The 288,358-nt window shown below is 37.1% G+C and overlaps 1 protein-coding gene across 1 annotated transcript; it reads left to right on the forward strand.

Moving 5' to 3' along the window:
- Positions 1-81,683: 81,683 nt before the first annotated feature.
- On the forward strand, positions 81,684-182,775 carry St8sia4 (ST8 alpha-N-acetyl-neuraminide alpha-2,8-sialyltransferase 4). Its single transcript, XM_021663170.2, has 5 exons — positions 81,684-82,238; positions 88,689-88,820; positions 98,938-99,195; positions 130,015-130,308; positions 178,513-182,775. Exons 1-5 carry the CDS (start codon positions 82,126-82,128, stop codon positions 178,793-178,795), a joined length of 1,080 nt encoding a protein of 359 aa, XP_021518845.2. The 5' UTR covers positions 81,684-82,125; the 3' UTR covers positions 178,796-182,775.
- The last annotated feature ends 105,583 nt before the right edge of the window (positions 182,776-288,358 follow it).

The following is a 288,358-nucleotide window of genomic DNA, read 5'->3' on the forward strand; positions in this document are numbered from 1 at the left end:
TTTGATTCCTTACATCTCAATTTTATCCAGCATCTCAATTTTCTATACTTGAGTTTCCTATGTTTGTTTTAGAAATACTATCTACCGTATTATGTTGTGATTCTCAAGTAAGACAGAGAAAAGAATATTTTATCTCCTCAAAATAGAGTTAGAATTCAATATCCTTTCAGACTGTGATATAAATTAAGTATCACCTTGTCAACATATAAACAAGTTAATAAAATTATTTAAGAACTAAATGTAGGGGAGGCGGGGCAAGATGGTGGCACCAGGAAGACTCTCATTCTGACCAGTAGCACAGCAGGATCGGCACAGTGACCAGCAATCACAACTCGCGGCCATAAAACGCAGTGATTACGTTTCCCAGGTGCGAGGATACCCCATGGTGGGGGATTCAATCAGCTTTTAACTTACCCGTTCGGGAAGAGATCCCGGTTCCGCCAGACACTTGGCCACCAGCCCCAGAACAACACGCCAGTGTCTCTGGTCACGGTTCCAGACTGAACCGTGCGCACCACACTATCAGAGACTGTTATTTTCAGTCAAGAGATAACCCCACGGTTCAGGAAACGATTGGGACCGACCTTAGGTCACCCAGACATCCCCTGGAAAAGACTCTGGTTCCACGGGCGCCCCAGGAGCCAGCCCGGAGCCAGAGCTGGGGACCCAGGCTCTGGCACAGAGCCCTGCCTGCACGCCTGATTCGCTGCCCTAGATAGAACTGTGGGCCCCAGGGCACCAGCGAATGAGTTTCACTGTCCAGTGTAAACACACAGGGAGGGAAACTGCTGGTATGATCTCAGAGCACTCAGCCGACACCCCCACCCCGAAAAGGTCTCGGGAAAATTACCCAGTTTAGGCTGATGCCCAGGCTCCCAAAGTCCAGAAAGGCAGACATAGGCAGTTTCTGCACGCCAGCTAGGGAGCAGTGCACCCCAGGGCAAAAAAGAGACTGGGAGTCCTTGTCTCCAGAGAATCCACAGGGAAGGAAGGAAACTGTACTGACATAAATCACCCAGTCCTTCCCTGGAAAAAGTCTCACAGACAGGTGGGGCTGAGCCACCATCACTCACCTGTGCTCCAGACACAAGCACAAACAGTTGCTGCACGACAGATGTCCAACTGGGTCATAGCAGCTGATTATTAAATTTACAGCAAGAAACCCAGAAACAGGGCAGCTGTCTTCAAGACTTCCCTGGGTAAGAAGAGAACCCTCTCGACTAACAAAGACCACAGTTACCACTCAGGTCTCTATCCCTGAAGTGAGCAGCAGCAACTCCTGAAAAAACACCAGCCATCCAGGGACTATACCCAAAAAGCTGAGAAGACTTCCTTCAGGAAAAACCAGCTTTCTGCAAAGGGGATTCTCTCCACCACAGGATCCCCAGGAACCACCAGAAAATAACCCCAAACACCTAAGATAGCACAATGGGTAGAAGCCAGCGTAAAAGCTCAAGCAACAAAAGACAGAGCAATATGGCATCTCCAGAACCCAGTTACCCAAAGGCAAGTTGCCCTGGACACCCCAACATAACTGAAATCCAAGAAGATGACCTAACAACTATGCTCATGAAGATGATAACAGAGGAAAAAAATAAGATACGTAAAGAGATAGAGGAAGATAAACTCAAACAGAATATTGCCATCCATAAAGAAATAGAGGAAGCTGAAGCCAAACAGTTTATGGCATTTAGAAAGAAAATGCTTAAAGCACTGAATGAAATAAAAGAAACAGAGTTGAAGGAACTAAAAGAAAAGCAGGAAACTACAATCAGACAGGTGAAGGAAGTAAACAAAACAACTCCAGACCTGAAGATAGAATTGGAAAAATTAAAGAAAACACAAATGGAGGAAATAATGGAGAGGAAGAATCTAGGGAAGAAAACAGGAACTACAGAGGTAAGCATAACCAACAGACTACAAGAGATGGAAGAAAGAATCTCAGGTGTAGAAGATACAATGGAAGAAATCAATGTATCTGTCAAAGAAAATGTTAACTCCAAAAAATTCCTGAAAGAATTTCAAGAAATCGAAGAAAATATGAAAAGACAAAACCTAAGAATAATAGGTATAAAGGAAAAAGAAGACTCCCTTCTCGAAGGCCCAGAAAATATTTTCAACAAAATCATTGAAGAAAAATTCCCCAAGTTAAAGGAGAGGCCAATAAGAATACATGAGGCCTACAGAACACCCAACAAATTTGACCAGAAAAGAAAATCCTCCTGCCACATAATAATCAAAACAGTAAGTATATAGAACAAAGAAAAAATACTAAAAGCTGCAAGGGAAAAAGGCCAAGTAACATATAATGGCAAACCCATTAGAGTCACACCTGACTATTCAACAGAGACTATGAAAGCCAGAAGGGCCTGGACAGTATCATGAAGACCCTAAGAGAACACAGATGTCAGCCCAGGCTACTATACCCTGCAAAGCTCTCAGTTCTCATAGACTGAGAAAACAAGATATTCAATGACAAAAATAAATTTCAACAATACCTACACACAAATCCAGCATTACAGAAGACACTGGAAGGGAAAATACAACCCCAAAAAATTAGCTTCTTTCAAGAAAACACATGAAATAATTAACCTTACTACAGTAAAACAAAAAGCAACCAAGCACACAACCTGATGACCACAGCCAACATCAAAATCAAGGGATCTAACAGTCACTGGTCATTAATGTCTCTCAACATCAATGTACTCAACTCTCCAATAAAAAGACACAGATTAACAGAATGGATACGTAAACAAAACCCAGCAATCTGTTGCATACAAGAAACACACCTAAGGCACAAAGATAGACATTACCTGAGGGTAAAGGGTTGGAAGACAACTTTCCAAGCAAATGGACACAGGAAGCAAGCAGGAGTAGCCATTCTAATATCTGATAAAATAGACTTTCAACCAAAATTAATAAAAAGAGATGGGGAAGGACACTTCATACTTATCAAAGGAAAATTCCACCAGGAAGACATCACAATCCTGGACATCTATGCCCCAAATACAAGAGCAGCCACATTTGTTAAAGAAACATTGATAAAATTTAAAACACATATAGATTCCCACACATTAATAGTGGGAGACTTCAACACCCCACTCTCAACAAAGGACAGGTCAACTAAACAGAAATTAAACAAAGAAACAATGTCTCCAACAGAGGTCATGAATCAAATGGACCTAACAGATATTTACAGAACTTTACACCCAAACACAAAAGAATTTACCTTCTTCTCAGCACCTCATGGAACCTTCTCCAAAATAGACCATACAGTGGGTCACAAAGCAAGCCTCAATAGATACAAGAAGATTGAAATAATCCCTTGTATCTTGACTGATCACCATGGAATAAAGCTGGACCTCAACAATAACAGAAATAGCAAAAAGCCTACACACACATGGAAACTAAACAACTTGTTAATAATGACAGCTGGGTCAGGTAAGAAATAAAGAAAGAAATTAAAGTCTTTCTAGAAATCAGAGAAAATGAAAACACAACATACCCAAACTTGTGGGACACAATGAAAGCCATGCTAAGAGGAAATTTCATAGCACTACATGCCTTTGAGAAGAAATTCGAGACAGCTCATTCAAGTAACTTAATGGCTCACTTAAAAACCCTAGAAAAAGAAGAAGCAGACACACCAAAAAGGAGTAGACGGCTGGAAATAATCAAACTCAGGGCTGAAATCAATCAATTAGAAACAAATAAAACAATTCAAAGAATCAATGAAACCAAGAGCTGGTTCTTTGAGAAAATCAAAAAGATCAAGAAACCCTTAGCCAACCCAACTAAAAGGCAGAGAGACACCATCCAAATCAATAAAATCAGAAATGAAAAGGGGGACATAACTACAGACACTGAGGAAATCCAAACAATCGTTAGGACTTACTTCAAAAGTCTATATGCCACAAAATTTGAAAATCTAAATGAAATGGACAATTTTCTTGATTGATTTGACTGACCAAAGCTGAATCAGGACCAGAGAAATCAATTAAATAATCCTATATATCCCAAAGAAATAGAAGCAGTCATCAAAAGTCTCCCATCCAAAAAAAAAAAAACCAGGACCAGATGTCTTCATGTCTTCAGTGCAGAATTCTACCAGACCTTTAAAGAAGAGCTAACACCAATTCTCTTCAAACAATTCCACAAAATAGAAACAGAAGGAACATTACCAAACTCATTCTATGAAGCCACAGTCACCTTAGTACAGAAACCTCACAAAGACTCAACAAAGAAAGAGAATTTCAGGCCATCTCCCTTATGAACGTTGATGCAAAAATACTTAACAAAATACTTGCTAACCGAATACAAGAACACATCAAAGATATTATTGACTATGACCAAGTAGGCTTCATCCCAGGTATGCAGGGGTGGTTCAATATATGGAAATCCATCAATGTGATCCACCACATTAACAAACTGAAAGAAAAATCCACATGATAATCTCCCTAGATGCTGAAAAAGCATTTGACAAACTCCAACATCCATTCATGTTTAAAGTATTGGAGAGATCAGGGATACAAGGCACATATCTAAACATAGTAAAGGCAATATACAGAAAGCCTATAGTCAAACTGAACAGAGAGAAACTTAAAGCAATCCCACTGAAATCAGGGACAAGACAAGGCTGCCCACTCTTTCCATATCTCTTCAACATAGTGCTGGAAGTCCTTGCTAGTGCAATAAGACAGTTGAAGGAGATCAAGGGGATACAAATTGGAAAGGAAGAAGTCAAATTATCACTATTTACAGATGATATGATAGTATACATGAGTGACCCCAAAAAGTCCACGAGGGAACTCCTACAGCTGATAAACACCTTCAGCACAGTGGACAGATACAAAATTAACTCAAAAAAATCAGTAGCACTCCTGGATACAAAAGACAAAAGGGCTGAGAAGAAAATTAGAGAAAAAACATCCTTCACAATAGACACAAATGTCATAAAGTACCTTGTTGTAACCCTAACCAAGCAAGTCAAAGACTTGTATGAACAAAATTTCAAGTCTCTTAAGAAAGAACTAGAAGAAGATATGAGAAGATGGAAAAATCTCCCATGCTCATGGCTTGGCAGGATTAACATAGTAAAAATGGCCATTTTACCAAAAGCAATCTACAGATTCAATGCAATTCCCATCAGATCACCAACACAATTCTTTACAGACCTGGAAAGAAAAATTCTCAACTTCGTATGGAATAACAAGAAACTCAGAATTGCTAAAACAATCCTCTACACTAAAAGATCTTCTGGAGGTATCTCCATCCCTGATATCAAGCTGTACTATAGAGCATCAGTTATAAAACCTGCATGATACTGGCATAGAAATAGAATGGTGGACCAGTGGAACTGAACAGAAGACCCAGAAATAAACCCACACACTTATGGACACCTGTTTTTTGACAAAGATGCCAAAACCATACAATGGGAAAAAAGATAGCATCTTCAACAAATGGTGCTGGTCTAACTGGAGGTCTACATGTAGAAAAATGAAAATAGATCCATACTTATAACCCTGCACAAAACTGAAGTCCAAGTAAATCAAAGACCTCAACATAAAACCAGACACATTAAATCGGCTAGAAAAAAAATTGGGGAATACCTTAGAATTCATTGGTACAGGAGAGAACTTCCTGAACAGAACACCAACAGCACAGGCTCTGAGAGCAACAATCAATAAATGGGACCTCATGAAACTGAAAAGCTTCTGTAAAGCAAAGGATACTCTCATCATAACAAAGCCGCTGCCTACAGATTGGGAAAGAATCTTCACCAACCCTTTATCTGACAGAGGACTCATATCCAGTATATATAAAGAACTAAAGAAGCTGAAAAGTAGCAAACCAAGTAATCCACTTACAAAATGAAGAACAGAGCTAAACAGAGAACTCTGTGTAGAGGAATATCGAATGGCAGAGAAGCATTTAAAGAAATGCTCAACCTCATTAGCCATTAGGGAAATGCAAATCAAAACAACCCTGAGATTTCACCTTACACCCATCAGAATGGCCAAGATCAAAAACTCAAGTGACAACACATGCTGGAGAGGTTGTGGAGAAAGGGGAACCCTTCTCCACTGCTGGTGGGAATGTAAACTTGTACAATCACTCTGGAAATCAATCTGGCGCTTTCTCAGACAACTAGGAATAGCGCTTCTTCAAGATCCAGCCATACTGCTCCTAGGCATATATCCAAAAGAGGCTCAAGTACACAAAAAGGACATTTGCTCAACCATGTTTGTACCAGCTTTACTTGTAATAGCCAGAAGCTGGAAACAGCCCAGATGCCCTTCAACTGAAGAATGGATGCAGAAATGGAGTATTACTCAGTATACAATGGAGTATTACTCAGCAATGAAAAATAAGGAAATCATGAAATTTGCAGGTAAGTGGTGGGACCTGGAAAGGATCATCCTGAGTGAGTTGTCCCAGAAGCAAAAAGACACACAGGGCATATACTCACTCATATAATCATACAACATAGGATAAACCCACTAAAATCGGTACATCTAAACAAACTAAGCAAAAGAGAGGACCCTAACTAAAATGCTCAATCCCATCCTGAAAGGCAAAGAGGATGGACATCAGAAGAAGAAGAAAACAGGAAACAACCTAGGAACCTGCTACAGAGGGCCTCTGAAAGCCAGAAGAAGAAAACAGGAAACAAACTAGGAACCTGCCACAGAGGGCCTCTGAAAGCCTCTTCCCTGCAGACTATCAAAGCAGACGCTGAGCCTGATGGCCAACTGTCAGGCAGAGTGAATGGAATTTTATGTAAGAAGTGGGAAATAGTAAGAGCTGGAGAGGAAAGGAACTCCACAAGGAGAGCAACAGAACAAGAAAATTTGAACACAGGGAACTTCCCAGAGACTCATACTCCAACCAAGGACTATTCATGGAGATAACCTAGAACCCCTGCACAGATGTAGCCCATGGCAGTTCAGTGTCCACGTGGGTTACATAGTAATGGGAAGAGGGTCTTCCTCTTTGATCACCTCACCCTGAGGGGGGAGCATCCTTACCAGGCCACAGAAGATGAAAATGCAGCCACTCCTGATGTGATCTGATAGACTAAGATCAGAAGGAAGGAGAGGAGGACCTCCCCTATCAGTGGACTTGGGGAGGGTCATGCATGCAGAAAGAGGAGGAAGAGTGGGATCAGGAGGGGAGGAGAGAGGGGCTTATGGGGGGACACAAAATGAATAAAGTGTAATTAATAATGATAATAATAATAATAATAATAAGAAGAACTAAATGTAATTGACATGGTGTTGCATCTTAAAACTTTTTCTTTACTTTAATTCATACTACATTTTTTCAAATTCTATTTACAGATTATTCTGATGATTCATACACCATTCCTAGCTTGTTAGCCAATGGAACCTACTGATACAAGAACAGAAAAATCCCTGAACAGGAGTGATTGATGGATCAGTAGCTGAGTACGTGTGTTGCTCTTGCAAAGGACCCAAGTTCGGTTGTTGGCTCCAATACTGGATGGCTCACATCTACTTAGAGTTGCTATTGCAGGGGATTCAACACCCACTTCTGTCTTCCAGACATCTGCACGTAAGTCCATATTTACCCTACATATACCAAATTAGTAATAAACACAAACAAATACACAAAAAAGGATCCTACCCTGGTGTGATTAGGATCAGGGATTTTTAGGCCATTCTTTGTCACAAGCAAAACGTCTGGAAACTTTGTACTTTATTCTCTGCCTTGTACTCTCCTCTTCCCACTTTAACCTAAATTTCTAGTGGTATTGTTTCCTGGTATTAGTCATCTGTGGGTTGTTGCAACATTCACTTAACATTTTATCTTTTCTATCACCTGCCTAATCGGTCTCCCGGCTTACAGAAACTCTTATTAAAACATGGAGCATGACCATTTGGCTGCTTAACTGAAAGTTGATAGATTCTTTTCTCAGTTTTCTTCAAGAGATTTTTGAACAAATAAAGATTAAGCCATCTATTTTCTGTCTTTCTGTTCCTCCCAAAATATGAAGCTTCTGAAATCAGCATCATGGCTAATTTTCTTGGTGATTCTATTTACTATTTTCATTATACATATTTTTATGTTTCTCATAGTTTTTCTATTTCTTCAAAATGACAATCATATAATAGGTTTTCTGCTCATAAGATTTATCTGGAGTTCATTATTATCTTCAGTATATTTCAGGTTAACAGACTACAAACATTTTTAAATGAACTGAAAAAAAAAGGGAAGAACAGAGTTCCCATATGAAATAATTTTACAAATGTGGCATATTTTGTGACACTTAATTAACCAATATTTACATGTAATTATTGACTAAACTTCATTTCTTTGGATTCACTCTGTGTGTTATGCAATTTTATCTGTAAAGCATTCATTGACAAAAGTATATCTATGTCTATATTACAGTACAGTAATATTAATATGTCTGCCCCCAAATTTTACATGATCTTCTCCCTGTTTTTCTTTCCTTCCACCAATCTTCTCTCAAATAGATGACTGTCTGTTTATGTAGGTTTTCTTAGCATGTGCGATAGTTGAAACCACATTGGAGTGAGCCTTTTCAGCTTCTTTGGTTTATTATATTTCCTCTACATCATTCACTGCTTGATTAACTATTTGTTTCCAATTCTTATTTTTCTCTTTGACTTCGGTTAATTTGAAGAAAATTAATAAGATTACTTTCTTTTTTATTTTTTAATTTATTTTTTTATTAATTACATTTTTTTCACTTTGTATCCCAGCTGTACCCCTTTCCCTCTTTCCTTCCTAATCCCACTCTTCTTCCCTCATCTTCTCTCATGTCCCTTCTCAAATCCACTGATAGGAGAAGTCATCCTCCCCTTCTATCTGACCCTAGCCTATCTGGTCTAATCAGGACTGGCTACATTGTCCTCCTCTGTTGCCTGGCAAGGCTGTTCCCCCTTCAGGGGGAGGTGATCTAAGAGGCAGCCACTGAGTTCATGTCAGAGATAGTCCCTCTTCTCCTTACTAGGGAACACACTTGGACACTGAGCTGCCATGGGCTACATCTGTTCTGGGGTTCTAAGTCATCTCCATGCATGGTCCTTGCTTGGAGTATCAGTCTCAGAAAATACCCCTTTGCCCAGACTTTTTGATTCAGTTACTCTCCATGTGGAACTCCTGTCACCTTCAGGTCTTTTATCTCCCTTATTTCATAAGATTTCCCTGTGCTCTGCCCAAACTTTCATTTAAAGCTGATTTAATGGTGGCATGAATGTTTTTAAAGTAGTTAGTTGCTTTCTGTTTGGATTCAAGGCCAACACCAAAAGATGGAATTCCTGAATAGCACTATAAATCTGGCAATAGAGCAAAGCCTATTGTTATTTTTTATAAAGGGATATAATATCAAACTGTGCCCCAAAATACTTATTGCAATACTTAAAGATTAGTGTAGCTTTAATCCCTCAGCGAAGAAGCTTCTATAAGAGAAGCTGCTAATAGGGGAGGACCTCCTTCCATTCTATCTGACCCTAGTCTATCAAGTCTCATCAGGACTGGCTGCATAGGAGCATATGGGGAGAAGAGGGAAGGTTGGTGGGACTGGAAGGAGATGGAGGTGGCTTCAGAGGGATACAAAATGAATAAATTGTAATAAATAAATAAATAGTGGCTACAGAGAAAATGTCTTCTCTATAAGGATTAGCTATTGAATTCATTAACTCATGGCAGTTATGGTTGCCTGCACAAGATGGAAAAATATCGTGACAATAAAATTTTCCATTTGCCTGGGGGGGGGGCTGCTCATAGGGCCCATCACTAGGAGAGGAACCATTGACAATTGATGGTTGCCAAGAGAGGGAGTCAGTTTTTTTGAGTAGTGTGATTCCTAAAGATTGGCCATGGTCCAGTGAATGGTTTTACACCCAAGAGTATTTATGCAGCAGTAAACTTGAGAAAGAAAAAACATACACATATATATATATACATGTATGTTCATATATATATACAAAATATATATATATGGCATGATTGTGTTTATGTGTGTGTGTGTGTATGTTCATATGGAAAACACATAATGATTCCTCAGAGAAGAAAAATTTCATTAGCTGTTATTTCAAATTAACATTAATTTTTGTTCAGTGGCATTTAGTATACATTATATAATGTGCTTTCACTGACAGTAAGTTTATGATGAAAGTAGTGAATAATTCCTGTCTTTTTCAGCTCTAATATAACATTTTAACCAAAAGAAACAATATGTCCTGTAAAATAGTAAAATAAAATAATATTATTACAAAGTTCAATCAAAGATCTACAGATTTTTGATATATATTCTTTATTTTTACATGAGATATCTCTTCAAGAATACGATAGAATACAGAGATCCTTTTTGAGATCAAAAATATATTTTTTTCTATCTATTTATAGTGGGATACTCAGATCTACCTCATTTGTTTCTCTTTTCTATGTCTCTCTCTTGTTTGATCACACACACACACACACACACACACACTTATCATTCCCATCCCCAGACCCAGTTTCTTTCTTGATAAAGGGTAATCAGAATAAAACAATGTGTGCAAGACACATTTCTTAATCCAGAATAAAACAAAACCAAGACAATAACAAATATGTATTGTTGAGGATATTGAAAGACCCCCGAAGGTTGTCTTCCGTCAGGGAGACCCCGTACCCAAAGATCAACGAGTCCAGTTGTTCGGATGCAACCAGCAAGAGGCTTTATTGAGTACACGGGTACCCGGGGCGACAAAGTCTCTCGGAAGACTTGCGCGCCTCTCGGTTGGGGTGATGGGTTTTTATAGGGCTCGGGAGCAGGAAGCGCGGTTACAGAAGCGAGAAGCATAGTTACAGGGGTCTGATTGGGTGGTTTGAACAAAGCCGTAGTTAAGTCACGTACCCAGAACAGGGAAGGCGGGAAGGCAGATTGTGAGCCGAGTCAGCATTATGCTAGGACTTTAAAGCCTATGTTGGGAGGTCGAAGTACAGTGTGTTGGGGGTGTGGTGTAGTTTACAAGGTCCCCCGTTACTGCAACCCCTTCGTAGTAAGGGGGAGTTGAGACCAGGCATAGCCAGCATTCTTGGGTTTTGCTAGGATCAGTATAATTAAGCGTCTGGAAGGCTCCCTGTATTAGACCAAGCAGTCCATCACCTGTACTTGATCGGAGAAATCGTGGTGTGGGGAAAGAATGCAGCGAGGTAGCTCTCCCCTCAGGGAACTTACTGCTATACCGCGCCTACTCTACATAGTGTTAACAATCGCTGCTTATCTTTTGGTCTCTCAGATATGATATGGCAAGCCTAATAAATTTATGTTTCATCTTACTTGTAAAGTTTATCTATTCAGAGATTATTATTCTTTCTCCTTACTTCTGCTTATAATCTGATAATCTTCCAAAGAAAAACTCTTCCCCGGAGAGTCGCATGGGGCTATCCATTTTTAAATTTCTGTATTTCATGCTGTTCTAAGATAGTTTGGAATAGTTTCCTTCATTACCTCAGAAAATACATTTTCAGAAACCTGTGTTCATACTCTGAATCATTCTGCTTAATTACACAAGAAAGTCTTTTTGTAAAAGGATTATGCTTTGTTATCTTTCTCACAGAGAAATAGAACAGAATTGAGAAAAAAACACAACAAAATATAAACAAGATGAATTATCACCATTTATGACACTAGAGTGTGATAAAATAGATGAGTGATTATTTCTAATTCCTTGTTCATTTGGGTTATATCCAGCATAACATACATAGACACATACATACTTCTATCTGTGTATACACATATGTATACACACACACACACACACACATACACACACACACACACACACACACACACACATTCATCCTTCTTATGACCTGGAGTGATGGCTCACTGGTTTGGAACACTTGTTGCTCTTGCAGAAGACCAAGGTTTGATTCTCAGTTCTAACATGCTAGCTCACAACCACCTGTAATGCTACAAGAGAACCAGGCCTGAGACCTAACCCCACCACTCTCTGCCTGGAGGTGGCATGGGTGGTGCCATGGAGAGCTGATCCTGAGGCCATGAAGCAGATCCTGCCCTTCCTCTGGGCAGCACAGTAGGGCTGTTACTAGTGGCAGGGTCACCAGTGAGCTAACCTCTAAGTGTGAAAGTGAGGGAAAGCTGGCCCCGCCACTACTCTGCTGTGAGGTGGCGTTTGTGTGTGTGTGGGGGGGTGCCCTCCCTTCCTCACCACTCACTACCTGTGGCAGTCAGGAGAACTGGTCCTGAGGTCAGGAGAGCTGGTAAGCTGGCCTTGTTCCTTGCTGGCTGCAGCCGTCTGGAGAGCAGGGCCAGCACATCATCTGGGCATCACAGTAGAGCTGGTCCTAGTAGAGAGGGTGCTGGTGAGCTGGTCCGCTGAGGCTGTGAGACCAGAGGAGCTGGCCCAGGCCCTTACAGGAGAATTGGCCTAGAACCGTGACCCTTAACCTGGTAGCGTGGTAGAGCTGGCTCTAGAGACTGGCTTGTGAGTAATCAGTCCCTAAGGAGAGCTGACCGTGCTTCCAGCTGTTTCCAGCATTGGGTGGCCAAGTTTAAACAGTCCTGGAGAGCTGCACTGGTAGTGTGGATAAAAGAGAACAGGTTACCCCAGGCCCAAATACATGGCTCTGAATTGGCCCACCTGCAGAATCTGTATCATCTGTGAGTGATTGGAACATGTAAAAGGACCAGCTCTCCTGTTCCAAAGCTGCAAGATCTCCATGACACAGGACAACAGCAGCATAGCTGGGAGTTCTGGTGAGGATCCAGTATTGATGGTGTCACAGAAGACAAAGACCGTAAACCAGACTAGTGACTCATTGCAATGAACAGTTGAAAGTGAAGATGCATGGACAGAAGAGGATCAACGGTGGGACACTTTGTGACATACTACAACTTCCATGATGAGAAATTTTCTTGTGTTTATTATTGTTTTCTCTCTCTCCCTCTCTCCTTCTCTCTCTCTCTCTCTCTCTCTCTCTCTTTCTCTCTCTCTCTCTTTCTCTCTCTCTGTGTGTGTGTGTGTTATTTGGGAGCTGAGAGGTTGCAAGGGCAAAGGACATATATGAAGGAACAAGGAGATGAGCAGGACAGGGATCCATGATTTAAAATTCACAGAATCAATAAAAAGAAAAAAAAAAACTAACAAAAAAAGAAGGACACATAGGAGAAAAAACAAGGACATTGAATAGGTATCTGAGCAGGGAGGAATATTTGAAAAATTGAGAACTGAGTAACAGGAAGAAAGTAATTTTAAATGCATGTACATAATGGTAAAAATGATATCATGTGCTTTCACATGAGTTCCAGGTGACAAAGATGGTTTTAAAGAGTATGTGGTGTGGTTTGCTGTCCTGACCAGTGCTGCTGAAGCTGTCTGAGTGGCACAAAATTGTTACTCCGGATGACAGGATAGTTGATCTTACAATTGATAATTTTGAAATGTCCACAAGTCTAGTGAAATGGTATATAATGGAAGAAATAAGTTTGTTTATGGTGTTGATGTGACACGATTTTCAAGACATTTATGTAAGGACACAGTAGGTTTAAAGTGTATACTCTGCTACCTTTGTGCTCAAAATATATTTTCATTACATTAAAAAATAACCATCCAAAAATAAAATCTACAAATTTCAGTGTGAAATTTAAACAGTTAATACTACAAACAACTAGAAAACTGAAGTTTCCATATTGTTAATGCTTTTTTTTGTTAGTTACCAAAGAATGAATGTATAGTATTCTTGAAAAATGCCCAGAATAGGTGGAAATGTCATCATCACATAGTAATGATGTATATAATGCATATATTAAATAGCTAGATTTTGTCTTTATGTGACATATATTTCATTAATGTATATCATCATGTATGATAAATATTTTCAGTTATTTCTTCAAACATGGAAATAATTTGAAATATTAAAATAAATGATAAATTATGTGTGGAAATAAAATACTTAAGTATAATAAATAATCTCATAAATTAACATCATGGTAAAAACATTTGGAAATCTTAAAACTCTCAATTTATGAATTAATATAGCATTCAAAAATTAAGACTTTGCAAATATTCAAAAGCATAATAGAAAAAGCACCAAGGGAATAATATTTATAAGTATTTGCACAGATAAAATTTTTATATTATTGTTTATCTAATTTAATTTTTTGATTAGGGAAATTTGTTGCATGACTTACTTGTACTAATTTTTAAATATGATAGCTGTTTATATTTTGGGGGGCCATTTAATTTTATTTTATTTTGATAGTATCCACTTTATCATTTCTTCTTAGATACACCTCCCCTTCTCTAACCACCAAAATTTGTGGGGTTTTTTCATAATTTTTCAAAACCATGCTCCCCAGATTCCTAGATTTGTTTTTCCCCCTGGAGTGCCACACTCTTAAAGAAAACAATTATTCTCTCTGTTTCTCTATCTGTCTCTGTCTCTTAGTACCTCTTGGTCTCTTTCTCTCTGTCTCTGTTTCTTTCTTTCTCTAAGCACACACAGTTAACAATGGCCAATACCTCCATGCCTTAGGGTGCAATTGTCTGTCTCTTTTCCATGCTTGAATTTGGTTTGGCTTGGACTTGCACAGGTTTTAGATACTCCATCTCAAATGTTCTGAGTTCAGATATACATCTATCCTGTTGAATCCAGAAGCTAGTGTGTTCTGTAGTTAACCACCACCTTTCTTCTTTCTACCCCCTCTTCTGCAATCATCCTTGAATCTTGGTGCAGAAGGTTGAACGTATGTTTCCTTTTGGTATTTAAATTCTGTCCATCTCTTATTATCTGTGGATTGGCAAGTTATATTTGTTAGTATAATTTTTTATTAAAATCACAGTGTTTCCAAAATTGTTTATCAAAAACCACTGGGGCAAGAGAGGTGGACAAGTGTATTCGGTACTTTATACACAAGATTGATAGTCTCAGAGCACACATAAGGATTGGTGTGAGCATGCATCTGCAATTCTAGGGTGTTAAGGAAAAGATAGAAAACAATAGGACAATATATGAAAGCTTATGGGCTAACAAGCTTGAAAGCAGTGAATAAGAAACCTCATCCCTAACAAGGTGGAAGGGAAAAAACTGACAACAGACAGTTTCCATATGCAAGCTGGGGGAAGCAAGTGCACTCAATCACATGCACACACATGAACATACCCAAACCCATGCACAGAATACACACAAATCACTCATAATCACATATTAAGAATTAACAAAAAAACAAGATCGTAGTGTAGCTTAGAGAAGTACATTTGTGTTTATTCCAATGACCCTGAAGTAACTTCTAAGTTGTCATTTAATTTTCATTTATCTGGTCTGTCCACTAAAGATAAAAGGTTTAAAAGAACAAGTAGATTTTCCTATAAGATGTAATATATTTGTACTGAAATCAACTTGGAGAATTGTAATTCATGCAGGTGTTCTTAAATATCTTCAGAGAAATTGGAAGAAATATGTAAATTATGCATACAGGAGTATATTTTAGAAAAAACTGAAATTAAAAAAATCATACCCATTTTTAAATAAATCACATATTTACAAAAAACCTAAATATTTAGACTCAATTTAATTTACTCAGAATAGCACCTATTTCCTGATTCTATCTTATCAAATAAAATAATTTTCATAAATTAGTTTGGTTTACATAAATCAGTGTTTATTCTTTTCATTTATTATATTCAAGCTGAATATGGTTTACTATCTATTGGTTCAAACCATTTGTACACACATTTTCAAAGCTGTACTTATTTAAGCACATTTTCCCCTTTACTACCTGAAGCTTATTTATATCCTGTCTTACGGTATTCAGGTACTCAGGAAGAACACACATCTGTGTTTTCATTATTTTTAATCCATCTACTGAGTGTCAGAAGATTCAGCTAAATTTGTAAAGCAAACAAAGTATTACTTTTACAGAAACATAAAGAGAGTTATTAACATCTTGCTTAATTTCAATGCTCATATCATGATAACAACTGTTTCCCTTCTTCCTGTCACATATTTTATTTATTACAGCAATCTGAAGCAGGGATTTTATGCACGTTCTATACTTTTATCCTTACAGGGATATAAAATAAACAGTTTTCTAAAAGTTGGAAATTGTGTTTTAGTAGGAAGGTGGAAAGTGTGTCCTTAACGCACAGCTGCAATTTCATACTTTTTCTGTATGCACAAGTGTATAAATGCAAACACGGTGCAAGGATACCAGTGCACTTCTTCTAGTTCTCTAACTCTGTGTGTCTGTTGGTGTGTGTGTTGGTGTGTGTGTGTGTGTTTGTGCGTGTGTGTGTGTGTATACATATGTGCAATTGTATGTGTTCCCTTTATAGTCAGGTAAACAAACAGAAACAGCTCAGTGCTTCATGGGAAATATTTTGAGTGAACTAATTTTATAATCAAATAAAAAATACTGCTGATGTGGTCGTTACCATTATTACTATTATTAAGGTAGGCTCCAAACTAAAAGAGAGAGAACATTCTGGAATTCCATATTTAGATACATGGAAATCAGACAATACCTGCTGTATTACTTTTCTCTTGCTGTGATAAAATGCCATTAGCAAAAGCAAACTGCAAAATAAAGAATCTCTTCTGGCCTCTTGTTCTAGAAGGGTGGGACTGTGAAGCAAGGTGAGATCGGGCTACAACCAGATGTAAAGTGAATTAAAAGAAACAAACAATCTCAACTCGGCGCATCACCTCTGAAGTCTTGTGATGTGCTAAAACTTCTTTGTAGTTCCTGAAGCTGTTCATTAAGAAATCCATTCCTTTAGTTTGAGAAAAAAGATGAGAAAGAAAGAAAGAAAGAAAGAAAGAAAGAAAGAAAGAAAGAAAAGAAAAGAAAAAGAAAAGAAGGAAAGGGAAGAAATTTTATGCCTTGCATAATTCTAATTTAGTGGCTGATATTGATTACCACTGGACATGATAACAGAAACATAATAATTTATTCTTGTAGAAAAGAATGTTTCAAAACTAAATAAAGATGTATCTTTTCAAATTTGGAAAGTACTTCTTTTTAATTACAGATGAGAAAAAAGTACAAGGACTCCAGTGAAAAAGGCATCTATTGTTCTACCCTGCAAGATCCACCACAAAGACAGCTTTGCTTTACATTGGAGACCAGAACTATGCCAAAGGGCTCCTCTGAGATCAGAGAAGCTGTAAATCCTCAAGAGCCTGTCTTAATAGACAGCTATTTTAGTTACGGTGTCTATTGCTGTGAAGATGCACCCTGACCATTGCAACTCTTAAAGATGAAAACATTTAATTGGGATGGTATGAAAGCAAACATGGTGCTAAGAGTTCTACATATGACTCTGCAGACAACAGGAAAAAAGCCTAAGATATTGGGTCTAGTCTGAGCTTCAGAATCCTCAAAGCCTACCCCTAATGATATACTTCCTCCCCACCTACTTAAACAAGGCCACACTTCCTAATAGTGACACTCCCTATAAGCCTGTGAGGGTCATTGTAATTCAAACTACCATGTTCCACTTCTGGCCCCCATAGGCTTATAGTGTTATGGGTTCAGGAATAGCCACACACTGAGCACCCTAATACCAGACTCAGATTAATGGAAGTTTATTTAAAGCTAAACAAAAACTGACTGGTCAAGGTCAAAATCTGTTCTCAGGAGCCAGACTATGATGCTAGTTTGTTGTAAAGCAGGCTTTTTATACAAAAAACTATAACCAGGTAGCAACCAGGTAACCAGGTGTAGGAATCAAGGGGCAGGGGAAGCAATACATCATTTTGACTAACTAAATGCAATCAATTTTGTTCCAAGTGTATTGTATCTAGATAGCTAGACAAAGCATTTTAAGGTAATTGGCTAAGAAACAGGCTTAGGGACTTTGCAGTTCCCTACATTTCTGGGAGAAAGGAACTTAGCAGTATGTTGTGGTCTTAACTGAACTTACATTTATCTTTAACTAAAGCAGAACATGCATTTATTATCAATTGTTTTATTCTAAGCAACAAGTACTGAACTTTTGAATTGTATCCTGGTCTCTGGCATGTAAAGCCTAAGAATTTGAACTTAATTTCACCCTATGATCAAAATGAAGACTTGGAGGCTGAATGGCTTCTGGTATGCTAAAGGCAACAGCAGGTATTAACAGAGGAGCCACAGTTTTGCTAGGAGCTAAAGGAAGTCTCAGCAGAGGGGCTGAGTTTAAGCCAGTTAAGCAGCTTATAAGTAAGCTATATCACAAAGCAAAAATGCATTCAGTCCAACCTCAACAGTCTCCATAGTCTATCAGTCTCACTCTGTTTAAAGGTCCAAAGTTCGCAATCTTTTCTGAGACTCATGTCAATCTCTTAATTGCATCTTCCTATAAAATCAAAATGAAAAAGCAGATCACACACTTCCAAAATACAATGGCACAGGTTGTACATTATCATTCTGAAAATGGAGGAAAAAGAGATAATGAAGAAATGCTGGACCAAAGTAAGATTAAACATAAGCTGGAAAACTCCAAACTCTGGATCTTTATGTCTAATATCAAAGTGCTCTTCAGATCTTCATTTCCATCCAGTTTTGTTGACTGCAATAGACTTCTCTCTCTCATACTCGTTCCACTAGTTTGCAACTTTCCTGCACAGGTAACCCTTGGCTCCAGCATCTCCAATGTCTTGGGGTCCCCAAGGCAATCCAGGTTTCACCTTCACAATTTCACACATAGGCGTCTATGCTGGGAAACCCATGACATAGGCAGGCCTGCCTCAGAGGGTCTCTTTATTTATGGAGGGAAATTCCATAACCCCTTTCTTGTATTTTTTACTCTAAAGCCAGATCCATACGGCTATAGTGGCCAAGTTCTGCTGTTTTCTAGAGCTAGAACATGGCTCCTTGTTCAAATGCATTTTCACCAGCTTTTCTGTGATTTGAGAGTTTCCCTCACTGCCTAAGTTCGGCTGTTCTGGAACTGAATGTGTAGAACAGGCTGGCCTCATAATCAGAAATCTACTGGCCTCTGCCTCAAAAGTGATTAAAGGCATTTGCCACCACACTTTTCTTCCTTTTTACAAGTTGTAAGCTTAGCTGGTTGGGGCCTTAACATGAGGTTATCATTCCCTTTATTGTATTTAAGATTAGGCTTGTCCTTAAACTTTTTTCTGTTGTTTTTCTCCTCAAACTGTGCATTTTGTATTTTCTCTTGTTTGACTTTCTCCCTGTCATTATAGATCTGCATAATACTAGCCACTAAAACCCAAGCAGCACAGTCACTTCCAGGCTATATAGAAATCTCCTCTGCCAAAGCTTTTAATTCATAATTATTCAATTTAGTGTTAGGCAGATGTTTTAGAAAGCATAAGAATGGTTTCTAGGTCACATACCAGTACTATTCTCCTTGTAAAACTCTTGAGTCAAGCCTCCATCCCTCAGGATGTTATGAGACTAGGAACTTTCAAAGATGCCTTTCAGTTTGTTTTCTGTTTGACATGTAGCCTACTCTAAAAAGTAGTTGGTTTCCCTAGTGAGACTACCTTAAAGAAAATTAAATTTTCATGTGCAAATGGTTATCAATTGGAAATAGCTTCTGAAAACATGTATTCACTTCTCCACTCAACTCTAGGACACAATCTGGTACAGACCCATGCAGACCTTGTTCATGCTATGCTTAGTCTCAGTGAGTTTCTATTGCTTTGGTCGTGTTGTTTTTGGAAGGCCTTGTTTCCTTGATGTCCTACATCCCTTCTGGCTCTTGCAGTCTTCATAACTCCTTTTTCACAAAGTTCCCGAGCCTTGAGAGAAGAGATTTGTTGGAGACATTTAGTCTAGAGCTGAGAGGTCCAAGGTCACAAACTCTCTGTATGTTGTCTGGCTATGGGTCTTTGTATTTGTTTTCACACGCTACAATAAGAAGCTTCTCTAATGATGGCTGAGCAAAGCATTGATCTATAAGTATAGCAGAATGTATTAGGAGTCATTCATGTTCCTACAGGGTATTTGGAATTACCCTAGGTCCCTGGGTTATCTGTCTCAGATTCATGGTCACCCATGCATTGTGGACTATATGTTCCATATCATGGAATGGGCTTTAAGTTAAATCAAATATGGTTTGGCTACTCCCACCAGATTGTGGTACCATTGAATTTCTTGTAGGCAGAACACCACGGTAGATCAAAAAGTTTGCAGTTGGGTTGGTATTTAACCTTCTCCTCTGGTAGCATGCAAAGTACAATCTGGTACCTAGCTTGTAAGGATGGAGATTCTATGTAGCCACCAGCTTGATACATCAGTGTTCAAAGAGTTGTTTAGGTGTTGTCTTGAACAAGAGGACCTTGCTGTCAGTTTGTAGATAAAAACTGATAGCCTTGGAAACAGCTTAGGACATTTGGGTTTTATATGGGCAACCCTTTGGTCAATAATTCATTTATATGTAGGTAATTCATTCCCAGGACTGGAAGATACATTTGGTGACAGTTGATGTCCAGTTGTGGCTGTCTCCCCTATTATTTGCTAATTTCATTTAGTTTACCTTCATATATGTATATATTTTTAAAGTGTCTATGGTGTTATGTTTTGATACCACTTTTTAATGAACCTTAATTTCCTCATATTTCTTTCCTAATTGCCCTCTCTTTTCTTTTTACCAAACTGATCATCTCATTCAAGCCCCACCTTCACTCATCCATAACTATCTATTATATTTCCCTTCCCGAGGGACATCTATTCATTCCCCCTAGCTAGTCCCTTCCTGTGTACCGAACACCCAGCCTTATCCTAACAATTTTAAGACTGTATTTTGTACCAAGAATGAAATAAATTTTAATCATTTGACAGTTTGAAATTTATTTGTTAAATAAATACAGTAAAACTCCAAGAGTAAGTAAAAATATTTTTCAAGTTTAACACAATAGGAAAGTGTTGATTTTAATTTTATGAATAATTCTAACTTTTTTAAAAATTTATCCATAAAGATTAGTAATCACACCCAGGCTAGGACTATGTTAGAAGTTTGTATGTTTTCATCATTTAATCATTTTTTTCTTTTAGGTTTTGAATTTTGAAGCTAGGGCCTCACACATCACCTGTGTGACAGTGGCAATATATGCACACTATTCCTGGCTTTATTTCATTTTCTATGTCTTTTTATTTGTTTTCTTTCTTTTTTTTTTTCTTTTTCTTTTTCAGAAAAAGAGGATCTTGCTCAGTTTGCAAAGCTAGCTGTGAACTTCAAATTTAGGGTCCTTCTAGATTGAACTGCTAAGTGGGTAGGTGTGTTTGTCACTATGACCAATTTAAGCACTTGGAAAACTTTTCTTCTAAAGTGTTTGTGAAAATGTAGAACAGTGCAAATAGTCAACTGCAATGAATTGTAGACATAGCATAAAACATGTTTTTGTTAAGATAATTTATTTTTATTTAAATAATAATGATTTGAAATTAATGTTATTTTGACTTCATAAAATTTCTGAGATCAGGGTAAATAGATTTATATTATTTGTTCCTCTACTCATTTAGGAAACAGGTTGAGGTCAGAGTAAAATTAATCTATTTTTTTTATTACCAAATTGAGTCTGTAATATCTTCTTTTTTCAGATATATTTCCATTTATTATCATCTTCATTTTGTTTATTTGTTTGGTTTCTTTTTGTTTAGTTTTTTATGATCATTTATTACAGTTTATTCAATTTGTATCCTGGCTGTGGTCTGCTCACTTCCAGTCCTACCCACCCTCTCTCTTCTACACCTATGCCCTTTCCCTAAGTCCCTAATAGGGGAGGACTTCCTTCCCTTCTATATGACGCAAGCTTATTAGATATCATCAGGGCTGGCTGCATCATCTTCCTCTGTGGCCTGGCAAGGCTGCACCCCCCAGGGGGAGGTGATCAAAGCGCATACCACTGAGTTCATGTTAGAGACAGCTCCGTCCCCCCCACACGAGGGAACCCACTTGGGAACGGAGCAGCCTATGGGCTTTCCATGAATAAGGAGTCTAGGTCCTCTCCATGCATGGTCCTTGGTTGTAGTATTGGTCTCTGCAGGTCCCCTGAGCTCATGTATTTTGGCTCTGTTCTTCTCCTTGTGGAGTTCCTGTCCCCTCCAGGTCTTTCTATTTCCCTCTTCTTCCTTAAGGGTTCTGAGATTCTGACCAAAGTTTTGGCTCTGAGTCTCAGGATTTCCTTTGATACTCTAGTGGGAGGAGTCAGAGGTCCTCTGTGAAAGACTCCTATCCTGTTCATTGTCTTCTCCTGATTCTATCCTGAGAAATTAAATACCAACAAACCAAGTAATCCAAATACAAAATGGGGTACAGAGCTAAACAGAGAATTTTCTGTAGAGGAATATAGCATGGGAAAGAAACATTTAAAGAAATGCTCAAAGTCCTTAGTCATCAGGGAGATGAGGTTTCACATTACACCCATCAGAATGGCTAAGATCAAAAACTCAAGGGAAGACACATGCTGGGCAGGGTGTGGAGAAAGGGGAACCCTTCTCCATTGCAGGGGGGAATGTAAACTTGTACAACCACTTTGGAAATCACACATAACACTTTCTTTGGTCAATTCTTTGTATGATATTGTCGTTTCTTGTCTCTGATACTCATGAGCACAAACACACTCAGAGAAATGTTACTGAACTTAATAACTATAGCTACATTCCATCTGGCTGAAAATGTCTCAATGACAATATGTTAATGAGTTGAAAAATCTCTGTTTTTAGTCTATAAAAGCAGCGTGGTATATATGATCTAATATAAAGTTTTTCAGAGCATTCTGTTAGTTAGTTTTTTTTTTTCAATAAATAGCCTATTACCTTAAACACATATTTTTAAGTTATATTCATGCTAACTAATCTCTACAACTATTTACTCTTTGATTTGTTTTGAATTTTAACAAAAAATTTAAATTCTAAGTCACAAGGAAAGTAACCTTACCTGTCATGTCACTGGGCTACAACAGTTTCCTAAATAGCTTCTAATTATAGCTTCACTGAAAATTGCTCACTCCTGCACACAGTGGAGGAGAAGCAGGATTTTGACTTGGTTCTACATCAAGCTAGTTACACATTTTACTGATAGCCAGAAATGGGATGTTGTCCCAGGGGAGCACCACAAAGAAAGATTTGGTTGGTGTAAGAGTGCAGGATGTTGCATATTCTAGATCTGAGTTTACCTATCAGTCCCTACTACATATCAATTTGATATACATTTCAATTGTCTATCCTACTGAAATTTCATTTTTATGTAAACACCATCATTAAATTATAAAATTCTCACTTAATATTCAAAATAATGCTATTAGCTGTATGATAATACTGTGTAAGTAAAAATAATGTATAAACTGACAATTTATTCATGATCACATTGGGCATTATGTCTCCAGAAATATATGATTCCAGCTTTCCTGCTATGGATGATATAAACATTTTAAACTCTTATGTGCATATTTTGAGAAAAATTATGTGGTAGCTTACATATATTATGCAGAAATTCTTACTATGTTATAAATAAGAAAATATTTTATTTAGTGAAAAAATTGGTAGAAATAAATAAATAAATAGCAAGTTTAGAGATCAGAGAAAGATAATCATGTGGACATGTAAAAACTAAAACCTGAATTTTATATCTTATAACTTGTACATCTTTAGAGCAGGAGAGTTAAGCATACAATCTGTCATTTGACCTCTTTGCTGCTTCCAACAAAGCATTACAGTATGATAATTGAAAATAGTAACACATTTGAATGTGCATGTCATAGCTGTTTGGCTTGTTTTAAAATGTCTTTATAATCTCCCTGCATATATTTCAAAAATATTATGTTACAGAAAATAACCTAATTTCCTGAGGTGTTTTTGTTTGCCTTCCCAGCATTCCTAATTTGTCATGCAAATTGTGACACTTATATCTTAGACAAAAGTACTATGCTAAATAGGATGCTGGAATTAGTGAAAACTGGTGAGTCAGAACATGTGGTCATGCTAACCTAAAATGCATTATGTTATTAATGCTTGTATATGTTTGCTTTTTATGCAGTTTATTTTTAACCTCTAACTATTGCATATGCAGAGGCAAAAGCAGAAGACAGCTAAAACATTTACTGCTCAGTCCTGAGGTTGGTGTACTCTGTGATTGAGAATCTGGGGTAGTTTGCTTGGTCAGCATGTCCTGCTTCAGGTTGATACAAACGTATAGATTATTCATTGCTAGGAAGAACTATCCAGTTTCCTTACTTACATAAGCTTTTTCTTTTTGGTGTTGGGAGTATAATTTCTCAACATATTATGAACACAGATGTTATAAATTAGTAGGCAATTCTTCATGTCCTTTCCTTGCCAACACAGCACTTTCAGAATTCCAGTGATAGAGATAAATTTGAGTTTTGGAGAGGCAATTTTTAAAGTCTTCATACAAGTGCTTCACCCCGCAAACTCTGCAATTCCTATTCTGAATATTTAGTGCAAATTGGTCATCGAGAATGTTTAAAAACCTGAGAGAGTTTAGGAATTCTACATGTGTTGAAGCAGCTGGGTGAGCTTCAGAATGTACTGTTCTGTGAGGATGAAAACAAACATAAATAATCTATATTAAAGATGCTAAGGAACAGCTGTCATTGTTTCTGTGGTTTGGTAATTAGTAATAACGTGAAATAAAATTTGTTTCCACTCAGGTAGCTTCTGTATCAGCTGTGTGTGTGTGTGTGTGTGAATCCACTTGCAGAGTTACTGATTCATCATTGAGATCTTTCTGGGTTACTGTATTATCCTTAGTAAACTGCACCTTTAAGTGACTAAATGATCAGTAAAGTTCTAGAAGATTCAGTAACTCAATACATATTATAAAGAATGGTTCAGCCTCTTCCCTAGGGTCTTTCTTTTTGTTTAGCTTCTTTAGGACTATAGATTTTAGTATGTTTATCCTACATTATATGTCTAATATCCACAGTATATAAGTGAGTATATACTGTGTGTGTCTTTCTGCTCTGGGTTACCTCACTCAAGATGATCTTTTCTAATTTCTACCATTTGCCTGCAAATTTCATGATTTCCTTGTTTTTAGTTTTTGAGTAGTATTCCATTGTGTAAATGTGCCACACTTTCTGTATCCCTTCCTCAGTTGAGGGACATCTAGGTTGTTTAAAGATTCTGGCTATTACAAATAAAACTTCTATGAACATAGTTGAGCAAATGTCCTTATTAAATTGTGGGGCATCTTTTGGGTATATATCTAAAAGTGGTATAGCTGGATCTTGAGGTAGCACTATTCCTACTTGTCTGAGAAAATATAAGATTGATTTCCAAAGTGGTTGTACAAGGTTATATTCCCTTGGAGTATGGTTATATTCCCAATGGAGAAGGGTTCCCCTTTCTCCAAAACCTCTCCAGCATGCATCATCCCTTGAGTTTTTTTTATATTAGCCATTCTGATGGGTGTGAGGTAGAATATTGGGGTCATTTTGATTTGCATTTCCCAAATGACTAAGGACGTTGAGCAGTTCTTTTAATATTTTGGATATTAGCCCTCTGTCTGATATAGGGTTGGTAAAGTTCCCTTCCCAATCTGCAGGCTGTTGTTTTGTTCTGATGACGGTATCCTTTGCTTTACAGAAACTGTTCAGTTTCATGAGGTCCCACTTATTAATTGTTGATCTTAGAGACAGTAGTGTTGGTGTTCTATTCAGGAAATTGTCTCCTGTGCCAATGAGTTAAAGAAATCAATCTGGCACTTTCTCAGACCATTAGGAATAATACTTTACCAAGCTCCAGCTATACCACTTCTAGGCATATATCCAAAATATGGTCAAATATACACTCACCTTGAGTGAGGTATACCAGAAGCAGAAGGACACACATGCTATATAACTACTTATAAGTGGATATTAGACATGTAATATAGGATAAACATACTAAAATCTGTATACCTAAAGAAGATAAGCAAGAAGGAGGACCCTGGGTAAGATGATCAAACCCCACTCAGAAAGGCAAGTGGGATGGACATTGAAAGAGGGAGAAAAAGGGAACAGGACAGGAGCCTACACAGAGGGCCTCTGAAAGGCTCTACCCAGCAAGGCATCAAAGCAGAAACTGAAAACCATAACCAAACTTTGGGTAGAGTACAGGGAATCTTATGAAAGAATGGGAGATAGAAAGACCTAGAGGGGACAGCAGCTCCACAAAGAACAACAGAATCCAAAAATCATGGCCCAGTAGTCTTTTCTGAGACTGATATTCCAACAAAGGGCCATGCATGGAGATAACCTAGAACCCCTGCACAGAAGTAGCCCATAGAACCTTAGTATCCAAGTGGGTTCCTTAGTAATAGGAACAGGAACTGTCTCTGACCATGAACTCAGTGTTTTGCTCTTTGATCACTGTCCCCTGAGGGGGAAGTAGCTTACCAGGCTACTGAGGAAGAAGGCTAGCATCAGACGGAAGGGGAGAAGGAAGGCCCCTATCAGTGGACTTGGGGAAGGACATGGAAGAAGATGAGGAATGGAGGGTAGGATTATACAAAGTGAATAAACTTTAATTAATAAATTACAAATTAATTTTTTAAAAAGAAAGTAATATGTGTGGATTAAGAACTGTACACTGTGTAGAAAGTCGCAGTTGTGCAAATTGTCTTGCAATACCAAAAAACATATGGAAGCACAATCATGAGATTAGATGGAGAAAAAGAGCATTTAAGTAACATTGTGAGTAAAACTGTATTTTCACAAATGTTCTTACTGAAAGTTGTTTTAATTATATCACTAAATTCTTCATGTAGATTATGGGAAAAGACTGAACTAGAAAAAAATGGAAATGAAGAAAAGTAGATGAATACAAATGTAACAATTTCCTAATTCTGTGAGAAATATCAGTGTGGACTACAGTGACCCTTTAAGTTGCTTTGAGTTATGTGAGTATTGCTTTTGGTGTCCCATTAGCTTTGAAAGTTTATGTGGCTTATGTGTCAATTTAAATTCTTTTAATTATTTATTTTTTTGTTAATTAGAGTTCATTCATTTTTTATCCCACTTGTACCCCCTCCCTTTTCCCCTCCCAATCCCACTCTTCCTCTCTTTTCTCCTCTGATTCTCCTCCCCAGTCCAGTGATAGTAGAGGTCCTTCTTCCCTTCCCTCTGACCCTTTTCTAGCAGGTCTCACCAGGATTGGCTGCATTGTTTTCCTCTGTGGCATTGTAAGGCTGGTCCCCCTTCAGGGGAAGGTTACCAAAGAGCCAACCACTGAGTTCATGTCAGAGACAGTCCCTGTTCCCATTACTAGGGAATCCACTTGGAAACTGAGCTGCCATGGTCTATATCTGTGCAGGGGTTCTAGGTTATCTCCATGCATGGTCTTTGGTTGGAGTATCATTCTCAGTATAGACCCCTGTGCCACGATTTTTGGTTCTGTTCCTTGTGGAGTTCCTGTCCCCTCCAGGTCCTTCTACTGAGGAATGGTTACAGAAATTGTGGTAGATTTACACAATGGAATACTACTCTGCAATTAAAAACAAGGAAATTATGAAATTTGCAGACAAATGGTGGGATCTAGAAAAGATCATCCTTAGTGAGATGTTCCAGAAGCAGAAAGACACACATGGTATATACTCACTTATAAGTGGATATTAGGCATATAATATAGGATAAACACACTAAAATCTGTACACCTAAAGAAGCTAAGCAAGAAGAAGGACCCTGGATAAGATGATCAATCTTCATTCAGAAAGGCAAATGGGACAGACATCAGAAGCAGGAGAAGACAGGGAACAAGACGGGGCGTAACACAGAAGGCCTCTGAAAGACTCTACCCAGCAGGATATCAAAGAAGATGCTGACACTCACAGCCAAACTTTGGGCAGAGTGCAGTCAATTTAAATTTTGTTCATAAGTATTATATAATTTTAATTGTAGCAGTCTTTAAATATCTCCACATGTATTTTAGGTCTTGTTTTGGGTATAGTTTTTGGGATAGGGTTTTCTTGTCAGTTACTTCTTGGTACATTCATTATTGGTATGTAAGCATGTTACTGGATTTTATATGTTGATTTTTTTAGTTTTGTGATATCATTACAAGTAAACATTGAGGTAAATTCCTTTTTTTAATTATTTATAATTAAAATTTTATTTTTAATATTAGTTACAATTTATTAATTTGTATCCAGGCTGTGTCCCGTTCCCTCCTTCCCTCCCTGCCTCCCTCATCTTCTCCCTACCCCTTTCCAAGTTCACTGATAGGGAGGGCCTCCTTCCCTTTCATTTGACCCTAGCTTATCAGGTATCTTCATGCCTGGCTGCACAGTCCTCCTTTGTGGCCTAGCAGGGCTGCTCCTTCCTTGGGGAGTGGGAGGAGAGGTCAAAGAGCCAGCCATTGAGTTCATGTCAGAAATACTCCCTGTTCCCCTTACTAGGGTACCCACTTGGATACTGAGCTACCATAGGCTACATCCAAGCAAGGCTTCTAGGTTATATTCATACTTGGTCATTGGTTGGAGATACAGTCTCACAAATGACCCTTGTGCCCAGATATACTTGGTATTTATGGAGCTCCAGTCCTCTCCAGGTCATACTAACTCCCCCTTCTTTCATATGATTCCCTGTATTCTGCCAAAGGTTTGGTTATGAGTCTCAGTATCTGCTTTGATACACTGCTAGGTAGAGTCTTTCAGGGGCCCTCTGCAGTAGGCTCCTTTCCTGTTACCTGTTTTCTCCTATATCCAATGTCCATCGCCTTTGTCTTTCTAAGTGAGAGTTGATCAACTTATCCTGGGTCCTCTTTCTTCTTTATCTTCTTTAGATGTACAGATTTTTGTATGTTTATCCTATCTTATAGGATATCTTATAGGTCTAGATTTTTTTTATTCTGAAACTTTACGGAATTTGTGTATCAGTTTGAATACAATCTTCAGATTTTTGTCCAGATATGATCTCATCACATTCAAAAAGGGGTAGTTTGGCTTCTATTTCTTTTATATGGAGGTGCTTTACTTTTATTTCTTACCTAATTGCTTTAACTAAACTTCTACCCATACAGCAAAGTAGAGCAGTGAAAGGATACACCTTGTTTTCTTGCAGATCTTGAAATGTTTCCAGCATTTCCCCATTGGCCAAATGCTTAATGCTGTTCGTCACACTATCTTCTTTTGTAAACACACACAAACGCAGTAAAATAAACATAGCAAAAAAACTTTTTAAAAATGTAAACTGTGGTTTTTATGATTCATAATATTAAATAATGACACAGCCTACATGCCCTTGAATAAATGAATGAGTAAATGAATGAATAAAGAAAATGTGCAGTCAGCCAAAAGAATGTTATATAGCCAGAAAGAAGAGTAAATTTTGTTACTTGATATTTGTTAGCTGAAAGTATAGAAAATATGTCTAAGAGGAAATAAATTGTACTGGAAACAATAAATAACATATATATTTCCCTATGTAGAGCCTAAGTTGTAGTAACTGGATGCTACAAATAATTATGTAGTGGCAGGACACAGATAATCGGTTAAATTTCATTATTTACACTCTATGTATGTGCTAAAATACCACACTAAGTCTGAACTAATGTGCAAAATCAATGTTATAATAAAAATTGAGATAAAACCACTTTAGTGTAAGAAGTAACACTGCTGTGATCATAATATCATAAACTAAAAATGAACTTTACCCATTTAAATAAGTGATGTAAGAAAATTTTAAAAATGAAAAAAAAAATGTTCCCCATAGTAAGCAAGTAAAAGTTTCTTCTGAGGGTAATCCTTTAATGTAAAGTCACAAGTTAACTTGCAGTAAAGTCTGCATGTTGTCTATTCACACATATCACCCACAAAGAAATAACTTGTAAATTCCATGTGAGAAAAGTGTTAGTAATTAGGACCATTTTAACCTTGAAAAAAATAAGATCAAATAAAAGCTGATAGTTGGTTATCTTGTTAAAGATAGAGAAAAGCAGGCTGGAATCAACCTGTTGAGTCCATGTAATTGCTTGCATCTATGTTTTCAGGGCTTTTTAAAATTATTCTTTAAAAGTCCCATTTTATGTTTAATAGCCCAGTTTATCTAATTTCATCATGTTAGGAATTTACTTCTGTTTCTGTTCTACTCTATCTCTTCTTTACCTTGTAAAAAGACATATTTCTAGCTGTCAGGCCGGGAGTCAAGATCCTAAGCCTGAAATCCCAGTCTGACACATTCTATTTACCAATCTTTCCACTGACAAATTTTTGTGCTTTCTACTTTCTAGAGTTGGCCCTCTAACCACTATGGATTTGGAAGTGTTGTTTCCTGGAAGCAAAGAGTAAGGAGATTCAACAAGAGCGCACACACACAAAAAAATGCTCATAAAGCTTTAAGAAAATTAATTACGTGTTTCCTTCATGACGCCAGGCAAAGATATTAGCAGGCAAGATAAGGTGTCACCTGCTTATTTGTGATTGGTTTATTTGTGGATTGTTCCCTTAAGGTCAGGATTTAGGAAGGATCTCATTATTTAAGAGAGTAAGATAGCATAATAATGAGTTGGTAGGTATGATAGACTATCTGAAAATGTTGTTGACACCGTTGAGAGCTAATAAGGGATAATATCAGGTAATCAAATTACGTCTGCTTGACCAGGCTGAAATGCAGACAAGCCACAAACCTTTTTAATCCCTCTGGCTACAATACAGACATTCTTTTAGTGCACACCTTTAGTCCCAAACAATGTGTCTATTTGAGAGGAAGACAAAGTGATGTATCAGAGAGATTTGACAGAGTGAGTCAGAGGTAGGATATGCCCAACTCTCACAAGAACAAAAAGGAAGGACAGGCTATATAACAGTAGTGCAAGGGAAGAGAGGAAAGTTTTGGAGACAGTATGATAGAGCTTGGGCGTTGCATTTGGTTCATATGAATGCAGTTGAGTTCAGTTCCTGCAGTTCCATCCAGTTTCGTTCAGTTCATGGAGTTCAGATGCCGTTTTTCCAAGCAGAGCAATTCGGTCAGAATGTGAGAGAATCAGATTGACTCAGTCAGCTTCAAGAAGAGTTTGAGCCAGAAGAGTTTAGTTGAACCAGCCAGCCAGAGTTCAGAAAGAGCTAGAGAGAGGTTTTATTCAGCAGTAAGTCTTGGAGGCTGAAAACATACTAGGCCTAGATGGGATTTTATGGAGTCTAGAAACATTCAAGCATAGGCCTAGGTATAGATAGAACAGAAATAGAAACACTCTGGTCCCAGTCTAAGCCATGTATTCATGAAGCGTGGCTATGGCTCTCATCTCATTTCTCAATATCTGAGGAACTAAAAGCAACAATTATACAGCCTTGTTTTGTGTTTAAAAAGCTTTGTCAGAAGAGCTAATAACTTGCATGTCTGAACCTTTCTCTTTAGGAGATGCCACAGTTTCCATATATTATAAATATGAGTTGAAATCTGTACAAAAGCAAGATGTTATATAAATAATATAATATAATATGAACAGATGATCTTTGAGAGCAGTATTATGACGTTATGATGGATATCTAGTTTCTTTGGTTCAGAAAGAGAAGGGAGACTAAAAAAATTATGAATAGGAACATTGTTTTTCTGAAATAATAAGTGAAATTTGCAATGTTTATCTTTCAAGATTTTCCAGAAATATATGTGGAGAAGTTAAGTGTTTTTAAATCACTTTGGAATATAAAACTACTTTCTTCTGGAACATCACATTGGACTTCATCAAAGCCAGAGCATATTTGAAACTCCAACACAAATAAACATACTCAAGCATAAGCAAGCAGAAAAGAATGACTTTCAGTGATAGAAATAGTAGTGTACTGTAGATTATATTAAGTTCACAGCATGTATTTTAAAAATATGTGCAAAGCTGCTATTTAAGCATAACTAAGGAAATACAGATGAAGGTTTATTTTTAAAAATATATCTGACACTTAATCTTCAAAAGTAGCATTTGCTTTAGAACTGTTGGGTTAATTTTTTAATAGGGATAGTACACTACTGAATATTTTTTTTTCAGTTATACAGAAATAAAGGCTACTATATGTATTTGTATCCCTGTGTTTATAATAAAAAAATATGTGGTGGTAACATAAAAGGAAATTCATCTAGTATCCTAAAGTTAAATCTATAAAAATTGTTTCCCCCCCCCAAAAAAATAAAGCATAATAAACAGAGACAATTATTTTGGGTCTTAATGATGTGTTAGTCTCTATTTTAAGATCTAAACAAAATATCATATCATAGAAGAAGAGCAATTCTATAAATAACTATTTTATGCTCTGTATTTCCTGACTGTTGGACAGTGTAAAGAGTCAGTTTCTGAAGCTTGGATAAGAAACTATATTTAGGAAATAAGGATTCTTTTTTTTTTTTTTCCTAAATATAGTTTCTTATCCAAGCTTCAGAAACTGACTCTTTACACTGTCCAACAGGAGAATTCGATACTACGATGGAGCAGCTGAGAGTGGCCATTTTCACAGTAAATTCTACCAGAGTGGACGCAGGACTAGCCACAGGATTATCAACATGGATTGCTGCAACCATGAATCATCTGAAGAAATGGGCGGGCATGGGAGCGTTAGCAGGCCTTCTGGTGTTGGTCTCCTTGGTTTGCCTGTGGTATATATATGCAAGATTAGAGTCATCACAACAGTGTGATGCAGCCATGATCATTCAGGCCTTTACAACATTGAAGCAGGACATTCTCCCCAAGCATGGTTGGATACCATAAAAAGCTAAAACGTTACGCTCAGGGTGCAAGGCTAAGCACTGCACTCAGGGTCAGCCGCTTTGGACCCAGAGAAGAGCATGTCTGATTGCATGCGGGTTGATGCCCCAGGTCTCGCCTCTGAGAAAAAGGTATCAGACGGGTCTGATGCTCTTTGGGTGGATGACACCTAAATGAACATCGGTACAAAGTCCCAATTTATCTCTAATATCAGAGATCAGACATCTACTCTTGCCTGATGCGTCTAAAACAAAAAGGGGGAACTGTACAGAGCTGCGGAATGCTAAGCCTTAAAGATGGAGCTGGTTTCCGCCTTCCACCTTCCCGATGGTGAGTGCTCTATGTCACGAACAATTCCACATTTGGCTAAGGCTGAGGATCTGGCTTGCTTCCATGTATGTGGACCTATCTGCATTGCCCACGTGGCACGCCTGGGTTGGCTACCCAGAGGCTATTTAAGCTGTGGGCTGGCTTTCCCCAGGGTCCGAGGATTGTTCAAGGTTCCTGAATAAACTGCATTGAAAAAAAATGTATTCACAACAGACAAAAAAAAAAAAAGAAAGAAACTATATTTATGAAGCATGCACTAGGAATTTCCTGAAGCTTTGAGGATACAAAGTGATGAGATGGGAATTGAGTTAGCTACCATTCAGGCCACTCAGAGCAGAAAGACTCAAAACATTAAGATTTGTTCCAATAAATCTTTGTCTAGAGGGGAATTTTTTTATGATTCAGTACCATTCTTTTATCCTAAAACTTCAATAAATCTTGATAAATGACAAAGATTAAAAATGAGTGCAAATATACAAAGAAAAAGCAAATGTGTATCTCCATCTATTGAAGTTATTGGAGATGCAGACTCAGGACCTCAAAGAAATACAAATAGTTCCACTTAAAAAAAACAAAAACGGTCTGTGTTCTATACTAAGTGGAAGTTGAAAAGAATATACAGCAAAATAAAAGAAACAACATCGAAAAAATATTTGTTTTCTGAGTACTCCACCATCTTTATTTTCCTTCGTATCTAAGGTACTGTAAAAAATATCAAGTATTCTATATTCTGGAAAATGTGATTGAGAATAAAAAAAGTAGATGCAGGAAGATTTTTCTGCTAGGAAATGGCAATCTCCAAACTGTATCTTCTAGAGAACACATATAAGTATAATTCATATGTCAAATTTAAGCAATGATCTTTTCACTCACCTAAATTCTCAAAGAGATAAAAATGAAGGAAAGAAATATCTCTGTACTAAAATTAGCAATTGTGGTGGTTAAACTTTGCTAACTTGACATAAACTTAGATATGTGTGGGAAGAAGGAAAATTAATTGAGAAAATGCCTCCAACAAATTGCCCAGTAGGTAAGACTGTAGGGAATTTTCTTGATGAAGGGCTCCTTTGGGAGGGGCCAGATAATTCTGGATGGTTTCAACCCTGGATAGATATCCCTGGATGGTATAAAAAGGCAGGCTAAGCAAGGCTTATAAGCAGGCAGCAAGTCAAATAATGGTCTTTCAGTTCTACCTTCAGGTTCTTGGCTTGAGTTTCTGGCCTGACTTCCTTCAGTGATCAGTGTGATCTGTGTTTCAAAATGTGGAAAATATTTTCATCCCCAAATTACTTTTAGTCGTGATGCTTTATCATCCAATAGAAACACAGTTCATGGTAGCATGCTGTTATAATCCTGACCATGTTTAAAGGAATGAATTATAAAAGGACTTTGGAATTAGTCTAGCAAATATGCTACATTTTCAGAGTTCAATGAGCTGTTGTGGAAACATAGAAGATAATGATGAGAACAGAGAAAATGATAGAGGCCTGGCTTGTGAAATTTCAGAAGAATGTTTGAAAGATCATTTAAGACTCTTAGAAAGTTTCAGTATTTTGAAATAAAAATCTGTGGTTCTGGTCCTCAGGGACAAAAGTATAAGCTGTGTTTAGGAAAAGAGCAGCACCACTAAAGTGAAATCTTTAGGGAAGTGTTCTCAGCATCAGCACATAGAATCCATGGGCCACAGAAAGCCATGGTCGTAACTCATGAAAACAGCAAAATGTGGTGATATGAGAGCCACCCAAGTGGTATTGGTTTTGAAGGTATGAGATCACAGAGTGCCATATATAGACACAGGAGAAAGCATAACACAAAACAAGCAAACAAACAAGAAGAAGTAATATGGTCAACAATATCTAGACTGCTGTTTTCAACTATGTAAAAAGAAAAGGATTACAGAAACAAATAAGATACATTTTTAAGTACAGTATGGAGTTATTTTATCATTGTGTAATGTTTTTTATAATGGATGCAAGGCAGAACTTTTGAAGTTTATTAGAGAACCTAATATAATATCCTGTCTCCTGGGTCACAAGTCAATATGATGTTATGAAAGAAAGAAATGTCATGGATGATATTGACTGAAGAATTCACCTAGAGAAGCAGATGAAAGAGCAGTAGGGTTGCAAAGGATATATCATGAAGGAGTGAGGATAGTATACCTATAATAATTTATTATTATTGTTATTAATTTTTATTCACTTTCCATCCCTCCTCTTCTTCAGTCCCACCATCCCTCCCTTTTCTCTTCTCCTTTTCCTCAGAAATGAGGAGCTCTCTTTCCCATCCACCCCAGCTCATCAAGTTGCATAAGGGCTGAGCATATCCTCTTGACCTGTGGCCAGCCAAGGCAGTGCCGCCAGTGGGAAGTGATAAAAAAGCTAGCAAATGAGTCTATGTCAGATGCAGTTCCCACTTCCCTTACTAGAGGATTTATATAAGGCTTAAACTGCCCACCTGCTACATCTTTGTAGGGGGGCTATGTCCAGTTCTTTCACTGTCCTTGGTTGACTCTTCAGTCTCAACAAGCCCCTCTGGACCCTGGTTAGTTGGCTCTCCTGGTTTTCTTGTGGAGCTTCTATCATCTACAGATCCTTTTGTCTTTCCTCCCACTTTTCTACAAGACTCCTTATACATCTCTCAGTGTTTGCATGTGGGTCTCAGCATCTGGTTGTTTAGAGGTGCTGGTGCTTAGAAGACTCTCAGAGGACAATTCTGTTAAGTTCCTGTGTGCAAACTTAGCAGGATATCATTCATAGTGTCAGGGATTGGCACTCTCTGATATGGTGGATCTTTGAGTAGGCCTGGCATTGGTTGGCCATTCCCTCAATCTCTGCTTTATCTACTCCATCTTTATCTCTGCACATCTTGAAGGCAGGAGAAATTTGAGGTCGAAGTTTTTGTGGGTGGGTTGGTGTTCTCCTCTCTCTGCTAAATTAGTCTAGTTAGAGGGTGTCCTCTTCAGGATCTATGGCCTCTGCTACTAAGACTTTCTGCTTGAGTCCCTCTCATATCCACCCAGGAGCCTACCCTGACTTAGGTCTTCAGCTTGTCACAGAGAAAACCCCACCCTCAGTTTCGCTTTTCTGTCCTCTTGTCTTCTCTCTCCCCAGATCTGGAAACCAAATACCAATAAGTGAAATAACCCAATTTTAAAAATGAGGCAAAGAACAGAGAATTCTCAACAGAGGAATCATGAATGGCCAAGACACTCCACGAAATACTCATCATCCTTAGTCATCAGGAAAATGCAAATTAAAACAACTCTGAGATTCTACCTCTCACCTATCAGAATGGTTGAGATCAAATCTCAAGCAACAGCACATGCCATGCTGGTGAGGTTGTACAATAAGGGGAACCCTCCTCCGTTGCTGGTGGGAGTGTAAATTTGTACAACCATTTTGGAATTTAATCTGGTGCTTTCTCAGAGAATTGGATAGCTTTACATCAAGACCCTATACATCTTGTAGGCAGGGTAAATTTGGAGTTAAAGTTTTTGTGGGTAGTTGGCATTCTCCTCCCTCTGCTACAAGACTAGTCTAGTTAGAGGGTGTCCTCCTCAGTCTCTATGGACTCTGCTACTAGGAGTTTCTACTTGGGTCCCCTTCACATCATATTTGGTATATAACTCTCCTGGACATATACACAAAAGCCATTCTCCATCATACAACAAGGACACTTGCTCAATTACGTTCATAACAGCTTTATTCACAACAGATAGCATCTGGAAACAACCTAGAGGTCCCTCAACAAAGACTGGATGAAAACAAACAAACAAACAAAAAAACCTGTGGCACATTTACACAATGGAATACAACTCAGCTTTTAAAAACAAAGAAATCATGAAATTTTCAGACAAATGGATGGAAATAGAAGAGATCATCCTGAGTGAGGTAACCCAGATCTTGAAAGACACACATGGTATGTACTCATTGTTATGAGCAGATCTTAGAGTCCCCAAAGAATACCAAGAACTGGACCACGTATGCAAGAGCAAAGAGCTTTATTCAGGCTTCAGCTCCATCCCTCCCCCTGCACCAATGCAGTGGATCAGAGAGAAGAATCCAGAGCAGCTGCAGGGCAGGCTTTATATTTATATGCTTACACAAACACATAGAAATATAGAGTGACATAAACATGTACACAAATTAGAATATTGACATCAATTAATTCTTTAAACAATCACACGTGAAGACAGAAAACAGTTGTAATTTGGAGCAAATATAATTAACAGGAAGGGTCACTCCTTTCCCTAAAGTATGGCATTCATGAGCAGCTGCCAGCCTCCCACAGTTCTATATTGCAGGGTGACTAATAGGTCCAGGTACTGAACTTTGTTCTGGATTCTGTCACTGAGAAGAATGGGAAACCAAGGCTGAAGAAGGAAAGACAAGGCGGGATACGCCGCCCCCTCCCCCGGGGCCACCCTCGGTCTCTTCAGTCAGTTTTCTCAGAGTTGCAGATAGGGAAGTCAAGACTGCCAACCTTTTGCTGGAATGAAGGAAGAAAGAAAAAAATTCTGCCCCAGAAAGAATGCAGCTCATCCTCTAAGTGGGAGGCCTTGGGGTTAAAAAAAGCTTTGTGCAGGTGTTTGCTACTGGCTCAAATCAAACTTACTCTACCCAACCTGATTGTTCCTATGTGTATTACGTGTTGATCGTTTCTAATGTATTTGCTGACCAAATTTCATTGGCATCAGTATATATGTGTAGTCCCACCTTTGTGAGAATGATGCCTTCCAAACCATCAAGGTCCCCAGTGGATACCTGAAACCACAGGGAATATGGAATTTATTCCATGTGCATAAGGAAACCCTGTGTTAAAAAAACAACAAACAAACAACAACAACAAAAAAACAGTGTAGATTTCAACAAGTGTTCTGGAATTCAAATTCAAGTAAAAATAATTCAGTGTAGTGAAAAATCACATGCAGGAAATAAAAATCTATTGATTCTACTGGCTGCCTTGCTGCCTATTTCTTTTGTTTGTTTGTTGTCTTTTCTATTTTTGTTCTTCATTTTATTTAAATGTAGCCAAATAAAGTCTCACTCATTTTTAGTTTTGCTTTCTGCTTATTTTGCTTTTGTCTTAGCTAACTACCATTCTAGAACAGGAAACTTAATATATAAAATGCTGTTAGTACCAATAGAAGTTAAAGCTCACAATTTTCATTATTCTTAAACTGTAGTTTCACCAGAGTAATCTGAAAGAGAGCATTTAGGTCACATGCATGTTTTGTGTTCAGCTAGGCTCAGGAGTTCAGCGCCATGAAGTATAGCATCTCTGAGGAATGACCGATGACACTTTATGTTAATATTATAAGGAACTTCGTACATACGTGTTTCTTTCCTGTATCACTCTGAGAATTCATATGTTCTTCATTCATATGGTTCTTCATCTACTATTGTAAGTATTCTGAATTTTGCAGAATATAACTTAATTCTGCCAGTCCATAATCATGGATAAATTAACATGCTCTCCTCTCTCTTCCTGTATCCAGATTGGAGACAATTTCATGAGATAAGTCCAAGTAACCAGTAAAGAAGCTCTTTGACTGGAATTTTCAAATTCTTAGTGACTAAGCCTGTACAACTACTTATATTTGGGTTCATCATTCATTCTCAGCTCTAGAATTGCCTGCCCTGTTTCCCAGCATGAGACCTAAATTATGAATTAGAAGTCTTCTTGTTTCTCAGTTCTTTCTTGTAATGTTTTGAAACTTTTCTTTCTCCTCACTAACACAAAACTTTTGTCACATGTTTCCTCTCCATTTTGCCACATTTATCAATAATTTTTCTGTAAAATGTTCCTGGGGAATCATCTAGGTATTTTTTTCTGTCACTAATGCTACTTTTACCCTCTCTTCAAGCCATTGTAACCTGGCTATCATCCCTGTGATCTGGGAAACTGGTTTCATTAAAGACAATGTTATTGCACAGTTGCAAAATCCACAGCAATTTGTGAAGTGGTGGTGGCATTTCCACAAGGCAGAACTCTCCTGGCTCTCACACTCAGCAAGCACCACAGTCAGAGCATTGTACTGTAATCCCATTTAAAATAGGGTATAAAGCTAAACAGAGAATTCTCAATAAAGGAATATCGAATGGAAGTAAAACAGTTACAGAAATGTTCAATGTCTTTAATTATCAAGGAGATACAAATCAAAACAACCCTGAGATTTCATCTTATACACATTAGAATGACTAAGATAAAAAACTCAAGGGATTACACATGCTGGAGAGGTTGTGGAGAAAGGGGAATTCTCCTTCATTGCTGGTGGGAATGTCAACTGGTACAACCACTTTGGAAATCAATCTGGCATTTTCTCAGACAATTAGAAATAGTGTTTCCTCAAGATCCAGTAATACCACTCCTAGGCATATATCTGAAATATGCTCATCTATATGTCAAGGACATTTGCTCAACATGTTTATAGCAGCTCTATTCATAATAGCCAGAATCTGGAAACAACCAAGATTCCTCTCAGTGGAGGAATGGATACTGAAATTGCAAAACATTTACAATTGAATACTACTCAGCTATTCCAAAAAAGGAAATCATGAAAATTGCAGGCAAATAGTGGGAACTAGAAAAAAAAATCATTCTTAGTGAGATATCCCAAGAGCATAAAGACAAACATGGTATGTACTCACTTAGTGAATATTAAAAAAAATAATATATGATAAACATATCCAAATCTATACTCCTAAAGAAGCTAAACAACAAATAAACCCTAGGGAAGATGTTCAATCATCCTTCAGAAAGGCAAACACAATAGACATTGGAATCAAGAGAAGACAGGGGACAGGAGCCTACCACAGATAGCCTCTGAAAGGCTTACTGATGGAGGCATGGAAGCAGAGTCTGAAACTCATAGCCAAACTTTGGCAGAATGCATGAAATTTTATGAAAGAAGGGAGAGATACAAAGACCTGGAAGGGACAGGAGTTCCAAAAGGAGACCAACAAAGGCAAAAACAAAAACAAAAACAAAACAAAACAAAACAAACAAACAAAAAAACCCCAACCAAGGACCATGCATGGTGAGGACCTTAAGCCCCTGCTCAGATGTAGCCAGAAGACTCACTCTCCAAGTAAGTTCCCTAATAAGGGGAACAAGGGTTGTATCTGACATGAACTCAGTGGCAGGCAGTCTGATCACCTCCCCCTGTGGGTTGCAGCCTTGCCAGGACACAGAGGAACACAATGCACCTAGTCCTGATGAGAACTGATAGGCTAGGATCAGTTAGAAGTGGAGGAGGCTCCTAGCCTGTTTCTTGTTTTCTCCTACTTTCAATGTCCATTCCATTTGTCTTTCTAAGTGAGGATTTATCATCTTACCCTGGGTCCTCCTTGTTTAGCTTCTTTAGGTATACAGATTTTAGTATGTTTATCCTACATTTTAAGTCTATTATCCACTTGTAAGTGAGTATATACTTTGTGTGTCTTTCTGCTTCTAGGATACCTCACTCAGGGTGATCTTTTCTAGATCACACCATTTGCCTGCAAATTTCATGATTTCCTTGTTTTTAATTCCTGAGTAGTATTCTACTGTGTAAAAGCACTACAATTTCTGTATCCATTCCTCAACTGAGAGACATCTGGGTTGTTTCCATGTTCTGGTTATTACAAATAAAGCAGCTATGAACATGGTTGAACAAATGTCCTTGTTGTGTAATTGAGCATCTTTTGGATATATCTTTTGGGTCTTGAGGAAGCACTATTCCTAATTGTCTGAAAAAGTGCCAGATTGATATCCAAAGTGGTTGTACAAGTTTATATTCCCACCAGGAATGAAGAAGAGTTTATTGCTTTCTCCACAACCTCTCTAGCATGTGTAATCCCTTGAGTTTTTTATCTTAGCCATTCTGATGGGTGTAACAAGAAACAGGACAGGAACCTACCATAGAAGGCTTCTGAAATACTCTACCTAGCAATGTATCAAAGCAGACGCTGAGACTCATAACCAAACCTTGGGCAGAATGCCAGGAATCCTATGAAAGAAGGGGAAGTTAGTAAGACCTGGAGAGGACAGGAGCTCCACAAGGACCAAATATATCTAGGCACAGGGGTCTTTTCTGAGACTGATTCTCCAACCAAGGACCATGTATGGATATAACCTAGAACCCTGCTCAGAAGTAGCCCATGGCAGCTCACTATCTAAGTGGGTTTTTTCTTAGTAAGGGGAACAGGGAATATCTCTGACATGAACTTAGTGGCAGGCTCTTTGCCTCCCCCACCCCCTTCCCAGGGAGGAACAGCCTTGCTAGGCCACAGAGGAAGACATTGCAGCCAGTCCTGATGAGACCTGATAAACTAGGATCAGATGGAAGAGGAGGAGAACCTCCCTATCAGTGGACTTAGAGAGGGCCAGGGAGGTGATGAAGGAGATTGAGTGGGATTGGGAATGGATGAGAGAGGGAGCTACAGCTGGGATACAAAGTGAATAAACTGTAATATAAAAATAAAAATTAAAAAAAATAAAAAGAAGTGGAGGAGGACCTCCCCTATCAGTGGAGTAGGGGAGGAGTATGGGGGAAAAGAGGGAGGAAGAGTGGGATTGAGACAAGATGAGGGAGGGGCCCACAGCTGGAATAAAAATTAAGAAATTATAATAAATAATAATAATTTAAAAAGAATAAAGTAAATATGTAGAAAAAAGAAAATTTAGGATTTGTTTTGTTGTTGTTTTTTGTTTTTTTTGTTTTGTTTTGTTTTTTAGACAGGGTTGCCCATGCTAATCCTGACTGGCCCGTAAACTAGTATGTAGATCAGGCTTTTGCGGAACTGGATCTATCTGCCTCCTGAGTGCTGGATGTACCAAACAAAGTAAAATCAACCAATAATTTAAAAATATGTTAGAGACCAAAAAGTTAAAAATCGGTGGCTATTATTTTAAACTTTAAGGCCTGAACTAAAGCTAGCTGTGTGGAGAGGTCCAGCAATGTCCTGAGGGGAAGAACTCCCCTTACTGCATTCTTTCCCCACCCACTAGAGATACAGTTGCAAGGGAACCTGCCTATCCCCCTAGGGAGGCTCATAAGATCATTAATGGTTTGGGAACATTTCCTATAGCCAATCAATTCAAAATGTAACATCCCTTTTGCATTTTGACTAATAGATGCTTGCCAGGCAGGAATCACCCCTGCTTTGGGCACAATGGGAGGGACAGGACTCTAAATCACCCAACTAACCTGAGCACGAGACTCTCTGCTCTCACCGCTTCAGTGGTGGGGGGTTATGAGCCCAAGCTGCAGCTTGTAATGATTTGTAATATAAAGATTCTCAGGTTATTAGTAACAGACTCTGCTCCTGATGGTGGTCTTTTGGGGTATCGGGATTTGGGCACAACATAAATAAAATGATAAAGCCCCACTTTCAAGAAAAGAGGCTCTTATCAGACAATGCTAAAACTCAAAGGGATCTGATGAATGAAAGTGTTTGATAAGGATTTTGACTTGTATATCCAGGTGATAGCAAGTTTTACTCGAAGTGGTCTTACCTTTAAGCACCTTTCTTATCATTCTGGTGATCAGGAGGGGGCTCTCCTTAAAGTCACAGACCCCTGCAGTTACAACTTCTTTTTCAGTGGACCCATAGCTTCCTGGTGCTCTTATTTCTCTCCACACTATTTATTCTTTATTTTCCTCTGCCCCACTTGCTCTTTTTCTTTGTGGACCTTCAGAAAAATAAATCAGTACTAACCACAGAAGAAATTAAGTGTTATGTAATTTTGAAATTGCCTGTGCCAGAGAAATTGACTATTACTTTTTAGACTCAAGGAAGTTCCTAGGACAAGGGCAAAGGATATCCACATTCTTTTTTTCAGAATATCACAAGCATGGCCTCTAGCTGAATTTCTTTTAAAATCTTTTCTTTGTCTACACAGCTCATCTTCCTGGACTTTACCATCCACATTATTCTCAATATTACTGTGTTTCGCACTTCTCCAAGAAAAGCCCATTAAGCTCTCTTTATGGCATCCAACTGATTTTCTAGGTCAAAGTCTTTTTTTTTTCTTTCTTCCAAAATCCACATTGTCAGTCTCTTACTGTAACAGCCAATTCCTGGCCTAACTTCTTTATTAGTTACTTACTTTTCTCTTCCTATGAGAAAATACCATGACCAAAGGTAACCTAAGGAAGATACGATTTATTTGGCCTATGGCTCTAAAAGGAAAGAGTCTACAGTGATGGTAGAGGATAAAAGGAGTTGGTGGTGGTAGAGCAGGAAGTTTACTGATCACATCTTCAACTGCAAATAAAAAGAAAAGATCAGGAGTGATGAGACCTAATTGACTAGGATCAGAAGGAAGGAAAAGAAGACCTCCCCTATCAGTAGACTTGGGGAGGGGCATGCATGCAGAGGGTGGAGGAAGGAAGGGATTGGGATGGGAGGAGGGAGGGAACCACAGGGGAGATACAAAGTGAATAAAGTGTAATTAATAAAGAATTTAAAAGAAAAGAAAGAAAAAAAAAAAGAAAAGATCAAACTAGAAGTCGGTGAGGCTTTGAATTCTCCAAGCTGGCTCTTGACAAATTTCTTCCAGAATGGCTACATGACTTTCCCAAACAGTGCCTCCAAATGGAAAGCAAAAGCCTAATATCTAACCCTATGGGGGGCATTTCTAAATCAAATTATCACAATACCCATTATCCAATTACTCTCAATAGTACTACAAGCTGGAAACTAATTCTTTAATACATTAGCCTTCTTAGAAGATACTTCATATTTAAATCCTAATGACAGGTACTTTAGAAAAAATATGTAGATTATACAAAAATTTTAATCAATACTACCATTCCATCTAGCAGCCCCAAGTCTAGATATATAGACATTTGAAGTACAAGTGAAATCAGATTGTTGAAGAGGTGTCCCAAAACTTATGTTCACTGTAGTAAAAGTTTCCAAGATTATTAAAGCAACTTGAAAAAAACCTCAACAGAAGGACAGTTGAAATGTGTTATGCACACACAATGGGATACATGCAGCACAGATACTGTAGTTAACAACACTGTGTTTATTGAAAAATTGCCAAGAAGCAGATATATATATATATTTTTACTTTCGCATACCCATGTCAGTAAACAACAGTGGTAGAGTATTATAAATTTCCCTATTCATAGTAATAATTTTATAATTTATATCCTTATCTGACCATCACATTGTTCATGTAAATATATGGTTACATCTCAGTAAAGCTGGAAAAATTCTCAATGATATGGAAACAAGTAGGTCATTATTTTTAAGATAGGCAGAAAAGACTTAAAAGTAATTGCTAGCATAAGGTATATAACCATGAACAAATGAAAAACAATGACTATCATTAATAACCAGGAAAGTTAAAAATACATCATAATAAGATGCAATTTTATACCTATTAAGAGAGGTGAAATATTGACAAGACCAAATGATATCAAGAACACAGAATCTAATACTTTGTTTACTGAGATAAAAATTGCACAAGAACATTTAAAGCAAATACTTTGTAATTTCTAAAACTGACACTAATTGCGTGTGAACAATCAAATTTGAAATAGGCAAATAATGAATAATATACAACAATTAAAGTAATCAAAGATACATACAACCATAAGGACTATTTTTGATGCTTGTGTTTCTTGTAATAGAAAATAATCTCATGCTTTTGAATTTGGGAATTGTGTATACTAGACAACACTTTGGAAATGGGAATTTTCTGTAATGATGGATGGTATCTGAAGTTAGAGGGTCATGTAAGACAAAGTGAAGAGTGTAAGTAACTGGACACAAAGAAAAGAAAGAAAACGAAAAGTACCGGAAAAGACAATCAACTTTACTAGATATCTTAAACAATGAAACTCCATTATTATCAAGAAGTTCAATTTATGTTGTTGTATAAAGGATAGTGTGGGCCAAAAGTAGCATTCATATTTAATTATCAAACTTGAAAAATTAAGATGAAATGCAGGACTACCAAAGTGCTAGCTGTGATGCAAGCTACGAGAGTGAAGGGTTCCAAAAATCACAGGTAGATAAGGAATTAACAGGTAAGGGCCTCTCCTCCAAAAGTATTTCCAAAAGTCCCCACTTCCATATTTTAAAAACTTCATGTTTCATTTCCAATATTAGCTCAACTAGCCTATTTCTATATATTTAAAAAGGAATAATGAAATAATATAGTTAACTCAAAACCTACACAAGAATATTTATAGCAAGATAACTTATAATTGCTAAAAATGGCACTCATCCAAATGTATAGACACACAAAATTCAACTAATATGTAGAGATCACTCTGCCACACTGTCTATATGTTAGCTCAAATCAACAGGAAAACCTGGCTCTCAACCTCAATCGATTAAGAGAGATAGCTTACTCTGGATCTCAAATCTTAGTGATCATGATCTTGAAGAAAAACATTAAGTTACCTCATTTCCATGTTTTCCATTGTGAAAGTGGTTTTTATAACATAAACAAGAAATTTAAATATCAGGGCACTTTACCTTATTGGAAACAGGTAGATGAGGAAATGCCAACTACAGATTTCAGACCTTCTGGATAAATTCCAGGCTCTTTCACTACCAGACACTAGGGGTTTGTTAACTAAATCTTTCAAAGATTTTATCTGCTTATTTGGATGTTATGTCTGGGCAAAGAATGGCTCTACATGGGGCTAAAGATATCTCAAAAGAAATTATTGGGTTTTTGAATCAGCAGCACTGCAACCTTTCCACAGTCATTGAAGTTTTAATCAGTCAGACTCAGCAGACACAGCTTCTTTTCAGGAATTTTTGCTCACATTTTTAGGTCCCCTTTCCCCTTTTTAAAATCCTAATTAAAACATGAATTCTGTCCAGAGTTACCTAGTTTATTTTTCTTTAATGTTTACCATCAGCAATGAAGCTAGCTTTGTTTTGTTCATTTTGTCTTTGTATTAAAACAGAGTCCTGCTGTGTTTTCCTGGCTGCTTTCAAACATTCACATGCCACATGATGTTTAACTTGAAACAATGGAGTTTCCAGGGGGAAAAAAAATTACATTGCTTTGCTTCTTTCTAGAACACTAGGAAAACAAAGAATTTTCCATGTTTTTAACTAAATTTACATACGTTTTCCAACTTCAGTGATCCACTTTTTAAACAATGATATTATGAGCTATTACCTCTAAAGGCCTAAACTTTGCAATCATAAAAACAAACCCATAGTAAATGAAGGCCAAATGAATTACATGGAGATTTTGAATTTACTTGAACTTCTGTGCAGTGTACTGATTAACTGACTGACTTCACTAATTTTCCACAACAGTATATATGCTTGTCTGCCAAGCACATTTTCATTTGTACTTAAAATTCCTCATTTTCTTCATGATCCTGTATCGTTAAGTGTCATGTCCCTTGAAGACAGATTTCTTTTATCTGGGTTAGAACTGAAATTGAATTCAGCTTCTTATATTGGGTTTTAGCATTTCTTATGTTATCTAAATAGATACTCTTTTCAAGATTAGTGTAAAATAATTTTGTGCAGTACTATTATATTTCCCAAAGAGCAGATGGGAATGAGCAGTTAGATTTCTCTAAAAAAACTATATTGGGTTATGTTTGGAGGGACAATATCTTCAAAGGAATACAAGAAGCAGTACTGAGTAGAAAAAGGGAAGAAATTGGACATAGTGTGATTGGAAACATCAGGGAACCCAACAGACTATTCAAAGTCAGATGACTTTTCAAGGAAATTCCAATCCTTTGGTTTTCCAGCACCGCATTAACAGTCTATAGACCACTTTTCCTCTTTGGAAAGTGTCATCTGATTATTGGTGGTTCAACTTCTCTTAGTGAAAAATATTTCTAATATTTCTGTATTAATTTACTTGAGAATGGTATGTATTTTAAGATGAGTATAACATTAGAGCCATTGAATTTAGACCAACTATGATGCCAATACAGTAGATGTCAAAAATATATAGAGCAACTGTCTAAGTGTCTGACAAATTAATGAGTACCATATTCTTTCAAATATAGTACAACCACCTTGAGATTTACAAATATGAGCAAATACTATAAAACACAGGAAATCTAAAGGAAAAAATCAATTAAAGTAGTGTTTCTAACCTTAAGAATTACAGGGAACAAGACAGGAGCCTACCACAGAGGGAATCTGAAAGACTCTACCTTGCAGGGTATTAAAGCACATGCTGAGACTCATAGCCAAGCTATGGGCAGAGTGCAGGGAATCTTATAAAAGAAAAGGAGATGAAAGACCAGGAAGGGATAGAAGCTCCACAAGGAGATCAACAGAGTAAAAAAATCTGGGTATAGAGTCTTTTCTGAGATTGATACTCCAACCAAGAACCATGCATAGAGATAACCTAGAACCCCTGCACAGATGTAGCCCAGAGTAGTTCAGTGTCCAAGTGTGTTTTTGGGTAAGGGGAACAAGGACTGTCTCTGACATGAACTCAGTGGCTGGCTCTTTGATCCCCTCCCACTGAACAGGGAACAGCCTTACCGGGACACAGAGGAAGACAATGCAGCCAGTCCTGATGAGACATGATAGAGTAGGGTCAGATGGAAGGGAAGGAGGACCTCCCTATCAGTGGACTGAGGGAGGGGCATGGGAGGAGAAGAGGGAGGAAAGGAGGGTAAGTTGGGGAGGAGATGAGGAGGGAGCTACAGATGAGATACAAAATGAATAAATTGTAGTTAATAAAAAATAATTAAAAAAATTGTGGTGTTAACATAAAATTTCCAACATAATAAAAAATAGTGATTCATATCAATGAATGTTTAATGTGGCATGCAGTTAAGAAAGTTATTTAATGATAATAAAATCACTAGTTTATAGAATAACTCTTAATTACAAAGAAACTGATGGAAGAAATAGTGGCACAAGTGGAAAATTGCAGAATTTTAGACAAAATGAAGCTTGCATCTAAGAGATCAGTAAGGGGTTTAAATAACCAATAGACAGATGTATCAGTACAGATAAGTAGTTCCTGACATATAACTCCTGTGGGCATCACGATCCTGGATGTGTCTGATAAGAAGATCAGCACACCAACCTTGGTTGGTATTTACCACTTTGAACATTCAGAGGAACTGACCTGCAGGTGGAATCATCCATGCCCAAAGTTTCTTTTCCTCCCTATAAAACCTGCAAGTCCCTTGGCCACATTAGTACACTCTCTACTCCAACAAAAACTGTCACCCTGAATTGTTCTGATTCAAGGACATCTTGATACTGTTGATGTTGGTATATTGTTTCTCTTATTTTCGAATTGCCTCGATCACTCCTAACCAATAGGGCCCACTTCCCTTTTCACTGTTGCTATTTTGAATGATTTGAACCTGTACATGTCTTGTGCATGCTGTCACAGTTTTTGTAAGTTTGCAAGTGTGTCTCTCTTGTCTGGAAGATACTGTTTCCTTGGAGTCATTTACCACTTTTAACTCTTACAATATTTCTACCTCCTTTTTCCTCTAGGAGTACAATATTTCTTCCTCCTTTTTCTTCAGTGTCAGGAGTACAGACTCATGATATTTCAAAGAAAAATGGTGAAATCCCTACAATGTATGTCATAATTTACTAACAGATATAAGGAAAATGAGAAAAAAAATCAAACATACACTTTGATGTGAACATCATGCAAAAAAATTAATACTATACACAACAGTAATTTAGTATTTGTACCACATTAAATAAAATGGATAACTTTTACTTGTTTGTTTGTTTGTTTATCCTGAAACATTTGATCTGCAGAACATGAGTACTGGGAATGGAATCAGGGTCCTCTGTGAGGTCAGCTAATGCTCCTAGCCACCCAGTCACCTTTCATTCCCTTTTAAAGTAAGCACTAAAAAATCAGAGCTCTCTTATAAAAGTATATTTCTTACTTTTTGTTACTATATTGTAGGACTTTCTGATATATTTGGGAAAACAATCACTTCTAAAATATGTAATTTAAAATCCAGTCTCATTCTATATATAGCTTTTTCATAATATTTATTATTTAATCCTATCTTGAAGACTTTTAGCTTACCAAGAATCCCTCTAGCCTCTTTGTGCTTTTATTGATAGTGTTTTTAGTATTGTATTTTTTAAGCCATTATCCAGAACAATTTCAAAATGGAATTCCCTATGTGCTATTTTAATTGTTTGAAAGTTTTCAAATCATATAATTAAGCCTTTAATCTGTTTTGTGTTGATTTGACGTAACTATGTTAAAAGATAGGTCTATAATATTCTTTCCCCTATTAAAATATCTCCAATTTTATTGAGCAGTTTATCTTTTATCCCGTGTGTGTGTGTATTGTAGCTTTAATGATATCATGTGACCAAAGAGAGATGCATTCATTTGTGAATTCCCTAGTTTGTTTCATTACTTCATATATTTGTTTTAAAAGTATATTAAGTTTTATTTTATTTATTATTATATTATTTTATTTTGTTTTATTTTATGTTCATAAGCATTTAAACTACATATATGTATGTGTCCCACATGCCTGCCTGGTGTCTACTGAAGTCAGAAGAAGTCATCAACTCATCTGAAACTAGAGTAATGTCAGTCTTCTCCATCTGGCTGCTGGGAACTGAATCCAGGTCCTCTGCAGGAACAACAAGTGCTCTTAACTGCTGGTAGATCTTTCTGAACTTTCACGTCCGTTTTAATTGTTTTAATTGGCAGCACATTACTGTTGTGATTATATTAGAGGAAACCATAAAAGGGCCAAGTGTATGGAAATTTGTTCAGTATCATCAGTGAAATAAAAGTTAAAACTAGATGAGACAGCACCCAATGGCTTTATAGTCAAAACTGACAGAGACAACAAATGTTAGTGAGGACACAGACGAAAAGGAATTCTTGTATGCTATTGATGAAAATATAAATTGGTACCACAAATAAAAAAAATGGAGGTTTCAGATATTTGCAGATGATTCAGAACCCCATTCTAGATGTATATAAAATGAGGATGAAAATTGCATGCCAAGAGATATACAGTGATAACCAGAATACAGAATTACTCACAATTTTAAAGATACAAAACCGTCTGCCTGTTTACTGAAAATTGAATATGAAAAAATGTGATATGTGAAATAAGTGTGTGTGTGTGTGTTTGTACAGGGCATGTGCACAGTGAAGCAAAAATGTGTCCTGGGGATAAAATACAAAGCTTTGTGCTGGTAGTTGGCTATATTTTACACTTGGAATTTGCGAAAATATTTGTTCTTAAGTGATTTTTATTTATTAAATTTTAATTTTTATATTAATTACAGTTTATTCAGTTTGTATCCCAGCTGTAGCCCCCTCCCTCATCCCCTTACAATCTCACCATCCCTCCCTCATCTCCTCCCATGCCCCTCTTCAAGTCCACTGATAGGGAAGGTCCTCCTCCCCTTCCATCTGATGCTAGCTTATTAGGTGTCATCAAAACTGGCTGTATTGTCCTCCTCTGTGGCCTGGCAAGGATGTCCCTCATCACGGGTAGGCAGTCAAAGAGCCAGCCACTAAGTTCATGTCAGAGACAGTCCCTGTTCTCCTTACTAGGAGGCCCACTTAGATACTGAGCTGCCAAGGGCTACATCTGATCAGGGGTTCTAGGTTATATCCATGTATAGTCCTTGGTTGGACTATCAGTCTCAGAAAAGACCCCTGAGCCCAGATATTTGTTTCTTTTGCTCTCCTTATGGAGCTCCTGTCCTCTCCAGGTCTTACTATCTCCCACTTCTTTCCTAAGATTCCCTGCACTCTGCCCAATGTTTGTTTATAAGTCTCAATATCTGCTTTGATACACTGCTGAGTAGAGTCTTAAAGAAGCCCTCTGTGGTAGGCTCCTGTCCTGTTTTCTGTTTTCTCCTTCTTCCAATGCCTGTCCCGTTTGCCTTTCTGAGTGAGGATTGATCATTTTAACCAGGGTCCTCCTTCTACCTCAACTTTTTTAGGTGTACAGTGCCAATACAATGTAGTTTTTATTACTATTGCTCTGTAGTACAGCTTGAGATCAGGGATGGAGATACCTCCAGATGATCAGTTGTACAGGATTGTTTTGGCAATTCTGTTTTTTTTTTTTTTTTTTTTTTTTTTTTTTTTTTTTTTTTCGTTTGTTTGTTTTGTTTTTTATGTTATTCCACATGAAGTTGAGAATTTTTCTTTCATGTTCTGTAATGAATTTTGTTGGCATTTTGATGGGAATTGCACTGAATCTGTAGATTACTTTTGGCAGGATGGCCATTTTCACTATGTTAATCTTACGAATCCATGAGCATGGAAGATCTTTCCATCTTCTGATATCTTCTTCAATTTCTTTCTTCAGAGACTTGGAGTATTTTTTCAAACAGGTCTTTCACTTTCTTGGGTAAAGTCAAACCAAGGTACTTTATGCTATTAGTGGCTATTGTGAAGAATGTTGGTTTTGTAATTTCCTTCTCAGCCCTTTTGTCTTTGGCATACAGGAGGGTTTCAGATTTTTTTGAGTTAATTTTGTATCCAGCCACTTTTCTCAATGTGTTTTTCAACTGAAGGAGTTCTCTGGTTGAATTTTGGGGGTCGCTCATTTATACTATCACATCATCTGAAAATACTTTGAGTTCTTCCTTTCCAATTTGTATCCCTTTGATCTACTTTAGTTGTCTTATTGCTCTAGCTAGGACTTCAAGTACTATGTTGAAGAGGTATGGAGAGAGTGGGCAGTCTTGCCTTGTCCCTGATTTCAGTGGGATTGTTTTAAGTTTCTCTCCATTTAGTTTGATGTTGGCTATAGGCTTGCTGTATATTGCCTTTATTATGTTTAGATATGTTCCTTGTATCCCTGATCTCTCCAAGACTTTAAACATGAATGGGTGTTGGACTTTGTCAAATGCTTTTTGTCATCTAAGGAGATGATTATTTGATTTTTTTTTCAGTTTGCTTATATGGTGGATTACAATGATGGATTTCCTTCTATTGAACCACCCCTGCATGTCTGGGATGAAGCCTACTTGGTCATAGTGGATGATATCTTTTATGTGTTTTGGGATTTGGTTTGCATGTATTTTGTTGAGTATTTTTTCATCAATGTTCATAAGAGACATAGGTCTGAAGTTCTGTTTTTGTTTGGGTCTTTGTATGGTTTAAGTATCAAGGTGACTGGTTTCATAGAATGAGTTTTGTAATGTTCTTTCAGTTTCTATTTTGTGGAATAGTTTGAAGAGAATTGGAGTTAGCACTTCTTTGAAGGTCTGGTAGAATTCTGCACTGAAACAATCTGGCCCTGGGCTTTTTTGGAAAAGAGACTTTTCATGACTGCTCCTATTTCCTTGGGGGATATAGGACTATTCAATCTTTCTACCTGGTCTTGATTTAATTTAAAATTGAATCTATCAAGAAAATTGTCTATTTCCTTTAGATTTTCAAATTTTGTGGCATGTAGGCTTCTGTAGTAAGACCTAATGATTGTTTGGATTTCCTCAGTGTCTGTTGTTATGTGCCCTTTTCATTTCTGATTTTGCTGATTTGGATAGTTTCTCTCTGTCTTTTAGTTAGTTTGGCTATGGGTTTATTTTTATTTTTTATTTTCTCAAAGAAACAGCTCTTGGTTTACTTGATTCTTTGCATAGTTTTTTTTTTATTCTAATTTATTGATTTCAGCCCTGAGTTTGATCAATTTCATTTGATTACTCCTCTTGGGTGTGTATGCTTCTTTTTTTCCTAGGGCTTTCATGTAGGCCATTAAGTTGCTTTTATGAGATGTTTCAAATTTCTTCCTGAATGCACTTAGTGCTATTAATTTTACTCTTAGCAGTGTTTTTATTGTGTCTCATGAGTCTGGGTATGTTGAGCCTTTATTTTCAATGAATTCTAGGAATTCTTTAATTTCGTATTTATTTATTTCTTATCCCATCTGTCATTGAGTAGAATTGCTTAGTTTCCATGTGTGTGTAGGCTTTTTGCTTTTTCTGTTGTTGTTGTGGTCCAGCTTTAGTCCATGGTGGTCAGATAGAATACAAGAGATTATTTCAATCTTCTTGTATCTGCTGAGGTTTGCTTTGTAACAAACTATATGGTCTATTTTTGAGAAGGTTCCGTGAGGTGGTAAAAAGAAGGTATACTCTTTTGAATTTGGGTGAAAAATTCTGTAGACATCTATTAGTTCCATTTGTTTTAGGACCTCTGTAAGTGCTTTTATTTTCCTATTTAGCTTCTCTCTAGATGATCTGTCCCTTGGTGAGATTGGTCTGTTGAAATCTCCCACTATTAATTTATTGGGATCTATCTACGTTTTAAGCATTACTAATGTTTCACTTACACATGTAGGCACTTTTGTATTTGGAATATACATGTTCAGAATTGTGATGTCCTCCTGGTGGATTTTCTTTTGATGAGAATGAAGTGCCTCTCCTCATCTTTATCTGATTAATTTTTGTTTAAAGTCTATTTTATTAGATATTGGGATTGCTACCCCAGCTTGTCTTCTGGGTCCATTTGCTTAAAAAACATTTTTGCAGCCTTTTACTCTGAGGTAGTGTTTATCTTTGTTGCAGAAGTGTGTCTCTTAGATGCAGCAGAATGTTGGCTACTATTTCTGCAATCATTCTGTTTGTCTGTGTCTTTATTGTAGAGTGAGTCCATTGATGTTGATAGATAATAGTGACCAATGAATGTTAGTTCCTTTTATTGTGGAGTTGGTGATCTTACTGTGATTCATTGTTTTCTTTTAATTTTTGTTATGAAAGTTATCTGTATCTTTTTTTTTTTTTTGGTTGTATTTGTTTTCATTGGATTGGAGTTTTCCTTCTAGTAACTTTTGTAGGTCTGGGTTGCTGTGTAGATATTGTTTAAATTTAGTTTTGTCATGGAATATTTTGTTGTCTCCATCTATGTTTATTGAAAGCTTTGCTGAGTTGAGTTGGCATCTGTAGTTTCTTAAAGTGTGCATGATATCTGCCCAGGATCTTCTGGCTTTCATAGTTTATGTTGAGAAGCCTGGTGTGATTCTGATAGGTCTACCTTAATATGTTTCTTGGCCTTTTTCCCTACTGCCTTTAATATTATTTTTGTTCTGGAGGTTTAGTGTTGTGACTATTATGTGACATGAAGAGTTTATTTTCTGGTTTAGTCTATTTGGTGTTCTGTAGGCCTCTTGTATGTTTATGGACATCTTTTTATTTAAGTTGGGGAAAGTTTGTTCTATGCTTTTCTTGAAAATAATTTCCAGATCTTGGAGCCTGGAATCTTCTTTTTCATCTATTCCTATTATTCTTAGATTTCTTGGATGTTTTGTGTTTGGGACTTTTCCAATTTTACTTTTTCTTTGAGAGATGTATCAATTTCAGCAAGTATATCTTCAGCACCTGATATTCTGTCTTCCATCTCTTGTATTCTCTTGATGATGCTTTGTGGTTCCTGATCTTTTCTCTAAGTTCTCTAGCTCCAGGGTTTTCTCTATTTGTGTTTTCTTTATTGATTCTAACTTTGTTTTTATGCCTTGCACCATTTCCTTCATGTGTTTGAATGTGGATTCCTGTCTCTATGATGGCTTCTATTTTTTTGTTTGTTTGTTTGTTCCTAGATTCTAAACTTCAGACTGGGTCCATCTTTCTCTGGTGTCTGGAGTATTCTTCAGGAAGATGAGAGAGGTCCACTGGTTTGAGAGTGTGATTTTATGTTTCAGCTGTACCTAATGGAGGTAGGGTTGCTGGCACAGAATCACAATTATGGGGGAACAAGAATGCACATATGTGTGGAACTGTGTCTTGAAGGACAGAGTGTGTTAGAGAGTGTAGATTCTTGGAAAGTGGGGCAGGGTGCAGGCTCAGGAGGGGGCACAGATGTTAGCACTGTTTGAGGATGCAGTTTGCAGGTGCCGTTTTTGGGTGAAATGCTCCTGTACCTATTTCCTTAATACCTCAGTGGTCCTGTCATACTGTCTTTACGGTATTCAGATTTGTCTGGGTTCCAGGAGTTGTTTGCCTGGACTTCACTGGTAGACCTGTAGAGTAGGGCCTTCATTGTTGATAATGTGTCCCAAGAATCTCTATGTTGCTTCAAATGTTGGGGGTGGTATTGCCACTGGGAATCTAGCCACTGTGACAGAATGAGGAGGCCGCTGGCACAGATGCCTTCTGGAAATTACTGAGGAGCTGCGGACCTTGTTGTCCTGGTGAACCTGGCACTGTGCATTGTGCTAGGAACTGTGGGCACTGCGGACCAGACACTACTCTCTGTGTTGGGCACTGTGGGCCACCTCTGCAGCATCCGCCTCCCCCAAGGAAGGAGAAGTGAGACCCATGGAGGGGATGTGCTAGGGATTGAGTATTCTCTTCTTAAATTTCAAGCAGGGGGTTCTGTGCTAAGAGCAATTGGCACTGTTCCCTGTGCTAGGAGCTGCCAACACTTTGGGCCACTTGCTGCTTCCACCGCAATTTTAGAGTTTCATATCCTCTGTCCCTCAGATATGGTGCGTGCTGGTTGCTGCCATCTTGGATATCCCCTTTAAGTGCTTTTTTTTTTGGCATTTCTTTTATTTTTATTTTATTAATTATAGATTATTCACTTTGTATCTCACCTGTAGCTCTCTTCTTCCTCCCCTCTCAATCCCATCCTCCCTCCCTATTTTCTAACCATGTCCCTCCCTCAGTCCACTGATATGGAGGTTCTTCCTCTCCTTCCTTCAGATAGTCTATCAGGTCTCATCAGGAGTTGCTGCATTGTCTTCCTCTGTGGCCTGGTAAGGCTGCACCTCCCTGAGGGGGAGGTGATCAAAGAGCAGGCCAATCAGTCCATGTCAGAGACAGTCCTGAACAGGACAGGAGCCTACCACAGAGGGCCTCTGAAAGGCTCTACCCTGCAGGGTATCAAAGCAGATGCTGAGACTTACAGCCAAACTTTGGGCAGAGTGCAGTGAACCTTGGGAAAGAAGTGGGAAATAGTAAGACCTGGAGAGGACAGGAGCTCCACAAAAAGATCAACAGAACCAAAAAAATCTGGGCACAGGAGTATTTTCTGAGACTGATACTCCAGCCAAGGACCATTCATGGAGACAACCTAGAACCCCTGCACAGATGTAGCCCATGGCAGTTCAGTGTCCAACTGGGTTCCCTTAAGTAATTTTTAACACACATAAATGATAATTACACAAGATGGTGATCATGTAAACTTGATAAATTGCACTGAAAAGAATAATGAATAAAGCAAGGAAAATTATGCTTTGATACTCTACTGGGCAGAGTCTTTTAGAGGCTCTCTGTGATAGGCTCCTGTCCTGTTCCAGTCCATGAAGGAGGACAAAGAAACCAGTCCTGATGAGACCTGATAGACCTGGGTCAGAGAGAAGGGGAGGAGGACCTCCCTATCATTGGACTGTGGGAAGGGCATAGGAGAAGAAGAGGGAGGGAAGGTAGGATTAGGAGGAGATGGGGGAGGGGCCTATAGCTGGGATACAAAATGAATAAACTGTAATTAATAAAAAGAAAAAGCTAGGAAAAATAACAAAGATAAGAGCTTTTTTTTTTTTTAAATCTCTGGCTCCCACAGGATTTCTAAATTTTGTAAATTTCTGTGCTTACCTGGCTCTAAGTTGTACTCCCCAATGATCTTGAGTGCTTTAACCAGTATAAGGAAGAGTTTAGTTCAGGTGAGTGGTTACATGGGTGGAACTGAAGGAAACAAAGAACCAGAATTCCTGTTCCTTTTTCTTTCTTTTCTTTGTTTAATTTTAAAATGTTTCTTTCTTTGTTTTTTATTACAGTTTATTCCCTTTGTATTCCTGCTGTAGCCCCCTCCCTTGTCTCTTCCCAGTCTTACCTACCCTCCCCTTATCTCCTTTACCTAGTCTCCTGATAGGGAAAATCCTCATCCCTTTCTATCTGACCTTAGCCTATCAGGTCTCATCAGTACTGGCTGCATTGTCTTCCTCTGTGGCCTGGTAAGGCTGCATCCCACAAAGGGAGGTGATCAAAGATCTGGTCACTGAGTTTATGTTGAAGACAGCCCCTGCTCCCCTTACTAGGAAACCCACTTGGAAACTGAGCAGCCTATGGGCTTCCTTTGAACAGGGGGTGTAGGTCCTTAGTTGGAGTATTGCTCTCTGCAGACCACCCTGGGCCTAGAGTTTTTGTCTCTCTTGTTCTCCCTGTGGAGTTACTGTCCTCTCTAGGCCTTTCTATCTCCCTCTTCTTTCACAAGGGTTCTGGTACTCTGCCCAAAGTTTGGCTATGAGTCTCAGTATTCTTCCATACCCTGGTGGGTAGAATCCTGTGTCATGCAAGCATAGCTCATAACCAGCACTCCCAAGATACTTCAACGTAAATGAGTCATATCTGTTTTCATAATTTTCTAAAACATTACATGAAAGTCTATCATTATAGTTCATTAAACTGTGAAAAACACCAAAATGATTACTGAATCATTTGTATTTTTGCATCATATATCCTTAAAAAAAAAAAGACTGATAACATGTTCTTAAAATTCTCATGCCAGATTTTGTTAAAAAAAAATACAGAGACTAACACAAAATTATGCAATAGATGATCCTGGAATACTACAAACAGTACCTATTTACATTTGTTATAGATTAACGTGCTTTCAGTCTTGCTGTATGATTGTATCTCAGAGCAATATGGGAATATTCAGGTAAGTGCTGCTGAATGCTATTATGTGCAACCATGTGATCATTTGTGAACATTTATATGATTTCCCATTGCTCATGCAAATAAATGCCACATTGAACATTCAATATGCCTCCATATGCAATCTCTCATTGGAAGTAGTCCCCTTTCCAGTCATAATGTTATACATTAACTTACTATGGAGCTATTAAATATTTCTATTGCTGTGTGATTCTGCACATCATTTTTGGGATATTGTGCTATAAGCCATGTGATGCTCTTATACACTGGGACCTGGATTGGTGGAGCTGGGCTTTATTACCCATTGCATAGAAATTAGTAGAAAAGAGATGCTTGCCATGAAGACAACTGTTCTTTGATTGTTCCATTCCGACAGTAAATATCACTGGCATTCAAGGATATCCTAAAATTAAATTCTATAGTAAGTTTAAAATGAGCACTGCCACGTTTCACACAGCAGGATAAACAAAATTCACTTAAAACTGCTAGCAGAAGATAGCTAAAATAATCTTGAACAATAAATAAATTTCTGGAGGTATCATCATTCCTCTCTCAAGTTGTACTAGAGACCTATGGCACTAAAACTGCATGGTATTGGCATACATCAGGCATAGTAATAAATAGAATGGAGTTTAAAACATTCAACACACCTCAGGTTACTTGCATATTTTGTTTTTGCTGTTGGTGGTGATGGTGGTGGTGTTTTGCTGTTGTTGTCATTATTGGCAAAAAAAAGTTAAGCACTGAAAGAAATAAAGCATCTTCGACAGATGGTGCTCGCCAAATGGCATAGCTTCATGTAGCACAATGTAAATAGATCTGTATTTGTCATGTCCCACAAAACTGACATCTAAATGTATCAAGTGGATGAATAAAATGTGGTACACACATTTATACAAAGAAATATTATTTAGCAGTTAAAATATAATATCATGAAATTTGCAAGTAAATGAAAACAGTTTGAAAAATGAGGTAACCTAGCCCCAAAATGACAAATATGATATGTATTCTCTTATATGTGAATGTTAGCTTCCAAGCCTTTTAATAGACATAATGACAATATGTATAAGCACAAAGGTTGTGCACAGAGTTATAGCCTGGGGGCCAGAGAAGGATCTTCCAGGAAATGGGAAATAAAGTAAATAGTTATGAAAAGACGCAGGAGAAACTGGGGCAAGAGGATTAAACAGGTAGGCTGATGGAAGACAAGAGGAAGTAGAGATAACTTAGGAGATAACTTAAACAACTAATATTAAGAGGCATTTGTGGGATCATATGAAAACCTACTGTTGTAGAAGACTTAAATATATACATATATGAAAGAATCTTATAGAGGAATTTTAATCTAGCCACATGGCTTCTCTGGCAAAGGATCACATCCAAAGACTTTCTAGGTCTGTGTGATCCAGCTGGAATATCATACATTTAATCCCTCTAGCTGGAATATAGACACACCCTTAGTATACTCCTCTGATTCCACATAATGAAGGTAAATTTTTTTTAAATTTTTCATCAATTACACTTTTTTCATTCTGCATCCCCCCATAAGCCCCTCCCTCCTCCCCTCCCTATCCCACCCTCCCTGCTCCCTCTGCATGCATGCCACTCCCCAAGTCCACTGATAGGGGAGGTTCTCCTCTCCTTTCTGATCTTAGTCTATCAGTTCACATCAAAAGTGGTTGCATTGTCCTTTACTATGGCCTGGTAAGGCTGCTCCCCCCCAGGGGGAGGTGATCAAAGAGCAGGCCAATCAGATTATGTCAGAGGCAGTACCTCTTCCCATTACTATGTAACCCAATTGGACTCTGAACTGCCCTGGACTACATCTGTGCAGGGGTTCTGGGTTATCTCTATGAATAGTCCTTGGTTGGAGTATGAGTCTCTGGGAAGTTCCCTGTGTTCAAATTTTCTTGTTCTGTTGCTCTCCTTGTGGAGGCCCTGTCCTCTCCAGCTTTTACTATTTCCCAGTTCTTACCTAAAATTCCATTCACTCTGGCCAACACTTGCCCATCAGGCTCAGCATCTGCTTTGATATTCTGTAGGGCAGAGGCTATGAAGGTAAATTTTAAAGCACTTGTGTTTGAAAGTGACAGCTAGTTGAAAGGCAGAGTGATGAATCATAGAAAGATTTGACAGAATGAGTGACAGATAAGATATACTCAAAAATTTTTAATATTTACTTTATTTACTTGTTTTACAATTAATTCATTTTATATCCCCACTGTAGCCCCCTCGTTCAACTCCTCCTAGTTCCACCCTAACTCCATCTTCCCCCATCCCTTCCCCTTATCCACTGAAAGGGGGAGTTAACCTCTGCCATATTAAGTTAACCTAGCTTATTAAGTCTCATCAGGACTGCCTGGATCCTCTTCCTTTGTGGCCTGACAAGGCAACATCACCAGGAGCAAGTGATCCAAAAGGAGGCAACTGAATTCATAACAGAGGCACTCGACGCTTAAAACAGACAGGAAAGGAAGCTACATAAGAGTAATAGAGTTGAGGTTTCGACAAAATGGCAGCACCAGAACACTGCATCTGAGGAGCAGGACAACATTTTCGGTACAGCGACCAAGAGACTGAACTCTGGGACCTAAAACAATAGGGATCATGTTTCCCAGATGAGAGGAAACCCCACGGTGTGGGAATCAGTTGGGTCCACTCTCAGGTCACCCAGCCAGAACTGGGAAGAGATCCGGGGTCACACAGGCACTAGGTCACCAGACCAGAGCAACATGCCTGCATGTCTTGATCACCTTCCCAGGCTGAACAGTGGGTACAAAAACACCATAGACTGGGAATCCCAGTTGAGAGAAAAACCCACAGGGAAGGAAGGAAACGGGACTGACCTCAGGTCATCCAGTCTTTCCCTGGAAAACTTCCCACAGAATGGCACAGAATGACGAGTGTGCACCACCAGCACTGAACTGTGATCCAGCTTAAAACACAGAGACTTGCAGCACACCCAACTCTCTGTCACAGACAGAACTGTGCACCCAGGGCATCAGAGACTGGGAGTTCCTGTCAAGAGAAAACCCCACAGGGAAGGAAGCAAACAGGGACTGAATTAAGCCACCCAGTATATTCCTGGAGAAGGCCCTCAGACCTGCACACCTGCCAACTCAGGGACCTAAGAATAATAGGAATAGAGGAAGCACCAACTAGCCTGCTGCTTCCATGAGAGCAGTACTCACCTGCCATTGATTACTGCCTGGGTATTGGGGCACAGAGCTCCAACCTCAGACCTACAGAAGCCTGCGATCCCTGAGATCAACCCCCAGATACTGTTCCAAGGAGCAACCAGTTTTCCCTAACAAAACTGAAGAAACCATGGGCACCCAGGTTAGAGCAGCAACTCACTAAATTTACAGCAAGAAACCCAGAAGCAGGGCAGCTGTCTCCAAGACTTCTCCAGGTGAGAGGAGAGCCCTTTTGACTAACAAGGACCACAAGTTACCACTCAGGTCTGTATGCCTGAGTTGGGCTGTGGCAATACCTGAAAAACACCAGCCATTCAGTGACCATACCCAAAAATTTGAGAAGGCTTCCTTCAGTAAAAACCATCTTTCTGCCAAGGGGATTCTCTCTAACATAGGACTCCAGGAATCAACAGAAACTAACATCCAAAACCCAAGAAAGCCCAATGGGTAGAGGCCAGACTAAAAGCTCAACCAACAAAAGACAGCAATATGGCATCTCCAGAACCCAGTTATCCAGGGGCAAATAGCATAAATGAAATTCAAGGAGATGACATAACATCTATGCTCATGAAGAAGATAACAGAGGAAACAAATAAAATACGAAAAGAATTAGAGGAAGATAAAAACAAACAGATCATGGCTATCCATAAAGAAATGGAGGAAATTAAAGACAAGGAGATTATGGCCATCCGTGAAGAAATACGGGAAGCTGCAGCCAAACAGTCTGTGGCCTTTAGAGAGGAAATGCTTAAATCACTGAATGAAATAAAAGAAACAGTGGATTGTTCAAACAAACAGCTGAAGGAATTGATGGAAAAACATGAAAATACAGTCAGACAGAGGAAGGAAACCAACAAAATAGCTCAAGACCTGAACATAGAATTGGAAAAATTAAAAAAAACACAAATGGAAGAAATTGTGGAGAGAAAGAACTTAGGGAAGAAAGCAGGAACTACAGAGGTTAGCATAACCAATAGGATACAAGAAATGGAAGAAAGAATCTCAGGTGTGGAAGATACAATGGAAGAAATAGATGTATCTGTCAAAGAAAATGTTAACTCCAAAAAATTCCTGACACAGACCGTCCAAGAAATTCAAGACAACATAAAAAGACAAAACCTAAGAATAATAGGAATAGAGGAAAAAGAAGATTCCCTGCACCAAGGCCCAGAAAATATTTTCAACAAAATCATTGAAGAAAATTTCCCCAACTTAAAGGAGAGACCAATAAGAATACAAGAGGCCTATAGAACACCCAATAAATTAGACCAGAAAAGAAAATCCTCCTGCCACATAATAATCAAAACCGTAAGTATACAGAACAAAGGAAAAATACTAAAAGCTGCAAGAGAAAAAGGCCAAGTAACATATAATGACAAACCCATTAGAATCACACCTGACTTTTCAACATAGACTATGAAAGCCAGAAGGGCCTGGACGGATATCATGCAGACCCTAAGAGAACACAGATGTCAACCCAGGCTACTATACCCTGCAAAACTCTCAGTCCTCATAGACGGAGAAAACAAGATATTCAATGACAAAAACAAATTTCAACAATACCTACAAACAAATTCAGCATTACAGAAGACACTGGAAGGGAAAATACCACCCAAGAAAGCTAGCTACATTCAAGAAAACACAGAAAATAAATAACCCCACTACAGTAAAACAAAAAGCAACCAAGCACACAACCGTATGACCACAGCCAACATCAAATTCAAAGGATCTAACAGCCACTGGTCATTAATTTCTCTCAATATCAATGGACTTAATTCTCCAATAAAAAGACACAGACTAACAGAATGGATGCGTAAACAAAACCCAGCAATCTGTTGTATACAAGAAACACACCTCAGACACAAAGATAGACATTACCTGAGGGTAAAAGGATGGAAGACGGCTTTTCAAGCAAATGGATGCAAGAAGCAAGCAGGAGTAGCCATTCTAATATCTGATAAAATAGTTTTTCAACCAAAATTAATCAAAAGAGATGGGGAAGGACACTTCATACTCATCAAGGGAAAATTCCACCAAGAAGACATCACAATCCTGAACATCTATGCCCCAAATACAAGGGCACCCACATTTGTGAAAGAAACGTTGATACAACTTAAACCACACATAGATCCCCACACACTAATAGTGGGAGATTTCAACACCCCGCTCTCAACAAAGGACAGGTCAACTAAACAGAAATTAAACAAAGAAACAATATCTCTAACAGAGGTCATGAATCAAATGGACCTAACAGACATTTACAGAACCTTACACCCAAACACAAAAGAATTTACCTTCTTCTCAGCACCTCATGGAACCTTCTCCAAAATAGACCACATAGTTGGTCACAAAGCAAGCCTCAACAGACACAAGAAGATTGAAATAATCCCTTGTATCCTGTCTGATCACCATGGAATAAAGCTGGACCTCAGTAACAACAAAAATAGCAAAAAGCCTACACATACATGGAAACTGAACAACTTGCTACTAAAAGACAGCTGGGTCAGGGAAGAAATAAAGAAAGAAATTAAAATCTTCTTAGAACTCAATGAAAATGAAGACACAACATACCCAAACTTGTGGGACACAATGAAAGCAGTGCTAAGAGGAAAGTTCATATCACTAAGTGCCTTCAAGAAGAAATTTGAGAAAGCGCATTCAAGCAACTTAATTGCTCACTTAAAAACCCTAGAAAAAGAAGAAGCAGACACACCAAGAAGGAGCAGACGGCTAGAAATAATTAAACTCAGGGCTGAAATCAATCAATTAGAAACAAATAAAATAATTCAAAGACTCAATGAAACCAAGAGCTGGTTCTTTGAGAAAATCAACAAGATAGACAAACCTTTAGCCAAGCTAACTAAAAGGCAGTGAGACACCATCCAAATCAACAAAATTAGAAATGAAAAGGGGGACATAACTACAGACACTGAGGAAATCCAAGCAATCATTAGGACTTACTTCAAAAGTCTATATGCAACAAAATTTGAAATTTTAAATGAAATGGACAATTTTCTTGATCAATTCCACTTACCAAAGCTAAATCAGGGCCAGGTAAATCAATTAAATAGTCCTATATCCCCCAAGGAAATAGAAGCAGTCATCAAAAGTCTCCCTTCCAAAAAAGCCCAGGACCTGATGGTTTCAGCTCAGAATTCTACCAAACATTCAAAAAAGAGCTAACTCCAGTTCTCTTCAAACTACTCCACAAAATCGAAACAGGAGCAACATTACCAAACTCATTCTATGAAGCCACAGTCACCTTGGTACCTAAACCTCACAAATACCCAACAAAAAAAAGAGAACTTCAGGCCAATCTCCCTTACGAACATTGATGCAAAAATACTCAACAAAATACTAGCAAACCGGATACAAGAACACATCAAAGATATCATCCACCATGACCAAGTAGGCTTCATCCCAGGTATGCAGGGGTGGTTCAATATACGGAAATCCATCAATGTGATCCACCATATTAACAAACTGAAAGAAAAATAACTACATGATAATCTCCCTAGATGCTGAAAAAGCATTTGACAAAATCCAACATCCATTCATGTTTAAAGTATTGGAGAGATCAGGGATACAAGGCACATATCTAAACATAGTAAAGGTGATATACAGCAAACATATAGCCTATACATATACAGAGAACTCCTACAGCTGATAAACACCTTCAGCAAAGTGGCCGGATACAAAATTAACTCAAAAAAAAAAAAATCAGTAGCCCTCCTATATACAAAAGACAAAAGGGCTGAGAAAGAAATTAGGGAAAAAACACCCTTCACAGTAGACATAAATGACATTAGGTACCTCGGAGTAACCCTAACCAAGGAAGTCAAAGACTTGTATGAAAAAAATTTCAAGTCTCTGAAGAAAGAATTAGAAGAAGATATGAGAAGATGGAAAGATCTCCCATGCTCATGGCTTGGCTGGATTAACATAGTAAAAATGGCCATTTTACCAAAAGCAATCTACAGATTCAATGCAATTCCCATCAAATTACCAACACAATTCTTTACAGACCTCGAAAGAAAAATTCTCAACTTCATATGGAATAACAAGAAACCCAGAATTGCTAAAACAATCCTCTACAATAAAAGATCTTCTGGAGGTATCTCCATCCCTGATCTTAAGTTGTACCATAGAGCAATAGTTTTAAAAACTGCATGGTACTGGCATAATAAGAGAATAGTGGATCAATGGAACCGAACAGAGGACCCAGAAATAAACCCACACACTTATGGACACCTGATCTTTGACAAAGATGCCAAAACCATACAATGGAAAAAAGATAGCATCTTCAACAAATGGTGCTGGTCCAACTGGATGTCTACATGTAGAAAAATGAAAATAGATCCATACTTATCACCTTCCACAAAACTGAAGTCCAAGTGGATCAAAGACCTCAACATAAAACCTGACACATTAAATCGGCTGGAAAAAAAAGTGGGGAATACCCTAGAACTCATTGGTATAGGAGAAAACTTCCTGAACAGAACATCAACAGCACAGGCTCTAAGAGCAACAATCAATAAATGGGACCTCATGAAACTGAAAAGCTTCTGCAAAGCAAAGGAGACCATCACCAAAACAAAGCGAATGCCTACAGATTGGGAAAGAATCTTCACCAACCCTTTATCTGACAGAGGACTCATATCCAGTATATATAAAGAACTAAAGAAGCTGAAAAGCAGCAAACCAAGTAATCCACTTAAAAAATGGGGAACAGAGCTAAACAGAGAATTCTCTGTAGAGGAATACCGAATGGCAGAAAAGCATTAAAGAAATGCTCAACCTCACTAGCCATTAGGGAAATGCAAATCAAAACAACCCAGAGATTTCACCTTACACCCATCAGAATGGCCAAGATCAAAAACTCAAGTGACAACACATGCTGGAGAGGTTGTGGAGAAAGGGGAACCCTTCTCCACTGCTGGTGGGAATGTAAACTTGTACAACCACTCTGGAAATCAATCTGGCACTTTCTCAGACAACTAGAAATAGTGCTTCCCCATGATCCAGCCATACCACTCCTAGGCATATATCCAAAAGTGGTTCAAGTACACAAAAAGGACATTTGCTCAACCATGTTTGTAGCAGCTTTATTTGTAATAGCCAGAAGCTGGAAACAACCCAGATGCCCCGCAACTGAAGAATGGATGCAGAAATTGTGGTACATCTACACAATGGAATATTACTCAGCAATGAAAAATAAGGAAATCATGAAATTTGCAGGTAAATGGTGGGACCTGGAAAGGATCATCCTGAGTGAGTTGTCCCAGAAGCAAAAAGACACACATGGTATATACTCACTCATATAGACATACAACATAGGACAAACCCACTATAACCTGTGCATCTAAAGAAACTGAGCAAGAGAGAGGACCCTATCTAAAATGTCCAATCCCCATCTGGAAAGGCAAAGAGGATGAACATCAGAAGAAGAAGAAAACAGGAAACAACCTAGGAACCTACCACAGAGGGCCTCTGAAAGCCTCTGCCCTACAGACTATCAAAGCAGATGCTGAGCCTGATGGTCAACTGTTGGGCAGAGTGAATGGAATTTTAGGTAAGAACTGGGAAATAGTAAGAGCTGGAGAGGGCAGGGTCTCCACAAGGAGAGCAACAGAACAAGAAAATTTGAACACAGGGAACTTCCCAGAGACTCATACTCCAACCAAGGTCTATTCTTGGAGATAACCCAGAACCCCTGCACAGATGTAGTCCAGGGCAGTTCAGAGTCCAATTGGGTTACATAGTAATGTGAAGAGGGACTGCCTCTGACATAATTGGATTGGCCTGCTCTTTGATCACCTCCCCCTGGGGGTGAGCAGCCTTACCAGGCCATAGTAGAGGACAATGCAGCCACTTTTGATGTGAACTGATGGACTAAGATCAGAAAGGAGAGGAGAACCTCCCCTATCAGTGGACTTGGGGAGTGGCATGCATGCAGAGGGAGGAGGGAGGGTGGGATTGGAAGGGGAGAAGGGAGGGGCTTATAGGGGGATGCAGAATGAATAAAGTGTAATTGAGGAAAAATTTAAAAAAAAGGGGGAAAATTTAAGAACCTTAAATGACTTTCAAAAGTGGAGCAAAACATGGAGTTAGTCAATCTACATGGAGCATGTCTCGCCCCTGGGGGCAATGGTCTCCTGAACCTACTCAGACCTCGGACACCACCACTGCTAGTTCTAGAACTGATGCAAGATGTTCCAACAAGGGGGTTAAGGCTTCTCATAATATTTCCTATAAGCCTACACCTGTTTGTTTATATCCCCCATTTTTATTCATTATTAGCCAGATAGAGCCAAGTAATTGTGGTGATGATACTTGCTTTTTTGCCCAATGCTGGAATGCTAGTGAATTTTGGTATGCCCTGGTTACTCGCATGCCTCCCTGGGTGCCTGTGCCCGTTGATGCCCCTCACGCTATGACTCTCTTCAGACAGAAAAGGGATCTTGGAACTACAGCCGCCACTGTTACTGCCATCTCATTGGCGGCTGTTGGAGCTACCACCGTGGTATTAGCCATGAGTCATACTGGGCAGACTGCTCAGACCCTGAATAATCTTTTAGCCAATGTAGCTCATGCCTTAGATGTACAAAAAGGAATTAATGCTCAACTAAAAGGAGGCTTGATGGTGTTCAATCAGAGGATTGACCTCGTGCAGGAGCAAATTGATACCCTATGGCAAATGTCTCAACCGGGCTGTCAATGAAAGTATGCTGGACTTTGTGTCACTAGCATACAACATGAGAATTTTTCCTGAGCTGCAAATCTGTCTAAACAATTGTTTAGCTATATTTTAGGTAATTGGACTGGAGAATTCGATACTACGATGGAGCAGCTGAGAGTGGCCATTATCACAGTAAATTCTACCAGAGTGGACGCAGGACTAGCCACAGGATTATCACCATGGATTGCTGCAGCCATGAATCATCTAAAGGAATGGGCCGGCATGGGAGCGTTAGCAGGCCTTCTGGTGTTGGTCTCCTTGGTTTGCCTGTGGTGTATATACAAGATTAGAATCTCACAACAGCGTAATGCAGCCATGATCATTCAGGCCTTTACAGCCATTGAAGCAGGACAGTCTCCCCAAGCATGGTTGGCTACCATAAAAAGCTAAAATGTTATGCTCAGGATGCGAGGCTAAGCACTGCACTCAGGGTCAGCTGCTTTGGACCCAGAGAAGAGCATGTCTGATTGCATGCGGGTTGATGCCCCAGGTCCCGCCTCTGAGAAAAAGGTATCAGACGGGTCTGATGCTCTTTGGGTGGATGACACCTAAATGAACATCAGTACAAAGTCCCAATTTATTTCTAATATCAGAGATCAGACCTCTACTCTTGCCTGATGCGTCTAAAACAAAAAGGGGGAACTGTAGAGAGCTGCGTAATGCTGTGCCTTAAAGATGGAGCTGGTTTCCGCCTTCCACCTTCCCGATGGTGAGTGCTCTCTGTCACAAACAACTCCACATTTGGCTAAGGCTGAAGATCTGGCTTGCTTCCATGTATGTGGACCTATCTGCACTGCCCAAGTGGCACGCTTGGGTTGGCTACCCAGAGGCTATTTAAGCTGTGGGCTGACTTTCCCCAGGGTCCGATGATTGTTCAAGGTTCCTGAATAAACTGCATTGAAAAAAAAATAAAAAAGAAAGACAAAACAATGACTATGAAATAGGACTTCATGGGGATAAAGAAGTACCAAGGAGCATATCATTTGCAATCAAATAACTTCTTTCAAGTTTCCTCTATATATCAAGGGCTATGAGGATATTAGAAAAGCTGCTTCTCCAAAGATGTGGCAAAAAGTAGATCTGTGTGAGAGGCACAAATGGCAGGGCATGATAGAAGCCGCTCAGCTACCTGCTACAAAGAGTATTCGTGACAGGAAGACCCAAGGTTATTCTTTGAATCTTTGGTTTCATTTGAGTCATACTTCATGTGGGATGATATCAGCTCTTTCTGATTGTTGCTTGAGTACTTATCCTGTCTGATGGGCAACTTGATTTTAAAACATTCCATGATTTTGAACTAAACAGTCATAGTGTTATAACGAAAGCTGAGATTGCAATTCCTATAATCACCTTCCTTGACATTCTCAGTAGATCTGGGCATCAGGTGGTTCTCTCACATCTGCTGGTTGCTCACTAATGTTCCCCACTGTCATTTCATTCAATACCTTTTCTACATTTAATCTTTCCTTTCTGTCTTCTTCTAAAAGAAAATAGAAAATATGTGACTTGTAAGAAAAAGAAAATTCTTCTGGTAAGCTTTACTAAACAGTATGATTTAAAAAAAAGAAAAAAAAATAAAGTGACTTTAACCAATCAAGACTCAATAATACGCTGTCAAAAATACCCCCTCTTAAACATAAAAGCAAAGATGACCTTAAAGTAAAAGAAGAAATTTTTTTGTGAGATCTTGGCATTGTAGGCTTCTATCACAGATAGAAAGGAAGGTTCAGGGGGTATAAAGATTGCTCAGAGGTAAAGAGCACTTGCTCTTTCTTGTTCCTAGGGACGAGACCTCAAATCTTAGCATCTACATGATGGCTCAGAAAAAAAAAAAAACAACTCTGTAGCTTCAGTTCCAGATCCAGATTTGAAGCACTCTTCTGTCCTCTGAACATGCATACCTGCTAATAAAAAACTTCTACACCTAAAATTAAACGAATAACACTTAAAGGGGAAAGATATTATCAGAGTTGAAAGGAAAAGTCACAGTATAAGTGAGATACCTAATAAGAATATAGCAAAGAAATAAAAAAATACAAAAAACTACATTCTTATGCCTTTTAAATTTTACTTTAAAATACATTTAAGAAAAGTTAAAACTTAAGGGAGTAAAGAAGAAGGCAACAAGTTATGAGCAACAATTTTCTTTGCTTGCATTGTCTTATTTAGTTGATTGACTGGTTGACTGATAGAGTGATTTAGAAAAGGTCTTACTATATGTCCCAGGCAGTATTCAAACTGTGATTCTCTTGCTTCAGTCACTCAAGTTCTGACTTTATATGTGTCTAGACCAATTTCAGACCCATCTCAGACATTGTAGAACAAAACAGACAGACTAAGAAGATCAGTGCAAAAGATCTACTTAACCTACATGACATACATAACCTACATTTCATATGAGTAAAGGACTCACAACTTTTTCAAGTACGTAATTAAACATTAATTATGACACACTACAAAACATTATCCAAGTCTTATAATATATTTAAAGATTAATAGCTTGTAGGCAAAGCTATATGCTTATGATTGTATTACTAGCAAAAGTAGAATCAAATCAAAATATCTGACATTGTTATAGATGTTAATAATCAAACATCTATACATCCATCTTGAGTTACACGGTAAGATCTTATCTCAAAAATAAAGCGAATTATGCAAAACAACAAAAAACATATCAAAATGTATCACATGTACAATGCAATGCTTAATAAGGGGCTATCTCTGACATGAACTCAATGGCTGGCTCTCTGATCACCTCCCCCTGGGGGATGGGGCATTGGCAGGCCACAGAGGAAGATGATTCAGCCAGCCTTGATGAGACCTGATTGTCTAGGGTCAGACGAAAGGGGAGGAGGTCCTCCCCTCTCTGGGGACTAGGGAAAGGGCATAGGGGGAGAAGAGGGAGGGTGGGTAGGACTGGGAGGAGACTAGGGAGGATACTACAGAAGGGATACAAAGTGAGTAAATTGTAATAATAATAAAATAACTAATAAATTAATTAACTTAAAAAGAAATGTAAAGTTCTGGACACCTATGTTTTACAACAAGTCAATAAACTAAATAGGATGCCAATCAAAAGATTGTAGGTAGTAAAAAACATGATGAATAAAACTTTGTAACAATATATTAACTCTACATATGAAGTTAAAAAATTCTTTGAAAAATAAAAGACATCCAAAAATCAACAGATATTGACCATGGTTCCATACTATGGAATGATTAATTTGAAACATTTCTTGAAGTATACTGGTAATTTCTGTTCAATTCACAATGAAAAGTAATACCTTTGTCAAATTCTTAAAACCAGAGAGACAATTTGCAACTCATTTTATGGTCTTAACTCCAACATCAAATTTTGACGACTATTTCAAAAAAGATAATTTTTTTTAAAGTTCTTCAAAATCATACAGGTAAAATAAAAATTAACAAAGCATTAGTAAATCTGCTTTTTAGTAAGCTTCTGAGATTTGTACATGTAGTAGTTTCTTTTTGGTGTATCCTTTTGAAAAGCTTAGCTCTAGTTCTCAGAGCTGTGTGGCCTCCTATTGGCCTCTGTATGTACCAGGCACACAGACAATGCACATGCATACATGCAAAGAAAACACTCATACATATAAAATAAGGGTACTTCTGTCTTGGTTACTCTTCTGTTGCTCTGATAAAACAGCATGCCTAAAGCAATTTATAAAAGAAAGTGTTAAGTGATGGCTGAGTGAAGGAACAATTAAGAACTTACATCTTGAATGGCAGCCACAAGGCCAAGAGAACACTAGAAAAGTGTGAGTCTTTTGTAACTCCAAAGGCTGCCCAGAATGCCACACTTCTCCTACCAAGGCCAAACCTCCTTAATCTTTTGCAAATATATATTATATATATTATCTAATTCTCCAAACATATATGAAGAGCAATATATTGCAAATATTAACAAAGTATAAGTTGCATAAGTGAAAGTTAAAATTATTAGTCACCTCTCTGAGAAGACAATGAGAACAAATTGTTTCTTCTGCCTTTGGAACATCTGAGGACCCATAGTTAATTTTTCTTCATTTGAGTCTTTCTACCTGAACAGCAAAAATACTTGGGGTTCTTGATCTGGTGTTCAAAATATCTGATGAATATTTTCCAATTAAATTATTATTAATTTAATGAGGATACGTGACTAAGAAAAATGCTCCAGGATGGGGTCTACACTTTCTTTATTACTCTGAAAGACCCAGGAAGGAAACCTCTGTGCTTAAAAAGCAGTGCCAATAATGGTTGTTTCTTTAAAAATAATAGCAAAAACACCATGATATATGAATGAGTCAAGATAGCTACATATAAACTGTACACATAAATTATTCGAAAGAATACATATGCTGATGAAGAAGTAGTAAAATTAAAACAGAACCTCTACAACAAAGAAGCAAAAATTTTGTTCGCTCCTAACCTAGCTCTGTTAGGTGGAAAAGGAGCTTATGCTATAGCCCTGGAACACAATGATATGACCTGCACATGTGCCCACATTCTGAGATGAATAGGAAAAGCTACTAGCTGGGCAGCCTTGTCTTGTCCATGATTTTAGTGGCATTGCTTTAAGTGTTTGTCCATTTAATTTGATGTTGACTAGCAGCTTGCTATATGTGCCTTTATGTGCCTTGTATCCCTCATCTTTCCTAGACTTTCATCATGAAAGGGTGTTGGATTTTGTCAAAGGCTTTTTCTGCATCTAATGACATAATCATGCGATTTTTTTCCTTTGAGTTTGTTTATATGGTGGAATATGATGATGGATTTTCATATGTAGAATCATCCCTACATCCCTGGTATGAAGGCTATGTGATCATGGTGGATGATGTATTTCATGTGTTCTTGGATTCAGTTTTTGAGTATTTTATTGAGTAGTTTTGCATAAATGTTCATGAGTGCAATTGGTCTGAAATTCTCTTTCTTTGCTGAGTCTTTGTGTGTTTTAGGTATCAGAGTGACTGTGGCTTCATAGAATGTATTGGGCAATGTTCCTTCAGGTTCTGTTTTGTTTGAAGAGTATTGGTATTAGCTCTTCTTTGAATATCTGGTAGAATTCTGAGCTTAAACCATCTGGTCCTGCCTTTTTTTTTGGGGGGGGGGATGGGAAATTTTGATGACAGCTTCTATTTTCTTAGGACTGTTTCAACTGTTTAACTGATTTTGACTTAACTTTGGTAGGTGAAATCTATCAAGAAAATAGTCAGTTTCCTTTAGATTTTTCCAAATTAATGAATACAGGCTGTTGAAGTAAGACCTAATGATTTTTTGGATCTCCTCATTGTCTGTTATTATATCTCCCTTCTCATTTCTGATTCTGTTAATTTGGGTACTTACTCTCTGCCTTTTATTGAGTTTGGCTAAGGATTTATGTATCTTGTTGATTCTCTCCAAGAAACAGCTCTTGGTTTCATTGATTCTTTGTGTTGCTCTCTTTGTTTCCAATTTATTGATCTCAGCCTTGATTTTGATTATTTCCTGTCATCTATTCCTCTTTGGTGTGTTTGCTTCCTTCTTTTCAAGAGCTTTTAGGTGTCTTGGTAGGTTAGTAGTATATGTTTTTCCAAAGTCTTTAAGAAGGTGCTTAGTGCTATGAATTTTCTTCCTAGCACTACTCTCATTTTGTCCCATAAGTTTGGGTACATTTTACCTTCATTTTCACTAAATACTAGAATATCTTAATTTCTTCCCTGACACATTGGTCATCAAATAGGGAGTTGTTCATTTTCCATGAGTTTGTAGTCTTTCTGTTGTTCCTGTTGCTGTTAAGTTTCAGCTTTAAGCTATGGTGGTCTCCTAAGATGCAGGGGCTTATTTTAATCTTCTTATATCTGCTGAGGCTTGCATTGTGACCAAATATATGATCAATTTTGGAGAAGGTTGTGTGAGGTGCTGAGAAATATATATATTCTTTTGTGTTTTGGTGAAATGTTTTGTAGGTATCTGTTAGGTCCATTAGATTAATGACATCAATTAGTTTCAATATTTCACATTTAGTTTTGGTCTTGATGACCTGTCCATTGGAGTGAGTGGGGTATTAAAATCTCCTACTATTAATATTTGTGGTTCAATGTGTAATTCAAGCTTTAGTAATGTGTGTTTTTTTTTACAAATGAGGGTGCCCTTGCATTTGGGGCATAGATGTTCATAACTGAGAGGGGATCTTGGTGGATTTTTCTTTTAATGAGATGAAGTGTCCTTCCCCAACTCTTTTGATTCATTTTGGTTGAAAGTCTCTTTTATTAGATACTAGAATGCCTACTCCAGCTTGCTTTTTGGATCCATTTTCTTAGAAAACCTTTTTCAAGCAGTGAGATACTGTCTATTTTTTTTGATACTGTCTATTTTTATTGCTGAGATGTGTTTCTTGTATTCAACAGAATGATGAGTGCTGTTTTTACATCCATTCTGCTAACCTGTGTCTTTATTGAATTGAGGCCATTGATGATGAGAGGTATTAATGACCATTGATTGTTACTTCTATTATTTTGATATTGGTCGTGGTTTTGTGTGTGTGAGAGAGAGCAGGAGAGAGAGAAAGAGAGATACAGAGAGATAGATAAACAGATAGATAGAAATAGAGAGAGAGAGAGAGAGAGATCCCCTTCTATTGGTTTTACTGATATGGGGTTATTTATTACCTGTGCTTTTCTGAGTATATTAGGACTCCTTGGGTTGCAGTTTTTCTTCTAATGTCTTCTGTAGGGCTAGATTTGTAGATAGGTACTGTTTAAACTTGTTTGTTTTCATGAAATATCTTGTTTTCTCCATCTATGGTGATTGAAAGTTTTGCTGGATTAAAAAGAATGTTCTGGGCTGACATTTGTGGTTTCTTAGTTTCTTTAAAATACCTGTCCAGGCCCTTCTGACTTTCAGGGTTTCTGATGAGAAAATAGATGTAATTCTGACAGGTTTGGCCTTTTTCCATTGGAGCTTTTAATATTCTCTTTGTTCTGTATATTTAGTGTTTTGATTATTATATGGGGGGGTGATTTTCTTTTCTGGTCCAAGTTATTTGGGGTTCTGCAAACTTCTTGTAAGTTTATAGGCATTCCTTTTCTTAGGTTGGGAAAGTATTTTCTTTTTTCTATGATTTTTCTTTAAAATATTTTCTGGGCCTTGGAGCTGGGAGTCTTGTTCTAGTATTTCTGTTATTCTTAAAGATTGGTCTTTTCATAGAGTCTCGGATTTCTTGGATGTTCTGTGTCAGGTGCTTTTTAGATTTAACATTTTTTTTGACTGATGCATTAATTTCTTCAATTGTATCTACTACTACGTATCTCTTCCATCTCTTGTATTCTATTAAACATACTTCTGTTTTGTAGTTCCTGTCCTCTTTGCTGGATTTTCCATCTCCACGATTACCTCAGATTGTGTTTTCTTTATTGCTTCTAGTTCCAATTTTAGGTAATGAACAGTTTTATTCATTTCCTTTTCCTGTTTAATTATAGCTTCCTGTATGTCTTTAATGTCTTTTAGGTATTTATTCAGTTCTTTCACCTGTTTGATTCTATTTTTCTATTCTAGTTTGAGGGATTTATTTTCCTCCTTTAAGACCTCTACCATTTTCATAACCTGTGATTTAAAGTCTTTTTCTGGTGCTTTGGGCATGACAATAGGCTTGCTGTGGTAGGACTGCTGGTTTCTGATGATGTCAAATGGTCCTGGGATTTGTTGCATGTGTTCTTATGTTGACTTCTACCCCTGTTGATGCCTCTGGTGTTACCAGGTCTGGTGGTCTCTAATGGTCTTAGAATAGAGAATTTTTTAAGTTTAATATTGCTTTTGGACCCACAGTGGCCTCAGGATAACAGACAGCCAGACAATGTGGGTCAGAGCCCAAGTACAACTAGTCTCTCCTTGTTTTGTCCCAGTTGGGTCAGGTAGATCAGGAATTAGCAGAGTAGGATTCTAAGCTGAAGGTTGCCCTGCATGACTCTAACCAAGATCTCCTTCTCTGAGAAGAGGCAAAGGTAGGAGGGAGAGAGAAGGAGGGTAGGACTTGGAGGAGAGAGGAGGGATGGGACTACAACCAGGAGGTAAATAAATAAATAAATAAAAATTAAAGAAAGCTGCTAGCAACATGTATGTGTTAAATGATGCAAGTTACTCCACGGATATGTAGAATACTTGCAAATGATGATAAAATGGTATAACTGAGTTAGTGATGGTAATAGTGAAACACTGCAGTATAAAAAGTTGCTTCTGTTTTAATTTCTTTGGTTTTCCGAACAGGGCTGTTAGAAATACAAAACAGCTGGTCTTCTTTTCCAACAGTGATGTTTCCATTCTATTTACTTTTTATATTAAAAAAAAAGAATTTACAAAATAGTTGTGTCTTCTTAAATTCCAGTGGACACTATAGGCTTGACCTGCAGTTTATTTCCCTTTCTCGGGAATATAGGACTCACTCAGATTATTCTGGCTTTATTTCACTTTTGCTTTTATTTTTTAACATATATTTCTATGTGTGTGGAAATTTATTGTATCATGCTTTCAGGCTTAGATCTGGTTTTCTTCCTTTCTCCCTCTTTCTGTTTTTTCTTCCTTTCTTTTTCCCTAAGGTTTTGCTCACTCTTTTCCTAGTAAAATATTTCTGCTGACTCATTTGTTTATATATGGGAAACCAAAACACTCCTGAAGGAGATACTGTTCTACTGTTTTTACTGACTTTGAGCTTGACCAGATGTCAAACTTTGGCCAGCAAATGAGAGGAAACAGCGCACAGATCTATCTGTACTGAACTGAGGGCTGCACAAGGAGTTTCTGCTATGACTTTTACTTATGTTTCAGATAGAGGGTTCCTCATGGCAGGACTCTAGGGTGAGAAGACAAGAAATGCAGAGCCATAGAAACAGCTGGTGACATGTCATGAAAAAGAAATTAATATATTTTGTTACTTTGATGGTTGGCTGGTGGATTGTTTGTTAAATACAAACCAACTAATAAAGCTCAAGTGCTATCCTAGAAAATAATCAAAACACCAAATAAAAATGGAAAGTTTGAATTAATCTTGAACTGATGTGTTGAGTGACAACTATGCTGTATAAACAAGATTTTTTTAAAAAATCATTTAAATTTTACAGTAATGCAAGTTAAGGAAGCAATAGTACACAATCCAGTCACTAAGTGAATATATTTGCCCCTTTGTTGTGATGTTGCAGATCAATCAGATGGTTCTGTCACTGGACATTTGAAGGACCCTTTCCTTCTCCAGAAGGCCCTTAATTCTGACTTTGTTGGGTGTATTAGGCAGATTATGGCCAAGCATAGGAAAAGCATTCTGTGTGATTTTCCACGGTAGTGCTTCCTCTGGTGCCCCCACCCTATCCCAACACACAGCTCTCCTGCTCTCACCTACTTACCCATTTACTCTTAGTAGCTAACTCTCTTTGTGCTGTCTATACGTGCTCTTGTCCTCATTTCTGGTGACCTGAAATCTGTCTGTGCCACTTTACTTTCTCTGTAGCAAATTTGGTTTCACTTTAATTTATCAACCCATTTGTTCTTGCACTTCAGAAATCCAGGTTGCATATATCCTCATCTTTTCACCTTGATTTCTCTCGTGTTACTCCATCCATTGAGTTTTGGATGTTATGAATGAAGTTCTCTGTTTTCCATTTTTCTATCTTAAACTTGGTAGTTCGTCTTTTATTTTTAAGAGTTTTGTTGCACTCTTTTTAAAGTTGGCTGGTAAAGAATCAACACTGCTTGGTCACGAGGATAAATGTTTTCTATGACTAGATGCTGTTATAATGACTGTTATTAAATTTGTTCATATATACCCATAGTGATAGCTCTCCTTAAAATCAAGGTTAGGCGCCAAAGATACAAGTAATACCTTCATGTCTCGATAAAATTTTCTTTTCTCACACTTTACAAAAAAATTCTCATAATTTTGTTTGTCTTAAAATCTTTTCATGCAAAATTTTTTGTTTTCTTTTGCTTACTATACTGTCTGCAGTAGCTTATTGATAATTTTGACATTGATTTTATCTTCAGAGAGACATCATCATGTATTAAGAAAGATCCTTTATTTATAAAACACAATGAAACAAGCATGTTGGTTTCATGACACTGAACATACACACTCCAAAATCTCCATCAATTCCAGAACTATTTGTACGATAATATACATATAATGCTATTAAGCATATAATTTGCATTCGTTGTATCCACAATAAGAATTCACTTCACTATAGATGTAGTTTCCTGTCAAGAAGATTAAAAATGGACAAATCCACTACATGTTCTTCATATCCTAGAGCATGTTTTAAAGAAATAAATAAATCTACATTTAGGTCATACAAGAGACATTAAAAATCTTACTACTTTTCCTTGTATAGTGACTCAATTTTTATAATGCTTGTTTAATGATATTGTTGTAATTGCAGCTGATACAAATGATCACAATTGCATAAATGATGGATGTGAGAATGATGAGCTTCCTCACCATGCATATGATCTCTATAGTATTGACCTATTTCAAGTGGGATATAGAGAATTATGATTGTGGTAATGGAGAGGGAGATCAATTATTTATTTTATGTTGGGGAGTTAGAGTTTAGATGTAAAATAGACTCATTATTTTTCTTATTCCCAAAGGCTTCTTCCAATAAGTGTCTATTGATCTATCCTCCCCAGCAGCAATACTCTGCTGATGGATTAGACATTTTTATGGTTGGAATTCAAACTTTCTTTTATAAGTACTTTAGTTATTCACTTGTCCAACTACTTGTTTTCCAAAAATTGAGAATTTTTACAAACTTAGCATAGTAACAAGCAAAGCATACAGTCTGTAACCTTTAATTGAATCATTTACTTTATATATTTAAATGAAGACTGAACTAAATAAATAAAAGCAGGAATTAATTAAATATCTGAAATAAACAAAATTATAAAAAAATGAGACAAAACAGTTGCTACTCAACTCAGAATTGTCCCTCTGGGAATAAGGAGGGACTGATTTTATTTTTTTAAAGTGTGTGTCTGCGTGTGTGTGTGTGTGTGTGTGTGTGTGTTATGTGTGTGTGTGCATACATTTCGTTGTGGATGTCAGAGGACCACTAGTATAAGTATACTCTAGGCTTCTACCTTGTGGATCTTGGGGATACAAGTCCTTCATTAGCATTTGTGGTGAGCACTTTTACCAGTGGAGTCTTCTCACTGGACTGAGTCTGATTTTCAATTTTCTTAATATTTATTTTTTTAATATTTATTTCTATATAATAATTTCTATTAGTATTTTTGAGAAACAAAAGTGCTACAGAGAATACAGTGTGTGTGTGAATATAGATGAATATATACATATATATGAATTCTACAAGGATTAAGTTTTTGTATGCTATAATCACCAATAGTATGCCAGCTAATAATGATGCATACAAATAATTAATGTTGTCATATTATTTAAAATGTCTTTTTGTTTACAAAATTTAATTTGCACAGAACACAGTCATGGAATTTTACATGGTGTATTCTTTCAGGCAATATTTCCCAAAGCTACTCATTGTGAACTGTTAAAACATTTATTGTATGCAAAAACACATATGCAGCTTTCAAAAGAAAGAAGACAGTTCTTTTGGCCATGAAATTTTTATGTTATAATTCTTCTTTTGATTTTAATATAATGCATTGAGAATAGTCAAGAAAAGAACTTAATTTTCTCATTCATTTGGGAAAAGGCTCATAAGAAAACAAATGTAGTAGTCTAGCCCAGGAGTCTAGAACCAAGAAAGAATACTTAAATCCATGATGAAGAAATCACATTAGTGTGATTAATAATATGTCCCTTAGAGGTATCGAAGCAAACAATCACACTTTGAACTGCCACTCTTCAAAAATAAAGAGGGATTGAAGAACATTGGTTGGACACTCTGTTTCTACCAAGAATGACCGCTTATTATGGTTGATCAGAAAAACACAGAAAAAAAATGGAAACATAGAAAAGGTACATCTAGGTAATAGAGTAGGATGTACCAAAGCGTGGGTGAGGTATTGCTTCTGTGTGTTGCTCACATCTCAAAGGGCTGTATGATAAGAAATAGTAATAGTTAGAACCACAAAATTCCACTGCTAAAACAAGGGTCATTAGACAATTAAATTGTGGGCCTCAAACAAAGTGATTATTAAAAATTGAGGTGTTTCTGAGCAGCTCAAGATAAAAGATAGCTCTCACAACACCTTCACATTGATATTATAAATTGAAGATTATTTAATTGATAGTACTGAAGTGCAGTCCATTGTAAAAACATTCTTACTTGGCTACAAACCGTGGTACTGCATGCAAAAGAATATTGTTGTACATAACTCAAGCCAAACAATGCTAAATAATTGAGAGTAATGATGATAGACTTCCTGATTTGTGAGAAATTATACTAAATTTATGATTGTTCATTCTAGCTAACGTCAAGATCTTTCTTGATTGGACACATTATATTTGGTTCTTATGTATGGAAACATATCAAAAGAATACTATATAAAAACAAAAGAAGAGATTTTAAGTTGGGTACTTAAGTGAAGAAAAATGATTAATGTAGGAAAAAAATAAAATTATATACTCTGTATGGGAAAACTATTTTCCCCATAATAAGCAACATTAAACATTTTTTATAATTACTGTCTTTCTTTTGTATGGATACACAGACACACCCCTGCCACCACCACTTCCCTTTAACTCAAATAAACTGTTTTATTCTTCTCTCTGCTGCTAGTTGAGAAGTCTGTGTAAAAAAAAAAAAAAATGCATTAAGGAGAGCAGGATTTGCCTACACATCAATAAACTAGAAAGGCTCCCGGCAGGCCACTTGCAGTGTCAATAAAGACTCATAATTACTTGCTCCTTGGTGCATTTTAGACTTGGCCCTTTGCTGGGCTGGGCTGCGGGAGATTAGGCCTTCAAAACTTGGGAGAGTTTTAACTTCCGAAACCTCAAGTAGACACTGGCATGCATAAGCAAAGGGCCCAGGGCTTTTATACAGCTTTGTTGTTTTGTTTTTAGGGACTTTAGCAGCTAGGCAAACTATCCCTGAGCTTCTGAAAACTGGGGTTTTAATCAAGAGGGATATCTTTTCATTTCCTGCTGTTCTTGGAGTCACTTGGAATTTCTCCTAAATCCAAGGATGCTGGAGTCCTGGTGGTGGGCCTGATCATTTCTTGATGTGGAAAGAGCAAACTTAAGTGGCGAGAGGGATGGACTACCAGAGCTAATTCTCAGCCTGAAGGAGCAGGAACTCAGCCATAAGAGCCTTGGGAATCTTGGGGCTAAGGCACACAGATAGAAAGGAGTCTGACTTGCGTTCTGTCTTCTGCTGTGGAAGAGTGTGGATGTTCGATCAGTGGTCAGCTCCCTTGGATTTGCTGGAAACTGGGAATGGAGAGGTACTCACACAGAGAACTCAGAAAGCACTCCAGGCCAGCTAATTGCAGGATACAATAGGAATAAGGAAAATGGTATGAGGGAGGAGGAGTACAAGTCAGAGATCAACACACTTCAGAGGAGCATGCCTGTCCTGCTTTCTATCCTTCCTTTCTTCTTTCCTTGGACTGTGGATGTGTTTGTGGGTGTGCCCGAGTCCGGGTTTGGCTACTTTTTTCCCCTCATAATTCAGTTTCTCTGTAATCAAGTTTAAATGGCATTGAACTTGTTTTCATTTCTTCGTGAGCAGTTTCCAAATGACAAAGACAGGGTCACAAAAATATCCATAACGAGCTTAAGGAAACCTCTGATTCTACATGCTTACTGCAAGCTTCAAGGTGGGCTCCTCATACCCACCCATTTTGCGGGCGAGATCAGCTCATTGGCTCCGCGAATATTTGCATTTTCCAGACAGAGTTGTGCACTGAATCATGAATGTCCCCCTTCCACTTCCCTGCTGCATTTCACTCCCCCTTGGACGGTTTTATTCGCTAGTGCGCTTATGTATGTTTAGCAAACATGCGTTCAATAACAGGCTTCTTTCTCAGCCCAGCCCCTAGCTCTATCCATTGCATTCCTCCGGTGGGTGGGATGAGTCTCATCTTTCGCAGATGAGATGCACTCTTTACTTTGATGTGTTCAGATGGTCTCTGTGCTCCTGGATCTGGAGCAGTGACGTTTTGGCGTCCTAGGAGACAGTGAGTGTATCAGTGTGTGTCTGTGGGTTTTGAGTATGTGCACGAGAACGCGCGCGCTTGCGACCGTCAGCTTCCTCCCCCGGAACGGGGCAGCCGCCAGCAACGCGAGGCAACAGCAGCCTCCGCCCCCTCAGCCCTGTGATTGGCTGGCCCTGCTTATCATTTCACTGCTACGGCGAGGAAAGGGCCAGTGACGCCCCCGAGCCCAGCTGCAGAAGCGACCGCCACCTCCAAAGCACAAGGTGTCACATTTGAAAAAGAAACCTGAGCCCCAGGGAGGTGGCGCTGAACGACCCTGGCTGGGCTAGCGCAAACTGCGCGGCAGGGCGCTGGGCAGCGCTGGAGGACCCGGAGAGCTCTACCATAGAACATCCTAGCGACCTGATTCTGGGATCTCGGCTCCACGCTCCCTTCGCAATTTTCAGATTTCTCCCCCTTGATTATTTCTCCAAAACGGAGCATTTATACCAAAAGAAGGTGCCGGAGCTGGGGCAACCAGGACTTTCCCGGACACCCAAGATGCGCTCCATTAGAAAACGGTGGACCATCTGCACTATAAGTCTACTTCTGATCTTTTATAAGACAAAAGAAATAGCAAGGACTGAGGAGCACCAAGAGACGCAACTCATCGGGTAAATGAATATTCTGCATATGACACAAAGTCAAGCCATAGTGAAATGTGCATAGAGATGGTAGAGTGACATTTGGAGTGCTATGTGTGTTGGTTTGAGCTTGCTTGTAGCGAGCTCAATTAAATTAACAAAGGCTCTTTGGAGGGGTGTGTGTGTGTGTGTGTGTGTGTGTGTGTGTGTGTGTGCATTTCTCATACTGTTTGCAATAGGAGTTTAACTTGCCCTGTGCGACGGTGGTGGCTGTGGTGGTGGCAATGGTGACTGATGTATTGGCACGGGGTGCTGCTCACTAAAGAAGTCACAGCAGAAGTGTCAACAAAGAAAGTGTGCCCTTGTCGTTTTAATGCTTGAGCAGAACTCAAGAGATGTCTTTACTTAGCAAGCCCCGTCCTTTTTCTGTGTCCTGTCGGTCTACGAAGACTCTATAAACAGCTGTTTTCTCGAAATGCAGGAGTTCAAGTTCATAGACATGGAAATAGGTCTTTACTCTGTTTTGTTTGCTTGTTTGTTTTTGTTTAGGGAATGGTGGGAGTAGCCTGTAAGATCTGTTTTCTCTTACTCTCTTTCTCTCTTTTTCTTTCTTTCTTTCTTTTTTCTTTCTTTCTTCCTTCCTTTCTTTCTTTCTTTCTTTCTTTCTCTCTTTTTCTTTCTTTCTTTCCTTCTTCCTTTCTTTCTTCCTTATTAGAAATTCAGTGCCAATAAGGATAATTGCTTATTTACTCCTCCACGGATATAACTCCTGGGTTTCATGGTTACAGTTTTAGAAGGAAACTGGGAACGGTCCCTTCACAGAGTATATCTCTGCTCTAGAGTTTGTCAAGATGTGTTCAAAATCTCCGCCCCATTAAGTTCTGTAAATATCTTACTTCCTTCCTCTCTCCCCTGGCCTCTCTGCCTTTGAAGTCTATCCAGAGCAGAGCCAAGCGCCTGGTAACTTCGTGGCTCTGACAAGGTTTGGAAGCGCTTTTTCTGAGGATATGGTCCTGCTCGTCAACTCTGTTAAAACTCCTGTTTCGGAAATCCTTCCAAGTCCCGAGGCTTCCGCAGTCGGAAATTGCACTGGCTGAAATTTCCTTCTGTTTTTACATTGTCTCTGACATTTTTAAAAACGAAGAAGGATGCTTTGCCATTTTTGTGTGAGCGGTTATGTGTGGGGGAGGGGCACAGGGCAGCTAAAACACAGTCTGTGAAACTTTACACAGCTCCTTTCTTAATATCCTTGCTGGTCGCTGAGTAATCAGTAGCATTTAAGTGAGCAACACGCAGGTGTATCCTCGCGGAAGGACTTTTTATTCTGTACAAAGCTAGCCTAACACTCGGAAGCTCAAATGGGGACTGTAGGAGAAAGGAAAGCTAATGAGGAATGGGCTGAATGGTCCTTAGGCTTCAACAAACCTATACAAGGTCCGTATCAGAGAAAAGAAAATAAATAAGGAATCATGTGTGATCCTTTACACAGAAGTGGGTGGTTTAATAACCCATGTCAATAGTGGGAAAGAAAAACTGGGAGGGGTGTGGGCATCCCAGCAGACCTGCTTTTACAAGGCAGACAAAGGGGTCTTGAAGGTGGCGAACCCTCGCGTGGGAATTCGTGGAAGGGACAGAGGCTGGGGCTTGCGAATCGCGGTTCTTTGTTCCTTTCTGAACTGATGGGTTCGGAAGAGGAGGCGCAGCCTAGACAAAGCTGCCAAGCATCTACAGGACTCCAATGGTTTGGGACCCTGGCGAACAGGAGTGGGCGTGGCGATGCTGGAAAGGAATCCTTTCTTTGCTCCGGTAAACTGCCTTTAAAAAGGAAGCATGCACCCCAATTGCCTCAAGGGGGAAATAACAGATCCAGGACACTCCACGTTTCACGGTGGCATTTCTTCTGTGGCGTTTATTTACTTGTTTATTTTTCTGGAAACCTTTGGTGGGTGGGCGCAGCCGTGGAAGCTGGGGATCTGCCTCCGGCAGCCACACAGTGACTGGGAAGCTGTACTCAGCTATGCCCCGCACCCTTTGCAAGCTGAGCTGCGGTTTCGTTCTTCCGAGTTCCTTTGAGAAGGCTTGGGGCCGGCGCTTGAGTTAACAAAACAGGAAGAGAGGTGTGCCCCGTGTCCTTTCCTCTCAGAGAACAACTAGTCAGAGCAGGGTAAAGAGAAGACGGGGTAGGAGATTCATCATTTCTGAAAGGAGTCAGCCTGCCTTCATTTGTGACAGTCAAACAAAAAAAAGTCATGCTCAAAGCTCCTCCTCTTTAATTAAAGCTCTCAACCTCAGTCCTTCCTAACACGACAGGGAGACCTGGTTGTGGAGACATCACTCACACACGTGCTGGAGAAATCCTGACTGCTAAGGGCTTCCAGACTCAGTAGCACAAGCTGGGGCCAGTGTTGCCAGCAGCAGCGCAGGGTAACTGCTGCCTCTGGATGTTCATCCCCTTTTCTCGCTGGAATGAAATGTTCAAGGGGGAAGCTTATGACCAGAGCACATGGTTTTCCCTTAACTCCCCAACAGTGCCTCTGCTGGAGAAATTGACTCATTGGCTAACCTGTCACCTCTTCTCTGTGCAAGCTTATGTGGAGGGGCCAGGAAAGAGTAAAGCATAAAGAGTAAAGAGTAAAGTAAAGAGTAAAGAGTTGATCTGGAGTAAAGAGTAAAGTGTTGATTTGGAGTAAAGTGTACAGTAAAGAGTAAAGTGTTGATCTGGAGCCTAGATCAACGGGCGGGCGCTGCATGCCCTGAGGGTGGGTAGTAGTTCCAACCTAGTCCTTTAATCTTACATTCCTCTGAGTTCTTGTTCAATGCTCCCACCACTATGAGTAGGCGCTTTCTCTATTCAAAGCTTCTTCCTTTAGCACAGTCCCCACGCTGAGTGAGTACTGAGTAGTCACTCTTCAGTACTGAGCAGTCATTGAAAGCAGAAAGGGAGAAGATAGCTGAGAAACTTTCCTGCTCAGCATACACCTTCTCTCTCCAGAGGCGCGCCAGCAGTGTGTTCACCGAGAAGAGGTTATTCCCAACAGTTCAAGTGACCATCTGACAGTGTTATTACCTTCTGTATAAACTTTATTGGTAGAATGACTTTGTTAACAGGTTTATCTCAGATCTTTAGTAGTACCAAGTGCATCATTCTGGACTTAATCTTTTCCATGTGCTTCACATTTGTCCCAATTTCCACTTTTTCTTGGTTTAACAGATTATATTAGAGATGGTTTCTAAGATTCCCACATGCACAAAGTGAACACAGCTTTCTAGGTGAAAGAATTTGAAAATGTGGCAAAGTGATGTGTAGATGTCCGTTTTGATTAGACTCCCTGAAACTTGCTTGGTAGACTAATATAAGATTTCAATATACTTGTCTTGTACATGCCTTTCCCCCCCCTCAAAGCTGATTACATTGTATTACTAAATGATCAACAATTATGAGTTCTGGCATTCATAAAATTGACACTAAGGTAAATACCAGTGTTTGGACTCTGACTGTATAGGTCAAGTTAGTTTCAATTTGTTTCAGTGTGGAGGATGGCTTTGTGAATCAGTATTTCCTGATATGCACTTTACTTCACAGATTATTTTTATAATCCCATTACACTGTATCTCATTAATTTGCTTGTCACCTTGGGAATAAAATATAGAATTACCTTCTGCTTGGATTCAGACTTAGTTTGCTTCACTTTCTTTTGTTGGTATGGTTTTTAAAACTTTAAATTAATGAAAAATCTTTATCTAGTCATATTCATTCCAAAACTAAGTAGTCATTCAGGGGTGGGAGGAGCTTCAGCAGGGTGTATGGGGCTGTTGAGACCTAATATCCAAAGTGTATTTAATCACCTTTGTTATGTATATTATAATTGACAAAATAAACTGTTGCAAGGACTAGAAACTTGTATCAAAGAGAGAACAAAAGAGGTGTCGATATTAAATGACAAAAGTAAGAATATTTCCTAACAATGGGATCTTATACATTATCATCTTCATTGAATTTTCTAAACAGCAGATAAGCTAGAACACAGTCAAACTGCATTTTTTAGTGCTGAATGCTTGCTTTGATGTCTTTTGCTCCTCCCCTTTTAAGAATTTCGTGGTGAATGTATTGTAGATATCTCTATGCAAAAAATGATTTTAGCGCAGCTGTTCAGATATCATGTCCAAACTAGAATGAGAAACAAGAAGTGGGTGGCAATATTCCTCATGCCTTGCATTCATGGGAAGGGAGTCTTTCTTCAGACAGGGAAACCAAGATCTTGTGCAAAAGGTCCCTTGGGAACTCTTTAAAACTGTGAAAGAGGAGTTTGGCACTTGCACCCACTTACATTCAAGATTCTTTCCACTGTTAGCAGCCTGATAAGCGGCCAGTCACCAGTTTAGTAGAAGTAGAAGCAGTTCAAAGATTGAAGTACTGTAGTGGCATAGTGTTCCCAGAAAATGCAGTTATAAGTATAACTGTATACAAAGTACTTTTTACATGTTAATGTCAGAAGTTCTGTTAAGATTTTATAACACTAACTATATTATCATAAGAATCATTGTACAGGTAGAAATACACCCATAACTTAGCGCCATAATACCATATCAAGTTAAAAAATGCAATCTCATGAATAATTTTACTTCTATGAAAATGTACTGGCTGGTAAAATTATTATTCTAACCCTAGCAATCAGTAGTAGAAAAAATATTGACAACTATTAATGGTGTGAAGATTGGAAAAAATCTTTGCCTCTTCCCATAAAAATAATGATAATTTATACCTGATTGAAGGGATATGTTAAAGCATAAAGGTTAACTTTCATGCATATCCATGTTTTCACTCACATGTAAAATATTATCATCAAAAATGTAATATGAAAACTGATGACTGTATCATTGCATAGTAAAATGTGCTGTTTCCTAACATCTTAAAGATGTCTGTAAAATGATTATTCTTAGCTTGAACAGACATGCATGTGTGTCATGTTCATCACTAGAACTGTGTAAAATATTAACTTTTGTGGAGTTCCAAATTTCACAGGGAGTGGCTTTCATATAATTTCATAAGCAGAACAAGAATTTGCTTCAAATTGAAATTATATATTAAAAAAATAAAACAAAGCAAAAACCAAACATTTAGCCTCCAGGTTTAGAATTACCCAACAGCCATTAAAAAGTAATGTTTCTATTGCCAGAGAAAATTTTCTAGGTAATATGCACACCTTCAGATTTTGTGATTTTGAATAATCATCTTGCATTTTAGTAATGGTCTTGAGAGCCAAAAAATTAAAACCAGTACACACTTTGAAAGGGCTAAACTTTCTTTTCCTCTAACATAGTTAATGGACTTACAAATTTTTTGAATTTTTTTTCTTTTTTTACCAGAAAGCACAAAGGCAAATGTGTGTTCAATAGTGAGATGTTTAGCTCTACAGGTCCTCATGAAGTAAATAACACAATAGATGTCTCTTGCCATCATAACACCACCAAACCCTAACATTACCAGTTCACAAGGTATACTAGAAAATGTTATACTAGAGACCACTGACTGAAAGAGTTGGTTGCTTTTAATACAATACAAAAGCAATACACATATGAACCAAAATAATTTTCTTCTCTGCTTCCTGGGAATCTCATCCTTCCTAGGTTAGAATCCAATTCTTCTTAAATTGACACTTCAACAATGCTTTGTCATATAGAAAATGCCATAATTTTCACAGTCACTGCATATTCAATAGCATTGTTGCTCTTTGTCAAGCTTAAAGTAAGACCACAGTGACCTAGCGAATTTCTGCCTAAGAATGCAAAACAAACACACCATGAAATCAAGCACACTCGCAGATCTCCCGCTCACAAGATTTTCTTAATAGTATGCAGCCAATTCCAGCACATTTATATGCCTTCTTTGAAATGAAACTAATCTTGGTGGCCAAAGTTATAAGCTTATACAGAAATTGACCAAACATCCTACCTCTGAGCAGTGGTGGGGGTAGTTGGTATGGTAGCTTTGATGAGAGTTATTTTTCTTCAAATATGAGGTCAGTCTTCTATGAAAGATAAGAAAAGAGAGTTAGAAGTTTGCTGTGGTGTCAGTCACTTAACTTCTAAAACAACTTCTATCACCCTTCTCTTTTCTTCTAACTTGTGAAAATAACACCCAAATTTTTAATTTTTAATTATTACAATTTATTTACTTTGTATCCCAGCTGTAGCGCCCTTCTTCATCCCCTCCCATTCCTATCCTCCCTCCCTCTTCTCCTTCCATGCTCCTCCCCCAGTCCACTGATAGGGGAGGTCCTCCACCTTTTTCATCTGACCCTAGCCTATCAGGACTCAACAGGACTGGCTGCATTGCCTTCCTCTGTGGCCTGGTAAGGCTGTGCTCTCCCCAATAATATCTAACTTCTAATCATCAACATAAATATTTAGTTGTGTATAATGTCATTTATGCAAAATGCTTCTGATTTTCACACAGCTGGCCTATTTGTTTTGTTTCAGAGATGGTGAATTGTGTTTGAGTAGATCACTTGTCAACAGCTCTGATAAAATCATTCGGAAGGCTGGCTCCACCATCTTCCAACATTCTGTACAAGGCTGGAAAATCAATTCTTCTTTAGTTTTGGAGATAAGGTGAGTTTCTTGAATAACCCAAAAATGTCACATTATGTCCTTAAATATGTTGGGTTTGTCAAACTTATATTGCACACTTGATTTATGGCTTAAGTGTGAATGTTTAATGAAAAAGTGAATCAGCTACATTTAATGTTGCTCATGGAAAAATGTGGACCCATAAAAATAAAATCATTGCATAGTCGATTTTTCAAGGAAGATGGAATTTTGAATATATTATCTCATTATCAATAGAGCAAAATATGGAACTAAGTACTAACCTTTAACATATTGTTACTTCATTGTTCAAGGTGAACATTCATTTTAAAAATCATTTCTTTACTTTTTATTTTTCCTTATTGAGACTTCATTTTGATCTGACATTTAATTATACAGAACAGAGATTCCACTATTCCTATTTGTGTTAAATGTAGATTTATCTGATTTATTAAATAGTTATGCCTGTATAAGCTAATGTGGAAAAGTAAAGAAAGTTCTGTCATATTCTTTTCCAGTCAGACATTTTAAGATGTAATGAATTATTGAAATAAAACCCATAGGTTGCTCAGTTTCCAAGTGGATTCCCTAGTAAGAGCTACAGGGGCCGTCTCTGACATGAACTCACTGGCCAGTTCTTTGATCACCTTCCCCTCTGGGGTGGAGGTGGGAGGGGAACCTTGCTAGGCCACAGAGGAAGATGATGCAGCCAGCCTTAGTGAGACCTGATAAGCTAAGGTCAAATAGAAGGGGAGAAAGTTCTCCCCTATCAGGGGACTAGAAAAAGGGCATAGGGGGGAGAAGAGAAAGGGTGGGTGGGACTGGGAAGAGACAAGGGAGAGGGCTGCAGTGGGGATACAAAATGAATAATTTGTAATAAATAAATAAATAAATAAGAAATAAAACCCAATAACTCCTTACATTCTTTGCAACATGGTCTTCTATTTCTGTCCTAAAACTCTAAAACTAATTTTTTAAAGCAGTCCTATACCTTCCCAAATATGGAGGAAGAAAGAATCTTATTTTTCCTTATACTTTTATTACATCATTGCTTTGATTGTTATGCCTAAGTTAGAGCATTTTGGTAGTTAAGGAAGTGAGAAGTTTGAGAGTACATATGCTTTGTATATGAAATCATTGCTGTTTTAGTGCTTTATTCATTGATGAACTATTGGAATTGAAATTGCATAACAGTAGCTGACTGATTAAAAATGTTAGGGTCTCATCTGTTTGTTAGCTTGCCACTTTTGTCCTTTCATATTACCTATAGAATATCTCCTTCTCTGGCTCCCATATCTAGCTCTTTATTTGAACCTAAAATAAGTTAGCAATGAATTAATTATTAGGAATGAGGTGATAGAGAAGCATTCATTACATTAGCTCTCAGAAGTTGATGAAAGAGAAAAAAATGTGGTTGATTGAAGAGAAAAATTATTGACGATCATGACTTAAAAGAAAAAATGTTCTGACAAAGAAGGAGTAATTAAAAGTGAGGCTGCATGGATGATGTAAAGGAACATAGTAGAGGGTGAAATACAATGTAACATTAGAATAGTTTGGTTAGCATATTTAGCCATGCTTAAAACGTGTCATGTATGTGAAAATGTAAAAAGTGTGTTGAATGAATAATATACCTCCATAATTTATATATCAGTGGATGCATTTCTAACATCTTTTCAAATATGAATACTGTAAGTACTCAAGAGACTTTAAATTTACACTTTGCTTTTTAGTAAGGTATCAAGTCTAAAAGTGTTAAATATAAACCAATTCTAGTGTTTCCACTGTTGGAACATTACAAAGTAACAAAGGCTTCAACTGTAGTTTTGAAGGTTAGCTTTTCAGCTAATAGCTGTTAATATGAATGAAATGCTAGTGCTGGCTGTGTTTATATTGTTCTCTCTAACAGTCAAAGAGGTAAACAACGCAACAGTGAACAAATATTGAATAATACATACAAAGTTGTCATTTGCAAGGAAAGAATAATTTGTAAGTTCATTACTGCACAATGTGCAAACAGTTCATAAAAATGACAATTGCCTCTAGTAGCAACGACTACTGAGTATTAATCAGTTTGACACCTGTAATAAAAGATTTAGGATATAAAATATGTTGCTGTTTGGCTTAGGCTTTACAAATCTTTTGTTCATAACCATGCCTCTGAGAGAGTGGCAGACTCATGTTCAAGGTTTTCAAAATTCTACTTTGAATATTTTGATTGGACTATTACATATAATTGTCTTTCGGTTTTAAGTAGTTGAATTGTGCTTTATTGTTTTTTTTAATTACCATTATAATGTTCTAATGATATTTCTAATAAGTTATTTGCTAATTTACATTAACACATGTAATAGTTGTGTAGTATTTTCCTTTCATTTTTAGTTGTGAATTTTGTTTCTACTGTTCAGTCCTTCAGCCAATTGGTCTGCGGTTTTCATAAACAAGGTGTGGACTTAGTGAGCAATTGTATGGTGGAGAATTGTCTAAGATTTGAGTTTGTTGTACCTAAAGAATCCACAAGGTTTAAGAAGTTAATGCTCTTTACAAGTAAATTCACAATCAGAATTATTATCTTGTTATAATTGCTTCACTGTATTGATAAAAGTTTGCTAATATTATTTTTCCTTTCATATAACTTTATTCATTAATTCATTTTACATATCAATCATAGCCCTCTCTCTCCTCTCCTCCTGGTAGCACCCTCCCAGCCCCCCATTCCCCTACCCCTTCTCAGAAAAGGGGAACTCTTTTCCCTCCCTCTTACAAACCCACCCTAACCCACTGAGTTGCATCAGGACTTAGTATATTTTTTTCTATTGAGGCCAGGCAAGGAAGCCCAGTTTAGGGAACGTGATACAAAACCAAGCAACTGAGTACATGACAGTTATGACCCAGGGTCCCTTTGTTACTAGGAAACCCACATGAAGAGCAAGCTGCCCATCAGGCACATCTGTATTGTGGGCCTAGGTCCAGTCCATGCATGCTCTTTGGTTGGTGCCTCAGTCTCTGAAAGCCCCTATAGACCTAAGCTAGTTGACATTTTTGGTATTTAGGAGTTCTTGTCCCCTCCAGGATCTTCTATCCTTCCATACACTCCTCCACATGACTCCCCTAATCCTGCCCTATTACCAATGTAGATCTCAGCATCTGTTTTGTTCCACTGCTGGGTGGGTGCTCTCAGAGGACAGTCGTGCTAGTCTCCTGTCTGCAAGCATAGCAGGGTATCATTAATAATGTCAGGGGTTGCCTCTCTGCTATGGAATGGGTCTCAGTTTAGGCCAGTCATTGGTTAACCATTGCCCTGTTCTGTGCTCTGTCTTATCCCTGTATATCTTGTAGGCAGGGTAAATTTTGAATGGAAGGTTTTGAAGGTGGATTGGTGTTCCCCTCCCTCCACTAGAAGTCCCACAGGCTAGGAGGTGGCCCTTTGAGCCTCCATGTCCCCATGCAGTCTCCATGTCCTCTCCATGTCTCAGCTAGAGTCACAGCTATATCCTCTCAGGATCCTAGTCTGTGGTAGGACTACAGCTTGTCTCAGAGATTTCCTCCCCCCGGTTTTATTTCTTAAAAAGTGACAAATTTACATTTCATTAATTGTGAATAAATGTGCAAACACTGTTAGTTTCTGTCCAGCATCTCTCTTGACCTGTATTCCGTATTTTGATTATTTCCCCAGTTTTTATATATTATCAAAACCCTAAGAAGTACAAATGCCAAATAAGGGAGTAGAAATGTATAAACTCAGCTACTCTCCCAAAACAGCCTAACCAATAATTAGTGAAATACTTTGATTCTTAGTGTCAGATTTTTTAAACATATAAGACTGGTTAAACATAACCACACATTTATATGTGTTTAGTTGTTAAAAAAAAAGCTTGCTATTACGTTTATAGATTTCTTTCATAGAAAATACCACTTGCAATATTTTTAAAATTGTCTTTATTATTATTATTATTTGTTAAAATTTATATCCTTTGTATACACTTTGTATCCTGACTGTATCCCCCTCTCTCCTACTTGATCACTTGTTGTGATTAACAACTGACCATAATGTAAATTGTGGATCAGGAAGCTTACTCAGCAGAAGTCAGCATTCTTACTGAGTGCTTTCTTTTTTTTTTTTTTTTCTTTTTTTTTTTTTTTTTTAAGCAACGAAGGTTTTATTTTGGCTCACAGAGATCTGTCCTGGAGAAAGTCACCCACAGTAGGGCTGTATGACAACTGCTCACATTGTATCTACCGTCAGGAAGCAAAGAGAGAAGGAGAGAGCTCAGCTTGTGTTCCCCTAGTTAATGTTTGAGACCCTAGCTCATGGGGTGGCACTACCCATACTCACAGTGGGTTAAACCTCTTTGAAAATACTATTGCAGACGCCACCCAAAATGTATCTCCTAGGGGACTCCTAATGCCATCAAACTGACAATAAAGATTAACTGGCATTATATAGTAAAATAATACATATTATATTGACTAAACGTATTAATTTATTAAGAATTTATTAATTATTAATTTAGTAATAACCACAGCTACTACTTGTTAAGTTCTTATCATGTTCCCAGCACTGAGTGCTTTCTTAAGCCAGTCTTTTTATGGAGCAAATTGTGGAAGATCAAATTTTATTTTAAGCACTAAATATAGAGTGCTTCTTTATGTTTCTCCATCAAAAATAAAAATCATAAATTGTGATCATCTACATTTTCCAATCTCATATCAGAGTATGAAATGGTAAAGTATATATAAAAAAAACAACAACCAACCAAATAAACAACAACAAAAAACAGTATTTTTCACTTGTTTTGAAATAATTTTAATTTTCATTTGATGTGATTATTTAGGATTTTCCTTTTCATACTAAAATATCTTTTCCATAACTGTCTCTAAGTTATGAATTACTAAGTAATAAAAAGACTTTGTTTCTTTTAGGCTTTTGAGGGGAAAAATGCCTCAGAAGATGATCTTTTACAAAAATTTCAAAGTTCTTTCTTTTACTTTTAGTGAATGTCTTTTGTCAATAAATGTGACTTTTGAATATCAAATTTACAAACACTGATTCTCTCCTCTCTTCCACTTACTTGATAAATTGAAATCAATTACATTATGATATACATATGTGTTTACATACATAACCTAATTTGATTTTCGGTTTTTAATGTATTCCTGCTGTAAGATGTGTTACCAGCACTTGCTTTCTGTTGAGACAAATGAGCTTTCAGTGGAATTGCAGTTGCTACAACACGTATCGTTGACACAAAATGTGCAGAGAAGAATGGCCTGTGGTGGTGTGCTGGTGCCCTAGCTATATTTAACATTTCACAAATGAAAACAACGTGTAGTAAATTACTAGTCTAGGCCCCTGCAGCTGCTGTGTCGCAACTGATGGTTGGTATTGAAAGGGAAGTTCTGGTGGAAGATTCGGTTGAGAAGTTTCTGTAGAGAATCTTTCCTCTCAGTTTAACAGTCCCCCAGCCTTTCCGTTTAAGCCAACTTTGTCTCAGAATAAAAATGTTTTTTGTGACTAAGTCTCAATGAAAATGAAACATGTTTTTTTTTTTCCCCAAGTTGCATCAATTTTAATACTGTTGCTGTAAATAGCTGTTGGCTTAACTAAAGAAACTTGAAGGTCTAAATTGAAGGTCAAATGACAGTTGAAAACCTGAGTGATCTCCTGCCTTCATATTCTTTTATTTTTATTTTAATTAATTAATTTATTTGTTCACTTTAAATCCAGATTATAGCCCTCTCCCTCTTCTCCTCCCAGTCCCACCCTTTCTCCCTTTTTGCCCATACTCTATCTCCTATTCCTCAGATAAAGGGAGCCCCCCACCCCCACCCCAGCTCACGAAGTTGCATCAGAACTGAGTGCTTCCTCTTCTGCTGTGACCTGGCAAGGCAGCCCTGTCAGGAAGAAGTGACCAGAAAGCAGGTGACAGAGTCCATGTCAAAGACAGCCCTTATTCCTTTACTAGGTGACCCACATGAAGCCTGAGCTGCCCATCAGCTACATCTGTGTAGGGGGCAAGGTCCAGTCTATGCATGGTCCTTGGTTTCTTAACATCAGACACATCGCTGACTTTAATTATCTGTTAGTGGATTTACCACATAGCAAGAAACCTTGCAAAGTTATGACTTAAATACTGAATATGCTTTTGCTGAATTGTGAATCTGTGAGCTCAGAAGTTAAGTTGGGTTTCCCCTTTATTTTTCAAGCAATTTTGCTTACTCTGCTGTTGAACAAAATTAAATTCATATTATGTTCTAAAGAAAGCTGTTTATGTCTTCCTGACGGGACCTAAAAGTTTTTCAGTTTACTCTAAGAATAAGAGTGTTTCCGGTTTGCAGTGACATTCAGGTAATTATATTTAAGTACTTTTTTCTTCCTCCATTACAGTCTAAGTGATGACTATATTTAGGAAATCCTTGGAATTTCTTATGTTCCATTGCACCCATAATCTAATAAAATGGTTTTAGCCTTCTAAAGTGAGAAGAAACTCACCATCCCTTACTGGTTTCAAAAGAGCTTTGGGCTTTTAGGTTACAATATTATTCATTCAAAATAGTCATTATCAGCATGGTATCCATTTTTACCAATGATCTTAGTCTTCAATAATTTCCATGCATAAATTTTAGCCCTAAGATATGAATTAAATGTTTGATTAAATATAAGAAATAAAACATACAAAAAACATTTAAAGTCTCTTTCTGTTAACTTTCCAATTTAAGACAGCAAATTTCTACATTAAAATATTTTAAATATTATCTAAAAGCTTTGTTATATTTTTTTATTAATTACAATTTATTCACATTGCATCCCAGCTGTAGCCTCCTCCCTCATCCTGTCTGTCCTCTCCCAATCCCACTTTCTCTCCCTTGCCCTTCACCCAGTCCACTGATAGGGGAGGTCCTCTTCCCCTTGCATCTGACTCTAGCCTATCAAGTCTCATCAGGACTGGCTGCACTATCTTCCTCTGTGGCCTGGTAAGGCTGATCTCCCCTCATCTGGAGGTGATCAAAGAGCCAGCCACTGAGTTCATGGCAGAGACAGCCTCTGTTCCCTTTACTAGAGAACTCACTTGGACACTGAGATGCCATAGGCTACATATGTGCAGGGGTTCTAGATTATCTCCATGCATGGTCCTTGGTTGGAGTACCATTCTCAGAAAAGATCCCTGATCTCCAATTTTTTTATTCTGTTGCTCTCCTTGTGGAACTCCTGTCCTCTCCAGGTCATCACCCCTTTCTTTCATAAGATTCCCTGCACACTGGCCCTAATATACATTAGTCCACATAATTTGAAATTTTTATTGCTTTATAAGGGACATTTTTTTTAAAAAATGTTGCTTTGTAAAAATAAATGACTGCTAAGCCTATAGCTAAGTATTAGAAGGGTTCATAAATTGGTATCTGTGCTTAATAGCTGTTCATGTAATTTACTACTATTTTCTCACAAAAGTTAGTCAGCCTAGGCATCTTAAAATTTTGTTTAACTTTTTAAGCAGTTTTCAGATTGTTACGCCGAAGAATGGTTAAAGTACAGGTGTCCTGCTTACTTAGATACCAGACAACACACTTTGAACCGATGTTGCTTCTTAATTTCTATTACCCAGAAAAAAAGTGTTTTTGTTGGAAAGTCCCTCTTGTCAGTTCACATGCATATATGTGCAAAGTTTTGATGGCAAGAAAGGGAGTTTCCCTTTTGGATCACTAAGCTACAGAACCCTTTTTCTTACCTACAGCTCTGATCTTTTCATCTCAAGCTGCCAAACATGCTACTGCTTTTGAGCACAATCTTTAATTTGCATCTACAACAGCCCATTTCGTTTCTGTTCAAAGGAGAACGGTAACATCACCCCCTTTGATGATTTAACCACATCCGTGCAGTCTTTATCTTCAAGACAACCTTGCCATCTTCACAGCAAATAGAAAGTTGCGTTAGAATATAGGTATCAAGCCCTCCTAACGCCTCCCCAACCCCAGCCAACTAAACTGCAGTAAATGTGTATGGAAGTGTTTGTGGTGCCACTTTTGAAAGTACATGTTACCATTTATGGAGAGAAATTAGATCTTTGTAATAATTTCTTCTTAGTAAGGAAACTTACCCAGTGTCAAACAGAATAAAAAATATTAGCACAAGAGGAAAATATGTCTCTTTTATCTTACATATTATTCCCAGGCTCTGAATTTTATCCTGTGAAGATGGAACCTTGCATTAAGAGCACATTAGTGAATAATGTCTGCTTTCCAGCCTTTTCTACAGTTTTCTCTGATTGCATTTTGCTGCTGTATGTTTGGTAGCTGTGGAATTAAATAATCTTAAAGTCTTGTAGGCCACATTCCTAAGTTTTTGTAAACAACATTTAACCAAAATGTAGCAGCTCCTGGAGTATTTCCTTGATATTAGTCAAAAACATGAATGAATCCTGCCAAAGATTTACTGGAAACACAGACTTCTTTTTAGTGTTTTTATAATTACACTAAATCAGCCCTCCATTTCAGATTCTTTTCACAGATATTCTTTTGGTCATTCACATCTATAGATTTATGTGGAAATCTTTTACTCCTGTTTGGATAGTTAAAATTTATACTCACATTTCTTACCAACCAGCATGCAATGAAATATGGTACATACAAAATGCATTACGTCATGGTTTACATTATAGACCCTACCAAGAGACAGATTCCTTTGCCTCACTGCTTCCCACTGGGCGATTCCATATTTGATTTTCCTCTTTTTAACACCATAAAAAACAACAGTTGAATACTTTTAAAGCAGTTTTACATGAGAAATCACTTTATTATGTACAATGTTTAGCTTCCAAAGTTTGAAGGACGAACTACGTTATCCCGTGAACTTTCTTTTATGGTACATTTTACCTGCCCTCCAGCCAATTATGTCTATTTTCTTATTTTCTGTCATCTAGTTAGAATATTCTAAGTAAATATATTATATTTGCTTAGAATCTTATATCTTATGATGAATTTGTACTATAGATATAGTGTGAGCTAAGTTTTTAAAAATAAAAAGATGGGCTTTAAAATGCACTGAGGACATGAGTAGGAATTTTGTATCTCTCATACAGCCACACACAAATGCATGTACACTCAATCTAAAAAGATCAACCCAACAACCAAAACAACCAGACATGTTTAAAAACCTGGAAATATTCAAACTTTTTCTAGCATCCAGAAACAAACAAAAAATCAAAAACAAAACAGTGACTGTTACTTAAAGACAATGAAGAAGGTACGAAAGAACACTAAGGAATCATTAAATCTCTCTCATATATATAATCGATGCTCTATCTGTACAGGACTTTTTGTAACAAAAACAACCTGCTTCTTCAACTCTTAAGTGAGAATGAAAACTTATCAACACAATTAATGTGAGATTTGGGTAAATGTATTTGGAGGATTCTCAATAATTTAGTATATCTGTCTATGGTCTAATTCAAAATAACTTCAAGTTATGGCTATTCCTCTCATGGGACAATATTAAATAAAAGCAGTAATGATAGAAAATTGAAAACACAGTTGAGCAAATCTCCTTGCTGTATGGTTGAGCATATTTCAGGTATATGCATAGAAGTGGTATAGCTGGATCTTGAGGTAGCACTATTCTTAAAATTCTGAGAAAGCACCAGATTGATTTCCAAAGTGGTTGTACAAGTTTACATTCTCACCAGCAATGAAGGAGGGTTCCCTTTCTCCACATCCTCTACAGCATGTGTTGTCACTTGAGTTTTTGATCGTAGCCATTCTGATGTGTGCAAGGTGAAATCTCAGGGTCGTTCTGATTTGCATTTCCCTGATGACTAAGGACACTGAGCACACTAGGCAAGTATCTACTTGTACAAAGCCCATCCCTTTCAACTGTATTTTACCTGATGAATTATTTTCAAGTATATTTTAACAAATGGAATGATTTCCTCATGTTAGAAATAGATGTATATAATATATGCACTTACAAACTTATTCTAAACTCTTCACATGGGATTTAACAAAAATTATTTCCTAAAACATTTACTTGATTTATTCAACACTTGAAATTTTAAGAGTAGTAGTTGCCAGTTTATATTGCTCATGCTGTGGTATAAATGATCTTATCAGTTCTTAATATAAAGCTTTATTTGCATTCCAAATATAGGAAGAACATTCTCCGTTTCTTAGATGCGGAACGTGATGTCTCGGTGGTCAAGAGCAGTTTTAAGCCTGGTGATGTCATACACTATGTGCTGGACAGACGCCGGACACTAAATATTTCTCAAGATCTGCATAGCCTCCTGCCTGAAGTTTCACCAATGAAAAACCGCAGGTTTAAGACCTGTGCCGTTGTTGGAAATTCTGGCATTCTACTAGACAGTGGATGTGGAAAGGAAATTGACAGTCACAATTTTGTGATAAGGTGAGCATCCTTCCTCTGTTGGAGACTGTGAATATCACTTTGTGTAGGATACAGTTAGAAATGTTAGAATTTCACGTTAACATTAAGGATTGTTGAGAACGCTGCTATTTATGTGTGATATCCTTTGCAATGCTGTATTCAAACAACCCTTTATTTGAGATTAGAAATGTAATTAGTGTATCATTTAAAGAAAACTTTATTTTCGTGTAGGAGCACTTCAAGAAAAGTGCTGCTACAACACTTTAAAGATAGGGGAAAATAATCAGTTAATTATATGAGTACTTATAGAGACAAACATTTCTTATACTTCATCTTTTACTAATGAGTTTCATATAATGTAATTTGTTGACTGAAGATTACTATGTAGAGCCTTCCCAGGCATTAGTTAATTTTCCTATTTTATTAACAATTTCTTAGTAGCTACAAAGAATTTTAGTGGGTTTGTATCTACTATCCTGAAACAAATTGTCTTTATTTCTTACTTGTGCTATATTATGTTTATATGTTTAGTTTTTTCACAAATCTGAACATACTCATTTGCTCTTCGTTAGGGACCAGCAGATAATCTAACAAATCATGTGTATAGTTAACTTTTTATTAACTCAAATAAATGAGCAACAGATCATATCTAAAGGTATTAAAGAATTTTAATATACAATTCTAGTATCTGTACAGTTTTTGTCATCTCTCAGATCCTTAGAAATCATTGTGTCAGCGTGTGAAAAGTAGAGATACAGTGTGAAGACAGTGTCCACAGTAAGCTTTGAACATTGATGTCTGGGTAAAATATGGTTGTAAAGAATATGTAAGGGTCTCACACTAGTAAAATCACAGGGCTGGTAACATAAGGCAGTACAAATATCAGCATGTGTTAGAAAGTATCGGCACATGAAGAAGTGGATGTCAAAATGTGATTATTCCTGAAAGTAGTTTCTCAAAACAGGACTCCCCTCTTGAGTGAGTCTGAACATAACCATAGCAGGGGAAGTGGGCTGATAGATACAGCGCTATTTGGGATGTTGAAAAGAATGCTGTTTTGTTTGTTTGTTTGGTTGGTTGGTTGGTTCTTTGTTTGTTTGGTTTTGTGAGAAAGGCCTGTTATCAGTATTAATTGCCTTTCTGGCTGTATTACTCGTTTATACTGATTTTTTTTAGTATTAATTAAAACAATTAGTATTATTCTAATTAAATATTCTGCTATCTTACATTGTGTGATGCCTTCAATAGGTGGATCTCTACCTTCTTTCATTGTTTGCTGACTGCTATTGCTACAAACCAAAGCCTTTTATTTTCATTTTTCTTGCATTCATTTCCTAGAAATTGTCAATTTTTTGTCAGGTCTCATTATCTAGAAACAGCCTGTACATTTGCAAAGCATCTAGAACCTGATCCACGAATGATTATAATTTTCAGTCAGACAAAATTTTCTTTCCTCAGTGTAACAGGAACAATAGACCATAGCATCCCTATGCTGTTCTGTTATGGATAACAGACTTTAGGTCATGTAGCTACTCTAGCTAACCTCCAGTTTAATGCTGAGAAAGTGGGATTTTGTTAATGTTGTCTTCTCTCTCTCTTTTTTTTTTTAAAAATGACTTGGGCTCTTAGTTTTGTGTCTAACTGGTAGACTTACAATTTGTATTTTCTGGTCACACTGCTAACCTCCCAGTGTAACCATCAAACACATTTGCTCATTCCTAAGAAAATTGTAGCATCCAGTAGAATGTCTAGGTTTCTGGTATAAAGTATGATTCTTTTACTGTTGATTGGCCATAAGTCCAATTAGACAGCTGTTGGTTTCCATTAGTTAACACTGAACAAAGGTTTTTAAAATTTATTTTTTTATTAATTACAGTTTATTCAACTTGTATCCCAGGTGTAGCTCTTTCCCTCTTCCCTTCCCAATCCCACTCTCCCTCCCTCAGCTCCTCCTATGCCCCTTTCCAAGCCCACTGATAGGGGAGGTCCTCCTCCCCTTTCCTCTGACCCTAGCCTATCAGGTCTCATCAGGATTGGCTGCATTGTCTTCCTCTGTGGCCTGGTAAGGCTGCTCCACCTTAAGCGGTAAGTGATCAAAGAGCCTGCCACTGAGTCCATGTCAGAGATCTGTTAGAGACAGCCCCTGTTCCCTTACTAGGAAACCCACTTGAACACTGAGCTGCCATGAGATACATCTGCTGATGTTTAACAAAGGTTTTAAGCAGACTTTCATTGTAAAAATAATTGAATGCTCTTTGGGTATTTAAAGCTGGTCAAGGCCCTTAGCTCTATAACTTTAGACGCATTTTTGTTCTTTGTCAAGAACTTAGTGTTTAATAAAAAAATTAATAATAATAAACCATACAAGTTTTTATTTGTGTTATGTAGAAAATAAGACAGGTTTAAAAAGAAAATTAAAGAAACATCTTAATGAACTTTTTTCTTTTTTTGTATTTTCTTCTTTTTTCTTTTATTAATTACACTTTATTTATTTTCTATCCCCCCATAAGCCCCTCCCTCCTCCCCTCCCGATCCCACTCTCCCTCCCCTTTCTGCATGCATGCCACTTCCCAAGTCCACTGATAGGGGAGGTTCTCCTCTCCTTTCTGATCTTAGTCTATCAGTTCACATCAGAAGTGGCTGCATTGTCCTCTACTGTGGCCTGGTAAGGCTGCTCCCCCCTCAGGGGGAGGTGATCAAAGAGCAGGCCAATCAGATTATGTCAGAGGCAGTCCCTCTTCCCATTATTATGTAACCCACTTGGACACTGAACTGTCATGGGCTACATCTGTGCAGGGGTTCTAGGTTATCTCCATGAATAGTCCTTGGTTGGAGTATGAGATTCTGGGAAGTTCCCTGTGTTCAAATTTTCTTGTTCTGTTGCTCTCCTTGTGGAGACCCTGTCCTCTCCAGCTCTTACTATTTCCAGTTCTTACATAAAATTCCATTCACTCTGCCCAACAGTTGACCATCAGGCTCAGCATCTGCTTTGATAGTCTGTAGGGCAGAGGCTTTCAGAGGCCCTCTGTGGTAGGTTCCTAGGTTGTTTCCTGTTTTCTTCTTCTTCTGATGTCCATCCTCTTTGCCTTTCGGGATGGGGATTGACCGTTTTAGTTAGGGTCCTCTCACTTGCTTAGTTTCTTTAGATGCACAGGTTTTAGTGGGTTTGTTCTTTGTTGTATGTCTATATGCGTGAGTATATACCATGTGTGTCTTTTTGCTTCTGGGACAACTCACTCAGGATGATACTTTCCAGGTCCCACCATTTACCTGCAAATTTCATGATTTCCTTATTTTTCATTGCTGACTAATATTCCATTGTATAGATGTACCACAATTTTTGCATCCATTCTTCAGTTGAGGGGCATCTGGGCTGTATCCAGCTTCTGGCTATTACAAATAAAGATGCTACAAACATGGTTGAGCAAATGTCCTTTTTGTGTACTTGAGCCTCTTTCTGATATATGCCCAGGAGTGGTATAGCTGGATCTTGGGGAAGCGCTATTCCTAGTTGTCTGAGAAAGTGCCAGATTGATTTCCAGATTGGTTGTACAAGTTTACATTCCCACCAGCAGTGGAGAAGGGTTCCCCTTTCTCCACAACCTCTCCAGCATGTGTTGTCACTTGAGTTTTTGATCTTGGCCATTCTGATGGGTGTAAGGTGAAATCTCTGGGTTGTTTTGATTTGCATTTCCCTAATGGCTAGTGAGCTTGAGCATTTCTTTAAGTGCTTTTCTGCCATTTGATATTCCTCTATTGAGAATTCTCTGTTTAGTTCTGTTCCCCATTTTTTTAAGTGGATTACTTGGTTTGCTGCTTTTAAGCTTCTTTAGTTCTTTATATATACTGGATATGAGTCCTCTGTCAGATAAAGGGTTGGTGAAGATTCTTTCCCATTCTGTAGGCAGTCGCTTTGTTTTGATGATGGTGTCCTTTGCTTTACAGAAGCTTTTCAGTTTCATGAGGTTCCTTTTATTGATTGTTGCTCTTAGAGCCTGTGCTGTTGGTGTTCTTTGCAGGAAGTTTTCTTCTGTACCAATGAGTTCTAGGGTATTCCCCACTTTTTTTTCTAGCCAATTTAATGTGTCTGGTTTTATGTTGAGGTCTTTGATCCACCTGGACTTCAGTTTTGTGCAGGGTGATAAGTATGGGTCTATTTTCATTTTTCTACATGTACACATCCAGTTGGACCAGCACCATTTGTTGAAGATGTTATCTTGTTTCCATTGTATGGTTTTGGCGTCTTTCTGAATAAGAAAATAAAAAGAAAAAAATAGAAAAGAAGAATATATGAAAAGAAAAATCTCTTTGCCCCTTGTGAATCAGTACAATAACCGCGGGTCATGTGTTGTTATGTCCTGCATATTATGAATGGGAGCAATTCTTGTGTTCGTAATGTCATTTAAACTAGTGTCTGGTCCTGTGGAAAAAGCAGTTTTTCCTAGTACATTGAGTTTTTTGAAATACCCAAGAAAATAAAAATATGCAATTATGTCAAAAGTAAAGGAACAAAATGTAACCATATATTTTCCCTAGAAGATGAAAGTAAATTGAATTCACCAGAAAGACACTTAGTTTTAGTTGGTAGGTAAAAGATGTGGGCATGACTACTTTAAATACACAGCATGGCATATGGCATACAGGCCAAAGAATGAGATAGTGACACTTTTAGTAAAAAAAAAAAAAAAAATTTTTACATTTTTGGAAGGGTTCAGCCTATATATTTTTGGTTATTATTTTTTTTTACATTACTATCTTTCACCTAGTATTTTTATTTCCCTTTTCACAGTCAGTAAGTAGAAACTCTTAGATTCCCTGATTCTAGTAATATTCCTAGGAAAACTAAATTCTAATTTGATTCTTGAACAAAAGAAATCACTTGCTATTGATACACATTCCTCTCTAAAATCTTGCCCCAGAATTCTTGTTCTTCCAATAAATGTTTGGGAGCACTCCACCATTACCTCTGGACCTTTGTTATTGTATCTTTGTGAAATACTGACATTCTTTCACTTAAAGGTCCCGAAATATGTTTTTAGAAATTTCTGAAATCTTAATTGTTCTGTGAAATACTTTCCTATCTATAACGAACAGGCTAGAATATCTCGACTATCTCACATAAATGACTCACTTGAAGATGACTTGTAGACCTGAAAAGCTGCAGAAATAGTCATTTGAGTGGTTTCTTGAGTAGCCTGTGTTTCCAGGTTTTTTGTTTGTTTCCAGGTATCCCTAGTGGACAGTGCGTTTGTTGAGGGAGGGACAAGTCATGTCTTGTTTGCTTTCAAAGAGCACTAATTAATTTAGTGAATTCTCATGATTGAATTTGCCTAAGTATTGTGTTTAACTTGACTTTGAAAATATTAACACCTTTTAAAGATAAATCTTTGTTTAGCATTAACTACATTTTTTTTTAAATTTTTTTTATTAAGAAATAAATTGACATCTTAGCTATGCATTAGAGCACGGCATGCCAAGGCAATCTTTTGCTCTAAGTAGCTTCCTGTTGGGGGAGAGAAAAAGAAAAAGTAAATGGTTTAGGTGTCTTGTTTTACCTGTAAACTTATGATGATTTTAAATCTTAATATCCCCACAATAGTAAGAAAAGCACATGAAAAAGCCCAATTCATTTATATGCATTGAACACATTGGAACATATTCTTTTTTTTAAAAAGATTAATCACAGTACTGATTTGTACAATTAATTGAACAGTTGCATTAATAGTAATTTGAAATAGATATTAGACAAAAGGGAACTGTGATCATGTTAGTACATGATGCTTGAGGTATAAAAACAAAAATTAAAACATGAGAGTAGGAAAGCAATTAACAAAGACTTTGATTTTTCTCTTGAGAGTCAGTTTTCATTGGTTCTTTGAGAGTTTCACTTGTTCATTTTTCATTAGTTCTTTGAGTTTCACATGTGTTTAGATCATATTCAACTCCCCCATCTCTATTCAAACTCACCCAACTTTGTGTCTCTTTTTCTCTTTTTTAATCCTTTGGGGCTAATTAGTCCTTCACAAACATTATTGTTTTTTTGCCCTTCTACTGTATCATGTTTGCCATACCAGAGACTACACACAGTCTTAGAGAAAACTTCTTTCCCTCTCATAGCATCTAACAATTGTCAATGACCTTACAGCTAGAGGTGGTGTCATGAGTCTAACTTCCCTCTTCATTCTGGAAATTTTCTGACTTGAGCTTGTACCAGTCAAGCACGCACGCAAACACATGATTCCATAACCACAAAGAATCCATATGTACTGCTTCTCTGCTGTACACAGAAGAAAATGTTTCATTGTACTCATTCACCACCTCTGGGTTTCACAGTCCATATTCCTTCACCCGCAATGACCCCAGAGCGGTGTGTTACACATGTTTCCTATTGGACTGAGCTTTCTTCAGTCACTTAACTCTCATCATCTTGGCTGGTTGAGGGTTAATCACCATCTGTGTTAATAATGATCTGCTACAAATTAGAAGTGTAAGTAGATGATGGCTGAGAGATGCGTCAATCCATGGATCTATGGGTACAAAAATATTTATTAGGATTCAGTTTAATACTATGCCCATTTAGCAGCATAATATTTGTATGTTCTCTTCTCAAGGTTGCACCATGTCTAACCAGATGTTCTTAAATGAATAATTTCTTTTTGGTATCATGTGGTGACTAAATATTCAACCAATTCTGACACTAAAAGTTTCATACTCATGTGTGCTTACATAGAAAAGAGAAAATATTTAACAAATTTTTCTAAAACTATAAATCAAACAACACTCTCAGGTGCACTATGATTAATGTTTCTTCATGAGCAAAGCTCATGACACCTGGTCCATGGATTCCTTAGTGATCTGATCTTATGTTTCATCAAAGAAATATTTATTAAGACAAAAAGAGGTGAGTTTCTTCTTCAAACTGAAAGTATATTTGCATGACATCTCCTTTATAGAGAGGGCCGATTATCATTTAAATGACAACATCACTGATGCCATAGGGCATTTAATCGGCCCTATGGCATCAGTGATGTTGTCATTTGGAGCAGGAGGAAAAGCTTATTATTTTAATCTAGTGCTGATATCCCGGTTATGCATTGAATCCACCTCTCACCTGCTTAAGAATAAGTGCAAATGAAAGCATAAGATGAAGTATTATTTCCGTTTTACTTCTCGGAAAATATTCTTAAAAGAGAATTTGGGGATGCTTTTTTAAAACTGAAGAAAGCTATGATTTCTACCTATGAGATTCTGCATTATAGGTATTCTGTTATTGAAAACGGTTATTAAGACTCAGAATTTTTCCTAGTCTATGAGAGACTAGAAGATAAGAGTGTATGCATGATCAGCCTTCAGTTACCTCAATCATGGGCTTTAGGTGACTACTAGTAATGCTCAGTATTAGTAGAGTGCCCTGAAATGACTGAGGTCAAACCAACCAGAACGCAGCAAGCTTACAAGCAGCTACAGAATTAGCCACTTGTCATACTATTAGGAGACATGCATCTTTGCAAAGAGTACTGTATACAGTTTAACTGACTCTAAATAGCATGGTTTCTACTATGCTAAAGTATAATAGTGAAACATACATTTACCCACTCCACATAAATTTTGATGTAGATTTTAGTGTTTTAGAACCAGATGTAATTCAGATCAATGTATGTTTGGCACCACATAAATAACTCATGGAAGGAGAAGTCCTCATTAAGTTAGAATACATAATTCTTTTAATGTTAGTATTATCTAATTTTTAAGATATTATAAGTAGATATAATGGCTCTTAGAGTGTAACCAAATTTTAGTCTTGGTGATACTGAATAAAGTTCCCATATTTTCATTTTTTTGTGTGTGTTCATTAGACAGGACCTTGTGGAGTTAGGCTGGTTTCTGGCATGTTCTATAGCTGGGGGAACCCTTGCTCTCCTGCTCTGTCTCCTCCAGGACCTAAGCGTTCAGGTTGTACATGTGGGCAGCACACTCAACTGTTTCCAGCCTTCCTGGACTTGAGGTTTTGACTTCAGAGCCTGAGATCAGCATGTTATTTTTTCTCTCTATGGAGAATGTTACAATTGACAGTCATGGAAATCAGAGAATTATAGCATTATCTCCTCCCCCCACTGGAAAAGCACTGTTTAACCTACTCTGAATACTTACGGATGTAAATACATGCTATACAGTTTTCATCAATCTAGAGTTTATAGCAAAAATATCCATTTATTTTTACTCTATGTAAAATAGGGTTAGAGACTAACATTTGCCATATATTTATAGTACACTTTCAATTTCTTTTTCCTCCCATGTTCTGACTATGGTACTTCACAAGTTCAAAAAGTTTCAGAAGTAAAAGTTATTTGGGCTTTTCATGAAAGTTTTCCTAATAAATAATTCTTTAAAAGTGATCTGAATAATAAATAATAATATATTTGAACATTTTTGTTCAAACATTAAGTTCAAATAATAATTTGAACATAAATAATAAGTCCTTAAAGTGATTTAAATTTTAAATGTAATGTCCAAGACACAGAACTAACTACCTCAGACACCTATCAACACAAGGACAAAGGTAATTGTGCTGTTCATAATGGAGTATTATTCAGCCATTAAAAAGAATGAAATGATGTCATTGCAGAAACATAGATAGAACTAGAAATCAGCCTTGTCAGGCCACAGAGGAGAACAATGCAGCCAGTCCTGATGAGACCTGATAAACTAGGGTCAGATGGAAGGAGAGGAGGACCTCTGGTGTCAGTGGACTGGGGGAAGGGCAGGGAGCAGATGAGGGAAGGAAGGAGGGATTGGGAGGGAATGAGGGAGGAGTTACAGCTGGGATACAACAAGAATAAACTGTAATTAATATAAAAATAAATTTAAAAGGTTGAAATCGTCATTTAAAAAATAAATATATACAACTTTTCATGGATACTTTACCTTTTAGACATCTATGACGAGTGTATTGTGTTATAGAAATGCTACAAATATTGTATTCCTGATGTGCATACGTAAGAACTTATGAGGAGAAAATGTGAGTCTCATGAAGAAGTTTGAGCTACTAAATTAAACCAAAGGAAATAAAATTGATTCAGGGTGAGAATGAATTATCACACAATAATGATTTATATTGGGATTGCAATTAGATACGTTTTTCCTCAAATTTATGGATATTTTCCCATATACAATGAGATGTTTCCAGAGTTGGATCCTTGTCTGAGCATAGACACCTATGTGTCACATACCACCTTTTAGGTATTGCCTGAAGGTACTTTTAGTAAATTAGCAGAGCAGAGCATTTTGACTATGACTCATCACTTGCAACATTAAGAAAATGTCAAAAGGCTTCCAGAGTTTAGAACAGTTAGGCTTTGCATTGTCACATGAGAAATGTTCAAAATGTAATGCTGAAAACAGTCTGAAAGTTACAAAGAGGAGAGAAATACTGAGGGACATATGTGAAGATGAGCAATTGAAGGCAAAGGAAAAAATCAACAATGGAGCAATACTGTGAATTTGCATAATGAGAAAAATACAAATAGCAAGATGAATATGCAACTCTGAGAAAAGGTTAGATATTTTTTACGATAAGTATTAAATTCAAGGTTAATCTTAGGGAATTCTAATTCATTGCAGCTGAGTCTTCTAAAGCACTTTACACACTGGTCAACCTTCTACTCTTCTTAGCAGAAGTTTAGGGCTACCTTGTAGGTACCCAGTGAGTGGACGAAAGAACAGCACAGCCTTCTTTCCAGTAAAATTCCAACAGTATTTATGACACAGATTAAAAAAAAAAAAAGACTTTAGCCTTTCAATGGTAAAGACAATGCAGGGTTGTTCTAGATTGAGCAGCATTAACTGCGTTAACTAGGAAACTAAGGACCTCTCTAAGCTATATTCTAATTCTCAGTGACAGAAGGAAGAATCCCACTTTCATGCCTAAAATTTTCTAAAGGCACCAGTAATTTTTCGAAGTGTGGACTAAGATTCTAAACTTTTTATTTTATTTTATTATTTTTTTGTCAATAAAAGTCAAAGTTGAAACCACCAAGCTGAAACTTATATGGCTGAATAGTTGTTTGTTTTTTTCCTTTCTGTTGTAGTCTATGTGTCTTTAACATGAGAGCTACTTTCCATTTTGTTCTTGAACAATGGAAATATTTGAATATCTTGAAGATAAGTAACTAGTAAACTCACCAGCTTTTAGTTAAGTGTTGTAACACGTTAATCAAAATGATACAAAATTTAAATCAAGTATTCATGTACTATCTCTCTAATTTAGCATGCCTTCAAACTAAGCCACAGACATTTTCAAATACTATGAAGAAATTAATTTGTGTCTAATAATTCTGTCTGTATTTAGCACCATAATAAAGGTTTCTAGTACAAATAAAGTATGAAGTGATTATTTAGCAGTTATTCAATAAATGTAGTATCTTTCTGATGACTCAAAATTAATATTGTAGTACATTTCTATTGCAACCATCCTAATATTTATAGTTTACTTTCCCTTTGTGCTGTGTTGAATAACACCTACCAGGAAATAACAGTTGAAAGGATAGACATTTGAGAATGAAGAACTCTGAAATCTGCTGCTGCCATAGCAGTTAAATGTAGTGTAACTTTGAACAGATGATACAATGCACATTGGAATTCATTTTCTCCAGCTGACTCACCTAATGAGGAAGTTGAACTCAGTGCTTTCCTGCATTCATCTCTGGCTCTTCAACCCTGTGACTGTATTTCCTGTGATTCAGTGGACATCTTTGGGACAAGGCCTGTGGGTTTACATTGTTTGGAATTTTAGGCTTCTGGATGCCATAGTTTATAGGCAAATTTCTTCTCATCAGTGAAGTTGTGGAAATAACACATATTGCTATGTGCTCTAGTCTGATTTTTGTTTCTTTTGGTTCACAAATGTCGCCTTCTTCGGATGAATGACAGTCAGCTCACTAAGATGTAAATTGGGAGATGAATACATCTGTTTAGCTGAAGAAAAACAACCCCAAGATTCACTGATTCATAGAGATTATTGTAAGTGTGATGAGGTCAGGTCCTAGGGAGTTCATTTATTATATGACAGCTATAAAGAAAAAAAAAAAACAATAAGTACAAGAAATACTCAAAGAAAGAGAAGTAGCTGTGGGTCCTCATCTCTCAGGTTTGGCTCTAGAAAAAAGACCCTGGCACTTTTACAGGGGTATGTATAACCTAGTTCCTGTATCTGCTGCTTTACTGGCAACCATCAAAGTTCCAGGAATGATAGAATGGAATCTTGAAATACCAACTGACTCATCCATTACTAGAAACATAAAAATTTGAATTAAGAGTCAGGGTGATGCCAGGTAATAACAGTAATTACTTTTAGGAGTACTTACAAAATTAAATTTTTTTAACTTTTATTAATTACACTTTATTCACAAAATTAAATTTTTAAAAACAAAATTTTACTCTTTTAGGTAGAATATTTTCAAGGTATTCATGATCTAAGTTTCTCTGTGTGTATATGTGTGAGTGTGTGTGTGTGTGTGTGTGTGTGTGATGTGTGCATGCATATAAAATAGTACATGGAACTCCATGCAGTGAATATGAATCCATTTCTTAAATGTAACAATGCTAATTTTAATTGAAAATTTCATTAAAAATATTAACATTGTGCATACATAAAGTATAAATAGAACAGGGTTTACATTTAAAGTTCTACCCTGGGAGATTAAGCCCTTTTTTTTTTTTTTTTTTTTTGCTAAGAGTTATTTTTAAATTAATTTCTATTTTAATTTCTTTATATTAATTACAGTTTATTCACTGTGTATCCCATCTGCAGCCTCCTCCCTCACTCCCTCCCAATCATACCTTTCCTCCCTCCTCACATGCCCCTCACCAAGACCACTGATAGGGGAGGTCTTCCTCCCCTTCTATCTGACCCTAGCCTATCAGGTCTCATCAGGACTGGCTGCATTGTCTTCCTCTGCGGCCTGATAAGGCTGCTCCCCCATTATTGGGAGGTGATCAAAGAGCCAGCAATTGAGTTCATGTCATAGACAGTCCCTGTTCCCCTTCCTAGGACACCCACTGAGAGATTGAGCTGCCATAGGCTACATCTGTGAGGGGTTCTAGGCTATCTTCATGCGTAGTCCTTGGTTGGAGAATCAGTCTCAGAAATGACCCCTGGGCCCAGATATTTTGTTTCTGTTGCTCTCCTTTTGGAGCTCCTTTCCCCTCCAGGTCTTTCTCTCTCTCCCTTCTTTCATAAGATTCCCTGCAATCTGCTCAAGTTTGGTTATGAGCCTCAGCATCTGCTTTGGTACACTGCGTGGTAGAGTCTTTCAGAGGCTCTCTGTGGTAGGCTCCTGTCTTGTTTCCTGTTTTCTCCCTCTTCCAATGTCCATTTGCCTTTCTGAGTGAAGCTTGATCATCTTACCCAGGGCCTTTCTTCTTGCTTAGCTTCTTTAGGTGTACAGATTGTTGTACATTTATCTTATATTATATGTCTAGTATCCACTTACAAGTGAGCATATACTGTGTGTGTCTTTCTGTTTTTAGGATACTTCACTCAGGATGATATTTTCTAGTTCCCACCATTTGCCTGCAAATTTCATGATTTCCTTGTTTTTAGCTGCTGAGTAGTATTCCATTGTGTAAATGCACCACAATTTCTGTATCCATTCCTCAACTGAGGGACATCTGGGTTGTTTCCAGATTCTAGCTATTATGAATAAAGCTGCTACAAACATGGTTGGGCAAAGGCCCTTGTTATGTATTGAGCATATTTTGGATATTTGCCTGGGAGTGCATTAGCTGGATCTTGAGGAAGCACTATTCCTAATTGAAAAATTGCCAGAATAATTTACAAAGTGGTTGTACAAGTTTATATTCCCACCAGCAATGGAGGAGAGGGTTCCCCTTTCTCCACATCTTCTTCAACATGTACTTTCACTTGAGTTTATGGGACCTCATGAAACTGAAAAGCTTCTGTAAAGCAAAGGACACTGTCATCAGAACAAAACAACAGCCTACAGACTGGGAAAGGATCTTCAACCCCCCTATATCTGATGGAGGGCCATTACTGAGAATATATAAAGAACTCAAGAATTTAAAAAGCAACAAATTACATAATCCAATTTTTAAAAAGATGGGGTACAGAGCTAAATAGAGAATCCTCAATGGAAGAATATCGAATGGCAGAGAAACACTTAAAGAAATGCTCAATGTCTTTAGTCATCAGGGAGATGCAAATCAAAATGACCCTATAATTTCACCTGACACCCATCAGAATGGCTAAGATCAAAAGCTCAAGTGACAGTACATGCTAGGAGTTACTCTAGCCTTAAATTTGTCTATACGAAATTGTGAGGTTTACATATGTGTATGTTTGTGTCTGTGTGAGAGAGAGCAATAGCAAGATCGAGTGACAGAGAGAGCCCACAGACGTAGAAGCATTGGTTATTCCTCAAATTGGAATTACAGGTGCTTGTGAGTTACCTAGAATGGATGCTGGAAACTGAACTTGGGCCCTAGCAAAGAGTAGCAAAGTTCTCTTTTTAAGTACTTATTTTTAAGTATTGAACTTTTAATATTTCATGAACCATATTTTTATGTATTCATTTTTGGGTTATAGTACCATCGTGGGTACTGTATCAATTGTTTTTTATTTGTTTTTGTAAGGTATAATTATTTATTTAATTTTATTTATTTATTTGTTTATTACAAATTATTCACTTTTAATCTCCAAAGCAGCCCCCTCTGTTTTCTCCTCCCCATCCCATCCACCCTCCTTCTATTCCCCCTATGGCCTTTCCCTAGTACCCTGATAGGAGAGGACCTCATCCTCTTCTATCTGACCGTAGGGTAGAATTATTATTAAGTACTGAAAACATTTGCAATAATAAGCTCAGAGACAATTTTTAGATTAAATGTTTTTGATTCAGTGTTTCCAAGTTTCCAAGATTTATAAATCAATTGGACATCTTTTCACATTAATAAAATATCACTACAAATTCTTCATCACATCTGTGATCTTTTTAAAGATATCAGTAATTCCCACATGCACCATCTGGTATGAGGTAGTAACTGATACCTTTATGTTTAATGGTTTTCATAAATGAACAGACAAACAGTGAAGTCATGCATCAAAAATATGGATTTCTTATAAGAGAACCAAAATATCTGGGCCTAAGACGGCCTGCAGAGACTGATGAATCAACCAAAGACCATGCATGGAGAGGTCCTGCTGAGATGTAGTCATGGGCAGCTCAGTCTCCATGGGAATTCCCGAGTAAGTAGAGCAGGGGCAGTCTCTAGAATGAACTCAGTTGCCTACTCTTTGATCACTTCCACCTAATGGGGTGGCTTTACTAGCCCACAGAGAAAGAGGATCCAGACAGTCCTGATAAGTAAAAACTGATAGGCTAGAGTCAGATAGTAAGGGAGGAGTACTTCCCCTATCAGTTGACTAGGGGAGGGGCATAGTGGGAGAAGAGGGAGGAAGGGTGGGAACAGGAGGAGATGAAGGAGGAGGCTACAGCCAAGATACAAAGTGAACAAATTGTAATAAAATATAAATATTGAAGTTAAATTTTGTACAAAGATTCAAAAGTGATTTAATAAAAGTTCAAATTTTGAATCTTGTAATTATTTTTAATATTTCCATCATATTAAAATATGTATTTGTGTTTAAATTTAAGCAGTCATTCCACTAATTTGTCCTGTTTATTCAGCTAGTGTTTTATTCATTCAATGAACTGTTACCAAACATCCTCTGGGCATCTAGTTCTAGACATTAAAACTAACGTGTGATATTTGGAGTTTACACACAAAAGAAGGAGTCAGATATGTAAAGAGGAATGATAAAATAACAATCCCATGACAGAAATAATAGAAAAAGGAATAGAAAATTATTGAAAATGGGACAGAGAAATCCATTATAAATATGAGAGTTCCACATGTGATGGTGATTCTGGTAGAAAAGAGAAAAGGAGTGTTATTTCCACAGATTTCTGACATATTATGGTCTGTTTGCTTTTATTTGATTAATAATATTAACTTTACAGATTAACGCTACCTAGTAGTGCTTTCATAAGTATCATGTTAATGAGGTACTGTGCAATTACATACCCTTTTAATGTTTTTAGTTTTGATTACTAAGATCACTAACATCACAAGAGTTGTAATTTTAATCTGCAAATACATCCTTTGGTCTCTTTTAATTTTTTTTAATTCCTCAGATACAATTTGTTATATGCAATTTAGTAAAACTGTTCCTACTTGGGATGCTTAATTTCATGCCCTTCATAGTGGTCTTTTCTCACCTCTTAAATTATCTGCCAAAAATATTTCCAAGTCTTGGACAATGTTTTATTTTTTTAAATATATATTAGACTTTTACCATATCTCAATATTATTATATAGTGTTTGACACAGTACAGTAATAAATGAGAATTTGGAGTTTCACCTTTAAAAATCACAAAATTTAATTAATACAATTTAATAAATCCTAAAAATTGGAATTACTTTAAGTACTGTAGTTTATTTTCTAGTTATCACATCTAAACAGTATTTGGTAATACTTTTAAGAATGAATTTTGGTTGAGGTTTTTTGGGTTTATTTTGCTTTGCTTTGTTTTGAGGGAAAGACTTCACCAGACTCCTTGCTCATATGTAGCTGATAGGTAACTCGGTCTCCATGTGGGTTCCCTAGTAAGGGGAGCAGAGGCTGTCTCCAACATAGACTCTGCTGCCAGCTGTTCGATCACTTGTCCTTGGTCGGGAGACCTTGCAGTGTCACAGAGGAAGAGGATGAGGTGCTCTTGATGAGACTTGATAGACTAGGGTCCGATGGCAGGGGAAGAGAGCATCCCTTTTTTGTGGACTAGGTAAGGGAGATGGGGAATGATGGAGGGTGGGATGAGGAGGAGATGAGGGAGAGAACTACTATCAGGATAAAGTGACTAAATTATAAAAATTTAAATAATAACAATAAAAAATAAATAACTTATCTCCTTAAATAGGTACATTAATTTTCCAGGACACATTTTTGTTTGTTTGTTTGTTTGTTTTAAGTAAAACAATTTCAACTGTAACGTTCTTTTTAAAGCATCTTGGTCTATATTAACACTACTTCTGAGACCATTAAAACTACTTTTCAGATTAAAGTAGACTCCACTTCCTCGTTCTTTTGTTGGCTCCAACCACACAGCACCGAAATACAGTGAAAACAAAATAAAACCTGAAGCACAAGCTGTGGGGATGGCTTTGTGCTGAGCAGCACTTGCTTCTCTCTTCTAGAGGACCTGAGTTCTTATCATAGCATGCACATCAGGTGGCTGACAGCCATTTGTAGCTGCTGTTCCTGGAACTCTTAGCCCCCTAGCCTCCATGGATCCCTGCACTCACCTACATGCACCCACATGCAGACAAATACCCCTACACATAATTAAAAGCAATAAAGTAATCATAAAAACTTGAAGTGAATTTTCATAGAATAAGAAGAGTTGCTGCAGAGTTTACAATCTGAGCATGTAAGGACCCTAACAATGTGGTGACATTGTTTTCTTTGATGATTCTGAACACAAGGTCAAAGATAGATATGTCTTATTTTTAAAAGACAAGTCAAGAAAAACATCCATTTTATAAGAATTATCTTAACATCTGGGTAGAGCTTGGGTATTTCGAGGTCTGGTTTGGAACATAGATAATATATCTAAAAGTTCAAGAAAAGTGCTGTTGAGCCACTCAATGAACACATCCACATACAATATATTGGATGATGGCCACCATTTTGTTTTGTTTTCCTAATTCATTAAATAGGTTGCTTCTGTATAACTTGCTATGTTGATAATTTTCATCAATAAATAAATATTATAAATAAATATTTTTAGAGTAGGTCAAGAAATTAGTGTAATCTGTTGTTCCTAAAACATGAATTATAGAACAGATTTTAACCCTTGCTTTTCAAAACATACAGAAACATTCTTTTGTTTTCATGATAATGGATAATATACATATTAACATTCACAGAGAGGTACAGATTGTATAGCACATGGATTAGGCTAATGCCATTAAAATAGAAGATATGAAAAGTGCAGAGAAAGCTTGGGAAATATGAAGTCTGTAATAAAAGCTAACATTTAAGTCTTGGCTGCAGCCACTGACAATTTGAGTTATGAGAACAGCATGATAAAATGTGCATTTTGCTAGCAGAATGCTGCTGCTAAAGAATACGTAAGACAGAAAGTTCTTCAGAGCAATGACTCTGAATATAATTTTAAAATGGTGAATAATAAATAATGCATTTTACATCATTATCTTCTCCTGCTGATGCTCTCACTACTACAATTACTGTATTTGGACACATGTACAGTAATTAAAATGATTACACCAAATTTCATAAAGTATGTGAAAGGAATACTGTCATTTTCTATTCTAATCTACTGTATTCTCCAATTTTCCAAACTTCCTCATTCATGACCCCGAATTAATTCATGATCCACCAATGGATCTAGTTAATTTAATGCAATTGATTAAAAACTAATTGCAATAATAGTTCAAATAAACGTGGTGGTGCCTTACACTAGGAAATATCAATAGGACTAGAGAGACCAGAATAATTTCAGAAAAAAAAAAATTCTGCTAGAAAGTTTCAGAAGTTTGTAAGTGATGAAATATGGAGAGAAAGAAAAATATGGGAAGGGATCAAGCCCCTTCAGTCATGTTACCATGCAACTGTTTATAAATCCTAAGCAACACGCTATTGGAATGAATATGATGTACTGAATGGGAAATTGTTGAGACCTTCTTGTGAAACTAGAAATTGAAATGTTCTAGTTTCCACACTCATGACATGGTGTTCTCGTGGAGGCTTAGATAATATGAGAATGTCTGGATCTTCTGAGAATTACATTGCCTTTCCAGGCTCAGGTGTTAAATAAATCCCGTATAGAAGGTAAGAACACATTTTCCAAGTTTCTATTTTACTTTCAACACACGTACGCACGCGAGAGTGCACGCGCGCGCGCACACACACACACACACACACACACACACACGTACACTCATTCATGCATGTACATACCGAGGCAAAGGATATGTTTTAAAAAATGATACATCAAAACAGTTTTCAGTATCAAAGCTTTCTTAAATAAGCAACTTAAATGTCAAAGCCCTGTAGCTTCGTTATGTTTTATTTTATATTTACTTATAAGTGAAAAAACTCAGAGACAAACTTCCTACAAGCTCTCTGACGACCTCATGGGACATAATATTAACACTAAATAGCAGAAAAAAAAATTATGGGTTATCTAGTATGCGTGATTAGAGCAGCAACTGAAATGTTTCATGAACATTATCTTTATCTGTTTAGTACTGAGAGTATTTTTTAATGTCACACATTCTGTGCTGAAGCAGACCTCTCCTCCATGAAAGGGAGGTAACTTTTCAGCAGCTGGAATCAATGGAGGAATTCAGTCCCCAGACAATCCTGGCTAGAATACTCAGCAACTCTTCCTGAGAGTTTCTGCCCAGTTCCCAGTCCCAAGTATGAAGTACATCAATCATGACCTTAAAAGTTCTGCAGTGTAAGAATTTTGTTTTTTATAAGGTAAAAAGAGTCAAGTTTGTACACACATATGTGAATATCACACATTATTTAAAGAAAGTAAATATATAGAGGTATAAAATGAATAAATAGAGTTGGACGTTAAAACCAGTAAAAGAAGAATAAATGAAATATGGGAGAAAGCCGTGCATCATACTATTTTAAAAGCATTTCAGTGTGGCAGAGTGTGGTGACCTTTAGTTGTCTAGCTTATGTAGAGTTTCAGAATCAGCCTAAAGTCCATATGCAATTTCTACTCTATTCTCATTACTGTTTAAGGCAGCGGCAGTAAACTGCTACAATTTTCTCTTACACTGCTTTTTACAAGCAAACAAGATGATCATTTTAATTAAAAAGAATGAATTTTACAGATATTCTTAGTTTGAAGACTACATATTATAGCAAAGAATATGATATTTACAATGATTCAAGTAAAATTTGGCCTCGGGCATATGTCTGTGTTCAAGTTTGTGAAATGACAAAGATCAGTCATGTGATAGTTTTTAGAGATCTATGAAAATGGTGAAATTAAAGGGTTCATGTTTAACATATTTGACAATTCATGTAGAAAAATGACAGGCATCTCAATGATAATGAGGAGTATAAATTTTTTTATTTCATATATTTTTTTACACTTTATTCACTTTGTATCCCCCCCATAAGCCCCTCCCTCCTCCCCTCCTTCCTCCCCTCCTGATCTTACCCTCCCTCCCCCTTCTTCATGCATGCCCCTCCCTAAGTCCACTGATAGGGGAAGTCCTCCTTTCCTTCCTTCTGATCTTAGTCTATCAGATCACATCAGGAGTGGCTGCATTGTCATCTTCTGTGGTCTGGAAAGACTGCTCTCCCCTCAGGGGGAGGTGATCAAAGAGCAGGCCAATCAGATTGTGTCAGAGACAGTCCCTCTTCCCATTACTATGTAACCCACTTAGACACTAAACTGCCATGGATTACATCCGCTCAGGGGTTCTAGGTTATCTCCATGCCTGAAACTTGGTTGGAGTATGGGTCTCTGGGAAGACCCCTGTGTTCAAATTTTCTGGTTTTGTTGCTCTCCTTGTGGGGCTCCTGTTCTCTCCATAACCTACTATTTCACTTAGTCAGGGTCCTCTCTCTTGATTAGTTTCTTTAGACTTACAGATTAATTTTAAGATGTAAAATTTAAACATGTATTTTAAATAAAATACATGTCTATGTATTTTTTATTATTTATTTCAAATCTTACACATTTGATTATTCAATATTTAGACAGCTCTGTCACTCTGGCTCTGTTCGACAGTGATCAAGGCTAGTCACATCCTCTTTGTGTCTCTCGTTTCTCATTAGTGAAGTGTGTGTACCGATGCTCTTACTTTATTACTGTATTAGGCTGACAAACAAATTAAATGTTTATAGTTTTTTTGTATTTATGCTGTGTTTATGTTTGAGTGTATACAATCATTTTTAAAGACTCATGGACACAAAGTATTTCCCTCTATTTAGTCAAATATGTTTGCGTGAGTGTGTACATGTGTGTACGTATGTGTGTGTGTGTGTGTTTGTGTGCAAGAATGTATGAGGATCAGAGCAAAAACTCAGATCCATCAGAAATTCAATCACTATTTGTTTAGACGGGGTTTCTCATTGGCTTTTGGCATGCTGATTTGGTTAGATTAGTTGACTGGAAAGCCTCAGGGATTTTATGTTTCTGCCTCCATATCACACATCTTATGTGTGCTATTTTATTTGGTACTTTTATGTCAGTTTGGAAGATGAAACTCAGAATCTTATACTTTTAAGGCACACAATGAACTATGTAAAAGTAAGTTTTATTCGCCTGATGTAGTTGCTGTGTCCAAGGCTTACTGCTTCCATCTGCTAACCTAGGTCCAGTCCCAGAAGTGTCTAGCCTACATAAACTCTTTTTAAAATTTTTTTTTGTTATTATTACTTATTACAATTTATTCAAGTTGTTTCCTGGCTGTGACCCCCTCCCTCATCTCCTCCCAATCCCACCTTCCTCCCTCTTCTCCCCCTATGCCCCTCCCCTAGTTTACTGATAGAGGAGGCCCTCCTCCCCCTCTATTTGACCATAGTTAATCAGGTTTCATCAGGACTGGTCGCATTGTTTTCCTCTGTGGCCTGGCAAGGCTGCATCCCCCAAGGGGAGGTGATCAGAGAGCCTGCCACTGAGTTCATGCCAGAGAAAGAACCTGTTCCCCTCTCTAGGGACCTCACTTGGAGACTGAATCTATGGGCTACATCTGAACAGGAGATTTAGGTCCTCTCCATGCATGGTCCTTGGTTGGGGTATCCATCTCTGCAAGGCCCCCAGTGCTACTAATCAAGGTATTGGAGCAGAGGCTGAGACTCATGGCCAAACTTTGGGCAGAATGCAGGGAATCTTATGAAAGTAAGGGGAGATAGAAAGACCTGGAGGGGACAGGAGCTCCAACAGGAGAGCTACAGAGCCTCCATACACTCTTACCTAAGCCTGGAATGCTTTCAGCCTCTGAAACTTACTGTTGAATAAGCTCACTTTTTTTTAGCTCTTTGCACTCTGGCTGGTTGGCTCGACTCAGCTGTTCTGGCTCAAACACCTGCTTATCCAAGCTGACTGATTCAAACTGGTTTCTTTCACTTCTGACTGAATTGCTTTGCTTGGCCTCATACTGACTTTGGCAGTATGTTCTGATCTTCTGGCTCCTTATTCTCTGGCTTCACCTGTGTCTAGCTTGTTCTCTATCTACAACCTGTCTCTGTAACTGTTCCAGCAAAACTGCCTCCTCTCTCTCTGTCTCTCTCTTCTCTCTCTCTTTGTGTGTGTATTGCTCCCTTTTATGTTGTCTCTCTTCTGTGTTCTTGAGGGAGTTTGGCATATTTTGTCAAATCTTTCTCTGATTCATCGCTTTGTCTGCTTCTCTATTACATATCACTTTCTTTACTTTTATTTTATTTTTATAGTTTACTCACTTTACATCCCTATTGTAATTCCCTCCCTCCATCTTGCATCCTATTCCCCTCCCCTAGTCCTCAGAAAGAGGCGCCCTCCTCCCTTAACATCTGACCCTACCCTATCTGGTTTCATTAGCATTGCCTATATCCTCTTCCTTGTGGTCTGCCCAGACAGGGGGAAGTGATCAAAGAGTGGGCTTCAGAGTCCATGTCAGAGACAGCTCCTGCTTTCCTTACTAGGGAATCCACAGGGAGACTGAGTTGCCTATAGGCTACATGTGAGCAGGGGGTCTAGGTCCTTTCTATGTAGGGGTCTTTGGTTAGTGCATCACTCTCTGTAGGCATCCCTGAGCCAGATTTGTTGGCTTTCTTGTTCTCGGTGTGAGCTCCTAACCCCTCCAGGTTCTTATATCCATGTGACTCCCAGTGCTCTGTTCAAAGTTTGGCTGTGAGTCTTATCACATGCTTTAATACCCTGCTGTGTAGAGCCTTTCAGAGGACATCTATGATAGGCTCCTATCCTGTACCCTCTTTACAATGGCTTCCAGAATCTATTCTATCTGCCCTTCTGATAATTAAAGATCCTCTTTAGGGTCTTCCTTGTTATTTAGCTTCTTCAGTCTGTGGACTGTAGAACATTTATCCTGTTTTATATCGCTAATATCCACTTATGAGTGAGTATATAGCATGTGTGACTTTATGGTTCTGGGATATCTCATACAGGATGATATTTTCTAGTTCCATCCATTTGTCTGCAAATTTCATGATTTCTTTGTTTTTAATAGCTGAGTAATATTCCATTGTGAAAATGTACCACAATTTCTGTATCCATTCTTCATTTTCAAGAATGGTGCTGGTCTAACCGGATATCTACATAAAGAAAAATGTAGATAGATACAAACTTAACGTGTTGCACTAAAATAAAGTCCATGTGGATCACAGACCTTAACATTAAACCAGACACACAAAATTTACTAACAGTAAAAGTGGGGAAAATCCTTGAATTTATTGTCACAGGAGACAACTTTCTGAACAGAACGGCTCAGGTTCTAAGATCAACAATTGATAAATGGTACCTCATGAAACTGAAAAGCTTCTGTAAAGTAAAGAACACTATCAACAGAACAAAACAACAACCTACAGACTGGGAAAACATCTTTACCAACCCTACATGTGACAGAGGGCTAATATCCAAAAATATATAAAGAATTCAAGAAATTAAACACCAACAAACTGAATAATCCAATTAAAAATAGGGTGCAGAGGTAAACAGAGAATTCTTAAGAGAGGACTATTGAGTGGCAGAGAAACACTAAAAGAAATGTTCAATGTCCTTAGTAATCAGAAAAATGCAAATCAAAACAACTCTGGATTCCATCTTATACTGTCAGAATGGCTAAAACTAAAAACTCAAGTAACAGCATATTGTGGTGAGGATGTGGAGAAAAGGGAACCTTCCTCTATTACTGGTGGGAATGTAAACTTGTACAACCACTTTGGAAATCAATCTGGCACTTTCTCAGAAAATTGGAAATAGAGCAATCTCAAGACCCAACTATATCACTCTTGGACATATACTTGAAATATGCTCCACCATACAAAAAGGACATTTGCACAACTACGTTTGTAGCAGCTCTGTTCATAACTAGAATCTGGAATCAACCTAGATGTCACTCAACAGAAGAATACATATTATTTTCAAACATGGTTGCTTCCTTCTTTTTGTAAAGTAACCTTACCTACATTGTTTGTGATGAAAGGTTTGTACTAAGGGAGTGTTTGTACTTCAGCCAGATCATCCCATAACTCAGGGTGTTTATGCATTCCAGCTGTATCACATAGACCTAGAAGGAACTCAGTTGTGATCCCTTGTCAGAGCAGTCATGTTGCTGGATTTAAATTCCTCTGTAGCACTACCTGTCCATTTGAGAGAATTGTTTCACTCATTACTAGTATGTGTTGGACTTTGAACTGGTAGGAATGAGAGACACAAAGATAAAATTAGATATGATCCTAGGAATACACAGACTAATGGTAGAAACTGACATAACATACAGGGAGATGACAATGAATGAAAAATAAAGAGAGAGAAAGTGGTAGACATAAAGAGAGAAACTCTGTTACCATTTTCCCAAATGAAAACAAGACAGCTCCTAGTCAACCCATGTTAATTTACTTAATCTGGGATTTAAGAATTGCTTCTAGAGGTTCAGTTTCCCTTGAATGCTTAACTTTAACTAAGCAGTTTGTCATTTTTAAAGAGTTTTCAGATAGATTATAGAATATAAGTATTTAAATCTACCTTATTTGAAGCTCTGTGAATGAGAACTCTCACAAGTAGCAAAAGTAAACAAATGATTAAAGAAATATGAGATTAGAAATTACAAAATTACTAAGGATATTGCAAAAGTCTAGGCGAGATTTAGCTGAGACTGAACAGTGGTGAGTAAAAGGGGAGGGTGTGAAGGAACATGATGCAGAGCTCCATCAGAGGCAAAGAGAGTAAGAGAAGAGGTAAGTCAGAGAGAGAAGACTACCAGCTGTTCCTACTGTCAGGGCTACAAAGGTGACAGCTGCAGTGTTAGGAAACAGAAGCTTCTCAAGAAAGAAAAGAACACTATACTCAATGTTTTTCTCTGTCTCTGCTCATCTGCAGAGTTTCGGGGACAACACAAGAGTTCAAAACCTGACTGGAGCTTAGGTCAGAGACTGACATTATAGGTGATGTTTTTTGCTGTGTTATTTGAAGTGAAACAGGGCCAGACCAAAGGGGAGGAGGTCCTCCCCAATCAGTAGACTTGGAAAAGGGCAGGGAGAAGCTGAGGGAGTGAGGGTGGGATTGGGAGGGAGTAACGGAGTGGGATACAGCTGTGATACAGAGTTAATAAAATGAAACTAATAATAATAATAAAAATAAAAAATAAAATAAAAAGAACTAATCTAATCATCTGCTCACTCAAGAGGCAAGATATGTTTTTACAGTGAGAATGCCTGATACCGGATATCTAGATAATGGCAACAACTGCAACCAGAAGCTAAATAGTGACTAATTAAACATTTGTTACCCTCTGAAACTGCTTCAAGTCTGATTTACCAGTCTAGTTATCTGGGATGAATCCATTTACATAGGAAGACCATGTTAGAAACTGCAAAATGAAAACAAAGTAGTTACTTTAACTTTTTACATGGCATCAAAGGAAGGATAATATGACCAAAAAGTGACCTAAAGAGATGTTGCTATTTTTGGCCATAAACAATAAGAGAAAACCTGACACTGAGATTTCCAAATTTCTGGGAGTGCTCTGGCAGTAAAGAACAGATGAGGAATGACAATATTTTTAATTCAATGTTTATATTAACGGAAATGTATAACAACAGTAGCTTTATTATGTGATTAGTTGAGCATTATAACATACTATGTACAAAGCCAACAGAATGGTATATGGCACATGATAATGACTCCATTAATAGTTCTTTTAACCACAATAAAATGCTGTCATCATTTACAAGTTAGAAAGTTTCAACTTGACAGCTTCAATTTTGTAATTATTAAATTTCAATTTGAGGTTTATTTGTAAGTACAACTGAGCATGTCTATGAACTTTAAACTTGCCTTATTGTTTAATAAATCACATTTTTCTATTTAAAATGATATATATGCATGTATATATATTTTCATGGATTTTTTTGTTTCTAAATTATATATATACAAAGAGAGAAAAATTATAATCTTGGAGACTTAATTTACCTACACTTATACAGGTTTGAGTTGGACTGTAGTGGTGGTAGAGATGAATAAAGACAAAAATAAAATTGACTCCAATGAAGCTGACTTCCGGTTATCCTTCAAGTTTTTCATAAACTTGAACAAATACAGGATATAGATTTAATATTTTATTTGACTTCAATGCAGTGCATCCATCAGTTGCTTGGCCTACTCCCATGTGGAAAATCCCCCTCCTTTCTGTCATATCAAAGTTATTGTACAATATTCTTGTGATTGTACCACTTTTGAACATCTCCAGTTTTGTTTTGACTGAAGTATGAAAATGACAGTCTAACATGTTTTTAGTGTACAAAACTTTGATTGTAGAATGAGGTTGTATTTTCATCCTGGGATTTCCTGAGACACTGTAGACCACTGATCTCTCCACCCTTTCCAGTAATGTAAAAGAATACTTCAGTTTGTAAAATATATATATATATATATATTGTCTAGACTCACTGTTTTCATGCGATGCCATGTTTGTGTTCATTTATGTCCAGTAGAGTATTTCACCAATTGCAGTATTAATGACAACCCTTGTATGTGGTAGTTATATCTATATGTTTGCATGTCATCAACCATATCATAAAAAAAACAAATTCAAAATGAGTATCCAGTTTTGTTTCTTATACCTATCAATGTATAACAGTACCTTCACGTAAGTGAATTTACAATTCATATAAAAAAAGTATTATTAGGTGGTCATTTGACATTCTTGCTAATGTGTAAAAGTAGCTATCTTCAAAAAATGTGAAGCACTTGATTTGTTTGGCTTCAAGTCTATTCGAATGTTCTTATCATCAAATGAGGAAATGCAGAGGGGGTAACAAGTCATATGTTCCAATTATACAAACAATAATGAGGGGATAAATGTGAAATCTGAAATAAGACAGGTGACAGAGTTTCTCTGTCCTTTTGCTTGATTCTTCAAGCTGATAACCAATATACAAGGTTTCAGATAAGCATTCTTTGAGGGCCAGAGTAGAAAAGAAAGTTCACTGGTTTGATAAATGGTAACACTAGTTTTTGCTGAGAGATTAGTGTTGTATCAAGGAAAAATAGGTGGATTTGGCCACAGCTGAAAAAGAGAAAGAATTACATATAGGAGCTTGTTTGAATGTTAACCACAGGTACAGAAAAATATCTACAACCCACTCACACCTGCTTCTCTAAGTCTAGTGTATAAGAATTTTTTTCTTTGTGTTCCTGTTTCACAGAACACTATGCTTTATGTAATTGTCTTCAGCCATTAATTCTGTACACAATACAAATTTGAAAAAAAATCACTCAAGTGAATAAAGAGATGGCTAATCAAATGACATGCATTTTGCTGAGTGTATTGGTAATATCTACCATATTTGTGGTTTATTACATTCTGATAAGATAACATGATCATTAAAATAACTAGGGAAGCATTTTGAGCACAGTGCTTTATTTAAATAGTGAGTTCTCCATGAATGGATAAATGAGAGACAGCCTGTTTATTTAGACTGTAGAAATGGGGTTAAGGAAAATGTTGAAAATGATGACAAATCCAATATGTATATTCTTGCTAGGGAATTACATGTTTATTATTATTATTATTATTATTAATTACAATTTATTCACTTTGTATCCCATCTGTGGTCCCCTCCCTTTTCTCCTCCCAATCCCACCCTCCCTCCTTCTTCTCCGCCATGCTGCTCCCCTAGTCCACTGATAGGGGAAGTCCTCTTCCCCTTCCCTCTGACCCTAGTCTATCAGGTCTCATCAGGACTGGCTGCTTTTTCTTCTTCTGTGGCATGGCAAGGTTGCACCCCCATAGATTTAGTCTCCAAGTGGATTCTATAGTAAGGAGTACAGGGGCTGTCTACATGATTCTTTAGAATTCACGCATGTAGCAAGCATTGCTTTCTTCATAGATTATACAATAAATAATTTATAAATCTTTGAAAATGTATTTCACTTCACATGAGGCATATAGAAAAAAATTATTTATAACGTGGGATCACAGAAGAAAATTAAATTACTTAGAGCAAAACTGTAGCCAACCTCATTCCTGAAAGTGCTATACCAATAATATAGATTAAGCCCAACAGGGAACTTAGGAGTTAAGAATAAACTTTCTAAGGCACCAATTTTATATATATTTTTCTTATATTTTCATTTGTCAAGAATAATTAGGAAGTACAAAAATTGATTTGTGGTAAGAGAAAGGAACTCATGGTTATTAACTGCTCATATCTGCACAGCAGTTTGGCTGAAAAAAAAAAAAAAGAGACAGAAAGTATCATCCCGAAATTGGCCACCTCTGTCTTACAATATTAAGAATAAAATGAGTAACCATACAGCACCTCATACATTCTTGAGTCAAGTTGTGTCTAATTCTGAAAGCTACAGATTCAAAGATGATATTTAGAAAGACGGAAGCTTTTTATTGAGAGCGCATTTATAGTCTTGCTCTATCAGCAAGTTGCTCACAGCACTGATGATGGCTAGTCTGCGGACGTTTACAATGAAGCAACACTGGTTCATTAGAGCAGCTTACTTAATTTTTTGTAAACAAGTAACATTTAGCTGATTATATAACTAGATATCTGATTTATCCACATAGTAATTCGTTAGCTGCATGTACACATGGTTCTATTCTTCATTTCCAGTGGAAAAAAAAGCATGCTACTCACTGCCAGAAGAGAGACAAATTGGCCTTTTATAGCCAGCATACGCTACATTTTATGATGTATCTTTCTGTCTTCTTATTTTCGGTATATTTACTGCCGTTCTTGACACCTCACTGGGCTATGCTCAAGCTGTCAAAACACCAAATGTGAATTTACTATTTATTCTCCCATCTCCAGTTGTTCTTTTTATTTTATTTTAGAAATTATAATATAATTACATTATTTCTCCCTTGCCTTTCTTCCATCCAAACCTTTCTTATCCCCCTCCTCGAATTCTTTCATAAAATCATCTCTTTTTTTAAATTAATTTTTGTTACATGCATATATGTAAGTAACATATATTACTACATATAGCATAGTCAGTCTGTATACTGCTACTAATATGTCTGTTTTCAGAGATGACCATTTGGAATTGGATGACTGACTTGTGTGCTCTCTGCTGGAGATGACTGTTTCTCACACTCTGCATTCCTGCAGTTTGTGTATGGATGAGACCTGTTCCAACCACTTTAACATGTCTATTGTTGCCCTTGCTTGGTTCATGCTTAGGCAGTCATTCTGATGAGAAATTCTGGGTATAGCTTTTGACATTGCTAGGAGACACTGTGTTCTTTAAGTTAGCATCATCCTCATTTAATGATATCTTCTGTTAAATTTCAACTTTTATTATTTGTTAGTTCTTTGAGAATTTTGGACAAGGGATTTTGATTATTCTGAGCCATTCTCCCTCCACTCTTCACAGATGGACTTTCTCTTCAGTGCCCCCCCAACTTTGTGTTCTTTCTTCCCACCTATCAATTCCAATTTGTGCTACTCATATATTCTTGGATATGTGCTCTTCCACTGGAGGATGATATACTTACTACCAAGTTAATATTCTTAAAGGAATGACAACCCCTTTCCAAGCAGCTAGCAACTGACAGTAGCTGTAGGAATTTGTGCCCATTGTTCTTCTCCATTGTGGGATTTGATGGTGGCTTGAACTTGCATACATGGGCTTGTTCATGATGTTGGGAATTGCTGTGTTTTCATAAAGGAGGTCCTCTTCATCTTCTATCTGACCCTACCCTCTCAGGTCTCATTTTTAAATAGTCATTATAATTAGGATACATAGGTGAAATATGCTTTCTGTGCCTTTCTATGTCATCCTGCAGATTCCTGAATATGTGAGTATAGATAGCTTTTCAGGACTATCCTATTCTTACTGTCTTCATTATAATGGAAATGGTTTATATTTCCTCTTAGCAAGTGACATGGACTGGTAAAAGTTAAAACTTATATTATCTGATGTTCTGTGCGTAATGTTATATACACTAAAATCTAAATTTAAATCTCTTATATGCAAATAGTAAATGTAGTATTTTCCTTTCCCCTCTTAATAGCTCACCCTGGATATTGAAGACTTTACTTAATACTATATGAGATGGAATGATTTATTGTTATAGTTAAAGTTGATTTATGAAAGAAATATATATTAAGTAAGAGAGAGATGGAGGAAATACAAGACAATATTTTACAATACCACAAATAGATTTTTCTCCCAAAACAGGGTTTCTCTGTGTAGCCTTGGCTACACTGGACACATTTTGTAGACTAGGCTGCCCAAAACTCACAGAAATCTGCCTGCCTCTGCTTCCATAGTGCTGGGATTACAGACATGTACCACCACTCCTGGCTTACACTTTTTTCTTCTTAACTAAAAATTAATTTGTTTGAGAATGTAATTAATGCAAGAAAATACACAGGTAAAGAAATATAAAATATTTTGCAAAACTAATGAACTATAACATCCAATGTTCATTCTTTTGAGAGATTGACAAAAGGGGGAAACTATTTTATGTTTGTATATTATGTGTTTTCATGAGTACATTGATCGAATGCATTTGAAAGACATTTTTATAGACAATAAAGTCTTTCTTGAAGAAAATCTAAGTTTTCATTTGCAAACTAATTAAGACATTCATTTCAGCAAGCTAAAATAAGGATATTTAAAGATATCTCAAGTATTAATGATTAATATGAAAGAATCCATACAGTATCACAAATCAGTTGACCATACATTTCAAGATGCTTTCAATTTTATCTTTCAATACAAAGATGAGATAATATTACATGAACAAAACTGGATGTAGGCTGTTTTTAAATCTTCATGATTCCATAATAAAAATTAGAAACATCTTTTGTCTTTTTTTTTTTCATGTGACCCTAGGGACACAGATGGCACTGGAATGCAGGGACCTCCAGGATAGCATCCAAAGTAATAGAAAAGATATTTCTCCTATATACTTTACAATCTTAGAAAGGCAGGCTAAATGTGACAATTCCATTTTCTTATTTTATTCAATATATGGGTCAATACAAGGCAGTTGTAAATATACTAGTCGACAGCACTACAAAAATTGTATAGGATCCCTTATCTAAGAATTCTGAAAAGTCAAAGTAATTCAGTGATATTTATAAAGGTGTTGAAAAGACTCAAGCCTGATAAACAGGTCAGATGTGACAAGCAAGTACATCACATTTTCTTCACTTAACACAACACAACAGTTATGTCTTCCTCTTATATCACAGAAAAGCCCTTGGATATTCCTCTTTATAAATTCACTTCTTATGAACTGCTATTATATGGCTTTGTAAAGACAAAAAATATAACAGATTGGCTAAATTGAAGCTGTACTGGGGAATTAACATCTTTATTGAAAGTAATATTTCTAACATTTTGCTGACATATTGTACATGTAAATTTACCAGGGAGATTATTCACGGAGATGTTTTTGTTTTGTTTTGTTGTTTTGTTTTGCCTATTGATAAAAATATACTGGCTCTTCATTCTTTTCAAAGACACCATTTTATGAGTGAACTTTTCGTATTTATTTTTCATTTTTCCATTAATTTTTCCTCAGGTGTAATCTAGCTCCTGTGGTGGAGTTTGCTGCGGATGTGGGGACTAAATCAGATTTTATTACCATGAATCCATCAGTTGTGCAAAGAGCATTTGGAGGCTTTCGGAATGAGAGTGACAGAGAAAAATTTGTGCATAGACTTTCCATGCTGAATGACAGTGTCCTTTGGATTCCTGCTTTCATGGTCAAAGGAGGAGAGAAGCACGTGGAATGGGTTAACGCCTTAATCCTTAAGAATAAACTGAAAGTCCGAACTGCCTATCCATCATTGAGACTTATTCATGCTGTCAGAGGGTAAGTGGCTGGAAAGGACCAGACTGTCCTTGGCACAATAGAACAATAACTAAAAATTTTATCAAACCACAAAGGAACATCAGTAAACACCCCTAAATAAACATAGTTTCCTTATTTTAAAATGTTTTTTTATACTTTCAAGTATGAAATTTGTGTACTTAGTCTTTTTGCTCAGCGACATTGGAAAAGCAAATTGTTGAATTTGACATTTATGCCTGCTCATGAACAAAGTACTAATTTTAATTTCTCTCTGTGACAAGGGGTAATAAGAATTCATGGTAAAATTGATGACGTTAGAATGACAGGCTGCAACAGAAATTCTAAACATTTAGTGATTGACGCATAAATGCTAGACTTGTTTAAGGAGCAATTAAGACCTATCTTCAGCTAAGAGGCCAACTAGTAAGAGAGGAGTCTGGCTGAGATTATGTGCCTTAACGCTTCATACCAATGTCACACTTGCCATTTTTTACAAGTTAAGGTGCCATTTTTCTTTTAACAGAACATGTTCAACATTAAAATTTTATAAGGAATAATCTATTGTTTAAATATGAGAAATGACATAATGTGTGAAATAAATAGATCAATAATAAATACTTTTGTATGCTTTTGAATATAAAATGAATGCAGAGACTTGATGGTGGACACACAGGCATGGGAACCTCCAGTAACACTTAACAGAGTATATTGGTAGGCCTGCATAACTTCCTCCTCATGTTCACCAAGGTTCAAATGTAGGCTTTCTCTGACTAAGCTTGAAAAGAGGATTACAATGGTAAAGATTAATAAAAAGGTGGGATAAAAGGAAGGTGGTTAAAAGAAAGACTGGAGTTAATGGTGTGGGATTTAGAGAGAGAGATATAGAAAAAGAGAACGAGGAGGAGGGAGGGTAAGGAGCAGAGAAAGAAGGAGAGGGAGAGGGAACAGCAGGAAGAGGAAGAGGTAAAAAGAAAATAAAATGAGAATAGATAGAGCCCAATGTGAGTACTGAAACACAGGCTGGGGAAGTAAGTTGGGATGTGCCTGGGAGGGAATCACTTTATTCTTTATCAAGTACAATGATATATCTGAATTTGGGATGGCACATCCTGCAACTGAACAAATATGTTAATGAATTTACTTTTAGCGAAACAAAGATATAACATAGACATGATGAATATGGACATAAAACTAGGTTTAGAGGAACAAATAAACACAGTGATAGAATTTCTAAAAGAAAAATAAATCCAAATCCAAAGTAAAACAGCCGTCTTTGTATAATAGAAACCATGCTCAAGAGTTTTTATTTATTTCTGAAACGTTCCCTGCAAAGGTTTGCTATTTCCTGTTTAGGCCTCGACAGCTTCTTACACTGCACTATTCTGTTCACAATTAAATTGTTATAGTTGGGTCAAATTATCCAGCACTCACTATTGTTCAGAGAGAAATCATATATGTGTATATGTATGCACTTACTGTTATTTAAACTAACATTTATTTCTAAATGTGTAGTTTTTTATTTTCAAAGTTTACCCTAAAGAGTGACATATTGTCAAAACTGATTAGAGTATGAAAGTGTTATGTTAAAACTTATAATATTATTCTGAAAAAAAAGAAGACTTTCTGATTTTAGATACACATTCTCCAGGGATAGATGATTAGGACTAAAAATTATATACTCAACTCGGTGATTAGAGAAAATATAAAGCAAATTTAAAATGTCAACTAAAATATGGCCACTAGATTCTGATTAATATTTTCAACCCAATATCAAAAGCAGACTATGGAAGAGGAATCACAGTTGAGGTTACTAGCCAGTTACGTACACATGTACTTAAATTATTAATGAAAGTATTTATGGATATTTTAATGCATTATTTTGTTTTTTAATTATTTTTTTATTTTTTAATATTAGATACAGTTTATTAACTTTGTATCCCATCTATAGCCTGCTCATTCATTCCCTCCCAAATCTACCCTCCCTCATCTCCTCCCGGCCCCTTTCCAAGATAGGGGAGGTCTCCTCCCCTTCCTTCTGACCCTAGCTTATCTGGTATCTTCAAGACTGGCTGCAAAGTCCTCCTCTGTGGTGTAGCAGGAGGTCAAAGAGCCAGCCATTGAGTTCATGTCAGAAATAGTCTTTGTTCCTCTTACGTGGGAACCCACTTGGATACTGAGCTACCATGGACTACATCTGAGCAGGGTTCTAGGTTATGTCCATATATGGTCCTTGGTTGGAGATACAGTCTCACAAAAGACCCCTGTGCCCAGATATATTTGGTCCTTGTGGAGCTTCTGTATTCTCCAGGTCATACTAACTCCCCCTTCTTTCGGTACTTTTAAACAATGGAATACTATTCAGCAATTAAAAATAAGGAAATCATGAAATTTGCAGGCAAATGATGGTATCTAGAAAAGATTATCCTGAGAGAGGTATCCCAGAAGCAGAAAGACACACATGGTATATACTCACTTATAAGTGGGTACTAGACCTATAAGACAGAATAAACATACTAAAATCTGTATATCTAAAGAGGATAAACAAGAAAGAGAACCCAGGAAAAAAAAGATCAACCTTTACTTAGAAAGACAAAGGAGATGGACATTGGAAGTAGGAGAAAACAAGTAACAGGATAGAAGCCTACCAGAAAGGGCCTCTGAAAGACTCTACCTAGCAGTGTATCAAAGCAGATGCTGAGACTCATATTTTGTTTTTTTTTGTGTGTTTGAAACCATCTGGTACCTCTCAGGCTGGCCTCAAACTCCTGGGTCATCCAAGTGAATCTCCTGCCTCCCCTTTCTAGAAACTAAGAAAATAGACACATGTATTTCACTTTCTACAAATGTTTAAATGGAAAAAAAATGTCAAATATTTTATTTTAGTTACCAATATTTTATGCTTCATCCTCTTTATTTTTCTCCCATAATTATGATTTTATAAACCATTTAAATAATTAGTAAGTGCTGTAATCAAAAAAGCTTTAAGATAAATCTTATAGAATCTTTCAATAGCTCTCTGTGGTAGGTTCCTGTCCTGTTGCCTGTTTTCTCCCCCTTAGACTCTACTCAGTAAGATATCAAAGCATATGCTAAGACTCATAGCCAAACTTTGGGCAGAATGCAGGGAATCTTATGAAAGAAGGGGGAGAAAGAAAAACCTGGAGGGAAGAGGAGCTCCACAAGGAGACCAGCAGAACCAAAAACTCTGGGCATTAGGGGTCTTTTCTGAGACTGATACTCCAACCAAGGACCATGCATGGAGATAACCCAGAACCCCTGCACAGATGTAGCCCAAGGCAGCTCAGTCTCCAAGTGGGTGTCCTCATAATGGGAACAGGGACTGTCTCTGACATAAACTCAGTGGGTGTCTCTTTGATAACTTCCCCTGTTGGGGGAGCAGCCTTACCAGGCCAAAGAGGAAGACAATGCAGCCAGTCCTGATGAGGCCTGATGGGCTAGGGCCAGAGGGGAGGGAAGGAGGACCTTCCCTATCAGTGAACTTGTGAAGGGGCATGGGAGGAGATAAGAGAGGGAGGGTGGGGTTGGGAGGGTATGAGGAAGGGGGCTACAACTGGGATGCAAAGTGAATAAACTGTAATTTATAAAACACAAATAAATTTTAAAAATAAAAAGTTATAAGCAAAAAAAGATAAATCTTATAGCCAAAATACATGATATATTAGATTTTTATTCCTATATTTTATGTAGTTTTGACCTGGGTGATTATTAACTTTCATAGAAGGAATGTCACCACATTTTTATTCATATGATTGCCAACTTTCCTGTAAGGTAAAAGGATTGACTCCTCAAATTTGGAGTGCATAAAAAGTAGTTTCATGGTATCCAATCACCTTTCAAATAATAAGGAAACTTATACAAATGGTATGTCAAAAAACAAATTCAATTATGGAACAATAAAATTATTATTACTGGTAGTGTACCATTTCAACATATTTTTTACGTAGCTAGCACTCTGAAAAAAAGTAATAAAGCACAATCATTGATAAACTAAGATTTTAAAAAGCATGCATAAAACAAGAAGATTTACTTGGAATTAGCAAGCTCAAAGTCCAAAAGACCTGTTAAGTCTTATTTCTTTCAAAGCAGTAAACTCTACTGGCTTATTCAATTGAAAACCTGTGGTTAAACGGTTTAACAAAATAGTTTCAGGTCCTCTCTTGATTTCTGGAGTTGAGTGGCTGATAAAAGGTTAAGGGACTAGAACACACAATATAGACAGAGCATAACTATGATGTTGATAAGGAAAGGCTTTTCAGAGTGCTGCAATTAATGATAGAATGTTTGTGATAAATAAAAATCAAAATTCCTGGCTATAAGGAATTAATTGGTATGTTTATCCTATATTATATGTCTAATATCCACTTAAAAGTGAGTATATACAATGTGTGTTTTTCATCTTCTGGGATACCTCACTCATGATGATCTTTTCTAGTTTTATCCATTTCCCTGCAAATTTCACAATTTCCTTGTTTTTAATAGCTGAGAAATATTCCATTGTATAAATGTGGTTATTAGTCATATAATATAGGATAACCTTACTAAAGTCTGTACTCCTAAAGAAGCTAAACAACAAGGAAGATCCTAGGGAAGATGCTCAAACCTCATTCACAAGGGCAAGCATGATAGACATAGGAAGTAGGAGAATACAGAAAGCCTTCTACAGATGGCTTCTGAAAGACTCTATTGATGGAGGTATTGAAGCAGAGGCTTAAACTCATAGCCAATTTTTGGTCAGAATGGATGGGATTTTAGGAAGATCTGGAGGGTACAGGAGCTTCCAAAGAAGACCAACAAAGCCCCCCCAAAAAAAACTGGGCCCTTGGGGGCGCTGCAGAGACTGATAACCCAACCAAGGAACATGCATGAAGAGGACCTAAAACCCCTGCTCATATATAGTCCATAGGCTCAGTCTCCAAGTGGATATCCTAGTAAGGGGAACAGGGGCTGTGTTGGGCAGGAACTCAGTGGCTGGCTCTATGATCACCTCCCCCTGGGGGGGGGGGGCGTTGCAGCCTTACCAGGCCACAGAAAAAGACAATTCAGACAGTTGATGAGACATGGTAGGATAGGGTCAGACAGAAGGGGAGGAGATCCTCCCCTATCAGTGGACTACTGCAGGGGCATAGGGAGAGAAGAAGGAGGGAGGGTGGGATTTTGAGAAGAGGAGGGAGGGAGCCACAGCCAGGATACAAAGTGAATAAATTGTAATAAATAAAAATAATTTAAAAAAATTAAAAAGTTTCAGTTTAGTAGTTGGTTCAGTGATAGAGTACTTGCCTCCTATGTTCAAGACCCTGGCTTAATTTTGACATAAGACATAGCCGTACTTTGTCCTGTTTTTGAAATAGGTTACCTGTAGTTTGGTTTGATTATATTATCTTTTTATAGGTGTACCTTTGAGACAACTCATGATCAGTCAGCTGACTGGAGCTTATAATGTGGCTCATGACATGTCAGAACCTCAAGCCATTGAAACTCATGGCTATAGTTATTGGCAATGCCAGCTCTTATGCGGACTTTTTTTTAATATAAAATTATTTTCTAACCCTCAAATAACCATTTACTTGTGTCTACCTTGGGAGGCTTTTAGTTTCGATTATGAAATTACTACCTAATCTTCATGCATTAAAAGAGATACAAGAAACCAAGTTCTTTATACAGAGAAATATAAGTAACTTATAAAACAGCCTTACTGAAGAGTAATTAAGTTGCTGCAGTGAAAGGAATATAATTGCAAAGGATGTATTGGTGTTGTTTTAGAGGTAAGAATTTGAAAGTACAAGGAGGTACTTCAGACTCCCATTTCCCATAACAACTCAGACACTGTCCACCTTCACACAATTGTGTCAAAGGCATCAGAGTGGGACTCAGTTCCAAAAGTAGGCAGATGATAAACCATTATCCTTTTCTGATACAATGAGCAAACATTTGCTTCAGTTTGTTTGCACAGGAGGTTTCAACACAGCAATAACACTAATTACATTTTATTTATAAGAATTTTATTTTTGATGAGAATATCAGTCAAATGTCAGTGCTCTAAACTGTCAGTTACAAAGCCAGAATTCTGACCTGCTTCTGCTTCTGTCCTCCAAATAGTCACAGAGTAACCATGTGAGTAAAATGGAATATGCAGTATGGTACCTCTCTTTGGTAGTCTTCAGTTCTTACCACTTTTGTTTCAGACGGTGTAGATTTTCATCTTCAGTGCCAGATTGCTTTCGTCATGAAAGCAGATTGTGTTGCTTGAAGCACACACCTGTAGAGAAATATTGTTCTTTGTCATCACTGTAGGTATGACACCATCAGCACAGGGATTCGTTCAGACTTCAGCAAACTATAAAATGTAAAGTGATAGTGTCACAGATAATTAAGCCTTTGTTGGAACATCCCATGTACAGAGTCTCTTTAATTAATTATGTAGATAACAGTTCCTTTGTCTGTATAAGCACTTTTTTGTTTGTTTGTTTCTTTCTTTCTTTTTGAGACTGTAGTTTAGTCATGCTTGTCCCTTCTCTTCCTTTCCTTCACAGCCTCCCATATACACTTCTCTGCACTCCTTCAAATACATGCCCTTTTTTTTCATTAATGTCACTGAATTCATATATGTATCTGTATATACACACAAACTCATAAATAAACCTATTAAACCCATAGAAGGTTACCTGTATGTCGACAAGGCCAAGCATTTATAAATGGACAATCAATTGGTGTGCTCTTCCCTGGGGAGGGACACCTATCCTGTTCCTAACTTTACTCAGTTCTTTCTTTAGGGTTGAGGTCTTATGGTATACTCCCAATTCAGTTTGCCATGTTTGCTGATATCTCCTTGTTTAGTACACATTTGGTCAGTAAATTTAGGTGACACTTGATGAACTATTTAAACATTAATACCAAGCATTGAGCTTACACTCAAATCATCTTATTAGAGATTCAATATATACTTGCTTAAACTACCAATGTGAATAAGATGAACACTTAAATTATTACATGGTATCTGGCTATGGTTCAGCATTCAAAACTATAAGGTCACTGCTACAGTATCAATATTTTAGAATTTTGGTCTAATAGAAAATAATGTATTTTTCTTTTCTCAAGTTTATTTTACTTCAAGTAAGGTGATTTACTGCATGAAATTTCTGATTTAACACTTTAGTCCATTAATGATCTTATTTCTCTCAATATAATTCTGTAAGTCCACTGAAATCTCACGGTCACATATGAAATACTTTCATACGACACACTGCTTTTGCACCAGAAAAAAATGTTTCTCTACAGTGATTGAAACCATTATACAGAAATCATAAATTTCTGAGAAAAAATCTTACTATTTGTTAAGAGTAAGCACTGTTTTATAAATTCGGGAATTTATTTGTGTATGCCATAACTAACTAGCAAATCATTCAATAGCTATTAAGCAGTGTCCCCACTAGCAACATTAAACACTGCTAACATTGTTTAATTTGTTAAGATGACTAATTTTGAAAAAAATACACCTATAACAAAGTTGTTGCTTTGACACTTATTTTATAGGAAATAATTAAGACAGAATATGTTTCTGGAAATATTTTTATAATTTACAAAATGATAAAAAGATATATTTTTATATTAAATGAAGATTTGCTGGGGGTTGAAAATATTTAAAACTTCATGATTCCCAAACATTCATATATTATGAAAAGGACATACCCCCTGCTGTAACAGAGGTCATTATTTCACTGGGAAGATAAATATGGCTTCTTTGGACAGGAGCTGTTACTGAACTGAAGTTGCAAGGAGGACAACAACTTTCTGTGCTTTTGGAAGTGACAGAATTCCCAGAGGGACAGAGCAAATACTTAATGCAGTGTGCTAGCCTAAGGGGCTTTGGCAAGGACTTTGGGTCACATCCTCTCGGACAATTGAGATTTCATGGTCAGGGCGTCACAGAGGAGTTTCCACAAGAGATTCAGGGTCAGAGAGCAGTACAGACCAATATTTTAAGTCATTCTAATTCTGATGCTGTGGCATAAGAGTGTACTGAATACTAGCCATGTTACTAAAATTCCCCATTTACTAGAATGTCAAGATTCAAGGAATTTAATTCTACATGCTAAAGTTTATGCTTCGAAGAGCAATAAGACAAAAAAACAATTCACACAGCTACTAAAATGAGAAACATCTTTTGAAATATTTCTAGCAGAAAGAAGAATCCCTCTTCTTTCTCAACTGTGATATATGGGTAGGTTTGGAATTTCCTATTTCTGGTTTTCTCATTTAACTTTGTGTGCACAGGAAGTATGTCCTTGGATTTCTCACTATGACAGAGTATGACAATGAGGAGACACACTGTTATTGCCAAAGGAAGGGTGCTTTAGTGAATAGAACATGCAGAAGCCATTGTAAAGAGGAAAAGCAGACAAGCTATTTTCCTTTATTGTGTTCTCTGGGATCTTCACAATGAGAACATTTATGAAGATTAGGGTTTTATACCCTGAAGTAATACAGGGATCAAAATGTTCTCAAAGCTTCCTACATAGATGAATAGAAAAAAAGCATCTCTTTAGATGAAAATGTGTTACAAGTTGTTGCCACCCAGAGCTGGAGAGCTGGGAGTGTATGCAGCTGGCATCAAGCATCCTCAGCAGCAGTTTGCATTAGGACACCGTTTACATCCCCAGGCATTGTTGATGTGACTCATCTTGACATGAACTGCTTGGGGAAATTTTGCTACCTTCTGAATAATCTCAGCCTTTTATGATGGGACTTCCTAAGCTGGCTGTTGATGATGTTAAGGAATAGTTTCTTAGTTTGTTATTTGTTTTAACCGTACACTGTAATCTAGTTTTGTAATTTTTCGAATTCCCCCACCATTTACCCTAAGAAAATTCAAGAAATGATCACATGTATGGATGTGATTGGATGTGTCAGAAAAATCCTACTTTCTACTTCATACTTACCTTGTGAGAGTATTGTAGTAGCTACTGTTCTCCACTAAGCAACTATAAAATATTTTAAAATGTTAAATCAGATGAGAAAAATGTATAAATGTTTGATATATCTGAGTACATTCAAAGACAGTATTTATTTTAGTTATTACATGAGTTACTATTGTCATTGCTAAGAGTGAATACAAAATGATAACAATATAAAATTTTAGGATTGGGGATAGGTAGTTTAAAATCACAGATGTGTTGAAAATATTTAAAAATATAGTTGCTTTGTAAACACATATTTTGCATAGCTAATAAATACATATGAAAAAATTTAATAAACTTTGAGATAATTTAATTAAGTCTTTTGTTTTATATCAGGTACTTTTGAAGCCTGACTTACCAGCAGCAAACTCTCAATTCAGTGTCACAGCCAAACTTGCTGATTTAAGTATTAGAGCTATATCTACCAATTCCTTTATAGAAAAGTAAAGCTTCATATTAGTCTTTTCTATTCTATCATTTCTCTTTAATATTTATGTATAATGCCATTGATTCAAATACCTTTGTATCAAGCCAATAATATTTATAAAACTTAATGCATATCTACTTGTATGAGTTATACCAGATCTTTATCTGTTTCTGGCATGTGTTTGTTTCCTAAACAATAATAAAAAAGAAGGTTACTTTTTTGGGGGGTTTGAGATAGGGTTTCTCTGTGTAGCTTTGGCTGTCTGGCCTCGAAGCCACAGAGATCTGCCTGCCTCTGTCTCCCTAGTGCAGAAAGGCAGAAAGGCATGAGATGCCTTTCATGCAGAAAGGCAAAGGGGATGGATTAAAGGTGTGGGTACCACTTCTTCATCTAACAAGCTATTTTTCACAGATAAGAAAAAAATAACTAGGTCCCACAATTTGCCTGCAAATTTCATGATTTCCTTGTTTTTTAATTGCTGAGTAGTATTCCTTTTTGCAAATGTACCACAATTTTTGTATCAGTTCCTCAGTTGAGGGATATATGGATTCTTTCCAGATTCTGGCTATTACAAATAAGCTGTTATGAACATGGTTGAGCAAATAAACTTGTTGTATACTTGAGCATGTTTTGGATATATGCCTAGGAGGGCTATAGCTGGATCTTGAGGAAGCACTATTCCTAATTGTCTGAGGAAGCTCCAGATTGACTTCAAAAGTGGTTGTACCAGGTTACATTCCCACAAGCAGTAGAGGAGGGTTTCACTTTCTCCACATCCTCTGCAGCATGTGTTGTCATTTGAGTTTTTGATCTTAGCCAAAAGTGGGTATGAGGGGAAATCACAGGGTTGCTTTGATTTGCCTTTCCCTAATGGCTAGAAATGTTGAGCATATCTTTAAATGGTTCTCTGCCATTTGATATTCCTATATTGAGAATTCCCTCTTTCTCTCTCTACCCCATTTTTTAATAGAGGTGCTTGATTTTTTGCTGTTTAACTTCTTGAGTTCTTTATATATACTGGATATTAGCCCTCTGTCAGATATAGGGTTGGTGAAGATACTTTCCCAGTCTGTAGGCAGTCATTTTGTTCTGATGAGTGTCCTTTGCTTTACAGAAGCTTTTTAGTTTCATGAGGTCCCATTTATTGATAGTTGATCTTAGAGCTACAAATGATCATTCTGAGAGAGTTAACCCAGAAACAGAAAGACACACATGGTATATACCCATGTATAAGTGAATATTAGACATGTAATATAGGATAAACATACTAAACTCTGTACACCTAAAGAAGCTAAGCAAGAAGGAGGACCCTGGGTAAGATGATCAATACTCATGCAGAAAGGCAAAGGGGATGGACATCAGAAGAGGGAGTAATAGGACAAGAGCCTACCACAGAAGGCCTATAAAAGACTTTACCCAGTAAGGTATCAAAGGAAATGCTGAGACTCAGCCAAACTTTGGGCAGATTGCAGGCAACCCTATGAAAGAATGGGGAGATAGGAAGACCTGGAGGGGACAGAAGCTCCACAAAGAGAGCAAGAGATCAAAAAATTCTGGGCCCAGGTGTCTTTTCTGAGACAGATATTCCTACCAAGGACCAGACATGGAAATAACCTAGAACCCCTGTATAGATGTAACCCATGGCAGCTCAGTCTCCAAGTTGGTTCCCTAGTGATGGGAAGAGGAACTATCTCTGACATTGAACTCAGTGGCTGACTACTTGATGACCTCCTCTTACCAGGCCACAGAGGAAAACAATGCAGCCAGTACTGATGAGATCTGATAGGCTAGGATCTGATGGAACAAGAGGAGGATCTCCCCTAACAGTGGATTTGGGGAGAGGCATGAGAGGAGATGAGGGAGGGAAGGTAGGATTGGGAGGGGATGGGGGAAGGGAGCTACAGTGGGGATACAAAGTGAATAAACTGTAATTTATAAAAATATAAATAAAATTTTAAAAAGTGAAAAAAAAGAAGAAATAACTAAAAGGACTGTCTTCTTCACTAAGGATTTATAACCCAAAAAAGCAAGCCCAAGTTTTCAAATAATTCTAAAATAGAATTTGAATGGTTATTTATTTCAACTGTAAAAGAAATAGCACAATTTTGATGACTGTATTCAGAAGCATTTCGTTAAATCCTCATTTATTTATCTGCTCAGACTTAAGCAGATGTTTGCAGAGCAAAATCAAGCTCTCTTTTGGAGCACTGATGGATGGCGTACTCTGTTATTCACAAAGCTCAACCCACCACCATTTGAAACATATTTTTCTTTTTATTCTTATTATTTATTATAATTTATTCACTTTGTATCCCAGCTATAGTCCCCCTCATCTCCTTCCAATCCCACCCAACCTTCCTCTTCTCCTTCTGTGTCCCTCCCCTAATCCACTAATAGGGGAGGTCCTCCTTTTCAATCAGACCAGAGCCTATCAGGTCTCAAAAGGCTTCATCATCTTCCTCTGTGGCCTGGCAAGGCTCTGACCCTCAGGGAGAGATGATCTGTACCCTGATGGGTAGAGTCTTTCAGAGGCCCCCTGTGGAAGGCTGTTATTCTGTTCTCTTTCTTCTCGCACTTCTGATGTCTATCCTGTTTGCCTTTCTGAATGATGCTTCAGCCTCTTCACTAGGGTCCTCCTTGTTGTTTTTCTCTTTAGGACTATAGATTTTATTATGTTTATCTTCTTTTATATGGCTAATATCCACTTATAAGTGAGAATATTCCATATATGTCTTACTGCTTGTGAGTTACCTCACAAAAGATGATGTTTTCTAGTTCCCACCATTTGCCTACAAATTTCCTGAGTAGTATTCCATTGTGTAAATATGTACCACAATTTATTTATTCCTCAGTTGAGAAACATCTAGATTGTTTCCATATTCTGGCTATTACGAACAAAGCTGCTATGGACATAGCTGAAAAAATATCCTTGTTGTATAGCTGAGCATCATTTGGGTATATGCCTAGGAGTAGTATAGCTGAATCTTGAGGTAGGACTATTTCTAATTTTCTGAGAAAGTGCCAGATTGATTTCCAAAGTGGTTATACAAGGTTACATTCCCACCAGCAATGGAGGAGGGTTTCCTTTTCTCTACATTCTCTCCAGCATGTGTTGACACTTGAGTTTTTGATCTTAGCCATCCTCATAGGTGTGAAGCAGAGTCACAGAGTTGTTCTGATTTCCGTTTCCCAGATGACTAAGGACATTGAGCATTTCTTTAAGTGGTTCTCTGCCATTCATTATTCCTCTGTTGAGATATCTTTGTTTAGCTCTGTATCCCACTCTGTAATTGGATTACTTGGTTTGTTGGTTTTTAACTTTTTGAGTTCTTTATATGTTCTGGATATTAGCCCTCTTTCAGATGAAACGTTGGTAAAAATCTTTTCCTATACTGTAGGCTGTAGTTTTGTTCTGTTGACAGTGTCCTTTGCTTCACAGAGGCTTTTCAGTTTCTTGAAGTCCCATTTATTGATTGTTGAACCTGTGCTGTTGGTGTTCTGTTCAAGAAGTTGTCTCCTGTGCTATTGAGTTAAAGGCTCTTCTGCACTTTTTCTTGTAACAAATTTATTGTGTCTGGTTTTATGTTGAGGTCTTCGATCCACTTGTACTTTAGTGCAAGGTGATAAATATGGATCTATTTACATTTTTCTACAAGTAGACATCCAAGTAGACCAGCAACATTTGTTGAATATGCTACCTGTTTCTATTGTATGGTTTTGGCTTCATTGTCAAAAATGAAGTATCTGTAGGTGTGTGGGTTTATTTCAGGGTCTTTGATTGAACTCCATTGATCCACCAGCCTGTTTCTATGTCAGTACTACGCTGGTTTTGTTACTTTTTTTTTTTTGTAAATGAAATTAAAAACAAAGTTTTAGAGTGTGAAAAGTTGGAAAGAATCCAAATAAATTCTATATAATGAATAAATAGTAATTCTTAGATTTTTAAGTTAGTAATGATTATGAGATTAAATAAAAATTTCTGGATTTTAGGGTATGCCTTTGTATAATTCAAATTATTTTCTTTCTTTGAATTTTTTAATTTATTAAAATTTATTCCCTTTATATCCCAGCTATTGTCCCCTCCCTCATCTCTTACCCTGTTTTCCCTCCCACCCTCTTCTCCTGCCTTGCCCTTTCCCTAGTCCTCTGCTAGGGGAGGTCCTCCTCCCCTTCTATCTGACCCTAACCTACCTGGTCTCATCAGGACTGGCTTCATTGTCTTCCTCTCTGGCCTTGTAAGGCTGCCCCCAACTCAGGGGAAGGTGATCAAAGAGCCAGCCACTGAGTTCATGTCAGAGACATTCCCTGTTCCCCTTATTAGGGTACCCACTTGAACACTGAGCTACCATGAGCTACATCTGTGCAGGGGTTCTATGTTATCTCCATGAATAGTCTTTGGTTGGAGTATCAGTCTCTGAATAGATCCCTGGGCCCAGATTTTTCGGTTCTGTTTCCCCTGCTTGTGGAGCTCCAACCCCCTCCAGGTCTTTCTATCTCCTGCTTCTTTCATAAGATTCCCTGAACTCTGCCCAAAGTTTGGCTCTGAGTCTCAGCATCTGCTTTAATACCTGGCCTGGTAGAGTCTTTCAGAGGCCCTCTGTGGTAGGCTCCTGTCTTGGTCCTTGTTTTCACCCCCTTCTGATATCTATCCAGTTTGCCTTTCAAAATGCAAATTGAGCATCTTACCCTGGGTCCTCCTTCTTGTTTTGCTTCTTTAGCTTCACAGAGTATAGCATGATTATCCTATATTATATGTCTAATATCCACTTATAAGTGAGTATATACCATGTCTGTCTTTCTGCTTCTGAGATACCTCACTCAGGATAATCTTTTCTAGATCCTACCATTTGACTGCTGATTTCATGATTTCCTTGTTTTTAATTGCTGAGTAGTATTCCATTGTGAAGTGTACTACAATTTCTGTATCCATTCCTTAGTTGAGAGATTCTGGATTGTTTCCAGGTTCAGGCTATTATGTATAAAGCTGCTATGAACTTGGTTGAGCAAAAGTCCTTCTTGTGTACTTGATCATATTTGGATATATACCTAGAAGTGACATTGCTTGAGGTAGCACTACTTCTAATTGTCTGAGAAAGCACCATATTGATTTCCAAAGTGGTTGTATAAGGTTACATTATGAGCAATGGAGGAGGGGTTTCCTTTCTCCACAACCTCTCCAGAATGTGTTGTTACTTGAGATTTTGAGCCTAGCCATTCTGTTGGGTGTAAGGTGAAATCTCAAGTTCCTTTTGAATTGCATTTCCCTGATGACTAAGAATGCTGAGCTTATTCACTTCTTATCCCAGCTGTAACCTTCTCCCCCATCCATTCACAATCCCACCCTCCCTCAGTCTTCTCCTCCTATGCCCCTCCCCAAGTTCACTGATAGGGGAGGTCCTCTTTTTCTTCCCTTTGACACTAGCTTATCAGGTCTCATCAGGACTGATTGCATTGTCTTCCTCTGTAGCCTGATAAGAATGTATTTTCAACATAATGTTGGATGCATTTGGTCTCCCAGTAATCCAGCTATATAAAAAAACTGGTGTTTGGACTTGAATTATCAAATTAATTTGTATGTATTATTCTTCATCAAGAAAGACTTTAAAAATATGTAGTGTTGTTCTTCAAAAATCTTTTTGATTAATTCCATAAGAACCTTCTGACCTTTATGTTCCCTTTTCTATGGAGAGAAGTATAACAACATATTAATCCTTTGCAATTTAATACCAATCAGCTGATATATTTATCAACACGTATCTTAAAATGCATTAATTGACAAAAATAGAAAATTCTGTGGTTTTTAAATAGAAATGTCAGCTTTTAGTTACTTTAATAAAATCAGCATATCTTCATGACCAGTGAAGCATATTTAAATGACAAAGTTTAACACATTTTATGTGTTCCATTATGATATCAGATGAGTCATTAATTCAGGTCTATCTATTCCTAGTTCTTTAACCATACATTCAATCATCCTGTTTCTTGGGGCTGTAATGAGTTATAAGTTCACAGTAATTGTGATTGACACATTATTAGAAGGAAAGACAATGTTGTGTATACTGTGATTAGCTCTTTTTTTTTATGACTTCAAGTTGTCCTTGGAATGGAGAGGGGCTTATTAAGAATACAAATGCAGGATCTTTGTCTTTTGTACAGCTACTTTGAGACAAATGTAGAAAGCGTTGTTAAATGGGTTACAGAATGTTAGGCAGCATCTACATCATCAGTAGAATTTTCTTTCAGAAAATATGTAATAGTGACTGCTTAATAATGAGCTCTCATGGGGGGAGATCCAGATTTATAATATTAGCTCATCTTCATATTTCAAATGCTAATTTTGCATTAGAGACAAAACATCAAACAATTTGCAAATTTCTGGAAAATTTAACAACTGCTTTGTGAATGAATGAGGGTAAGTACCAGGACAAGAATATATGTCCCTGTCAAGGTCAGTCTTGATTGGTGTTGGAAATTCTCAACTTCATATGGAATAACAAGAAACCCAGAATTGCTAAAACAATCCTCTACAATAAAAGTTCTTCTGGAGGTATCTCCATCCCTGATCTGAAGTTGGACTATAGAGCAACAGTTTTAAAAACTGCATGGCACTGGCATAGAAACAGAATGGTGGATCAATGGAACCGAACAGAGGACTAAGAAATAAACCCACACACTTATGGACACCTGATTTTTGACAAAGATGCCAAAACCATACAATGGAAAAAAGATAGTATCTTCAACAAATGGTGCTAGTCCAACTGGATGTGTACATGTAGAAAAATAAAAATAGACCCATACTTATCACCCTGCACAAAACTGAAGTCCAAGTGGATCAAAGACCTCAACATAAAACCAGACACATTAAATCGGCTAGAAAAAAAAAAAAGTGGGGAATACCCTAGAACTCATTGGTACAGGAGAAAACTTCCTGAACAAAACACCAACAGCACAGGCTCTAAGAGCAACAATCAATAAAAGGGACCTCAGGAAACTGAAAAGCTTCTGTAAAGCAAAGGAGACCATCATCAAAACAAAGTGACTGTCTACAGATTGGGAAAGAATCTTCACCAACCCTTTATCTGACAGAGGGCTAATATCCAGTATATATAAAGAACTAAAGAAGCTGAAAAGCAGCAAACCAAGTAATCCACTTAAAAAATGGGGAACAGAGCTAAACAGAGAATTCTCTGTAGAGGAATACCGAATGGCAGAGAAGCACTTAAAGAAATGCTCAACCTCACTAGCCATTAGGGAAATGCAAATCAAAACAACCCTAAGATTTCACCTTACACCCATCAGAATGGCCAAGATAAAAAACTCAAGTGACAACACATGCTGGAAAGGTTGTGGAGAAAGGGGAACCCTTCTCTACTGCTGGTGGGAATGTAAACTTGTACAACCACTCTGGAAACCAATCTGGCGCTTTCTCAGACAACTAGGAATAGCGCTTCCTCAAGATCCAGCCATATCACTCCTAGGCATATATCCAAAAGAGGCTCAAGTACACAAAAAGGACATTTGCTCAACCATGTTTGTAGCAGCTTTATTTGTAATAGCCAGAAGCTGGAAACAACCCAGATGCCCCTCAACTGAAGAATGGATGCAAAAATTGTGGTACATCTATACAATGGAATATTACTCAGCAATGAAAAATAAGGAAATCATGAAACTTGCAGGTAAATGGTGGGATCTGGAAAGGATCATCTTGAGAGAGTTGTCCCAGAAGCAAAAAGACATACACGGTATATACTCACTCATATAGACATACAACATAGGACAAACCCACTAAAATCTGTGCATCTAAAGAAACTAAGCAAGAGAGAGGACCCTAGCTAAAATGTGCAATCCCCATCCTGAAAGGCAAAGAGGATGGACATCAGAAGAAGAAGAAAACAGGAAACAACCTCGGAGCCTGCTACAGAGGGCCTCTGAAAGCCAGAAGAAGTAAACAGGAAACAAACTAGGAACCTGCCACAGAGGGCCTCTGAAAGCCTCTGCCCTGCAGACTATCAAAGCAGATGCTGAGCCTGATGGCCAACTGGCAGGCAGAGTGAATGGAATTTTATGTAAGAAGTGGGAAATAGTAAGATCTGGAGAAGACAGGAACTCCACCAGGAAAGCAACAGAACAAGAAAATTTGAACACAGGGAACTTCTCAGAGACTCATACTCCAACCAAGGACTATTCATGGAGATAACCTACATGTAGCCCATGGCAGTTCAGTGTCCAAGTGGGTTACCTGGTAATGGGAAGAGGGACTGCCTCTGACATAATCTGACAGGCCTGCTGTTTGATCACCTCCCCCTGAGGGTGGAGCAGCCTTACCAGGGCACAGAAGAGGACAAAGCAGCCACTTTTGATGAGATCTGATAGACTAAGATCAGAAAGGAGAGGAGAACCTCCCCTATCAGTGGACTTGGGGAGTGGCATGCATGCAGAAAGGGGAGGGAGGGTGAGATCGGGAAGGGAGGAGGGAGGGGGGAGGGGCTTATTGGGGGATACAAAATGAATAAAGTGTAATTAATAAAAAAGTTAAAAAAAAGACTATTAATGTATCTTGTTATTAAATGAAATATTTCTCATGCTGGACACTCTATTGAAAATATTTGTTTCATTTATTAGGATATTTTATTTTTATTATGTCTGTCATCAAAGTTTATATTGGCTAGCACAAAAGCACTGACTAACTGATGTCTTAGAATGAAAATCACTGTTATTTAACGCTTGTCTATTGGTTTATTATGCTAATCAAATATAAGCATGCATAATGGAAATTTTATATATTAGTCCTTAAAGAGAAAGCTTAAAGTGTTATTGACTGAAGAAAAATTACATAAATTGTTTCATCTGCTACTGAGATTGTCCTAGGAATAAGCTTTAGAATAGCTTTTCCATTTTATTCTGTCAGACAGGGGTATTTATTCTAATCCAATTATTTATATTTTAATCTTTTTATAAACTATAAAGTGTTAGAATTAATAGTCATACTTAAACAAAGGTTCATACACTGTAATTATTCTATTATAAATATCTTAGATTATATTTGAATGTGTTCTTATATTTTATTTATAAATATGATTGTTGTGACATTTTTAACTTCTGCAAGATGTATAATTACCACTCCTAGGCATATTCCCAAAAGATGCCCCACCATTCAGTAAGTACATTGCTCAGCTATGTTCATAGCAGCTTTACTTTTAATAGCCAGAATCTGGAAACAACATAGGTGTCCCTCAACCAAGGAATGGATGCAGAAAGTGTGGTACATTTACACAATGGAATACTACTCAGCTATTTTTAAATAGCTTGTTTTAACAGGAAAATCATGAAATTTGAAGGTAAATGGTTGGAACTAGAAAAGATCATCTTAAGCGAGGTAACCCAGAAGCAGAAAGACACACAGGGTATATACTCAATCAGAAGTGAATATTAGCCATAAAATATAGCATAAACATACTAAAATCTATACTCCTAAAGAAGCTAAACAAGGAAGACCCGAGGAAAGATGCTCATTCACAAGGGCAAATGTGATAGACATTGGAAGCAGGAGAAGACAGGAAACAAGACAGGAGCCTACCACAGTTGGCATCTGAAAGACTCCACTGAGCGAGGAGGTATGGAAGCAGAGGCTGAGACTCAGAGCCAAACTTTGGGCAGAGTGTGGGGAATCTTATGAAAAAAGGGGGAGATAGAAAGACCTGGAGGGGACATAGCTTTCTTATTTTATTTACTTTTCAATCTGATTTTATCATCTGTTTAATTTAATACTTGAGGGAATTTAATCCATTAATTCAGTGTATCATTAAATTTCTCCTCTTCTCTCTCAATCCTCTAACTTCTGCAGATTCCCCCAACCTTCTCTCAAATTTGTTTGTATTAATCTTGAAACAAAAACAAAAAAAAATGTGATTTATTGATTTTACCAGAACTATGATTTGCCAAGGCTGTTTGAAAAATCATGTTGGTTCTTTTACCTAATATTTATTAAACTCACCCTCAAGTTTGAATAATACTGCTCCACCACCATCCTCATATCTAACATATTTCACTCTCACCCTTTTATTGAAGATTTACTTTGTGCTTCAGAAATCTTAGATGATACAGATAGACTACATGCATCATTTGTTTCCATTAATGCAGTGTAAGGCACAAAATAATTGAAAAACATAGAATTTTTTTTTTTTTTTTTTCAATGCAGTTTATTCAGGAACATTGAACAATCCTCAGACCCCGGGGAAAGCCAGCCCACAGATTAAATAGCCTCTGGGTAGCCAACCCAGGCGTGTCACGTGGGCAATGCAGATAGGTCCACATACATGGAAGCAAGCCAGATCCTCGGCCTTAGCCAAATGTGGAGTTGTTCCTGACAGAGAGCACTCACCATCGGGAAGGTGGAGGGCGGAAACCAGCTCCATCTTTAAGGCATAGCATTCTGCAGCTCTCTACAGTTCCCCCTTTTTGTTTTAGACGCATCAGGCAAGAGTAGAGGTCTGATCTCTGATATTAGAAATAAATTGGGACTTTGTACAGATGTTCATTTAGGTGTCATCCACCCAAAGAGCATCGGACCCGTCCGATACCTTTTTCTCAGAGGCGGGACCTGGGGCATCAACCCGCATGCAATCAGACATGCTCTTCTCTGGGTCCAAAGCGGCTGACCCTGAGTGCAGTGCTTAGCCTCGCATCCTGAGCGTATCATTTTAGCTTTTTATGGTATCCAACCATGCGTGGGGAGAATGCCTTGCTTCAATGGCTGTAAAGGCCTGAATGATCATGGCTGCATCACACTGTTGTGAGACTCTAATCTTGCATATATACCACAGGCAAACCAAGGAGACCAACACCAGAAGGCCTGCTAACACTCCCATGCCCGCCCATTCCTTCAGATGATTCATGGCTGCAGCAATCCATGTTGATAATCCTGTGGCTAGTCCTGCGTCCACTCCGGTAGAATTTACTGTGACAATGGCCACTCTCAGCTGCTCCATCGTAGTATCGAATTCTCCAGTCCAATTACCTAAAATATAGCTCGACAATTGTTTAGACAGATTTGCAGCGCAGGAAAAATTCTCATGTTGTATGCTAGTGACACAAAGTCCAGCATACTTTCATTGACAGCCAGGTTGAGCGATTTGCCATAGGGTATCAATTTGCTCCAGCAAGAGGTCAATCCTCTGATTGAACACCATCTAGCTTCCTTTTAGTTGAGCATTAATTCCTTTATGTACAACTAAGGCATGAGCTACATTGGCTAAATGATTATTCAGGGTCTGAGCAGTCTGCCCAGTATGACTCATGGCTAATGCCCTGGTGGTAGCTCCAACAGCCGTCAATGAGATGGTAGTAACAATGGTGGCTGTAGTTCCAAGATCCCTTTTCTGTCTGAAGAGAGTCATAGCGTGAGGGGCATCAATGGGCATAGGCACCCAGTGAGGCATGCGAGTAACCAGGGCATACCTAACTTTACTAGCATTGGGGTTTAAAAAAAAGCAAGTATCATTACCACAATTACTTGGCTCTATCTGGCTAATAATGCATAAAAATGGGGGATATAGACAAACAGGTGTGGGCTTATAGGAAATATTATGAGAAGCCTTAACCCCTCGTTGGAACATCCTGCGTCAGTTCTAGAACTAGCAGTGGTGGTGTCCGAGGTCTGAGTAGGTTCAGGAGACCATTGCCCCCAGGGGCGAGACGTGCTCCATGCCAATTGACTAACTCCATGTGAAAAACATAGAATTTTATTTAGGAGAAAGAACGAAAGGGAAGGCTTGCTGATGGATGCGCAGATGACAATAACAGTATGTTACAATTATGAAGACTCATGGAATCTCCATTTATTTTACATATTGTCTATGGAAATTTTTGAAAAATGAAAGGTGAGTTTGTGTATGTGTGTCGTCACTAATGAGAAAATTTTCAAGGCTTTTTAAAGAGTTCCTATGAGCAAAATCAATACCTGATAATGAGTGACATGGGTCTATTTTTACCTGTAAAATGTAAAGTGAGTCTCCAAGGCTTTCCCTTTAATTTCAACATAAAACAGTAGCAATTTTCTCTGATGAGTTTTATTCTTTTCAGAGTAGAAACATACTCTGTCAAGTCTAAGTAAAAATACATTCTAAAAAGGATATAAATTTCATAGACATTTTCTAATTGTACATATTTCAATTCAATAGCTTAAATATTTTATTTCTCATATTATTTGTTCCATCTGAGGATTAAAAAAGAGACCTTTGACTTTAATTTTAACATGTAAATGTCAGATTTGACATTTGTCATAGAAATGTGAAATATACTAAAGTGTAGTCTATACTTAGCAGGGAAAACTATTTACTTAAATGAAAAATGTTAACCTTTTCTATGTTTGATTTTGGAAATGCTTTATTGTTTTAGGTTTTTAGAAGCATATCTATTGCTATTCTTATTTTATCAGAATAGGTTAGGACAGTTAGGACAATGCATTTGGTAAGTAATCTCACAAATATGATAGTTAGAACTTACTGTATCTCACATTTCAAAGATGAGTATTTAATTTGGAAATGATATAATGTACTGAAAACAATGGGTTAACATTAACACATAGTTCCAGTGCCACAGTTGTTTGGGTCACAGACTGTGTAATCAAGTTCCTTTTGGATTTCTGTTCACATTTTAGCTGCTCTATGATTGAAACCTATTACTTCTTTATATCATTCTTCAGATTTTTAAGATGTACTTACCCTACATCATGAGGCTCGCTGAGATCAGCATTTGAGTTAGGTGTAAAGTTACCCGGATGAATTTCTGGAACCTAGTGACTAGTAGGAAGGCTTGGCTCAAAGTAAAATATTAAAATAGATCCAGTAAATCCAATTGCTTATTTCTAACATGGTATCTTTAAATAAATAAGAAGGATTTTGGTTGGAAAACAGGTACGACTCAGTGATCATATCTTTGTACTTTCTGATTTCAGAAAGAAGTGTAGGTATCAGTGTTTCTTTTCCTTTTCTGTATTTTCTGTATTTTTTTTTCCTTTTGGACTGAAGAAATCCAATATTTATCTTTCCAGTCTGTTCAATGTGAATAGTAGATAAATTAGCCTAATACATTTTCTGAAGACAAACATCCAGTTTGAACTTGACAGTTGAAATGACCATGAGGTGCCGGTACGCCATGACTCTCCCTCCACAAGTTATTTCTGAAATACTAATTGTCAGTCAACAGTATCTATCATGGCTTGACTCCACCTTGAAATTCAGTTTGAAGTTTATACATGAGTGATAGGAAAAACTTTCTATAAGAAATTTATCATGACAATGTGAGTCAGTGAAAAACTATCAACTACTAGCAATAACACTATACTACAAATATCCGATTGTTCAAGCATTGGATGTTTTCAAATTTCAAGTGACCACATTTATTTGAATATTTAAATATAAGATTTTCTTTTTGTGGCTTTGCTTCTTGAACTACATTTACATAAGTATAACACAGTTTATTTATGTTTGAAAAAATGGCAATTTCATTTTCAAAATAAATAAATAATGATATTTTTAAAAGACTTGTTTATGTTCATGTATATGGGCATTTTTGTCTATATGGACATCTGCACACGAGAAGATGCCATCAGAGTTTTTTGATGCCAGGTGGGTGCTGGGAATTGAACTCAGGACTTTCAGAAAAGCAGGGCTTTTAACCACTGAGCTGTCTATCCAGCCTCACATAATGACATTTAACTGGATAATACCTAATAGTTCTGTGAGGAAGTGACGCATGACATATAATGGGAAATAATGTATATATCATTAATAGAATGCTATCTGCTAATAGATATTAAGTTATTGGCATTTTTATAACTAAACAGTGGAAACTTTGTATGCTCAGACAGAGGAAAAGACACATATGAAACCTGAGATACTTTTGTAATATAGTACTGGATAAGACTTATATATTGCTATCTGTCATAATTTCCAGTATGAAAGTACTAGAAAGTAACCAAAATACAAAATTAATTCATTATAACTTTTCTAGCTTAATACAGTAATTAAAATTATAATAGATTCCATCTTTTAATAGATGAACCAATGGAAAATACTGTGTATTAATCATCATGGATCAGAAGCCAGCAACAAAACTAGGAATTCAGTTGACGTTTACAGCATTGTCTTCCATATGCAAGGTTCTGTGTTAGAGAACAGGGATAAAAAGTTTTTAAAATCTGCCTTCAACCCATTGACAATTTTTATACTTAATTCTATGTGTATAACGTAGAATAAATAAAACTTACAGAAAACAAAGACAATTCGATGCATGTGTGTGGCAAGATTTTGTCTTAGTCACCTTGAATTCACAGTATAGTTCTGAAACCTGCTTAGGAATGGGGTGCATAGCTAAATACATCACAATGATATAAAGGGAAGCATTAGTTTCATTAGGGCAAATCAATGGTTTTTCATTAAGAGGTTACATTTAAGAACCTTGAGATCAGACACTAATTCCCTAATGCAAGATGATAGAGTGAATAAGCCTTTACAGGTGTAAGAGGATGAATGAAAGCATCCGAACATTTAGAGATTGGGGCAAGATCCTACATGATTGTCTGCTGTTTCCATTTAGTAATCAGGAAATTTTATTCTTATTTTACTTACTAACTTATATACTTCATTCATTCATTCATTCATTCACTCATTCATTCATCTGGATAGTAGCCCCGTCTCTCCTCTCCTTCTTGTTCCCGCTCTCTCACTCTTTCTGCTCTTCCTCCTATTTCCACTCTCCTAGTCCTCAGAAACCTCCCCCCCCCAAAAAAAAAAAAACACTGAGGTGCATCAAGTCAGCACTGAGGTTATTATTTTCCCCAGTGGCCTGGAGAGGCAGCCCCACCAGGGGCAACTCAGAGACATCCCTTGCTCAGTGACTCACATGAAAACCAAGCTGCCCATTGGCTACATCTGTAGAGAGGGCCTAGGTCAGTCTATTCATGGTCCTTGGTCAGTGCATCATTCCTGGTAAGCCACCTTGGACCTGGTTAGTAGGCTCGTTGGTCTTCTTGTGAAATTCCTTTCTCCTCCCTTTTATCCTTCCCCCTGACTCATTCACAAGTTTCCATGTATTCTGCCCAATGTTTGGTTATGAGTCTCAGAATCTTTTCTGCTACTGGGTGGAGCCTCTCAGGAGACAGCTATGCAAGGCTTCTGTCTGTCACATAGAAAGAGTATCTTTAATAGTGTCGGGGGGTGTCTCTCTCTCCCATGGGATAAAACTCCTTATTTTAAATAGAGATTTAACTATAAGAGATTTTTTAGTAAGGGGAACAAGGACTATTTCTAACATGAACTCAATGGCTGGCTCTTTGACCTCCCCCCAAGGGAAGAGCAACCTTTTTAGGCCACAGAGGAAGACACTGCAGCCAGTTCTGAAGATACCAGATAAGCTAGGGTCATATGGAAGGTGAGGAGGACCTCCCCTATTAGTGTACTTGGAAAGGGGCAAGAAGGAGATGAGATGAGGGAGGGAGGGTGGAATTGGGAGGGAAAGAGGAAGGGAGCTATGGCTGGGATACAAAATAAATAACGTGTGATTAATATAAAAAAATTAAAAATTATAAGAAAAGATTTTAGAAGTAACAAAATCAAAGCTGTAATTTTATGTGTAAAATCATATTTTATTAGTAACTTGCACCTACAAAAATATTTACTGACTGATTTGATTAACACTCTACAAATCATTGATGATCTAGATTTGACCAATGAAAACATAAATGAAAGAAAAAGACCAGGGGGAGTTAGTTAATGGTATATTGAGTAATCAGAATTCCAGAATATATTTTAGTGCAAAACTTACAAAATTGAAAAAGATTGTCAAATTCTGAAAATAAGAACAATTTCCTTCGTGTCATTGATAGAGACAGGAAATCTTTATAATTTTTATTTCAGTTTCTGTTGTGTAAAGCATCTTTGAAAATGAAACATCTGTGATACAGAAATATCTTCAATGGAAGCATCTGTGATACTGAAATATCTTCAATCTTTTTTTGTAGGTTTTGGGAAGGCTTCCCTTGGGCATATGCCCCAGATACGCAGCTTTATATTTTAGTGATAATTGCAAAGACTGTGATTTCTTACCAGACAATCCAAAGAAAGACTGGTTCATAGAAAATTAATAAGAAAATAGAAGAAACCTAAAATGTGAATTGATTTTTGTCAAAACTGCTGCATTTAGTGTAAATAAGCAAAAATATTTAATTATGTCTTTGCATGTAGTATCTATTTAAACTGTATTTCTTAAACTAAAGAAGATCTTCTGTAAAATTCACAGATAAACTTCCCAGAGTTTATCTAAGTACTTCTCAGAATCAGTGTTTTAAATATACTTTCAGTACAGGACCCTGGTAATACAGTCAAGTATTTTTGACACAAATATATGGATTCTTCATGTCCTAATATTTTATTGTGAATATTTAGTGTTATTTAAAAATCTTTTTATCATCAGCAACCAGGTAAAATATGACTGTGAAAAAAGTACATAACCTGTATTCTTTAAAAGTAATATAATAATAAAAAGTCCATATTTTTGATGATTTTAATTATATTAACTTATTTTTGACATTTTTATACATTCTAGTCATACTTATACCTCTACTATTCTATCTTTGTCTCACTCTTACCAAACTCTAACTTTCTAATTTTCCATCACCTGTTCATCACTTCCTAACTGCTCAAAAAAATAAGGCAGGCAATTTGGACCAATAGTTACAAGGAGCAAATTCTTTAAATACAACCTTGCATTTGGTCCCCCTAAGTCTTGATCAGACATGGCTTTCTAAGGTCAAATTAGCTACAATGAAATGCAGCTGCATTGGAACATTAAACAGAGGGGAAAATAGAGAATTAAAGGAGGATGAATGATGGCATAGATCACAATGACTAGAAATGGTTAAAACCCTTTGTATTCATGAAGAAGACTGACTCTCCAAGCCTCATGGACTACATTTTTTATTTAGGTGTTATAAGCAATATGTTTCATGAGTCTACTATTAAGATGAGAAGAACTGAGGGACAAAAACAAGAAAAACTGCTGAGGACTAAGGACACGGAAGTGGGTAGCACTGAAAAGTGCTTTGTTTCTCAAGCTGTAATCCTAATATTTTTCCAGTTATATTCTGGAAGGGGTTTTGTGATTGGCACTTAAAAGCACTTAATATAATCCTTTCCCTGTACATGACTGAAAGCTTACAGAAATCTCACAAATCAGATAGCACTGAGTATTAACTCTATTTGTCCTGTTTTTTGTTCATTTGCCAGAAGAGTTTTGGCAAATAAAGATCCTAGAACTAAGTGGTTGAAAGGAGACCGGAGGCATGAGTAAAAATAAAAATAATTCCAAAATTAATTTATGTAGGTAAGCATAATGTTGTTACTAAGAATTATGTGGTGAATCAGCAATCCTTTTCAAAATAAATATATTTATTATTGTTATGTATAACACACATGTAGTGGTCAGGAGAAAAATTCGTGAAGCTTATTCTTTCTTTCCACCTCAACATGGGGTGTGATTCAATTTGACAGGGTTGTGATGCATTGCCCTATCTGCTAAGCATCTTGTGAGAGCTAATTCAACAATAAATTTTAAAGATAACTTACAATAAAAGAGTCAATGAATATTAAATACAAGTCCAACATCTATACAGATTTATTTTGAAAAAGTATAAATTTAAAGATGTAATCTATCCTAATACCTTATTTTTACAAAATGTATTAAAACATTGTATCTAGTTATGACCTCAGTAAACAAAATCAACAATATTTATATTAGGAAATAAGTAATGTTCACCTAATTTAGGTATGCTAATGCATTGAGTTATCTGTATAAATGATCTGCTTGCCTCTATTATTTTATTTTTGTCCACATAAGTGTCTGCCATGCCTGTGTACTTATGCACATTCTTGTACACCACAGGCACCTATAGTACAGACATTCGAAGGACATCTGTCTGAATATTGCAATTCTGAACTGCAGCTTCACATTTTTGTTCTTTTATCCAGGGTCTCACTACGTAATGCAGGTTGATTTTAGATTCTCTTTCTTCCTGCCTCAGGCTTTTGAATGCTGAGATTACAGATGTAAGCAAAAATATCCAGTTTCATACAAACTCTGTTCCAAGTTTTATTTAAAACACTGTACGAATTTTAAATTTAATTGCCACAACAATTTATAAGATGGATATCATTCTAATTACAAAGATTATAAAATGAAGATCAACTTACATATTTTGTAAAATCATAATAAATGTGTCTGACCTTTCAACAGTCTGATACTGCTCATAACTTGCAAAATAGTGGACCAGGGTAAAACTCTAAAACCTTCGAATTATTGACCACTAAGAATAGTTTTATTATAATAATTTTAGGAACTGTAGAAAAAAATTTCAAACTAGACCACATAAATATTTGACTGAGCCTGCTCAGTCAAAGGATGTGTGCTGCGAGAGAGAGGGCTGAGGATTAAAAGGAAAAAGCAAAGTGAGACAAATCTTCAGTAAGGACTGAAGCCAGTTTATTTTATACATCAAAAGCACATAAACAGCAAAGCGAACTTCCTCATTATGAGGAGGTCAAGTGATATCCAGGTTCCTTGCACCGGTGCTCAAGCATGCAACAGTATTGTTTGCTATCCCAGTAAGCACGTCAGGAATATTTCCTGCTCTACAGTAGGACAGAAACAAAAGGTTATAAAAGTTCACACCACTTCAGCAGGTTTCACTATACTTATATAATTCAAGATGAAGTTAGTGTTGCTACTGGCCCTCCACAAATATTCAACTTTAGTGTTGCATATCTGTGCCTGACATGGGTAAAAATGCCATTACTATGCTCTCAGTAACATAAAACAATTAATTAATAAATAAGGACATTCTATAGCTTCATCTTATTGGACTGTGCTTAAACAATGTCATGTCTCCTTGAACAACATGCTACTAAGTAGAAATGTGGCCATTCTAAAGGATATACTAGCATGCCGAACATTTTAAGGGTTGGAAAGTGACTGTCTACTTTTTTATTCAGTTATTACTTTCCATTCTTCCTTTATAGATGTTTCATTATTAAACATCATTCATTATTAAAATGTTTATTTGGAAAATGATTGATTTAGGTTTATAGACTATGTTGGAGACAGTACAAAAGATAGACTATCTAGCGTAAAGAAAATTGTTTTAAATGAGGCTGAGAAACAGTTTTGGTTTCCAATGTTCTTTGTGGACTCCACAGATTCTTGAGACTTTTGAATGACTGACCAGAGGTAAGAGCATAGCGCTGGAGTAAGACTAAGTATGCAGAACACTGAGATTATTGTGTGGAGGATGGTAGGAATATTTCATAGACAAAGATACAATTTGGAAGTATCCAGCCTTCTTCCTAATGTCTATCTAGTTTTCAAAATCATTGGACTATTTTGTGGTTAAATGCTATCTGCATAAGAATTCATAGTTGCTTAAGAATCTAAGGCTGGATTTTGTTTTCTCTATTATAGTTAAGTTAATTAAAAGTCTTTACAGTTTCCTGATGAGGAATTGTCACCAAAAACTATACCTCTGATATGAAAATTTTCTCAGTAGACAGCATGGTCAGACTTCTTTAGATCTGAAGTTATACCTCTTGGCAAAGAATCTGTCATGCAATTTTACAATCTATTGGTCTGCCTGAAGAACTCTGTAACCTAGGAACTGTCTCTGATGTGAACTCAGGGGCCTGTTCTTTGATCACTTCCCCTGATCGGGAAGCAGCCTTACCAGGCCACAGAGAAAAATAATGCAACAAGTCCTGATGAGACTCCATAGGCTAGGGTCAGAGGGAAGGAGCAGAGGATCTCCCCTATCAGTGGACTTGGAAAGGAGCATGGGAGGAGATGAGGAGGGGAAGAGGGAGGGGGCTACAGTGGGGATACAAAGTGAATAAACTGTAATTTATAAAAATATAAATAATTTTTTAAAAAGTGAAAAAAATCTCAAGTGACCTAGCTCATATTTATCCAAGTGATTCTAGAGCTCTAGAAACCTACAAGTGATAAAGTCTACGACTCAGTCTAGGCCTTTTGCCTGAGGAAACTTTATTGCAAACTTTTGCTTGGAAATCTAAACCCAACATATTTTCAAACCTAATACCAAAACTTTTGGTTCTGTTAAGAAAAACTTTTACAGAAATCATCAAAGAAATACTGTTTATTAAGGTCTCATTTAAAGAAAAGTAGGGCTTTGGATCCTGCAAAAATCATGCTGATGGTGAGGAATAGCAGAATTTTCTCTTGCAGGTGCTTTAAGTGAGAAGTCTATAAAGCTGCCTGCCAGGCACAAAGGAGCAACCCCAAAGAGCTGAGAGAAAGTCTTTTGGTTAGCGCATAGCAATTTAGTACCCACTGGCCAATTATAGTTTGTAAGGTAGTTGGATTATGAGTCCCCAGTTGGTATTATACAAGAGTCACAAGACTAAGATAAGGAATAACTTTCTACTGTTGGGGGTGTATGCATGGTTTTCCAGTTGTAGCCACAAAAATATTCATTCTATAACTGTAAACTAAAGAGTCTTAGTTTTGCACACACACTTACACAAGCACACAAACACACACATACGCACACACACACAAGCATACACTCGTAACTGCGTCCAGAGGTTTCATTCTAAGCTTATGTTCCTAACCAGCACTTATCCACTGTACTTGCTGTGTTTATAACGATGACACTGTATACAGCATCAGTCAAGAGCAGTCACAATAAAACACAGGGTACTGTGATCCTGAAAGACACTGTCTGCTCTTGTTCTGCTGTAGATGATTCTGCCTGGAACATCACTGTTACTCAGAGCAGAACAAGAGTGATTGAAACATGACCTGGGCTTCTTACAGTCATGTGTACGAGCACATGTTGTTTCTGAGGGTGAGAGAGCTGTAACAGATGCATACTTGATGCTGAGCTGACCCACTGTGAGAAAACACTCTGGCATCTCCCAGCTGCCACTTAGAATGTGAGATCCAGGATGTGACCTGTCAACTGGAGCCTCTTTAGCATATTGTGGCAATGCAGCTGTCACAGAGACACATATGTCTCCAGAGAAAAACACTCAAACTCTTTCCACCATCAGATAAATACAACTGCAAAGAACAAGACAATCTGACTGTGACATATTTTTTTTTTCCTGAAGTGTGGTATTTATTAGACATCAGAATAACGGAGTTGACCTAGGACTTTTTCTGTGTGTCAAAAGCCAAGCACTTTAAGGAAGCACACTCCTTTTAGTCCTCATTTGAGAGAGAGGGGGAGCATTCCGTTGATCATATTTAAGATCTGAGGTTACACTGTTCTTTCATCAACCTAGGCAAAAGTTATAGGCCTTCTGATGCATTTCAGTAGAACATCTGAAAAGGAGAGGTTTTCCTGTTTGGAATTAATATTTTAATTGTTTTATTATTATCATTTATTATATTTTATTCAATTTGTATCCCAGCTGTGTGCCCCTCCCTCATCTCCTCCCAATCTCACCCTTCCTCCCACTTCTCCACCTATGCCCCTCTCCTAGTCCACTGATAGGGGAGGTCTTTCTCCCCTTCTAATTACCCAAGCCTATCAGGTCTTATCAGGACTGGCTGCATTGTCTTCCTCTATAGCCTGGCAAAGCTGCACCCCCCAGGGGGAGGTTATCAGAGAGCCTGTCACTGAGTTCATGACAGAGACAGCCCTATTCCCCTTATTAGGGAACTCACTTGGAGACTGAGTCTATAGACTACATCTGAGCTGGGGTTTTAGGTCCTCTGCATGCATTGTCTTTAGTTGGGTATAGGTCTCTAAAGGGCCCCCAGGGTTCAGTGTTCTTTTTCTTTTTCTTTGTTTTTTTTTCTTTTTCTTTTTCTTTTTTTGTTTTTTTGTTTTTCTGTTTTTTTGTTTTTTTATTTTTTGGCCTCCTTTTGGAGCTCCTGTCCCCTCCAAGTCTTTAAATCTCATGTGTTTGGATGTTTTGTCTGCATTGTGTCTGTACCATGTGTATACAGTTTTCATGGAGGTCAAAAGAAGGTGTTGTATCCCTTGGGACTAGGATTACAGGTGATTGGAAGCCACCATGTGGGTGCTAGGACTCAAACTTGTATCCTCAGGAAATAGCCAGTGCTTTTAACTACTAAGATATCTCTCCAGCCCTCACTATTTAGATTTAATAGAAATATCTTTGTATGCATTCTTCCATGTTGAACTTATTTTATTCAATGTTATATATTTATATCCATTTATTCATCTCTGTGTGTTTCTGTGTGTGTGTGTCGGGTCGGCCTTCCTTAAATGTGGTTTCTAAACCCAGTGACACTCTATTAAAGAAAATTTGTTTTTTCTTTGTGATTATCAGTTTGAGATACCTTTTTTGTTAGAGATGGGAACTCATGTCCAATTCCTATCCTTTTCAGCGCTGGGGCCCTATGTGACTTCTTCCTATGCAGGCCCTGTGTGCTGCCACAGTCTCTGTGAGTTCATGTGTGCATCAGTTCTGTTGCATCTGGAAGACACTGGGTTAAAACATGTATTTTATCTTTAATAATTTTTAATTAGAATTACATGTTCTATTACATGCTATCCTATAAAGGTTCACATCTATCCCAGAAACTCTTGAGGTCAACAGCTCATTAATTGACTTTGCCATGAACAGTTGTTAAGTGCTTGTAAGTGAAAACTGCCATCCAACTATGAAATACCCTTGAACGTTTACACACCATTTCCTTATTGCACTGTGACTAACTTTGCTTGAACATCCATCAAACTCCCCCAGAAGTCTTATCCATCAACCCTAGAAGACCATGAATAATATTTTATGTTAAACAGATTTAAGCAGTTTGTAATTTTTTCTTTTTATACTAGCTTTGTTTTGCTGAATCAACTAGAGATTGACACTTGTAGAGCTCTTGTTTGTAGACCAGTAATACTTTCCAACACTGGGATCTGTAGTCAGTTCTTTTTTTATTTTTTATCTTTTTATGTATTAATTACAGCTTATTTACTTTGTATCCCAGCTGTAGCCCCCTTCCTCATTCCCTCCCAATCTCACTCTCCCTCCCTCATCTCCTCCCTGCCCCTCTCCAAGTCCACTGATAGGGGAGGTCCTCCTCCTCTTCCATCTGACTATAGTCAGTTCTTAAATGCATAGTAGAGTCATGAACCAGGAACCTGGCTAGGGCTGACCATAGCCAAAGCCAGATAGAATATCATATAATATTGCAATGTAGGCCCACATTCTTTAGTTTATATAAGTACATATACAAATTTTAGATTTTTCTAGAGCCAACAAAACTCTAGATTTGTTTGTCGATAGCCAGAATGTCCTCCAGATACACTACAGCTCTGAAATTACAAACCATTTGGATGACATAGTAAAAGAGAAATAATAGAATGATATGAGATCACCCACGTGTGTTTTTGTTTTGGGGGCTAAACTTTGAGCCCAGGGTCTTGAGCATGATAGACAGGATGTCTACTTCAAAACTACATCCCAGACCCCAATTATATTGTGAATATAACCACTTTAAGAAGCACTTTCCATGTATTTTCCCACTTATTACTGGCAAAGAAGTTTTTTATATTATGGTTTTTTATCTCTAAGATAATCTCTAAGATTGTGCATTTCTATATACATTAAACATATTTTTCAAGCTGGGTTCTTGAACTTGCTCTAATCCATAGTTGTTATTAACAACAACAAAAAATTGAAAACACTTGTTAAATTATTATATTTATTCTTTCAGGATTTTCCAGAAATATATAATGCCTTTGGAAACTTTTTATACCATTCTTTCTTACACTTTTCCCTATCCCATCCTTTTCTTTCCTGAGAGCATCCTTTTTATTAATATCATTTTTATATTGTGATTCACTGAGCTTAACCACAACCAAACCTGTGTTACCCACTCTTGACTGAAAGAATGAATGATTCTTGAAGTTCCCACAAGTTTTTAGGATTTTTACTAGTGTTGAATTTAATTTATTATTTCTTCCAGTGAGTGGATATTACAATAATCACTAAGAAATTTCAGAGTTATTCATTAGGTAACAGTATTAAAGCTGCAAAGTGTGGTTTATTAAGATTTTAACTTTTTTGTTTAAATATTTAAGTGATCATCAATACCATTTTCTGTATCCTTTTACAACCAATACTCATGTATTATTATCTGTATGTTGTACATATTTTGCACACTATGGGATTCTATACAAGGAATTTGAGACAAAATATAAAATATTACAGAAAGATGGTAAAAAATATTGTACACATTCTTTGTAAAGCAGCACTCTATATTGCCTGTCTTCAGATTATTTTCCCCATGTAACACCAATCATCAAACAAAGGATTAGAGATGCTTTATCATGGAAATATTCCTCTTGAGTAATCACAACAAAAAGCCATTTCCATCACATTGTGTTTGTGAATAGAGCTTTGTTTCACCCTTTTCAAGTTTTATTGTTATGAAATCTGAGCTAATTTTCTCCATCAGCTTATATTCTTATTCAAAGTGTCTGTTGAATAGAAGTGTGTGACTCTCATTGCTGAATTTTTACTATATCTGTATGACTAAAAGGAATCAAATTGTATGAGGATTGCAGTTGTCTTACTACTTTAAATTATGGTGAATGTGATGATTGCTATATTAAGTTGAATTGTATAGTTCATAGTGAAGTTGGATGACTATCTCAAGAATGTTTTTCCGGCTTTTTAATATTTCCCAAATCCCAAGAATGCAAACATTGGAATTTTTTTTTGTTTGCTCATTAGTTTGTTTTGTTTTTCCAGATAAATTTCAAGCTCTGGTTTTAGAGTATGGACAAGAATTTGTTAAATATTTTCAAGAAGAATAAGAGCTATGCTCAATTCAGACTCATGGTTATGTTTCATGTATGCAGGTGCTTAGTGATGTGGTCAAACTTTCATAATACAGGTATAGCAACATGCTGTACTGAATTTAACTTGTCCATAAATTTATAATTCATTGAAGTGTTTTTTCTTGTAGGATTGAGTTCCTTTCACATTCCTGGAGTAAAATATTTTAACCCACATACAGTCAGAATAAGGAGCTCACTCTGAGGGTTGAATTAGGTTGATTTTCATTGCAACGAAGTTGCTACAGTTGAATGTGAAACTGATCTATCATGTCAGGAATGGGGAGACAAGAGGATCCCAAGTTGCAAGTTAGTCAAGGGCACATGGTGAGACCCCACTAAAAAGGCAAAACAAAACAAAAGCTTCACATTTATTCAAGAAATGGATATTTTCCCTTCACCACTCACTTTTTTAACATCTCTCTCCTCACCTCCACCTCCCTTTTTGCTATTAAGTTGTTCCTATGTAGTGCAGGCTGGCCTTGAACTTAAGATCCTCTCACCGACACATCCCAAGTACTGTGAGGCAGGGTATGTGCTACGATACCCAATATCGTTCTTGCTTTCAAAGTATTGTTTTTAACTCTAATTTTGAAAAACATGACTCATAGAATTATGGATCCAATTTACAGATAGCTACAAAACAGGTGACTGATAGTTACACAAGCTCCATTATAAAAAATATTACTGTTCCAGGCTGTAACCCCTGCCAGAGCCAGCCAGCAGAGTCGAACGGTTCTTGAGTCAGGAGTGAGGATTAAAATTAATAAAATAACTCACAGCACATAGGAGGCTTTTTTTAAGAAGGTCCGGACTCAAGAGCCACAGCAAAAAGCCTCTAGCCTCTAGCAGCAACTCTCAGCCCCGTTAGCAGTAACTGTTGGCCTGTCTTTTTTTTTTAAGAGTTTTTAAGCCAGAGTAGAAACATCTCAGAACAATGGTTTAATTTCCACCAGGAGCCTGAGGAAGAGGTGTGAACCTCACCAAGCTATCCCACCTGCTGTCACAAACAAAAGGAGATGGACTTGCAAATTCTTCCCTGCCCTTAGAGAAGGTCCCGTAGAAGCAGTCTCTCTGCTGAGATTTAAATATCAAAGCAGCTGCCAGAGGCACCACTCCTGACAAACCCCCTCCCTCATCTCCTCCCAGTCCCATCCTCTGGGATACAAAGTGATTAAATTGTAATAAACAATAAAGAAAGAAAATTAAGTGGTTAACAAAGGTAAAATTTAAGAACATAAAAAAATCTTACTGTTCTCTACCTTTAGGATTATATTTCCCTCCTAGGTTGTTCTTGAGTGCTGCAAACTTCTTTGTGAAACTATGAGAAAGTACTGTGTTTGATATGGAAACTTTAGGTATGGACCAGTCAGTGCTACCTTTTTTATTACAATAGCTTTTCCTGGATTTATTTTACTCAGACATTTAAACAATAAAATCAGATGGCTTTCATTTACTGATAAGATTACTTAGACATCATCACAATCATTTTTTTATTATTATTATCCAAAAGAAAGTCATTATGTATTACAACCATTACTGAAAATCTTCTTTGTCTCCAATTCTAGCTCTTGGCCATCTGTAATTAACTTTTTCTTTAAAGAAACAATAGCCCCTTGCATATTTTATATAAAAGGAATAATGTAATGAGTACTTTTGTTGTAACTTTCTTCTTTTACTTACCATACATACCATTCAATTGGTATGTGTCATGGCATGGATCAGTATTTCATATTAAATTGCAGATAACATTTTCATATGGAATATAATATACCTTATCTATTCATGAAATGTGAAGTATTTCTTTTTGGGAGCCATTAAAGTAAAATTTTTATGCGGACATATAGTTTTTTAATCCTTGGGGTGTTGCAAAAGAAGGTGAAAAATAAGTTTTTGGGTTTTTTTTAGTTTTATTCAGTCTTTTAATGAATAAAAAATAAATTCAAAAGTATTTTAGCTGACTTCTGAATATAGTAAGGGACAAATGAGGATTCATATCAAACTGAAGAATGAAAAATTACTAAGGAAGACACAGTGTTGGTTTGTTGGGATGAAACTAGACTATGCTAGATTTACATGGAGTTTGAAGTTAATTCTGAAGCTTCAGAAGAGGCCTCACAGGAGCCTAACTTTAAGGAATAAATTTAAGTAAGCATACATTTGGAGTGCATTGTTACATAGTAGAGCAATGCAGTTTAATCTTCTCAGGAACTTTTGTGCAGCTTTCTGAAGGACTTTGTACTTTGCTTTTTCACCAGCAATGCACAAGGGCTTTAGCTCCCCTGTATCCTTATCAGACTTGATGCTTTTATTGTGACTGCTTGCTAAGACATAATACCCGGTGCAGGTTTCTGCTTAAATTTCCCTGATGAGTGAAGATGGGAAACTTACTTTCATGCACTTATTGGATATTTGTATATCTTCCTTTGAAAATTATATGTTGACCTTATTATTTTTAAAATTTATGTTAGATTTCATTATTGAGTCATAGATTAAAATATTTAAGTATTTGAGATAAATATTTATCACTAGATTTCTGATTTAGTTTTTTTTTCCTTCTTTTTTCCATTTTGTGAGGTTCCTCAATTTTACATTTTATTACTGATCAGGTGCTCTTTTTTGACCTCCATGGACAACTGAATTCACCCGAACCTAGCCACACACAGACACACAAATACATACATAATAAAAAATTAAAAACATAAAAATAAAAAGTTTCAGTGTTTTAGATCTTAAGCTAATATTAACATTAGCTTAATAAATTTAATATTTATTTTTTTATACAGTGGGAATGTATTCACCTTCGTCCTTCAGCAATATACGTCCGTCATGCTATGGCAAACCTCATAATGAGAGTATGCCTTTTTTTTTTGCCTGCACTTATTTATTTTTTTGTCTTTTTTTAATTTTTATTTTTTCTTCACAATTTATTCATTATATATCATAACTAAAGCCCCCCTCCCTCAACTCCCACAGTCCCACCCTCATCTCCTTCCCCTAGTCCACTGAAAGGGGAAGTTCTCCACTATTGTCATCTGCCCACAGCTTGTTAAGTCTCATCAGGACTGCCTGGATCCTCTTCCTCCATCGCCTGGCAAGGCTGCATCATTAGGAGCAAGTGATCAAAGAGCAGTCAGCTGAGTTCATGATAGAGGCAGCTTCTGCTCCCCTCACTCAGAGCTCCACATGGAGACTGAACTGCCAATCAGCCACATGTGAGCAGGGGTCTAGGTACTCTCCATGCATGGTCCTCTGTTCTTGCATCAGTCTCTGCAGGACCCTCTGAGCTCAGATCTTTTAGTTTTGTTGGTCTCCTTGTGGAGCTCCTTTGCTGTCCATGTCCCTCTAATAGCACCCCTCTCTTACTCCATAGACTTCCTGTTAGTTTGTCATAGAAGTGCCTCACTTTCTAGCAGTTTTCCCTTGGTAGTTTTCCATAGCAAAAAGCAGAATATGCTATAATACAATTATCTTTTTAGCTACAATTCTTATTCTTCCCTTTCTTCACAGGAATATTGTTTTAAAAAATTCTATTTAGCAATGTTTGACTATTCATGTGCTATTTTATAGATGTGGTTTGTAAATTGAGTGATTCTACCTACAAAACTAATGGATAGTAGTATTGATTCTATGAGGCTGGCATCTCAGCAACAAAGATTTGCAAGTGACATGAAAAAGGATTTTAATTAACAAAAACTATCATATGTCGTCTTTTAGCCAGGCAAATTTCGGTGTTAGTACAATGTGCCGAGGTAGTATTCCCAGAGACTTACATATCTTTGCACTACATATCAAATGCCAAGGCCTGCTGGTAGCCCTGGCATTGGCACACCATTTTTCTGGCTGGGATTTTCACTCAACTAAAACGCTTTTCTCCATTTAAATCCTTGTGAATACTCCTTTATTGAGTGATTAATGCAAAGGACAGCAAACTGGTCTAAGTAAGCATTTCTGTCATCTTCTAATCCTTTATAAAATTGGGAAGTATGCCTAAATTAACACTTCAGACAAAAAGCTAAAAGTTGTGAAAACTTTACAGAACTTCTAAACTTTGCTGGTAAAAACTGTGCAAATTTGAAAAAATTAAGGATCACTTTCCTTGGCCCCTGTTCATCTTGAAATAGATTTCACTCAGGTTTCTGACCTGGAGCTTATAGCAGCCTGACTTACTGAAGTGAACCCTGCTCACTCATTTGTAAACAGTCCATTTGTAGTCAAAATGAAACCAATAGCCTTTAAGAGTCATTTACACACTGTTTTCATGGTAAACTTGACTCTTGTGGGGTAAGCCTTCTTCTGATGGCTGGAAGTGTGATCTCAAAGTCGCTTCTTGGACTAAATGTTACGAGAAATATTTGCATGGATAAGCACTTTTTCCATTTTTCTCAAACTAACCTTATATTACTAAATCTTTGGTGGCTTAACCTCCACAACTCTCTTCCTCTTTCTTTATAGGATTCCATGCCCCAAGATAAGTGGTTTCTTTGAGTCATAAGGGGAAAACATAAGTCTTTCATGTTTTTTGTTTATCAAAAACTGATCCCACGAATGTCACTAAGGAGAGACCTTAGCCTTAACCCAATTTAGCTTATTCCTCATGGTTCAAATGATGCTCCCAGTTATGTGTCCAGTATTTCACTTTTTGTACATCACTACTTCCTCAATGTACAGTCTCAATTACGTCCTCAGATGTACATTCTCCCAGATGTACAGTGATTTAAAACAAAGGGCTCACGCAACGTGTGGTCAATATGACACCTTTCTAAATATCACTATATATTTCATTTTCTAGATTTCAAGTATAATTTTTAAAATAATCAAAAGAGCTTCTTAAGTACAATTAGAAACTGTCTATATATTATGGCTTTAAAAAAACATCCCCTTCTTCAGCACCTTTCTCTTTAAGATATAATGGTCTGAGCCATCCATGTTGCTTTGAAGTTCATTTTAATTCAGAATTTTGATATGTAGATTGTTCTTATGGATATTTTTGTTTTAATCTCTCACTTTTCAGCAAGATTTTGCTGCATGATTATATAATAATAATCTATATTATGTAGATTATTAATATTTGAAGTTTCATGTATATGTGCCTTTATATATCATATTACCCCTCATAACTCTTCTTTAAACATTCCTTATCAAGTATATATATATTATATTACATATACATATATAATAGAGGTTATGATATATATATATATATACATATGTATATGTGCATATGTTTTTAGTGCTGGTCACTTGGCATTAGATAACCAAGAAATCTCATCCCTGAGGAAGACTAATTCCCCCATCATAGCCATTGTTAATTGTCTATAAATCTTCATGTGTGGGTGGAGTCCTGTGATAATCTTCCCATGGATGTATAAACTGGTGTCAGCATTTGGCCTGGTTTAGATGCCCATATTGTTGAGATTTCACGGTTGTAACTTCCCTCTCACTTAGAAAAAACATACATTCACAGCAAACGTTTTTCGTCCTCTGGCCCTAATAATCTTTCCATCCTCATTCTGTGATGATAACTGAGCCATAGATGCAGATGTTGTACTCTAGATATAACACTCGGGGCTGGATGCCTCCTGCTCAGCAGTTCTCTGCATTTCCAGTTGTGAGTCTCCTTAACGGTTTCTGTATGCTTTATTGGTTTCTTAAGTGAGAGGTGAAACCTACACCACTTGTGGGTATAAGAATGAATAGTATGCAGTGAGCAGTTACGTTTGTTTCGGGAACCAGCAGGACTTCGTTCTCCTGTATAAACCTGAAACCTATACTATTCATTGATTTTATTTCTTTCAAAATTTTTAAAAGCAGTTATTTTTTAGAAGTTTTTATCCAATATTTATTTAATATTGAAATTTAATTTTCAAGATTAATTCCTCCTTGTATATGGAGAAATATTTTATATTTCTATTGGATGCAAACATAATACTGAGGCTAGATTGCATTGATTTTCAGGGCTGATTGTACCATATCTTCACAGTTAAATATTCAGTGATATCAGGATAGTAGCTTGACAACAATAGTGTGAAAAGTATTTCCACCACAGCTACCAACAACATGTAAGAAAAGAAGAGCTTCCTCTTCCCCATCGAATGGCTTCACTTAAATCTTTAACAAAATATCAGTAAGCAGCTTGTTGACTGAGCAAATCAGGCATAATAAATTTCTTCTGGAGCCATGAGTTTTAACATCCTTTCCCACAAAAGAATTCAACATGAGATGTTATGAACAATATATAGTAGTTTGAATCAATGTGTACGAAATAAAGTTCCAGTAGTTAGAGTATTTATTCACTAATAAAATATGAGATTTGTGGTAAGCAACACTATATAAACTGATCTAGAATTCCTTAACTCTGCCTTTATAGGTAAACTAACAATGTTCTTAGACCACATAACATACAGTATAGAGAGGATTCCGGAGGATACACTGTTTGGTAGCATCATTATTCTGCTCTTTTCTACTTAGAGGTTAGAGAATTTGACCCTCAAGCTTATCATCATACTTTTTCATTCCAGGAGGGCCATATGCTTGCAATGAATTAAGCTTGATCATTTTTTTCTATATTAGCTGAACAGCTTCTATACAAAAAGATTTTTTTAATTTCCTTCTTAACAAAGAACTTGCACAGAGAAGACACAAAAATTGTTCTACTACATAACCTCTAGAACCTACAAATTTTTCACTTATTTATTTATTTATTATTACAATTTATTCACTTTGTATCCTGGCTGTAGGCCCCTCCCTCATCTCCTCTGAGTCCCACACTCCCTTCCTCTTCTCCCCCTCTGGCCCTTCCCTACTCCACTGATAGGGGAGGTCCTCCTCCCCTTCCCTCTGACCCTAAGCCTATCAGGTCTCATCAGGACTGGCTACATTGTCCTCCTCTAGGTCTGTATCTAGCAAAGGGAGGTGATCAAAACACTGGCCACTGAGTTCATGACAGATACAGGCCCTACTCCCCTTAATAGGGAACCCACTTGAAAATATTTTAAAGAATATTACTCAGCTCCACTGTGAAATTCTTACCCTGTGAAACAATGTCAATGATTTTGGCATTTGCAGTGTGGTTAAATAAATATTTGCATATTTAAACCAGAAACTCACCTTCTAACTTGAGAGTGCACACTGGGAAAAATAGGCTCTATTCCCTTTTGAAATAGGTTACAAAAGCCACATACAAAACCACAGCACTGATGACATTAGCCTGATAATCACCATAATACCACACTTTCATATTTCTCCATTAAATTTTATTCCAAGTTGAATGATCTAGAGAATCTGGGAAATCCAAGTACTTGTCATTTGAAACTGATATCATTACAAATGCAAAGAAAAATCAGGTTCTCCCATCTGCTTTATATGGGAGCTTAAACTGCTTATTTAACTTTATCTATTCCCTAAGCCCTAGTAACTTCTTCAGTGAAATAAAACCTATTTAAAATGTGTTTTGTTTTGTTTTGTTTTGATTTGAAGACAAACTTTAGAAACTCCTATGTGGAGAGTATAATCCAGTTCCTTTATAAACACTCAATAGATTAATATTTTGGTTTCTCCAAATAATTATTTGAGTTCTACCGCTGATTATTTTATCTTTACAAATCAGGCTTAATGTTCATTTTTGCCTCTTTGTTTCTTCAAAACAGAAGCAAGTTTAGGATCTCTGCAATTCTGCAATATAACTAAAGTAAAGAGATGAATACATGGCAGACTTAAATGTCCTCACTGAGATAATGCAGGAACATTTGATTCATTTCTTTAAGAAATTAATTATCAACTGTACTTTTGGTGAAATCTCAAGCCATCACATAATCCTGGAAGGTTTTGTTAGCATAGCTTTTTTGTTTTTTTTAATTTACTATTTATTACAATTTATTTACTTTGTATCCTGCTGTGTCCACCTCCCTGTCTCCTCTCAATTCCACCCGCCCTGCCCTCCCTCTTCTTCCTCTATACCCCTCCCCTAGTCCACTGATAGGGGAGGTTCTCCTCCTCTTCTATTTGACCCTAGCGTATCAGGTCTCATCAGGACTGGCTGCAATTGTCTTCCTCTGTGGCCTGGCAAAGGCTGCACCACTCAAGGGGAAGGTGATCAGAAAGCCAGCCACTGAGTTCATATCAGATATAGGCCCTGTTCCCCTTGCTGGGGAACTCACTTGGAGACTGAGTCTCTAGGCCACCTATGAGTATGGGTTTTAGGTCCTCTCCATAAATGGTCCTTGGTTGGGGTATAAATCTCTGCAAGGGCTCCAGGGACCAGTTTTTTGTTTGTTTGTTTGTTTGTTTGTTTGTTTGTTTGTTTTGGCTCTGTTGGTCTCCTTTTGGAGTTCCTGTCACCTCCAGGTATTTTTATCTCTCCTTTCTTTCATAAAATTCCATGCACTCTACCCAAAATTTGGCTGAGTCTCAGCCTCTGCTTCCATACCTTGATCTGTAGAGTCTTTCAGAGGCCCTCTGTGGTAGGCTCTAATAGTTTCAAAATGATACTAAAATTTATGTACATCAAAATGCTAAAAATGCTAAAACAAAATGCTATTACATCAAAATGCTAAAACTCTTTATTCAAATATAAATTTAAATTATTATTTATAACTGACAGTTTGCTGAAGACAAACACAAAACAGTAAAATTGAACACCATATTTTTGTTTTCTTCCTTGTGATTGTGGTTCTTTGAAGTTATCAGATTATTAGATTTAATGTTATTGTTATTTGATATAATTATCAGATAAAATAAAAAATACTACCAAATTTAAATTATAAATAACTTATTAATCATACTCACTGAGTTATGATAGCATATCTCAAAAAAGATAACTGAAATAAATTTTTAGGCTAAAGCATATTTAGGGTTTCATGAAAAATTTTTTTCTGGTTTAAAATGTATATTTTTAATACATATTTCCAATGTGTATATTCCAAACTTTTAAAAAAATTATATTAACTGATTAGAATTCTTTGTTTTTCTTTTTTGTTTAATTTTTCTTTTTTTAATATTTATTACATTTTATTCACTTTGCATCCTAGTTGTAGCATCTTTCCTCATTCCCTCCCAATCCCACCCTCCTTCCCTCCTCTCCTCCCATGCCCTTCTCCAAGTCCACTCATAGGGGAGGCTCTCCTCCCTTTCCATCTGACCCTAGCCTATCAGGTCTCATCAAGACTGGCAGCTTGGTCTTCCTCTGTGGCCTGGTAAGGTTGCTCCCCTCTCAGGGGGAGGTCTTCAAAGAGCCAGCCACTGAATTCTGTCAGACACAGTCCCTGTTTTCTTACTAGAGAACCCACTTGGAGACTGAGCTGCCATAGGCTACATCTGTGCAGGAGTTCTAGGTTATCTGTATGCATGGGCCTTCGTTGGAGTATCAGTCTCAGAAAATACCGCTTTGCCCAGATTTTTTTGGCTCTGTTGTTCTCCTTGTGGATCTCTTTTCCCCTCCATGTCTTTCTATCTCCCCCTTCTTTAATAAGATTCTTTGCACTCTGCCCAAAGTTTGGGTAAGAGTCTCAGCATCTGCTTTGATACACTGCCGGGCAGTCTTTCAGAGTCCCTCTGTGGTAGGCTCCCGCCCTGTTTCCTGTTTTCTCCCTCTTCCAATTTCTGTCCTGTTTGCCTCTCTGAGTGAGGATTGTTCATCTTACCCAGGGTCCTCCTTCTTGCTTAGCTTCTTTAGGTGTATAGATTTCAGTATGTTTACTCTATATTATATGTCTCATATCCACTTAAAAGTGAATATATACCGTGTGTGTCTTTCTGTTTCTGAGATACCTCACTCAGGATGATTTTTTTCTTGATCCCACCAGTTGCCTGCACATTTCATGATTTTCTTGCTTTTAATTGCTAAGTAGTATTCCATTGTGTACAAGTACCACAATTTCTTCATCCATAACTCAGTTGAAGCCATCTGGGTTGTTTCCAGGTTCTTGCTATTATGAATAAAGCTACTGTGAACATGGTTGAACAAATGTCCTTGTTGTGTACTTGAGCATATTTTGGATATATCCCAAGGTGTGGTATCTTGAGTTAGCACTATTCATAATTTTCTGAGAAAGCAATAGATTGATTTCCAAAGTGATTGTACCAGTTTACATTCCTACCAGCAATGGAGAAGGGTTCCCTTTCTCCACATCCTCTCCAGCATGTATTGTCATTTGAGTTTTTTGATCTTAGCTATTCTGATGGGTGTAAGGTGAAATCTCAGGGTCGTTTTGATTTGTATTTCCCTGTTGACAAAAGATGTTGAGTATTTCTTTAAATGTTTCTCTGCCATTCGATATTCTGATGTTGAGAATTCTCTGTTCAGCTCTGTACCCCATTTTTAATTGGATTGAAAAAATATTTTAACCATCAGTGGAATTTGATAGACAAATTCAAAATTCAAATTCAAAAGCAAAGCCAAAGGCATAGAAACAAATGTTTATGGTCCTCAACTGAAGAAACATGTGCACTGAAATGAAATGAGATCATCATAATTTGTTCTTCAATATGTAATTTTAAGTTATAATTTCTAAGTGAGAAGTTGGATTTGTACACAGGATTAAAGAATTACACTCTTTATGACACCTTGAGTGACATACTGTTCTCTATAGGTCAAATTCCATGCTTTATTCCTTCACCTTTACCATCTTCTTTATGCCATGATAACATTAAGCTATGCTAAATATTATTAACTGAGTTCCCAATGAAATAAACAGCTTCTTCCCTGACTAATGGAATTGGATCTTATGACGATAAATGCAGCATTTCAGATTTTAGTTTACTGGAAGAACATGGGGATTATATTGGAGGCAGAGTAATAAACTGTCCTGGGTAATAAGAACTAACATTTTATGCCTGGAACAGTGAGATCTATGGGACCTATACTTGTTTTCCATTTAGAAATACTCTGTAAGTTATACACAACTTTTTAACTAAATTTTGTATATTACTATTAAAGAATTTTAGCTTTACATTGTAATATTAAAACAAAAGTGAAAAAGGTGAAAGGACTAAGGGAGAAAAGATGCAACTCGATTTTAGATGTTAACGTATATTATGTATATCTGCGGATAGATTCAGGAATTATGTTTTGTTTTTGTTTGTTTGTTTTTGAGAAAATTTTCCTGTGTAGCCTTGGATATCTTGGAATTCACTCTATAGACCATCATGGCCCTGAACTCAGAGATCTGCATGCCTTTGCCTCCTGAATGCTAGGATTAAAGGCATGTAGCACTAATGCACACCAGTGATTTTAAAAATTGTACTTTGGGTGTAGTTGCAAAGTTTACAGATATTATCTAGCTGTGTATGCAAGCAGAATTGAAGAATATCCCCACTTGTTCTTTTACATCAGATTTGATTCTGGTGAAGTAACAAATCAGTATTATAGATTGGCTTGTATAGTTTTAAGCATGCCATTGGATTTCTATAGTACCTACTAAATGTATTTATCTAAGGTTCTGATTTTTGAATGCTATAGACTTGTGTTATTTATTTAGATAGTTTTGTTATCAGGCTTGCTAGAATTATTGTAATGGTTTCACAGTCTTGATAAGGTTGATATTTATATAGAAATGCACAGTAATACAATTAAATTTTTGTTAATTTAAAAATACATCTTTCAGCTACAATACTTTAAAGAACAATAAGATTCTATGTTTAGGACAGGAGCAAATATTACACAAAAGTAATGCCATATTGTCCTCTATTGTACACAAAATGCCAATACATATGCAACAACAAATGATCAGAGAAGGTTTTTGTTGTTGTTGTTTGGTTGGTTTGTTTGTTTTTCTTTTTGCTTTTTCTAAGATGCTTAGGTGAGAAACTCTGGATTTTTTTTTCCCTAATAGACTGAAAGAATATTACAACTTCATCTGTAAGTCTGTTTAGCATACAATATTGGTTGTTTTCTTAAAGATTCTGTCAAAAATTCTCCCTCAGACATATTGTTAGAAGGTTGAGTGATTATGAAATACAACAATTAACACCCACTTCTTTTATATGATTCCCTGTACTCTCAGATGAGTCTCAGCATCTGCTTTGATACACTGTTAAGTAGTCTTTCAGAGGCTTTCTATGGTAGGCTTCTGTCCTGTTTCTTGTTTTCTTCTACTTCCAATGACCATCCAATTTGTATTTCTAAGTGAGGATTGATCATCTTATCCCAGGTAAGACCTGGAGAGGACAAAAGCTCCAAAAGGAACAAATATATCTGGGCACAGGGATCTTTTCTGAGACTGATACTCCAACCAAAGACCATACATGGATATATAACCTAGAACCCATGCATAGCCCATGGCAGCTCAGTATCCAAGTGGGCTTCCTAGTAAGGGGAACAGAGACTGTCTCTGACATGAACTCAGTGGCTGGCTCTTTGACCTCTCCCCAAAAACAAAGGAAGAGCAGTCTTACCAAGCCACAGAGGAGGACATTGCAGCCAGTCATGATGAGACCTGATAAGCTAGGGTCAGATAGAAGGGGAGGAGGCCCTCCTCTATCAATAGACTTAGAGAGGGACAGGGAGGAAATGAGAGGGGGGGTGGGATTGGGAGGGAATGAGAGAGAGGGCTACAGATGGGATACAAAGTGAATAAACTTTAATTAATATAAAAAATAAAATTTAAAAATACAATAATTAAAGAAGTACATGCATCTATTATACTTTATTTAAACAAGATACCCTAAAAATAACGGGAAATTGACAATCTTCCTCTTTTAGTTGTTTTCACATGACACCATTTTCTTTAAGGAAATGAGTGTACCCAGAAGCATTGGAAACTCCCTCTCCTCTAAAGGTGATGATTGTCTGGAGATTTGCATGCTTTTCGGGCCAGCAAAACTTGCAACCAAGATGGATCTGAGCATTCAGAAGTACTTTATTGTTGTTACAAGTTCATATTATGAAATATTTTTCACCATGGAAATACATCTTACCTACTTAAAAAGAAATACTGGCCTCACAGATGGTCCTGGTTAAAAACAAAGTAGTCACAAAACAAAGTAAAAGGACAGGAATGTGGAAAAAGAATCCGAAGGCAAGATTAACAGGTGGCAGGGATGGGAAAGGGATGAAAAGGTGGGGTAGGAGTTAACAGAAAGCAATATATGTATATAAAATTGTCAGGGAACATATTTTATCAATAAAAATTTTAAATGTCAAATTATGTAAAGACTGAACTCTTCATTAATTTATTATAAATGATACTTTATTTGTTTAGTTATTGCTCTTGTGCTCACTGTGGTAATATTTTGTACAGAAAAAAGTATTTTCTTTTTCTAAATTTTTCTTTATTATTATTATTTATCACAATTTATTCACTTTGTATCCCAGCTGTGTGGTAATTTTTTTAAAGTCACCTCATTAAACTATGGTTTTATGATTAGAGTTGAAAAGGGCAGCTGACATAATTCAAGTTAAGCATTGATTTAGTTATGTGTTGTGTGTCTGAGACTGTTCATGTGTATGTGTGAGCCTGGAATTCAGTCTTGGTGCCTGATCCTACACACAAGGTGATCAGTGAGACTCAAGAGTCCCAGCCTCTGCATACCTTGCCAGGCTTTTACTTCTATCGGCTGACAGTCAAAGCTATGTCATTAGTGCTGTGCACTTTCAATGATATTTATACCTTTCTGTGAAGATTCTACTCTTACCATTCTACTCTTACCATTAGATACATGCTTATTCTTAATTAATTTGGAATGAGAAATTCTAGAATAGTATTAACAGATGCTTTTAACCCTCTGGCTGTTTTTATGGACTCAAGAATTTGTAAGAAAATAAACATAAAATAAAAGTTAAACATGTAAAATTTTCTAAGTACATAAACACTATTTTTCAGTGATCACTGAAATGTTTACTCATAATCATGCACTGTGTTTGCTACGTGATATGACTTCTCTAGAATATATGCTATATTACTATAAATTTGATACTGTTTTACTTTTGTTTTTGTTTCTTCCAGATACTGGCTGACCAACAAAGTTCCTATCAAAAGACCCAGCACAGGCCTCCTCATGTATACACTTGCCACCAGATTCTGTGATGAAATTCACCTGTATGGATTCTGGCCGTTCCCTAAAGATTTGAATGGAAAGGCTGTTAAATATCATTATTATGATGACTTAAAATATAGATACTTTTCCAACGCAAGTCCTCACAGAATGCCATTAGAATTTAAAACACTGAATGTGCTACACAATAGAGGAGCTCTAAAACTGACGACAGGGAAGTGCATGAAGCAATAAAGCACATTTTGAAGGATGAAAACTGGACACAAACTTTTTTCTAAAGATGCTTCTGGAGATTTAGAAACAGGATCCAAAACAAGGCTGGGTTTCAGCAACCACCAGTGACTGAATAGCTGAAATGGAAGTCTATGTGAACACACCACCAGCTAAAGAAATACCTGTCAAGTGCTCTCACTGTAAATACTCTGACTTCAAGGGTCCTAGTAAGTGCCACTTCCAAGAAGAATACAGTTTGAATGTATTACCAGTAGTGTTTACAAGATCCAACAGTGCACTCATCATTAATTAGCAAAGCAAAAATGTTCATCACTGTGGGGCAGCCCCTGTAATGCCAAGCACACTAGAAGGGAACCCGGGAGCACAACTTGGCCCTTGGGACATTAAAACATCTTTAGGAGCAGAAACGAAGAAGAACAGAGTTTGAGCAGAGCAATCCATGAGACGGAGCAGATCGAGTTAAGGCCTCCAATCAGGACACTGAGAGTGATCATGTTTATGTTTTGCTTACATTTTTGTCTTCTGAAATTTATTTTGGTTTGAGTATGGGGTGCTTAGAAATTGGTTTGAGATACAGAAATGAGAAATACATATAGATGAAAAAAACTTCAAGCAGTCCTTTTTAAAGTTCTTATAGTTTTTAAACAGCAATCACACCAAATTTTGGAGTTTTGTTTTATTTTGCACAACTCTAAATCTCTGGATTATGTCTTAATGGTGTAGCAGGTACCAGCCAAACTATACCACTCATTAGTAATAAACAATTGTAAAGAAGTGATATTTTTAAAAATAGTAAAATTAGCAGAGAAATTTCACTCTTGGTACCAAAGATTATATCATGTTCCTACACAGTAAACCATTCTCCTTTCATGAAAAGAATATATTAACACTAACACATCAAGATGCTGTTAATATAAAACTTGGCTCTAAATAATTAAAAACTTTCAAACACAAATGTTATGTTTAATTGACATCTTTGGCATTTCATAATAATTTTATGAAAACATGTTGCCCTGTAGAAGAAATGTTGTATTGATGTAGCTGAAATGTGACTTCTTGTTCTATAATATTATCTTGGTTGTTCTGGTGCAAGGATAAACATGAGCCACTTTATATCACTTTAAAATTTCTCTCTACAAAATAACATGATCAATCAAGCCTTGTTTTCATAACAGATTCAGCGCAGTTTAATAATATGTAAACACTGTGCATTTAAAATGAATTCAATTGACAAGGATTTTTCTGTAATTAAGTACAGTTTCGTTATTACTGCATTTTTAAAGGAACATGAAGTTATTCATAGAGTGACTTAGAATCTGAACTGACTGGTGGGCCAGTTTTCTGTTTCTCTTGAAAGCAGAAGAGCTGAATTCTCACTTCTGCTTTGGCCTGCAGCACCTTGACATGACTTCTTGTTTCTTGGGGAAGGCAGTCTTAAGAAAGCAGAAACAGCATGAGAAATATGTGCATTTTGTTTTTCTTATGACAAGAAATCTAAAATGAATGAATAGCATGGCAAAAGTATACATATACATATACATATACATATACATATACATATACATATATATACATATACATATATTATGGAAAAGGATAGTCATATAGTGCAGTTACCAATATTTTGAAGAAAAGTTAGCAATATTTTAAAAAACCAACAGAATCTCAGGATAAAAAAGCATTTTCTGAGAACCTGTGTACCTATCAGAAAGAAAAATAGAATGGGAGTTTCATAACTAGCATGATTTATCTCAACAAGCTTTTTTTTTTTTTTTCATTAAACTCCTCATCTATTCGGAAATTTGAAAGTATTAGATATGTGTGGTATGATTATTAAATTGAAAGTCTAATTTACTGAACAAATGAAAAGTGGAGTGGGTAATGTGTCAAATTTATTTTGAACTGTATTGAAAGAAGTATTCCCAGCAGCACCTAACATCAATTCCATAGAAATCTAGAAGTCACAAGTAAGTTCTTACAAGCAAATACTAACTTGGCACTTATTCAAAATACGTATTTAAAAGCATCAGCGCACCATTTCGACTGAATTTTAAAAAGGAAAACAATTTGTTTAAATGACACTTAGGTCACAGCAAGCACACCTCAACCATCCACTGTCTCGTGCATTGGCGTTCCTCTCTTAGGTGCATCGGGTGGTGCCTTTTAACACTTTCACATTGATTCTTCACCCTCTGCTTCGTGTTCTCTAAATGCTTGCCCAGTTAGGAGAATGTTCAGCATCAAAAGGGCTTCAGATTTGAAAGAAACTACTTTTGTTCATCTCAGGGAACTTTCAATACATAAGAAAGAATTCAATTAAAGATGTGTAGTGCTCAAAGAAGAAATACTGTGTGAGAACATTTCATCCTCTATCATACAGCTTTCATTTATGCCCTCACACTGCAATCCTTATCATGGCCTTCTTGCAGGGAGAAGGCAAAGGGAGAACTGAAGACTAACAGTGAGAGGGAGGAAGGCAGTTATGGTTTAACACACACGATAGCATAAGGGATCATAGCAAAATCAAAGTATAAGTATACACTTGAAGTACCCGCGTTTTCGTTAATATGACATGCTCACAGCTTTACTTGTTTTATTCCTTCTTCATGACTTAATTACACACCTGGGAATGTTCAGGCAGCTGACTGTAAAATATCCCAGTCATTGAGGTAACATGGTTGCTACTGTGCTATTGCCACAAATAGACCATGGAAATATTCTCCCTATTATTACTCAGCATGACCTATAGTTAATAATGAGTTCTGAAAGAAAATATGAATCAGTAATAGATTTTCAGGGCAAATCTAGTGATTCAGCTCACAGGAATAATGAAACTATTGTGGAAGTCTTTCTCACTGGGAGAAGATGCTGGGCATTGAATTGTCTTCATGTGTTGTGTATCATATGAACTGTATACTGATTGTTAATGGAAATCTCTACATATATGCTTACAGAAATTCTTTATTGAAGAAATGATAAGGGTAGTGTACATACCAACAAGTTACTCAGCTACTACTCAAGAAAGGGTAAGCAAAGTAATTTATTTCTAGTTGTGACAGTTAGCCATGATTCATATTAGCGATATTTGGTTCACTGAGTTGTGTTCATGTGATTATGATAAGGACTATCTGTAGATGTGGAAGGGGGATGGGAAAGTTGTGTACAGTTAGCTGTTATCTCGACAAGTTTGGAAGTTTCTCCATTAAATGTTATCAATATATCAAGGTTTTAAATTTTAAAAAGTAAGGATAATTGTTTGTATTTGATAAACAAACTCCAAATACAACCCACCTAGAAATAGATATTTTATTATATGTGCTATAAATATATCTATATAGTACAAATAGACATGTGTGATGCATATATACTATGTTATATATGTATATCTGTGTGTACACACTGAGTCTGTAATACGTGCACAACTAGATGTGTGTTATACTGATATCTTCAGGGTCTGCACTGTGAACTGCCCTGGAGATCATGACCACTTTAAAAACAGAAGTTCTTTTGAGACTTCATTTACTCTGCTTTAAGAAAGACCTACTTCATAGTTTAATTATATGTTCTTTCCTAGAGTAATAGTAAGAGACTAGTATGTTCAGATCTTACAAAAAAAAGTAAAGAAAATGTATCTTCAAGCTGGCAATGTATTTAAAATGCGATTTTCTGATTGTGGGTCTAGGCCGTGTGTTTCCCTTTATGTAGCACCCTTTAAGAAATACTGTTTCTTTGTGTAAGTGAAAGCACAAGTGTTTTAAATGTATATAACAGGAAGAAAGCAAATGAGTTTACAGATAGCTTTGCTGCATAGGATAATTGCTACTGAATTTTTCTTACACTGCTCTTTGGAAAGTGAAGATGAAACTTACTCTGTAGGTTCATTCTGTTCCACACTGTCTTCTGTTGTTTGTGTACAGTAATTAGATATTCTTGCTTTATCATTCATACAATTGTAAAATAAATTAAATTACTTTTTTCCAGTTTTTGACTCATCTTGTATAGCTACATCTTTGAGTTCACTTCATGTGTCAATATTAGGTGACTGCTCTTTGGAGTTTCTATTACTGCTTGAGTCTTTTCCAATTTCAGCCTCACTGATTGACAGTTGGTTTAAACATTTACTTTAAATGAGTTCATGGATACATGACTACTTCCAATACCAGCATGAACATCAGAAAGTCCTTAACAGTTGGGTGTGGGTAATATTCTGTGTGTGGTTTTGAGTCTGGAACATTCACTACATGGGTTACTGCAATTTATTTCTAATTTATGCTTCCACTAACTAACACAGCTGATTCATTTAACATCCATGATGAGAGCCCTGCTGACTTTTTACACAAAGCATTTCCCAGCTGCCTGTTGGCTTGTGATTGCATCTTCAAATTGCTGCCATTTGCTGTTTGCCTTCCAGAAGATGATTTAGAAGGACTACTAAAATCTTTGTCCAGATGTTTCAATAACTTAAAAATCTGTGTCTTCAGACATAGACTATTTTCTAGAAAACACTTTAAAAGTAATTTCTTGAGTTTCTTTTCAACATTCTACAATCTTGAATCATTTGCTAGAGAGCTTCAAGGAACTGTTTGACATGGCTGATAAGTTTATATATCATTCTTCTGTATCATATAAGCTTGTATACTTACATTTACTTTTCAGTATCCACAAACAATGTTCAGTCTATGTGTTCCTGAAGTAGAGACAGATCACATCCCACTGAATCCAAGGCCTGATGTTGTGGAACTTTGTGTAAGCATTGATAACTTTGAATCAGCTCTTTAAAATCTCATGCTGAGAAAAATCCACTATTTTTACAGTCAAATAATAATGTGTATATTAATTTAAAATAAATTTGCGTGTCTGAAACTGTGGCTAGATTACCTCTCAAAATTCTATTTAGTTAGCAGTTGAACCTGTTTTGCATGGGACTAAATGGCATGCCCTCATAGGAACAAGGAAGTTAAGGAAAAACTAAATTAATTTATAAGAGATTATATTTATACTAAACCAGACTGAATGACTACTTATGATATTTCAAGATTCATTAGGCTAATTTGTTTTTTACCTGTCTTGTATTAGCAGTACTTAAATTGTTCACACTTTAGATCAAATATTGTTCTGAATATTATATATATATACATATAGTATATACTATATGTTATACTATTTGAATAGTAATATATAGGTATATTAACCGACTGAATTTGAATAAAAAGTACAAGATCTAGGTACTGCAAATATTAAAATTTGACACATACTATTAAAAAGATTATGAGATGTCTTCTAGGAAACACAGCTCAAAAGTAAGAGAATGAGGACTTGAACTCACTGTCTCAATGATTTTCTCTCTGTCTCTCTGTCTTTCTGTCTTTCTGGCTCTCTCTTCCTCTCCTGAATCTTGGTACGATCCTCTCTCAGAACTGCTTCTTTATCACTAGCAGTAATGTCCTTTTGAAACATGATAAGAAAACTTTCTGCAGTAGATGGTGATCAATACAGCGACCCACATCTGGTCAATCTGCTGAAACTAAGACACTAAAGAATGTTCAGCCCTAAATAGGTCATCTGTATCCCAGCTGTGTTTGACTATAAGAAAGCAATTTCTTATGAACACTGTGACAGCTGCTCATATTAACTCTCAGTAGTTGTGACAACAAACATAAAACCCGTGCAAGCTCAAGCCAGACCAAAGTTCATTATTCAAAGTAGATGTTGCCACAAAGTTCCACTCCTAGATAAGCAACTATTGACTGAAAGTTTTCTCAGATTCTAGTTCCTAATAAAATGAGCATGCTAGACTGAAAAACCATACCTCCAGGAATATATCAACAGCCCAAGGTAGACTTGATGGGTGAGTTAAATAAAAGTCACTGAGTTAATGGATAGGGAAGTGGATTTCCATATCAGTACAAGCTTTGTTTCTCTATGTTCCATGGCTCAAATTGTTTGTGTTTTTAGCAGTATGGTCCTACTCTCAAGTTCTTACAACCTGACCAAAAGTCTACAATCTATGATGTTTGCAGTCCATGGGACCTCATTGTACAGCAACTCATAAGAGGTATACCATTGATGTGACTGAGCCTTTTATGTGCACTGGGTTTTTTATTTGCTAGCTTATAATATTTAGGAGGCATATCACCCAATAAAAGAAAACTATTTAAATTAACACCACCTCCACATAAATATATTTTGAAACTCTACAGTAGGCTAACCCACAAATTTTTGTTGAAAAGCCATTAATGTTAATTCCTTTTCTTTGTATTCGTTTTCTAAACTGGCCTTCCCTCCTTGTTCCCAATCCTATCCTTCTTCTTCTAGTCTTCCCATTGTTTTATTTATACCATTGCATTCTATCTTCCATTCCTGAAAACTTCTTCTTTCTTTGACTCCTTAATAATTTTCTGATATATGAGTATTTCATATGAAACACACATATCTGAAGATTCAAAGCTGACATCAACAAATGAGGAATAAATTTGAATTTTTCTGCCTCTGGGTTACAAAACTCAGTATCATTGTTTCTAGTACATCCCATAAACTCTGAATTTCATAATTTTATTTTTGTTAATACTTTAATAATAAAGAATTGTGAAAATGTATCCATTATTATTTTCAATTCCTCAGCTGATGGATATCTAGGATATATTCACTTTTTAGAAATTCACAATAAACAATTAAATATTTAATATCTGAAATTCTAATATCTAAAGTCAGTGAAAGTGTTGAATACCAGCATAAGTATAGTTAAATATTTATTTTGCTTCCAGATAACTGATTTAATGATAGTTTACTGATTTCTGATACAATCACCAATGCTGAATTTCCAGCATACATATAAAAGCATAGAAATCAATTATTTGTTTTTGCAAATCATATTCTATAAGTGACAATATTAAAGTTTTCCTAGAAAACTTGTTAACACAGTAAAGGAGCTGATATCTTAGAATACAGGGAGCTATTTCTTTAGTTTTAGAAGTCAGATAATTTTAAATAAAGTGTTAGCTTCGAAGCTAATTTTCTAGCATCATAGTCTGAAAAGTAATTTTAATATGAGGGAAGAAGAGGGAGCAAATAAGTTTTACTCATAAAATTTGAGAAATAAATAAATGGACATGTACATGGACATGTAAATAAGCATGTACAGATACATGTATGTGCACGTACCAGTGTGTACATAAATGTGAGGCTCAAAGGACAATGCAGGGTGTTATTTCCCATATGCTATGATCCCCACCTTTTTTTTTTTTTTAACAGAGACTCTCAGTGAATTGGGCTCACCAGTTGAGCTAGACTGTCTGACCATAAATCCCCACTGACCTTCCTTCTTATATCTACCCATTGCTGGGACTGCAAATGCAGACCATTATGCACAGCTTTTTCACACATGTTTCCTCATGTTTCCTCAGTAAATACTTTGTGCTTTATGGTATTCCTATAACCACAAGAAAACTTACTTTACACAGTGTATTGTTTTTTTTCAAAGACCAAATGTGTTTTTAATAATGGCTTTTATTTATGCTCTAATTTATTTTTGTAAGAATAATTATTGTCATTCATAAAAACAAACAAACAAAAAAGCCTGATCTTTTACTCTCACACATTACCAAAAGAAAAATGTGTCACCAACCCAGTTACAAAATCTTTGATCTACAGTCTTTCTTGCTTGGAAAATAGGCTAGTTCAATGGTGGCACAGAACTTGTGAGAGTAGCCAACCAGTTTGACATAAGGCCTACTCCATGAGGAAGAAACATGATTAACACTGCTTGGGTAACCAAGAATCAGAGACTAGACAGCCCAGACACGTAGGGTAAAATTGAACCCTACTGTTCTAAAAACATCAAAACATATCAATAAAATGACACCTAATGGTATTCTGCAATAGTCATAGATCACTGTCTTATCCAGTTGACCCAACCCACAGGTCAGTCGAATGAGACCCTTAGAGAGGGGGTGAGAGTGGGGTGGGACAAGAGATGTGAGAAATGAAGACCAAGACAGTTTCTCTGATCAAGGACTCCGTTTATTATTTTTTCTGCATCCTTCATATAGGCAGGGCAAAAGGAATGTAATTGCCTTTGGCAGGGTTACTAAGTGACGAGGAATCACAGGATGACCCACCATAGGAGTCACAAGATGTGCTAATAAGGATTGTTTGGAACGTTCCTCAGGAGTGTTACTTGGAAAGCCCCAAAGAGGGAGGAGGGTTTAAGGTGTTTCAGGAAGATGACGTTATTGCAAGCCCCAAGTCAGCCAGGAATGCACTATTGTCATTAAATATGCCAAGAATTTTGGGGCAGCAAGGTGCCAGAAAGCCCCCCCCCACATCCAATCATCATTAAAGAGGCTTCCTCTGAAAGCAGACAGAAAGAGATGGAAGGATCTTCAACAAGGTATTTCCTAAGAGAATGACCCTGAGTAGAAGGTCCTGATCAAATCCAATACCTCAGAACTTAGAAAATCCCATGGAAGAACAGGCAGAAAGATTTTAAGAGACAGAGGGGATGGAGGGCACCAGGAAAACACAGCCCTCTGAGCTGAGCCCTCCTCAACCCAGCAAGGAGCATATGAGCCCACAGAGACTGAAGCAGCAAGAACTGAGCCTAAATGGGTTTGGTTTACCCCAGGTCCTCTGAATATATATTATAACTATTATAGCTTACTATTTTTTGTTTGCTTGTTTGTTTTATTTTTATTTTTTATATTAATTACAATTTGTTCACTTTGTATTACAGCTGTAGCCCCCTCTCTCATTCCCTCTCAATCCCACCCTCTCTCTCTTATCTCCTCCCATGCCCTTCTCCAAGTCCACTGATAGGGGAGGTCCTCCTCCCCTTCCATCTGACTCTAACCTATCAAGTCTCATCAGGCAGTCTTCTTCTGTGGCCTGGCAAGGCTGCTTCCCTCTCAGGGGTAGGTGATCAAAGAGCCAGCCACTGAGTTCATGTCAGAGACAGTCCCTGTTCCTATTACTATGAAACCCACTTGGACACTGAACTGCCATGGGCTATATCTGAGCAGGGGGGTTCTAGGTTATATTCATGAATAGTCATCTGTTGGAGTATCAGTCTCAGAAAAGACCCCTGTGCCATGTTTTTATGGTTCTGTTGCTCAAAATGTGGACCTCCTGTTTCCTCCAGATCTGACTCTTTCCCCCTTTTTTCATAAGATTCCCTGCACTCTGCCCAAAGTTTGGTTAAGAGTCTCAGCATCTGCTTTGATACACTGCTAGGTAGAGTCTTTCTGAGGCCTTCTGTGGAAGGCTCCTGTCCTGTTCCTGTTTCCTCCTTCTTCCAGTCTCCATCTAGTTTTTCTTTCTGAGTGAGGTTTAATCATCTTACCCAGGTTACTCCTCCTTGCTTAGCTTTTTTAGGTGTAAAGATTTTAGTATGTTTCAGTATATACTCACTTATAAGTGGATATTACACATATAATACAGCTTAGTATTTTTATGGGACTTTTGATTGTGAGAACGAGTGGATCTCTGACTCTTACATCTGTTCTCAGAACTCTTTTCCTTTTGTTTGGTTGGCAATTCCAAATATCGATGTGATAGTTTTTGCTTCATCTTATTATATTTTATTTTGTCATGTTTGGTTGTTATCTCTTGGAAGCCTGTTCATTTCTAATGAGAGGCAGAAAGAGAGTGGATCTGTAGGAGAGGAGTGGTGGGGAGGATGTGGGAAAAGTAGAGGTAGGGGGAACTATAATCAGAATATGCTACGTGAGAAAAGAATTTATTTTCAAAAAAGGAAATTATTTTAAAAGCCTAGCCTGACTCTAAACTAACGCCACTTAATCTGCCTTATATACACAAATCACGTAGCGCACAGCATCAATATTGCAGCAAGAATTAAGTTTCTGTGAGGTGCTATTTTTGCATTTTCTATAAAATTTTGCAATATTCTCACTCTCCAGTTTCTGTCCAGCACTGTTTCCTCAGACCCAGGCTCCCAACACCACACAGATGGGTTTAATCTTAAGCACATCTGCCAGTGATACCAAGATGTAAACACACTCAGCGGGGAGCAGATGTTTTCCAGGAAAGATCACTGCCACCAGGGCTGTTTAGCTCTGGCTTCTATATTAGTTAATTTTCATGCTTGCCCATAGGCCATTCTGTCCAAGTAGATCCAAAAGCCAAGTAGTGGCTTTCAGGTCTAGAAGAGTAACTGTATTGATGTTGCTTCATTCACCTTATACGTGTCAGGAGCAAGTATTTAGAAACGTGTAAAGTTTGTCCTTATAGGTTGAGGTCTTTTGTTGCTGTGCTGTTTTAATAAACACTTATTTTCAACTTGAAAGAAAAATATCCTTTCAATTTGTCTATTTTAGTGGTATAATTCAAGTTGATGTTAACAATTGTCTGTATTAATAATTCTAATGTGTGGTTCTTCTAGAATATAAAAAAGCTTATTTTTATATGCATAAATTTATTCTATACACTATATTTACACCTATTTCTTCTAACAGTTTATCAGGTAGTTTTCAATGTGTGTATCTGCAAATCTCAATTCCATGCAAAATTTCAAAAATATTACATCTATAAAGTGAGTATATTTATTCAGCATGAATATGATAATAACCTCCGTTAAGTATTAGTTATACCTTCTGAACAGAGACTATTTAAGTAAGTGTTAAGTCAATTTGACAAGCATTCATTGATTACATCAATAAAGCTGTAGTAATAGTATTATATGTGCAGATTTACTTTAATTGTAGTAACAAGGAGCACAGAATGCTGGTCATATGAGTATGACAGCTGATTTGACAGCCCAGGAAACAAAGAACCTTCAGGAGTGACCTAAGATGAGTAGAACAGGACCTATCCTTTGAAGCTTGAGATAGCCAGAAACAAAGTTCCTAGAGATAGAACAAAAAAAATGTTTTGTTAATAGAGAAGGCAATCAGTAGATACTGGCTTTATTGCTCTTCCATTATTATAAATGGTAAAATTTGGGGGGAAAGCTACTAGCCTAAAGAATTGGAATCTCTTCAAATCCCTCCTTATGAAAATTATAGATTCCATCCGCACATTACTTTCTGGATTAATTTTTAATATTATATTCAAATAAAATCACATTCTAATATAAAACAAGAAGTAAATAAATTAATATTTCTAAAATTATCCATTACGCAAGTTTCACTTTAACCACTTTAGTATATATTTTATATTACCAACTTGAAGCAATATACCACAGAAGGAAATGTCTTGTTTTTTATTAAAGATTTATTTATTTATTTTACACGTATGAATGTATATGCAGGTACAGCTGCATGCCAGAAGAGAGCACCAAATCTCAGTATAGATAGTTGTGAGCCACCATGCGGTTGCTGGAAATTGAACTCCGGGACCTCTAGAAAAGCAGACAGTGCTCTTAACCACTAAACCATTTCTCCCGCCCGTGTTGGTTCTAAGTAACAAATTTTTAAACAATTTTCTAGTCGTTCTGGTATTTTGTTGTGATCTTAAAGTATTATTTTATGAAGACCATCACTAAATTACAGACTAATATTAACTTTGACATGGCAACCACAGCTTCTTTCTCCTATGTAAAGTTCTTTATATATGTTCTCTGAATAATGTGTTTTTAGAAGACTTAATTTTTTTCTTTTTTTCTATATGTATACATTTAATCTCCTTACCATTTCTGAATGTTTGTAAAGTTCAGTAGCTTAAGGAACATCCAGAATAAAATCAAATTATCTAACCATGTAAATACATGTTTAAATGTTTTTAAAAAACAAATTTTAGGTTCCAATTAATATGTAAAATGAAGGGTTTTTATAGGAGATAGTTTAATTCCCAAATGTTCTTTGGAATATGAAGTGAGGAAACAAACAATGTATGACAAGATATGAGGTAAAGTAAACATAAAGACATGTTTTTAACTGACTGATTCTATATGCTGGTATTCAATCTTACTTGAATAATTGGAGGAGCTTTGTGATAAGATCTTGATTCAAGGAATAAAACAATAAACAATTTGTTCATTAGTCCTTACCCTCCAATGGGGATATTTTAAAAAAAATTCCCTAAGTACTTCAGTTACTGTTTTTCAATATAGATTTTAATAGGTACCGTCAATCGATTCTTTTATGTTTGTTAAGACAGTTTCTGAATCTCAGATGAGTCAGGGGAAAGAAAACAGTATTCAGAAGCCTGGTTGATAAATTCAAGGCATTTTTGAATAGGTTTGTTCTTTCTACCAAATCTAATCCTATGACCAATTTTATAATTTGGTACAAACCTGCCAAATTACAGAAGGCTAAAGATGCTTCATCGAAAATTATAATCCCATTATCTATGAGTCACCTCAAGTTTGTTGCTGTTTACCTCATTCTTTTCTCACTTATTTTAGACCTCATACTTCTTCAAGATTCTGAGTGTTTTCTGGATTTTTATTTGCTAGACATTGATTGACACAATTGTAGACATATTTATTTCAGAAGTGAATCATCAAAAGATACTAAATAAACCTTCTGAATTTCATACCAGCTGTACCTTCTAGCCATAAACTACCTTCCTGGCAGAGATAACTGACATTGATAGTAACAGAACTATCTTGACTATTGACTCACTGTTTTGAGGAAACTCAGCTTAATGAAGCTGCAATCTTAGCTTTAACTTCAATGTGATATTTATTGTGTTCCCTGGAAGAAATCAGGACATATAATCTACTAGAGTTTTAATTATGAAGACTAGAAACAAATTTCCAAAAATGAATTATCTAAAATAATGAGAAGATAGGTAAATGCTACTTTTATGGAGTGTTTGTAAGGACTGAAACTCAATATAGAGGCTGTTTGGTTAATGCTTATTTAAACAGAAAAGCACATCCTTGTAAACATGCACAATGTTTTGACCATGACCTGTCATTATGCTGAGCATTTAAGATTTCAATCCATTATACTAATTGGGCTAGCACACTTTTTGTTGAAATAAATAGGAAGAGAAATGTATTCTAAAGCAATGCTAATTTACTCCTTGCCTCTTCTTTTTTGTTAAGAAACATTTGTCTTATATTACATTTTGTTATATTATATACATATTGTTATATTACATTTTGTTAAGAAACATTTGTCATATATTACATTTGTCTAAGAAAATGTAATATATGACTCTTTTATAATGAACTGGAGATTTTCTAAGTACCTGCATTCTGCATGGTAAGCCTGGCAATTGCCATCAATTCTGATAAGATTAAATTAATTATGCCTCCTCCAACGTGAATACGTGCCTCTGAGTTGTTCAAATTGTATTGCTGTCATACTGGGGAGCATGTAACAGGATAGAGCCATTGGCAGTTTCCCCATTTAGCAACTGGAGAAAAGGGAACCCATGCTGTTAGATCTATCCATAGTCTCGTCCTTCAAAGTCAATACAACTTGTTCATCGTTCCACTGAAGAGTTCACAAATAAAATAACTGTCCTTATTAATAAGATCAAAGAAACTTTAATAAGATAAAAGAAATTTTATTCATTCCTTATGAAGACAGAGCATAGGAGGAGGGAGGCTAATAATTAGGAAAATGGAACCATCAGTGAAAAAGTTTCTACCTAATCTTAGTAGACACAGAAAAAAAATGTGGGTAGCTGTCAGTGAGATAACTGCAGAGAGGGAAAACAGAAAATGTTGAAATACTCATAAAAGTAAAAGTAAATGAAAATCCAATAGAATGGAGTAGTGAGAATAAAATTGCAAATAGCAATAATAGTGAAAGATTAAATTAAGAAAGTGGCAGCTAGGAAGGAAGAGAGGGAGAAGTCTGATATTACCTGATTATTTGTAAAAATAATTTGGTTCTATTGAGAAATTTCTTTCTTTCTTTTTCTTCCTTTCTTTTTGTGAAGCAAAGAAATATTTTACTTTATAATATAAAATATTAATATATGCATATTGATGAAATTGGTCTCAGTGTTGTTACTGTTTGTGCCCTGTTGATGTGATAAAAAAAAAAAACTATCATCAAAAGCAAGATGGAAATGAAAAGGCTTATTTAATCACAGACTTTCATCAAGTAACAGTTTAACAGTTCATCATCAAGGAAAACCAAGGGAAGAAATCAAGCAATAAATGAAAGAAGGAAAAAAATAGAGAAATCCTCTCTGAATCATGTTTATCTACCTTTCTTGTACCTCAGGCCCACCTGCCTGGGTTTGGTACTGCTAGGAGCAAGCAAGGGCCTCCTACAACAAATACAAATCACTACAACTTAACATACACATGAGTACAGACAAAGTGATGGCGGCAATTCTTTGATAGAGGTGCCTTCTTTCCACATATGTCAAGTTGACAACCAAGACTAGTCCTCACAAATGTTGAGATCAGACAATATTGTGGAAATGTGAAGTCAGTGAGAAGTCTTGATAACTATTGTACTCTCTTCAGTCAAGTGGTAATATTTGCTTAGAAGTTAGTGCTGTCAGTAACTGAAGAGAGGTATGGTTAGATAATAGAGGCACATTCTTAGGACTTTAGAGTCAATTGTTTTTGATAGAAATTTTGATGTAATTTTGAAAGGGGCATACAAATCAAAAATGCTTCAGCTTTGTACTGAGCATTTGAAGAAAGAAAATTAAGATTAAAATTGGAAATAGGAATATGAAATTTAGAAAAAAGATAGAACCACCTAGTTATCTCAGTAGAGGTCTGGTACAGTTTTCAGTGATGCAAGGTTTGCCTCACCTAAAAAGAGAGGTCTTATGAAATATTAGGACCTTCCATACTCAATGATAGTATGAACCATGAATATGGAATAATAACATCAGAATCAATACAAGATAATTCAAATAGACTTCATATATTTTGAGCTCCTATATATCTTTATGACATTTGCTGAGAACTCCATTAGTGTGTGGTATTACTTTCTGTCTTGTCATTCTTCTTCCTTTTGTAGTTCACTGGCATCATTGCCTAATAAAACTAACATCAATGTCTACTGCAGTGCCTGTTTCAAGAGAATCTAGATTATGGTTGGCAATGAGAAATAAAAAATTAAAAAGTATTATTTACCAAGAAAGAGGCTCTATTTCATTGCTCTTAGTAAGTAGAACACAATTATCCCTAGGCATAAACTGGATCTGAGTTGTTAAAGGATTTCATGCACAGGCCCCTCTGATATTCCATCCAGTGTTCCTACATAGCCAAATTCTGGATTTATTCTCCAAGATCTAGTCAGGTGAGTCTACCTGCCCCTGCCACTAATGAACCCTCCTTTACTTACTAGATCCAGGATGGGTAGCAAGTAACTTCTAGACTTATCCTAGAATTCACCCTGCCTGACCAGATCAACAAGCCATTATCACACTATATCCAACCTTTCCATCTACCCAAATCCTGTACTTCCTTCTAGGTCAATCCAGGTAAGTCCGCTTGAGCTCACCTCCCTTTATCCTCCTCAGTCTGCCAGATCTAACCTCAGTCCCATATCCAGTATCCAGACCTAGCATGGCCACCCTTATCTGCACAGCAACCAATCTCTAGGCTTCCACCAGAATGTATACTGTCTCTATTCAGATGACAACTCCTAACCCATGGCACATACAAACTCCTCATCCAGGTAGACTACTCCCACTCTTCAGACTTTTACAAGGATACACATCCTGTATAACAGTCCAGTTGCTTCTATCCACCTGATGTTATTTGCAACTTCTAGCCTCAGCTTCCCTACACATTGTATCTTTTGCCCCAAACTGCTCCATCCATATCAAACTTAAAACTAACAAAAAAACTCCAAATGACATTTCATGACAAAAATGCAAACAATATGAACAATTCATGCCAGTGTCTTCTCTCCAAAACTTTCCAGTCCAGAAATGTTTGCTAATGAGAATGAACTAACTAAATTCCTTTGACAAGGAATTTAAGAAAACAGTCATAAACTTTATGAAAGAAATCAAGGCATTTAAAGAAAACACAAAGAAACATCTTAATAGTATCAAGGAGAAAGAACTTAAAGAGAAAAATATCTGTGTGCTGCTAAGGGAAATACAAACACAAAAGAGGGAAAGAAATAAACCATGACTTGAGAATGAAATCTAATGAAGAGAGAACCACTGAAGAAGAGTCCTACTGAAGTAAAAATGGAATAAAAAATCTAACAACCCAAATAAAAATTAAAAGGCAAGGTTTACAAGTAAAATGGATCAAGTAGATGATAGAAAATTAAGCCTCAGGATAGAGGATCTAGACCAAATAGCAAATAAGCAACGATTACTAAGATAACGATGATGATGATGATGATGATGATGATGATGATGATGATAAACCACAGGAATGGAGCATATGGGAAACTATGAAAAGTCCAAACCTTTAAATTGTAGGCATAGATGCCAAGTCAACAGCATAGACCAGATCTTTTACAAGAACATAAGAGAACACTATTTCAAAATGAGGAAAAGACACACCCATGCAGTTACCATGAAATATGCAGAGATATTTCTTTGAGCTGAGATTCTCCTTCTTCTATTCCTATTATTCTTAGGTTTGGTCTTTTCATAGTGTCCCAGATTTTTATAGGAATGATAAAAATGTAGCAGTGCTTGAGGAAATCGGTAACCAATCACTAGTACAATTTGAGACACACTCCATGAGAAAGAGCCAACTCCTGTCACAATTAATGATACTTTGCTTTGTTGGCAAACATAAGCCACACTAGCTGTACTTTGAAAGGCTCTACCCAGCCCCAGATCTAAACAGGTTCTGAGACACACAGGTAAACATTAAACAGAAAATCTTGTGCAAGAGTCATGGGAAAGAGAGAAGGACCTGAAGTGGACAAGAACTCCACAAGAAGAACAACAGACTCAACTAACCTAAGTTCATGGGGGTTCACAGAGACTGAACCAACAACCTGAGTACATGCATAAAATAGACCTAGGCCTCCTACACTTATGGAGATGATGGATATCTCGGTCTTCATGTAGGTCCCTTACAACTGGAGTGGGGGCTGTCATTGACTTGGACACAATTGCTTGCTTTTGGATCACTTTTAGCTGGGCAACTTTGTCTGGTCTCAAAGAGAGAGGACTCATTTAGACCTGATACAACATGGAGAGATGTGGCAGGGTGACATGGATAATGCTGCTTTGTTTTAGAAGAAGGGGAGGAGGTAGTGGGGAAGAGGATAGAGGGTGAGACTGGAAGGAGAGAAGGGAGGCAGATGTGATCAATATTTAAAATGAATAAATAAAAAAAAGAGGGAAAAAAGAAATATACAGAAAATCAAATGGACAAGATTTGGCAAGAAAATATGCATGTTAAATCTTAATTAAAACAAGAAGTATATAGAACAAAGCCTTAAGAAGAAGAAGAAGTTATTTGTTTTCTGTGTTTTCCTGAATGCTCAATTACCATCCCGAAAGGCAAAGAGGAAGGACATCAGAAGAAGGAGAAAACAGGAAATGAGCTAGAAACCTGCCACAGAGGGCCTCTGAAAGGCTTTGCCTTGCAGACTATCAAAGCAGATGCTGAAACTTATGGACAACTGTTGGGCAGTGTGCATGGAATCTTCTGTAAGAAGTGGGAAATAGTAAGATCTGGAGAGGACAGGAACTCCACAAGGAGAGCAAAAGAATCAGAAATTTGAACACAGGGGTCTTCCCAGAGACATCATACTCCCACCAAGTACCAGGCATGGAGATAACCTAGAAACCCTGCATAGATGTAGCCCATGGCAGTTTAGTGTCCAAGTGGATTACATAGTAATGGGAAGAGGGACAGCCTCTGACATAATATGATTGGCCTGCTCTTTGATCACCTCTCCCTGAGGGGGGAGCAGCCTTACCAGGACACAGAAGATGACAATGCAGCCACTCCTGATGAGATCTGATAGACTAAGATTAGAAGGAAGGAGAGGAGGACCTCCCCTATCAGTGGACTTGGGGAGGGGCATGCGTGAACAAGGGCACCCTCTCCCATGGCTGCCTGTCAAAAAAAAAAAAAGGAAAGAAAGAAAGAAAGAAAGAAAGAAAGAAAGAAAGAAAGAAAGAAAGAAAGAAAGAAAGAAAGAAAGAAAGAAAGAAATACCAGAACAACAAATGATTTCTCAATGGAATCCTGAAAAGACAAAATTGCCTGGAGCAATGCATTCCAAGTCCTAGATATGATGATGCCAACCTAGACTAATATACCCAGCAGAACTATCTTCCAAATTTTAAAGAAAAACAAAACCTTTTCATGATATAAACACCCTAAAAAATTTATATACAATTTATATACAACATCAAAATCTAAGACAATATAGGAATATATACATATTGAGAAGAAGAGAGTAATGAACATAAAAATGATACTGTTGAAAGAAATAAAAAGCAATAATTTTTAAAATATAAAGTATCATTGTATTAATGTATATGTATTAACATATATATATATATATATATATATAATATTTTGATCCACTCCAGTGTTGCAGGCTATTTGATCCCTTTATGAACCCTGAGATTGTGAACTGTAAAACCCTGTTTCTTGTTTGCTATGGTTGAGCCCTATCACATACCTTTAATCCAAGAATTTTCTGTTTATTATAAAAAGGTGATTGTTGTGTGGTTAGGCCATCCCTAGCACTCACCTTTAATCCAAGAGCTCTCTGAACACAGGATTTAATACAATTAACCCTGGGTCAAGAAACAGAGCAAGAAATCAGGTGACAGTGATAAAAGGCTAGGAGGGACTTTGAGTTGAGGAGTTTTAAGAGAGCATTATAAGGAACTTTAGTTCTCTGGCTCTTGAGCTTTACCTCTCAGACTTTTTCAACTTTTGAGCTTTGAGCTAGTAAGGCTCTGGCCTTGAGTTTTTTGGCCATTTCATCCTGGACTGTGAGCTAAACTATTGAGCCTTTTGGGGCTTTTTCATTAGGATGTGAACTGAGAAGGAAGGTCAGCTGGATGCTTTCTCTGTCACTCTGAGCTAGCAGGTTTTCACCCCAGCATCTGGATCCTGAGTCTTAATTGGTAAAACAGAATAGTTGGGATTTTCATTCTTTTATAACAACACTCCAAGTAGATCAAAGTCTTGAATAGGAAGACTGAACACTGAAATAAATAGAAGTAATCATAGGGAGAACCCTGGAACTGGTAAAGGAAAGACTTCCTGAATAGAGCTCCATATTTCCAAGAATTTGACGAGCAACTGACAAATGGGACTGTATAAAACAAAAAAGCACAACTAAAGAAATAATTAACCAAATGATTAATTATTAATAATTAACCAAATGATTAATTATTAATAATTAACCAAATAATTAACCAAATACTACTCTGCTATTCTTGCAGACAGGAGTCTAACATAATTGTCCTCAGAGAGCCTTTGTCTGGCAACTGATGGAGACATATGCAGAGATCCAAGACCAAGCAATGGGCTAAGTTTGGGGAGTACTGTGAAAAAGTGGGAGGAAGAATAGAGGGAGACAGAGAGATCAAGGACACCACAAGAAGATCTACAGAGTAATCTAACCTGGGCCCATACGGACTCACAGAGGCTAAACCACCATCCGGAAAGCATGCATTGACTGAACCTACACCCTCCTACACACACATATGCAACCATTGTGCAGCTTGGTCATCATGTGGGTCTCATAACAATAGGAGTAGAGGCTGGCTCTGACTCTGTTACCTTCTGCTGGTTCACTGTTTCCTACATAGGTTGCCATTTCATTCCCAGGTGAGAGAGAATTACTTAATCTTGCTGTGACTTGAGATGCTAAGGAGGACTAGCACAACTTAGAAGCCTTCCCTTCTCTGGGAAAAAGGAAAGAATACTCAGAGGGAATAAAAACAAATGAAGAGGAAACCTACAAAATGGGAAAAAATCTTTGCCAGTTATACATTGACAAAGGATTAATTTTGAAAATATATAAAGAACTCAGAGTAAAGAACAACAAACAAAAACAACCCTTTAAAAAAAAGGGCATTGCCTTGTATCCCTGACCTCTCCAAGACTTTAAACATAAATGGATGTTAGATTTTGTCAAATGCTTTTTCAGCATCTAGGGAGATTATCATGTGTTTTTTTTTTTTCTTTCAGTTTGTTAATATGGTGGTGCACATTGATGGATTTCCATATATTGAACCACCCCTGCATACCTGGGATGAAGCCTACTTGGTCATAGTGGATAATATCTTTGATGTGGTATTTGGTTTGCAAGTATTTTGTTGAGTATTTTTACATCAAAGTTCATAAGGGAGATTGGCCTGAAATTCTCTTTCTTTGTTGAGTCTTTGTGAGGTTTAGGTACCAGGGTGACTGTGGCTTCATAGAATGAGTTTGGTAATGTTCCTTCTGTTTCTATTTTGTGGAATAGTTTGAAGAGAATTGGAGTTAGCTCTTCTTTGAAGGTCTGGTAGAATTCTGCACTACAACCATCTGGTCTTGGGCTTTTTTTGATTGGGAGACTTTTGATGACTGCTTCTATTTCTTTGGGGGATATAGGACTATTTAATTGATTTACCTGGTCCTTATTCAGCTTTGGTAAGTCAAATAAATCAAGAAAATTGTCCATTTCATTTAGATTTTCAAATTTTGTGGCATATAGACTTTAGAAGTAAGTCCTAACGATTATTTGGATTTCCTCAGTGTCTGTGGTTATGTCCCCCTTTTCATTTCTGATTTTGTTGATTTGGGTGATGTCTCTCTGCCTTTTAGTTAGCTTGGCTAAGGGTTTGTCGATCTTGTTGATTTTCTCAAAGAACCAGCTCTTGGTTTCATTGATTCTTTGAATTGTTTTATTTGTTTCTAATTGATTAATTTCAGCCCTGAGTTTGATTATTTTCAGCCGTCTACTCCTTTTTGGTGTGTCTGCTTCTTCTTTTTCTAGGGTTTTTAAGTGAGCCATTAAGTTGCTTGAATGAGCTGTCTCGAATTTCTTCTCAAAGGCACTTAGTGCTATGAACTTTCTTCTTACCACTGCTTTCATTGTGTCCCACAAGTTTGGGTATGTTGTGTCTTCATTTTCATTGAGTTCTAGGAAGACTTTAATTTCTTTCTTTATTTTTTCCTTAACCAAGCTGTCATTGAGTAGCAAGTTGTTCAGTTTCCATGTGCATGTAGGCTTTTTGCTATTACTGCTGTTGTTGAGGTCCAGCTTTATTCCATGGTGATCAGACAAGATGCAAGGGATTATTTCAATCTTCTTGTATCTGTTGAGACTTACTTTGTGACCAACTATATTGTCTATTTTGGAGAAGGTTCCATGAGGTGCTGAGAAGAAGGTAAATTCTTTTGTGTTTGGGTGTAAGGTTCTATAAATGTCTGTTAGGTCCATTTGATTCACGACCTCTGTTAGAGACATTGTTTCTTTGTTTAATTTCTGTTTTGTTGACCTGTCCTTTGTTGAGATTGGGGTATTGAAGTCTCCCACTATTAATGTGCTGGGATCTATATGTAGTTTAAATTTTATCAATGTTTCTTTTACAAATGTGGGTGCTCTTCTATTTGGGACTTAGATGTTCAGGATTGTGATGTCTTCCTGGTAGAATTTTCCTTTGATGAGTATGAAGTGTCCTTCCCCATCTCTTTTTATTAATTTGGGTTGAAAGCATATTTTTATTAGATATTAGAATGGCTACTCCTGCTTGCTTCTTGGGTCAATTTGCTTGGAAAGTCGTCTTCCAGCCCTTTATCCTCAGGTAATGTCTCTCTTTGTGCCTTAGGTGTGTTTCTTGTATGCAACAGATTACTGGGTTTTGTTTACGTATCCATTCTGTTAGTCTGTGTTTTTTAATTGGAGAGTTGAGTACATTGATGTTGAGAGAGATTAATGACCAGTGGCTGTTAGATCCTTTGATTGTGATGTTGGCTGTGGTCATAAGGTTGTGTGCTTAGTTGCTTTTTGTTTTACTGTAGTAAGGTTAATTATTTCCTGTGTTTTTTTGAAAGTATCTAATTTTCTTGGGTTGTATTTTCCGTAAACATAGTAAAGGCAATATACACCAAGTGTATAGCCAACATCAAACTGAACAGAGAGAAACTTAAAACAATCCCACTGAAATCAGGGACAAGACAAGGCTGCCCACTCTCTCCATATCTCTTCAACATAGTTCTGGAAGTCCTTGCTAGAGCAATAAGACAGTTGAAGGAGATCAAGGGGATACAGATTGGAAAGGAAGAAGTCAAATTATCACTATTTGCAGATGATATGATAGTATACGTGAGTAACCCCCAAAACTCTACCAGGGAACTCCTACAGCTGATAAACTCCTTCAGAAAAGTGGCCGGATACAAAATTAACTTAAAAAAATCAATAGCACTCTTGCATACAAAGACAGAAGGGCTGAGAAAGAAATTAGGGAAACAACACCATTCACAATAGCCACAAATGACATAAAGTACCTTGGTGAACCCTAACCAAGCAAGTCAAAGACTTGTATGACAAAAATTTCAAGTCTCTGAAAAAAGAATTAGAAGAAGATATGAGAAGATTGAAAGATCTCCCATGCTCATGGCTTGGCAGGATTAACATAGTAAAAATAGCCATCTTACTAAAAGCAACCTACAGATTCAACGCAATGCCCATCAAATTACCAACACAATTCTTTACAGACCTGGAAAGAAAAATTCTCAACTTCATATGGAATAACAAGAAACCCAGAATTGCTAAAACAATCCTCTACAATAAAAGATCTTTTAGAGGTATCTCCATTCCTGATCTCAAGCTGTACTATAGAGCAACAGTTATAAAAACTGCATGGTACTGACATAGAAACAGAATGGTGGATCAATGGAACTGAACAGAAGACCCAGAAATAAACCCACACACTTATAGACACCTAATTTTTGACAAAGATGCCAAAACCATACAATGGAAAAAAGATAGCATCTTCAATAAATGGTGCTCGTCCAACTGGATGTCTACATGTAGAAAAATGCAAATAGATCCATACTTATCACCCTACATAAAACTAAAGTCCAAGTGGATCAAAGACCTCAACATAAAACCAGACACATTAAATCGGCTAGAAAAAAAAAGTGGGGAATACCATAGAACTCATTGGCACAGGGGACAACTTCCTGAACAAAACACCAACAGCACAGGCTCTTAGATCAACAGTCAATAAATGGGACCTCATGAAACCTAAAAGCTTCTGTAAAGCAAAGGACACTGTCATCAAAACAAAACGACTGCCTACAGATTTGGAAAGAATCTTCACTAATCCTTTATCTGACAGAGGGCTAATATCCAGCATATATAAAGAACTAAAGAAGCTGAAAAGCAGCAAAGCAAGTAATCCAATTAAAAAATGGGGTACAGAGCTAAACAGAGAATTCTCTGTAGAGGAATAACGAATGGCAGAGAAACACTTAAAGAAATGGTCAACCTCATTAGCCATTAGGGAAATGCAAATCAAAACAACCCTGAGATTTCACCTTATACCCATCAGAATGGCCAAGATCAAAAACTCAAGTGACAATACATTTTGGAGAGGTTGTAGAGAAAGGGGAACCCTCCTCTACTGCTGGTGGGAATGTAAACTTGTACAACCACTCTGGAAATCAATTTGGCACTTTCTCAGAAATATAGGAATAGCGCTTCCTCAAGACCCAGCCATACCACTTCTAGGCATATATCCAAAAGAGGCTCAAGTACACAATAAGGACATTTGCTCAACCATGTTTGTAGCAGCCTTATTTGTAATAGCCAGAAGCTGGAAACAGCCCAGATGCCCCTCAGCTGAAGAATGGTTGCAGAAATTGTGGTACATCTATACAATGGAGTATTACTCTGCAATGAAAATTAAGGAAATCATGAAATTTGCAGGTAAATGGTGAGACCTGGAAAGGATCATCCTGAGTGAGCTGTCCCAGAAGCAGAAAGACACACAAGGTATATATTCACTCATATAGACTTATAGGATAAACCTACTAAAATCTGTACATCTAAAGAAACTAATCAAGAGAGAGGACCCTGAGTAAAACGTTCAATCCCCATCCCAAAGGGAAAGAGAATGGACATCAGAAGAAGGAGAAAGCAGGAAACAACCTAGGACCCTGCCACATAGGGCCTCTGAAAGACTCTGCCCTGCAGTCTATCAAAGCAGATGCTGAGACTTATGAGCAACATTTGGGGAGAGTGCATGGAATCTTATGTAAGAAGTGGGAAATAGTAAGATCTGGAGAGGACAAGAACCCCACAAGGAGAGCAACAGAATCAGAAAATTTGAACACAGGGGTCTTCCCAGAGACTCATACTCCAGCCAAGTACCAGGCATGGAGATAACCTAGAACCCCTGCACAGATGTAATCCGTGGCAGTTTAGTGTCTAAGTAGGTTACATAGTAATGAGAAGAAGGACAGTCTCCGACATGGTCCTGCTCTTTCATCACCTCCCCCTGAGGGGAGAGCAGCCTTACCAGGCCACAGAAGATGACAATGCAGCCACTCCTGATGAGATCTAATAGACTAAGATCAGAAGGATGGAGAGGAGTACCTCCCCTATCAGTGGACTTGGGGAAGGGTATGTGTGAAGAAGGGGGAGGGAGTGTGGGATCGGGAGGGAAGAGGGAGGGGTTTATGGGGGAATACAAAGTGAATAAAGTGTAAAAATAAAATAAAATAAAATAAAAGAAAGGAAACAAAAAAGGGCCTTTCTTCTGAACAGAGAGTTCTCAAATGAAAAGCTAATAAACAAACAAATAAATAAATAAAGCCTAAGAAATCTTCAATATATGTTTATCTTTCCAGCTAGGGAAATGAAAATTAAAACTTAAAGATTTCATCTTACTGCAGGCAGAACAGTGAAGATCAACCAACCAAGGACTATATATATGTGTGTGTGAACACACTATATATTTTATACATATAAACACACACACACACACACACACACAATCTATCTATCTATCTATCTATCTATCTATCTATGCCCAAATTGCTAGAAATCTTACTCAATGATAGTTGTTCAGCTATGGTCAATGATGCCATATTCACAATAGCTAGTAAATTGAAGCAATCTAAATGTTCTACCACCAACAAATAAATAATGAATCCTGTACACACACAATTTGGAAAACTACTCAGCTATAAAGAAAGATAAATCATCAACTTTTCAGGTAAGTGGGTGGAACTAGGTTACCTAACATATAGAGTTAGGTAACCCAAACTCAGAAACTCCAATGTAGCATGTTTTCTCTCACTGGAGGCTCCTAGCTGTAAATCTTCAGGTGGGAGTACATTAGTGTAAAAACAAATAGTAGAAAAGTTAAAAGAGACCTTGCTGGGATATGATGGGGGTGTGCAAGGGAAAAAATAAAGTAATAAAAGTAGGGTGTAAGTGAGTAGATCAGAAAACTAGGAAAACCAGGGTATTTAATTGGAGAGAAAGAAGGGAGATGAATTCAGAAGAATAGATCTAAAATAGCAGTAAAGATGGCTGAAAACATCTTAAAGAATACTACTATTGATGATCTGCCTTTAAAAAAATCCTGTAATACACTAGAACCTATATATATTCTTATATATATATGAGAAATTTTCTTGTCTGAGCTAACAAAACAAAACAGAAAACAATTATCTACCAAAACCCAAAAGGCATGATAAGCCATCTTTAGAGTTATTTGTCAAGGTTGTTCAAAAGCCTACTAAAACATTTAACTATCATCATTGCCCTTCATTACCTACCCACAAGAGATGAAAGGTAAAGGTTACCTCCATTGCCAAAGGCGCCATGGACTGCAGACACAGGACAAAGAGTCCACTGACATGCATCAAACTGGAATTCTTGCCCCTGAAGACTGTCTTTCATGATATCAGAAGGCACATGCAAGCTTCCAAAAAGGGGAAGCAAGCAACAGTTGATAGGTATGAAGCCTATGAAACATCATAACAAACAATATTGCACAATAACCCTGAAAGTATAGTAATGCATGCCTAACCTTAAACCAACAACTCTCTAATTGAACAACAGACCTACCCAACAAAAGGGGAACTATTACTGGTACTGGAAACCTAGCCAACTATTTAGGGACAGTGAAGTTATAGATCATGTAGGGGAGCGTACAACTTTCACTTTATAAACAAGTATAATCACTCATTCCATTCTACATACTCACATATAAGAGCAGTCCTTACTCCCCATCAAGACTTCTCATTGCAAAAGTTGGAGACCATTACAAACAAAACACAATCATCAAAAATGCATAGCTGTGAAGCCCAGTCCCAATAAGTGAGGGCCTGGAGAAGGTAGAGTAGAGACAGGGAGTGAGACATGAATGCAGAGAGAGACTAAAAGAGAAAGAGAAGCTGGAACAAAGAGTGAGAGAGAGAGAGTGAAAGCAAGAGCAAGAGAGAATGAGAGAGAGAGAGAGAGAGAGAAAGAGAGGTGTGTGTGCTGGGGTGGTCTGTGGTCTTTATATCCAGCACACATGTGGCACAGCTAATGGCAGCATGTGATGTCATAAGCAATTGTTAGTATCCTGAATGATACTTTGTGTATCATTCAGGTGTAATGATACCTGTAATGACACAGCTGAATTGACTGTATGCTAACAATAATAAGATTGGAGACTCTAATATTTGATATGGTTAAGATTCAGTAATTGATAGAATATAGTTTTAATGTTGAGAAAAGTTTTGTGATACAGTGGGAGTACTAGATATAAAAATATACAAAGCCAGCTTCTCAAAGCCTACAGAATTAGAACTAGTAACATGTAATTAAAATACTATAGAATTTAGAGCCCTTGATTTTCTTTGATAATTTACAGCATTTGTATAATCTTCAATTATATATGGCTTAAAGTATATTTTTTTAAACCATGAGTAAAAGCAGAATCATGACTCATCACATACTATTAGATATTTCTCTTATACTTGTGGATGCTATTCCTAAAAGTATTTATATTTTTAATTTTCATTTGATATTCTAGTCCATGAATAAACATTTTCAAAATATGTTTCTGTTGGAATAGTCAATTTAAAGAATGTTTCTCTGGTGATACCCTGCTACCAGTTTTCCAGATGCAACCCCAGTCTCTCTGCATGGGTCAAAATATGCTCCCTATCCACACCTGCATATCTCAAGTAAAAAAAGTTCTGTTAATTATAGGTTGGTTGTCTAGGTAAGCATTTTTCCTCACTGCAAACATTTAGATCTATTTGCTCCAAAGGAAGAAGGCTATCTTAAGAAGAAAAAGGATACAGGGTGACAAGGTCCCTGACTGTATTAAATGATAGCGATTATAGATCTAAATTTAGTTTTATGCTACTCTACAACTTTTCAGAAACTTTTGGTCTCTTTGTGTTTTTGGTGCTTAAACTTTACGGGCTATAAGGAAATAGCTACTTTTTGTTGCCCATAAATATGTTCATAACTGAGAACCTTGCAACAAAAGGAAAATGACACAAATATGTTTAATATGTGTGACATGTAACATAGTAGCATTTAGAAATTAAGACTCAGAAAATTAGAGAAAATTTAATTTCATACTTAGGTTTGGTGATTAGTGCTTAACCAGGGGGAAGCCTTGACATTGAACTATAAAGAACCCAGGAGAAATTTAGCCTATTTTTTAGAATATTTTATTTGTCATAATAATTTGAGAGATAAGATGTTTCTTCTTTCTGAAATAGGAAATGTTCCCTATGAAAAAACAAACAAACAAACAAACAAACTCATAGCCTACTCCTAGAGAGAAGGAATGTATGACCTCCAGATCATAATTTTATGATCTGGAAGAAGGGCAGAGGACCTTCCTGCTTCTTATCTCAATACTCTATGATAAAATGTTTTGAACTTCATGTCACTTGACCCTACAATTTTTCAATTATCTCTGGTTAATTCCAAGTTAAAACACCCTTGCAGATGTACACTCATAGCACATTACCTGGCAAACATACAATGACAACTGTGTCTTAATTCCAGCATCAGTACTTTTTCCTCTATCATATTGTCCAAATTCAATTCCTATCAGTTATCTGTCATTCCTCTTCATAACTGAGTTTAGACATATAAAATGCATTTTTTTATTTATTTTAATTATTTTATTTTTATTATTAGTTACATTTTATTAACTCTGTATCCCAGCTGCATCCTGCTCCCTCATTCCCTCCTAGTACCACCCTCCCCCCCTCATCTCCTCCTGCCCCGTTTCAAGTTCCTTGATTGGGGAGGACCTCCTCCTTTTCATCTGACCCTGTTTTATCAGGTATCTTCAGGACTGGCTGCAAAGTCCTCCTCTGTGGCCTAGCAGGACTGCTCCTCCCTTGGGGGGTGGGGAGGTCTAAGAGCCTGCCATTGAGTTCATGTCAGAAATAGTCTCTATTCCCCTTACTAGGGTAAACCACTTGGTTACTGAGCTACTACCGGCTACATCCGAGCAGAGGTTCCAGGTTATATACTGAAATCTGTACATCTAAAGCAGATAAACAAGAAAGAGGACCTGGGGTAAGATGATCAATCATCACTTAAAAAGACAAACGGGATGGGCATTGGACATAGGAGAAAACAAGTAACAGACAGAAGCCTCTGAAAGACTCTATCTAGCAGTGTATCAAAGCAGATACTAAGACTCATAACCAAACCTTCGGCAGAGTTCAGGGAATCATATGAAAGAAGGGGGAGTTAGTATGTCGTAGAGAGGATAGGAACTCCACAAGGACCAACCATATTTGGGTACAGTGGTCTTTTCTCAGACTGATACTCCACCAAGGAACAGGTACACTGCATTTTATAAGTTCAACTTTTTGTGACTAAAATGCCAGCTATAAAACCATGTAGAATAAAGCTTGATACTTTTATGTGAGTGAATTATTAATTTTTTTATTCAACAACTCCAAAGCATACATATTTTAATAATTATTCATCTCTGAAATGAGAGAACTGCTTAACATTGATAAAGACATAACAATTGGAATTTTTGATTTTTCTTAATTTTACCTAAAAATGATAGAAGTTCTTAAATGACAGTAAATGATAATGAATGCTTGAAGTTTGAATTATGTACTGCCTATTTTGTTTTGTATTAATAATAAAGTGAAAGTGTGCTAATTATTAGTTATGAAGTAATATTGTCTGTTATGGCCAAATTGTCTCTAACCTATTTATATTTCCAAGGCAAATGACTTGATTGTTTCATTCAGTGTACCTCTCAATAAGCACCAATTTTCACAACCAAAATTTAATTAAAGCTACACAAGTCGCTTGATAACATGAATTATATGCAAATATAACCAGGAAATACTGTATCTTGAGACAGGAAATCAAGTCAACTCTATCAAAATCTATAGTAAAATTACTAGGATCTATCAATAAGAATCATTTCTTACATCTATCTCAAAGCTGGAAATGCTACTTTGTAGTAATATAATTGAAATAGAGTTCCTAAAATATGTTTGCTCATTTAAATATTCAGTTATTAAATAACATAAGTAATTGTTCTGAGTGATAGGGCAAATGATAGTCAGGCAATGTTGAAAGTAATACACCATTTCACAGTGCATTTTGCATTAAACTTCTTTAACCTTTAGTGTGTACTTGCGCGTGTGTTTGTATGCATGTGGAAATATAATAGATTATTAAATATTTGGAAGGTGTCTGAACTTACTATATGGACTTCTTTTGAAACAAAATTCTGCTTTTGGCAGCAATCAGACAGGTGGGATGATCTTGAAATCCATACTCCCAGAACTTAGTGGGCAGAAGGACTAATCTACTTATGCTGAGCATTTACTGTCAAGGGGATGTTTTATCCCTTGGTCTGTATATTTCCCTGAAGAGTGAGAGTCCAGGTGACCAATTACACACCTGAGTCAGAAAAAAAGGCCTGCTGAGATGACACAGGGCTCCCCACTCTGACTTTAACTGCGCTTATCAGGCTTCTGCACACGTAAGCCTGTTGAGGAATTTTTCAGAACGAAAGTCACATTTAGGAATTTCACAATTTAGACCTCACCCACAGGGTTTTCACTCCACTGTTTCCTTATCTGCTGCATGTGTATTGGCAATATTGATAGTTTTGTGACAAAATATAACTGCATTCCTCTGCACTGATCAAGAAGTAAGCTGAAGTGCCACAATTTGTCCTTGTTTCGAGTTCACGCTAAAAAGTAAATCTCTCCAATGAGTTATCCTGACATTATATGAAATCTACAGATTCATGGATTGGGCATTTTCTCAAGTCACTTCAACACAGCATCAGTCCTAAACAAAGCAATGCAAGATCTATGGCACTCTGAGACACTCATATGCTGTCCTTCATTCTTGGAAACCTGGAACACCTACGTTTCCAAGAGGTTCAGGGTTCTGCCATAGGGCCCTTGGGCTTATTCCCTCTTCCTTTGCTCCACGTGTGAAGGTCTCCATGACTCACATCTTTATCTTCTGTGCTTTCCTCAAATATCTCTTTATCAAGAAAAGCCTTATCAACTGTACTATATTGAAGTTAGCCCATACTTACCTCATTTTCCCCACACCATAATAGCTACATTAATAATAGTTTACTCATGTCTAATTCCATTAGAGGAGAAGGGGTCAGGATTATTCATTGAACTACCCACTTAATTTTCATAGGCACTAAAATTCACAAACACTAAGATACAGAGTTTCTGAGAGAAAAATAATAAATCAGGTTTCATGATTATGATAATATTCAAGCCCTTAATTTTGACTACTGACAAATTGATGGAAATGGTAATTAGATAACCTATGTCAAAGTTAGCAAGCCCTCTGTTTATGAGTAGGACTTGGTAATTTTGGAATTTATTACAACACTTACTGTTCACTTAAGAAGTTTGTAAAACTTTTAGTTATAACTTGAACTTTTCATTTCATAATTTTCTTACATGATCACAACCATCAATTAAGTTGAAGGTATAATTGGAATATTCATCTATATATTAATGCTTCTATGCAGGATTATAAAATATTTCCTCTGTAACCAATGTCCTTAACACTCTTATAGTGCCACTAACTTGGTTTGGGCTTATAATCATGAAAAACTTTTTTCTTTTTATATTATTTTTAAAATTTTATTTATTTTTTATTAATTACAGTTTATTCACTTTGTATTTCAGCTGTAGCTCCCCTCCTCCATCTCCTCCCAATCCCTCCTTCTCTCCTTCCTTCCCTCCCTCCCTCATCTTCTCCCATGCCCTTCCCCAAGTCCACTGATAAGGGAGGTCTTCCTCCCCTTCCTTCTGACCCTAGCTTATCAGGTCTCATCAGGACTGTCTGCATTGTTTTCCTCTGTGACCTGGTAAGGCTGCTCCCCCCTCAGGAGGAGGTGCTCAAGAGCCAGCCACTGAGCTCACATCAGAAACAGTCCCTATTTCCACTTTTTAAAGAAATAGTAATCTGTCCTATGTCTTTTGGTTTTGCAAAGTTTTACATCATAATCATGTAAATAAGATAAAATTACAATAATTCACCTCTATTTTCTCTTCTTTCCTAACACCACACATGTAAGATATAGAAGTGATATGTTTCTAGGTCTTCTGAAGGGAAGAACAGAGATAAATGCAATTTGATTGAGATAATATATGATTTTGAATTAAGAATAGTGCTTCTTCAAGATCCAGCTATACCACTCTTAGGCATATATCTAAAATATGCTCAACTATACAACAAGGACATTTGCTCAACCATGTTTGTAACAGCTTTATTTATAATAGCCAAAAACTGGAAACAACCCAGATGCCCCTCAACTGAGGAATGGATGCAGAAATTGTGGTACAGCTACACAATGGGAGGCATCTCACACAAGAATAATCATCCTCACATGACAAAAAATTGCACCCCTATCTTATTCCAAATTCATGAACTTATTAACATCAAACTTACTACCACAATAGCAATTATCTCAATTATTGTAGAAGCATGAGGAGGCCTCAACCAGACCCAAACACGAAAATCATAGCATACTAATTTATTGTACATATGGGATGAATAATCACCATTCTTCTTACAACCCAAACCTTATAATTCTTAATCTTCTCATCTACATCATCTTAACTTCCTCAATATTCATTATATTTATAATATACTCTCTCACATCTATTAACCTGACCTCCTTAACATGAAATAAATTATTACTCAGCAATAAAAAAACACAAGTATATACTCATTCATAAGTGACTATTAGACATAATGTAGGATAAACATACTAATGTCTACATACCTAAAGAAACTAATCAAGAAGGAGGACTCTAGAGGGACTGTCTGTGACATGAACTCAGTGACTGGCTCTTTGACCTCCTGCCCTGAGGGAGGAGAAGCCTTGCCAGGATAAAGAGGAGGACAATGCAGTCTGTCTTGATGAGACCTGATAAGCTAGGGTCAGATGGAAGAGGAAGTAGACCTCCCCTATCTGTGGACTTGGAGAGGGGCATGGAAGGAGATGAGGGAGGAAAGGTGGGGTAGGGAGGAAATGAGAGAGGGGGCTACAGCTGGGATGCAAAGCAAATAAAATGTAATTAATGTAAAAAATAAAATTTAATTTAAAAAAATGAAGGAAGACTCTGGCTAAGATGCTCAATCCCCATTCAGAAAGGCAAAGAGGATGGACATCAGAAGAGAGAGAACACAGGGAACCCGACTGAAGCCTACTACAGAGGGCCTTTGAAAGATTTTACCTTGCAGTGTATCAAAGCAGATGCTGAGACTTATAGCCAAACTTTGGGCATAATGCAGGAAATCTTATGAAAGAAGTGGGAAATAGCAAGACCTGGAGAGGACAGGAGCTCCACAAGGAGAGCAACAGAACCAAAAATCTGGGCACAGGGGTCTTTTCTGAGAATGATACTCCAACCAAGAACCATTCATGGAAATAACCTAGAACCCCTGTCCAGATGTAGCCCATGGCACTTCAGTGTCCAATTGGGTTCCATAGTAATAGGAACAAAAAATGTCTCTGACATGAACTGATTGGCCTTGTCTTTGATCACCTCCCCCCTGAGTGGGGAGCAGCCTTACCAGGCCACACAGGAAGACAATGCAGCCACTCCTGATGAGACCTTATAGACTAGGATCAGAAGGAAGGGGAGGGGGACTTCCCCTATCAGAATACTGGGGGAGGGGCATGGGTGTAAAAGGGAGAGAGAGGGTGGGGTTGGGAGGGGAAGAGAGAGGGAACTACAGGGGGAATACAAAGTGAATAAACTGTAATTAATAAAGAGAAAAATTTTAAAAATTTAAACAAAAAATGTATCACTACATTCATCATTAACTTCTTAATGGAGAAACAATCAGGACAATAAATGCATCAAATAGAAAAAAATATGGTTTTTCAGGTGTACAAGTAATAAATGATCAATGCCTGCAATGATCATTTGGTGAATATATTTTTGAGATTTAGTTTGATCATTCTATTTTTAAAGTACGTATGATGAGAGGACTTTATAAATTTAACTAATATGAGTAAAATGTAACTTTTCAAATAAGACCAGTTACAAATACCATGTTATCACATAACTGAGTTAGGTGACAGTGGCCTCTTGGATAGGCAAGGTTTATTTACTAAATTCACCTTGCAAGCAATGTTTAAGGCAATTCTGCAAAAAGAAACAAAAAGAACAATAATTGCTTACCCCAAAGCATTCAGGAATGTTTACTACCGAGCATATAGTCAAACCCAGAATACAATATTGTATTATTTGTTCAACAATATACTGTATTACAAAATATGTGTGTGGTACACAATAGTTATGAAGTTCTCTATGTTATATATATTCCTAATATGATGGTAAAAACCATTATAGCTATAAATTATTAAAAATATATAATTTATACAGAATATAATTTATGATGGAGAGTCTAAAAGCCTTGATATTTTGTATACAACCAAGTTAGGTTGTTATTATTTAAAAGTCTCAAATTTTTGGAATTTTTCAAATGAAGTTCATGTTTGTTGTAATTTAAATGATGACAATAGATACTTATAAAGAACAATGGATCAAAACAGCACTATAGGAAATAAAGTAATTAAAAAGATAAATAAAGTAAGAATAAAATGTATGTAAAACATTCAGAAGGCAATTAACTAGTAAGTCTTTATAAAAATTCCACTAAACAAAAACTGATTAAATTCTTATACTAAAAAATACACAATGACTAGATGTTCAAGTGTGAAACACTAAATGAACTCACTGAGTATAAAAAAAGCAAGCAAACAAAAATCTTTAAGCAAACACTAGCCTCCTTTAGTTCTCTATCTATGGGTATGACCACATCAAACTGTCCACTTTCCACATTAGTTAGCATGTCCTTTGATATTCTCATTGTTCTGATTTCATTTATGCAACCAGTTCTAGGAGAGATTATTTAACTGAAAACTTTCTGGTAATTTAGTTCAACTAAAAATATATTAAAATACTCATTCTTAAGTGAATACTAAACATATAATATAGGATAAACATACTAAAATATATAGTCCTAAGGAAGCTAATCAGAAAGGAGACCTCTGGTTAAGATGTTCAATCCCCATTCACAAAGGCAAAGAAGATGGACATCAGAGGATGGAGAAAACAGGGAATAGGACAGGAGCCTAACACAGAGGGCCACTGAAAAGCTTTACCCTGCAGGGTATCAAGGCAGATGTTGAGACTCATAGCCAAACTTTGGGCAGAGTACAGGGAGTCTTAGGAAAGAAGTGGGAGATAGTAAGACCTGGAGAGGACAGGAGCTCCACAAGGACAACAACAGATCCAAAAAGTCTGGGCATAGGGGTCTTTTCTGAAATTGATACTCCAGCCAAGGACCACTCATGGAGATGGCCTGGAACCCCTGCATAGAGGTAGCTTATGGCAGTTCAGTATCCAAGAGGCCTCCATGGTAATGAGGACAGGGACTGTCTTTGACCTGAACTGATTGGCCTGCTCTTTGATCACCTCCCCCTGAAGGGTGAGCACCCTTACCAGGCCACAGAAGAAGACAATGCAGCCACTCCTGATGAGACCTGATAGACTAGAATCAGAGGGAAGGGGAAGAGGACCTCCCTTTTCAGTGGACTGGGAGACAGACATGGGTGGGGAAAAAGGATAGCGGGATTGGGAGGGGAGAAAAGAGGGAGGTGCAGGGGGCATACAAAGTGAATAAACTGTAATTAATTTTAAAAAAGAAAAAAAGAATTGATGGAGAAATTATTCATGCTTGCTGAATTGCATAGTAATAAAATAAAGTCTTGCTAAATAGAAAAAAACACATTAAAAAAACAAACAAACTTGGAGCTGGAGAGTTGGCTCAGAGGTTAAGGACACTGACTGTCCTTCCAGAGGTTCTGAGTTTAATTCCCAACATCCACAGGGTGGTTCACAACCATCTATAATGGAGTCTGATGCCCTTCTTTGTCATGAAATTACATATGCAATAGAGCACTCATATACACAAATAAATAAATCATTAAAATAAATAAAGAAACATGGTAACTATTAAAAACAGCACATTAAGTTGGAAGAGAAATGTATATGGAATAAGGGAGTAATTGAAGGGGAGGAAATGGGATGGATTTGATCAAAATAATTTATATGTACATATGAATATTACATGCAATATTTTTGAAGTTTATCTACTTGTTGTAATGTGTAGCATCAACAGAATCCCATGACTGTTAACTCTTTTTGTAAATCACTGAGAAACTAATGCAGGAAATAGTAATACATAGATGACCTTGCTACAATAAGCAATATAATAAGTCCCATGTAAACATAACTATATGGCATATATGTTTCTAAATAGTGACTTTTCTGTTGCTATGATAAAATACTATGACAAAGGCAACTTACAGAAGAAAGGGTTTATTTGGATTTCTGGCTCTAGAGAGTCAGAGTATACAATAGTAGAGACAGTGAGGCAGGAATTATCCTGTATGGTGGCTGGAACAAGATGAGAGCTCAAATCTTATTCTGTAAGCCCAAAGCAAAGAGAATGAACTGAAAATGACAAGACTTTTTAAATTCTCAAAGTGTGCTTTCAGTGACATACTTCCCCCAACTCCTAAATCTCCTCAAGCATCACCCCACCTGGGGCCAAGTGTTCACATGCCTGAGACTATGGCAAATGTTTCTCATTCAAACATCACAGTTTCCTTCCCTGTTTTACAACTAAAGATAGAGCAGAGATTGAGGAAATGCCCGATTGATGCCTGGCCCAACCAAAGACGTACCATGGTGTCAAGTGCCAACCACTGACACTATGAGCAATGTTCTGCTAAGCCTGCAGACAGGAACTTGACAGACTTGTCCTCTAAGAGGCTGTACCCAGCAGCACCTCAAAACAGATGCCGAGACATCACAGCCAAACACTGGGTGATGCCTAGGTCGTCTTGTGGAAAACTGGGAGGAAAGAGAAAAGGACCTGAAGGTGACAGGAGCTTCACAAGAAGACCAACAGAGCCAACTAACCAGGGCCCATGGCACTTGATGAGACTGAAGCATCAACAAAGGACCATGCAGTAACTAGACCTAGGTCCCCTATAAAGATGTAGCTGATGGCCAGTGTAGGTCTCATGTGGGTCCTCTCATAAGGGAAGTGAAGATTGCATCGGATATGGCCTCACATGCCAGATTTTGATCACTTTCCCCTGGAGGGACTGCTTTGCCAGGACATGGGGAAGAGGATATATTCAGTACTGATGCAACTTGAATAGCTGGGGTGGATGGGAAAAGGAGCTTTTTTTCCCAGAAGAAAAAAGGAGGGGGAGAGGTTAGGACTGGGAGGAGAGGAAAAAGAGGGATGAGGCTACAAGGATGTAAAGTGAATATTTTTTTTAATTTAATAAAAAAAAAACTTTCAAAAGCTATGCAGCAGTAAGACTTTCACTTGAGTATACAAAAAAAGTTCTTTCCTAAAGTAATGGCATTCAGCTTGCTTTAAAGTTGCATATGTGATTTAGTTGTACCAAAAAAGTATACAATGTACTTCCAGTATAAAACCATTAGGGAATGTTATTGTTTGATGCTCAAGAGGTCCTTAGATCTATGCTTCAAAGCACATTATTTGGTGGTCAAGCTTCTTCCTACAAAGGCATTAGTTCCAGAATCTGTGTAATTTTGGAGAAAGCCTCTATCTGTTTTTGATTAAGATGAACATATTTTCTGGTGATGTTGGATCTATTTAGGCATAAAATTGCAATCATTTTGACATTAAATTCTCATTACTGTATTTTCCCTTTGTGTATTTTTATATATATTCATAAAATGCTAGCTAAATATAATCTTTATTTTTCTCTTTTGTCTGATTTACTTATTGCTACCACACTCTTTCATTCCAGTGCCAGCTCCCTCCTTTGGTATGGATTTTAAAATCCATATAATAGAAAGCAAAATCAAAGGAAAAGAAGCAAGCAATTATCATTTTTTTCCCTGCTTTTTGTAAGGAAAAATAAAATGGAACTGAGAATTGGGGTTTGAAATTACTCATATCTTTTTCAGGTTCTGACCGCTCAGGTGTCTCAAACCCGCTATGACAACAAGAACAGGTCTCCACAAGGCTTTCATGCTGAGGATTTGTTCTTCTATGGATTCTGTTACATTGCTGTGTGGTTGTGTTCAGGCAGCAAGATGGATGAAGTCAGTGGCATGAACATGCCCAGTGTGCAGCTTTCAGTGAGTACCTGGAAGTAAGGATACTGCCGTGGACCCTGCATAAGTGCCTCAGATGGACCTGTGAGCATGTCAGGCCAGTCACCTCACAGTGCCCTGAGAACTCACTCCTTTCTTACCTACACAATGCTTCTGAGCTTTTCTGCCCTCTGTCGTCCTCAAAAGCCGACTTGCACACCTCCAAACAATGCAGCCCTAAAGGAAGCATGCTGGCTTCTATGTCCCTTTCAAGTAGCTTGTGAACCAAGTCAGTCTACAAAACTGTCCTTAGTTCTCTCTAGGACAGTACTGCAAGGTCAGCTCCGCATAGAGACATGAGGAAAAGACAAGAACCTGGAACTTCACTCTCCCCTGCCGATTTTCATTAAAAGATAAATCTGCTTCAATCTATTTTAAGCCTTGGTTTTTATAACATAATAATAAGGGAAAGTGTAAAAAGATTTCTTAACATATGCTGCACTTTTCTTATTGCTAGTTCTGGACTCTATGCATTTAGCAAGTCTTGAGGTAATTGAGAAGTGTGCCGTATGGTAGCTTGTAGCTAACTGAAATACTGTTTAACTGGCCTATAAAATTCATGATCTGATTCTATCAGAGAGAGCTCCTTTGATCATTTCTGAGAACACAGCAAGTTGAAATACTATATCGTCCCTTCATGTGAAGCAACAACATGATGAAAGGTTGCCATGTATGAAAATATAGTGAGCAGCAAAATGTCATCAACCATCTCAACTGTATATCTCAGAGCATCAGAAACATGTCTTCAAGGAACTTCAGTGAAGAAAATGTAGCTTCAGCAGATTATTCACCAGAAAGCATATTTCTGAGTCATGCCATAGGGATGGAAGCATTCTCCAGAAAGAACTTTTTCACATAATTAGGTAAAAAGGGTTCAATTCCATGAGAAGGATGTGATGACACCAGAATTGCTAGCCAATGGTTAATATGTTTCTTGAAATGCCAGAAGCTAAGATTTGCTACCAACACTTAAAAATATTTAGTATATAGGTAATGGGAATTGTGACTATAATGTGTGATGAATTCCTCTTTAGAAATATTTATTCTAATAAGAATATCAAAACACTGAAATGTTAATAGCTTCAAAGAGAGGAATTAATAATTTTAAGTGAAATGGAATTCTCTAGCATTTCTATCTCACAATTTATTAATCCTCCAATTTATGGTTTTGAATTATTTTTTCTTTATATTTTTAAATTCTGTCTTCACTAAATTATATAAACTGCAACAGTCTTTTTTTGAGGGACATATTTATCCAGTTGTTTCTTACTAAGTTTCAAATAATAAGTTAATCATAAGTTTACAGGTTTTAATGCTATATATTATCACTTTGACAATACCAGAAAAACCTAACCTTACACCTGTCACCCAATTCAAAATGAAGAGGGAAAATACTCTCCCTTGGCAATAGTAGAGAGTCAGGCTACTGCCAGATAACACTTGAATGGCTGGCACAGACTGCATTAAATGGAAAATAAAATCAAATTAAGAATAGTGTTATCTCAAGATCAAGCTATACCACTCCTATACATATCCAAAAGATGCTCAGGTACACAACAAGGACATTTGTTCAACCATGTTTGTAGTAGTTTTATTCGTAATAGTCAGAATCTGTAAACAACCCAGATGTACCTCAACTGAGGAATGGATACAGGAACTGTGGTACATTTATACAATGGAATATTACTCAGCAATTAAAAACTAGGAAATCATGAAATTTGCAGCACATGGATGGAACTAGAAAAGATCGTCCTGAGTGAGGTATCCCAAAAGCAGATAGATGCACAAGGTATACTCTTACTTATAAGTGCATATTATACATGTAATATAGGATACACATACTAAAATCTGTACATCTAAATAAGCTAAGAAAGAAGGAGGACCCTGGGTAAGATGTTCAATCCTCATTCAGAACTTCAATTGGGATAGATAACAGAAAAGGGAAAAAAAGCAGGGAAGAGGACAGAAGCCTACCACAGGAGGCCTCTGAAAGACGCTACCCAGCAGGGTATCAAAGCAGATCCTGAGACTCAAAACCAAACTTTGGGCAGAATGCAGGGAATCTTATGAAAGAAGGGAGAGATAGAAAGACTTGGAGGGGACAGGACCTATACAAGAAGAACAACAAAACCAAAAAATCTGGGCTCAGGGGTCTTTGCTGAGACTGATACTCTAACCAAGAACCATGCATTGAGATTAACTAGAATCCCTACACAGATGCAGCCCATAGCAGCTTAGTCTCCATGTGAGTTCCCTAGTCAGGGGCTGTCTCTGACATAAACTCACTGGCAGGCTCTCTGATGACCTCGATTTGGGAGGTGCAGCCTTACCAGGCCACAGAGAAAGACAATGCAGCCACTCCTGATGAGACCTGATATGGCCAGATGGAAGTGGAAGAAAACCTCACCAATCAGTGGACTAGGGAGGGGGGATGAGTCCAATCAGTGGACTATGAGAGGAGATGAGGGAGGGAGGGTGGGATTGGGTGGAGACCAGAAAGGGGCCTATAGCCGGGATACAAGTGAATAAATTGTAATAAATAAAAAAATAAACAAAGACATAGATGATTATATATAACACATATGTCTCATACCATGAACCCTCTGATAAGCTCAGGGTGCCCTAACCTCTCCTGCCAAACCCTTCTTCTCTTGTGACTTAGAGTGTCAGTCTCATCTCCTTTTTTTTTCTTGCTAGCAAATTTACTACTAAATTTCTAATATTTAGTTGTTAGGCACAGCCAAACTGTTCATCCATATAATTCTTCCCTTTCTCCTTCCCTTACAGAAATCCCTGTGTGTTGGCATTCTCTCACTGGAGACCCACAATTCACTAAAAATAACACTGGTATTATTGCTTATTCCCTCCTAGAATATTCAACAAATGATATTTTGAGCCAGATAATAAACAGTTAATGAACACAATATTTTTTGTATAAAAATTATACACAAATCACACTTTTCAACTATTCCTAATTTTTAAATTGATAAAAAAATTTCAACAGCTGCAGCGACACTGCCTCATGTGTAGCTCTGCCTGTTTGTCACATATCTATGGCATATTCTAGGACCACAATCTTTCAATGCTTAGTTTTCTGAAGTACATTAAAGACAATGAAGCAGGCACTCAGTGGAGGACATTTGCCTGTCACAGTGACACTAGCTAAAATAACTGTGCTCACATTAAGTCCTGACTGTGATATTCCAAGGACCATAATTTTAATAGTAGTAGGAACTGTTAGAATCAGCGATCACTAGGAGAGGTTGTGGGATATAGGAACCTCCCTATATATTTCAGTGTAAATTACTAGATGGCAGTAAAGAAATTTCTGGCTTTAGGTTACTGAGAATCTAGATGGGGTCAGTCACGAAAAAGTTAAAGGAAGTCTCATTACCTGGTTTTGTCTTTCAGTGTTTGGGGTAGAGGCTGGCTACAAATCTGTAGTTTTTTTGAGATGTGATAACTGACCAATTTTTATGTGACTATCATGGTGATACATGGAGGAAATTGCTGATGTACTGGACATCAGTGGACAGCAAAGTCCAGCATTTTCTGCCTTTATATCCTGGCACTCACCTACAATGAGCTGCAGTATCTTCTGAGCTTCTCTGCTCCCAACAACAACAACAAATAAAGCATGAAAAAATTAGATAAAAAAAGGTTAGGTATAAATGACACAATCAACACAGTCATGGCTCCAATAGGCAGATTATTAAACAGCTGTCTGGTAATGAGAGATTGATGAGCACAGTGGTGCTCACTCCTCTACCAGTGCTGATTATCCTCCTGGCTTTGACTGCTTTGTCTGCTCTCATTGTTTCTGTTGTTTTGTGGGACATTTGATGTTAAAGACAAACGTGTAAAGCAAGGAAGATTAAGCAACTAGAGACTCTAAACTTTCCAGGAAGGTTTGCAGTACCACAATATGAGCTAAGCCAAGCATTCCAGCTAGACTTACTGGTCTTGTACTCTGTTATCATATTGATTCATCTCTCTGTTCTTTCCAAACTATTCGTGTTCAGGGAGATGGGGAAGAGCTTTCAGAATTCACAGTAGGCAATCTTACATTTTCCAATATTTTTTCAAGCTATAGATCAGCAGCTATTCGAAAGTATTTGAGCCACTCTTTTTTTTTTTCACAATAAAGCTATACCTCTTATCCCATAATTACTTACATGTTTCTATTTGTTTCTCAATCTAGTGTTAAAATTGACAAGACAAAGGAAGACATTGCAGCCAGTCCTGATGAGACCTGACAAACTGGGGTCAGATGGAAGGGGAGGAGGACCTCCCCTATCAGTGGACTTAGAGAGGGGCAGGGAGGAGATGAGGGAGGGAGAGTGGGATTGGGAGGGAATAAGGGAAGGGACTACAGCTGGGATACAAAGTAAATAAAATGTAATTACTACAAAAAAGAATAATTTTATTTTAAACATTTGATAAGATGTATAATATGAAACATGCCATCCATCGTTGTTGTAAATTTAAAAAAAAGGAGTGTTTGGGCTATATAATGTTATTTATTATTACCTCTATATTATTGCAGTGCTATTATTTAACCCACAATCACAAATAATTAGATATATACACCTGTTAAACTTTTAGAATTGTCTTATTTACCTTGGGCAGGGCAGATATTTCACCTACACTGTCTCAGTATCTTCACCATCCATCTCCCAACCCCCATCCAATGCCATCCACATTAATCCTCCTTATCTGATCTACCTTCAATCCATAATCCCATGGTATTTGTTTGTATTCTTCATCTGGGCCTTTACACGTCATTATTGGAGTCCTTCCTCCCAGCCCATGTGGTTTTGTCTCCATGAAGACCCATCCTGGCATCTTCCTCCTTCCTCTCCTCCTGTCTCTCTGCATGATTCTACTGTCCTCTGGAAGCCTGTATTCAACCAATCAGATATAATGACTTAGGCAGGTTTACACAACAAGGATAGGTATACACAAGGATAGGTTTATTTAAGAATGTGCTTGTCTGAGTAGGGAAAAGATCTTGGGAGTTAGTAACTAACATTAGAATACATAGCACCAAGCCAGTCCCCCTAAATCCATTTTGAACTTAACATGATAAAATTAAAGAGTACTAACACTGACTGTTTCTCTGAATATTTTATCTATTTTCCATCTTTTTGGAAGGATTTGTTTGTATCTTCTGAACCTGCATTATATTATGAACAACTAAAAATATATTTTTACAAGATTGCTGTAACTGCATTTATGAATTGCTGTATCTGAAAACTTTATTAATAGTGTTAGAATAAACAATAGAACTTATCCTCAGATTGCTAATAAATGGCATCATCTAGTACCTGGTGTGTTTTATATAGGAATTAATTGCAGTTAAACCTGACATGTCAGCACAGTACTGCTGAGTCTTACAAAACAAAACAGAACTGATTGGACAAAGCAGTGCTCTCTGTCTATACGGACTTTGTAATTCCAATCTAAAAGAATGAAGCACCAGATTACTGCTCTGAGAGTATTAGTGTGTTAAGAGGCAAACCTGAACATTGAAGGAAGTGGTACTACAGATAAAGGTAAATTTAAAGTTACATTGATCTGATTTTAAGATCTTATAAGTTAATAATTGACTAGGATCAGAAGGAAGGAAAAGAATTCCTCTCCTATCAGTGGACTTGGGGAGGGGCATGCATGCAGAGGGTGGAGGAAGCGAGGGATTGGGACTGGAGAAGGGAGAGAACCACAGGGGGGATACAAAGTGAATAAAGTGTAATTAATAAAGAAAAAAATACAAAATTAAAAAAAAACAAAAGAAACTTAAAATGTGTCTATCTTTTCTCTCTTCCTTTCCCTTTTCTGCTCTTTTCTTCCCTGTTCTTCCATGCTTTAGTTTTGAGTTAATCACCTGTAAAATAGGCATAACCAAGCATATAAGCTTACCATTATGCTGTTACTTTAGAAACTAAAAGGTGAGGGCAAGTGGTGATCATAGAAAAAGAGAATGAAAAGGAGAAATCAGTCTAACTGCAGTTGAGTAGAGAAAAGTACATGAAGAAAATAGACATTTGTGTGCTTATGAAAGAAAAAACATAGAAGCTTTGGTTAAGCAATGAGTGGGTTGCAATTTTTTTTGTGGGTGGAACAAAAATAAAACCTATGTTTTTGTTTTGAAATCTGTGTGCAGACTGGTTTAACTGACTCAGTATGCGCTCAGGAAATCAATACCTTTGTTGTATGATAGCTTGAATTGTAACTGTGTGACTTTAATGTAGGATTATAAGAGCCAGTGTAATATATTAATATATTCATTCATCTCCAGCCAAGTGATTCAGCCCATTCAAGGACAAAAAGGTTTAAAGCAAAGTCATCTAAGAAAATACATTATTCAGCCACAAATGATTTGAAAGAATTAGAGGCTGAAACAATGCATCATATAAGTATATGTTAAGAAATTAACAACTTTGTGTGAGAACACAGGGACATTTGATGTTAAAGGAATGATGTGGAAGATAGAATTAGTTTTCCTTGCGGACTGGAGTAGCTGTTGATAAACTAATCATCTGCCATTACTTAAAAAGAAAGAACGGATGAGCAATATTAAACTAAAAGCAAAATTTCAAATTGTATGCTAGTGTGAAAAGTATGAAGGTGAAAGCATCAAAGAAAATGTAACCTGTTAAATGCCTTTGTGTACACAGCAAAACCATAAAGCGGAGCAGAAAAAGAATGAAGAAAAATTAAGAAAAACACAACTTCATGGACAGTATTAGATAAGAAAAAGGACTTTGGAGGAAACAAAAAGAAAAGTTACATAAGCTTAAAGAATTAGACCTTTGTTTCAATCCTGGAAACAATGATGTTTTGAGTAAGTTTGCCAGGAATTTGTAAAGTGCTTATGTATTTATTTAATATGTCCTCTTGGTTATCACAAGAATTCATGGTTTTTCTAATGCTATTTCTTAGACAGGTGATTTCTGAAACTGAAAATTTTCTATTTGATGATAACCATTAGGATATATGAAAAATATATGCTATATATGCATAATGTTAAATACAGATATTCTTTTTTGAATTATATTAAGATTTTCACCTCATATATATATATATATATATATATATATATACGCACAGATATATAGCCAATAAGATGTCCAATTACTTACTATATTGAGCACTTGTGTAAGTCATCTGCATTCTAAAACTTGTTATGTGATGTGTATATATAAGCTATGCCATTATAGAGAAATACCGTATGATGGTAAATAGGACCATATTTGAGAACAGAATACAATGACCATAGTCTTATGTGACTACACACACACATATTATATATATATATATATATATATATATATATATATATATACATATATATATATCATATATATATAGAGAGAGATAGTGTATAAAATGTATAAATACAGTATGTATAATCAGGCATATTAAAGAGATGGGATAGCACTGAATAGAGATTTTAGAAAAATGGCTTACATTTCTTTATTTTTACCATTTCTTCTTCAAAGGAAATAAAAATTAACAAATAAAAGGTGTGAATTAAACCAAACCATAGAATGAGCTAATTTGTCTAGCATATATTCTTCTTACTTGGTACAAAAAGTAAACGTTTCATATTAACTGGCATAATTTCCTCATTTTGAGCTTATTTTTGGAATATATTATTGCCTGATGAAAATTGTAGAACTCATTCCAGTCTGAAAGATTTTTAGATAGCTTAGAATAAACTTAGTTTTAAAGGACATCTATATGAATTTAAATATTTTAAATATTAAGATTACGGCTTCATCTATGTTTGTAGTCAAATTCTATACATAAGCGCTTGTCACCTTTCAGTATCTTCTCACCATGTCTCTCTGCCTGTCTCAGGGAACACACAGAATTGATTTCACTTTTTATTGCATAAATGACTAGATGTAAAATCGAATTCTTACAAAAAGAACATCTGTTGCTTAAGTCTTGAGTGCAATAATTTCTTTGTTGCCAAGCAGTTATAACATTTAGAGCATTCAATAATATGAAATATTATTTTTGTTGAAATACTAAGTATTTTAATACTGCAAATTTTGGGTGATATTTACCATACATACATCTTAGGTTTTTACTGTATTTTATTTTTTGAGGTAGGAACTTTCTTTGTAACCTTGATTGGTCTAGAACTCTCATGTTGTCCATACTGCCATGGAATTCACAGAGATCCACAGCCTTTGCCTCTTGAGTTGCGGGATTTAGGAGTGTACCACCATGCCCTGCTCTTATTTACTTCATTTCTCTAAAACTCAATAACATGTTTTATTTCCATCTTAATGTTTCCCTTACTACATCTTTTTCTTGGAAGCAGTTGCCGTAATCACTTCCTGTACAACCACCATGCATTTTTTCTTAACTTTGTCTACTTAATACCTATATATTATTCTCCCAACACTTCCTGCCATGGCGTTTCTAAGGAATAAGTAGAATGTGATATTAGCATTTCTCTTCATATATTCCGCCTGTAGTGGAAAATATTTAAATAACAATTCCTAGCATTTTCTTGCATTGAAAAAGCATTTCATCATTGCGGCACATATTGCTTTTTGGCAACAGAATTCACGAGTGACAACACAATGGAAGTCTCTATCTTGTGTTGATTTCATTTTCTAAACTCTCCCTTGTCCTCAGGATGACACCAATAAGCTACAAGAACAGAAGTGAATCATGACAGCTCTAAGAACTTCCGTGTTTTTTTTAATAATTATTATTTTTTAATATTAGTTACAGTTTATTAACTTTGTATCCCACTACCTCATTGCCTTGAAATCTGACCCTACCTCCCTTATCCCCTCCCTACCCCTTTCTAAGTTCATTGATAAGGGAGGTCCTCCTCCCCTTCCATCTGATCTTAGCTTATCAGGTATCTTCAGGACTGGCTGCAATGTCCTCCTCTGTGGCCTAGCAGGGCTACTCTTCCCTCAGGGTGAGGGGGGGGGAGGGAGGGTCAAAGAGCCAGCCATTGAATTCATGTCAGAAATAGTCCCTGTTCCCCTTACTAGGGTATGCACTTGGATACTGAGCTACCACGGGCTACATCCAAGCAGGGGTTCTAGGTTATATCCATACATGGTCCTTGGTTGGAGAAACAGTCTCATAGAAGACCCCTGTGCCTTGATATATTTGGTCCTTGTGGAGTGCCTATCCTCTCCAGGGCATACTAACTCTCCCTTCTTTCATATGATTTAACTCTCCCTTTCATATGATTCTCTGCACTTAGCTATCAGAGAGATGGAAATCAAAATGACCCTGAGATTGCACCTTGCACCTATCAGAATGGCTAAGCTCAAAAACTCAAGTGACAAAGCATGCTGAAGAGGTTGTGGAGAAAGGGGAACCCTCCTCCATTGCTGATGGGAATGTAAACTTGTACAACAATTTTGGAAATAAATCTGGCACTTTCTCAGACAATTAGGAATAGTGCTTCCTCAAGTTCCAGCTCTACCACTCCTAGGCATAGATCCAAAAGATGCTCAAGTACACAATAAGGACATTTGCCCAACCGTGTTTGTAGCCAGAACTTGGAAACAACCCAGATGTCCATCAACGGAAGAATAGAACTTCTGTGTTTGCACTCGTATAGTTGAAGGTTGAGCTGATGATGATCTTGTGCAAGTTTCTAATTTTTCACCTGTATGCTCTTCAATATTCTTTAAAACATAAGGGATTTAAGTATAGGAGAAAAGAGGAACAAAAATGTATTTCACACAAATTAGAACCTAAACATAAGCAAGCCTAGAAGCAGATCTAACCAAAAGAGACCCCCCAGAAAGTTCTGGAAAACATTGTAAATGATAAAGTCATTATGTGGTAGTAAATTGGGTGTGAGTATTAGCACATGTCTCTTCCTCTAACTTCATGCAAGCTTGAGTTCATGGTGTGAGCCTCAGATTTGCTCCAGATAGTAGAGGCCTGATGAGGATGAAGAAAAAAATGACCCTTTACTGGCTATGCTGCCATTCTTTGGTTAAAACTGTCTTGCCAAATCACTTCGGGAGTCATTTAATTCCATCCTGATCAAATTTCACAGGTCTGTGATTCAAATTATTCCACATTGTCAGCTGCGAGACTTCATCAGGAATGAATTTGTTCTGGTTGGACTCCTTCGTTAGCATGCGAGCAAGACTTCAGTGATTAGCCAAATCAAAACCTTTCAGTGTAGCCGCCGCTGCCCCACTCACAAGGAATCTCTGCAGCTGACTCTTCTAACAAAACACTATCCTCTCTATAATCAAGGACTGAAACACATGATTTTGTTTCTTCCTTCAGTGAATAATTGAACTGTTAGCAGAACAAAGATTGTGGAGGAGGATAGCCAGACCTTCCCTTTCTGGTTGAGTGTGGCGTTTCTCCACACCCACTAATTCTCAGATCCCCTGGCTTCTCTCAGCCTAGTTCTGACTGATTTCAGTGGAGTGAGGAATGCAATCCTAGAAACTCTTTTACCAAGACAAAGGATACACGTGGAACCTGGATGACTCAGAGCCAGGCAGTATCCTCAGAATTAGCCACCATGAAAGTCTCCTGAGGCAGCAAGCAATTCTCCAGCAAGTAGCCAGGTGCCACTTTTGGATAATTGTCCTACAAGTTACCATATACTTGCTTTTTGTGGCTCTAGAAGCCACAACTTTCTTAGCTATGTAAGGCACTGCACTCTTTTCCCCTAGGTCTCAAGAAACATTCCTAATATCTACCTTTCTATTTCCATATATATATATGGAAATTTATATTTATATATGTGTGTATGTATGTATGTATGTATATTTTTTCTTTTAAACTCAGTGACTGGCATCTCTCCTGGCTTAAGCATGCATACAAGTTGAAAACTCTGATTTCTTGTTTCATGGATGGCTAGATGTTTATTGTTGTCGTTTGCTGGTCCACTAAGCTTTTTGATGAGTTTAGACAGTAAGCAAATACCTCCTGTTTTCAGCCGAGTAAGTTGGTTGGCATGGAGCAGGGCAGAATGGGAGACTATCTGGATGTCTGGTGTATTTGTTCATGCTATTGTGATGCTTACTTCTGCTTCAGAATAGCAATTAATTAAAACATCTGACAAGGTCTTCAGGATTGCCTTAGACTATGTTGATGCCAGCTCTGTTACCCTTCCCTAAAAAAAGTACAATACACTAACATTGCAGATGTGTTTTGAAAATCCAATGACAGCCAACTCACAGCTGACAATTGTCTTACTAAGCATTTGCGTTTTAAGTTTGATTCTTTTCATGATAATCAGATAACTCTTTGTTAGACATGCAAGGTGATGTCCACCCCATCAGAGAAGACAATGGTGACAATAAATATCATTCTCGTTTACTCTTGTTTTAACATAGAGGCTAACTAAAAGTGCTTTTCTTTGAGGAAGGGAAATACAAAGAAATAGAACACAACTACCAAGAATGCAATATTAACAGAATTACCTTTTCTTATTTCCATTTGTTTTTTTTTATTACTTTATTTTTTTTATCAGTTACATTTTATTAACTCTGTATCCCAGCCATGTCCCGATCCCTCATTCCCTCCCAGTCCCTTCCTCCCTCCCTCATCTCCACCGTGCCCCTTTCCAAGTCCACTGATAGGGGGGACGTCCTCCCCATTCATCTGATCCTGTTTTATCAGGTATCTTCAGGACTGGCTGCAAAGCCCTCCTCTGTGGCCTAACAGGACTGCTCTTCCCTTTGGGGGTGGGGAGACCAAAGAGCCAGTCATTGAGTTCCTGTTAGAAATAGTCCTTGTTCCCCTCACTTTGGGAAACCAATTGGTTACTGAGCTACCACAGGCTACATCTGAGTGGAGGTTCTAGGTTATATCCATACATGGTCCTTGGTTGAATGTCAGTCTCAGAAAAGACCCTGTGCCCAGATATATTTGGTCCTTGTGGAGCTCCTATCCTTTCCCCATCAGACTAACTCCCCTTCTTTCTTATGATTCCCTGTACTCTGCCAGAAGGAGAAAGACAAACATGGGATATACTCACTTATATAGACCTATAAGATATGATAAACATAATGAAATCTATACACCTAAAAACGATAATTTCCATTTGTTTTAATTTTTTTTGAGTGTTACTTACATGAGTATGGACTTCAACTCCTCCAGTACCCTCTAATATATATATATATATATTATGTCTATATGACATCTTATTCTATAATTACAATTCTCTATCTTTCTCCATCTCTCTCACAAACACAGAGAAATATTTATGCACATAAATATGTAGAGAAAAACAGAGGGAGGGACAGAGACAGAGACAGAGATCTGAAGTGGAAGTTTTTGGACTCAGTTTGGTCATGTGATGTTTTGCTTCAATCTGGGCACATGATGTTTTTACCCAGGTTGGCTTGTGAGAGTGCAAGTGATATTTTGCTCTCTCATGTGAGGGGTGTAACTTTGGCCAGCTGAGAACATCTGTGGGTGGACTTTGAGGGAGGACATATTTAGAGGTCTAGGCAGAGTGAGATATTGCCTTTTGGATTGACATCGCTGAGCTGATCTGGATTTGCAGAAAGAAATGTTCCAGAGAGCTTCTCTGGGCAATCCAATTGAGTCTCTTGGCTTTTGCTGCTTCATATAGTCCTTTGGTCTGGACTGCTGGTATCCTGGCGACTGAATCTGGCAATCTCTTAATGACCCACCTACCCTAATCAGCAGAAAGTAGAAAATAAAGGACTATAGCCCCTTTCCCTATTAATCTCCTACCTAAAGTTTGGGGGTAGGGAGTTGGAAGGGAAGTAAAGGTGCTTAAGAGCCGTAAATGAAGTAAGTTTGGAAAAAAAAAAAGTCTAAGCTTACAGAGATCATGTAATCTCACTTTTGTTCTGGGCTGACCACTTGAAATTGAATGCCTCTCAGAGGTTCATTCTCGGAAAAGATTGATTCTAACTCTATAAAAAGCCAGTGATTGCCTTTAGAACTTCATCTAGAAGGTATGCCTTGTAAGATTTCCCATCACATTGGCATATCAACTGGTGTTATTGTGCAAATCTTGTTTAGATAACCACCGTATTCAGATTACATGGGCACAGCATCCATCATGTTTAGAACTCACAATCTAGCAGAAAGTATCCCGATGATTGGCACATAATAATCTTTCTGTATCACACACACACACACACACACACACACTGTACATTTAATTAAATTGGATTATGTTACATGGGATGATAATGCTCCCGCCGCCCCAATAGCCAGAGATTATGGGGAAAAAAATTCCCAGGGGACTGGCATTACACCCCCTTTCAAGTTATTAGGAGGATCCAAAGACCCCCCAAAACAATACAGCTCTTGTTATTACCCTCAGTTACCTCCCTGAGCCTGAAGGTAAGAGCCTATTGCTGAAGACACTATACACTTTGGACACAGAGTTTGAGAGGACTCATGCTCCTCCTCCCTAGGGACTAGCTCTCCTAGTACTGCAAATCACCATGCAAGCAGCCAAGGGAGAAAAATCAATCAATATTCTACACAGCTGTAAAACTTGCTAACCACAACAATTGGCACAGCAAAATACTGTATGAAATGGTGAACTTGTCTTAGTGATAACCAACTGCTTTCTAATCCCCGTTCAGGACTACCCAAAGAGATGGAATTGATGCCTGGTTTGGTAACCTGGCCAACTAGCCATGACTGGAGATGTCATAGACCCTAGAGGAAAACCTATTGCTGTTATTTGTCTAAACTGATATAATTTCTGTATTCAAATATTTATCCTTATACCTAGAGATAAATGTAGCTCTCCATCTACATAAAAAAAAGCTTTTTTTCCCCATAAGACAGAGAATAATATAGAGATCTGGTCAAAATGCAGAGGATATATGACCACGAATGCCTATTCATGTTGTAGAATATTTAATCACACTGTGAACCCTGAGATTGTGTTGTTTACTGAAAAAAAAAAACTGTTTCTGATTATGATATGGGTTGGTCCTAGCAAATGCCTTTAATCCAAGTGCTTTCTGCTTGAATTCAACCATAGGTTAAGAGGCAGAACAAGGACTCAGTTGACATGGAGTGAACATAGGAAAGAAACATATAGTTTAAGAAGAAGTCAGGAGGAGAAATAGGCAGATATACTGGAAGTACAAGGGAGGGAGAGTCAGTTTGAGGGGTTTTTTTTTTTTTGGAGACAGCATGACAAAGGAGCATACCTTTTCTTGGGACATCAACTGAGGAGGAATGTAGAAAAATAATTATTCTTTCTATATTAATTAATACATGAAATTGTTATGGAAGCTTTAACCAGATAGTTTCCCAATGATTGACACAGAGAGATGATAATTTGATATTAAGACAGAGGCACAATACTGGCAGATTCTGTGCTATTGTAATGCTATCCTCAGTACACACATAAAAGCCATTCTGTCTTGATGTACTAAAATATGAAGATGGAGGGGCGAACAACGTGAAAATGGTCAATTGAAGATCCTCATTCCTAGGGATTGGGATATCTAGTTAATGAAGACTACATTATAAGAGATACATTGGTTGCCTAGAAAATATCCTTACACCAAAGTTGGTAATACACAACAATTCAAATTCACCTAAATTTAAAGTAACACAAAGACACTCTTGTGTGTGTAGGTGTAACAGTGAAAATTGGAGGAAAAATAAGTAAATTTAGAAATATTGAGCTTATAGTGATAGATCAGGATAAGCAAATAGAAAAAAGCATGGCATCGAAATTGGGAGAAATAGCTGAACTAAAGATATTATTTAAGCAATATACAAACAAAATGATGATAAAGGCCATAAAATATAATAAAAGCAAAGATATTTGCTGTAAACAGCAGGAATTCTCCAGTCATATTCATGTTTTCAGATTTGTAGCCACCTCCTGCCACCTCACTGAATGAACTCACCAGGCCAAAGTACAAGAAAAATGATTAAAAGGAGGATAGAAGTTACATAGCAAGAGGAGACAGCAGTACAGTCTGCCAAGATATGGAAATGTCGCAAAAGAAACACAATCTCAGTGAATACTACGGTAGTCACTAAAAGGTAGAATTTATTTTAGGGATTTTAAATCTGGCTGCACATTCAGATTATTTCAGCAACTAGATAGATAGGTAGGTAGGAAGACAGACAGATGAGAGATTGACAGAGCAATGCTAGAACCTAACCACTTATGTCTAAATGCTTTGTAATAAATTACAGGCCTTGGTCGTCTTAATATATTACTGCCATGCTACTTCTAATGCTCATTCACTTGAGAATTATTGATGGACTTCATGAACATCTGCCGCATAGCCTTTTGGGAAGATACTATATATGAGTATATGTGCATTGCTCTGAGTTTCTTAGATCTTTTTTCCTTAGATTCTAGTCATGATGTTCTCCACTGATTCTAGCTTACACTGTACAAGCTAGTTATACTTGTTGATGTCTTAAATTCATTCATTTTTACTTCTTTGCCACAAGTCATGTGGTTCAACACTGTATAGTCATTTACTGAGGTGTTAATAATTTCTTACTTTTTTTATTTTTGAAGTCTTGTCCTGTAAAAACCTTCTATTTCTCAGCAAGGTTTATTTCCACGGCGAGGCCTGACTGTGCTATTACACATTTGGAAAGTTTTACTGATGCCATTGCATAAAGGATATAGAGAAACTCCTCATACCCATATCCAAGTTTCATGAGCTAACCTCAATGTCAACATCAGCTTCAGCCTATCTCTCTGCCAGTGTTCTAAGCCCTAGGGCATGTGCTTGTTAGGTCTCACCATGCACATAAACTCAGGAACTTCTCCACCAATTCCGAGAATTCTCCCGTTGTATCCCTACTAAAGTGTGATTTAAAAAAAATGAGTTTTTAAAATATAAGAGAAAGAATTAAAAAAAAAATAAGGAAGAAGGGAAAGAAACTGCTTGCACTTGGAAATGTAATTTTCTTTCATCTTTAAAATCAATTCTTCCCTTTATTCTACTCTCTTGTCACATTATATCCATAGCATAGCAGGTTCATCCTACTTTATTGTTAATTGCTTTTAACTTCTTTCTTCCACAGTAGACTGAGATCCATGAGAGGCCAGCTGTCATGTTTTAGTGTCTTTTTACCTGGCATTTATCTAGCACTTAGTTTTTTTTTTATAAAGTACTTAATATAGACTATTGCTCTGCCTTGCACTGAATTAACAAAAAATCTTCTAAAAGTATTTGAACATTAAATTTTCAAAACCAAATAGATATATCTTGGCATGTTATTAAGTACATTTTATACTAGGGTACACTAAATGCTAATACAAATGATGAGATCCAGTTACACTTTTCGGCATTTATTGTTGTTTTGCGGTTATGAGAAGCTCTCATAAACAGCTGTTAGGATTTGTTTTTCATTTGACCTTATTTATCTGTCAAACCAGAAATAATTAAAGAAAAATCCTAAGAGAAAGCATAGTTCATCTAAGAGAATTGCCTTTGTTCTTTTGAGACTTACGGTAAATTGTGTTTGTCAAGTAATCTGTTTGGACTTAGCCCATCTCTTTGGTAGCAAATGGATTTCTCTTTCTATTTAATAATTACAGTAAGGATTTTCTGAATAACTGGGCTTTTAAAAACTCTTAAAATAACAGATCTTGCAACCCTGCTTCCATCCATATTTTTCTATAATATGAAAGTCAAAATTGCTACTATTTTGTTTCCTGAAGCTTTACCATGCATTAAAAAAACTTCCTACCATAAAAAAATTAGCAGATGATTCCCCTGATCACTTCTGCTTAATTCAATACACAGCCAAAGGAGCCCTAATCAAAATCGACTTTTGATTTCTTGGGCATATGGGTAATTAAGCTATTGATAGAAAGTATAGTCGTATCCTTCATTTTTGTATTTTCAATGATTTACAGAAAAATCACCTGTATAATTCATCTATAAAATATTTTATTAATGGGTCTTTCTGGAGCTGGATTTTAATTCATGTTTTAAAAAGCAAGTAGGCCCTAGCGCCCTTTTCCTCTAATAACACCTTGGTTTGCCCCACCCTGGTGTACCACTTCCTCTTTAACCTAATACACCCATGCTCTTGAGATACAATAACTAAAATGCAACATAAATCATGACTTGTGAAATGATAATCCACTTACCTTATTTGGGAAATCAAAAATTAAAACAAAATGCAGTCAATTTATTTCGCAATATGGAATTGTGTTTTTAACAGAAAGTATAAGTGATCATAGAAAATTGCACTAAGTTGTTCTTTGTGGAAAAAAGTGAGATGAATCTTGGCCTCTAAGTGCCTCTTGTCAGATATTATGTTTCTATAGGTTTATCATGGCAACAGGGGGTATTTAAATGGTCTGTAAATAATTACTCATGATCATTTCTATAAAACTCTGATTTACCATGCAAACGAGATAGCATCTCTCACATGTGGCTATTCTGTATGCATTTTCAGTGCTGGTCTAAATATCTTCAAACAAGAAGGCTGAGGCTAATGAATTCTACTCTTACTAACACTCTTCTAGAAAAGTACTCTACATGTGAGCTAAAAATCCCTGTCCTTATGCTGTACACTAGTAATTTTTTTTCATGATTTATTCACTATCAGAAGGCAATTTACCTCAAAGCAGAACTTCAGCCGTGGGGCTTAGAATATCACATGCTATAGGAGAAGTCTATTTTAAGTCACATGGAATTCTTAATGAATTGTTATTATTCATTGCCTTTAACTCTGGAAAAAAAAACAGTTCATAAATTCAATGAATTTTGTAAACACTGAGAAGTTTTGATAATAAAAAGTTAAACGGTCAATAACCCAAGTAGACATTTTAGCATGTATGCATATTTACACACTAAAATAATGTTCATTGCCCATTTTTGTCAATTACTGTGCTAGATTATGGAGATACTCACATGATTAATATTCAACATATGATGAATGTGTCTATTCAAGAAAGATCAAAACACAGTAAAGGGAGGTTAATGAATTCACAGTGATGATTAGCGTGACATGTGACTTACCCTAGAGAGCGGTAAACAAACCTTTATTCACACCAGATAGAATACAGACCTGGGTGATAATTCTACCATAGTTCTCTGTAGGTGAATCAACAAATTCATTGGGGTTCCTCAAGGCTCAAAGTCATCATCATCACTGAGAAGCTAACCATGGAACAGGTGAAGGCTTACAAAAGCTGCATGCCTGGAGCTTCCTGGAGTAGATGGGGGCATTTAAACAGGTCGGAGAGCCTCTTTGTGGCCTTGTTCTGCTTTCAGCTTTCTGTGACTTGTCATGTTTGCTTGGTTTCTGAGTCTCGTGAGCCTCTCCTCATTTAAAGGGAAGTATAACAGATATAAAGATAACAAAAGTTCTAGAATGCTAATCTGGGATACTGAAGAGCTGAATTGAGTTTGTTGAACGATAAAATTGTTCCTAAATACCATGAGTTAAAGCTCAAAGTGCCTCTTGTTCAATATCTGTCTGTTTTCATGTAGAAAATTTTAAACATTTTCCTCCATTTGTTATTTTTCTTTTTTTAATTTTAATTATTTATTTATTTCAATTTATTCACATTGTATCCCTGCTGCAGTCCCCTCCCTCATCTTCTCCCAGTCATACCCACCTTCCCTCTCCTCCCCCTATGCCCTTTCCCTAGTCCTCTGATAGGGAAGGACCTCCTCCCCTTCTATCTGATCCTAGCTTATCAGGTCTCATCAAGGCTGGCTACATCATCATTTTCTGTGGCCTAGCAAGGCTAAACCACCCAAGGGGAGATGACCAAAGAACACATGTCAGAGACACCTACTGTACCTCTTTCTAGGGAACCAATTTGGAAACTGAACAGGCAATGGGCTTCCTTTGAACTGGGGGTCTATCTCCTCTCCATGCATGGTCCTTGGTTGGTGTATCGCTCTCTGCAGGAACCTTGGGTCCAGATATTTTGCCTCTATTGTTCTCCTTGTGGAATTCCTGTCCCCTCCATGTCTTTTTATCTCCCTCTTCTTCCATAAAGATTCGGGCACAATATAGAATATTAATTTAGCACAATTTTTGCTATAATACTGCCTCTTGGCTGTGTAATCCCTGTGATATTTATCTTTAAAGATCTTTCAGGGATGAAAGTGGGTATTTTCTTTCCATATATTATAAAAATGACTAGCTTCTTTTTAATTTTTTTCCTCTTTCTTCAATTGTTGGTGTTTAATGAACAATTCAAATTCAATTATTGGAAAAAATTATTGATATTCAAGATTAAGTACCTACTATTTTCTCATGATGATTTTAAAAATCATTTAAAAGTTTTAACCTTGAAGATGAATTTCAAATTTGTGAAAGAAAACAAACCAAAGAGCAGCTAAGTAAAGATTCAGTTTGTGAAATCTTTACTGACTAAATGGTGACAATGGTTTGCTGGAGAATACTGTTAGCAGGAACTAAAAAGCACAGTATGTTTGCTAAATAAATTAAAGGTGGATTCAGTGAGGATTTAAAATTGATTGGGCAATAAGTGAAGAAAGAAGCTTGAAAATTCTGAAAGAATATACTGCTAATTAATTTAAGGGCTAATATGTTTACTTCTCAAAGAGAAGCTAGAAAACAAATTGATCTAAGCAATAAGCAATTCTTAAAATTACAAAGTTATTGAGTACCAGGATTCTAGGATATAATGCACAGATGTATACACCTACCAATATATATATATATATGCATATGACTTGCAGATTTAGAGAAGGATGCATTAAAAGCATAAACAGAACCACATGAGCTCAATATTATATAGAATAATACTTGCTTATTAAACATTCAAAAATTATGAGAGAGTAAAAGAAATCAAGGTGGAAGCAGATCACAATTATTAATCTATTGACATGATTTTACATTATGATTACATTAAAATAGGTAAGATTTTGTTTTCTTATTTATTTTTCCATGGAGACTATAAAAGGACAGGCCACATGCACTGCTCAACACACATGCAAATACACACATAAAGAAGTATGTAAAATGGATGGCCTCTGTCTAAAACTAGAAATGATGGCAGCAAGGAGTCATTGGGAAATTACTGAACAAAACTTTTATTGACTAACAATGATTTTGATTATGATTTTCTTTCGTAATCTACCATATATAGATTTCTGAAATCATAGATTAGTGTTTGTGGGCAGACACTCTGATAACAAGTATGTCATACTAATGGGAACAAAACTCAGAGTGAGTAATATTCCATTGTGTAGATGTACCACAATTTCTGTATCCATATTTCAGTTGAGGGGCATCTGGGCTGTTTCCAGCTTCTGGCTATTAAAAATAAAGCTGCTATAAACATGGTGGAGCAAATGTACTTAGTATGTACTCGAGCCTCTTTTGGATATATGCCTAGGAGTGGTATAGCTGGATCTTGAGGAAGCGCTATTCCTAGCTGTCTGAGAAAGCACCAGATTGATTTCCAGAGTGGCTTAACCAGTTTACATTCCCACCAACAGTGGAGGAGGGTTCCCCTTTCTCCACAACCTCTCCAGCATGTGTTGTCACTTGAGTTTTTTATCTTGGCCATTCTGATGGGCGTAAGGTAAAATCTCAGGGTCGTTTTGATTACAATTTCCCTGATGGCTAATGCTGATCATTTCTTTAAGTGTTTCTCTGCCATTTGATATTCCTCTATCAAGAATTCTCTGTTTAGCTCTGTTCCCCATTGTTTAATTGAATTACTTGATTTGTTGCTTTTCAACTTCTTTAGTTCTTTATATATACTGGATATTAGCCCTCTGTCAGATACAGGGTTGGTGAAGAATCTTTCCCAACCTGTAAACAGTCATTTTGTTTTGAGGACTGTGTCCTTTGCTTTACGAAGCTTTTCAGTTTCATGAGGTTCCATTTATAGATTGTTGCTCTTAGAGCCTGTGCTGTTGGTGTTCGGTTCAGGAAGTTGTCCCCTGTGCCAATGAGTTCTCGGGTTTTCCCCACTTTTTTCTTCTAACCAATTTAATGTGTCTGGTTTTATGTTGAGGTCTTTGATCCACTTGGACTTCAGTTTTGTGCCGGGTGATAACTATGGATCTATTTTCATTTTTTTACATGTAGACATCCAGTTAGACCAGCACCATTTGTTGAAGATGCTATCTTTTCTCCAGTGTATGGTTTTGGCATCTTTGTCAAAGATCAGGTGTCCATAAATGTGTGGGTTTATTTCTGGGTCTTCTGTTTGGTTCCATTGATCCTCCATTCTGTTTCTATGCCAGTACCATGCAGTTTTTATAACTGTTGCTCTATAGTACAGCTTGAGATCAGGGATGAAGATACCTCCAGAAGATCTTTTATTATAGAGGATTGTTTTAGCAATTCTGGGTTTCTTGTTATTCCATACGAAGTTGAGAATTTTTCTTTCCAGGGCTGTAAAGAATTGTGTTGGTAATTTGATGGGAATTGCATTGAATCTATAGATTGCTTTTGGTAAGATGGCCATTTTTACTATGTTAATCCTGCCAAGCCATGAGCATTGGAGATCTTTCCATCTTCTCATATTTTCTTCTAATTCTTTCTTCAGAGACTTGAATTTTTTTTCAAACAAGTCTTTGACTTGCTTGGTTAGGGTTATACCAAGGTACGTTAGTTATGTCATTTGTGGCTATTATGAAAGGTGTTGTTTCTCTAATTTCTTTCTTAGCCCTTTTGTCTTTTGTATACAGGAGGGCTACTGATTTTTTTTTTTAGTTAATTTTGTAACTTGCCACTTTGCTGGAGGTGTTTATCAGCTGTAGAAGTTCCCTGGTAGAATTTTTTGGGTCACTCAGGTATACTATCATGTCATCTGCAAATAGTGATAATTTGTCTTCTTCCTTTCCAATTTGTATCCCATTTATCTCCTTCAATTGGCTTATTGCTGTAGCAAGGACTTCCACAATTATGTTGAAGAGATATGAAGAGAGTGCGCAGCCTTGCCTTGTCCCTGACTTCAGTGGGATTGCTTTAAGTTTCTCTCTGTTCAGTTTGATGTTGGCTATAGGCTTGCTGTATATCGCCTTTGCTATGTTTAGATATGTGCCTTGTATATGTGATCTCTTTAAACATAAATGGGTTTTGGATTTTGTCAAATGCTTTTTCACCATTTAGGGAGATTATCATGTGGTTTTTTTCTTTCAGTTTGTTAATATGGTGGATCACATTGATGGATTTCCGTATATTGAACCACTCCTGTATACCTGGGATGAAGCCTACTTGGTCATAGTGGATGATATCTTTGATGTGTTCTTGTATTTGGTTTGCAAGTATTTTGTTGAGTATTTTTGCATCAATGTTCATAAGGGATACTGGAAAAACAAGGAAATCATGAAATTTGCAAGAAAATCGTAGGATCTGGAAAGGATCATCCTGAGTTAGCTATCCCAGAAGCAGAAAGACACACAGTATATACTCACTCATATAGACATATAAAATAGGATAAACCTACTAAAATCTGTACACCTAAAGAAACTAATCAAAGTATCGGACGGGTCTGATGCTCGTTGGGTGGATGACACCTAAATGAACATCGGTACAAAGTCCCAATTTATTTCTAATATCAGAGATCAGACCTCTACTCTTGCCTGATGCATTTAAAACAAAAAGGGGGAACTGTAGAGAGCTGCATAATGCCGCGCCTTAAAGATGGAGCTGGTTTCTGCCTTCCACCTTCCCGATGGTGAGTGCTCCCTGTCACAAACAACTCCACATTTGGCTAAGGCTGAGGATCTGGCTTGCTTCCATGTATGTGGACCTATCTGCATTGCCCACGTGGCATGCTGGGGTTGGCTATCCAGAGGCTATTTAAGCTGTGGGCTGGCTTTCCCCAGGATCAGATGATTGTTCAAGGTTCCTGAATAAACTGCATTGAAAAAAAAAAAAAAAAGAAACTAATCAAGAGGGAGTACTCTGGCTAAAATGCTCAATCCCCATTCTGAAAGGCAAAGAGGATGGATACCCAAAGAAGAAAACAGGAAACAAGTTAGGAGCCTCCCACAGAGGGCCTCTGAAAGGCTCTGCCCTACAGACAATCAAAGCAGATGTTGAGACTTATGGCCAAACTTAGGGCATAATACAGGAAATCTTATGAAAGAAGTGGGAAATAATAGTAAGATTTGGAGAGGACAGGAGGTCCACAAGGAGAGCAACAGAACCAAAATATTTGAGCACAGAGGTCTTTCCTGAGACTGGTCCTCCAACCAAGTACCATGCATGGAGATAATCTTGAACCCCTGCGCAGATATAATCCATGGCAGTTTAGTGTATAAGTGGGTTCCACAGCAATGGGAACAGGGACTGCTTCTGACATGAACTGATTGACCTGCTCTTTGTTCACCTCCCCCTGAAGTGGGAGCAGCCTTACCAGGCCACAGAGGAAGACAATGCAGCTACTCCTGATGAGACCTAACAGACTAGGATCAGAAGGAAGAAAAAGAAACCCTCCCCTACCCGTGAACTTAGGGAGGGGAGTGTGTGGAGAAGGGGGAGGATGGGAAAGATGGGGGGGAAGGAGGGTTTGGGAGGGGAGGAGGGAGAGAACTAGAGGGGATACAAAGTAAATAACGTATAATTAAAAATAAAAAATTCAGAGTGAATATGTGGAAAAATATTGATGACAAAAATATTTTTTTTCTTGGATAACAATCAAACAACATGATTTGTGGCAGATAAGGTAAAAATAGGCTAGCAAAAGCTTCTTCACAAATCTACACCAATTAGTTAACATACCATTTTCTCTGGATCCACTGTCAGGGTGGTACTCATTTCTTCTCTCATTCACTCAAAGATAGCCTTAACCACTGGCTATGATCCAGGAAGTGTTCTGAGTTTCTATGATACAATATTACAAACAAGAGAGACACAGTCCCTGTTTCCAGAGTAAGCTGACTGAAAGCATGATATTCACAGATAGCTTGAAAATGACTGAGAGTAGACAAGACAGCACAATGGATAGTTTTTGTCAACCTGACAGGAACTAGAGCCACCTGAAAAGAGAAAATCTTAGTTGAGGAATTCTTTCTGTCAGATTGGCCTGTGAGGTATTTTCTTGAGTAGTGGCTGGTATCAGAGAGGCCAGTCCACTGTGAGTGATTCTGCTCCTGGAAAGGTGGTCCTGAATTTTATAAGAAGGAAAGTCAGAGAGACCAACCCAGAAAACAGCATTTCTCTGTAATTTTGCTTCAGATCCTGCATTTAATTCCTTCCGATTGTCCTTTTTGATGGAAATGATGGACAGTAAACTAAAGTAAGTCTCCTTTTCCCAACATACATTGGTTCAGAGTTTTATCACAAGAGTGAAGTTAATGAAAACAAGTACCAACTAATCTATCTGCTTTCTAGCTAAAAAGAAGAGGTTTCCAGTGAAGTAGCAACCAATACAGAAAAAAAGCAAGGTACTCTAATTACAGTTTTGATAACACAGAATGAAAAGGTCCAACATCTAAAAAGCATAACTTATACTTCTCAGTTACACAAACGCCAATGTCTTAAATCCTTTTTAATGTATTACTTCACTGAAGAATCACCATAACTACCTAAAGATGCTTATATTTTAAAACATTGGGGCAGTGACATTAGGAGAAAAATGTTTATACACTTAATTTTTAAAATTATGATTATTTAAATTTTGTTTAACATGCAAACATGCAAAACTGTTAGGGTTCAGAAATAGCCACACACTGACCACCCAAACACCAAAGTCAAATTGATGGAAGTTTATTGGAAACTAAACAAAGACTGACTGGTCAGAGACAAAATATGGGCACAGGAGCCAGACTGTGATGCTGTCTGCTTCTAAGACAGGCCTTTTATAAAAATAATAATATCAGGTAAGAACTACATAATCAGGTGGGAAGCAAAGGGAGAGCAGAATTATATCATTTTGACTAGTGAAACACAAGAATTGATTTTGTGCCAAGTACATTGTATCTAGATATTTAGCCAAGCATTTTAAGTTAATTGGCTAGGATGTAAGACTGGAGATTTTCCAGTTCTCCACCATTCTTGGAGAAAAGACCATAGCAGGATAATGTGGTTTTGTTTAAGTAGAACATATATCATTAATTTAAGCATAACACTCAACAAGTATTGAATTGTAAGTAAAAGACTATTCAAGTTCTCAGGCAGGCAGAGCCTGAGAACCTGAACTTACTTTCACCTTACAATCTTAAGAACAAAATGGCTTCTGCTATGCTAAAGACAAAAGCAGGTGCTAACAGAGGAGATATAGTTATGCTAATAACTAAAGTAGGTCTCAACTGAAGGGGAGGTATGAAAAAAATTAAGCAGGTTAAAATAAAACACATTAAATGTGAATGATATCACGTAATTTCAGCATACACACAAACCAATAATGGACATTTTGCTTTGTGATTTATTTCACAAAGCATGACTCTACAAAATGATAGAAATTTGCCATGCTCAACATCTACAGCAATGGTATGATAGACTTAGAAAGAGAAGACATGCAAAGAGAAGATTATACATATATGTATACATATACATTTATCTGAATTCAAAGCGAAATCTGGAAGACTGTCTGTAATTATAGCTTTGCATATGCTTTTTCAGTTCTGAAAGCTTTCAGGTTCTTCAAGACAAAAAGTAACCAAGGGTCATGGTGCCCATCTGTAGTCCGTGTCCCCAGAAGGGTAAGGTGTGAAGATCTTGAATTACAGGCCAGTCTGGGAAACATAATGAAACTCTCTATTAAAATAATAATACATACAAAAAAATAAAACAATACGATACTCTTTCATAAAGATCATTCAAACATCATATACATTGAAATTTTCCTCAATGATTTATTCTAAATATTCTTAGACTGCTTTGTATTGGACACAGCTCATGTTAATAACAGATTTAACAATATAAACTAAATTTAAAGTTAACATTGCTGAGTTTTATCCTAATCTTCAAAGGTTAATGAAATGTGGTAAAAAGAATTTTTCCCATAGTTGAGAAATCTGCTGTGTTGGCCAGTAAAGAGGGTTGGAAGCTTTTCAGTTTACTCCTGGGCAGATCCATTATAAGCAATTAGGTTCTAACCCTCAATAATTTTTTTCTGAGTAGCAATACCAGACAAAACAGAGGATTTGCCAGTGGAGAATGATGGGTATGTCTTAGCTTCACCGGCAAGGGCAATGTTCACCACCTTGGCAAATTACCTGTGGTGTAAATTGTATGTGGTCCAATGAGAGTGCATCACTACTCTCATCTGTGACTGTGGAATGGTACTTTATAGCTGATGACAGACAAGGATCAGAACAGAACTATAGAGAAAATGTTTAATAAAATATTTTGAGGCTGCTCATAGTCGAGTGGTGTGTTTTTATATTTTAATTAGGAAAAGGCACAAAGTGTCTTTTTGAATAGAGTTGTTGTGGAGGACTTTTTTTCCTAGTGGAGGTATACATTCTTGAATGAATCCATATTTTCAGCAGCTCTTGCTGACATAGAAGGATATCTTCTAATTCATTTGCACATTCTTCACAAAAAAATTACCAAAAAAAGGAAGAAGAAGAAGAAGAAGAAGAAGAAGAAGAAGAAGAAGAAGAAGAAGAAGAAGAAGAAGAAGAAGAAAAAGAAAGAATCTGTGATTGGGGATATAATAATCCCCAGGAAAATGAAATCCTAGGAATAACTCAAGTGGAAGAAGGAAATCCTACTTAGAAGAGCTTTGCTTTCCTTCTGCAGATAACAGTTGATTATTTGAATAATTATGGGGTAGCATGTTAAAAACTCTCATTAATATAGTAGATTACAGTAGCTCTCTTGAAAAATAGATTAACAATATGATTGTGTAAATGAACATTATATACTCTGGTTAAAGGCAATAAAGTCATATATGCAGTTTTCATGCGTAAAATTTTTCTGTGTACAGAAAACTCCTCTTTCCCTGAAATCCTGTTGATGATTCCTGGGCCTCAATAGGAAAGTAAGCACCTAAAATCCACTTACCATTTCTAATTAATTAAAAACGCTAAAGCTGGCTGACTTCTGGAGTGCATACTTATTACTTGCAGACTAAGGTTGCAAACACTGCTTTGCTGAATGGTTTGGTTTGTGTTACGCATCATCATGGCTCATTAGCCTTATTTGTCATGTCAACGGAACACTCTTGCTCACTTCTGCCACCGTCTAAATGATCAGAGAAACAATAATGCAAGTCAGCCTTAGAAAATTACTTTATCTCCTACTTCCTCAGTTCTTAAGCAGTGAGGCTTCTACACATACACATTGGTAATTGGTAAATGTGATTATGTTCTGAAGAAAATCTATGACAGGAGAATAAGTATATGCCACATCTTCATGGAATTTTTTTTTTTTTGGAATATACTTGAATTTAAAAAAAAGAAACATTTTTGGACTGGTTATTCATATAAATTTGAAATCAAGAGAATAAGAACCTGTAGAGTAGAAAAGGAAAATGACTGCATAAGAAAATTGATTTTTTAAAATGTTATGCCTGAATTGCTTTTTTAGCTATATTCCAGCTAATTTTTTACTGTTAGAAAATGGTAATATCTTATTACTTATTTTATTGGTGAAAAAAATTAATAAAATACCAAAGCATAAACTAGGGAAAAACAGAAAAGCTGAAGTCTTTCTTTTATATATAAGATTAACATATTTTCAAGCAAATGATTTATCTATGTCCATATCAGAGTTATTCCACGGAAAATAATGATGTGAGAGTCTACAAATATGTTCTATGTATCAGGAACACAATGCAAAGCACTTTATATGCATTAAAGCAATTCCTTTTATTTGCATGGATTCAGCCGCTTTTACAAGTATGGAAAAGGACTCATACATAATTTCATGTTTTGTGTCAGTCAAATGGTTGGAACATATTAAAAGCAAAGTTCCAGTGTTTAAGTGTCTGTTTTTAGACTACAACTAACCCATGTATCATACTGTAGCAATATGGAGAGAAAGATAAATGTCAGTTCCTCTTATCTGTGTTCCTGGAGTTTTGGGATATGTAGACCAGCAAAACAGGTTAAGAATTTAGGACAAGGATTCATTCAAGTTAAGGATATTGAAACCAAGGACTTGTGAATGATAAATAAATACTACAAACTAAGCTGTACCTCCAGCTTTTCGAGAGAAGGCACTTCTATTCCCTTATAACTTAGTAAAAAAACAAAACAAAACAAAACAAAACAAAAACAGAAAATAAAACACTCCAAAGCATTGGAGAAAAACAAGACACGGAAAGAGGAAGTTCTTTCTTGGTTAAACTCAAGCCAAGTTTGTATATACTCAGCATGCATAGGTGTCCTCTTTCCTCTCCTTTTAAAAATTGTTTTTTATTGTGTTTTCTTTCATTTTTATTTTAATTTTATTTAAGTTTATTTAGTCGTCATGGTGATCGCTTGGCAAGTGAAGGTGTGTGTGTGTGTGTTGTTCCTAATATGGACTCTATTACCTGTTTTGGATCACTTCCCTCTGGCAGAGCTGCCTTGACTGGCCTCAATGGATGGGGATATGCTCAGTCCTGACGTGACTTGATGTGTGGGGGAGGGATAATACGTTGATGCCCCTCCATCCATGATAAGTGTTGGTGGGCTCAATGTTGTGTGGGTTTTATGCAGATATCCACAGAAGAAAATCGGTACATAAGGGCAACAGTGTAATACTGTAAAAAGTATACACTGTGCAACAAGTCTGATATAAAGAGGTTTATTGAACCATGAGGGCAGAGAAAGAAAGAGACAGAAAGACAGTGGGATAGCATAGGAGAAGAGAAAGGAGGCTGGGTGGGACAACAAAGTAGAGAAAGTCAGAGAGAGCAACAGGAGAGAAAGGAAGAAATACAAGAAACAGGGGTGGGAGGAGGGAGTGTCTTTAATACCAGGCCCGTGGCAAGGCAGGTGATGATGTCAGAGGTTGCTAGGCAACCTAATCTAACATTCTTCGCTTTTTCTTTAATTAATAAATAGCAAATTTAGGAAAGGGTGAAGAGAGAGAAAAAGGCACAAACATGTCCAGGTTACATGGTGAAGAAGAGGGAAGCCCCTGTCCTGAAAAGTTCAGGGTAGAGGGTGAGGTTTGTCGGCCATGACCAGCAGCAGGTAGAGACCCGACAGCCCAACATTTTGTTGAAAATGAATTATAATAGTCATACAAATCAGTCGGTCTTTGGCTGCTTCTTGCTGACACTGGGACATTGATTTTGGGGGCAAAGGCTGGAATGTTGGCCAAATACCAAGAGAAGGCTGTTCTTTTTGCTTTTCAGGATCTGTGAGATCATATTCGGCAACCTAGGAAAATTCAGGTCCAGCTTGACACAATCTGTGAGGTTTAGGCCAGAGCACCTGAAGATAGTTGCTTTAGGGCTCTCTCATGAGTCCTTTCCAGAAGATTCCGTTTTGCCGCACATCTCCAATACTCTGGCTCTTACATTTGCTACATTCCTCTTCCCTATGTTCCATGAACCTTAGAGAACATGTTCCTCCCATGCTCATGGAAACAACTGTAATAAAACTAAACATTTACACACACATGAAGAAAAAAAAGAAATTTGACAAGAGAGGCAGGGGATGAAAGATAGAGGTTAAAAACAATTAAAACATATCATATACATACAGAAAACTGTCAAAGAATAAAATGTTGGAAAATAATTTTAATAATTTCAAAGTGGAAAATACAAAAATAAGTATTCAGTGATTCTCATTGTTTAGGATTAAGTTTTCCTGTAGGATATTTACATGCTATTATGTCCCTGCCTGTGTCCTGTGACACTCTTGAAAATATTGGGGTAAGATATATGGTGTGATGTCTGCTTTCTGTATAATTAATTTCCAGGTAACAGAAACAGCCACACAAATTTATTTTCCCTTTACTAAATGTTATCATTTCTTCATTTTTTCCTTGGGCTTTGTCCTACATCCTGTGACAGCTAATCCCCTGAAAAGACTAATGCTATGAAGTGATTAGGATAAAGTTCACATCTACTATGATTTCCCAAAGAGTGACCCCACAGATGGTCACTTCTTGTCTTATCAGAATGTTACAAAGCTTCTGGGTAAATAAAAGTGCACTGTAGTGATAGGCAATATGTGCCAATAGTCAGGAATGGATCAGATCCAGACTGCAAATACAGGAAAATGGTATCTGGCACTGGAGACAAGGTTAGGGAGATGCCAATTTGTAAAAAGGAATAAAGCTGTTGGTTAAAAGACAGTTTTTAGATGTGTCATTCAGGTGAGACAGTGTAGCAGGACAGGAAAAGTTGATAGAGTTGAAATTATTATAGGACTAAGTCTGTTCAAATTCACTGATTTCAGACAACTTATATAGATTCAAAAAAAATTCAGGGAAAGGGAGAAAGATGGTAAACACATCTCTATGATGGATCCAGCTAGTTCAGTCCTTCCTCATTAATCTTCGATTGACATAAAATAAAAAAAGAAAACACACACACAGTTTAAGTATCCGTGCCTTTATATTATCAGATTCCATTATAAATTTATTTTTATACTAGAGCTCATGTCGATGTGCATGTTATTAAATTAAAAAATTATGGCTGAATATGCTGGCAAACAACTATACACCCAGTGCTCAGGAGGATGTCTATATGAATCCTTGAGCCCAGGATTTCAAGACCTGGTCTACATGAATCCTTGAGTTCAGAAGCTCAAGACCAGCCTAGGCAACATCGCATGGCTATACAACAAAAAATATAATAGCCGTATGTCACATAGTACTGTAGTTCATTTTAGTAATTTTATTTTCTATATCACTAATATATAAATTGAGGGCTTTGGAGTTTATCATATCACATAGGAATCAGGTACTTAAAGCAAATGAAAGTAGGCATATGTAAGTTTTTGTTCTTTTTGTTAAATCACCATGATGCATGCCCATAGATCTCTTCTGTAAATAGCTCTGGACTCCATGAACTAGATATAGGGAATTAGCATTTTTATGCTGTTTGAGCAGATAGTAAGGAGGGCATAGTTAAGGAGAACATCAGACTTCTTGTATAGTCAGAATGTTACAAAGCTTCTGGGTAAATAAAAGTGACAGGCAATATGTGCCAATAGTCAGGAATGGATCAGATCCAGACTGCAAATACAAGAAAGTGGTATCTGGCACTGGAGACAAGGTTAGGGAGATGTCAATCTTGAAATAATGACAAAGCTGTTCGTTAAAAGACACATATCAAATCAAGTAATCCAATTAAAAATGGAGTACAGAGCTAAACAGAGAATTCTCAATAGAGGAATATCGAATGGCAGAGAAATGCTTAAAGAAACAAATGTTCAACGTCCGTAGTCATAAGGGAAATGCAAATCAAAACAAACCTAAGATTTCACCTTATACCCATCAGAATGGCTAAGATCAAAAACTCAAGTGACAACACATGCTGGAACCCTCCTCCACTACTGGTGAGAATGTAAACCTGTACCACCACTCTGGAAAACAATCTGGCGCTTTCTCAGACAACTAGGAATAGTGCTTCTTCAAGATCCAGGTATACCACTCCTAGGCCTATACCCAAAAGAGGCTCAAGTACACAATAAGGACATTTGCTCAACCATGTTTGTAGCAGCCTTATTTGTAATAGCTAGAAGCTGTAAACAGCCCAGATTGCCCCTCAGTGGAGGAATGGATACAGAAATTGTGGTACATCTACACAATGGAATATTACTCAGCAATAAAAAACAAGGAAATCATGAAATTTGCAGGTAAATGGTGGGATCTGGAAAAGATCATCCTGAGTGAGTTGACCCAGAAGCAGAAAGACGCACATGGTATATTCTTACTCATTTAGACATTTAATATAGGATAAACCTACTAAAATCTGTGCACCTAAAGAAACTAATCAAGAGGGAGGACTCTGGCTAAAATGCTCAATTCCTATCCAGAAAGGCAAAGAGGATGGACATCAGAAGAAGGAGAAAAGAGAGAACATGCTAGGAGCCTGACACAGAGGACCTCTGAAAGGCTCTGCCCTGAAGACTATCAATGCAGATGCTGAGACTTATGAGCAATATTTGGGCAGAGTGCAGGGAATCTTATGAAAGAAGTGAGAAAGAGTAAGATCTGGAGAGGACAGGAACTCCACAAGGAGAGCAACAGAACCAAAAAATCTGAGCACAGGAGTCTTTCCTGAGACTGATACTCCAACCAAGGACTATGCATGGAGATAACCTAAGACCCCTGCACAGATGTAGCCCATGGCAGTTCAGTATCCAAGTGGGTTCCATTGTAATAGGAACAGGGACTGTCACTGACATGAAGTGAGTGGCCTGCTCTTTAATTACCTCCTTTTGAAGGGGAAGCAGCATTACCAGGCCACAGAAGAAGACACTGTAGCCAGTCCTGACGAGACCTAATTGACTAGGATCAGAAGGAAGGAAAAGAAGACCTCCCCTATCAGTGGACTTGGGGAGGGGCATGCATGCAGAGGGTGGAGGAAGGGAGGGATTGGGACGGGAGGAGGGAGGGACCCTCAGGGGGGATACAAAGTGAATAAAGTGTAATTAATAAAGAATTTTTTAAAATGACATATATCAAGCCTCTCTTTGTCATCATGTTAGCAATACTACCTAAGCAGTTTTGACTGTGAGTAGTAATTCCTAAAACAATAGTCAGAGTATGTAAACTGTAAACTGTAAAATAGAGTTCTGACTGTCAATGTACAACTTTGTGCAGGTCATAGTGATAGGGACTGAAATTGGGAAAGGAGAAGTCATAATCTTAGGACAACAACAACAGAGCTCTTTTCTCCCATCTACAGTTCCCTGAGGCTTTATCCTGTAAGAGGTCCCTGGATTCAAACCCATTTCCCAAACAATACTTGGATTTGTGCACACAAGATCAACTTAACCATAACTCAACTCCAAGGTTTGACCCTGAGAAGGTCGTTGCTCTCCCTCTCCCTATGGCATGTTTTGAAACAAAATATTAAGTGTTGACGTACTTATTTGAGATAGCATCCATTCACATGTGGTATAAATATGCCTTGTATAAAGTAATTGACTGAAAATGATTTTTACTTACATGTCTATGATTCTAGGTCTTATTATTAAAAAATAATAATGACCATGGATTATAAAATTTGATTTTAGAAGATTCAGGATGCTGCAATTAAACGTTACTCCAGATGAAATTCTTTGGAGAACATGCCAACTATTACTGTGAGCTGCTAATGTTAAGTTCCTCAGAGTGAAAAACAGTTGTTCTTTTCAGAAACTTTGTAAACGGGTGAAAGTTAAATTTTGTGCCAAGTCAAGAACCTATAAGAATTTTCCCCCAAATAATACCTCCAAAATTAATTGAAATTAGAATTAAACACATGTTTACTGTAGCCTTGAAATATTTTGAGATTACTGCTACTCTGTTTATTTTTTTTTAATTTTATGTAAAATTTGGCACAACTGTCCATGATGCGTTAGAATGCTTGGACTATGAGAAGCCATAAATTCTAAAAGAGTATCTAAGAAGACTAGCATGTCCCAGGGTGGACATGAGTTTCTGAGTAATATTTCTGAGTTTCTGAGCCATAGACTTACTTAGGCAGCCCTTATATAGATTTTGTATTTTGCTCAATATGACTGACCTAAGTAGATGAAGCTTTGAAGCATTATTACAGGTCAACAAACCCAAATATGCTTTCATCTTGAGCAACAGACAGAATTCACTTATGGTAATTAAGGTAATCTAAGACTAACTCAAGCTGACCCAATACCATACAAGAATACAAACATGGCAACCAAGAAACAATACCACATGGAAAATGGTTTCATAAAAAGTTGGCCTAGGTAAAATGTATGGTTTTGAGGTTTATTTTATTTCTTTCTCTTAATTAAAGCAAAGCAACTTTTCACAAACATACATACATGATATATTTATGTTTAATAATATATATAATAATATGTAGTATAAATTTATAGGCAAACATTTGTAAAAACAATATTAATTCTATGCTGTACTATATGTCTCCTTAAAAATGTATTGTAATACAAATCAATAACCATCTAGTGACTGATTTAGCCACCAGTTTTGTGCCTCTTATAAGCGTTAATACTTACAACACAGGAGTCAAATGTTAACCATGGGACACAAACTGTTATAGTTATTGGAAAAGTAAAAGGTAAATGCTTCCTATTTTCAAATCTATGGATTAATCTCTGCAGAATAAAAGAGGGATTATTAAGCAAAAGCTAAGAAGTATTGTTTAAAGACAATTAAACCTGGAGAGTTAACAATCTGCATTTAACTACACTCTGTAATGTTTATTGTTTTATTCACCAAATTTATTTTTAATGCATCAGAAAGGATCATTTTCATGTGGTGACATGATACAATGATGTTTCAAGCACAACTACACAAATTTTCATGTTGGCTAGAATCCTATAAGACTTTAGGATAAAAGACTCCCCGGCTTCTAAGATAAAGCAGAGAATTCAATTAAATATCACTTAAAGGCCTTCCTTTGAAGACCACCTCTTTATCTTTAAGCCTGACCTTCTTCCCAAGTGCATGTGTCTAAACTGTGTTTGATACTATAAAGGTCACAACTGGTGAACGTGCTCTGCTTCTTTATCCTACATCACACATGTCTTAGGTTGTTGAACAACTCCCACAGCAAAATGAGAATAATTAGATTTTTCTAGCTGCACAACATAAAATTATGTAAAGGACAATGAGAACTAGTGGTCAGATGGGCCGAGACCAAAAACATTGTGTATCGACAGCTGTTTTTCTTTCTCTAGAATATACAATGCATCTCTAAAATGTTTGGAACACAAGGCAGAAATTTAAATAATCCAAAATAAAATCTTAATTTTAATTTTTTGCAAGTCTAAGAACAATTTCTTTCCAATGGTTTGGAAGGCAAAGAGAAGAGATTATACCTACATGTCTGAGTTAAATATATCACCCATTTTACTAGTAAATATCTGTGACATTCTGATCCTATTGCTAAGATCACATAGGAAACAGTGGTGGGCACATTACTTGATTGTAGGATCAAAATTCATACCTTCAGCCCATGGTTTTCCTCATTGGCTTCTGTTCCATTTCAGAGATTCTCACCCCCATTCACACATCTTGCTTCTACCACCTGAGCAACGTCTGCCTTTTCAAAAATCACGCAATGATACAGTTAAACACAGATTCATTCCTCATAAGAATGTTGCTTCTCCATCTTTGTGTTCCCTATGATGAAGCTAAAATTCTCATGCTGAGGTTACGGCTAGAGAAGACACCACGATCCTGCAGTGTCTCTGGAAGCCCAGAGGTTCCTATAATATATGTGCTGGAATTTCTTGACTGTTTTCCTATTCTAGTCACGATACTGATGATTATCTTTGGCTTGATTTCCTCATATGCCCTCTCAAAATACCACTGCTTTCTTCATACAAATTTATGCACTACTGAACATCACTGATATCTCTTAAGGTATAAAAGACAAACATTATGGCTGTCATTTTTATAGCAGTCACCAGAGTAGATATATTGTAAGTGTAGGTGGTGTAGTGCAGTCATTTAAAAAAGCACATGATGTAGCCTGACAGAATGTATCTTTATCATTATTTTTCTACAAAACTTCAGATAATTTACCAGGTATTCGACTTGATTTTTCTGGCTCCAATTTACCTTCTTCCCAGTCTACTCTCAATTTCTCAAAAGCAGTAAAATTTATCCAAGGAAACTTTCCCATGCCATAAATACTATTCTAATTTTTCTTCATTTTTGTAATCTCCATAATGGTCCTTATTTTCCAAGCTTATCTGTAGTTACTTCTCGATGCCTAGGATATAATATAGCATGTTATTTGCTTCCCCTATCGCTGTAACTAAACACTCTGACAAAAACAACTTAAGAACCAAAGGATGTTTTTCTGCATCCCAGTCAAAAAATAGTCAATTACAGTAAGCAGGAAAAATCAAGTCATCAGGAGAATGAAGCAGCTGCTCACAAGCCGTGAACAGTGAATGTATGCTGATGTGGTTCTTTTTCTCCATGTATACAGTCTGGGATCCACAGCCTAGGAAATGGCCCCACCCACAATTAACATGAATCTTTCTGTATCACTTATCATAATCAAGATTATTCCCCCACAAGGAGAGCAACAGAACCAGAAAATTTGAACACAGGGTTCTTCGCAGAGACTCATATTCCAACCAAGTACCAGGTATGGAGATAACCTAGAACCCCTGCACAGATGTAGCCCATGGCAGTTTAGTGTCTAAATGGGCTACATAGTAATGGGAAGAGGGACTGCCTCTGACATAATCTGATTGGCCTGCTCTTTGATCACCTCCCCCTGAGGGGGAAGCAGCCTTACCAGGTCACAGAAGATGACAATGCAGCCATGATGTGACCTGATAGATTAAGATCAGAAGGAAGGAGAGGAGGACCTCCCCTATCAGTGGACTTGGGTAGGGGCATGCATGATAAAGAAGGAGGGAGGGTGGATTCAGAAGGGGAGGAGGGAGGAGCTTATGGGGGGATACAAATATAATGGAATTGAGAACAAAGTATATTTCTGTGGTTATTAAAGTTCTCATTGATATAGATATTAAAATCTGATGCAAAATTTTTCTCAAGACTTTCTTTAAACATTAATCTTCTTGAAAACAATCTTTTAAAGCAAACTTTAAAAACAATCTTTTAAAAACCTTTGTGTTTTCTTTTTATTATTCTCTGTCATCTATATCAGGTACTTGTAGGAAATATCAACTTCATCTTAAAATTTTAATCAACATTTTGCAGAGCAAAATCTTTTATTTAAAATCCATGAGTTATCAAAACATTTTTCTCCCCAGGCAGCAGCTTTGAGCTGTATATGACAATAGATTTTGTGAATATTGTGGATATCAAGAATATATCAGACACTCTGAAAATTCCATTTATGCACATAAACCTTAAATCTTAATATAAAAATCTCTTATTTGAAAGGTGAGATTTTCCTCGAAGGAATAACTTCTCTCAATTACTCTCATTCCTTCAGCTGCAGCTTAGAACTGAGTAGTGGAAAATGGAATTGGCATGTGCTTATAAAACAGTTTTTTTCTTTGAAAATATTTGTCTCCCTCAAAAGAGGAAAATTGTCAGTTTAATATATTTTTTTGCAGTTTAAATGGCACAGAAATTAAATATTTTAGGAATATAATTTGTACTTGTTTAGCATAAAGCCCCAGTTATTTTTCAATAAATGTTTTAATTTGTATGTGTAATTTAGGAGAGATGTTTTATTTGAGGTAAATACTTTGGAAATTACATATAGAATAGATATAATCTATGGAACAATACACACACACACACACACATACATACACACACTTGTGCAGTGGCAGTAATTCAAATACAACAAATCCATGTTTTGTGTCCTAAACAGTACATAATTCCAAAGGAGGTGGTCCATAAGTATAGGACAAATTATTTGGCAGGATATGGTTTTCCTTTTAGACCCAAGTAATGTGTGTCAGATATGAAGTTGTTTTTTTATGTTTAATATTTTTTATTTATATATTGATTTATTACAGTTTATTCACCTTGTATCCCCAGTGCAGACCCCTCCCTCATGTCCTCCCAGTACCACCCTTTCTCCCTCTTCTCCCCCTATGCCCTTTCACTAGTCCCCTGATAGGGGCTGTCCTCCTCCCCTTCCATCTGACCCTAGCTTATCAGGTCTCATCAACGCTGGCTCCATCATCTTTCCCTGTGGGCTGTTAAGGCTACACCCCCTCATGGGGAGGTGGTCAAAGAGCCAGCCACTGAGTACATGTCAGAAACAACCCCTGTTCCCCTTATTAGGGAACAAACTTGGAACTGATCTAAATCCAAGACATTTTGATGATTTCTCTGTCTGTATCCTATGCATATCATTCATTGCTATATGTGCTGCATTGCATCAGCCTCATGTTTGCAGGCTTATTTTTAAATTAGAACTTCATTTTCTTTTAAACAAAAGTTTTTTTCACCATCTAAACATTATCACCTAACATTGTTTGCATTATAACAAGCACTCAAAATGCCTGCATGCATGAGTGCAATAACCATTCACTTAACTGTCTTTTAAAACAGCACTAAAAGACAAAGCGTGAATTTTAGCACAAGAGAAGGCATCACCCAGGAGATGACCTTCAACTTGTATTTTGAAGGATGACATGAATTATGCTCACCTACAGACAAAGCACTATAAAAATGTTTAAAGCTTATTCTGGATGCCTTTGGTTAAATGGCATAGATTGTCCAAAGAAGCCTAAAGACAACTTGTCAAAATTAGGTAGAAATTACATAGGGAAATATGTTGAAGCTCAAACCAGTGAAAGTATATACCTTTCACAGAATGTAGACAAGAATTTCATGTACTGTGTACCACAGTGTTAATGGTCTTTCCCTGAATTCTGTGTACACAGCTTGAATCTGAATGAGAAGCTGATGCACCCAACCCTTTAATAGTCCTCTGAATATGAGCTGACAGACCCAAAGCAGTGTGTCATGTGGTAGACAGAGCTTGTCACACATTTGGACCTACCAGGATGGTACTTGTCACTGGTCCTCTGCTTGTTTCATACTTTTACTGTAGGGGGCAAGGTATCCTGATATCTCTCCAGATATTTTCATGCAGAGAGCTGAGTGATGAATGAGCAAATCTTTCCTAAAAATAGGAAATAGGCCTGTCAAAGCATTATTATGGTCAATTTGACTTAGAGTTCTCCAAAGAAACTAGATCTCCTGCAAAATAAGCAATGGTCCCAGATTTACTATACTTTTTTTGAGATTTTTAAATTTTATTTTTAAATATATTACAGTTTATTCACTTTGTATCCCAGCTGTATCCCCCTCTCAATCTTTGCCTTTCCTCCCTCTTCTCTTCCCATGCCCCTCCCTCAGCCCACTGATAGGGGAGGTCCTCCTCCCCTTTCATCTGAGCCTAGCCTATCAGGTCTCATCAGGACTGTATGCATAGTCTTCCTCAGTGGCCTGGCAAGGCTGCCCCCACATCAGGGGGAGGTGATCAAATGCCAGCCACTGACTTCATGTCAGAGACAGTCTCTGTTCCCCTTACTAGGGTACTCACTTGAAGACTGAGCTGCCATGGGCTACATCTGTACTGGGAATATTAGACATGAAATATTGTGTAATTATACTAAAATCTGTACACCTAAAGCAACCGAGCAACAGAATCAAGATTTACTGTTCTTAATGGCAGTTTTCTGTGTGCAGCCCCTAAAGTGTTACATCTACAACTGTACACTAACTAGTTGTAGGCCAAAGTCTCACTGTTGGTCATACAAGGAAGATTTTGAATATCACGAATTTAATAGTGTTTCTTTTCCTCAATTAGAGTTATTCCAGTGGTAATGACTGGTACAGTGCACTCAGAATGCATTTTACCTCTTTTTCAATGCATGTTGCATATTACCACAAACTAAGAAATATATATTTACAATGAATTATATTACCACAGACATGGAAGGAGAAATTCTCATGGAAGGAATATTATTTTAGTGCCCATAATGGGAGTGATTATGATATCACTATATCCTATATTTGGCAGACCACATTTGAATTATTTACTTTGCAGTACAACTAATATTTTAAAAGAATTGGAGATCAAATGGATTTTTCATGGAGAAGTGCAGCTTCAAATGAGACATGTGGGTATTTCATGATACATGAAGACATCAAGCTTAGACCAGGAAAAAATATCTCTTCTAGTTAGGTCAGAAGCTACACCAAAGAAGTCTCACCAAAATAACAACCTAAAATGAGCTGGAAAAAAAAAAAAGATCAACAAAAAATGTGACAAAGTAGACAGAAGAAAGACCACAAGATCTCAATCCTACACAAAGAACTTCAGCAACTAAAGAATTCTAAGAAGAGGAGAAATAGTCTATCTCAGGGAAGCACACACCAGCTGGTTAGGCAATACTAAATGGTTGACCCTAAAAACAAACAAGTAACATGATAGACTCAGTATGTTATATTTAAGAATATATATGAAAATGCAGGGGTGTGGGAGAGTTGTTTGTGTGTGTGCATGCACATGTGTGTGAGAGAGAGAAAGAAAGAAAGAAAGAGAGAGGGAGAGAGGCAAAGGCAGGGCAATTTTTGTCTGTTTTAGGTTAGTATTGGATGTGGAGTGAAATGATAACTCGAAAACAAAACAACAACAAAAGAAAAAGACTGATGTTCTATCTAAATATCAAATAGTACTATAATAATAATAAAAAGTAATATTGGAGTTTATCTTTGTAATAAATCAAAATAATATAAGCTACATATCAAAATCATGTACTTAATTATATAAAATTTATAATCTTGTAGAAAGGATATTTAATGTATTTATCAAAGAAGTGGTAAATATTAAGAGATAAATATGTTAAATCCAATTTAAATGATGCATAATGTAAAAATGCATAAAAATAATAGATATCACCATTAACATGTATTTTATTTTTTGTTTTTGTTTATCAATTAAAATGAATTTTTCTTTTTAAAAATGATAAACTTATAAAATATGATAAATATTAGTATATACATAGTAAAATAAGGAAAGATGATTAACTGACATGAAATCAGTAGCTGGATCTTTGACACCTGTCCCAAGGGGAGAGCAGCATTGCCAAGCCACAGAGGAGGACAATGCAACCAGTCCTGATGAGACCTGATAAACTAGGGTCTGAGGGAAGGGGAGGACTTGGAGAGGGGCATGGGAGGAGATGAGGGAGGGAGGATAGGATTGGGAGGGAAATGGGGTAAGGGCAATGTGAATGAATTGTAATTAATATAAAAATTTTTAATTAAAGAAAGAAAAATAATTGAAGCCTGTAAATGGTTAACAATAAAGGTCAGGGTGCGTAAAAATCAGTAACTCAATAGCTAGCTGGGTGGTAGTGCACACTTTTAATCCCAGAAGTAGGGAGGCAGAGGCAGGTGGATCTCTACACGTTTGAGGCCAGTCTGATCTACAGAGCTACTCCTAGGAGGGAGAGGGATAGAGAGAGAGGCCCTGTCTCAAAAAAACAAAATAATAAGAAGTAAAATAAAATAAAAAGAAGTTTATAACAATTTAAAAACTGACAGTATATGGATATCATTTTTTAAAAATTCTTTATTAATTACATTTTATTCATTTTGCATCCTCCCTGTGGTTCCCCCCTCCTCCTGTCCCAATCCCTCCCTTCCTCACCCTCTGCATGCATGCCCCTCCCCAAGTCCACTGATAGGGGAGGTTTTCTTTTCCTTCCTTCTGATCCTAGTCAATTAAGTCTCATCAGGAGTGGCTGCATTGCCTTCTTCTGTGGCCTGGTAATGCTGCTTCCCCCTCAGGGGGAGGTAATTAAAGAGCAGACCAATCAGTTCATGTGAGAGACAGTCCCTGTTCCTATTACAATGGAACCCACTTGGATACTGAACTGACATGGGCTACATCTGTGCAGGGGTCTTAGGTTATCTTAGGAAATAAGTGGGAAACAGTAAGATCTGGAGAGGACAGGAACTCTACAAGGAGAGCAACAGAACCAAAAAATCAGAGTACGGGGGTCTTTCCTGAGACTGATACTTCAACCAAAGACTATGGATATCAATTTTACAGAAGCAAAGTAAATACTCTATAAAATGTATAACCAACTTAAAAAAAGTGTAAGATATAAAAATTAAAGTCAGTGTTACTAAGTGGCAAAAAAAAGATACTTGGTTTTCACAATGTTTCAATCACACAAGTATATGTACTTCTTTGCAATGCTATTGAAAATGTAGAGTATAATTTTTAATTCTGCATAAATGCTTTGTAATACAAATGTGGCATTTGGTATCAAAAATTCCTCTTGTGATACAGAGCTGAGAATAGCTAACAAAACTCACCAGAGAAACATGCGCAGATGGTCATTGCAACAGTACTCATAGTAAAAGGGAATGCAGAGCAATTTGGGGATGTGCTGACAGGAAGAGAGGCAAGGTAAGATATATAATAAGATTGCACCAAATATATGGACATGTGGGGACACAAATGGTGCACATTTGATGAAATATGCACATGTGGTATACATATTAAAACAACTCAATGGCTTAGCTAGAAATAAAAGAATAAATGGGAAAATCATTAAAATAAAAACAGAGGGCCTTCACATGAATCAATGATGGAAATACTTGATTTTATACATCTGGGATCCCAAATGTTAAAAAGAAATAAAACAGTAAACACTTGCTTTATTTAGAGGCGCAGAGATTGATGACATTGCATGAAAGCTGTACACTTCCTAATATGCAAGCTTATTTGGCTTTCTTAGGAAGCTGAAGAATTTTATTTTCACCTCATGAAAAGTCTTTGTCTTTTGCCTATAAAACACAGATTTTGTTAAGAAATTTCTTCCAACTTTGATAGACATATATACATATGTGAAAGAACAGCAATGGGGAAATATCTATGAATTTTTTATTTTGATTCAGTCTTCAACCAGGTACTAAAATGATTTGTTCTATTTTAAACATCTTTTTAAATGGGAGAAATTTTCATTTGAGGGTGATATGAAACTGGATAATACATATTAAACATAAAGGATAAATTATACAGTGAAGCTTTAAAATGATAAATAGCCAGTGTATGTCTAATGCATTTATTCAGTACCTTCTGGTGGTAATTCATGATGCTGTTAAAATTTTTCTTATATATTGTTAATATAAGTGAATGCTCCAATTCTCTCTAGTGTCAAAGTCTAATACTGTCACTGCTTTTCAGCCAACAAAAGTAGAAACAATATGCAGTTTTGGCAGACAGGTGCTCACTGTGTCTGTTGAAGCCACTGTGCCTGTCACAAGCCTCCTAACAAGAGAAATAGCTCTCTGTGGCTATCAGAAAACTAAGGAGAGAGAGGTACTATAGGAGCCATATAAAAAAGTGAAACTAGAAGAGACAAAAATAATCACAAGCTCCTTAAACATAGAGAATCTATTTTGTTTCTGGTTACATTCAAGTTTATAATAAATTTACCCTAGTGACTCCCAGTCAAGAGCTGTCAGTGAGATAATGAGGGTGCTATGGTCTCAATTTTAGGGTGAAACTGAAGCTACAAAGATATTTTTCTAGTTTTGCTGAGGACCACACAGTAATGAAGATGATATCTTATTGGGGCATGGATTCCTTACTGCCAAATCAGAATCACGTTCTGTACAAGTTTTTTTGTTTGTTTAATTTTCAAGAAACAAAAACAGCATCAAGCAACTTCCCAGTTTAAATAAAAAGTCGCATTTTCCTAGCAACTATTATGAGGAGAATAAATGATTATACAAGACAACAACAAAGCATGGGTGGAGGAGGCTGGGGATTTCTTGTAGCTTATGGCTTGAGCCTATAGTTTCCAACTAGAATGAAGTTTATATGGTTGTGCAATATATCCATAATTATTAGTGACACATGTAGGACAAAGAAGGAGGTGTGGAGAATAGAGGGGTTATGTTAATGTAGTACTCATATGAGAAATAAAAAAAATTTTAATAAAAATTATTATAATTAATAAAAAATAAATAAAAATTCAAAATAAAATGAAAAAACTTGGCAAAAATATCAGCCTGTCATTGTGCTTTATTTTATTATTTTTATAATTTAAAACATACATCTCAAGATTTAAAATGTTTTTATTTGTAAATTCATTTCATAATTACACTTTATTCACTTTGTATCCCCCCATGAGCCCCTCTCATCACCCCTCCCGAACCTAACTTCCCTCCCCCTTCTTCATGCATGCCCCTTCCCAAGTCCAATGATAGGGGAGGTCCTCCTCTCCTTCTTTCTGATCTTAGTCTATCAGATCTCATCAGGAGTGGCTGCATATTCATCTTCTGTGGCCTGGTAAGGCTGCTCCCCCCTCAGGGGGAGGTGATCAAAGAGCAGGCCAATCAGATTATGTCAGAGGCAGTTCCTCTTCCCATTACTATGGAATCCACTTGGACACTAAACTGCCATGGGCTACATCTGTGCAAGGTTTCTAGGTTATCTCCATGCCTGGTACTTGGTTGGAATATGAGTCTCTGGGAAGACCCCTGTGTTCAAATTTTCTGGTTCTGTTGCTCTCCTTGTGGAGTTCCTGTCCTCTCCAGATCTTATTATTTCCCACTTCTCAAATAAGATTCCATGCACACTGCCAATTAGTTGGCCATAAGTCTCAGCATCTGCTTAGATAGTCTGCAGGGAAGAGCCTTTAAGAGGCCCTCTGAGGCAGATTTCTAGCTTGTTTCCTGTTTTCTTCACTTCTGATGTCCTTCCTCTTTGCCTTTCAGGATGGGGATTGAACATTTTAGTCAGGGTCCTCCTTCTTGGTTAGTTTCTTTAGATGTACAGATTTTGGTAGGTTTATCCTATTTTACATGTCCATATGAGTGAGTATATACCATGTGTGTCTTTCTGCTTCTAGGACAGCTCACTCAGGATGATCCTTTCTAGGTCCTACCATTTACCTGCAAATTTCATGATTTCCTTAATTTTCATTGCTGAGTAATATTCCATTGTGTAGATGTACCACAATTTCTGCATCCATTTTTCTGTTGAGGGGCATCTGGGTTGTTTCCAGCTTCTGGCTATTACAAATAAAGCTGCTACAAACATGGTTGAACAAATGTTGTTATTGTGTACATGAGTCTCTTTTGGTTATATGACTAGGAGAGGTGTGGCTGGATCTTGAGGAAGTGCTATTCCTAGTTGTCTGAGAAAGTGCCAGATTGATTTCTAGAGTGGTTGTACAAGTTTACATTCCCACCAACAGTGGAGGAGGGTTCCTCTTTCTCCACAACCTCTCCAGCATGTGTCGTAAGGTGAAATCTCAGGGTCGTTTCGATTTACATTTCCCTAATGGTTAATAACGTTGAGCATTTCTTTATGTGTTTCTCTGCCATTTGATATTCCCCTACAAAGAATTCTCTTCTTAGCTCTGTTCCCCATTTTTTTTTAATTGGATTACTTGCTTAGCTGCTTTTCAGCTTCTTTAGTTCTTTATATATACTGGATATTAGCCCTCTGTCAGATAAAGGGTTGGTGAAGATTTTTTCCCAATCTATAGGCAATCGTTTTGTTTTGATGATGGAGTCCTTTGATTCACAGGAGCTTTTAAGTTTCATGAGCTCCAATTTATTGATTGTTGATCTTAGAGTCTGTGCTGTTGGTGTTCTTTTCAGGAAGTTGTCTCCTGTACCAATGAGTTCTCGGGTTTTCCCGAGAAATTTTTCTTCTAACGTATTCAATGTGTCTGGTTTTATGTTGAGGTCTTTGGTTGAGGTCTTTGATCCACTTGGACTTTAGTTTTGTGCAGGGTGATAACTATGGATCTATTTGCATTTTTCTACATGTAGACATCCAGTTAGACCAGCACCATTTGTTGAAGATGCTCTTTTTTCCATTGTATGGTTTTAACATCTTTGTCAAAGATCAGGTGTCCATAAGTGGGTGGGTTTATTTCTGGGTCTTCTGTTTGGTTCCATTGATCCACCACTCTGTTTCTATGCCAGTACCATGCAGTTTTTATTACTGTTGCTCTATAGTACAGCTTGAGATCAGGGTTGGAGATACCTCCAGAAGATCTTTTATTATAGAGGATTGTTTTAGCGATTCTGGGTTTTTTGTTATTCCATATGAAGTTGAGAATTTTTCTTTCCAGGTGTGTAAAGAATTGGGTTGGTGAATTGATAGGAATTGCATTGAATCTGTAGATTGCTTTTGGTAAGATGGCCATTTTTACTATGCTAATCCTGCCAAACCATGAGCATGGGAGATCTTTCCATCTTCTCATATCTTCTTCTAATTCTTTCTTCAGAGACTTGAAATTTGTTTCATACAAGTCTTTGACTTGCTTGGTTAGGGGTACACCAAAGTACTTTATATCTTTTGTGGCTATTGTGAAGGGTGTTGTTTCATCAATTTCTTTCTCAGCCCTTTTGCCTTTTGTATACAGGAGGGCTACTGAATATTTTGAGTTAATTTTGTATCTGGCCACTTTGCTGAAGGTGTTCATCAGCTTTAAGAGTCCCCTAGTAGCATTTTTGAGTTCAATAAGGTATATTATCACATCATCTGCCAATAGTGATAATTTCTCTTCTTTCTTTCCAATTTGTATCCCCTTTATCTCCTTTAACTGTCTTATTGTTCTAGCAAGGAGTTCCAGAACTATGTTGAAGAGATATGGAGAGAGTGGGCAGCCTTGTCTTGTCCCTGACTTCAGTGGGATTGCTTTAAGTTTCTCTCCCTTTAGTTTCCTGTTGGCTATAGGCTTGCTGTATATTGCCATTGCTATGTTTAGATATGTGCCTTGTATCCCTGATCTCTCCAAGACTTTAAACATGAATGGGTGTTGGTCTTTGTCAAATGCTTTTTCAGCATCTAAGGAGATTATCATGTGTTTTTTTTTTTCATTCAGTTTGTTAATATGTTGGATCACATTGATAGATTTCAGTATATTGAACCACCCCTGCATACCTGGGATGAAGCCTACTCGCTCATAGTGGATGATGTCTTTGATGAGATCTTGTATTCAGTTTGCAAGTATTTGCTTGAGTATTTCTGCATCAATGTTCATAAGTGATACTGGCCTGAAATTCTCTTTCTTTGTTGGGTCTTTGTGAGGTTTAGGTACCAAGGTGACTGTGGCTTCATAGAATGAGTTTGGTAGTGTTCCTTCAGTTTCTATTTTGTGGAACAGTTTGAAGAGAATTGGAGTTAGCTCATCTTTGAAGGTCTGGTAGAGTTTTGCACTGAAACCATCTGGTCCTGGAGATTTTTGGTTGGGAGCCTTTGATGACTGCTTCTATTTCCTTGGTGGATAAAGGACTATTTAATTGGTTTACCTGGTCTTGATTCAGCTTTGGCATGTAGAATCGGTCAAGAAAATTGTCCATTTCATTTAGATTTTCAAATTTTGTGGCATATAGACTTCTGAAGTAAGTCTTAATGATTGTTTGGATTTCCTCAGTGTCTGTAGTTATGTCCCCCTTTTCATTTCTGATTTTGTTGATTTGGATGGTGTCTCTCTTTTAGTTAGCTTGGCTTAGGGTTTGTCTATTCTGTTGATTTTCTCAAAGAACCAGCTCTTGGTTTCATTGATTCTTTGAATTGTTTTATTTGTTTCTAATTGATTGATTTCAGCCCTGAGTTTGATTATTTCCAGCTGTCTACTCCTTTTTGGTGTGTCTGCTTCTTCTTTTTCTAGGGTTTTGAAGTGAGCCATTAAGTTGCTTGAACGTGCTGTCTTGAATTTCTTTTTGAAGGCACTTAGTGCTATGAACTTTCCTCTTAGCACTGCTTTCATTGTGCCCCATAAATTAGGGTATGTTTTTCCTTCTTTTTCTTTGAATTCTAGGAAGTCTTCTATTTCTTTCTTTATTTTTTCCTTAATCCAGCTCTCATTGAGCAGCAAGTATTTCAGTTTCCATGTGTGTGTAGGCTTTTTGCTATTTCTGTTATTGTTGAGGTCCAGCTTTATTCCATGGTGATCAGGCAAGATACAAGGGATTATTTCAATCTTCTTGTATCTGTTGAGGCTTGCTTTGTGACCATCTATATGGTCTATTTTGGAGAAGGTTCCATGAGGTGCTGAGAAGAAGGTAAATTCTTTTGTGTTTGGGTATAAGGTTCTGTAAATGTCTGTTAGGTCCTTTTGGTTCCTGACCTCTGTTAGAGACATTGTTTCTTTGTTTAATTTCTATTTTGTTGACCTGTCCTTTGTTGAGAGTGGGGTGTTGAAGTCTCCTACTATTAATGTGTGGGGATCTATGTGTGGTTTAAGTTTTATCAATGTTCCTTTTACAAATGTGTGTGCCCCTTTATTTGGCGCATAAATGTTCAGGATTGTGATGTCTTCCTGGTGGAATTTTTCCTTGATGAGTATGAAGTGTCCTTCCCCATCTTGTTTTATTATTTTGGTTGAAAGTCTATTTTATCATATATTAGAATGGCTACTCCTGCTTGCTTCCTGTGTCCATTTCCTTGGAAAGTAGTCTTCCAACCCTTTACCCTCAGGTAATGTCTATCTTTGTGACTTAGGTATGTTTCTTTTATACAACAGATTGCTGGGTCTTGTTTACACATCCATTTTGTTAGTCTGTGTATTTTTATTGAAGAATTGAGCCCATTGATGTTGAGAGAGATTAATGACCAGTGGCTGTTAGATCCTTTGATTGTGATGTTGGCTGTGGTCATAAGGTTGTGTGCTTGGTTGCTTTTTGTTTTACTGTAGTGAGGTTAATTATTTCCATTGTTTTCATGAAAGTAGCTAGTTTTCTTGGATTGTATTTTCCCTTCTAGTGTCTTCTGTAATGTTGGATTTATGTGTAGGTATTGTTGAAATTTGTTTTTGTCATTGAATATCTTGTTTTCTCCGTTTATGAGGACTGAGAGATTTGCAGGGTATAGTAGCCTAGGCTGACATCACTGTTCTCTTAGAGTCTTCATGATATCTATCCAGACCCTTCTTGCTTTCATAGTCTCTGTTGAAAAGTCAGGTGTGATTCTAATGGGTTTGCCATTATATGTTACTTGGCCTTTTTCTCTTGCAGCTTTTAGTATTTTTTCTTTGTTCTGTATACTTCCTGTTTTGATTATTATGTGGCAGGAGGATTTTCTTTTCTGGTCAATTTTGTTGGGTGTTCTGTAGGCCTCATGTATTCTTATTGGCCTCTCCTTTAACTTGGGAAAATTTTCTTCAATGATTTTGTTGAAAATATTTTCTGGGCCTTGGAGGAGGGAAACTTCTTTTTCCTCTATTCCTATTATTCTTAGGTTTTGTCTTTTTATGTTGTCTTGAATTTCTTGGACGTTCTGTGTCTGGAATTTTTTAGATTTAACATTTTCTTTGACAGATACATTGATTTCTTCCATTGTATCTTCCACACCTGAGATTCTTTCTTCCTTCTCTTGTAGTCTATTGGTTATGTTTACCTCTGTAGTTTGTATTTTCTTCCCTAAGTTCTTTCTCTCTACAATTTACTCCATTTGTGTTTTCTTTAAATTTTCCAATTCTATCTTCAGGTTTTGAGCCATTTTGTTGATTTCCTTCACCTGTCTGACTGTATTTTCCTGTTTTTCCTTCACTTCCTTCAGCTGTTTGTTTGAACAATCCTCTTTTTCTTTTATTTCTTGCAGTGATTTAAGTATTTCCTCTCTAAAGGCCACAAAGTGGCTGCAACTTCCTGTATTTCTTCATGGATGGCCATAATCTGTTTTTCTTTATCTTCTTCTATTTCTTTACGGATGGCCATAATCTATTTTTTTATCTTCCTCTATTTCTTTACAGATGGCCATAATCTGTTTGAGTTTATCTTCCTCTAGGTCTTTACGCATTTTATTTGTTTCCTCTGTTATCCTCTTCATGAGCATCGATGTTATGTCATCTTCCTGAATTTCAATTATGATGGGGTGTCCAGGGCTACTTGCCCTGGGTTCTGGAGAGGCCATATTGCTCTGGTTTTTGTTGTTTGAGCTTTTACGCAGGCCTCTACCCAATGGTCTATCTTATGTGTTTGGAGTTCGTTTCTGGTGATTCCTGGAATCCTGTGGTGGAAAGAATCCCCTTGCAGAAAGATGGTTTTTCCTGAAGGAAGTCTCCTCAGCTTTTTGGGTATAGTTACTGTATGACTGGTGTTTTTCAGGAGTTGCCACAGCTCACCTCAGGCATAGAGACATGAGTGGTAACTGTGGTCCTTGTTAGTCAAGAGGGTTCTCCTCTCTCCTGGAGAAGTCCTGGAGATAGCTGCCCTGCTTCTGGGTTTCTTGCTATAAATTTAGTGAGCTGCTACTCTAACCTGTGTGTCCTGTGGTTTGGTCAGTTTTGTTAGAGATAACTCGTTGCCCCTTGCAGCAGTATCTGGGTTTTGATCTCTGGGATCCCGGGCTTTTGTAGTTCTGAGATTGGGGCTCTGTGCCCCAGTACCCAAGCCATAATCTGTGGCACGTGAGTACCACTCTTCTGCTCACAGCCGGCTATCTGGTGTACAGCAGGTCCCTGGGTTGGGCCAGTCTGTGGGACCTTTTCTAGGGATATACTGAGTGGCCTAAATCCATCCCCATTGCTTCGTTCCCTGTGAAGATTCTCCACTCCCTGTGGAGTCTCTCATCAGTGACTCCAAGTTTCTGGTGTCTTGGGGCACACAGTTCTGTCTGTCAGGAATACTTGGTACAGAGCAGGTCTTTGGGCTGGGAGCTATTACACCTGCTGGTCTTTTTCCAGGAATATACTGGATGACCTAAATCCGGTCCCCATTTCCTTCCTTCCCTGTGGGGTTTATTCCAGACAGGGACTCCCAGTCTCTGTTGCCCGGGGCCACACAGGTCTGTCTGTGCCAGAGAGCTGGGTGCTCAACAATTCTCAGTGCTCATGGCTTGAACCCAGTTCAGTGATGATGGCTCATACCTGCTGCTATGCGGGAACTTTTCCAGGTAAAGCCTGGGTGACCCAAATCAGTACCGTTTCCTTCCTTCCCTGTGGGGACTCCCAGTTTCTGTTGCCCTGGGGCTCACAGCTCTGTCTCATTTTAATTTTTATTGATTATAGTTTATTTGCTTTGTATTCCCCCTGTAGCTCCTTCCCTCCTCACCTCCCAATCCCACCATCTTTCCCCCATCTCCAACCATGTCCCTCCCCAAGTCCACTGTCCTTCCTTCTAATCCTAGTCTATCAGGTCTCATCAGGACTGGCAGCATCATCTTTCTATGTGATCTGGTAGGGCTGCTCCCTGTCAGGGGGAGGTGATCAAAGAGCAGGCCAATCAGTTCAGGTCAGAGACAGTCCCTGTTCCCATTATTATGGAACCCACTTGAACACTGAACTGCCATGGGCTGCCTCTGTGCAGGGGTTCCAGGCCATCTCCATGAGTGATCCTTGGCTAGAGTAGCAGTCTCAGAAAAGACCCCTGTGCCCAAACATTTTAGATCTGTTGCTGTCTTTGTGGAGCTCCTGTCCTCTCCAGGTTTTACTATCTCCCCCTTCTTTCATAAGATTCCCTTTACTCTGTCCAATGTTTGGCTAGAAGTCTCATCATCTGTTCTGATACCCTGCAGGTTAAAGCCTTCCAGGGGCCTTCTGTGGTAGGCTCCTGTCCAGTTCTTTGTTTTATTGCTCTTCTGATGTCCATCCTCTTTACATTTCTGAATGGGGATTGAGCAACATAGCCAGAGTCTTCTTTCTTGATTAGTTTCTTTAGGTGTACAGATATTAGTATGTTTATTCTATATTATATACCTAATATCCACTTATGAGTGAGTATATACCTGTGTATCTTTCTGCTTCTGGGATACCTCATTTAGGATGATCTTTTCCAGTTCCCACCATTTACCTGCAAATTTCATGATTTCCTTGGTTTTCATTGTTGAGTAATATTCCATTGTGTAGATGTACCTCAATATCTGTATCCATTCCTCAACTGAGGGGCATCTACTTTGTTTCCAACTCCTGGCTATTATAAATAAAGCTGCTGCAAACATGGCTGAGCAAATGTCCTTATTGTGTACTTGAGCCTCTTTTGGATATATGCCTAGGAGTGGTATAGCTGGGTCTTGAGGAAGTGCTGTTCCTAATTATCTGAGAAAGCGCCAGATTGCTTTCCAGATTGGTTGTACAAGTTTATGTTCCATCAGCAGTGGAGGAGGGTTCCTTTTTACTCACATCCTGTCCAGGATGTGTTGTCACTCGAGTTTTTGATCTTAGCCATTCTGATAGGTATAAGGTGAAACTCAGGGTCATTTTGATTTGCATTTCCCTGATGACTAAGGATGTTGAGCATTTCTTTAAGTGTTTCTCTGCCATTCGATATTCTTTTATTGAGAATAGAGCCCTTTGTCAGACATAAGGTTGGGGAAGATCCTTTCCTGTAGGCTGTTGTTTTGTTCTGGTGACAGTTTCCTTTGCTTTACAGAAACTTTTCAGTTTCATGAGGTCCCATTTATTGATTTTTGCTCTTAGAGCCTGTGCTGTTGGTGTGCTGTTCAGGAAGTTGTCTCCTGTGCCAATGAGTTCAAGGCTTTTCCCCAGTTTTTCTTCTAACAGGTTTAGTGTGTCTGGTTTTATATTTAGGTCTTTGATCCATTTGGATTTTAGTTTTGTGCAGGATAAGTATGGATCTATTTGCATTTTTCTACATGTAGACATCCTATTAGAGATGGCTTAGGGGTTAAGAGCACTGTCTGCATATATACCACAGGCAAACCAAGGAGACCAACACCAGAAGGCCTGCTAACACTCCCATGCCCGCCCATTCCTTCAGATGATTCATGGCTGCAGCAATCCATGTTGATAATCCTGTGGCTAGTCCTGCGTCCACTCCGGTAGAATTTACTGTGACAATGGCCACTCTCAGCTGCTCCATCGTAGTATCGAATTCTCCAGTCCAATTACCTAAAATATAGCTCGACAATTGTTTAGACAGATTTGCAGCACAGGAAAAATTCTCATGTTGTATGCTAGTGACACAAAGTCCAGCATACTTTCATTGACAGCCAGGTTGAGCGATTTGCCATAGGGTATCAATTTGCTCCTGCAAGAGGGCAATCCTCTGATTGAACACCATCAAGCTTCCTTTTAGTTGAGCATTAATTCCTTTATGCCTGTGGTATATATGCAAGATTAGAGTCTCACAACAGTGTGATGCAGCCATGATCATTCAGGCCTTTACAGCCATTGAAGCAGGACATTCTCCCCAAGCATGGTTGGATACCATAAAAAGCTAAAATGATACGTTCAGGATGCGAGGCTAAGCACTGCACTCAGGGTCAGCCGCTTTGGACCCAGAGAAGAGCATGTCTGATTGCATGTGGGTTGATGCCCCAGGTCCCGCCTCTGAGAAAAAGGTATCGGACGGTTTGATGCTCTTTGGGTGGATGACACCTAAATGAACATCTGTACAAAGTCCCAATTTATTTCTAATATCAGAGATCAGACCTCTACTCTTGCCTGATGCGTCTAAAACAAAAAGGGGGAACTGTAGAGAGCTGCGGAATGCTATGCCTTAAAGATGGAGCTGGTTTCCGCCTTCCACCTTCCCGATGGTGAGTGCTCTCTGTCACGAACAACTCCACATTTGGCTAAGGCCGAGGATCTGGCTTGCTTCCATGTATGTGGACCTATCTGCATTGCCCCCGTGGCACGCCTGGGTTGGCTACCCAGAGGCTATTTAAGCTGTGGGCTGGCTTTCCCCGGGGTCCGAGGATTGTACAATGTTCCTGAATAAACTGCATTGAAAAAAAAAAAAAGAGCACTGTCTGTTTCTTCCAAAAGTCCTGAGTTCATTTCCCAATGACCACATGAGGGACTGATTTTTTTTTAAGTTCCTTTTTTTAAATTCACTTTACAGCCTGATCCCAGCTCCCTCTGTCCTCTTCTTTTAATCCTACCCTCACATCCCCTCTAACATTCCCCCTTCTTCTCAGAATAGGGGAAGCCACCAAGTGACACCAACCTACCCTGGCATCTGTAGTCACAGCAGGACTAAGTGCATCCTCTCCCACTGAGACTAGACAAGGAAGCCCAGCTAAGTGAAAGAAATCCAAGAGCAGGCAACAAAGTCAGAGACAGTCTCTACTCCCATTGTTAGGGGACCCACATAATGATCAAGCTACAGATCCTCTTTATCTCTAGCTGAGTATAGATCTGGCCCATGCATGCTTATTGGTTGGTATCAGTCTCTATGTGCCCCAATAGGCCCAAGTACTTTTCTTGTAAGTTTTCTTGTAGAAGATTCCTCTGTTGCAAAGTTTTTGTTTAGGCCTTAACCCCACTTTTATTTGGATTATTTGGCTTGTTAGTGTTTAATTTTTGAGTTCTTTATATGTTTTGGATATTAGCCCTTTGTTGGATATAGGGTTAGAGAAGATCATTTCTCCTTCTGTAGGCTGCTGTTTTGTCCTATTGACAGTGTACTTTGCCTTACAGAATCTTTTCACTTTTATGAGGTCCCATTTTTAATTGTTGATCTTAGTGCCCGAATTGTTGGTGTTCTGTTCAGAAAGTTGACTCCTGTACCTGAGGGGTGAAAACATGTCAGATACAAGTGTCACTGTTAGTGGTTCCACTATAGCAGGAGGGAGGGGGTTCTGTGCTTCCTTCCACCGGGGACCATGCTGAGGTCCATGGCTCATACTGACTCTATGGACCATGTAGGTGTTCTCATAGCAATGATGTAAAGATATGTATGAAAATGGATTGGAAGCCTCATGAAATTTTAGGGTCAGTGATGATAAAAATAAAAATAAATATTAATGTTTCAATTATTTTCTTAAACACTAGAATTGATGTCTTTCCTGAGATTACTGAATCATTAATTTAAAATATGTTTTGGCACTGTCAAGTTTTCTTTATATAGGTATCTAACACTTTATATAGGTATCTAACATCTATCAATACATTATCATGATTTTTAAGAAAAGCTGATTAGACAGGAAGATATTGTTTCCTTTAGTGTGAAATATGTTAAAATTGGTTACTGTGTGTAAAATAACAATATTACTAATTAAAATATTAATGTAAGTCATTAATTAAATTGATAGAAGATAATTTTTTTAAAAATATAAGTTGAATGCCAAATTCATCTGAAAACTAAGTGTGATAATTGTAAATTTCAAGTTGAAATGTTTTTCTGTGTATTATCTGTTTAAATTTCTGAACTTCACTTGAAAACCAAAGCAAAATTAACCTGTAGAAGCCTATCAAAATCTTATTTTCAACCTACCATAAAAGTGCATTTATGAAAACAATCTGTCATAATTAGGGCTCTCTTAATTATAAATCCAGGAAAATTCTAGTTTATGTCTGAAATTCATGTATAAACATTAACTATGCTTACTTATTTTCATGTCTGTCCTAGATTTAAACATAAATTGTAAAATTCTTCTACTCAGATACAGGCCATACTAGTCAGAAAAACAGGTAAGTGACCTTCCTGCCAGCTGAACTGCTCTTCTTCCTAGTTTCAGTTTCCCAAAACCCATTCTATTGTCTCACCATCCTGCCCCACCACCACCCTTTCCTGCTGCTCTGAGGCCCTTCCCCCTCTCAGGCTGCAAGTAGGAGGAGCAGGCCATGCCAGCGAGAAAAACTGCTTCTTAGGTGCAGTCCACACTACTTGGAAAAACAGATGCATGCCAAGCAAGCCGGAAAACCTATCTAGGTAAACTCAAGCAGAATTTCCCTGATGGAACAAAGACGACCCCTGCGGCCAGAACCACAAATACATGGCCCATAAGTGGATCTCCTCCACTCACTCAGTGTCTCCTCATCACTTATCCCATCCCAACTCAGGCAGAGAAACCCCACACACACCAAAGGCTAAGTAATCTATCTAACAGCAGTGCATGCCTCAACTTGGACAGAGACTTGTTTGTTACTGGATCAGAAGTCACACCTGCTGCCAGAAATACAGACCACAAAGACCAGAAAATCAAAGATGAAACAAATCAAGAAATAAAACACTTATCCAAAAAACACAAACTCAGAAATGAACATCTATAATCTTCCAAAACCCAGATGCTAAAACACTAGTGTAAGAACAAAATCAACAACCAGGGCAATATAGTACCTCCAAATACCAGCCGTCTTATTTCAGAAACCCCCGAATATTCCAACACAGCTGAAGCACAAGAAAACAACCATAAAACCAAATTTATGAAGATGATAGAGGTTCTTAAAGAGAAAGTAAAGGAAAACACAAACAAAAACATTAGAGGAAATCAATAAATTCCTTAAAGAATGACAGGAATGCTGTTAAAAAACACACTGGTGAAGGATGTGATCCTCCTTTCCTGCAGGGATCATCAGTCAATAAAGGTCTATGAGGGCAAATAGAGCAGGGACAACAGATGAGGAGTTAGGAACCCCAGTAAGTACAAACACGCATGCATCAGCTCTGGAGAGGCCGATCAATTTTATTGAAGTGTGAGGGTAACTGTGTTTAATTTTGTAGAACTGTGGGGAGGAGGTAGGACTATCCAAGGTAGGGGAATGTCATTGGCTGAAAGGATAATGTGCTAGGATACCTCATTAGCATATGAAACCATTCCAAGAATTCCAGGTGCTTGTTGAATGTGTTCTTAAGTGGAGAAAGGAAGCTGGACTGTTAATTTCCCAAAGGGCTATGTGATTTCCTCACATAGAAGATGTGAGGTCTTAGAACCCTCCAGGGGTCTTTCATCCACTATGACTTTAGTTTTGTGCAAGGTGATGAATATAGATCTATTTTCATTTTTCTGCATGTAGACATCCAGTAGGACCAGCACCATTTGTTGAAGATGCTGTCTTTTATCCATTGAATGGTTTTGGCTTCAAGTACCTGTAGTTGTGTGGGTTCATTTCGGGGTCCTCTACTTGGTACTATTGATCCACCATTCTGTTCTGAGACTGATTCTCCAGCCAAGGTACATTCATGGATATAACTTGGAATCCCTGCTCAGAGCTGCCCATGGCAGCTCATATCCCAGCTGTAGCCTGCTACCTCAATTTCTCCCAATCTCACCCTCCCTCCCTCATGTCCTCCCTGCTCCTTTCCGAGTCCACAAATAGGAGAGGTCTCCTCCCCTTCCTTCTGATCCTAGCTTATCAAGTTTCTTCAGGACTGGCTGCAATGTTCTCCCTCCTCTGTGGCCTAGAAAGGCTGTTCCTCCCCTGCTGGGGGTGTGGGTGTGTATCAAAGAGCAAGCCATTAAGTTCATGTCAAAAATAGTCCCTGGTCCCCTTACTTGGTAAACCCACTTGGATACTGAGCTACCATGGGCTACATTGGAGCAGGGGTTCTAGGTTATATTCATGCATGGTCCTTGGTTGGAGATACAGTCTCATAAAAGACTCCTGTGCCTTGATATATTTGGTCCTTGTGGAGCTCCTATACCTGAAGTCCTAGCTAAAGCAATAAGACAACTAAAGGAGATCAAGGGGATACAAATCAGAAAGGAAGAGGTCAAAGTTTCACTATTCACAGATGATATGATAGTATTCATGAGCAACCCCAAAAAGTCAACTGGAGAACTCCTTTAGCTAATAAACACCTTCAGCAAAGTGGCTAGATACAAAATTAACTCATAAAAATCAGAAACTCTCTTCTCCACACATGCCCCTCCCCAAGTCTGCTGATAGGGGAGGTCTTCCCCTCTTTCCTTCTGATCCTAGTCTATCAGATCTCATCAGGAGTGACTGCATGAAGGGAAGGTGGGATTGGGAGGGGAGGAGGGGGGAACTACAAGGGGGATACAAAGTAAAGTGTAATTAATAAAAATTTTTTTAAAGAAGGGATGTACATAAGGAAGTGAAATAAAAATTAATTAATAGAAAAAAAAGAATTAGACTAGGTCAAAGAAAATGTTAAATCTAAAAAATTCCTAACACAAAATATCTAGAAATATAGGTCACCATGAAAATGACAATAGAAAAAGGACAGAATAAGGACCCTGCAGGAAGGCCAAGGAAATGTATTTAACAAAATCATAGAAGAAACTTTTTCTAACCTAAAAAAAGGCACAGCTATAGAGATATCAGAAGCTTACAGAACACCAAATAGTTTGAACCAGAAAAAAAAAATTCCCATGCCATATAATAATCAAAACACTGAACATATAGAACAAAAAAAAAATTAAAAGCTTCAAGGGAAAATGGCCAAGTAAGATATTAAAAAAAACAACAACAGAAAGACAAAAAATATAAACAATATGTATCTACAAATCCAGCCCTACAGAAGGAACAACAACAACAAAAAAAGACAGCTCCATTACAAAGAGGTTAACTACACCTTCAACACCACAAGCAATAAATAATTTCAGATCAACAAAGCCCAAGGAAGGAAAAGGCATATACTACCATCACCACCAACAAAAAAATGATAGAAACTACCAAATATTGATCATTAATGTCTCTCAATGTCAATGGACTCAATTGCAGAATAAAAAGACATGGCCTAAGAGAAAAGGTACAGAACAGAATCCATCCTATGTTGCATAAAAGAAACACAGCTCACCATCAAAGATAGATATCACCTCAGAGTAAAGAGCTGGAAAAAGCTTTTCCAAACAAATGGACCCAAGAAGTAAGTTGGTTTCACCATTCTAATATTTAACAAAATAAACTTTAAACCAAAATTAATCAAAAGAGATGAGAAAAGAAATTTCATATTTATCTTAGGAAAAATCCACCAATATGACATTTCAAATCTTAACATTTATGCCCCAAGCACAAGGGCAGCCACATTTGCAAAATAAACATTACTATAACTTAAATCACACATCAAAACTCATACATTAATAGCGAGAGACTTCAATACCCCTCTTTCACAAATGAACAGGTCATCCAGAAAAAAATTAAACAGAGAAATAATAGAACTAACAAACATTATGACTCAAAAGGATCTAACAGATGTCTATAGAGCATTTTACCCAGGCACAAAAAGAATATACCTTTTTCTCAGCACTTCACAGAACATTCTTCAAAATTGGCCATATTCTTGATCACAAAGCAAGTCTCAGCAGATACAAGAAAATTGAAATAGGCCCCTGCCTACTACAAGACTATGAAGGATTAAAACTGAATTTCAACAAAAACAGAAAAAAAACAGAGTGCCTACAAACTCCTGGAAACTGAATAACTCCCTACTGAACTATCACTGGGTGAAGACAGAAATAAATTAGTGACTTCCTAGAATTCAATAAAAATGAATGTACAGCATACCCAAACTCAGGAGACACAATGAAAGAAAGCAGTGCTAAGAGAAAAGTTCATATCACTAAGTACTTCCATAAAAAAACTGGGGATCTCATACTAGCAACTTAATTGCACACTCTAAAGCAAAAAGAAACAAACAAAACCAAGAGGAGTAGACTGCAAAAAATAATCAACTGAGAGCTGAAATCAGGAAAATAGAAACAAAGAGAACTATACAAAAAAGCCAATAATCCAAAGATTTGTTTCTTTGAGAAAATCAACAAGATAGACAAACTATTGTTCACACTAACTAAAAGATAGAGAAAGAATATTCAAAGTGACAAAATCAGAAATAAAAAGGGAAATAAAAAGGGGGTCATAACAACAGACATTGATGCAGTCCACAGAATCATTAGGACATACTTCAAAAACTTGTACTTCGTACTTCACATAATTGGAATATTGAAAGGAAACAGAAAATTTTCTCAAGATATCACTTACCAAAATTAAATCAAAATCAGATAAAGAATTTAAATAGGCTTGTAACCCCTAAGAAAATAGAAGCAGTAATTAAGAGTCTCCAAACCAAAAAATAAAGAATAAAAAAATAAAAAGCCCAGGTCCAGATGATTTTAGAGCCAACTTCCACTGGACTTTCAAAAAACACCTAATGCCAGAACTCTTCAAACTTTTCCATAGAAACAGAAGGAACACTGAACAATTCATTTTATGAAACCTCAATTATCCTGATAACCAAACCATATAAAGACCCAAAAAAGAAAGAGAATTATAGACCAGTTTTACTTATGAACATTAATACATTAATGCAAACATACTCATAATATACTCCTAAACTAAATCCAGAACACACTAAAAATATAATCCACCATAAGTAAGCTTCATTCCAAGGAAACAGGTATAGTTCAACATACAAAAAGGTGTCAATGTGATTTACCTATAAATGAACTGAAAGGAAAACAAACAAACACATATGATGATCTCATCAAATGTTGGAAAAATAAAAAAAACCCTTTGACAAAATCCAACACTCCTCCATGATAGAAGTCTTGGGGAGATCAGGGATAAAAGGGACATACCTTAACATAATAAAGGTATTTTACAGCAAGCCTATTGCCAACATCAAAATAAATGGTGAGAAACTCAAAACAATTCTACTAAAATCAGAAACTAGACAAAGCTTTTCTCTCTATATATAAAAATCACCATAAATATATTTATATATACATATATATTCAATATAATACTAGTTCTAGCTAGAGGAATAAGACAACTAAAGGAGACCAAGGAGATAAAAATTAGAAAGAAAGAAGCCAAACTACCTCTATTATCAGATGATAAGATAATATATATAAGTGAACCCAAAATTTTACCAGAGATCTCCTACAGTTGATAAACTCCTTCAGTGAAGTGGCTGGATTCAAGAATAACTTTAAAAAAAATCAGTAGTTCTCCTATGTACAAATGACAACTGGGCTGAGGAAGAAATCAGGGAAACAATACCCTTTATAATAGTCACAAATAATATAAAGTATACTGGTATAACTCTAACCAAGCAAGGGAAAGACCTACATGATAAAATCTAAAGTCTTTGAAGAATATTGTGGAAGATATCAGAGAATGGAAAGATCTTCCATAATGAAAATGGCCATCCTACCTACCAAAAGCAATCTACAGATTCAATGCAATCCCCATCAAAATTCCAAAACAATTCTTTACAGACCTGGAAAGAACAATACTCAACTTCATATGAAAATAAACAAACAAACAAAACCCAACAGGATAGCTAAAAGACTCTTACACAATAAAAGAAATTTTGGAAATACAACCATCCCTGATTTAAAGCTATACTACAGAGCTACAATAATAAAAATGACATGATGTTACATAAAAACAGACAAATTGATCATTGGAATTGAAATGGAGATCCAGAGGTAAATCCACACAAGTCTGGACACCTGATTTTTTATTAAAAAAAAAAAAGCCAGAAATATACAATGGGAAAAAAGATAGCTACTTCAGCAATTGGTGCTATTGTAACTGGATGTCTACATGAGAAGAATGCAAATAGATCCATATCTATCACTCTGCACAAAGCTCATTTCCAGGTGGATCAAAGACCTCAACATAAAACCGGATGCCTTATACCCAATAGAAGAGAAAGAGGGGAAGATATTGGCACAGGAGACAACTTCCTGAGAAGAACACCAATAGCACAGGTACTAATATCATCAATAAATGGAACTTTAGGAAATTGAAAAGCTACAAGGCAAAGGACACTGTCAATAGGACAAAACGGCAGCTCACACAACAGTAAAAGATTTTCACTAACTCCACATCTGACAAAGTACTAATATACAAAATATATAAAGAACTCAAGAAATTAAACACCAACAAAGAAAATAACCCAATAAAAAAATGGGGTACGTATGGGTTGTTTCCAGATTCTGGCTATTACGAATAAAGCTGCTATGAACATGGTTGAACAAATGTCCTTGTTGTATACTTGAGTATATTTTGGATGTATGCTTAGGAGTGGCATAGCAAGATCTGGGGATAGCATTGTTTCTAATTTTCTGAGACAGTGCCAGATTGATTTCCAAAGTGTTATACAAGTTTACATTCCCACCAGCAATGGAGGAGGGTTCCCCTTTCTCCATATCCTCTTCAGGGTGTGTTGTCACTTGAGTTTTTTATCTTGGCCATTCTGATGGGTGAGGAATGGATACAGAAATTGTGGTAAATGTACACAGTGGAATAATACTCAGCAATTAAAAATAAGGAAATAATGAAATTTGCAATTAAATGGTAGGAACTAGGAAAGATCATCCTGAGTCAGGTATCACAGAAACAGAAAGACACACATAGTATATATTCACTTAAAAGTGGATATTAAACATATAATATAGGAAAAACATACTAAAATCTGTACACCTAAAGAAACTAAGCAAGAAGGAGGACCCTGGGTAAGATGATCAGTCCTCATTCAGAAAAGCCAAACAGGACAGACATTGGAAAAGGGAGAAAATGGGGAACCTGACAAGAGCTTACCACAGAGGGTCTCTGAAAGACTCTACCCAGCAGCATATCAAAGCAGATGCCGAGACTCATAGCCAAACATTGGGCAGAGGTAGGGAATCTTATGCAAGAAGGGAGAGGTAGAAAGACCTGCAGGAAACAGGAGCTCCACAAGGAAAGTAACAAAACCAAAAAATTTGGGGACAGGGCTCTTTTCTGAGACTGATACTCCAACAAAGGACAAAGCATGGAGATAACCTAGAACCCTTGCACTGATGTAGCCCATGACAGTCATTACAGTTCAGTGTCCAAGTTGGTACCCTAGTAAGGAGAACAAGGGTTGTCTCTGATATGAACCCAGTGGCTGGCTCTTTGATCACCTCCCCCTGATGGGGAGCAGCTTTACCAGACCACAGCAGAAGGCAATGCAGTCAGTTTTGATGAGACCTGATAGGCTATGGTCATATGGAAAGGAAGGAATACCTTCTCTATCAGTGGACTGGGGAGGGGCATGGGATGAAAAGAAGGAGGGAGGGGGGAATTGGGATCAGGTGAGGGAGGGGTCTACAGCTGGGATACAAAATGAATAAATTGTAATAAATTAAAAAATCAGTAAATTAAGTAAAAATGGGGTATAGACCTAAACTGAGCATTCTCAACAGAGGAATCTCAAATGACTGAGAAGCACTTAAAAAATGTTCAACATCTTCAGCCATCAGAGAAATGAAAATAAAAATGACTTCGATATTCCATTCCTATCAGAATGGTTACCATCAAAAACCCAATTGATAGCTCATACTGGCAAGAATGTGGAGCAGTGGAAACACTTTCCCATGCTAGTGGGAACACAAACTTATATAGCCACTTTGGAAAACAATATGGCAGTTTCTCAGAAAATTGGGAATAGATCTACCTCAAAACCAACTATACCAATCTTGGGCATATACCCAAAAGATACTCCACTGCAGCACAAGGAAATTTGTTCAACTATATCCATAGCAGCCAGAAGCTGGAAATAACCTAGATGTCCCTGAACCAAAAAAGGAATAAAGAAATTGTAGCACATTTACACAGATGTTAAAAATAAAGATATCAGTCTCTGCAGAGGCTGATGCATCAACCAAAGACCATGCATAGAGAGGACCTAGACCCCTGCTCAGAGGTAGCCCATAGACAGCTCAGTATCTATATGGGTTTCCTAGTAAGAGAAGAGACATTCTCTGACATGAACTCATTTGCTGTCTCCTTGATCACTTCTCCCTGGTGGGGCAATCTAGCCAGTCCACAGAGGAAGAGGATCCAGGCAGTCCTGATGGGACCTGATTGGCTGGGGTCAGACAGTAGGGGAGGAGGACTTTCCCTATCAGTGAACTAGGGGAGATGGATAGGGAAGGAAGAGGGAGGTAGGGTGGGACCAAGAGGAGATAAGGGAGAAGGCTATAACTGGGATACAAAGTCAATACATTGTAAAATAATGATGATGATGATGATGATGACAATGATGACTAAAAAAATAACGATATCATGAAATTTCCAAGCAAATGGTTGGAACTAGAGACGATCATCCTGACCAAAAAGACAAATATGGCATGTACTCATAAATAGACATAAAATAAAATAAAAGCTGTAAAATAAAAGATAATCATGGTACAATCCACTGACCCATAGAAGCCAAGAAACAAGGAAGGCTTAAGGGGGGATGCAAGTATCTCCCTGGGAAGGGGAAATAAAATAGAATCTGTAAGTGGACTAGGGGTGAGAGAGAGTAGCAACAGAAGTGATGAGGAGGAAAAGTCCTAAGAGAAATGACTGCAGTTGGGGAGCATTTCTGGGACAAGATAAAAATCTGGTGCAATGGAAATTCCATGAATGTATCAGAGTAACCCTAGCAAAGATTCCTAGTAATGGGGTACAGGGACCCTGAATCATCCAACTTCTGTAACCTGGCAAGGCCTCCAGTGGAAGGATTGGAGCACTAACACAGCCACAAAACCTTTGACCTAAAGCATGTCCTGTTGCACAGAGTGTTCTGGGACTGAAGCCTCATAGAACTGCCATCAGAGGGACTTCATCCAGCAATCGATGAAGCAGATGCAGAGTCCCACAGCAAACATTAGGCAGAGCTCAGAGCTCCAGGAGTCCGTGGAGGAGGGGGAGGGGATCAGAGGAAGCAGAGAGGTCAGGGACAACAGAACACAGGCCACAGAATCAACTTACTGGACTCGTAGATGCTCTGAGAAATCAGAGAGCCTGTACAAGTCTGACCTAGGTCCTCTATGTATATGTTATGGATGAGTAGTTTGCAGTTCTTGTGGATTCCCAAGAGTGGGAGCAGGGGCTGACTCGACTCTTTTTGCCTGCTTGTAAAATCTTGTTCCTCCTAAGGGGTCGTTTATAGCCCCTGTGTGATGATATGTGTGATGCCCGGTCTTATTGCAGCTTTTTATGCCATGCTTACTTGGCGACCCTGCTCTTTTCTGAAAGGAGGCAGAAGAGGGTGGACCTATGGGAGAAGGGAGATTGCCGGAGGCTGCGCAGAGCAGAAGGAGGAGAAACGGCACTTGGGATGTAATATACGAAAGAACTTAAAAAGCAAAAAAAAAAATTATTGTTAACTAGAATATTGATGCAAGACATTCAATGTATTTCACTTGTGATTTTTCTGTGGTATCAGGAAAACAATAAAAAATCAATAATTTAACAACCATCTAAAACTTGATTTGATTGTATTTAATTTTCAGAAATTCACCAAATATTGGTTTGTTCAATATATTAAAGTATGTACTAAATTTTCTAGTTCTTGTAAGATGAAATGTCTTAGCCTGAGGTTAAATCTACAGCTACATAGGAAATTAACAAACTCAGCCAAACTTTGCTGGTTGTAGTGAAGTTCATAATTGCCTCCTTTTCCTTATTATTAGTTTTTCTTTTTAATTTATTCACCTTACATCCCGATTTTAGCCCCCTGCCTTATCTCGTCCCAGTCTCTCCTTCTGCCCTCTTTCCTTCTATCCCTATCAGCTAGTCTGCAGAAAGGAGAAGCCCTCCTCCCCTGCCGTCTGATTCTAGCCTATCAAGTCTCACCAGGTCTGGCTGGATCCTCTTCCTCTGTGGCCTGGCAAGACCACCCTGCCAGGAAGAAGTCAACAAAGAGCACAGGACAGAGTCCAGGTCAGAGACAGCCCCTGCTCCCCTTACTAGGAGCCCCACATGGAGACTGAACCTAAGCTTCCTATAGGCTACACCTGAGCAGGGTGTCTAAGACCTTGGATGATTCATCAGTCTCTGCAGGACCCCTGCAGACTGTTGGCTCTGTTGGTGTCCTTGTGAAGCTCCTGTCCCCTCCAGGTCCAGAGCACCTTTTCTAAACTAAATTTCCAAGAATTCAGGCAACTGCTAGTGCCGCTGCTAGCGTGTTTCCTTTTATAAGGACTCTGGCTCCCTTCTTGCTGACTGTCCTTTAACTCAAGGTTATTTGTTCAATTTTATCTCTCCATTATGCAAAAGTTACTCTTACCAAGAACATCAGCCCCTTCCCTTGGTACCAAAAGAGAGCTTTGATATATATCAATGGCTGGAAATTTGGTACTAAGAATTACAAATTGCTACGGCTGACAAATTTAGTCTTAAAATCTACTTACTTCAATTTGCTGTAAGTACATTAAATTATTATTCAATGAGTTACACTGAAACCTCCAAGTACGGCTGCTCTCCTCATAACCTAAGAACGAGTTACTCTTCTCCATCATGCCTTAGGGATGTTATATTGTGTAGACAACTATCAAAAGAGATTACTCAGTGAAAATTTACTTCAAAATTTTCAGTCTTTAACATTGTAAGACCTGGAGTCGCACAGCTTAGGACCAAGACTCGTTGCAAAAGCAAGAGATTTATTAACCATTGTACAACGGGGTCACCCCTGCCAGTCAGCAAAGAGTGGAACCGGGAGACAAAGGCCTTTAGGTTTTTAAAAGAAAAATTGCGGGAAATTTGAAGTTGTAGTTTTGGCAATTTAGGATTGGATGAGGAAGTTATAAAGTAAGATAATTGGTTAGTCTTAGGTGCTCAAGCTTGGCCAGTCCTGCCAAGTATGGATGCAGCTGCAATTTAAGGTGGGGGTAGTTAGCTCATCCTTGAAGATTAGGGACTACAGACTTTTGGCTGGAGGTCAAAAGCTACTCAGAAGAAGTCTAGGTTCGTTGCTAAGAAATGCTATCTCAAGGACAAGGGTCTGGTCCTCCTTTTGCTGAGTGAAGGTCATTGCTTGCTTGCCCTTTTTTTTATATCTGTCCTCACAGATAGGGTCACATTCCTTTACTCTCTGGAAAGGTACTAAGAGGCTTTAGCTTAACCTGGACCTAAAACTCAAAACTATAGGCTTTAGAAGACATATAGGTTACAAAGTTAGTCTAACCCTTTCAACATTAAACCACTGTTCTTGGCAGAATAGTATCTGCTGTTAGAGTGGTTTTTCAAACTAATTTTCTAATAATTTCATGTTAGATTCTTACAGAATTATTCTATGATAATTCTCATCAGTAGTTCCCTCTGACCATATTTGAAGCAAAACAAAACAAATATTTTTTACAATCTGCAACCTAAAAAAAGACAAATATTTACTTAAAACATATTCATAACACAGGTTCAGACATTTAAGGAATACTGTATATATCAGCAGAAGAAAAAAACTTTAATTAAACTCAATTCTCTGTGTAAATGTGAAATATAAATAGGATATTTTCCTTATTATCATTATTTGGTAATCCTCAAGTGTAATATTGTAATTTATCAGAGTGGCTTTTTAAAAATATGAAGTAAAATGAGAACTTCATGATTTGAATAAAAAAATTAAAACTGAGTATATTGTGATCTTTATAGTCTAACAAAACTAGTTATTTTGTTCACAGACTAAAATGTTAAAAAGTCACCTATGTATAAATGTACCTCCATTTTTATGAGATGGTGCTGATTTTTTTGTTGTTATAAACAATAATAATAAAAGCTATCTTTAAGTATTCTGAGATATGGACACATTTTTATGTTTGGTGGAAGGTTTTGATTTCTTCTAAGAACAATAGTTTCCAAAGCATAAAATGGAATGTACATAATTATCTAGCAAACAAAACACGTCTAAATTAAATCTCAACTTAAGAGCTTTATATGTATAACTGCTAAGTAAATAAATTGTTTTATTTTTAGAAATGTTCACTGAAAATAAAATATAGAAAGAGATGCATGTCAAACTAACTCACAGGAATATAAATTCATCATCTCAAGTATGATAATGTCTACTTAATCTATTTTAAAATGTTAAAACTATCAAAGTTCTTACAGAGCTTTAAAATTTCTTTTATAGTATAGGAAAAGCATTTGTGTTCTATACAAGCTGACTAAATTATACGGTCCAGACTGGAAAATTCCAACATCTTAAAAACAAAGGCCAGTTAAATACTTTCTTCTCTGACGTCTCCTCCTGACCCAGCAGTATGAGAATGGTGTACTCCACAATGCTCCTGACCTGTTGCTTCATGCCTTGATCATGAAGCATCCCCCTCCAGTTATAATAACTTCTCATTTGGTTCTTTTCTCTCACAGATAGTGTCTCCACAATTCCTTACAGAGGATATAGATTCCCCCCCCCTTTTTCTGTTTGTAACTTTTACAGAACAAAAGGTTAATGTATAAAAGTCAAATGTTCTGTTTGCTTTAAATGAACAGGAATTTTAAATAAAAACTAAACCTTCATGTGTATTATAAAATAATAAACACTTGTCTCACATACTCTTTCTCTATTTCTATCACTCTTTCACCCTTTTTCTCCCTTCCCCTGCCATATATGTATGATACTAAAATAGGTATAATCAGTCTACCATATTTGATTTTATTATTGTAGTGGCTTTGTTATGGAACAGTGATGACGTTTTTGTGTGTTTAATATGACTGTTTTGAAAAGACCATATCATCTCACCTTATATTAAAAATTGATAACAGGTTCATTTTAATGAATTTTCATTCAAAGAAATTGACAGGATATTTAGTATAGATGCGTTTCAATTCTGGATACACATTAGTTAACAATGCTAACAATTTTTAACAGTGCTAAAATATTAAAAATATATCATATATCATACTATTCAACTTACAGAGTATTTATGTAGTAATGTAGACTATATAAATAAACACATAACTCCAAAGTAGCCATATGGGCAATGATTCAATCAGAAAATAATAATTTCATCTCCCTGTGGGCTTTGATATTTTTAAACCTACTTTATTTGAGGCTTCTTAAGCCTCTAACTCCTTTCCAACTCTCCCCCCCCCCGTCCCAATCCTAAGCAGGAGAGAAAGAAGGCTAGTAGGAACAGGAGATATAGACCTCTTTAGAGGTAGTTCTTTGAGTTGATTTCACTCTTTGTAGTCAGGATATCCAGCAGTACAGCAAACCAGCAAACCAGCAGCAGCAGCAAATGCAACAGCAGAATGAATCAGCAAACCAGCAATCCAACAATAGCAAAAGCATCAACAAGGACCAGCAGCAACAGCAGAGGCAGCATCAAACTCCTTAAAGAGTTCTCAGAAGCATTTCTCTCTAGGAGCATTTTGACGCTAAGAGGAACATTCTCTGTCTGGGCTCCTATTTATACCTTATCAGAGTTTACACTAGAATGTTTTTAAGCTAGCAAAAACCATACCCTTGCACAAGGCAGTTTTCAGCTGACAAGGGCAATGAGCCCTTGTCATAAGGTTGTATTCAGCTATGGATTTCCACATCCCACACTTGGGATTACAACAAAAACATATTCATGACATAACCAAAACTTCCACTATAATCCATTTTTGAAAGGGATCTTTGGGGCTACAAAATAATTATACTAGTTTTCCTTAGTATTATATTATGAAAATATAAGTTAATGTAACAAATAGAGACTATAAAGTTAATCAAAACATTAATTATAGTTTGATATTTAAAATACATTGTAGATTGGTATTTGTCAGAAGTATTTCATTATTTCTAGCCTTGGTTTTTATCTTCATTTCAGGCATATCATACTATCGCTAATGAAATTAACTCACAAAATAAAAATTGACTTATTCAGAAAGAATAACTTTAACCTAAGAAATAATTCAGAATTCAATGGCATACAACATTAAATAAATAGCATGAAAGAAATAATGGAAGTTACAGATGTAATAAAAAGAGGAATAATATGAAGAGAATGGATATAATGATATAAGTGAGAATGACTCCCATAAACTCATATATTTGAATACGCACTCTATAGTTGGTAGAACTGTTTAGGAAGGATTATGAGGTATAGACTTGCTGAAGGAGGTATGTCACTAAGGATGATCTTTGAGGTTTCAAAAGCCCATATCATTTTTCATGAGCTGTCTCTACCTCCTACTTATGGATAAGGATATACTCTATCAACTACTGCTAGAGCACCATGCTTGCCTGCCTGCAGCTATGCTCCCTGCCATGATGGTCAGGTTCTCACTGCTGAAACTGTAAGGATTTAATAACCTTTTTCTTCTACAAGTTACTTTGGTCGTGGGGTCTCCTCACAGCATAAAAAAGTAACTAAGAGAAAAATTGGCACCAGGAAGTGGAATATTGCTGTGACTTATGTTAGTAATGTGGGTTTTAGAGGAATGTGAAAGACTTTGGTACTAGAAAAGCAGTTAATTATGTAAAGGGCTTACTGGGACATCCCAGCAGGAGTTTAGGAGACAGTAGTGCTCATGGTAATATGGACTATGGAGGCCCAGCTAAAAAGGTTTCAGAGAGGTACAATATCTGGCCCACAAGAATTCTTGTGATATTTTGGCAAATAATATGGCTGCTTTTGGTTTTTGCCTAAGAATCTGTTTGAGACTAAGATGAAGAGTTTGTGACTCAGATCTTTGACAGAGGAAATTTCAAGACATCCTATATTGACTCTGCTGTTTGGTTATTAGTAATCATTCTTACACAGATTTACAATGAAAAGGAATAAACAGGGCAAAGAAAAACTCAAAATGTAGTTTGAGGAGAAATATAACACCTGAAAATTTAATGTTGGAATCAAGGTTTGTATTTAGAGGTGAGAAATTTAAAGAAAGGTTTAATGTGAAATGGAATAAAGGGATTGTTGCCCTCAGGACAAGACCTCACCTAGCTAGCCTTCTAATTTGTGAAAAGGAATTGTTTAAGGAAACTTCTACCAAAACAAAGGAGAGCTTATTCAACAAAGAGTAGTAAGAATTCAAAACGTATGCAGATGAAATGGACTACATGGTTCAGGTTTTTGAGTCAAAAAGACTGCAGGAGTAAAGAGCTATGAACTTTTTCTCCACATTTAAGGAAAGCTGCTGTGACCAGGTAAGCAAGGTCCTACATTGAGGCGCAAAGGGCCCATTTGCTTAAAGCTGTAAAATAAAGCCTGGATTGTGTTGGAGACCTGGAGATCCTGGTGATACCAGAGACATGTCAAAGCTGCCAAGGAAAGCTGCAAACACTGAGGGGAAACAAGTCAAAAGAGAGAAATGTGTTGTAATTGCAAATCTGGAATGACTGAGACATAGGAGCTCTTTGACATCAAACATGAAATACAGGGCTTGCCTTTGTCATGTTTGATTCTTTTTAGGTCCAGTATTTCCTCGATGTTACCCATTTCTTCTGTTTTGGAATGCTAATGTACAGTCTGTGCCATTGTAAATGTTGAAAATATGTAATTTGCTTTATGATTTTACAAGGGAACACAACTAAGAGATAACCTTGAGTCTTAAAAGAGACTTTGTGTTAAGAACTGTGAAAGAATATGAGGTCTTTTGAGATTGGATTAAATGTATTTTGTATTATGATATGCCATCAAGTCCATCAGTGCAACAGAGGGGATGGACTTAAATGTCTTAAAGAGACAACTTAAATGTTGTCTTAAAGAGAATGAACTCTATTGACTCATATATTTGTCTGCTTCGTCTCCAGTTGTTGGAACTATATGGGAAGGACTCAAGATGTGTTCTTGCTGGAAGAAGTGTGTCACTGGGGATGAACTTTGATTTTTAAAAGCCCATACTAGTTTCAGTTAGCTCTCTCTGCCTCCTACTTATGTAAAAGAATGCAAACTTTCAGTTTATTCTCCAGCACCATGTCTGCCTTCCTATTGCCATGCTCCCTGCCACAACGATCATGGACTCTAATCTTGTGGAACTATATATCACAATAAATTCTTCTTTAAATTGCCTTGGTCATGGTGCCTCTTCACAGCTATAGTAAAGTAACTGTGTGGATGACAAATTTCACAAGTTTAAAATAATTTATGACAATTGTATTGAGGAAATTGTTCACCTTAAATATTTTTGAGAGGTATTAAGAAAAGACAAAATTAAGTAGGCTGGAGAGGTATCTGAGAGTTCTATATCTGGACAACAGGTGGTTGAAAGGGAATGTCACACTGTGCCTGGCTTGAGCATCTGAGACTTCAAAGACCATCCCCAATGACACATTCCCTCTAACAAAGCTATAGCTCTTAATAATAGGGCCACTCCCTGTGATACATGGGTCCATTTTCATTCAAACTACCACAGGCAGTAATCATCAGGCTATGACTCAAAAGGAAGAAAAATAGAATGGAAATAAATGATATCAACACAACTCATTATTTATATTTTTAACTTTTAAATTATCTTAAGAGAATAATAATGAAAAGATGTTAAACTTTTTTTCTCAGCTTAAACAATAGGAAAATCAATCTACTCAACACTGACTCTAAGTATAATGAGTAAATTAGGTTATTTTCCAGTTTGTCTAGTAAAATTTGCTGGCAATGTACCACAGAACACAGTATTAGCTTGTATTTGAAATCACATCTTCTTGGAGAATGTATGAGAATCATTAAGAGCACAGGAATATTTTCTTGAGAGAAAGGAAAGGCACCTTATATTTTCAATGAGAACACTTTAAAAAACCTGACTTTAGGAAAACATGACTCATTCTAGGATCATTCAGAATATCATAAATCTGGAATAGAGACCTTGATTTCCTGATCCCAAGAAGTTGTTACCTTGTCTACAGTTTGCTGTTCTGTGATTTGTTCTGACTGTTGTCTGCACCTCAAGGCTCTGACATTGGCCTGTCTTTTTTCTCCTGGATTCTCTGCAAAAGTGAAGACATCACTCACTAGCCTGCAGTTCCCTGTATCTTTTTTGCTTTATATCTCCATTGTTCTTACCCCAGCTGTCATACTGTATATTCTCCTTGTCTGTTTACAATCACTTCCATTTCAAAAGAAGCATCTTAGGGGAAGATGTTTTAGTTTGCTTGGTTTGCCACCATGTCTATAGTGCTTTTATAAGGTGTCATATATGACCTAAAACACATATATGCTGACTAATTCAACTGGATAACTATACTGA

Source organism: Meriones unguiculatus, chromosome 15, assembly GCF_030254825.1.
Source record: "Meriones unguiculatus strain TT.TT164.6M chromosome 15, Bangor_MerUng_6.1, whole genome shotgun sequence".
NCBI classification, from domain to species: Eukaryota; Metazoa; Chordata; class Mammalia; order Rodentia; family Muridae; genus Meriones; species Meriones unguiculatus.

Coding starts and splice junctions, on each gene's coding strand:
- St8sia4 (XM_021663170.2), top strand. CDS start 82,126: ATGCGCTCCATTAGAAAACGGTGGACCATCTGCACTATAAGTCTACTT. Junction 82,239..88,688: donor CAAGAGACGCAACTCATCGG/GTAAATGAATAT, acceptor GTTTTGTTTCAG/AGATGGTGAATTGTGTTTGA. Junction 88,821..98,937: donor TCTTTAGTTTTGGAGATAAG/GTGAGTTTCTTG, acceptor TTCCAAATATAG/GAAGAACATTCTCCGTTTCT.